This window comes from Opisthocomus hoazin, chromosome 14, assembly GCF_030867145.1.
Source record: "Opisthocomus hoazin isolate bOpiHoa1 chromosome 14, bOpiHoa1.hap1, whole genome shotgun sequence".
In the NCBI taxonomy this organism is placed as follows: Eukaryota; Metazoa; Chordata; class Aves; order Opisthocomiformes; family Opisthocomidae; genus Opisthocomus; species Opisthocomus hoazin.
In genome coordinates, this window is record NC_134427.1 from 21,396,057 (window position 1) to 21,677,531 (window position 281,475).

General features: G+C 48.2%; 4 protein-coding genes across 12 annotated transcripts; all 4 read left to right on the forward strand.

Moving 5' to 3' along the window:
* The first annotated feature begins 574 nt into the window (after window positions 1-574).
* Window positions 575-44,963, forward strand: ABCB7 (ATP binding cassette subfamily B member 7). 3 transcript variants are annotated; one of them, XM_075435259.1, is made up of 18 exons: window positions 1,030-1,157; window positions 1,250-1,375; window positions 2,029-2,170; window positions 7,258-7,335; window positions 8,961-9,047; window positions 15,581-15,700; window positions 23,714-23,846; window positions 24,283-24,551; window positions 25,745-25,833; window positions 25,917-26,004; window positions 26,978-27,152; window positions 28,603-28,760; window positions 29,301-29,464; window positions 29,632-29,761; window positions 30,266-30,437; window positions 35,461-35,564; window positions 37,184-37,291; window positions 40,054-44,963. In XM_075435259.1, the coding sequence occupies exons 5-18, from the start codon at window positions 8,994-8,996 to the stop codon at window positions 40,270-40,272; spliced, it is 1,983 nt and encodes a 660-aa protein (XP_075291374.1). In that variant the 5' UTR covers window positions 1,030-1,157; window positions 1,250-1,375; window positions 2,029-2,170; window positions 7,258-7,335; window positions 8,961-8,993; the 3' UTR covers window positions 40,273-44,963. The 3 variants fall into 3 exon arrangements, with proteins under 3 accessions (XP_075291372.1, XP_075291374.1, XP_075291375.1); XM_075435257.1 differs by lacking the exons at window positions 1,030-1,157; window positions 1,250-1,375; window positions 2,029-2,170 and adding an exon at window positions 575-742; XM_075435260.1 differs by lacking the exons at window positions 1,250-1,375; window positions 2,029-2,170.
* Window positions 44,964-60,026: 15,063 nt separating this feature from the next.
* On the forward strand, window positions 60,027-234,325 carry NEXMIF (neurite extension and migration factor). 6 transcript variants are annotated; one of them, XM_075435824.1, is made up of 6 exons: window positions 60,027-60,114; window positions 177,300-177,434; window positions 224,412-224,536; window positions 228,623-232,925; window positions 233,677-233,786; window positions 233,822-234,325. In XM_075435824.1, exons 3-6 carry the CDS (start codon window positions 224,461-224,463, stop codon window positions 233,887-233,889), a joined length of 4,557 nt encoding a protein of 1,518 aa, XP_075291939.1. In that variant the 5' UTR covers window positions 60,027-60,114; window positions 177,300-177,434; window positions 224,412-224,460; the 3' UTR covers window positions 233,890-234,325. The 6 variants fall into 6 exon arrangements, with proteins under 6 accessions (XP_075291939.1, XP_075291934.1, XP_075291937.1 ...); XM_075435819.1 differs by lacking the exon at window positions 233,677-233,786; XM_075435822.1 differs by lacking the exon at window positions 233,677-233,786 and having other exon boundaries at window positions 228,626-232,925.
* A 20,767-nt stretch (window positions 234,326-255,092) lies between these two features.
* LOC142363093 (uracil phosphoribosyltransferase homolog) lies at window positions 255,093-257,665 on the forward strand. Its single transcript, XM_075435274.1, has 5 exons — window positions 255,093-255,153; window positions 255,644-255,778; window positions 256,545-256,706; window positions 257,429-257,527; window positions 257,559-257,665. The coding sequence occupies exons 1-5, from the start codon at window positions 255,093-255,095 to the stop codon at window positions 257,663-257,665; spliced, it is 564 nt and encodes a 187-aa protein (XP_075291389.1).
* Window positions 257,666-263,980: 6,315 nt separating this feature from the next.
* On the forward strand, window positions 263,981-277,498 carry RLIM (ring finger protein, LIM domain interacting). Of its 2 annotated transcripts, XM_075435221.1 has the most exons (4): window positions 263,982-264,145; window positions 273,364-273,552; window positions 274,417-274,500; window positions 275,332-277,498. In XM_075435221.1, exons 2-4 carry the CDS (start codon window positions 273,384-273,386, stop codon window positions 276,864-276,866), a joined length of 1,788 nt encoding a protein of 595 aa, XP_075291336.1. In that variant the 5' UTR covers window positions 263,982-264,145; window positions 273,364-273,383; the 3' UTR covers window positions 276,867-277,498. The 2 variants fall into 2 exon arrangements, with proteins under 2 accessions (XP_075291338.1, XP_075291336.1); XM_075435223.1 differs by lacking the exon at window positions 274,417-274,500 and having other exon boundaries at window positions 263,981-264,145.
* Window positions 277,499-281,475: the final 3,977 nt, after the last annotated feature.

Consider the following 281,475-nt stretch of genomic DNA (forward strand, 5'->3'; position numbering starts at 1 on the left):
TCCGGCTGCACGGAGAGAAAGCGCAAGAGCTTTGGAAGAAGAGCCCTAACTGAAAGAGAGAGACTTTATAAAGCTGCTGCCTGGTACGAGCGATGCTTGCAGCCGTGTGGTTTGGGCTTGAAGACGCCGCTTCACAAGGATGCCTTTATCTGTACGGTCAGGACAAAAAAATCCTCCTGAGGAGGTGACAGCTCGGGAAGGGCTCGGCCGCTGCTCAGCTCGGCAGGGGAGCGTGCCCGTCTCCCGCCATGGCAGGGCTGAGGAGAGCCTGGGCGCGCTCCCGCCTCGCCGCTGCTCACCGGCCGCACTGATCGGCCCCGGCGGGCGGGCAGGCAGGCAAGCCGTGTCGCCGCAGGAGATGGCGGGCGGCGGCAGGGCGAGGGCTGCCAGGGCGGGGACCCTCATGGCGAGGGCTCTCAGGGCCAGGGTCCTCCTCAGGGCGGCGGCCCTCAGAGCGGGAGCGCGGAGCGAGGCGCTGCCATGGCGACGCGCCCCGCCTTCTCCTCAGGGCGGCCGCCCCGCCCCCGCGGGTCCGCCGGCGTCCCACAATCCTCTGCTCTGCCGCCCTCGCAAGATGGCGGTGCTGGGGGCCCCGCGCAGCCTGGTGGCAGCCGCCTCACGCAAGCGCCGGCTGCTCGCCCTTGCCCTGCTGCGGCCTCCGGCGGCCGCCTCCGCCTCCGCGCACGGCTGGCTTGCGGGGAGCGGGCGGCAGCGGGCCCGCGGCGTCCCGGGGAGCGGCCAGGTACGTGGGGGAACCGGCCCGGCCGAGGGCGGGCGGTGAGGGGCTGAGGAGAGGCGCAGGGCCCCGCCGTGCTGCCCCCGCCAGCCCGGTTCCTCCCCGCCGTGCCCGGCTGTCAGCCGTCGTCTCCCGGCCGGCGGCGGGGGGGGGGGGGGTCGGTGCCACCGCTTGGCTCCCGGCGGGGGAGCCGTGGGCAGAGGGGCCGTGGGGGGGGGCCTTGGTCGTGGCTGATAAAGCCTTGGGCACGGCTGGGCCTCAGGCTGAGCCGCTCCCTGCCGGGTGCCGGTGGCCGCTCTGGCTGTTTACGGGGCGTTCGGGCAACTTTTTGTGGACGAGCATTGAGGAAACAACGGCTTTGGACGGGTGCGGAACGCTTGGAGGGACAAGAAGTTAGGCTGGCAGCTAATTTTGCCCTTAGGTAGGTAAAGGAATTTGAAACTGGAATTCTTTCTGTCAGCGGTGGAAGACTGTAACGTGTTCCAGTGGATTATTTTTTTTTGTTGTTGCAAGTAAAGAATTGAGCGCGTATCTCAAATTGACCGAGTCCAGCGTTCAGGAATTCATATGCAATTTTCAAAGTGAGCGAAGGAAGCTTGTCACAAGGATTAAGTGAATGAACTTTCCCTAAACTCTCAGGTAGCTATTTTTTCTGTTTGATAACAACCTTTTTTTTCCCCCCCCCCCCCCCTTTTTGACCCCCCGAGTACCGCTGTTCCTGACTAGCTGTTTGTTGTCGCCTGCCTTGATTAGTTACTGCTGACAGGCAGAGTTCTGTCACGGACTACGGTTGAGTTCCTATTACTGAGTGGAGGAGACAAGCAGGACTGAAGCAGTAAATTTTGGGGAGGGGGTTCTAGTTGGGGGAGGTGGTTCTAGTTTTGAAACTTGAGCAAGACAAGAAGCTGAGAGTTGGAGGTGATGTAAACCAAATATTTTTCCTGTGTATTTGGAGATGTTAAATATATCTGGGTACTCAGTATTGTCCAGAGTTCCTGGAAACTCACTTAGTGAAAGTGTTAGTGAATATCAACATAGTACACTGTTGTCCGGATGTATTAATTATAACCTGTTTTCCTTTGGAATGTTTTTATTTTCACGTGAGAAGCGCCAGTGCTTGCTGAGAAGTTTTAATTGCTGCATGTTGCTAAGTGTCGATTTGCGCTAGATTTTTCTGAACTCAAAGGCCAAGGCTGTGTCTGTTGTACGTATATATGTGCTCATCTCTTTGGCATTTTAGTTTCTAGGCATTTCTGTGTTAAAGGGAGTAAATTATGCTTTTTTTTTTACAGTCTGGTGATTAATTTTTACTTCACTTCTGCATCAAGCTCTGTTGGATGAAAATCTGAATTAATTACATGCACAAGCAAGACCTTACAGTTTGTTAAATAAAAACTTTGTGCCACATTACGACAAATAAACAACACATTTTATGTGAGTTGTGCACGTTTGCTTGATTATTATCTAGTAAGAGGCTCAGATTTAGTGTTCTGGAGTTTTTGGTTATAACGTCCTTCAGAATTTTCGGACTAGCTGACATTTTTTTTAACATTTAATTAAATTTGCTGATGGAGGAAAATGCACTGTCCTGCAATTTCAGTTTTCTTTTTTTTTTTTCTTCTTCCCATTTTTCAGTTAGTTCAAGAAATATTGTGCCTGCACCAACAGTGTTGTTGTATCTCAGATGTGAGCTTTTTTTAAGCTTACAATTAATTGTAAGCTGAATTATATTATAATGCGATATATGTATTTTCTGTGCAACTTAGTACAATGAGATCCAAATATAGTAGAGTTGTTTGGGTGCTGTTGCGTTGCAGATCCACGTCTTTCTTCCCTCATGCTTACATTTTTCAGTAGTTTTGATCAGAGTCTTGCTTTTCTGAGTAATGAGTTGTATACTGTTTGTAACTTGGAGAGGAAAACAGATTTATGGAGGGGAAAAACAGGTGTCATAAATATTGTGAAACTGTGATCAGACTCCCTTTCTTGATACTGAGATCAGTTTGTATTTTGATAAGTGTGGCTCCTTCGGTTCACCCTCCGGCGGCTAGAGTAGTCAGGGGTTCATCGTGTCAAAAATCGTATTTTGAATGTAGGATCTCTGCTGAGTAGTAATAGAGAGAGTGAGTGTGTTGGATGTGGCCTGCTTGGTACTCTTTGACAAGTAACCAGACAAAGGCTGTATTTTTTTTCTAGGGAGCTTAGAGATTTTTTGTGTAGAACAGCTTGCCTGCATCCAAAAGAAAAGCCATGGCAATTTCTATCTGACCTAAACCTTAAATGGAAGGAAAATAGCATTGGACTGAAAAGGTCCAACAGCCTTTAACTCAGGATAATTATTTTACTAGGAATTTGTGTAAGTCAAGAAATACACTGGGGAGTTTCTTTCAAAGAGGACTTTGGCAGTTGTAGAAAGCAGGGCTTTGTAAATTATTATAACTGTAACAGTAAAAAAGAGAATAGACTTCTTTTTTTTTTTTTTCCCCTTGCATTATCTTGCCCTTCCAGCTGCCGCATGACATGCGATAAAGAACACGTTCTTCTACATAATTTAGTAATATCCCTTGCTCTGGAAGTGGTTGTAAGAGAAGCTTCAGGCATTTTTGTTCAATTTATTTGTATGTTGCTTTTTTTGTTACCTGAAGCCTGGTCTGTTCTGTAAAATTATACTGAAGTTTATTGTCCAGACGTCATTTCATATGTCCATGCGCATTGCTAAAATCTCTTTTCTAGACTCTGATGGTGTAGTTGTACAGCTTGATGCATGGGAACTATTAATCAACAGTCTCCGTTAGTCAACAGTATTTACTGACAGATATGTGCTTTGTAATGCTGTATTTGAAATTCTGTGAATTTTCAGAATCCCTTTGTAGAAGAAGTATTGCTGCTGAGCAGATCAGCAGTCCTCTATGTCTGTCTATAGACATTGACATCTAATAACAGTGAAAATTCTTGTGAGGAAGGATGTATAATGAAGTAGAACAGATACGGGAAGTTGATCTGAAAGTCATATGGGGAATATGAGGGGGGTGCAGGGGAAGCACCGCTCCCTGTGGTAGGGGACGCTGTGGGGATGGTCTGTGGGTTTTCCATGTTTTACCAAAACAAGCCAAATCTGAGGGTGTATTAGTAAGATGTTACAGGGGAAACTCCTTAAGGTATCCTTTTGTTAACCTTCTTGGTTTCCTTTGCTCTGGATGTGTGTACAGAGCAATTGCATGTTGGCCGTTGTTAAATGTAACTCCAATTGAGTTTATATTGCTCATATTGGTGACAGTTTAGTCTATATTTGTACCAGAATATTTTCACCCTTTCTCTAATCTTCCTCTGCTGTTCCCTATTGATTTTTTTCTTTTCTTGCTTTGCAAACTCGACAAAATTAGCAGTGGGACTTTAATACTGCACAGGTACTTGAATCCTACCTTCAACTATCTTTTCTGCTACAGTTTGAAAAAACACCCCCATTAGAATAGCGCGGTATGTCTGGAGCAGTGTGTAACATGGTCTAGAGAGAAACTCTTAAGTGTGGATTTGACCTTGGGCAAATGTGTTTAATCCCTGTTGTTTGTTGGTGTTTATAGTATTTAAACTACCAACATTAGTCACGACACTTCAGCAATATGACTTTCACGTGCAGTCAGTACTAGACATCTGTTTCATCCTGTAGAGTATATAGAATCATATCCAAAAACACATTAAAAGAACATAGTGGTGCAGAGTCAGGCATTTGAAAGTTAGGAAATGCCAGAGTTAAAGTTCCCTGCATAATTTCTGAAATTTGGAAATAAAAAGGACATGCTCCTTCTGCTTTAAGGCAGTAACCTGCTACTTTTATCTGTTGCAGTAAGGGCCAAGTACTTTATCTGTTGCAGTAAGGTTCAAGTATGCCTGTCCTTTGTCATCTTAAATCTGTTGGGAAGGAGTCGCAGTGAGGGAGTCCCGAGTCTGCCTGCAGGATATGTGGAGAGTGCCAGGGTAAGCTTCAGTCCCACTCATCTGGGCAGTTTTGCTAATAATACTGTGCTGGGCAGAGGGCTTAACGGTGAATATGTTGTTCACCTTGTTTAATTCTTTATTTCTTTGCTGAGACTTGATTTTTAGCAGAAGCTTGGGAGAGGATTGAAACCTCCAGTCTTCCAGGCTCAAGACTGAAAATAAGAACAAGTTTTCCTGTGTACCTTGTGCAAATCTTTTCAACTTTTTGCTGTATTGATTTCTGAACCACATGACAGTTCATAGCTTCAGTCAAGTACGCAGACTGCCTAGCACAGTAATTGAGACCATATCTGCTGGCGTTTCAGTGGAAGTTTTTTGTAATGTTGTTTATCTCATACGTCAGAAGAGAACTTTGTGAACTTTGGGGTCAAAGGATATGAATTGTTAGTAAGGTATTTTCATGACATCCTGTGAGGATGTCTAGGAGAACAGTAATTAGCTACTTTCCGATAGCTCTTGGAGCATCAGTTGTCTGTTGCCATGTACTAGGAATATACAACAACAAAGTGCATTCCAAGTTAAATAGCTGAATTTCAGTTCTTGCAGTACTCAAGGTTTTTTTCTTGCAGGCCAAGCAGGAGAGAAGGGTATTGCTCAGGAGAGGTTCCAGCTGTGTTGTCTTAAGAGAAGCCAAAGCTATAGTTGTGAGCAGTGGTTCATCAGCCTCTAAACTTCTCTTCGGCATGGTGTCTTAACAGTCTTTTATCAAAATCATGTGTTTAAAGAAGTGTAAATGCTGCCATAAAGATGCTGAGGCATTCGATACACTGACTGCACTCTAGGCTGGGGGAGACAGGAACTCGGTCTCATTAGTGTGAATTCAGGACTAGTTGGTATTGAGCCTCTCGCCCTGAATTGTGTCTCTGCTATAAATTCTAAACTGTCGTGGTTCAATCCCTACTTCTGAGTGGCCTCCGACTGGTGAAGCAGGTGGAGTTGTGTTGACGTAACTGCCTTTGCTGAATTAGAGACCGCTGCCGCCGTTTGTATGGGTTGTAGGACCTGCTTTGGTGTTGGATTCTGGGTACTTCCCGGGTGCAGTGATAGTGGTTACTCCTCCTCTCGCTTGTTGGTGGGAACTTCTTTGCAAAATAACCATGCCTTTGTAAGGTTACGTTAATTTGCAGTAACTTGGGATGTACTGAGGCGTCTTGAAGTCCTTCTCTTTTTGCGTTGTATTTTCTGTTCATGAAAGGGTCACTGTTTGTATGGAGGGCATATTAGTGTAGATGGAATCCTCTGTGCTGACATGAAGCTGTAAAGTTATGAGTGTATCTACAGTGAAGTGCTTTATAAATGCAGCTCCTTTATGTAACCTGGGTCTTGGAAGCATCAGGGCAGTTCACTCAGGCCAGTTAGCTCTACCAAGTGCAAAATGTATAATTATAGTGTTTATTCTTTGTATGTAATGTCATATAATGGAAATGTTTGAAATGAGCAGGTCCCATGTGGTGACTTGGGGGGGGAATGATCTTCATTTTCTTAAAAATGACTAAATTGTATCTTAGGTTATGTGTCTTAGGACAAGAGCAAAGGCATGTTTAAGGCAAGATATAAAATACATGACGGTACTTCTGTTTGTCAAGGTTAAAAATACCCTTTTTTGTGATCAAGTTCTTTTTTTTTCCATTTTGACGTGTGTCCTTTGCCTTGGGCTGATGAGCAGTTCTTTTGCTGTTTTACTCTGTGGTAGGGATTTTTATATAATATGAGGTGTATGGTTAGTGTTGCAACAGAGCAGTAAAAGATGTAACATTGGATGTGACAAAGATGATGCGGCACCATCACTGCTAACCGAAAGAGAGGTCCCTGTTTCAGCACTGGGAAGCGCTGCCAGCTAGTCCAGCGAAGGAAAACAAATGGCCCTTTGAAACTCCTACGGAAAATTAATTGCTTACGAAGTAACATGTAAAGCGTGCTCAGTTGGTGCCTAGCAGTGTATCTGTTAAAGATGCATTGACAGATATGTGAATATTGGGTATCTCGTGTCCTGCTTACCTAAAACTTGTAGTCAGCCATGCTCAGATTCCCGCTGGTCCCAGTGCTTCCCAGTCAGGAGCTGTAGCTTTGATTAGCCTTGTGGTCTGTGAGACAAGCACGGCATGAGCTGAGCTAAGAGGACTTGGAAATGGCAGAACCTGTAAGAATGACAATTCATAATGAAAAAGCAGAACAAAAGAGTATTTGAAAGAAGTCAGAAGACAGCCTGGGAGAAAATTAAAACGAGAGGAAAGGGAAAACTTTGGGCTTTCATGGTACAAAAGAAACGAAGTCTGGTGGGAGTGGGAATTCAGGGAAGGGAAGGGTTCGTTGTCACTTAGCATTTTTGATGGTTGAATCTAATTTATTTTACAGCTGCTCCCCACCAGTTTTCTCTTTCTGTGGTCAGTTGTTAAAAAACAAAGCCATCTGCAGTGCTTTCATGTTATGGTTGTTTACGTAAACTAGGTGAATATTCGCTGAATGTGAAGTGCACGTTCTGCATGACTCCGTTTTCACTCCCCCCCCCGCTTTTTATTATGTAGATTCCACCAATCTGCAAGCAAAGATCATGGCACAGTCTGGGGGGAGATTATTCAAGGCCTTTGTTAGAGGCTTCAGAGGTGAGTATAAATTGTTTTTCTCCCTGCTTGCAGGTCAGAGGAAATTCAAGCCCTTGGAGCATCTTTCAGTTTAGTCTGCTGGGTTTTTTTTTAATTTCACTATTTACAGTTTTGAAGTGCAGCAGGTTAAATGGCAATTTATGTTTCTGCCTCTAGAAAAGGAGATAGCTTCGCTTAGAAGCTGCAGACTGTTGCACTCTGCTCAAATCTTTTTTGTTTTTCTGTAAACTAATAGTAATACAGTAACTTCCAAAGAACAGTTCTTAATATATGTAGGTTTTGTGTGTTGATACTGAGATTTGTGTTGTCAGGCATAGAAAATACCAATGCATAGAAAGCTGTGAGTTTTCCTGGAGTGTGTGGGGCTTTATTACTTCAAAATTCTGCTTAGGTTGTGGAATATCAAGAAACCCTGGAAACTTATTCACATCATTCTGGGTGTCAGGATGTCAGGCTCTTGCTCCTACAAGGTCTGCTTGCGTTAACACTAATGTAAACATGAGGAAGATGTAGTTTTTACTGTTCACAGAATGGTGACACATTTCTAAGTACACACTTTACTGGAGTGAAGCTAGGAGATGTATTTGTTTTTTGTTTTATTACAAAAAAAAATATAACCACCCATAAAACTAACTTAAGCAGCTGAAATCTTCTGAGGGTCATTGTGGCTTCAAAGCGTGAAATCTACTTAGAATGTTTTTTATAATGTTTTTCTTTAAAATAAGAAAAGTGGAAATTTTGATTTGGGAAACCCTGAGGTCTGCTATCAAACAATATACACAAGATGAGATTCCTAGGGAGCTTTTACATAACTTGAACCCGGAAATTGTCAACGTGTAGCAAACCTTCTAAACAAAATGCAGACTCTTTCAGAAAAACTTCCATTGTTTGTGGCAGGCGCTTTGAAATTGAACTTGGAGAAATGCCTAGTGGTAGTGACTTAGTACTTTCTAGTATGTATACGTGCATTAATACTTTCAGAAATTTTCTCTGTATTTATTTAGCAGGGAGTCTTGGCCACATGCTAAGAGAAGTGAGCAGTTGTTTTTAAAAAGCAGGTTCTTTTCCTCGCTGCACCTGTACGTGCTGTACATGGGTTGCAGCAGGGGCTCTGGACTGGGTTAACTTGTGTCTGTTGTATGGCACCAGTAGGTGATAATTTCTTGACAGAAAAGTGTGAAGCAGATTTATCTATCTATTTTGCCCCCAAGTAAGGTTACTCTTTATGTACATGGAAAGACTATTATTAAGTGTGTTCCATTTCATATATTAATGTGCCTGAGTATGGTTATCCTCCAAAACTTCAATTTCTTTTCGATGTTCTTTAGTCCCCTCTTCAGTTTTTAGGTGCCCCTTTGACTGAAATATTTAAGGCTCTGTTATCTTTGCCTCCTGCCTGCTTGGAATGTGCTCTTTACTATACTGCTAGATTTCTAGTCCCTTTCTTACTGTTGTTTCCTTAAGCAGGGGAAGGTTTTTTAGAAAGAGGTAGTATCTTTTATTAAAACAAGCTGATACAGGTGGAGGATGAGGGAGGGGAAACAGGCCAGTAATTCTTCTTTCTGTTGGCTTTTGCATGCATGTTTCCTGAGGTTCTTGCAAATTGACTTTTCATTTTCACACAGATCCTCCCGAGGTGGCGGCTGATAGAAAGGAGAATGTGTTGGCATGGTCATGCAGGTGGAGGGCTTCACACGGATCCAAAGGAAGGGGTAAAAAATTGCTTAATTATTATTGCTTTTTAAGTAAAAAAAAATGTGATCAGCTCCCCCCCGTCCCCTCCCAGGACCCCAAGCAATGGTTTGTGAAAAACTGTGTTACTAGATATGTGAATACTGTAGCAGAGTAAATATTGTTTAATTGTCGATGTAGGCTGACTAACTCTTAAATCACCAAATGTTTGTAACAACTGTGTTAAGATGCTTCAGTTTTTTTACTAAGAACACAATCTTACTGTCACACACTCCTCTGAAGTTGATCTGCATTATGTTAGATTTTTTTTCATGGAAAGTATGTTCGTTATAATTTATTGTGGCTTGTTATCCTTGTTTGTGACTGATATTTCCCTGTGACTTGACATTCAGAATAGTAGAAATCAGCTTGTGGATAGGAGTCAGTGCATCAGTTGGTAAAATTGTGCATGAAGGGGGTTGAGTGAGAGGTAATTAAACTGCATATATTTTTACTTGGATTTAATGTTAATGCATCTGACATATTTTGACTGTATTTATATTCAGGAAGCACATATTAAAATAATTATGATAGCTGTGTAAGGAGAAGCAGTATCTTTTATTAGACCAAGTGATTACAGTTAGAAAACGAGACAAGCTTTTGGTTAAAACAACACGATATAAACTTTGCATGATTAAAATTGCAAAATCAAAGCTCTTGAGTTTATGTAACTTTCATTTTCTCACCTCCTGTGCAGGCTTATTTCTGATGCCTTGTGTATTTGCAGAATGATTCTGTGATGATTGTAACTTGTTCAAACTTGGGTGGGTTCTTCTTAAAACTGGTGAAGACCATGTTGATGACAGACTGAAATTTCAGTGCAGAATCCAGGTCTCTTCAGGGCTGGTTTGCTCATACTTAACTGTTCTGATGACATCTTTCCTACAGCCTCATTTGTAAAGAAACTGAAGAGTTAAATCTTGGCTTTCCTCTGGAGTTCTGATCAGAGAGTTGTCCCTTCACTGAGTCCAAACCTGACTGTGCTACAGGCAGAAGTTGTGAGAGATGCTATGAAAATTTATGCTTTGGTAGTAAGAGTTTCATAACCTAAAGTACAACCAGCTTGTTTTAGCAAACATCTGTAGTCTTTTCTGTGTAAAGCACGGGAGGAAACGGAATAATTGGACATCTTCAGTCAGTGGTACTACTGGCTCTGTATGCAACATTAACTTTAGACTCATTTTAAGACCCTCCTTGCAACAGGTATAGGCTCTTCCAAAGATTTCCTAGGCAAAACAGCAGCAGGCGATCCTTCTTCATGTTTACCCTGATTATATATGTTATGGAATAGAATTATTATGGATTGTATTTCTCCTGTAAATGGGAGGAGAGTATTGTCCTCTCTGTTGTCACTTTGCCAATCACGCTTCTGTTGGGCTTAATTATTTCTTCTTAGGTTTTCTTCCTACTGGAACTTCTGTTCGCCTGGGTGTGTTGATCGGCTTGCTTGTTTTACGGTTTGCTGTCTGAACTTCATTTTTCACAACTCTGTGGAAAATATTTTTTTGTATGTACCTAGAACAAACCATCCTCATGTGGTTCAGTGGCAAATGTATTTCACAGACTCAGCTTCATGACTGACCTATCTTCAAAAATGCTGTTTATTCTTTCTTTAAAAAGCTATTTCCTGAAATGGGGACATTTTCAGCTGAACCCCTCCGCATGTGGTGGGCAACTTCTGGGACAAATCTATTTATTCATTATAGGTACTGCATGTTTAATCATCACGTACTTTCTTTGGTGTTACTACTTTTCAAAGGTTTACAGTTTGGCATCATTGAGAAATTTAAATTTCAGTCTTTTCTCTGTTCAGAAAGGAAATAGAAGGTCCTGTTTACCAAAATGCTATGTTACAGTGGATGTTCCTTAACATTAAAACTCATTAGGAATGTGTTAGCCAGAAATTTTGATGCCAGCTGATGTTTTTTTTTAGCCTGCTAGGCAGTCTGAGTGTTCCAGTGGCATTCTCTGTTCACCCATTACTTGCAGCTATTCCTGTATAAGCCAACCCCCTGATTTTTTTTTTATTCCAATAAATGGAGCTATAATGTATTAATATAGGACATTGTCAGTTAAGGTTGTTGTATAACTAACCAAATGTCAACCCTTAAGGACTGTCCAGGAGAAAGCAGCAAGAGCTAGCTGTAAATGAGGTGGAAAGCATGAAGAGTGGAAAAAAAGAAGAGTAGCATTGGGTGCAAAAGCCCAGAGGTTCTCAGCAAAAATGAAGGGAAGGAAATCCGATGTCACAAGTGCAGTTGTGTGTACACACACGTGTATTCGGTGTGTAGAAGTACTGACACCCGATTTACCGCATGAGAGGTTTTTTTCCCTAGGATTATGCTTTTAGGAAAACTGCAGGTGATATAAATGTCTGCTATATTACACCTTTCTCTTTTCCAGAATTTTTTTGCCAAACCAGCCTGTTCATTCAGGAAAATGACTTTGGGGTAGATGTTTTAAAGTGCCCATTTTATAGCTGCTTCAGGGGGCACAGAACTGAATGCTAAGGATAAACACAGAGTGTGAAGGGCATGTTACCTTCATCTTACAGTGACTAGGAGAGAAGCTTACACATCTGTGTTGAATTTTTTTTACCAAATAATTTTTACTTGCAACAGTGGCTGAGGGGCTCAATACTGAAACTGAAAACCGTATTGTTCTTTAGTTCGTTTGGGGGTTTTTGTGTTAGTCTTTTGTACACAGAATAGCTGGGAATAAATACTGGTGCCTGGCTTGTTGGTAAGCAGACATATATTACTTTCTTATGGAAAGGCTGATAGTCACGATGAAGCCCTGATAATTACCTTCCCCTACCACCATTTCACTTGGTTGCTGTTTAGTTTGCTGATCATTGCTTGCCTTCTGTGGATGGATGGATAATACAAAGACAGAAGACTTAAGTACTTTTTTCCCAAAGTTTGGAAGGAAAATTCAGGCCCTAGTGTGACATTTATTTAAGCTGATAAGGCAACTGCAAAAAGAATCCTACCTCCTGTCTCACCTTGGCCTGTTGTTAGATAAGTCACTGTATGGTCAGCTAGTGAGCTAGCGTGAAGTGAACCAGCTGAAAAATACCAACTGGTGGGAACACCCCCTCCCTTGCCAAACAACTGCTGCTGCTTCACTCAACAGCAAGCTGCATATCGTGGACAGAAACAATTTAAATGCCTCTTGCTGTAAAAAAAATAACCCAAAACGTAAGTTCTGTTCTCAGCCATGCTTTTTCTCATGCTACTGAATTTGTAGGTTTATCTGACTCTCTTTACTGAGATAAAACCCTGCAACAAACTCAAGGTGTTTCATGAGTTCCGGAGCTGGTGCGAGGCATGGACTGGGACTGGACAAATGGGTGCTGCAAAGAGAGGAAAAAGCAGGCGAGGAAGCAAGCTGTTAGTGGTTTGCAGAATAACCCCGTGCAGATGTAAGACATGTAGATGTACAGTAAGTACAGAGGATGATGCAGCTTTGTGAGTGAGTACACAGGGAGCCAGGACTGGGTCTTTTTCGTTCATCAGCGATGACGGCTTAAATGCAAGTCAAACTACCGTTTTCTTCCATCACGCTTCTGATAGCTCATCATCCTGGCATAGGCTTTATCTGTAAAGTCACAGGGTGAGCTCAGTGAGTGCTTTGCCGTAGTCAGTAATCTTTGAGATTGTCAAGAGGAACGGTGACATTCTTTTTTTCCCCTCTTTAGGTGTTTTAAGAGGTCCAGAACCTGGATGGGATGGGGGGTGGGGAACGGGACAGGGAGATGGCCAATGCTCGTTGCTTTCCAAATAGTCTTCAGTTTTTGGTAGTGTGTTGTGAAAATGCGCTGAATTCAAAAAGAAGAAAAAGCTTTTCTTCTTTGCTTCCTGCTATATTTCAGAACCACAGAATGTTCGGGGTTGGAGGGGACCTCTGTGGGTCACCCAGCCCAACCCTCTGCTCAAGCAGGGTCACCTACAAGCAGACTGCACAGGACCTTGTCCAGGTGGGTCTTGAATATCTCCAGAGAAGGAGAATCCACAATTAATATTAGATTCACAACACTTTCCTTCCATTTCTGTAGAAGTAGGCCTTGGAAGAAAATGCAAAACATTACTGCCACTTAAAATGAGGTAAAAAAAAAAAAAATGCATCTCTTAACCTTTTTATATACCACAGAGAATCATAAAAGAGCCTGAGTCCATTTAACAGATTGCTCATTTTAATTCTTAATGTTGCCACTTGCATATTTAAACCATTTTCAACTCATGTTTCTGTACAACAGTAACATTTATTTCATGGTAAACTTTGATGTAATATGTGTGCATTGTGCATCTGCTTTGATATTTCTTCTTGTTCCTGTGCAAGGCCTTTGGCAAATGACTGGCTGCCTTCTGACTTTTTTTCTGAATGGATTTATTTCTGTCACTGTCTGAGCCATGAAGAAACGGAAATAAATTCCTTGTTTGCAGCCAGTGTTTTTCATTCTTTTTTAATAGCTTTTCTGTGCGAAGTCTGACTAGCCAATAGCAACATAAAATTAGAACTGCTCTGGCTGCACTAGTATCTTTTGTGTTAATGTGATACCAATTTTTTATAACTTCCTTTTAACCTGTAAGTGGTGATCAAAGATATTTTCCAAATGTTTGAACTGCTATTTATGCACATGCTTGACTCAAACGGAAAGATTCATGTGTATGCTGCAGCAGCTACCCCCATCTCCTGAATGGGTAGGACACACCAGAAACGGTTTGCATCCTCTCTTCACGTACAAATATTCCACATATCCATTTTCTAAAAGTCATTTGATACGTGCTTATTCTGTATAGTGCTCCAATACATTTGTAATTGTTGACAAAATGCAATGTTTCTTACCTTTTGGTTTTCTTTGAAGCTATCACTAGAAGCACTGAGATGAATTTTGTGATGCTTTTAAAAGCTTACATTTACAGGGTTGGCTTCCCTGGTTACCTCAGCAATCTTATTCTCCTTTCTTGCTCATTCACACTGGACCTTAACAGAGAATTTCTATTCTGATCTGTTTTATCCTCAAGTCCAGGAGAGAGCATTTGAAGTACACAATCTAGTGAGGGAAACATTAAAAGGTGTTGTAAAACTCCTCATTTCTACTGACTTCTGTAAAGGAAAGTCATCTTTAGAAGGTATGGACTAACTTTTTGTTTCCCCCACTCCTGCCGACTACAAAATATTGCCTGAAATGGAGAGATTAGCTGCTGCTTGCTGCCCTCCCTTCAGCTTTAGATAAGCTTGGTGTCTTTCAGATTATCCCCCAGGGTAACCAACACAGACAAACAAGTTGTTGATACTGCACGTGCTGCTGTTCTCGCTTGGATAGCACGGTTTAGCCTTCAGATAACATATTGAACTTGGGAGTTTAGTGGAATATATGTCAAGTGTGATACAGACATCTATACATCTGTAAAATAACCTGTATTTATCTAAAAAATGCAACAACCAAAGTCAACAACAACAAAAAATATCTGAAAACAGAACCCCCAAAAAGCCTCAAACCAAAAAAACCTAATATTTCTCAAGAAGACTTGTTAACTGAATTGTGGTCTTATTTAGGGCAAAATTTGAGGTTCAGAGAAAGAGAACGTATTTGAAGAATTCATTAAAAATTCACGTAATCAGTTAAGCTAATGTGTGGCTGTGTACATCTTTGTCCTCATGAAGCCTGATGACCCAACTTCAGGGGTCATTCTGTTAAAAGAAGTGGTGACATTGGAAGCTGAGTGGAGGCCCCTAGAATAGTTTTCTTGCTGGTAGTCATAACTTCATTGGGCACCCGTTGAAGGACTGTCCTTTGGGCTCCTGAAAACATGCCCTAACAGACATGGGCAGAATGAGAGTATTTCTCACTTCTCTGCAAAAGCGAAGATGACCAAAAAGCTCTGAAAGTGACTGTTGGAAGTGCTTAAATATATAGTAATGCAACCAAATAATCTGAGCTGAAATTTATATTCAGTTCGATTTATGTATCAGCATAAGTATTCAGTTTCAGAGTCAGTTGAGTTGCTAGTGATTTTTTTTTAATATTGTATTCTATTGTGACTCACAGAATATTCTCCAAACTACTTATGTTTATTGTAGACCTTTCAGACTTCCTTCTTGCCTTAGTTTTTTGTAACTTCATTAAATGCTTTTATTTTTTTGCATTTTCCCTCCTGTTGTTTCTATGCTATGTTGAAACAGCTTCTGAGGAAGAAATACCAAGCCCTTGCATTTTGTAGAGAAACCTTGAGAAGATAAAGAAGAAGGGTCAGTTTGTTTATTCTGTGAAGTCTTTCAGCTATGGTGAATTGTGGCTTTCTCTGTATTTCGTTTACAGCTAGCTATACGTGCACTCTTGAGGACATGTGAATTAAGAACAATTCATCTGTTTTAACAGCATGTTATGGATATAAAGCTGAAAACTTAGAACTTGAAATTGTAATATGGAGTCCTAGTCTCAAACATTGTTATTTTGCTTCCTGGGGTCTCTTTATAATGCGATGCCTTTGTTTGTTTTTTCCAATAGCTGAAAGAGATAGATGCCAAGAAGATTATCAGAGCAATGTTGTCTTACGTGTGGCCCAAAGACAGACCAGATCTGCGAGCCAGAGTAGCCATATCTCTGGGGTTTTTAGCAAGTGCAAAGGTAAGAACAGATACTTCATTGTACTGTGATAGTTACTGTTCATCTGGAGTTCGTACAAGGAATGATTTTTTTTTTTATTATTTAAAGGCTTTTAGAATCTTAAGATGTCTGTTTCCCATATGAGGAGCACCTAGTGTTAGAAATAATAGGTTGGATTTTTTAACAGAGTGTGTATGCATGTGGTATGCATGTGTGTGGTTATGGAGATGATGATGATGACCAGAATTTTTATTTCCATTGCTCATATTAGTCCAGGATTTTCAGAGTCACAGAATGGTCGGGGTTGGAAGGGACCTCTGTAGATCATCTAGGCTAAGCAAGCCCAGCTCCGTCAGCCTTTCCTCGTAGAAGTGATGCTCCGATCCCCTCATCACCTTCGTAGCCCTTCTCTGGACTCTCTCCAGTAGCTCCTCATCTTTCTTGAACTGGGGAGCCCAGAACTGGACACAGTAGGGCAGAGTAGAGGGGGAGGAGAACCTCCCTCAACCTGCTGGCCACACTACTCTTAATGCACCCCAGGGTGCCATTGGCCTTCTTGGCAGCCAGGGCTGGCTCATGGTCAGCCTGTCGTCCACCAGCACACCCAGGTCTCTCTCCACAGAGCTGCTCTCCAGCAGGTCCACCCCAAGCCTGTACTGGTGCATGGGGTTGTTCCTTCCCAGGTGCAGGACCCTGCACTTGCCCTTGTTGAACTTCATCAGGTTCCTCTCCGTCCCGCTCTCCAGCCTATCCAGGTCTCGCTGAATGGCCCATTGCCAATTAATCATTTACATCATAAGTCATGGGAAATGTGAGGTAAAGGTTGCTTACAGATCTTCTCTTCTTGTGTGGTGCTGTTGTCTGTCAAAACAGGATTTCCTCAGGGCTCTGTGCCCATTCTCGACTCTGAACTTGAGCAATATGGTGGTATCTACTCACAACTCTTGCTGTGCTATCAATAAGAGGATTTGAGCTCCAGTCTTTTCTTGATATTCCCCTGTGAGATGACAGTGGAATTTCTATTGTTTTGGGGACTCCTCAGCTGTCCTAATGTGGGAAAAAAAAATACATAACTTATTTTTTGTTTTGGAGCATGCTTTCATTCACAGGATTTTTCTTGTAGTCTTGTGATTATGAAATGGACGGTTGCTCTTACCTTTACTTCAGTGTGTGAAAGGATTTCTTATACTCTTACCTGCAACAAAATCAGTGTTTTTTCATTCTTGGAAAGAAATAGGCATGCAAAATCTTTCTGCAGATTAATGGAGGATATAATTCAAGTTTTGTACAAACCATGTGGAAATGGTTCAGAAGAGCAAATGTTACCTTTGTGCAAAAAATCTTTTGCTTTTGGGAAAAAAAAAATTGATTGCAAAATATTGGGAGTAAATTTCATTGAGAATTATGGCTCAGCTGGGCTGCTTTGAAGTATGACAACTTTTACCAAACGTAACGCGAATTTTGGCATTTTGGTGGGGTAAGCTAGAGTAGGTACTACTTAGCAAGGAGTTTTCGCACTTAAACTAGTTGCACTAGCAACTTTGTAGCATTCGACAACATTGCCATGTTATGCAAAGAGAAGAAACAAATATCTGCTACATAGGTGTTAAAAGAAGAGTGCTTGGAAGAGAAATGTGCTCATTTATTTGAGCAGAAGGGGAAAGGCCAGTCTTTTGGTCTACAGCTCTTTCTCATGAGCAATCTATCGGGTGCTAGCAGGTGCTGTCTACAATAGATATTTTGGTTGGTGCTGCTGTTCGGGACGTTGGAGATAATGCAGGTCATGACACGCAGAATATGGAGTGGCTGGACAAGTGGGCCTCCACCCTTTTTGCGTGCCTGTGTGAAATATGCAGCAGTGGTTTCTATTACACTTAAGCTATCTGGGAAGCTACCTGCTCAAAACACAGATGCTAGGAGCATTTTGCCTTGTATACTGTGCAGTTGCCCTCACAATGATGTTTGACTGATTATATGCTTGGTTCGCTGAGGTTTTGTGATGTGTATTTAAGAAAACCCCATATACCAGATGAATATGAAAATTCTTCGAACTCACCTTCTTTTTTTAAAGCCTCTTATTAGCGATCTCTTCCTAATTATAATAATTTGAAGGCAATTTTGAAATCAGCTTGAAGTATTTTTTCTTTTTCTCTTCTGCTTTTCCCCTCAATTTCCTAATTTGTAGGGTTATAAGAGAATGTGAATCCAGAATCTAATCCTGCATGTGGTAGCACTGTACCTTGCTTTGATGAACACGGACAATGTTTCAAGCAGCTTTCTGGGGTGTAATGAAAACAAAATTCATGGCCAGGATGCCTGACTCTTGCAGATAGCTCTGTATTTGGTATAATACAGAGCTATTACATTTCTGCTGGGAGAAAGAGAAGTTTCCCCCTCTCAGAAAATCAGGCACTTAATTGCTCTTTGGGGAAGTGACTGCATGTTTGGGTCTCTCTTAAGCGTTCTCTTAAATTTCCTACTTCAGATTCTGTACAAGGCAGCCTGGAAGCCCTGGTGGCTAGAGCAGATTCCCAGAAGCACAGCAAAAAACCTTTTGAGCTTTGCCCAGGTTTTAGGAGATGCCTGTTAAAGCACAAGTGTTTTGTGAGAACATTTGTTTTGGCAAACAAGGATTTCACTGGGATTTCACTGGGAAAACACAGAGCAAGCTCTCTACAGAATATATATTATAACTGGCTGGGGTGAAAAATTGCATGGATGTCTTCTAGCTATTCTTCGCTAATGTTCTTTGTTTTCTTTTAATTTGAAAATTAAATTGTTTTTGTTTTAATTAAAACAAATCTTTGTTTTCTTTTCTTTTGTTAATGTTCTTTTAATGTTCTAACACAAAGCTGTGTTAGAACTCAAGCATTTTTGAGTAACAGCAATTTAACAAGTTACCCCTTATCACCTGGGCTATGTCCACTCTTCCTTTGTGGAGTAAATTTTCTTTAAATTGCTTCATACTTTACATTTTCTAAATGTGCGTGTAGTTACCATGGCATAACTGACATGCAATAGTTCGTTACAGAGCTATAGTAAGTCTGTCAAATCTTCAAGCCCTGAACATCTGCTTTTCTTACAGAGCAAACTAAAGGTTGCTTTGTCCTAGAGAAAATGAAACATAAATTAGTTTACCTGTAGCTTGTCTGGACCGTGTATAATCTGGTGCAGTTTCCTCATTATCCCATTTGGGAGCCCTTTGTTCTGATTGCTTGTGAGGTTAATTACGGTGTACTTGATTGACCACACCAGCCGTTTGTTGAATACAGTTTGCTGTATAGTTGTGTTAGCACGAGAATGCCAGCGTATCGTTCTCCTCGCTGCAGTCCTGGCCTAAACTCTTTGTTTTCTGTGGACTTGTCTGCATCTGAAGGATTTACAGCCTTATTATGGATTTTGTCTAAAGGCTGCTCCTTCTCAGAGGGTTTGCATATGATCATGATGCCTGCTGCTGGTCACCTTCCCTAATAAGAAATATTTTTGTAAGCCTTTTGGCCAACATCTTCTGAGGTTGACCAAAGAGTTTGGTGAGGTTTTATAGCTCTATATTCGTAAAGTTGTTTCTAGGTAGAAGAAAAGATCCAAATGGTGACTCTCTTGAGACAGAGGCTGCAGGGTGACTTCAATTTTATTCTAAGAAAACTCCAGAGAAATCACAGAGCAGAGGTAGGTTATGAAATCCTCAGCCACAGGAAGAAAATGAGGAGTTCACACCCAGTTTGATTGGCCTTACTTAACCACCAGAAAGCTGGAGATCATACCTCCTTGTCTTGCTGCTTGAGAAATAATTTATCCCGTTAAATCTTCTGGTTCAGTAAAATTCAATTTCAAAGCAAAAGCCAGTTTGTGTGCGCAGCTACAGAAGAGCCTGCAGTTACAATCTGTCTTGACTCCTTTTGTGGGTTGCCTGTCACTGAACAAATTATTGTGATTTTTGGTTCCTTTTTGTCTACACATAACTGCTAGTAGTATTGTTAGCCTTCAAAGTGAGCTGTTTGTATGGCGTTTTATGACTGGGAGCTGACAGGATGGAGTCTGCTCTAGGGCTAGTAAGGTCTTCTTTTCCTTGGAAGACTTGTTGTATTATGACATGCATTAAATTTTTATCTTAAATATTTATAGCCTATCTAGACATGTGTGATCTGAAGGACGCAACGAGAAGACAGGCAAGAGGAGTACCCAAGGCGTTATGTATGTTTTCAGCACATAGATCAGCCTGCTCAGGTTCTACATACCTGGCTTTTCTTTTTCCGCATTCCCTCTCCCATTTTTTGTCATCTCTGCTGGGGCGTGTATAGTAAAGGCTTCTTCTCTGTTTCTTCCCTTCTGCGGCATGAAAAGAAAAAGCGCTTGGGCTTCTGAGAAGCTGGATTAAACACCTGAATATGACAAAATCGCTCTGTCACCTCTGTCAGCTTGTAATGGTTTTTGGCCTTTTGGTCATAGACCAAGCATGTGTTATTCATGAGCTGGAGAAAGCTTTCAGACTACCTGCCTTTCTACTGACTACTAATTCTCTAAGTTCAGGAGAAGAAATTGTTTGGCTAAGGAGGCGAGACTCGAGTATCGTATCTGATTAGTTAAGTACGTACATATGATCTTGGTGTTTGAGCCCTTTTTGTGGGCTCAGATGGAGTTGGATAATTACAATAAACCTTTAGAAACTGTTACTTTTTTGGGAAGTTTCAGGTGAAAAATGTTTTTTATTTTTTTCTTTGTTTTCCTCTTACTGGAATAAGTACATATCAGGTCATCATTAAATTCGAAGAAGGCATGAAGCTAGATGCTTCTTCCCGCTTTTGGACCATATTTTGTAGCTTGCTTAGTAGTCTTACCTCTGTAAGGGATGGAGTTTTCTGTTTGTATTTCTGCAGATGGACTTGTTGGATGTGTGTGTTTATATTGGTCCAGAGAGAAATTCGGTCATCTTCGTGTCAACGTTTCTCGTTGAATTACTGGCAAAAGGAGAGTTCACTGTAGACCAGATTTATCTTGTTGGGGTTCAGCCTGTCACTAATTCATCATCTTTATTAAACAAGAAATACTGGGAAGAGCAAAATGAAAGATAAGACTGTTTACCTTAAAAGTAGTGTAGTCCCACAAGGGAATAGAGATGATGATGCATTGTCAGCTTAAAACAGTGCAGTCATTAAAAAAAATGTTCAAACTCATTTAAGCATGATGCATTACAGTATAACGTGCTGTTAAATGTGGGCAGTTGAGTTGGGATGACTGCATGGGTGCTGTGTTTGCTTTCCAATAAATTCAAGCAGGGATGAGCTGTTAATTCAAAATTATAAATAGAAAATGTACAAATTTATATTAAAAGGATTTTCTAATGGGAATTGTTATCAAGCTTCAAGGCATTAGGAAGAGGAAGGAAACCTGTATTGGTATATCGCGTAAGACAATTGTTTTGCATGGTGACTTCTTGTAGTGTACCTAGGTGTGCTTAAAGCTTTTTGTTCTGTGCCAGCAAATCTAGGCTACTAAAGAGGTAGCTGTGAGTTTATGTAGAGGGCTGAAATTTTGTTTCCATTAATGCGAACGCAATCTCATTATACTTAACAAATTGAGTAGGAAAGGCTTGTTTCTAATAATGGCTTCTCATCTCTCTTGCTGTAAACTTTGTAAGATTAACTTTTTTTTTAAATTACTGGAAAGCAGACTGTCTTGATTGCTAATGAAATGCAATACCATGCTGCCTTGTTCTTATTCCAGCTTTACCCTCCAGGAGTCAGAACAACTATAACCTAAGACCAGGCTTTAAATTTCATTTAGAACTCTATTGGGTAGAATTATATTGATGTAAAAGACGACATTTCTGCAAAATCGTAGGCTGTTACTGGTTAAATTAATTGTGAGTAGAGAACTGCAGTTTAAAGAATACATCTCTTTTCTTTAAATGGATTTTAAAATATATCTGTAGTTCTATTTCTAAACTACCTGTAGTGTAGCGTAGTCTACTGAAGAGTAAAATCCCTGCAGAGGGATTTGTAAGAATCTGCAGCAAATCACGACAATCTATATTACAATACTCTTATTTTCTACTGAGTAGTCTCTCCCAGGAAAACCTGCACTTTGTCATCTTGGTCATCACTGTAACACACATGGTAGTATATTCATCTTTATTAAGAACAAAATGCCACCCAAAAATTGAGTTTCAGTAACTCTGAAGGGAAAGTAGGGTTTTATGATTATACTGGGGAAAGGAGGGAGGAATTTGGACTTCAGTATTGTAAAGATTCAAAACCTCTGTTAATGCATCCTCAGTTCTTTATGGGGCTTTATGCTCAGGGTTTAAGCGTGTCATAGCAGTAACCTGTTCGTCTGCGGTGTATAATTGAAGTTGTCGGACACTATTGTATACTGCTGCTTTGATGGTATTTATTGCCTTTCTGCAGATATTGCTAACCTTGAGTCTTTTTTTTTTTGGTAATGGAAATTTCCACAATTCCAGTCTATAAAAAGGGGAGCTGTTGCTGAATGACTCTCAGGCTTGCACCTGAAATTTCAGAAGAACATATATGAAATAGGACCTGATCTTTCAGCTGTTTTCTTTTTTCAATCACAAACCAGTAATAATCTCACCTAGATGCTCTCAGACCCTCTCAGGAGTTGTCTGGATTCTGCTGTATGGAGGCACAGAAGGGAAGAGGAGAAAATGGATTCCTTCCTCAGTTGCATTTAAAACTTTTGCCTAAAACAGTGTTTAAAAAAAATAAACAGAACAGGTTCAAAAAATTAACTTAAAATTTTTTTCTTTAATCCTATAATTGAAGGAAGTAGTTCAAAAACTCTGTTTTCCCCTCTTGGTGAAGAACCTGTCTTCTTACAGTAATTTGCAACACTGGGAATACTTGATACTGGGATAGTTTCTGTAATTACGAAAAGCCTGTCTCCCAGCTTGAATTTGGACTGAAGTTATGGCTTTATCACTCTTTTCACTTGGAACGTAGTTTTATCCAGTTAATTTACAGTTTTTTTCCCTGGACTTTCAGCTGTGACAGACGTTCCTAAATACAATTAAGATCTAAGTGGATATACAAAACATTTGGTGGAGAGAGCTAAAATATCTTTGTGAATCTGTTCTGGTTTTTTTGTTTCTTCTCATGCAAAATAATTTGTCACCTACCCACAATTTATTTCCAGATACTGAAAAAACCCTAAACTTTAAGCAAAATCAGCTCACTGTAAAATATTTTAGCATCTGCCATGATTGTAAGACTGTAGGTCTTAACATACTTGTTCAACTGCTGAAAAACTTGTATACCTTATTTTCAAATATTCAGTTAGAAGCAGTTTGAATTAAAGACTTCTATTAATTATATGAAGATTGACAGTTAACTTTTTTCTAGCTGGTACGAATGGGTGATGTAAGAATGGAACATTAACAAGACTTAAGAATTTTATGTTTTCTTTAAGAAAGTATTTCCAGTATTTTCTCATGCTATGTGAAAATGGAAAGCATTGTTTAAATATAAAGGTAGTATTAACAGTCAGAAGAGACAAAGGATGGGTTAACTTCTTTTCTTTGACTTCACTAGAGCTTTGGTTTAATACATTGTCGATTGACTTGGTGTTAGCAATATGTGGGTGAGTTGTTTCTTTTGTACTAGTAGCTCTTCATACTGCGTATTGCCAGTATCACAAAGAGCGAATGACCTGTGATGACGACAAAATTTAGTCGCATTGTCTGTGTCATGCAGCGTCTGCTACTTGATTCTTCTCTTGCCATTGCTGTACTGAGCGCTCAGCCTCAGAAGCTGAAGTGCCTTTGCAGTGTACAGTTTGTTTGGATAGCAATTGATGTTTAAAAGGAGCCAGCAAGAGAGACAAACTAACCCTGCAGTCCCAGGAGTAAAGACTTAAAAGCGTGGAGAATATTGTGCTGGAGCTGGAGAGCCATCTCACCTGCACTGAGTGGTTAGGAACTACATATAACCGTACAGCAATTTCAGAAAAAGTAGTCATGCTACAGAGATATATGTTTTAATGCATATGGACTGATGGGTGTTTTTATGCTTTTAGGCCATGAATATTCTGGTTCCCTTCATGTTTAAATATGCAGTAGACAACCTCAACCAGGTATCTGGAAACATACTCAACCTCAGTGATGCACCAAATACAGTGGCAACTGTGGCAACTGCTGTTCTCATTGGCTGTAAGTGGTATTTCCAAATCCGTTGGGAAGTATTAACATTCCTCAGTAAGGGAGTGGGATAGCAGAGCTTTGCACTGCTAAGGATCTACGATGGTTATTTCGTAGTTACTTCTGGGTTGATGTCTGTTTCCAATGTTCTGTGACCTTGCTGCTGGTATTGCAATTAAAAAATGAAGTCATGCTTATAGAAATGATTTCTTGTTATCAATCCTACCCTTGCTTATAGCCAGCTGCAAAAGAAACTGATTTAAACAGTGTGCACAATGGTTTATAGGTGAAAAATAGCATAAAGTTTGGGACCAATTAAGTATAAATTACCTTTTGAACTAAAAATATTGAAAATATGTAAAGAATGAGTCTAACGTAATTTCATGCATGAAGGAGAAGTTGGAAATACAGTTATTTTCATTTTGTAAACTTTTTCATCTATTTTCAGATGGTATCTCAAGAGCTGGGGCAGCGTTATTTAATGAAGCTAGAAATGCAGTATTTGGGAAAGTAGCTCAAAATTCAATCAGAAGGATAGCGAAGAATGTTTTCCTGCATCTTCATAACCTGGATTTGGCGTTCCATCTCAGTAGGCAAACCGGAGCTCTGTCAAAAACCATCGACAGAGGAACAAGAGGCATCAGTTTTGTTCTTAGCGCTTTAGTATTTAATCTGGGACCTACCATGTTTGAAGTGGCACTAGTCAGTGGAATTCTGGTGAGTGTCGTTTATTTGTGAGTTGGAATTGTCTCATTTAGGAACAATACATTGATTTTCTTTTACCAGAGTCTACTAAGTACTACTACTAATAATAATAATTGGTTTACAAGGTGGTTGTGAGAGCAATCCATAGTTTTCGAATATTAGTTACTTTAAATCAGCTTATTTGAAATTGGTTTCACATTGAACGCCTGTCTTCAGCCAGTGATATTTATGTGGATATTTTAAAATGTTTTTCTTCAGAATTGTTGAAAAAGTGAAATCAGGAAAGTAAACTGTGCGCAGAAGTGTCAACTATATCTGGGTAAACACTGAGGAAGCAGAATGCAAATGTCCAGGAATGTTGTGCCTTAGTGTGTTGAGGACAGAGGAGGGAATGATTATTTGCTCTCTGCTGAATACTGGTCTTTTCTTACTCAAAACTTAGAAGTGAAAATAACCTCTTGGAAAATAGGCTTCTCCTTCTTGTAGATTTTAAGCTTAATAAGCTCATTTTAAACTTTTCTAAAATCACACTGTCCTTTGAAATCGGGATTTTTGGATATTTATGTGCTAAAATCTAGACGTCAATTATATAGCTTAGACTAAATTAAAAGCAAGAATCCTGTTTTGTTTATTCCTTTCCTTTTTAGAAGGACTTAACTCACATTATTACATTCAAATTTGATTAAAATCCCTGTTGATACTGGGTTAAATTTTATAACCTTTTGAAGTTGCAAATCAAGCTGGCTGTCAGCCAACCTGCCATGATGCTTCAATTTTTCTTCTTACAGCTTTTTTTTCTCCTGATGTACCCTGAAGTAGAGAAAACGCTTCATAAATTGTTTTGCAAGGCCTTTTATTTCTTCTGCAGTCTTCAGCTTTCTTTCAAAACCCACCCAAAATGCATGTAAACAAATACTTATTTGTGTTAACAGCAACTTTCATGTTTTATAGTGGCAAAAATAACTTGCCAGTATTATGTTATACACTAGCTCTTGGTTATCTCCTCCCACCTTCTTATCTATGCCCTTCTCCTTGCTGCTTTCCTTTTCAGTTTATGCCTGTATTTAGTTTTAAGCTGTTCAGAGCAGGGAGTGTGTTGGGAGGGACCTTCAGAGTTCTTGTCCCAGGCTAAGCTTTCATAGTTTTGAGACAACAGTGAAGTTTTAAAAATTATGACTTTATTTCTTTTATTTTAAATATTCTAGTATTACAAATGTGGTGCTGAGTTTGCTTTAGTAACCCTGGGGACGCTAGGAGCCTATGCAACCTTCACAATAGGAATTACTCAGTGGAGGTAAGGCATGCCCTCACATTCGGCAGGATTCTTGGAGCCACCTCAGCCTGAACTGTTGACTGTATTAAGCCTTCATTTTACAGGACTAAGTTTCGAATAGAAATGAACAAAGCAGATAATGATGCGGGTAATGCTGCAATTGACTCGCTGCTGAATTATGAGACTGTGAAGGTAAGGCCTGTCTTCACTGCTGGGTTCTTTGTCTTCTGTCGGCGTAAGGAAAGCGAGTCATAAGGTTCATCTCTTGTATGGCGACATACTTGGAGCAATAGCTTGTTTTTAAAGCATTATTCATTTGAAGAGGACTACATGATATTGACAGAGTAGCATGAAAGTTACTAGTAGGGCTTGAAAAAAATCTATTTACGAATAAAGAGAAGTTTGTCATGACTGAATTGCCTTGACCATCAGTTTCTGCAAAAGAGTCTTGAAGAAGCTTCTCTTCACTTGTTTGTGAAATTGTCTTCTGAATGTCAGCCTGCAACATGCCGTCTTCTCAAATGACCACGGCTCTGTTTTCATTACCTGTTGTAGTTTGTACCACTCCATTGCAATGTTAGCATCACAGAACAGGTCTCTATTGGTGGTCTGCTGCTACTATTAAAAAATCCTGTGGACAGTTTTGGAATTGTTCAGGCTCATGCTTATTTTGCACTGCTTTTAATTGGAGAGCTAGAAGTGGAAAGATAAGCAGTGGAGTTATCCATGATAAAAGACCCAGAAATAGACATTGTGTGAGAAGTACTGTTCTGGAGAATTTGCCAGCATCACAGTAGCAAGGATGTTCTGGTACATAGAGGATAATATTTTTTTCTTCTTTTTAGCATCTAGTGGCAGCTGCTGTTTGGTTTTGACATTAATCAGGTAGAAGTTTTGCAAGACAGACACCCAGTGTTACTAGAATACGAGTGTGGTAGGGATCTCTATAATGTCTCCCAGTGCAGAACCTGCTGGGGTTTGCTCGTGGTTTTTGCCTTCACAGACTAATCTTTTGTCTTCTTTTCTCTTTAGTTGTTGCAAGTGTTGAGGAAGGGTTGTGTGTATTGGTGCATGCAGTATGTTTATACTGAATTTTATAACTAGTTAAATATACAGCCTAGTATGTTTGAGAATGTGACATTTGTTATTTTTGTGTATGTCATAGTATTTCAATAATGAAAAATATGAAGCCCAACGGTATGATGGATTCTTGAAGACATATGAAAACGCCTCCCTGAAGACTACCTCTACGTTAGCTCTCCTGAACTTTGGACAGAATGCTATTTTTAGTATTGGCTTAACGGCCATCATGGTGCTTGCTAGCCAGGGCATTGTGGCAGGTAACTCATCTGTCTGTAAGCTGGAAATGACTCTTCTTTACCTTAATTAATCTGCAATAGAGGTGTTAGTTTTAGTTAACTTACGGTTGATGTGATAGTTCATTTTGAAAGTTTTGGGTATTTCTGCTTCTTGGAGTACTATTAATTCCATGAGATAGATACATAGCAGTAACTAATATGATTTCATTAGAAGCATTTTAAAAGTTCAGCAGTTAGAGAAAGATCCTAAGAAAATGTAAATTTGGGAAGTTTCTGTTGAAGGATTGTGAAACACACTAATACAAATACAAATGCTTCTGTGGACGTTCTACAAAGATCCTTTCTTTGTAACCTTCTTCCTTCCCATGTTGGCAAGATTCAGAACTTTTCCCCAATGTGTATATAGCTGTGTGCTTTGTCTCCAGTAGTTTTATTACCAGTGTCCTTCCCTTTCCTTAGATTAGTAAGGGCACATTATTAAAAGAATTGTTTCCATGTGGTAGAGTTTTTCATCTATATTTGTCTAATTGACTACATAAAGTAAATCCTGCTTGTTTAGGAAGACACAGTACAAGCTTCAAATGCAGTAGATGAGTGCAGTATTGGGATAAGGCTCACATGAAGCAAGGTGATTTTAGAGTGAAAATAATGATGCTTTAAACACTGTTAGCATCCAGATGTGTTTGAAGGGTAGACCTTTCTATCATGTTGTCTTTCTTGCATCTGCTTTGCTTTTTTTAAGAGATGCCAGGACAGGGAAGAGTTACACAGTGAATGGAGAAGTCAGTAGGAGCAGTTTATAGCTGTCCTTAAGAAAATTTAGAATAGCCTTTAAACAGCATGGTAGAAACACAGCTTTAAATCATCTTTCTGAACCTGTTTCAGCTGAACTGACCTGGCATTTACCTTCAGCTAGTGTGTCATCCTGAATTTTCCCTTGATCAGTATATTTGATGTTAAGCTGCCCAGAGGTTCTCACCACATGCTTTGGCAGCTCTGTTGTATAGTGTGAAAGTCCTCTCTCTTGATCATGACAAATTTTATCATTTGGATTTGTCTGTAATTGTACTTAAGATTGTCTTTCCTGATTCCTGCTTTCGTAGCTTAGTTCCTCCCCTTCTAACTTACTTAGGCCCCTTTATGTTTCCATCTGTGGAATTTACAACTTTACAACCTGATGTTTTCCGTGAATTTCCTGATATGCTGCTTGTCTTACTTTCCAGGTGCTATTATATCTCAGTGTTTTTTGGTGAAATCCACACAGACATTGCCATTCGTTTCAGGCACCTTCCTATATAACATCTAATCTTCTGGGAATGCGTTTTGTCTACTATTTAAACATCTGGTTTTAGAAATGAGATAAAAGAAACTAGACTTGATTGACGTGATTATTTTTTTAAAATCTTTTGGTGCTTCCTAACAAGACAACCCTTCAAGTCTCCTTATTCTCTCACATCCATTTTGTCTTAAGGCAGCCTTTCTGTTGGAGATCTAGTAATGGTGAATGGATTGCTGTTCCAGCTTTCTCTTCCCCTAAACTTCCTGGGAACAGTATACAGAGAGACAAGACAAGCACTTATAGATATGAATACCTTGTTTACACTTCTCAGTGTAGATACCAAAATTAAAGTAAGTAGTAGCTTATTTTCCTAAAGTATCTGGGTATTTAATAGGGCTGTTTTCTGCAATGCCATCATTTCACCCCGTTTGTTACCTTCCAGGTTTAATTTCTATTCAAGAAAGAGATGTTTTGTAAGGATGCTGTTCTACCTCCTCTTTAAGTGCAGTTAGTGCAATAGCAGCTGCTTTTTTCTCACAGAGCCTTTTAGTGACAGCAAAAGTTGCTTCACGGAAGCTGTGTTTGTATTGAGATTTTTTTATTGAAGTATTCATGCCTTGCGCTTGAATTTTCGTTTGTAATTAATGATGCAGAATTTATTACTGCAAAAGCATTTGTGAAGCAGAATGTTTACAGCAGAACTTTTTTCTGTTGCGGAAAAAGAGGAACAAACCAATTTTACTTGTGTGGCAGATTATAATTATTTTCAACATATCCAAGCTGGAGTGTCTATTTGCCATGTTCTCAGCTGGGAAATGGACTGTTCAGCTTGTTGAACTGCTTGAGGTACTTTCTGGGCAGCATATAAAGTGGCACTCTTCTTTTAATAGGACAAAGAGCTGGCTCCGCCCCTGCAGATCACACCACAGACTGCTGCCATTGCCTTTGATAATGTGCATTTTGAATACCTTGAGGGGCAGAAAGTCCTTGCTGGAGTGTCTTTTGAAGTCCCTGCAGGAAAGAAAGTGGCCATTGTAGGAGGTAGTGGGTCAGGGTGGGTAAATGGACTAAATATGCCAATCAATGATGCAGAATTTGTTTCTTAAATGCATTTATTCTTGTGTTTCGCTTTTTGTTTTTGTTTGTGGCATGAATTCTGTTTGGAGATTGTAAATGGCAAACCAGGAATGTAACACTAGCTTCAATCCTTTTCAATTTCAGGAAAAGCACAATTGTGAGATTATTATTTCGTTTCTATGAACCTCAGAGAGGAAATATTTATGTTGCTGGACAGAACATACAAAATGTCAGTTTGGAAAGTCTGAGAAAGGCGATAGGAGTTGTACCTCAGGTATACCATGTTTCGTTCTCCCCGAGTAGTCCATCATAGTAGTAATTCTCAGTATTCAGGCAGTGGTTCAGTGAAGGCCAATCCTAATGCAGTGGCGTTGTCTGGTTCCTTTGAAAGTCACCATGCATCTGTTTTCCTCCCCCAACCCCCCGTCAGGAAATGTTATTTTTTTACGTGCATCATTACATAGATCCAACTTCTGAAATGTGTTTAAGCCTCTTAGTGAGAAACTGCCTCCAGCTTTAAATGATTTAGCTTTATAGTTGATTACCACCCATAATGAGTTAGCAAAGTGGTAAAAGTATGCATGCCATACATTTTGTGTCCTAAATATATGTATATTAATCCCATTTTGGGGAAAATAAATTTCCCCAAATATTTTACCTTCAGGCTTTGTAGAAAAAACGTAAGCTATTCTGCATTGATTTCTTTCATGGATTGGGGACAGTTTTTAAACTATTGTTCATGGTTTCTTTTTTTAAAATACTCTTTCCATAAATGCAGGATGCTGTTCTCTTCCATAACACTATCTATTACAATTTGGTCTACGGCAATATCAGTGCAACACCAGAAGAGGTGTACGCAGTAGCGAAGTTAGCCGGAATCCACGATGCTATTCTTCGAATGCCAAATGGTTACAACACTCAGGTTGGCGAACGAGGACTCAAGCTCTCAGGTAGGTTCTTAGGCACAGGAGTTCTTTGTACCCCTTTCGCTACCTCAAAGTTAATGCGTAGTTTATTCCTCAGTCAGACTTGCTTTTAGCTTCTTTACGTTATAACAATTGTAAGGCTAAATTTTAATACGAAGATCTGTAGTTTAAGGCAACTGTAGTCTGTAAGATGTTTCAGGGAACATATTTGCAGAGGATAGCGTCAAATGAGTTGATACGTAAGCATGTAGACGCACCTAAGTAAAAATGATCTTTCTCGTAATCTCTTTGGGTAGTAGAATGAGTGTGAACAGGATTGGGAACTTTATGGATGTCTGCTTTGCATGTAGGATGCAATAGGCCTACATGCATAGACCTTCCAAATCGGAGTCTTAAATCTAAACTTGTAACAGCTGAAAGTTAGGTGGTGGTTTGGTTTTGCTTTGCTGTTGATAGTAAGTATAATGCAATGGGATATGTTGTTGCAGCAAGGTCATTTTGGACCCTGTTGATAATGAAAGGGCCTTCATGTCTTGCACATTTCTCACCTGTGAATTGTGTAAGAAACAACATGAAAATGGTGTCTGTGTATCTGCAAGCTGTGGATTTATATTACACAGCTGTGGTACTGAAACGAAAACCCATGAGTTTAGGTTCTCAAAGTCCCTCCATATTTGGGTATGCTCTCTGTAAGAACTATTCTAGACTAGAAAGATTGTATCATGGCATTAGCCAGGCTTTGCTAGGCATGCTAGCTTTTCGGGACCACTCTTACAAAAAATTCACTGAACTCCTGCTCTACAGCTGTCTGTAATATTGAAATTACACATGCTTGTTCGTAGGAAACAAACAAATATGCATGCTGTGGCAGAGTTATAATGAAAGGTGAGGGATCGCATGGAAACTGGGAAATGTCTAAATCATTTGCCATGTCCTTTTCTGTTTTTTACTGCGGGGACACAGGATTTTAAAAACATGGAGTTGAAGTACAACTTTTTAGGCAATAGCTAGATTCCACTGGAAGGCTTTCAATCTCAAATCTCTTTGGTTGAAGTTGCATTGAGGCAAAGCTAATAATTATGGCCATCACATAAATGTGCAATGAATGAAATAAAAATGAAATTACTGTTTTGGTTGAAGGATATGTTATTATTAGGTTATTTGATCATATTTTAAATTTTTATCTTACAGTTTTTTAATAGATATTTGATGTGAGATGAAGTGGGATACTCGTTTCATGAGGTTTCCTCATTTAATTCATTGATGGGTTTGGTTCCCCTCCTAGGTGGATATTACGAGAAGTAGAAAGATGCATTTTCAAAATTCATGAAAACCATCTGTTGTCTTGTTTGAAAAAGCAAAACTCACTATAGTTTTGCTTAAAATTGCTAGGCAGAATGAGCAGTGGTGGGGCACAGTTTTTCATATTGGTTTGGTATCTTTTTCTAATATAATCTTAAAAGTGTTCCGATAAGCGTGAGGTCATTGGAAATGTTTGGAAGGATTTTGAACTGCGTGCGGAGAGAAGTAGCGGTGAAACTGCAGTTACGTACTGTACTGCTGCTCTGCCTGAGGAGAGGCCGCATCACTGGGGTAACACGTAGGACGTGTCTTTCTGAACAACTTCTCCTGAATACAAGGCCTTACTGTTTGGCAAACTAGGCGTGCGTGGCAGAGTTTAATTTTCTTCCACTCTGACTCCATGTACAAGACAGCATTTATTGGTAGAGCAAAGAACAGGTCCGCTGTGTTCGTGTGCGTGTGGGATGGAGCGGTGGAGGGCAGGCTGCTCCACTCCGCTGGGAGTGAGGTACGGCCCTACAGGGGAGAGAAGTTTTTATTTCGGTGAGTTTGGAAACTTGAAGGTACTGAGGTTGCTTGAGAATGGTACCGAGATGTACGGATCTTCGGGGGTCCAGGGGCAGGACCATGGGAACGCAGCCTGTTCAGGCAGAGATGCTGCCTGTTGCAAGGACAGCAAGCTCTGCATAGTGTTTCTTACTATGCAGCTGCTGAAGTCAGGAGTCCTGGTCTCTTTGAAACAGAGGATCAGAGGTTACATTCTGTATCCGGAATGTGTGTGCAGGAGAAAGCATGCACGTTTGCACGGGGGGAATACAGAGAAGGTTAGGAGGGAAATAAAATATGTGCAGCACAAATCTGAGCAAGTGAGTAGAAGATACAAAACAGGTACTGGCAGAACTGTAGAACTGGGATAATGATGAAAGATTTCTCTTGTGCTGCCTGTCTCCCCGAACTAGAAATTTCTAGAAAGAGGATTTGACTAACAATAGGTTTGAAATGTCTTGGAGTTTGTAGTAGCATAGACTGATTTGAGTTGGAAGGGACCTCCTGCCAACCCCCCTGCCATGAGCAGGGAATCTTTCACTAGATCAGGTGGTTAAAGCCTTACCTTTATGTTGAGGTTTAGACTGTATATTAGGAAGAATTTCTTCACTGAAAGGGTTATCAAGCATTGAAGCAGGCTGCCTAGGGAAATTGTTGAGTCACCATCTTTGGAGATACTTAACAGATGTGTAGGTGTGGCCCTTAGGAACATGGTTTTGTGGTGGGCTTGGCAGTGTTAGCTTTATGGTTGGACTCGATCTTAAAGGTCTTCTCCAACCCAAATGATTGTCTGATTCTATGTCCCAGTCTAAATCTAAAGAAGGGTGTGTGGGCGTGTTGGAGTTTCCTTCTGACCGTTCTGAAAATGGGTTATGCTGTTACTCCGTCCTGTGATAGTCATAAGCACCGATCTAACAGCGCTTTAACAAAAGCGGTGTTTAGAAAGTGAAGGGAAGTGTGTTCTTCTCCTGTTTTGCTTGTATTTAAAGAAAAAAGAGCATGTAAAGTACTTCTCAGGAGGAAGACACTGGATTTCTGATGTGATAGAAACGGAGCTCAGAGTGGGCATCTGCTATTGAAGTAGCAGCTTCAGTTTCTTACTTTCAACAAATTAGATGAGTATTGGCAAATGGTAGTAATAAACGAGCTTCAGTAACGTTAACAGTTAGGGTATGGGAGTCTTAGGCTAATGCTCTCAGAAACGTCTGCTCACCATGGGCTTCGTCAGATTGCGCACTGAGTTGAGCTTAAATGCAGTTGTGTGCTCAGCTCTTCGGGAATGTGATTCTGCGTGCTTTTGCGTGCAGGTGCCAGTCTGTGGCTTTAGGTTGGAGTGTGGAGCTAACGTGTCCACTGTATTCCACGTGCTTTTGTTAGATCAGTATTTTCCTTGGTAATGAGAATTGTAGTGGCGAGAAATGGTTTAGTTGTTCAGTGGATTGGAGATGTCAAATGCGTATCTTTTGAATTGCTTCAGTAGCTCTGTCAAAATATGGCATCTGTTACTCTGAATCTCTGTAGTTTTCTGAAAGGTAGACTGGCTCCCTAAATTGCTATAAAGGTATATACTAGGTTCGTTTCTGAATCTGTTTAATTATTTTTAAGTTGAATGAGGCTTCTTATACTTCTTGTCTGAGAAAAACACAAAGTCCTGACTTTTTTTGTCTTTTTCGAATAATATTTTGTGGGGGGAGTGAAAGCTCTGTGAAGTTAACTGGTCCTCTGTGAATCAGGCATTTTATAGGCGTGATGGAAAAACAGAGGTTTTCAGGACCACTGACATGGTGAGTGTCTGGGTGAGAAGCACAGCGGCAACAAACGTGGGTCCTGGGTGTGTGAACAGTGGTGGTGATGTGTGGGGCCAGTGAAGGCTGTGATTTTAATGTGGGGCTCTGGTTCTGTGAATAGTTAAAGCTGTTGAGTACAGCAAGTGATTAATTCAAAAAATGTGAATTGAACTATCCCTGTATACAAAAATGTGGTATATTATGGATTCCTTCCTTGCAGTAAATGAAGTTTTCTGCTTTGAGAACTGACATTGGAAAGCTGTCTGTTAGAAGTGCTGAGCTGATACTTTAAAACTGGTGGATTGGCCAGGATTGGCCAGACCCTTAACAGAACCAAAGCTCCCTGATGGCAGAACAGTAGCATGGACAGCAAGCCTCAGTATCCGAGTTTCTCTCCCCTGGTGTGGTTTTTCCTTGCTTGTGTGGTACGAAAATAGGCATAAGGAAGTCTTAATTGCAGCGAGAACTTCATCAATTTAAATGGTGAAGTAAGCGTTTAGTACAGTTCTTGCTGGTCTCCGTGATCGATTCATCAAGAGTAACTGGTGAAAACCAAACTGGTTTGGCTTTCTTGAGTAGAATGCATTTCAGTGAGTGGTGTTAAATGGAATGCTTTGAAGTCTTGAATAGAACAAAGGAGGCCAAGTGCAGAAATCTGAAATGTTTGCATTGCATACCAAATGTTTAGCAGATTTTAAGTTCTCAAATGCACCTGTTTTCCTGTCTGTAAAAGTTGTCCTAAGTTATTCTTGGGTAGATGTTGGCTGTAAGCATTGTGATGGAAGGAAACTGGTCTGAAACTTGGTTATATTGGAAGCCAACAGGCAGCAAAGTGCACAGTGAAGGTGGTTTTCAGTACCATATTAACGGTGTACTTCCATGAAATTTGCTGGTTAAAGCTTCTAGGTATGGACACTTCAAATCTGGGCCATTGTGGAGTGGAAAGTTAGATGAATTTCAAGGAGACACCTGAAAGTAAAAATATATGTGCAAGATGCATGAAATCAAATACAGCAGGCATGGACAGAGCGTTGTTTATTTGATAGAGTGAACAGGATGCGTGCATGCGAAGCTACTGCACGGGGCGTAGCTTAGACGGGGTAAAGGAGCTCATACTCCCTGGTGTATAGAGGGAGTTAGTACACCTCATTGTTAGTTATCTGCTCTTGCCTTGTAGCATATGAAAAATAGTTCTCTGTCCCTTTCTAAAAGTATGCTTGGGTCACTTTGATTTACCAGTGAGCAGGAACTTGTGTGATATCTTATGTAACATGCACAGACCTTATTCAGTAGCAACTATGATGTATATTAAAAATAAAAAGAACCAACCCCCAGAACAGCCATGTCTGCTATTGAGTTTAGAATATCATGATTGTAACTTCATCTGTTTTTTTTCCTCTGCCCCCATTCAGGAGGAGAAAAGCAAAGAGTTGCAATTGCTAGAGCAATGTTAAAGGAGCCGCTTATTTTTCTCTATGATGAAGCCACATCATCTTTAGACTCAATTACAGAAGAGGTAAACTGGGATAAAAAAATGACAAAACTTAAGTGGTGTAATGCTGTCTGATTCTGATGCTTTTTCCTTGTTCTTTTCCTCTCAGAAAGAATTGTGTTCTCTTTGCCAGATTGCTATCACGCGTTTTCCTGGTATTATTATTCAGAGATCCTATGGCTAAGCCCTTTTCCTAAAGGCCAGTCTCTGTCCACCTTGAGACACACTGAAGAATATCAACTCCGGGTACATTTTCTGTTTTACACTCTTGAGGTCCCATTCACTGCTACCTGTTCATCTCTTGAGGCTGTTGCAGATACCTCGTGGGGCCATGAATCGTGAAGCTTTCCAATCACTTTAAAAGGTGTTTAGATGACATCTAGCATTCATCAAAAATGTCTTATAAAGAATTGTGACGTAATACAGAACAGAAAAACGACATGTTTGTTGTGCAGCATCTTTCCGAGATGCAGATCAGGTAGGCGTGGCCTGCAGTGCTGGTACTAATTTGTATTCGTTTCGCGGGAAGGGCTGTGAAACATCGGAGCGTTGTGACATAAATGTCGTGACACCACCACAGTAACTGCATCAGGCTTCATAACTATGTCTGTGCTCAAACACAAAACTCTCAGCACCAGCAGTGATTTCACAAACTAATGTCACCACAAACTAGAGCTAGAGCTGTGTTTGTGTTCAGTTATGCAGATTATCGAGCGAGTTTGTTGACTTGTAATCTCTACATTACTTCCATTTTCCAGATACGAAGAAATCAGAGTACAAGCTGTACATCTGTACAGTACAGCTTTCAAATATAGTACAGCTTCACTGGACCAGAAACGTTCCTGACACACACAATTCTACAGAACAGTACTTAGATTCTTCCTCTCTTTTGTTTTGCTGTATTTATTGCAAAAATCGTAAGCCAAGTTTAAAGTTTCACAGCAGAACTGCACTTGAAAGACAGCAAATGAAAGTGAGTCCTTTCCACACAAGTGTGGTGGGTAATCAAAATGTTTCCCGACAAAGGCAAATGTTTTTCAGGAAAATAAAGTAGACACTTCACTCGTCGTAGTGAGGGCACAAATTCCCAATGAGTGCCACCGCATCTGAACGCGGTTTGGGAAGGTGGGAGGCTGCTTGCAAAGGGAGCGATGGATGGATGGATGGAGAAATAATTCCCAGGATTGCTTTATGTTTCGTATTGGCATGATATGGAGAGGTGTTTCTTTTCTTGAACTTTCATTGATTGGAAAGTATTATGATGATGGTTTATTATTTTCACATGCCTTTACTGCTGTTTATGTTGCTTTTGTAGCATGGCTGCATGGGGAAGTTGTTCCTGAAATCAAGTAACACTTCTCTTCCTTTGTCCCTTGGGATATCTACATTATTCTTTGAATAAAAGTTGTTTTGGTTTTTTTTTTCCAGTTTGAGGACTTTATCAGAGCCGCTGATGTTTCATGCTTGGGATTCTTCTGTTTCTTCTGTAGATGTTCGTAGCTATTTCTTATTGTGAAGCTATAGCTGTCCTGGAGATGTTTCTCAACTTATTGACAGTAATGTGCTTATTTCCAGACAGCATCTTATTTCTCTTCGTACCACCTAGGAATGTGTAAGAGTTTGTCTCTGTTTTAATCTTGCAGAATATTCTCAGTGCCATGAGGGACATCGTGCAACACCGAACGTCGATTTTCATTGCTCACAGGTTGTCAACAGTAGTCGACGCAGATGAAATCATTGTGTTGGATCAGGTGAGGTGATCACCCTGTGATGTGTAATTTTCGCATGATGTCAGCGTTTGCTTTAGAGAGCCTGGGTGTCCATTTTGAAATATTCTGCTCCCACCAAGCTATGGGAAGTTCTTTCTTTGGAAACGAACCATGTTAGAAAATTCTAGCCCAAGCTTTGCTTTTTATATATTCCTCCTTTGCAGCTAACAGTTTCAGCTGCAGAAACTTGCATGTGTGACTCTCATGTATGTTGTATTTTTACTTCATTTGCATAGCTCATTTAATTACATGTTCTTTATACAGATTATGACAAATTTCACTTGATGCTCTGGGACTGGCTTAATGTTGCATATTTTGAATCTAATTTATTACATGCTTCTGTCAGATTAGGTTTCCTAATGTGTTCCCCCAATTTATGCTTCATTCTCATTACTCAGTGAGTGTCTATTTTTCACATGCATCCATTATTTTTTTTTTTTTCAGTGGAACCAGAGAGGACAGCATGTTCTGTTTCCATGCAGATAAAACTGTTGTAGGATTGTTCAGTCTAATTATGTTATAAATCTGAACACCGTTCTCTATTGTACCTGTAGAAAAGTGTGATTATTCTCTTTCTGTATGCTTCTCTCATATGGAAAAAAAAATACAGAGAAGTTTCAACATTTGATTTACTAATATCACTATTCAGCTGTTACCTCGTATTCAGTCTGTCCTAAGTCTGTTTTCTTCCCTATGACCCTTATCTTGGTATCAATTTCAAATATACTAATGTCCCTATTAACTACTAGTAACTTCATAGTTAGTCTTTAAACTGATAATGCTGAAAATATAGTGCTCTAATCTGCTGACAGTAGCTGTGAAATTTATCTCTGCTCTGCATTCATTTTTTTCAGTTGCTATTTATATGCTTGTGATCATAGGTGTATTTAGTGACTAAAATATGCATATCTAAAAGAAAACAAATTATTCCTACAGTACTTTAAATGATTTCATGGGGAATTAGAACAAAATCTTATGCAACTCTCTGCTGTACAAATCTCAGCTTCATATGAATCTCAAAATGAAGTAGTGGAACAAATCACTCGTGCTGCTCTGTGGAGTTTTTGTTTGGTTTTGATCTGCTTGTTTTTTCAGCTTTTGCTGAAAAATCATTTCCTAAGGTGTATCCTTTATGTAACTGCATGTTAAAACATCTTGCAAATGTTTTTTAACGTGTTATAAGGCAATCTGCGACTTTTTGTTTTCGATGCAAGTTTTCACAGTTTACCAAGAGTGTGTTTTGTGTTACAGTGTAACTGTTAAATTAAAAATAAAAGCACAACCTAGAACTGTAAAACCGCTAGGGTGCTCGCTTTCATGAATGATGTTAGTGTAAGAAAGATTGTGAATGAATAAGGCAGCGTGGTGCATCGCTTTCGGTGCCCGCCTGCTTCGTGAGGCGTCGGTGACGTCTGCTCAGCAGAAAGTTGCCCCTTTTTGTCCCAGCTTGATAGATGAGCGCTGTGTTAGCAACCACATAAGTAAGGCTCGGCAGTGGAGACGAGACAAGATGGTTGTGACTGTTTGTGCTTAGCAGTGGAAATATGGCATCGCAGTTTCAGCACCTTTGCCTAGGTAACATCAGAATAGTTCCCGAGTGAGTAAACCGACATTGTGTTAATGATCTGAACGCTGTGAAGCTGAACAGAGAAGTTACATTTTTGGTGATTGCTCAAGAGTTATTAAAAAAAGGCCATAATTCAAAAGCCTAATTTCTACTACAATGAACTCTCTCACTTGAAGTTTTTAAATAAATTCTACAGTTATGTTGGTCAGGTGTATATTTGTTCAGGTTCCACCAGCACGACTAGTAATAGAAGTGACAAGACCCAATTTTTTTCCCAGCATGTTCATCAGCAGCTGTCACAAGGAGGTAGATTTAATTGGAGATCAGAACTTAGAACTAATACAAAATCCATGTAGTAGTCCGTATAATGAATGTTTCCCAAAAGAAAGAATAGCTGGAGAGTGAATACATTATTTTAATTTGAAGTGGGTGAATATAACTGTATATCTCAAAGTAAAAAAATGAGGTTTTTTGAAGAGTAGTGTTGTTTCACTGTCTGCAGGATTTGAGCTTTCCTCTCTGACTCTTTCTTCCCAATTCCGCAGTGATGGTCAATAAATCATCTTTGCTCTTGAGAACAGCACCGATGAGCTGAACCGCTCACTCGATTTTTCGTGACAGCAATTGCAATGACACAAGTTACTGATCACCCATCTAAAAGCAGAGTTTACACTAATTGTTTTTAGGATTTGATTTGAAGTGTGTTTTATCTAGTACAAATCTGTCTCTGTATGCTCTGTTAATTTAGCTTCTTAGTGTGTTTGTTATCAAGCAAAGATGAACGCCTGTTTGTTTTGGTACATTTGTGTCACTTCTGCACTGGTAGTCTAACACCTTGCTCCTCATATAGAAGTCTACATTTACTTTAAATAGCTCTTCCAGTTTAGACAGTAAAACTTTCCATGTTGGTGGGTTTTAAATTTTGTCCAGATGGACGAAAGGCATCTACGTTCCCATTAATATGAGACTGAGAAGGACACAGCTCCTTGTTTCCAGCTTACAGTGTAGCACACAATGGAGTGCACCACGTATTGAGTCTCTTGCTGCTGTCCCAAGCTCCTTCTCATTAATAGCTGCTGTAATCTGTACTGTAAAACTGTGGCCCGTATGGTGGCTGCTTTTATATTCCAAAAGATCTGGTAATACTGACGACTGACGGACTCACCTTCTTTTACAGGGTAAAGTTGTGGAACGTGGTAGACATGCAGAGCTCCTTGCAAGTCCCAGCAATCTCTATTATGAAATGTGGCATACGCAGAGCAGCAAAGTACTGACTAGTCATAACAATCCCAACTGGGAAGAGAGGAATAATCGGATGTCCAAAGAGGAGGAAAGGAAGAAACTAGAAGAAGAAATTGTCAATAGTGTGAAAGGCTGTGGAAACTGTTCATGCTAAGTATGATCCTGGCTTAATCTTCTATAGCAGGTTAAAAATGCACAAGATGACAGTGAAGTGCAGCTCTTGTTGCTTAACTCGGCTTTCAAAAACTTCCTGGGTTTTGGGGTTTTACCCTTTCTCAGAGGGACGTAATTTCAACCAAAGGAGTTCTATTTTTACATCTTCAGAAGTCCGTAATATTCATTGGCATCTGCGAGAGCTGAGCTTTTCCAAAAACTTTAAACTTGTCAACTAAGAGCGTAACTTATGGCAATTTTTAGGCATTGGTAAGTTCTCCTGGTAGTCACTTGAGGTGGATTATTAAATTGTAAACAGATTTGTCCTTGGTTTACCTTATTTCTCATCCTGAATGGTTGATAAATATGTCATGTTTTAATTGTAATTGGGCTAATTTGAACTCATTTGCTAGTGAGGAAGATGCAATTTAAATTTTTCAGTGCTGTTCTGGTTTAAAATGTTCTTCCCTTGTAAAGAATAAGCAAAGCCTCAACAAGATATTAGACACTTCTTGTAGCAAACTAAATATTGGAATTATCCATCTCGCCCTTTTTCAGAACCACTTTTTATACTGGTCTATCAGGAAATGTATTGGTATTATTGTAAAAGAAAACGAACAGTATTGTTAGGAGCTGGCAGAAATCTGGAGTTGACAAAATATTGTGTGACTTTCTGGAAAACATACAAAATAGTGTATGTGAATATGAAGAATCTGAAGTTTCCCTTAAATGAAAAATCCCGAGTTCAGGATTCTGTATCCTCAACATCTGCTGCAGCAGTCAAAGCAGAACACAGTCACTTTTCTATTTCAGTCACGGTCTTAGGGAGCAATTAAGATTCAATAAAGACTTCCATAAGTTTCTATTATGTCATTAATACATGGGAAAATGACCTGGATAACGTCGAAAGCGTTGCTATAATAATCTCCTCATTTCAGTAGTCAAGAAACTTCAGTCTTTGCCATTAGCAGGATGCTATAGGGGTATTGAGTTTGTGTGGCCAGGTTTTGGTAGCTTGGGGGGGCTGCAGGGGTGGCTTCTGTGAGAAGCTTCCAACAGCTTCCCCCATGTCCGATGGAGCCAATGCCAGCTGGCTCCAAGACAGACCCACCACTGGGCAAGGCCAAGCCCATCAGCGATGGTGGTAGTGACTCTGGGACAACAGATTTAAGAAGGGGGGGAAAAAACCTGCTGGAAAAAACAGTAGCCAGAGAGGAGCGCGAATACGTGAGAGGAACAACTCTGCAGGCACCAAGGTCAGTGCAGGAGGAGGGCAGGAGGTGCTCCAGGCCTCAGAGCAGAGGTTCCCTGCAGCCATGGAGCAGACCATGGTGAGGCAGGCTGTCCCTGCAGCCATGAAGGAGCAGATCCCTGCCCACAGCCCGGGGAGGACCCCACGCTGGAGCAGAGGGATGCCCGAAGGAGGCTTCAACCCTGTGGGGAGCCCATGCTGCAGCAGGCTCCTGGCAGGACCTGCGGACCCATGGAGAGAGGAGCCCACATTGGAGCAGGTTTGCTGGCAGGGCTTGTGACCCACACTGGAGCAGCCTGTTCCTGAGGGACGGCACGCCATGGAAGGGACCTATGCTGGGGCAGTTCATGGAGGACTCTGTCCCATGGGAGGGACCCCGCGCTGGAGCAGGCGCAGAGCGTGAGGAAGGAGCGGCAGAGGCAGCGTGTGATGAACAGACCGCAGCCGCCATTCCAGTCCCCCCGCGCCGCTCGGGGGAGGAGGTGGAGAAATCGGGAGTGAAGCTGAGCCTGGGAAGAAGGGAGGGGTGGGGGGAAGGTGTTTTAAGATTTGGTGTTTTCTCATTACCTGATTTGATTGGCAATAAATTACATTAATTCCCCGAGTCGAGCCTGGTTTGCCTGTGACGGTAACTGGTGAATGATCTTCCTGCCCTGATCTCCCCCCAGGGACCTTCCGTTGTGTTTTCTGTCCCCTGTCCAGCTGAGGAGGGGGGTCACAGAGCGGCTGGGTGGGTCCCTGGCACCCAGCCACCGTCAGCCCACCACAACAGGATCAAATTTTTACCGTATCTGTTTATCTCTAGTTACTCTGGTATAATTCTTCATGTTGAATTTTAAAATTAAAATCTTTCTCTTGGATATTGAAAAATAACTTTTTTCTACTGGGGAATTATAGCAGCGTAATTACACTGATACAACTACATTTGTAAATCAGATGGAAGATTTCTCAGTGTGGGCAGTGAACTTGGTGCTTCTGGAAATTTAGTTGCAAATAGTGTTTTTTTGTTACACCCTCCCCTCCAGCTAAATATAGGAACAGTAACTTAAAGAGAGAGAAATCTTTGCTATCTTTTCTGCTAGTCACTCATTTTATCTCTTGTTAAAATGATGGGTAAAAAAAAACAACCTGGTATCAATCTGCAGTTAAAAATTATTTTAAAAGTATATCGAGTGTAAAGACTTTTATTTTCATCCTTGGAGTGCAGAAGCACAGTGAAGCCTGGTTAATGTAGTGGCAGTTCAGAATTCTTCTAGCTTACAATCTTCCTTTTATTTTCGCTAATTGTCTCCTTTTTAAGTTTCTGACAGCAGTGAGGTTGACTGGAAAGGTGCAGTTATCTCTGAACTGCCACAAGCAGTTGGCAAAGGTTTAATAAAAAGTCTTTTTATGAGGCATCTCCCTTTCCTGTATCGTGGCTCATAAAAAAATCAAACAATGTGTCGCCACGCCGCAAGAGCTAGTTTTTGGAATTAAATAATGTTCTCTACTGTTGCATGCACCAGATCACGTGCAAAGGCTGTAAATAGTAATATTTCAATCTTGAGATATTCCCCCCCCCCTTTGGCACAAATATTCGAAATATCATTGGTCTGAAAGACGGAGGAAAGGGTTTTTTTCTCAATGATCTCTTTTCTGTATTGCGGGGCTGAGACATGCTAGTAACGGTCTACAGAGCGCACCGAAGCTGGCTTTATCTGTTAAACAGTCTGAAACCAAGAGCCATTTTAGTGCCAAATGTGACGGCCTTTGGGAAGGGAGGTTTTCAGCTGAGCAAGTGATGGGTTTTGTCACTGGGGATGGGCTTTGCAAGTGCTCACCTGTTCTCAGACGGTAAATACCAAAAGTGATCAACGTTTGTTTCATTCTCGAAAGGATTTGATCTGTAGGGCCGCTGCCTGTCTCTGCTGTCATCTGTGATGCCAGTCAACGTGCTGCAGCTTTGCCCATCTTTCAGCAAACTGAAGGGCAGGAGGTGACTCTTAACAAAGGCGTTTCCTAAAAAAGGCGGCCAGCTGTACAGTAGCATATTTGGTTTAAAGAATTGCCGTGAGTGTCTGGAGATGACTGAAATCTGCCCGTGGCATGGGGTTGCCAGATAAACATTCCTGGCTTGTTTGTGGCTTTATTTGGACGAATGCTCTCTACACGTGTGTCTCTGCTGCTTAGGCACAGGTTACACAGATACACTTCACTACTGTAAATTTAGCAGCTACACGTGAGAAAGAGAGAAAAGAAGAAAAGATCTGTACTAATGAGAGCAAAAAGGTTTTTCTCCCCCCATTACTTTCCCAAGCTAAATAGGAAAATGTCCTCTGGAAGCAGAAGTGGTCATGGCACATCTGAAGAGTTGTGTGTGGATCGTCTCCTGCCGCAGCCTCGCACGACTGCCAGACAGACGCAAGAACAAGAGGCCGAGTGTTAACGTTCCACTCGTGAGCAGGCAGCTCGGAGAAGCAGCAGCGATTCTTGGCGATTCTCTTGTCTGCCGGAGAGTGACACTTGTGCTCTCTTTCTTGGCTTGTTTTTATATTTAAGTTTTGTTCGTATACTGCGGCTCCAAAGTGTCACCATTTGAAGCAGACAATGAAGACGCTGAGTGGGAGAGTCACGGCTTGGAGAGACTCTCGCTGCAGTGCACGGACTCTCAAGACAGCGTAGGTGGCATCTCTGTGAAAAGCCTTCCGCTTCCTTGCGGGAAACCGATTTATGGAGGTCTTCCACGGCCTCTGGGGCTCTCGGTAATTCAGCCCTTCTGCAATCTGGAACATCACTCTTCGAAACAGCAGCTTTTCATGTGCTGGGCTTTCAGCTGGTTGTTGTTCAAAACCCAAGCCATCTACTACCATTATAAATGTTTTGTTTGCAATTTTAAAGTGGAAAAAGCTTTTTTTTTCCCTTTCATTCCCTTTTTTGAAAGGAAATGCGTTTGTGAAAAATGGATGTTAGAAAGGGGCTGCTGCTTGCAGTGTGTAGTCATCCAGTAACTATGCACTTTCAGAATTTAAATTCCCATGTAAAAACTTAGCAGGCACAGGATGTGGAGGCACAGCACACAGAACATTGGCTCTTCTGACCTCAAGGTCGCCAAACCGAACGCGTGGTTGGTGAAGAGGTTGGCTTGCCTGACAGGTGGAAGTTCAGACTTTGCCACTTGCAGGTGATCCCTCAGTTCACTCTCAGTAGTTCTGGTCTGTGGATTATTACCCACATCTCTCAGCACCAAGATTTTAAATTATGTTCAAGTTTTTGTTTCAGAATAGAAATGTAAAATGCAAATTGTACAGTGAGATGATAGATGGTCAAGACCAACAACAAGCTAGTTTTAAGATCCTATTGTGTGAACATTCTGCTGGAAGACCTCTTAACCCTGACTCCTGTTGTTCATCTGTGTATAGATAATTATTACTAAATAAAGGATTTATCTTTGTGAATAGAAATGGGTGTCCTGTCAAAATGGCTTTTCCAGCTTTGCAGCCTTTTCCAGAGGACATGGTCACTGGTATGGAATATGGATAGCAGCGATTTTGGCAACAGCCATGGCAGTATGGCTCTTCCACTCGGAAAGGGAAGCCTGGAGTTGGCCTCTTTAGTAAAAGCAATTGCTTGCAGTGCTTGGTAATGACAGTGAAGGCGATAACAAGTTGGCGGCGGGGGGGGGTAGCGTAAGGCACCGGATTGATCAGACAGGTGAGTTTGTACAGTGCCCCCCAATTCTGGTCCCGCTCGGCTGTCGTGTCCCCTTTGTTCTTGGTGCGTGGAGCTGCAAAAAATGTGTGAAGAGCGCTCGTGTTAGGTGCAACGTGCTGAGGAGAGTGAAAAGTCTGCTTAAAAACTTCGCTGTTTCTTACTTTAAAATACTGTATTTTGATAAATGGAAACTCTGAACTTGTGAACAGCCGAAGTAGATCTGTTTTGATAGTTTGCCTGAGCCCTTGATGTGAAGTTGTGTGTGATTACTGACTGGGTTTCTTTGTGCAGCTGTAACTCTGGCTGCTCGAAACGTGGGGCGTTTTTATTTGTGCGTAATTTTGATAGTTCTTTTAATGTGCTTGCACCTAATTGACCTGAGCCACTGATGAACGGGAGACCCTGGTGCAGGCTGGGATTTTTCAAGTGTGGCTGGCTGAACTTCCAGCTGTTGTTTCTAAAGGTTCGTTTGCTTATCTTTAAATCTTGTAGTGACACTGTGCAGGACTACTCCGTAGCTGTTTACTGACAAAAAAAAAGTCATTAATTTTTGAGGGGAAAGAGCTATAATGGGCACATGGGGTTTTTTCCTTCATGTGTACATGTAACTTCTGTTGGTGCTAATTTGAGTTGCACGTGTGCATCAAGGAAAACAGTAATTACAGGTCCAGCATTTTATAATCTTCACATAAATTAGGAATCATTTTGAGGTTACGGTGCTCATTTAACACCCCATCTGTGTTCAAACCAGGGTTGCAGAAGTGACAATTTAGTATTCTATCGATTATCTGCTACTTCCCAGTGAAAAAATTCCAGTGATGTTTGTTTTGGTTAGTTGAGCATCTAAACAGTCTTCCCTACCTTTATTCCTGGCGTCTGCTGGAAATTGATAGGATGGGAGGTTTGGTGGCAGCTGGATGCTCTCTTAACTGCGTGCTGAAGAGTTTGTCATGTTTCTTGGAAGGAGCTGGGGCATTTTTCTAAAATAATTATATTTTTTAAAAAGTGTTGTGATGTGACAATGCTGGGATGTAGTTGTCTCACTAACGAAACGGTGATGTTGTTGAGATGGTGAGGGAGGTAAACTTTAGATGCCTGAGCATCCTGTAGAATGGGTACTCGAGAATTTAGCTGCTTCTTGACTTCAGTGTATAAATCTGATTTTAAGAAAACCCTTAAATGGTTAGTCCCTGAAAAATACCTTTTAAATTCCTCTTGCGTGACTTTTGCTCGGTTTCTGCAGATGTTGTGGGTAACCCCAGGGAATAGACATGAGCTTTATGCAGCCTTGGAAAACCGACCGAAACCTTGAGAGCTCAGTCTTACAGAGGAAGGTGTGCAGGCTGAGTTGTTCGCGTCCCCAGGTCCTGCTGGTCTCCCACCGGGACGCTGCCAGAGCCTGAAGGGAGGAAAACTCTGCGATGGCCAGGTCACCGTTGGCCTGGTAAAGCTCTGGCCACACGGCTGGGAGCGTTGCTGTGTGATCCTAGGAGTGCTGCTGTGTGATCCTAGGAGCGTCGCTGGGTATTGTCCTGTGGATGCTTCGGAACAGAGCCGAAAAACTGGAGTATGGCATCCATCGCGGTGTGCTCGTTTTATCAGCGCCGTTGTGATCCTCTGTATGTGAAGTATTGCTGCTTACACCACCAGCTGCATGCTAGGCTAAGGGTGGCTTCCTAAATAGACTTTAAGGCACGTCGCGTGAGAGTGAATGAGGATTAACTGTCTTCTGAGTCACTGGGCACTGGTGGAAGTAGGGCTGACAGGGTAAGGTTTGTGTGCGTAACTGAATCTGTGAACTCACAGAGCTGCTCTGCGAGCTCCCTGCAGCTGCAGCGTGGTCGTGACCATGGTTGCCTTAGCACTTCGGTGTGGGATCTCGCTCAGGTGAGATGTGTCAGTTGTATTAAGGTGCACAGTGGATTTATTAACTGGAAAAAAAGAGGAAAAATGCGGTTTTTACTAATGTCTTAGGGCAGAATGTAAAATAGCATCCCCAAGGTTGAGAGACTGTGACATCTCAGCTCCCCCCTCATTTCATTTCCAGTTTTCAATGCTTTGTAGCCCTTTATAAAATTGTCAAGTAACGCATTTATGTCACACCAACTTAAAATGCGTCTTGTAAAGCTATCAACCTTATCCTGGAGAGGGGAGAGGGAAAGGGAGAGAAGTTTTTCTTCTCCATTATGGAGAGGAAGGAACAGGCTGAAATGCGATGTATGGGCTTGTGTTGCGTCCTTTGAATGCGTTGTAAAGTGCTCGGCAAGTGTCATCGGGAGACTGGGCTGGCCTTGTGCAGACACCAACAAACACGGAGGAAAGTGGAGGCTGAAAAGATGAAAAGTTTCCATTTTACGCTAGCTAGAGAAAATGGAATGTGAAGGTCAGTCTGTAATTGGGAATGAACACTTCAGGTGCAGTCAATGCATGAATTATGAAATGGGCTATGCGGCTTTTAAAGAATGGAAATACACATTCGGGTATTTTCACACAGGGGTGTAAAAATCTTTATTTCTTCCGCGATATGAAAAACTTCCTGGCTTTTGAAGAACACAGATAAAAGATGGAGCTTATTTACAGTTAAAAACAGCATTTGCAGGATTTGTGGGAGGGAAGGAGTGGCATCGCCTGTTGACGCTGTTACTCACTACGTGATCTGGGATATTTGGCAGGATACAAGGGAGGGGGAAGAGCGCGAGGCGAAAGTCTTTTCGGCTGGAGCTGTTCCGTCTGCTGGGCGCAACCTTCACACCGGCTTATTGCGAAGGATGTGCGAGGGCTGTGCTGGTAACGGGCTTGGCGTGTTTGGAGCCCGGATGGTGAGACCTTGCCAAAAACCCACGCGCCAGGTCGAGCCTCACGACAGCCCTGTAGTCTGAGGAAGCTCTCGGGAGCAGCTTGTTCAATGTTAGCAAGTTACGCCAAGCGACTCGCAGGCGAAGAAGTAACACGCTGCTGCTGCCGTGGGGCAGCTGACGTGTCGAGTAGAGGAATGCCTGGTGGTTCTGGCCAGCTCTCGCCCAGGCTGTGTAGCTGGCGTCACAGGTATCTGTAGCATTAAGAGAAGGATTTTTGGCAGGCTTCAGGCTTTTGAACCGTTGAAGCCAGACTTCTGTGCGCGTGTAAAGTGTGTGTGTGTGTCTGGGAATTGTTTAAAGTGGAGACCGGGAGGAGTTGTAAACCTACAGAATTGTATCGTGGAACACCTGAAGCTTATCTTTGAGGGTGTGGGGGGAATCGGTTCATGTTCAGTGGTGTGTGTAGACCACAGAGTGGCTATAGTGGATGTGACTGAAAATGTCATTTGCCTGAGCAAACAGCATTTCCAAAGTTTTAGGGTAAAAATAAATTAATGACCTTAAGTTAAACAACGCAGCGACTTTTTTTTTGTTTTACACTATTTTACAGTGTTTAAATATAAATGGAAGAGGAAGAAAAATTCAGAGAGGTGAACGTGGGTTAGTGGGGGAAGGAAGATTTCCTGAATTCAGTCCCTTAGCTGCAAACTTTGAAACTCGAGGTACCGTTAGCGGCCTCGGTGCTGGTGTGCCGTGGAGGAGCACTGCCTCCCAAAGGACCTCTCCAGGCGACCTCGGTGGGGTGGGACGCGGCACCTGGGACCTCTCGCGAGGCGGCTGGCTTGCGGGGAGAGGTTTGCTTTACGAAACGCTGCGTGGGGAGCTCTGCCACAGCATCTGCTTCTCCCAGCTTGGGCAGGCAGGTAGCCTGAAGAGGATGCTGAGAACAGCAGCCTGCTCCATGCTGTCTTTTGTCTGCTGCGGCTTACGTATTATTCGAGTTCTCCAGGCATCGAATTTTCAGTAGCATCCCTGTGCGTGATCGTGTTACGTAGCAGTGCTTCCAAAATGGCCAGAGACAGAGCGCAGTACAGGCACACAATTCTCGCAGCCTGGAAAGAATGGTTTTGAAAGTCATGTCCACCGAAAATTAGTGTTTGCCAGAACCCTGGGCTTGTGCTCAGCGTGGCTGCGAAGAGCGTACCTGTCTGCTGAAAGGTGTGCGTGGGTGCTGTAGCCTGCAGTACACGGAGGCAGTTGGATTCAGTCCCCGTCAGCCTTGCGCTTTCTTATCAGTCCCCTGGAATTTTTGATGTTCGGAATCTCCAGCTGACCACAGAAACCTTCCTCTGTCAAATGTAGAACTCCACGGCTAAAATTTTCCCTCCTGAATCTCAGCGTGGGCAAGGTTTAGCTGTCACTAAACAAGAGGTTTCCTGTGCATGCTAGCAGCATGCAGAACATCAGATGGGGTTTTTAGAAGTAGTTGCTGTTGCTTGAGCTATGCTCCCAGCAGAACTGGTGGCTGGAATATCAATCAGGTATTTGATTCTCAAGTCACAAAGTACCACGAAGTGGCTGTAAGTTGCTTAAAGATTTCTAAGACTTCATTTGGGTTTTGTGTTGTCGGTTTGTACATTGGTTACTGTAATGCTGTCAAGCTTAGCTGGATGGTTCCGTGATGCAACAGCTCTGGGCCACGGTCTGGGAAGTATGTGTCCGCACCACAGCCTGCAACGTGTGCCTTGTGCATGATAGGCGCCGGAGTGGTGGGGTTAAAACACTTGAGATGTTCTCGTAGGAGATGTGTATGTGATTCACAAGTGAGTTAACACTCTCAACTCCTAATTCATACAGATAAAGCCATCCTGCCACACCATCAAGCCCCAGGTGCTTATATATGTACTAAATATAAACACAAAGACCGCAGTGAAGGAAAGGAGGAAGAGGAAACAACTGAAGGAGGGCTGCAATATTGAAAAGATCACCTAATACAAATAGCGTGGGAGTAATCGACAGCAAGTCAAATGCAAATGACACTTGCAAAAACCAAAGGGGAACGCAGAAAACTGCTTTTCGATGTACGAGCAGCTCCAGAAGCTGGCAAAAAATGTTTTCCATTGATTACTTTGTGGGTTTTGTTTTATTTGAAGGCCCAAAACTTTCTAGCTGTTACTCAGTCTACTGGAAAGTAGTCAGATTCTAGCAAGTAAATGTCCAAGTGATTCGCATAGGTGCCTAGAAAAGCAAATCCTACAAATGGCTGTGTTTTTAGACTCAGATATTAAAGTCTCTGTGGAAATTCATTCAGTGGGAATATAAGCTCATGTCTAATGGCAGTCTCTGACTTAGACCAAAGCTGCTTTACCGACATTTGAGCTGTCCTGTGGAGATTCTGTTTGAACTAGAATCTGTACAGACATTCACAGACCTTAAATTCCACTGAATGCATCTCTTAAGTACTTTGCTCAAAGCAATGTTAAGCTCTTTTGCTAAATCTGCAAATTATAGTGACTTGACAGCTTTGAGTTTGCAGTCTGGCAGCTCACGTCATCCGCACGTGATGAGCAAAGTAAGAGGCTGCGTTGCTTGCTGGGGACTTACTGGAATCTCGTAATAATAACCAACCGGACAACGTTGGAAAGCTGTGACAACCTGGAAACTGTTTGTGACCTCTGTCAGACACACTTGGTTTTATTCCTGTTGGCTGTAGTGAGATGCGAGCGGTGTTTCATGGAAACGGAGTGGTTGTGTTCCAGAGTGGGAGCCAAAAGTCTTCCTCGAGGGCCTGTGTTGTCATTCAGGTGAATTTCTGTATAAATGGCCACAACACATTCTGAACACCTGAGCCAGATTAAAAAGAAGTTACTCAGCAGATTGTTTCTCTCTGACTGCAGGAGGTAATGAAGTGAGAACAGTTAGCCTGTGAACTGTGCAGGGAACAGAAGAGGAGATGAGAGGAACCTCATGAAGTCCTCGCCGTTGAGTGCTTTGACGTGACCAGTGCTGTCTACATGGGAGGTGAACACAGACTAATGGCTTCATGGTTCAAAGCAACTCAGCGACAATTTAAAATGAAATGGGCAGTGTCAGAAGAGCTGTAAACTCACGGGTCCACGTGTGTCATCTAAATGTAGAAAGTCTTGAACATGCAGGGTGTGTGAGCGTGACCAATCGAGTGGAAGAGCTGTGTCCTTCTCCAAGATTTCCTTGCTAGATTAGTCCGTTATGCCTTGTGACTGGAGGAGATGATTCCTCGCAGTGGAACAAAGTTTCCTCTGTGATGTATTTCATAGGCAACACCTTGCTTTAATACACTCTTGTCCTAAAGTCCTCATCGCTGAACCTGCTGTAAGACCTGTTAGAATGGCGGCACAGAAACTGAAGAAAGCATTGGTTTACCAAGTGGTGCGAACGCAGCCAACTGAATTCAGCCGGTGCTCGTCTTTAAAATAGGTGCAAAAACGAACATGGCCGTAGAAAAATATGGACTTTCTGGATCACCCAACTGTTGCCAGCACAGTTTTTGAATCACAGACCATGCGACAGCTATCAGTATGGTAACAAATACGTGAAGGGAAGCCCTTGGCACTGCCTAAGCCGCTTCTTGCTGTTCAGCCAGATGTTCAGAAAAGCCGGGATCGGCCTGGTTGTGGCTGACTAACATGTTTCTTCACCCATTAACTGGCTATCCATAAACATAGCAAACGAACTTAAAAACCTCAAATCCACCTAGGTGATTAACTTTCCATTCTTTCCGAGAGCTGCTCCATCATTTTGGGGTTCTTTCCGAGGGCTCCAACTCTTGTCACCAGCCTTGGGTCAGGCTGGGGCAGAGCATCTCCGATCCTACCGACGCGTCGCCTTGAAGCTGCTCCCCGATGCAGACTGGGATGTGATCTTTGTGCATTAGGCCATGGCAGGTTGCACTGTTTGGGGTGGGGGTCTGTTTCTGAAAGCGTCGGAAATACTACAGCTCTAAGGGTTAGCTGAAACATCTTCATATGGTTCTAGAGCGGAGCCCAACATGCTGCCAAGTACCAGAACAGTATATAATCTACAAAGTAGCTAGGACTAGTTCGAGAAAAGTTTGATGTGAGCAGGGTGTGGTTACCTAACCCTGGTGTTTTCATCAGCCAAAAACGGTATGTTGTGTGCCTGGGAAGTGCGTACATGAATCTTTGCAAGGTGACTGAGCCTTTCTGGGAGAGTTGCCTCAAGTGCAAAGTCTCCGTCTGCAGTCAGGCTCTCCGGGCATGCGCGTCATGACACTGTCTTTTTCAAGGGAAGCAGGAACAAAGTAAGAACATGATCACACAACTGAGACTATATATTTGTCCTATGAGGAAGATCTCTGAAACCTTCCAAATGTGTAGGCTTCGGTCCAGATTAATGTCTGTGGATCTCAAAATCTCGGGACTGTCATCACAAAAGGCACTACAAAAAGGTTGGAAATTGAGACCTTGCCGTAAGTCCTATAGATAATTGCCTGGCTCCCATGCGCCATGTGAGGTGAGGTTGCTTCACACAGGCAGTGCAATTACCTGCCATACAAATGGAAAATGAGATTGCAACTTTGTGCGCGATTGTCAAGACGACACCCAAACTACAGGCTCTCCAGCAGAACTGCTGCCCTCTTCTTTGGGAGAAAAGCTTGCGCTATTCTCTCTGGAAACAATGGATTTGAAGACATTAATCTTTTTAAATGTGGCCTTTCAAGGTGTCCTGTGAAAGATGATGATCCACTAAGTGTTTACGCTGGTTTCTGCAGCTTTCAGTCGAACAGGGAGAGAAATCTCCCCACCTGGGACCTCCTAGGGCTTTAGTGTGAAGCTAAAATTCAGACCGAGTTTGAACAGAGACCATGCTGACAGCAGACTTAGGGCTTAAGTGCCGGTTACGTGATGCATTGGAGAGTGAATTGAATGGTCCTGTGCTCTTAGGATGGACTAATAACCGAATAAGTGGTTTTCCCATTTTTTTTACTATTCTTATTGAAATCAGGGGCAAGAAGGAAAAAAAGTAAGCGCACTGACACCGGTGCTATATTCTGGAGAGGAGGAGCGTGCAGGTTCCAGGGGAGACAGGGGCGGAGATCCTTGCCTGTTGCAGTCTGAGGCAAATTAACAGTTTATCTGTCAATGTGTCTTCTGGAAGGTAAAAATAAATAAAATTGAGAGGTTCAGAATTACAACTGGAAAAAACGCGCGCCTTCGTTGTAATCACTCACCATAGAAATGTCTTTTAATTTTAACTGTAGTCTTAATTTTGGGGAAGGTGATGAGAGATGCAGGAAGTACATTTAATCTGTGCTTACTGTTGCGTTTGTGTTTTTGAAAGTGCACATTTTTGTCTTAAGAAAGAAGCTAAATTGGTTTGCGCAGGTGTAAAGCTTTCCCTTTATTAATATTTAAATAAATGGAGGACTGTCACTGAACTGCAATTTAGTATTTAGTATTTTTTTAATCAGTCTTTGTTGCATTGGAAAGCATTTATTCTGTTGGGAGGTTTAAAAAAAAAATTATCCTTAAAGTAAATTAATAAAAATCTCTTGTGGAAATGCTGAAATGAAGTGGAATGTTTCCAGAAAAATCAAGCATTATTATGATTTTTTTTAAAGTGTGTGTAAAATAATCCTGTCTTCCAAAAAAGATGCTTGAAGTTGTTTGGATGGAGCTGGCATCTGCCAGAGTAGAGTCACACATAAGATAACATGATTGACCATTTTTGGCATAGGATGGTCTAAATTGGCTCATCTGTTGGCTGTCAGTCTCTTCTGAATCAGATCCAACTCTTTGTAGGCACGTTTCCATATGGTTAAGTTTAGGACTCAAGCTGTTTATATATTAAAAAAAAAAAAAAAAAAAGAAAAAGTCTTTTGTACCAATAACAGTTTCTGGAAAAAGGTATTTGCTCATGTTCCTAATGCATTTCGAAGCTCTTCAGTTTTCTTTACTGGTCAAAATAACCTTGTAAATAGTGAAAGAAGATGTGCCCATGTGTTATGTTAAAATCTTTGAAACATGCAAATAAGATGGGAAGAATTTAAAATTTTTATACATACATACTTAAATACATGCATATATGCATGCATATAATTCTATAATATGCTATTCTTCTAAGCTGAAAAAACAGATTTTTAAGTGTGCTAATATTTTAACTGCGTGCTTTAGGAAAGTAGGATGAATACATGCTGTTGCGTTCGCATTGAGCCTTTCTAAGATTGGCCTTGCATTATTTTTATTCTGATTATTAGCCATCTGGCACTGTGTGCTGCAGTATTTAGTGCCCTAAATAATAATGAAAAATATGGCAATATCTTGTGATACTTTAACATAAAAATATAAGACGGAGGGTATAAAGCTTTGGGCGTATCACCCTAAGGCTACCGAAGCCTGTTGTTCCCTCTGCCCTTGTTTGCCATAAATGCTTCCTTGGCTGGAGACGGCAGTGGTAACAGGAAGGTCTTTGGTCAGCGCACATTAATGAACCTGCATGTCTTGTCGTTAATGAACTACAGGCCTGGAGAACAATGGGTAGGAAAGACTCCAAGATTTATGCCTTTCTGTTCACGTAGATGTGAGCCCCTCCAAGACACACGAGAAAAAGGTGTTTGACTTCAGGTACACCAGAGAGGGCTCTGTCTCTCCCACGTCAGTCAAGCCCCGTAGAAATGCTTGAACTTTAAATAAAATAGCCTTTTCCTTCTGTCTCCCCGCCTCAAAACGCGATGACGAGACTGTTGCATATTCAGCAAAACTCTTGTTCTCGTTGTAGTTAAGTTGCATAATTAGATGGGGCTCAAATGAGGTGAGAGCTGAACCGTAGTGGTTCCGTAGGCTGATGCAGAGGTGAACTGGAAGCTAACTCTAGAACTCACCAAGCTTTCAGTGCTTGAGGAAAACAGTTCAGGGATATTTAGGTTCAAAGGAAGCGACCATTTTCATAAACATTCATTTTAGAGAACGCTTTTGCTGGGAAGATGAATTTACCCTTACGTATTTCTCTGAGGTTGGATTTATTTCTGGAGATTGACCAAGCAGCAATGGGGAGGGCAAGACCTGTGTGGCCAAGTTAGGTGGCTGCCCCATCTGCACTAAACCCAACCATTTTCATCACCTCTACTCTCTGTAACCTCTGTTCACTCCTGGAGCGTCCTCTGTACTCAAAGCAGGAGCGTAAAGTATCAGGTGCCTTCAGGCACAAGGAGCTTAATGTTTCCTAAAGAAATGAAATACTTCCTTAGAGCACTACAACTCCGTCAGCAATAAACAGGACTTGACTTTCTTCTGGATTCGTGCAGCCCGCCCCGAAGAGAGACAACAGCGTTAAAAAGATGGCAATGCTAAACAAAATTCGAGTTTCCACCTGTCACCAAAGGGTCCTTGCCAGCTCTTTTGACTCTGCCATCTTCATCCAGGAGTTATAGATGTCAGCCAGCTTGGCCACAGCAGCAGTGAGGTTTGGACGATGGAGTATCCAGAAACATCTACGGCATCTCTGCGGGTCGTTCATTTAGCGCGCATAGCAGAGGTGTCCAGCCTCCCCTGGGTCACTAGACGTACTGCCCGCGAGTAGATCACATCTGTGCTGAATCCCCAGCAGGTCTGATTCTTCCCAGGCGCGTGCTGAACCAAGGATCCACGCCTGAGCTATGAATTCGGGGTGCACGGGCTGCGTGTCTACGCTGACGTATCCTGATCCTTTTGCCTTCTCCAGGTTTTGTTCTGACCTGTGCTCTGGCAAACACACCAGACCATTCTCGAGCCTGTTTTGTCCGTGCTAGTTGTTTGGGCTTTTTGGTTCGGGGTTGGTTTTTTATTTTTCCCTTCCCCCCCTGCTAATACAGTAGCCTCCCCTAAAGGGGCCAAGGTTGTTCGTCCTGCCAAGGAAATGAGAGAACACAGAGCCTTCTGTCCGCAGAGCATTCGTCTTGGCCAAGGCACAAATGTGAGCTTTTATTTCCTCCTGCTCAGAAGCCACCAATAATGAGGTGTTTGGCTGTGGAAACGCGGTAAGAAAAATGCCCAATTTACACAAAGATTTACAATTTGAAGTTGAAATGTTGGGAGGAAGGTGGGGGGACATGGAGAAATAGATATGGACTAATTGGGGGATCAGAGGCTATTACCAGCACAGCTTTAACGCTGTATTGGGCCGGGGGAGCCTCGGAGGCTATTAACCTGCTGGAACTTTGTGACTTGAATAAGGAGGTTTTTTTAGGTTTGTGAAGGAGCTGCAAAGGAGGGCTGGGGTTTGTTCAGGTGGAGGGGGTTGACTGGTGGAGCAAGGAGCATATCAAGGAATGGGGAAGCTGGAAAACTAAGCTGGGACCCTCCTCCTCTGTCTTCCTTGTGTAGCTCTGTCAGGCACATTGGGAATTTGTCTTGGCCGGGGAGGTCACCAACAGCCTGGAGTTTCTACTGAGTGCTTCTGAATCATCACCCGTCAGGGCTGAGAGAAGGCACGGGCTGAATCGCAGCACCGTTTCTCCATCTCCTCTTAGGCAGCACCCTGGAAGGGGGATGCAAGCAGATAGGAGTGCTGAGGGCCGCTTTCTGCAACCAGCGGGGTCCCTAACGAATGACTGCACTGGGTGGGGCTTCGATGGCCCACCTCTAAGGCTCTAAGGCTTGCCAGGTGTGACAGACAGGACAGGAGAAATCCAGTGTGTGGCAGTTCATGATCCCAGCTTTGTTTCTTCTTCAGGAATTGCTTCAGCCTCAGTAAGAACGAATCGCTGCTTGCAGGCTCAGCGTTATTTCCCACAGCATACAGTCGGTTTTGTGTCGCGCATCAGGACCTATGAAGGAAGGAGGAGATGGGGCGAGTCCCTCACCCAGCTGAATCAAAGGCCCCCCCCCGCTGCGTGAGGCCTGCATCACACCCTTCTTGTTCAGAAGTTGGCCCTGAAAGCCTGACAGAGGGGGGAAGAAATCCTCTCTGGCTCTTTGTGGTAGGGTGGGATAGGAGGGTGATGTCTCCTGTTACCCTGCTGCCTTTTGTTCTGTTTTTTTAAGGTGCACGACATCTTGGTAGCTTTCTGCTTGAACCGTGGTTTTCCAGGCTTGCCCAAGAGCGAAGGATTTGAGATCTTTGAAAATCGCATTCGTGTTGTACTTGTGCCGCGGGCAAACCAGAATCCTCCTGTGAGCCTCTGCCGTTCTCTCTTCTACTGCTTAGCAGAGGGGCAGAAATGAATCGGGCCAGGCCAAATGGAGGATTTAACCCTTTTTAGGTGTGCCTCGGTGAGGCTCCCACGCGTCAGGAAAAGAAGGAATGATGTGGAAATAGGCACTTGGAGAACTGGAAACCACTGTGGCATTGGCCTAATGCCGTAAACCAGGTTCTGCTATTTCAGACTCTAACTCCTGCTTCCTAGACAGACGAGCAAGCATGGTCTCCCCGCATAGATACGTGTCTGGGCACTCGGATTTTGCATGAAGACAGCTGGGAGGACAGGACAGATGTAAACGTCTGATCTGCTCTGTCTTACAGGTTGTAACTAATGATTACGATGCACGTCGCAGTGGCACCGTGCCGGGAAGGTCAGGGGAGCGGTGCAGGCACACGGCCGGGCCGAGCGAGGCGCTGGCTGGCATCGCAGTTGCTCCTCGCGCGGGGTTTTTGTTGATCTCCTCCTGGCAAAAGGAGTTTTCTTAGCACCTTGTTCTCGCACCTGCAGGTCTCTTCATTTGACAGCCTGGAAGAGGAATACGCAGCCAGGGTGGGTAGCTGCACTTCCAGCGCACTTGCTGCATCTGTTTGTGGCAGTACATAAAAAGATCGCAGTGCGCAGACTGTTAATTTTTAAGATTGCCCAAGTGCTCTGCAGAATTTTCCGCCACTGATGGGTTAGTATTGTGGTAGTTGTGCAACTGAAGTACCTTGGGCGAGTAGCGTGTGGGAAGTGAAACCAAAGGCATTATATCGGATCACAGCTACAAGGATCATCTTTGAGCCTGATGTTTGTGTTCTCTCTAAAACATGGCATTTAAATAAAAACCTGGGTTGCCGTCTTCTAAACTGGATCCAGGTGCAATGCTGATTTGACTGAGCGTATCTTTTCATCTCCACGATGGCTCTCCCCACGCTTACGTCTACGCTTATCGAGGCGATGATGCTCCGCTGGTCGCCGTAGCTGCCAGCCTCCCCGCACGCAGCCCCGCTGCGTGTCCCCGAGGCTGGGGGAGGGCTTGGGTGGCTCTGATGAACTTGGGCTGGGGGCCCTGGAGCCCCGAGGCACACGAGGTGCAGCGGGGTGCCTCGGCAGAGGAGCTGCTGGGTTTGCTGGCATGCTTTGGCTGGCGCTGGGGGAGGCAACAGCCTGCTTGTGAGGGTGTGGGGTGCAGAGAGACAGAGGGCAAAACCCCTCCCCTGAGGTCAGTGACTGCCATGCAAGGGTGGGTTTATTTTACCGAGCGCTGCCAGGTGCGGTCGCCATCTCATCTGACCTCCATGAATTATTTGTTACTTGAATCTTTCTGTCAAGAAAATAATGCAGGGGATCGAAATAAAATGCAGCCTTGTGGTAAAGATTACAAAAGTGTGAAGCTATAGGGACAGAACTGCGTGATTTCCGAATCACGGGGTGACTCTGGAGAGGAAAACAGTGACTGAGGATGGGGCTGGGTGGTGCAACCACTCCACCAAGGACTCGCTCCGCGGCCTGAGCCAAATCGCTCACTGCTTGCCTCTGTTTCTACGCTTCAAGTATGTGCCCCACTGCAGCGGGAATTAATCATTTATTTGCACGCGATGCGCAGCAGATTCTGGGTACTACCGCTAACGAAGAGCGGACGTGATTAGCTGCTTATTTTGCAGTACTGAAAGTCGATGTGTAAAGCGCTCCAAATTCAGAGTGCCTTACGTACGTCGCTACAATGCTGTCCCTGTTTTATTACTGCACGTACACGCGGGCTTCTCCGATAGCGCGAGAACGAGGACCGCAGTGCTCAACATTTGCAGATTTTAGTCACAGTACTACCTCATCGGCTTTTTAGACAGTATACGTTGTGTTGTCCAGAAAAGGCAGTAGAACTTCACGTCAGGTCAAGGGGTAACTTCAGAGTAGGACCCTCCATCAGACACAGCTCAAGTGGTAACTTCAGAGTAGGGACCTCTGTTAGACATAGCACAAGGGGTAACTTCAGAGCAGGAACCTCCATCAGGTATAGCTCAAGGGGTAACTTCAGAGTAGGGATCTCCATCAGACATAGCTCAAGGGGTAACTTCAGAGTAGGGACCTCTGTCAGACATCATGGCGAATTTAATTAAACCAAAAGGCCAGTACTCGTCTCGCTTTTCTCCAGCCGCAGCTGAACTACTCGAGGCTGGTGGCTGCAGGCTTGCCGAGGCGGCGGGTGCAGCGACGGGCGCCTGCTCCGCTTCCCGGTGCGGTGGCTCTGTGGATCTCCCAGAGGAAGGCTCGGGCCGGTGCGGGGGTCCTGCGGGAGGGCCGCGTTGGGCCTGGGCCCGGTTCCCCCCGGTCCCCTCAGGCACCGCCGCGAGGAAGCCCAGTCCCCTCAGCGAAAGCGAGGCGCGGCGCGGTAACGGGCACTCCCGTCCCCTTCCCCGGTCCCTGCGGAGCCCCAGGCCGGGCGGCCAGCCCCGCTCCCCCCGCAGCCCGGCCTGGCGCCCGTCTTCCCGCCCCGCCGCTGCCCTCTCCCTCACGGCCCCGGCGTCGCGCGGCGGCAGGTGAGGCCCCGCCGGCGGTCACGCGCCCTTTATGCCCGGCGGCGGCGCGGCGCGCGCGCTCCCGCCGAGCGGGGTTGTGGGGGGGGCGGGGGGGGTGGGGAGGAACGGTCGCCGGTCCCGCGGCTGAGGGAACAATGGCGGCGGCAGCGCTCCCCGGCACCTCCTGAATGGGCGCGGGCGGCCGGGGCGGGAGCGGCCGCGGCGGAGGAGGCGGCGGCGGCGGCAGCGAGGGGCGGGGGCCGGCGCGCGGGGGGCGGGCGCGTCCACCTGCGCGCGCCGGGGCCCCGGGCGCATGGAGCAGCGCTGAGCGCCGCCGCCGCAGCCGCCGCCGCTGCCGACACCGCCTGGCGGGCGGGGGGACCCCCCGGCCCCGCGCGGCCGCCTCCCTCGCGGGCCCGGCGCTGAGGTGAGTCCCGTCGTCCCCCTCCCGGGAGAGCGGCGTGAGGCGAGCGGCGGCGGCGGAGGAGGAGGCCGGGGGGGTGGTGGTGAGGGGTGGGGGGGATGCCGATGGCGGAGGCCTGCGGGGAAGTTGTGCGGTGGCGGCGGAAGGCGCTGGGCCGCGGGGTGTGTATCGTGTGTGTGCCCCCCCCCCCCCGGGCAGGTGCCGCGCTGGGCGGTGGCACCGCCCCGCAGGGCCCCGGGATGGGGGGGGGAGCGGGTTCCAACCCCCCCCCCCCCCCGTCCGGCCCCACGGCCCTTCCCCGCATCCCTCACGGCCCGGCGGGGCTGGCTGGCGGCCGGGGGGGCCGGGGGGGCCGCGCTGGCTTCAGCCTCGGCCAGAACAAAAAATAAATAAATAAATAAATAAAGGAGATGGGGGGGGGGATTTTTATTTTTAAAAAAAAACACCCAAAAACCCGCCCTAGCGCTGGGAGTAACTGTCATTCCGCCCATTAAACTGGGGAACCGGCTAATCGAATGGAGCCGGCTCATTGTCTGCAACTCTATCCCAGCGCAAAATGCGGCTGTGAATATCATTAGCCATCTGTCTGGCGGGCGGCGGAGAGCTGGCTTCGGGCGGGGGGGGGGGGCGTGTGTGGTATGTATTTATTTATTTATTCATTTTTAAATTTTTATTCCGGTCTCTCTTCATTTCCGAACCGCCCGCGGTAGCGCGTTTGGCTTACCGAGCTTAAGATGTGACCGGTGTGTGCGCGGCTGGTGCCGAAACAGGGAAAGGGGAGGGTGGTGGTGGGGGAAAAACCATGGAACCCTCCCAACTGAGCCGCGCTGCTCGCCGCCGGTGCGGTTGGTGATGGATCAACCCAAACAAGCCGTAACGGGACCGGCGATGCAGGCGAAGGTTATGACGCGTTTTCTCTCGGCGATGCTCTCCGGCTTTTCGCCTCCCGCTCGGAAGGAGCGCGGGATGGGTGAGTATTTGGGAGATTCGTGGGTGGATGCGTGCGGCCGGAGGAGAGCAGTTGCGCCTGTACGAGCCGGGGCCTGGGTGAGCCTCTTGCGTGAAAACAAAACGGCTCTGTGGTTCTTAAATCTTCCCCGAGGTTTTCTCCCGCTTCCGCTCGGCGGTTTGCTGCCCCGCGCCAGCCCCTGCGGCCAAACCGGCTTCGCCTGAAACCTCCGTGCAGCCGTCAACATCCTGGTATTCCGCTGTGCGTTCTGGGTGTTGGAGGTACCTGCTGTTCTCGCCGGAGCGGCGTGGTAATGCGGTAACCGCTGTGCCCACGGCGCGGAGTCGGCTGGAAGTGAATCCTGCCTGTGCCTGTACGCGTGCCGGGGCCGCTCGGTTTGGGGTGGTTTTTTTTCGGTTTAGGTGAGGGAATACAGAGACTAAAAAAGATAACGGCAGTGCTCAAGCAGGTAGGGTGCGATTTGGAGTCACTTCAGCGAACACCCCGTGCAAGGCTGCGTTTGTTAAAGCACGCGAGCTGTGCAGAAGGCAGCAGTCCTTAGTGAATCACTTCTTAAAAACAAATACTTGACAAAAGCTAAACGGATAACAATTATGTAAGCCCGTAGTAGGTTTTGATGTGTGTCAAGTCTGTTAAATAAATCAACCTGTTCAGTGAATAAATCTGCTATGCACCAATGCTTTGTTATTTTTTTAAGAGAATAGACCTGGCTGTGTATTTAAGATGCTTCTCCCGTGCGTGGGAGCCTTAGGGCCGAGTCCCGTAGCTGCCAGTGACAGAAGGCAAATCCGTGGGGAGGGTGGGGTGCGGGAGCACAGGGAGGGAGGGGGCACGCCGTATAATAAGGTGGATATTAAAAACACACAAAGATGCGCGTAAGGAATCCTAGTGATAAAATTCTCACTGATCCGTGCCTTGATGGAGTATTTGCTTTGCAGTGGCAATGGCCCGTACAAAGCTACATTGATTTAGCTTTCTCTGTTCGCGATGGCAGTTCTGGTGAATAATTATTTTCCCAAAAGCCCTAACTAAGGGAAGAAAGAGAGTCCCTGCTTGGCCTACACAGTAGTACAGTATCTTTGAAAGCGTGTATCCGGCTGCAAATAAAGAGAGCCAGTTCAAGTGTTACTACACTCAGCAGAAATAAAAGGGAGGCAGAAAAGGGGAGCAAGCAGCCGGCTTCCCCGGGCGCCTTGTCCCCCTTTCCCTCCCCGCACCTCACCCGGCACTTTGCCCTGGGGGGAGGGGAGGGGGGGGTTGTGGTTTGGTTTTTCCTTTTTTGTGTTTGCTATTGCCTTTTGGAGGCGAGGCTCTGGCAGCCTGTTTAAATGTTGTGTTCTGAATCATGAGGAGTCTCTTTCAAATTAATTAAAAAAAAAAGGGGGGGGGCAGATTTTGGCTGGTGCGTTTTTAACGTCTGTAGCTGGTAGAGGGGCAGAGAGTAGGGCTGCATGGGGCAGTGCTTCGATGGCGACCTCCTCTTTTGAGAGGTGATGCCTGGTGGATGTTTTTGTGATCGATCACGTGTGTATCTTTTCCCGTCTTTGGAAAGAAACGTGTGAAAGGACTTAAATGTGCTTGCAGGACTGAGGAGGAGACAGGTGAGGCTTGGCGAGAAAGCGTTCCCGAACAAAGGCGTCCGACTCTTGGGTTGGCGTCCTGGGTGCAGGACGCGACTGTCGGTGCGAGGTGCAGCAGCTCTTCTCAGGTAGAATCATGGAATGGTGAGATAACAAGGCTTTTCCATCACAGAGTAAGAACAACCGACCATGCCGCTTTTCCCGAGCACCACAGCGAACCGTCCCCTTAGAGTTTATGCCGTGTCGCAAACAAAAAGCGACGTTAGGAAGTCATCTTTTCCTTGGGCAGAATCCAGGGAGGAGAGCCGTGGGTACTCTCGCCCTCGCGTCGGGGCTCGGCAGATGCTGCCGTGCTTGGGTTTGTGTTTGGCCCTGAGAGAGGCGGGTAGTCTGGATGTTAAACAGAGTGAAATTGCTATTGCTGCTCAGTAATGGCAATTTTTGGTCTGTGAGGGAGTTTAAAAAAAATATTTTGAGAATTGGGAGACAAATAATTTTTACATAATCCACCTGTTACGGTCAAAGTCCTCTGTTTTCACCTGGGGGAGGATTGCACTTTTTTATTTTCATGCTAGATCTTTGTGTACTTTTATCCCTGCTTGAGCTGGCTTTATAATCATTACCTATGCATACAGTCAGGTGCTTGACGAGCCTGATTTTGTGGAAGCTGCCAGCAGTGAGTAAATGAGCCATGTGGCATAAAACCGAGCAAACCATGGTTTGTCGGTAACTTGCTCTCCCCTCCTTCCTTCGAGTTGGTTGTACGCACCCGTGCCGTACGGGTTGATTTGTTACCCATATGCAGTGCGAGAGGCTTGGTGGGATCTCAGCCCTTTGATTTCAGGGTGCCATTACAACGAAACCTTAAATAATTACTGCGTGTTACGTTGTTGTGTCGAAAGCGGGGAGGTTACAGATGCTGAAGATGGTTAACTGGCTTAAGCAGCCGGGCGCTGGGCGTGGGTTTTGCCTGAAGGACGCACGAATCGAGGATAAGCTGTCCCGCTGTCGGGAAGTCTGGGTACTGTCGGTTCCCTGCCTGTGGGGATGAGGAAAAATTGGAGGTATTTGGTAAAGCTGAGCCGGAATGAAGTTTGCGGGAGGAGCTGTCAGTTCTGCAAAGCAGCGTTGAACCCGGCCGCAAGCCTTATCCTCAGCAAAGTCGTCTTAGGAACAGCGAGAGAAGGTGGTTTTGGTTCAGGAGTGCTTTGGACGGCGAGGCGGTAGCGCTGGGTAGATTTTGTTTGCAGTTCAGGGGAGTAGCATGTAATCTGTGTAATGCTGCTTTTGTGTGCCTCTCTTGCAAATTGATGTCTGGGGAATGACATGTAGCAAAGGCTCTAGACCAGCAGGTCTCTGATATTTTTGTAGTAATGTCTTTTTATTCAAAGCAGGTGTCATGGAGATCTTTCATCCCAGGATTTCTTTCATCCCTGGCGTTTGTTAGCTTGTGTTAAAACTTTAAATCTCGAGAATTTCTTGTGTACGGAAGGTGTTCTCGCATTGCTTTCACGTGGGCTGAGCCGGATGATTAGGCAGTCTCCAAACAGTGATATGAGCTGGATCCGTCCCTGCGTCAGCCCTGGGAATAACGCAGGGATGTGACCCAATGCCCCCAGGTCGCGGGACGGGTCTGTGCTGGAGGACGCTGGGTAGGGAGGTCTGGGATGGGGAGTCTTGTCCCCGGGGCAAAGTTTTTTTTCTGACCCTTAAGTATTCAGAAGGTGATTTATGCCCAGTGATGTGAGCTCATATTTGCAGTCTGGTTTTAACAAAGCTCTGGAAATGCTTTTTACTCCAAGATGCCTAATTTGCTTAATTTATCCAAGCTCTCGTCTCTTTAGTCTTCCATGATAGAAAATTCTGCTGGCTAATTGTTTCCTTTCACTGATCCTGTATTTCTCTTTTCGTTTTGTGTTGTTTGTGCCGTGTGCTTGGGGCGTGGGTGGATGCGTCACTAGAAGTTTCTGATCGATCTCCTTGTCCACATCTACTGCCGTTGCCCCTTGGGGGAGGGTATCACTGTCGTGTGCTGGACCAGAAGGGCTGGCTTGCTTCTGGCTGGACCCCAGCTGATTCGTTTACCCAATCAGTTTTAACACCTTTCTGCATGGTCATTACCATTGCTGTGATCATTGACTGCAAACAGCTGTTGTTATCCCTAGGCACGAGACCCAGAGCGTCTCTGTCCTAAGAGGCCAGGAGAGCTTGAGGTCAGACTTCTGGATGTCACCTTGCACAGCCTTGCGATGCCAGTCCTTGGTGTGCCATCGAAGCTGGCAGGAACGGCAGAGGTTGTACGCTTGGCCTCAACCCTGGTTGGGTTTTTTGCCAATTTATCAGCTTTCTCACCTGGCTTACGTAGAGCCTCTGTTGTGCAGAGCGGCTCCTCATGCGCGGGTTGCTGATTCATGGTGTGAAGGTCGTCCTCACTGCTTTGTCGTGTTCGCTGCTGTTGTCTGAAGCTGTTACACGCTTCTCTACTGAGTCAGTTTGCGAGGGGAGTGCCAGGATTTCTAAAATAAAACAGAATAGTTGAGGCAATTTCTACCTCCCCTCTCCCCCCAGGTAAGGGGCTCCTCAAGTACTGAAACTCAAGCGTCGTCACGGGGCTTTTCCTGGCATGCCGAAACTAGTGAGAAGGTGGCTGATGCTCCATGACTGTTGCGTTTTTGAGGGCATGCGGACTTCCAGATGGAGGTTATCAGAAAGATCAAGCTCTTGTGAATCATACAGGATGTGGCTAGACTTGCAGGAGTGCTGGGACGTGGCTGGTGGGCTGCAGGGTACCGCTGGGCACGGAGCACTCCTGGGAAGCTGCCCGGTCATTCCATCGCCAACGTGAGACCTGGGCTCTTCAGAGGGCTGGCGCACAGACCCCAGTGCTTTCTCAGTCCCGTTCCAGGTCAGGTCTCTGCTGTGCTAGGGAACTGCCTTTGGAGCCGCGTCCTTAGCAAAAAATCAGATTCCTTTCCTCACGCTTGGGAGGTTTTGATTGTGAGTTACAGCGCAGATGAACCGAATGTAGAAAAGACAAGCTCTGTGGATGGATTTTGTTTCCTGTACAATGTCCCAATGAATGACTGGAGTCTTTGATGGAGAAAAGAAGCTGAAGCCTTATGAAGGGCCTGTTTATTGGCATTAATTATTTTTTATTAGTTACAGCATCTGTAGTCCGTTGGCAGTAGAAGAGCCCAAAGTAAGAATACTAAATCTTCAGAAGTTTTTCAAAGCTTGCATTTTTCATAAGAAGCTTGTGAAGCTTCAAATCTAAAGCTTCCAAAGCCTTTTTTTTTATTCTTCAGAAGTGCCACTGAAGCTCTTTTTTTAATTTTTAGTATTTTAGCTGAAACTATAAGTTTAATACATCAAAAAAAAAAAAAAGTTCTTTCCCATCCATTGCATTGGCCCGAGTTGTCAGGTCTCTCGCTGGGTCCGCTAGGTCCTCTGCAAGCATCAACCGTACGCTGCAGACCTGGTGTGTACCCTCTGCTACCCATTTACTGTCCTTTTTCCCCTCTGGTGAGGGCTTTGCTCGGTGGCTGGTAGCAGGCCGAAGCACATGCTGCCATGAAAGGTGCGTTTGTTTGCACCCGGCCAGCTGGGACACTGCTTGACCTTCACAGTTGTTGAATAACTTCAGAGAAATGTTAACTGCTTCACGAAGCCAGGGTTGTGGGTGAGAGTTTAACAAGCGCAGCGCGAATCGGGTGTCTCCCTGGCCAGCTAGCAGTCCTTTTTCCCCTCTAGCCCACAAGGTTGTGTTTTAATACTCTGAATATGAATTGAAGGTGCGTGCTGGTGTTTCAGTGGCAACACGGATGGGTGCTGGGGCTTGTTTCATATTGCTCCAGGGAAGGGGGCGATTGGTACTCTTGGCTCTCTCTGAACCTCAAAGGTAAAAATGAAAATTACCTTTTTTCAGGGTGGACGCTTTTCTCATTTGTGTGAAGAAAACTGTTGGGGAGTGGGATTATTTTAGCTACAGAAAGTTTTGGGGTTTTTTTGAATGTTTTGCTTACATTACATGAACAAGTTGACTTCCTTGATAGCTGTGCCATTAGCGTGGAAAGATGGGTAGAATTTTCGGGAAGATCAGAAGGGAAAGTCTGCTGCTGACCACAATTTTTCAGCTCATATTAAAGCAAACAAGCAAGCCCCTATCTTCTTGACATCGCTGGCTCTGTAGGGAGCAACACGCAATAATTTCCCATGGTTTGTTTATGGCTGTATCTGAGGAAATCCACTATATCAAAATCACCTGTCCATATAGTGGCTTGTCTTAGATTCTTTGTGTGTGTGATATATTAATTTTGAAGTACATTGAGCAGACGTTGATGGCTTGTGCAGAAATACAGCAGATTAGGATACAAGCAGCATGGCTGACGTATAATACTGGAAATTAGGGCCATTACTAGCCCACGGTGCCTACGAGTTTATCTGAAGCAGAGGAGCCGCGTGGTGTTAACCCAGCCAGGCACGGCAAATGCAGAGAAACCCCTCAGCTGAAACCTCCCGCAGAAAAAATAATTTCTCCTAACCCAGCAGCCTTCACTTACTTAATTGTCTTATTTGTCTGGTTAGTTTATCATGTGATGGAGAGTTTGTACTGCAGTAAAAACAGTTTCATTTATTGTGCCTGTTTCTTTCCTTAATTTGTGCTGATTCCTAGCCTGCTTCTTTCTGGGTGTGAACTGGGCCTGTCCTCGCCGCGGCAGTTACAAGTGCCGGCTGCTCTGAACGTGAGTGGGAGGCTAGGCAACGCGCTCCCTTTCCAAGCAGCGTTTGGTTTGAACGGGTGAGCTTTTTGGTTGGTTTGATCGCTCGGTCTCAGGGGTTGTTGCTGCCTTAGGCAACGCCAGGTTATGTTTTGGGGTTTACCTTCAGGTTGTAGTTTATGTCCGTATAAAGTGTCAGGCTAAGGGCCACGTGCCACTTACAGTTCCCCCTGCTTCTGTAGAGGGTTGCTGCAGACCTGGTGCTTAATGCTCGGCAGGGGATTGTGCGGATGTTACCCTGCTGAAGCATTTCTGGCTTTGGAGGAAAGATGGGTACTGGTTATGATGCAGAGCTGAGCGTGGTGTTAGTTTGCAACTGGTGCCTTGGCTGTTAGATGGTTACTGGTGTGTGGAGTTACTGATTCTGTGTTTGGCAAACCCTGGTGTCCCAGTCCCTCTTTGGTTTTTTTTCCCCTGTTTGTGACATCCTCCTTTCCTCGCTTGTTTACGACGTTTACCTCTATATGCACAATCTGCCAGCACGTGTGCTGCATTCCCTCACTGCAGATACTAGGACGAGTTGAAGACTTCCTAAAGGTTGCTTCAGGATGAATTTGGAAGCATCTTGGATTAACTTTTCAGCTGCTGCAGGAAGTCTGTCGGTGGTCTGGAGGGGAAGTTCTACAGCACGAGTGGCTTGAGACTGTGAGCAAAATCGCAAGTGCAGGCTTCTCCTTGGGGCGTTCAACCCCAACCCTCTCAACGCCAATGGAAGAGCCAAGAGCAGGAGTGGAGGAAGATGGCCCCTGGGGAGGGGTGGGTGGTGACGCTGGAGCGACATAGCAAGGGTGACATTTTGGTGTCAGTGAAGGGGAGAAGAAGAAAATGCCGCTTCGATTGCGCTTTGAAAGCTGTTTGTCCAGCGTGGTGTGGAAAAGTCTTCATCTACGTTGTGATCAATAAGTTTGTGCACGGTGGAGTCCAAATGTCGTATCAGAAATCCTTAATGATTGTGTGGTGCCTTAACCCCTATGCTTTCACGTGAAGTTTATTTCCCTCACTACAGCCTGCAATAAACATAAAATATATGAAGTCTGCAGCTGACAGTGCCAGCTATGAGTTCTCACCCTGCGCTCTGTGGGCTGATGTTGAAACAAAAGGAGGTGTAAGGGTAGGCAATATTGTATTCTGCTGTTCGGTTAGGCCTGAGCGTTTGCTGAAGGGGCTGCGTTAAATCACACCTGAATTCACGAGTGTTGGTAAATGAAGAGCCAAGGTGAAAACTTGAAGTGTAGCTCACTGTTTAGTCAGTATTTTGGTAATTTAGTTAGTCCCTTCAGTACCGCCCATGTGTTTACGGGTAAAGCAGTACCGTGTGGTGGTAGCTCCTAAACTTGATCACTGTGGCTGAAGCGTTTCTTTCTGGGGCAATATATGGGCTGCTTCACTAACAAGAGGGTAGTGGAGGGGTTGGGATGAGCGTTTCCAGATCTGCTGGTGGTTACGCAGGGTGGTCCTCGTAGCCCTGTGCTATCAAATGCTTTCACAGCCTGCTCTGTCTCTGCTTGAACGACTTCTGTGCATTGCATGGTAATGGAAGTCACAAGAATTTGTTTGATGTTATTTATTCAAATCTGGAAAGGATGGTTGTGCAAAGACCAAAGAAAAATGGTTTTAGTCTGACAAATGCCAAGGGTTTTTGTTTTGTTTTTAAAGCCCAAACAAACCCTTTGGGATCCTTGGCTGGGTATATAATAGCATGAAATACACCATTTCTTTCATTCTGCTCCCTAAAATCTAATTCTTTACGCATTTAAAGTGGGAGTTGAGGCAAAAAGGGTTTAGCTCTGTTGACCTATATTTATGAAAAGCGAAGGCTTGCTAAGTGTTGCAAGAAAATATATAGTGCTGTTTGTATACTCTGATGAAATAGATACACATACTAAAAACACTTTGGGGATTCTTCATCTTCTTACTGAATGTTTAAGCCCTTTCCAGCCAGATTCAACCCGTCCGTGCTGTCCGTAGCATGTGTATTCGGACTGCCCGTTAATAGCCGTGAAACATCGATGAAGAGGGGCAGCAGAACAGGGAGTTTAAAATGAACAAGGGAGAGAGGGAGTACCGAAAGCCTCCCTGATGTCAAGGGGTAAAGGTGAACTTTTTTTTTTCTTTTTTTTTGTAATTCGGCCCCCTCTGTATGAAGTGCAGCTTAATGGTGATCATGCTGCTTGTTGCATAACTGTGGCACAGACGTTATTTTTTGTTGTAATGTTGCCTGACATATTTAAAAAGGAAAGGGAGGAAGGGAATTTATACCCTTTGGAGATGAATATGTGGAGCCTGTTAGTCTTAAAAAAGTGTGAAGAGCTTGTTAGAGCCGAAGCTGGCACATCTCTGAAAGGCTGCTCTGTGGAGTGGAGCTCTTCAGATAACGGATGAGTGTTGCATCTTCTGGAGTTTGTTGTGTGCGTTACCAGATAGCCTGAAATCAGAGCTCGGTGGAGTGCTTGCACGCTTTGTGTTGAGGACATGCTTAAACATTTTGTGGAACTGCGACCAAATCTGAACGTGTATTCAATAAAATAGGGTGTTGTCCAAAGTGGAGTTTCGCAGGAGAATCGGCATCGGTGCTTAGAGTTAGGGGGCGTGAAGATGAGACACAGCACTCCGCGTGGGCAGTACTGAATGTTTAGGTGTTTATATTACTGCAGCTGGAAACAAAACCCTTAAAGTTGCTTTCCTAGGAAGGTTTGACTGAGCAAATACAGTGGGTTTCAGTGGAAAGGAAAAATTACATGCTGGCCTGCCATTTCCTGGTGGAACAGGCACGAGAACATAAAGCCATCTCCTCTGGGCATTTCCAACAACGTTAGAACTTTTAAAATAGTAGAAATGCAAAGAAGTAGAGATGAAAATCATAGATGCCGTGTTTATTTATGTATAATTACCAAATGCTTGACTTTTCAGATCAGCCCAGTGTGCCTTGATTCACAAAGTGTTTGCGTGGTAAGCACTGGATGAAGCTGCACAGCCCACCTCTCCTGGCTGCGCAGGGGAGCTGACGGAGGAACTGACAGCCGGCTAGAGATGCGCTCGCGGAAGGAACCTGGGAACCTTGGCTTCCCGGCCCTCGTTTGTGCCTGTGTGCGGGCAATAGGAGAATGGTTTAGTGATAAATCGAGAAGGGGGAAAGAGGAGGGAAAAGGGGGAAGTGACACCTGCTGTCACTGAGCGTCTGTGTGAACTCTGGGATTAAAGAGTACTCAAATGATTCATTTAAAAGAACTTGTGAAAAGAACAGGTGAACAGTTATGAAAACAAACAGAAGGAAACCTGAGAGTGTTTTTTACTTGTTTCTGCCTAGGGCAAAACATTTCAGTTTGATTTTTATTTTGCTTTTGTTCTCCTTTGCCCTTCCCCCCAGCTGGATTACCTACTACAGGAAACAACGAATTAGGCAAAATAAATCTGAAATTATAGTTGCAGAAGGCAGGAGCTGCGGTGTGAGAGCAGGATTACGCACAGGCTCGGGTGTAAATCTTACGGCAGTCCTTGTGCTTGGCACTTTCTTCAGGAAGAAGCAGGGGGGCTGTGACTTGGTGCCCAGCTCCTGCAGCCGGGCTTTCGAGGCCCATTTCTCCTTGCCGCCTTGTCGGTGCTGGGCATCGACACTGCCATCCGGGGTGGGAGCGGGGGCCTCTTGCCGGCCTGCCTCGCTCCATCAGAGGCAAGGCTTCCTCGGCTGGCAGGCAGACAAAGCTCCTCCGGGGCCTGGAAATCCTCTCCCTTTCCAGTGACACTCGTGCAATGTTTAGTGTGTGTCACTCTGAAAACTTCCTCTTCTGGCTGGAAAAGAAATGGAAGGAAAATATTGGTCTAAAATAGAAGGTTCGTGCTGATGCAAGCTGTGTTTACTTTGAAAATTCAGTTTATTAAACCCAAGGCTGCAGAACTCCAGGGATCAGTGATGCTGTCTGAACATCACCTTACGCACCGCACAAGCAATTTTTCAAAATTACTTTTTTAATTAAAAGTTGTATCGGTTTAATGCGAGTTAAAGGAAAGTTCACAGGCTTAGTGTTGCCTAAAACATGCCACAGATTTGGAAAAAACCTTTTTCTGCCTTTTTAAGTTTATCCAAAATAGTGAATATGCATGCAAAGAGAGGGGGATCTCCTTCTGGGCTTTACGTCTGAGGGATTGCAGGGTAAAGGTATTTATTGATTATCAGTCGAGCTCTGCTTCTGTTACCCTCGGAAGGAGCTGCACAGAAGCTGAGTCGGAATATGAGCATAAGGAAAACAAGGAGGACTTGAGGTACAGCAGAGGAGAGTCAATACAGACCTTATTTAAATGTCAGCTGCCTGGAAGAGCTCTGCTCAAAAGCTGTAAGGAGAGATTAGGTCTAAGACATAATGCATGAGTGTGTGAGGAAGGGAGGAAAGATTGCTGAGCAAGTCAGGTGCTGTGGGGAATGCGTGTGAGAGGAATATATTAAGGAGGAGGAAGGAAGAAGAAACTGATGATGGAAAATTACATCTGACAATTAGTTTTGAGCAACTAATTGGAGAAGCACGTGGCTTTTGGACATGGGAAGACGGTGATCGTAGCTGGTGGGCGATCTGATCCATTTTAACGGTGTTATTCATCAGCACAGTTGACAGGGATAAGCAACACTCATTACAAATCTGTTTACTACATTTATATATTGTATTTATTTTCTGAATGTATGTGCAGAGTAGAGTGTCTCTGTAAGCATCAGACTTCTGGAATTTGAATCGCGTTGGCTAAGTAAAGTCAATAGGCCAGAGTTGTAATTGTGTGGCATTTGTCAACATAAGTGGATTTACATTTGGGGAGAGCTCGAGCCAAAAAAAATCACTGTTTTGTAGATGAATAGCCTTATTCTGAATTCCATGGTCATTTTTATTTTGGGAAGTTAGCCACTAATTATGTGTTGTAATAAGAAGTAGTTGTATTACAGTCATGCCTGAAGTGAAATTAGGTTGAGCACTCTTGTATGAGAAACATTATTGGAGTCAGCCTCCAAATTTTAAACCCAAACCAAGTTACCCATAGGCTTTGTTGGTGGCATAAGGAGAACATTGAGAGCGTTGCAGTTGGTGTGAAGTCTCTGGTGGAGGCCTGTGTCCTTCTGGTCTGTTTGATCCATGGCTGAGGAGCGCTGCCGGTTCGGGCGGTGATGCTGAGCTCCAGCGCAGCAGCACATTTGCTGTTGCTGGGGGGTTAGGAGTTTGTCTCACGATGGTGAACGATGGCCTCATCCGAGACTTTCAGTCCCCCTTGGCCGTGTAACAGCGGTGTGGTACACTGGGTCATGAAGTCCTCAGCGTTTAGGCAGGACAGGGGTGAGAAAGATGGCGTGCACCCCGCTGCGCTGCAGCCCACTGCAACCTGGCCAAGTTTTCCTCTTTTTTTGTCTGCCTCTTGCCTAATTCTGGATGGAGTTCAATGTCTTTGTCTTCAAGGAAGCAAGTGCAATGTGCGTATGATAGCTGAAAGTCCTAACAAGTCTTCAAGGTCCGGACTGTAGAGGCAGCGTTGCTTCCTTGGCACAGCGAAACCTTCTAGTCGTCATCCACTCTGTTGAAAAAACTGTGTCTTGGGGCAAAGGCTTGCTCAGGACGGTAGGACCGCGAACATGGGAACAAAGAACAGCTACGCAACGAATGCTGGTTTGGATGAGGCGTGTTTCTCTGCCTTTGCCCTCTAGCATAAACGTGTAGCAACATGTATGCTAGTATTTGTGTTCTTATCGGTCGCACCTTACGGTCTTGTTGTGCCACACTGCAAACACATATTTATTAAAAAGCATCACAACTGTTGCACATGCTTCGCTCCTGCAGAGAGGATGAGAGAACAAACACCGTATGACGAGCATTATTTGCGTTGTTTAGTGCTCTTCTGAGCAGAAGAACTCATTTACGCTAGAAGATATTTTGCTGTCTGGAAGAGAAGATGACCAAACAGGCTGAGCTGGGCAGGCAAATATTCAACGGGTAGATGGGATCTGAACCTATGCTCTGTAGCAGTGGGCTTAAGCTGCTGTCTTCCTCTCTGGCATTAGCTTTTATTTTCCAAAATGCGTTGTGGCAGTAGAATGGTTGACGAGGGAAGTAGGTTCACATTTGAAGCGCACAGGAGGTATCACTTGGTGGTCTGAGCACAAGCCAACAAATGGGGTTCCAGCCCTAGCACCAACGTTGACTTCTGTCTTGGCTGTATGACAGTGCTGACATTTATCTGCCCTGCTCGCCCCACTTGTTTAATGGGATTATTAATATGGATGCGTTTGCTTCCCAGGAGTCTTGTGAAAATTAGTTAAGGCTTGAAAAGTGTGTAGAAGTCGTCTCTCAGTGCTGAGCATTATTACAACTACTGCTTTAAAAACACTTTTCTATTTCTTCTAGCAAAAATATTTCCTCTTCTGCTGGAGTTTACTCCTCACGTTTTTTTGTGCCGCTTGTGTGCGGTATCCCTAGGCTCTTTCAGGATACCTCCTTTTTTTGTAAAACATTATATTTTATCCTGTATTTGAGATTCAGATTTTCAATGTATATGTTATTACACAAAATGTGACTAGGAGGCAGAAAGCCTTATGCTGATGAAACTTCATGGTTGCTGCTTTCCCATCTGAGCAATGGCTGTGGGTCATGTATGCATTGACACATATTTGCAGTGCTACTCCATCGCAGCTATTTAAAGAAGGTGTTTAGACCGGGAGGGATCCTTACAGCTCTTAGAATGTTAGCTGCGTCTTCAGAGAAAGCTGAGGAGCAGACAGGCTAACAGGAGGGCAGGGGGATGGACGTGGAGGTGGGAGATGAGACCTTGAGACAGAAATAGTGCCCTTGTCTCCAGTGCTGAGACGGAGTGGTGACCGCAGGCAGGTTCTTTGAGGACGAGTAGCTCCAGTGCGACTGCAGGTGAACGGAGCCTTTTGGACCAGCCAACTGTTAGACCTTCTCAAGTGAAACAGACCCTGCATGTTTCAAACGGCGTACTCTTAAGTGCTGAAAAAATAAGACAACCTTTCAAAGTTTGGCCTGTAAAACTTTCTTCCCTTTTATATGAGATAGAGGAGCTATCATGCTTAATTTAAGGGTTTGTGATACTCTTCTGAAGATTGCTATTCCAGTAAAAGGTGGAGAGATCTTTCTGCAGATTACTGTTGGCCAGGACTGATTTCTTGTCAAAAAATGACCTCTTTTAGCAGTTTCTTCAAAAAGCATCTGGGGAGCCAGTTGAACCTAAACTGAGAGGGGGTAGAGTTAAGAAGAACGCTTTCTGTAGCGTTTAAGCTAGACGTGTCTTGGAGGGGATCCTTCCGAGTGTCGATCTGGGTTGGCTGTAGGTGGTATTGAAATCCTCGAATGTGACTGGAAGTTGGATTGAAGATGAAGGGAGAGAACAAGGAGATTAATATCAGGAGGAGTGAAGAATTTACTCTTGCAGGGCGAGAAAACACCGTGCCTTCTCCCTCACAGCCCTCACCTAAAATGTTCATATTCCTTTCCCCTCGTGACTTTTCCATCCTTTACTTCCTGTCTTTCTGCTCTTTATCAAAAGGTGCAGCCCCTGAAGGTTATCTTGCTTTTGGTGTCCGAGTTCACACAGAGAACGAGACGAAACAAGGCAAACTTGGTTCTGATAGCTCTCTTCTAATTCTGCTGCATAATGGAGATGAGCAGTACTTACATAACAATATCCTGGGATGTTAATAGATTTAATAACCCAGAAAGGTGGGAAGAGGTTCTGAATTACCTATAAAATGGCATCTAACTAATGAAGTTTACGGGAAGCTCATCTCTTTGAAGAAGAGTCAGATGGTAGGCGCAAGACTTCTGCATATGCGCAGAAGAGAAAACGAAGCTGCCTGTCCTAATCGGAATAAATCTCCCATTAAACAGAAGTTCTAAGGTGCTGCTGGATTATGCCAGTTTTACATGGGCTTCCAGTTAAACTGCTGTAGAAATGTAGACAACACGGACTTCTTGAGATTTAATTTATTTTTTCCAAGTGTAGATATGTACCAGTCTTGGGGATTATAACTCTGTATGTGCCCAGTGAAAACAATCAGTTCATTAATGCTGTTTTGTTAGACCTTGCCCCCCTCTTGCCATGGTGATAAGGGACCTTAATTAGATCCCAGAACAAATGCTAGAGAGCTTGACAAAAAGGAGAAACATGGGGAGGGGGTGGAGAAATACTGAGATGCTGTTAGCAGATATATGCAGAGCGCTGTATCCTGCAGAGGAGAGACCGTGTTTTATTGAAAACACAGGTTTTCTTTCCCCAGAACAAAGCGTGTGCTGGTAGGCTGTAAGCATCCGCGGACAGCATGTAGAATCGGTGTTGGCAGCTTTATGTATGTCGGATCGTGCTCCTAGGTGTGGGCACCCGTCCGTCTGCCGAGGAGACCGGACGAGGAGAGCGCTGCCGACGGAGTGGTAATCACGAATTAAAAATGTATTCTTAAATCTGTTCTGGATGCTGATGATGTTCCCTGATGGGAAGTGGCCAAATCCTTGGGCTGATTCATATCTTCGTATGTTAAGAAAATATGTTGGTGTGGGGAGGAGTGGAAAGGGAGGAGGAGGATAAGAATTCAGAGGATTTTCATGAACACCATTGGCAGAGAGCACGTAAATGCAAGGGGGGGGAATTATGAAGCTAAACAATGAAAAGAAAGGCTGGCAAATAATGTTAGCTTGAAAAAGGAAGGGAGTTTTCTGTAAGGAGGAGATCTCCATGTGAATTCAGAAAAGCAAATGTGCAGAAACACAGGCATTAGAAACTATAACATTGCATTTTTAGTAAGAAATGTTGGCTGCTTCTGGTTGGTTTCTGATTATGGGTGTTCAGGTTACACCTTCAAAACTCCCTGTGCTATCGTTCGAGGTAGAATATTAACTTCAGGTTAGAATCTCAGCTTTTTATTAACTGCATTTCCAGTTTCAAATTGGAGGGCTGTGGCTATCAGCTCTCATACCTTTGTCTCTGGTCTTAAATCTATGTGCTGCCTGTAGAGTTGTACTTCATAATTATTCCTCGCTTAAATTACCTTTCAGTAAGCTAAAATAAGATTATCTCCTCAAGCCTGTTATACAAAGTGTGTTTTCCAGGTCATAAGACAGTTGTTCTCTGAGCAACTAATTTATTAAATTTATGTTTCTTCAAATTTATTTTTTATTTTCATGTCAGATTTTCTGTATCACAACATACACATTTTGGTGCACAGGTGAAGATGTTTCAAGTGAAATTTATTGCATTACAAGCTGACACATAAAAGGCAAGCGTGTTGTCGAGGTCTGTCAGGCAGTTTAACGTCTGGAATTGGATATCTGTCTAGCCAAATATTTTAGAAACTTTTAAGTAAGAACCAGGTGTAATTCCTATCTTTTTAAAAATATGCCTCTAGAAAGCATACATCAAAACTGCCAACACACTAGTAAATACATCATAAAGCAAATCCAGATGCCTTTTTATTTGCTAAGCCCAGGGTAAGTTGCATGGAACAAAAGGATTTTGGTTTTGGTAGTTTGTGCAGATTCCTTCTGAGTTGCTTGGCTTTGGACAGGGCTTTGGTTATGCAGACTAAGAAAGCTCAGGGTATCATGGTGTTGGCTCTGCTACAGCTGGGTGTAACAGCGATGCAGCGGATTCATTTTAACAGAGGTAACTTTGTTTTTCCAGAAATGGAAACTATTTAACGTTTACTAGGTATGTGACTTCTTAGGTTTTCTTGTTCTTTCACTATTTCTGTTTCCAGTGCCCCTATTCAGGGTTTTCATTCACGGGTAACACAATCTCCTGTACAGTTCTTGCTGTTCTTCGAAAACCCTGGATTTAATTATTTTTTGAATTTACCTAGAGAACATGACGGCCTTAGATCTCCCGGACTGTCCAATATTAGTTTCTGTTGTGCGAGAACATCAAACAGCCTTCTTACTGGTATGGAATGGAAACTGAGGTGGTGCAGTTTAGGTTTTCCAGTTTTCCTTCGTGGGCTGAGAGTCACTGGTTCGAGCTTAAAGAAGTCATTGTGAAGGCAACAGCAGGGTTATAGAGACAATTTCATGGACACTCAGTGGAAAGGGGTTGCAGATACATACATATAAGGTGCCTGTAGTTTAAGTAACATTAATAAAATAAGAAATAAAGGTAAATAAGGGGGAGGAGACGTGAATTTTCAAGTGGATGGGCTGAAGGAGTGAGGATGGCTCAGCAGCAGTACCACTGCCTGCCACTTGATGGGAGTTCACTGTATGCTGGTGACGAGGTTTCCCTGCTCTGTGTACCTGTGGTCCACAAAATTATTGTCAGAGAAATGTTACTGCAGAAAAGAAATCCATAAACTCATGCTTCGGTAGATTATAGCTTTGGTAGTAGTAAATAATACCATTAAGATCAGCACTTTTCAGACAGATGCTTCAGGAGCAGTGAATATGAGCGTCTGCCCCTCCTCAGCAGGCTGGTGCCTACAGAATTCAATGGAAGGTCTCTGTGGGACTGCTGGTGAAGGCTGAGTGTGGTGACACCAGAACAGCACGTTTGGAAGTGGTCTTTGTTGTTTTTAAAGCTGCGCGGATTGCTTCCATGCAGTACGTGGTTCGGCAGCTTGTCGTTCTGGGGGAGCAAAGGCAGGCAGAGGACAAGCCAATTACATCATTTAATATTGAGTTGAACTCGCTTATGTTCTGAAATTTGAAAGGAATAAAATGAATATTTCCATCTACATTGTTAGTCCACAGTAAATTAGTAAAATTGGTGCTTGGTAATGTAATATTTTGGTTTTCTTTCAATTTCAAATCTGTTTTATAAATACAAAGCAAAGGTACAGTGTCAAAAGAAATGCAGAAATCCAGGACGAGTGCCCCTTGGAAATACGTGTTATTCATGCAATTTGTGTACGGTGTTCACTTACAGAATGACTTTAACCCCTGGCAGGGAGAGCTGCACTGCACACTAAAACCTTTGCTTGAAAAGGTCTCTTCTGTCGTGACTTTTGTTATTTCACAAAATTCGTAGTTCGACTCCGCTGAAATCATCCGGCCTCCTTCGCTGGGCAGCCCTGTGCCCTGGCTCGCGATTCACTGATGGCTTGGGTTGAAGTCGCCTTTGGCCCGCTGGCAGGCTCCCGTCGGAGCAGGAACTGCTCGTGCCAGCTATTAAATAGCATAATGGGGTGATCCAGGGGATTTAGTCCTAAATAATGATTTTTTCTTTTTTTAACCTGTCATTCCTAGTGGTTGTAGATGTTTCTTATCTAAGAAGTTTTGTGTTTGTCTTCTACTAAGTCAAACTGTTGTGGGAGAATTTTTAAAATTACTGTTTGAAGCTGGGATTTTGAGTTAGAACTGGAAGTTTTGTCTGCTTTGCAGACAAGGACAGCAGCAGCACGTGGAAGGTGCAATGGCTTGCTGAAGACACCTCCGACTGAAGGAGTTAAGCTGATGAAACCTCTCTTTAATCCTTCCTCTGGTTTCTACCTACCTCAATTAATGAGCTGTTACTGGGGAGCTCTATGAAACTGTGTGTGTAAACAGTATATATTATGAAAACATTAAAGACCTCGTTTGTAGGTCTGACTGCAGAGCTGGGAGAGCCCCGCTTGAGCCAGTTCCCTTCTGTGGTTCCCAGTTACTTCCCACACCAGAGCTCTGCGTGTTGTTCGTGGGTCTCTCCTGCGTACAAATACCAGGTCTGCAGGGTATTTTATTTAATATAGAAATATATATGATATATAGAACTGCAGGGTATTTTATTTAATATATATTACTGCAGGGTAACAATATGAGACATGAAGGAGGTACGATTATTTTTCCAGCTCAGAGCAGGTGTCTGCATCTTTTCCGTGGATAGTTGGCTTCGTGTGCAGGCTTCATGGCAGGCAAGTATTTTGATGGAGGGTGGCTCCTCCTCCACTGCCTTCTGGTTGCAGCGAATAGTGCGGCTTAGTTACAGGGGTACGCGGTTCTCTGTCGCACGCGAACAGGCTGTGTTTGTGTCACTGCTGGCGGAGCGGTGGGTGGGGCGATGCGGCTGTAAAAGCAGCGCGGTGACGGTGCGGCCACACCAGCAGAGATGCATCTGGAGAAAGCCCTCGGTGACCTACTGTCTGCTTTTACAGTTTCTCCAGAGCCGATTATTGAAGCTGTACATTAAAAAACAAAACCCTAATTAAGGATTATGTGGGTTGAACAGTGTATTTGCAGCGAGTCTGTTCAAGGTCTTGATTCGACAGCTCAGGTGCATTCTCTCCCGAGAGTCTCAAAACGTATCTGAAGTATGTCCAGGAACATGACTGTAAGAGCAGGCATCGAGGGCGTATGGAGATGATACACAGCTCATTGAATTCTGGATCAGCAATTCTAATCAGAGTGCGAAGTCGCGTGCCAGATGTGTGTGTTTGACCCGGACGGTCGGGGTTCGGGAGCACGTGCTGGGTTTCCGGGTGAGAGCGCAGCCCTCGGGCTCGAGGCCCTGCCGTGAGGTTGCAGCCAGCGTTTGTGTCAGGGCAGGAGGATCAACCGCTCGTCTTCTGCAGCGGTACATCTATTCCTTTCTTCTTTCCACCCCTCCTGCGCAGAAACGTAGTCCAGCAAGAAAATTTTGGATGATACGCTGTGCCTGAAGGGAGAGCTGGAGATGCCGGGGACATCACGCTGCCATCTCCGAGAACGACGGCTCTGGCCTGGGATGCTCTTCGGCAGCGATGTCTCCCGAGTATCATGGTGTAGGTGTCAGCATCTGGCAAGGCCAGCGTTGCACAGGCAGCAGCGCCGCTTTTAAGGAGAAGCGAAGCTGGCGGTTGTGATTGTCACGGGCTCATTGCACAGCCTGGTAAACACGGGCCCAGCTCCAACGTTTGTCCCATTACCGGGAGAGCGTGGGTATCGGCTCGGGGCTGGATGACCATGCTGGCTGGTGATGGTCCTGGCAGGAAAGCCTGGGCACTGCCTGTCTGTCTGATTTGTCTCCCCGGCTTCCCCTGCCCTGCGTCTGGTGCGTTTCTGGCACGGGGGCTGCATCTCAAACTGCGGGTGGTAACTGGGAGCAGGGATGCACGAGCTGGCGAGGCGCTGGCAGTGACCCCGGGGCTGAGGAGCCGAGCACAGTCATGCAGGCAGAACTCTCGCCAGACCGTTTGACTGCTTGCAGTGCCCTTTCACGGAAGGCAGTAGCCTGTAATGTTGGCGTACCCTAAAACTGCTTATGGTCTGGCTCTTTCATTGTACAACTACCCGGAGTTTGTTGTTGGTTTAAGCAGATAATGCAGTCAAACCAGTAAGTGCGCACAAATGTTCAAGAAATTGAATTAGCAAGCTAAAAGTGATGGTATGGAAGGGGGAAGGAGGGAATAAAAGGATAAGCCTTTGTAAAAAGCTTGATTGTGAGCAATTTGTAAGCAGATGTTTGGAGTATCTCTGGAAAGTTTCTCATTTGCTCTTCCTTCTAGTTAATGACAAAATAACAACACAACTTCCAAGTCTGTTATGAAGAAACTCCCATGCACTTTGCGTCATAAAATTCTTTTTGCAGTATGTAGAAATCTAACACAGGAACATCACATGTCTGTGTAACTGGGTGCAAGTGCTAAAGGCTCTTGCTATCCATCAATTTTAGCCAGTTTCTCTGCAAAAGCAACGGCTGTGGCCTTGTTCCATCCTGGTGATGTTCTTTAACAAAGCATTTAATCCTGTTTGCACAGAAGGTAGAGCTGAGAGAAGGAACTTAATGGCCCCGTTGTGTAAAGGTGCTGTAGGCGCTGGGTTCCCAAGGATGTCAGTAAGGGTGATGAGGATCAGGCAGCGATGGTTAGTTAATCTAGCAAAAAAAGCTCGCGTGCCTATATCGAATCATGTAGTTCAACCAGGTTCCCTGTGCAGCTGCTCGGAGATCAACCCGTTCCTTGGAACAGGACCAGGTGGATGCTCATCCATGAATTAGTGTTGAAGTGATTTTGTTTATTGTACTTTCCATGAAACCTGAAGAAGCGCAAACTGGTTTCTCTGGTCCATTTAAAATTGCGTGTACACTTACAACGTCCTTACAGTTTTCTGCTGTCGCATGCCAACCTCTGAGCTCTGCCAATCAGCGCAGGTTACGTTCGCTGGCGGCTCCCGGCAGCTTTGTAGCCCTCCGTCTGCGGGTGCGCTCGCTGGGATGTGAGGGGGTGACATGGCTAACCTGCCGTACACCAGCGTGTCCGCGGGGAGCACTGGGCTGGTGCTTGACCCCGGGATTGCGGGAGCGTCTCGGCGTGAATGAGGTGGTCATTAATCAAGGCTGGGGTTTCCTCTACTCAATTAAAGCTAATTAGGACTTGCTAAAAATATGCATTTCAAATGGCCTAGTTAAACTGTTAGCCTGTAACTAAGACCTAAAGTTTTGCTTATTCTTGTCAAAGTGGGAAAAGATGTTTCTGGTACGTGGTGGTGTTATTTTTGGGAAACACGTAGTTCCAGGGCAGCTTGCCCTACAAGCTAGTGGAATGAGAAGGAATGAGAATCCCACTTTTGCCGCCTTGGATGCAACAGAGACCGACCTTACCTCCAAATCCACGGGGTAAATTTGCATCAGGCCTTTCCCTCTTCCTAAACTCCCCACTGTGGTTTTAAGTACAGGCATGCAGTGTTCTTGATGTCTGTCCTAACGCTGTGTAGCATTTCTGTCAAATATAAAACACCTTGTGACACTTGCCATTTCTTTCTACCTGTACGACCTCTGGCATAACGCCAAAGCTCTGGAAAAGGAGATTTTCAGTAATGGCTAGAGGCATGAAGGGCACAAATACCATGGAGTATCAGTGGGGTTGATGCTCCTAAGTTGCTATAACTGCTTTTGAAAGTCAGATCCAAAATGTATCATTAAAAGCAAGATATGCTGCTAATGTTTTTTAAAGCAGATGTGTGGCAGAAACGAACAATAAAATGTAAGGTGCTTTATAATGTTATTCTTGTGGAAGAATTGTTAAACACATAATTACTACAAACAACTGAATTTTGGAGCGCTTGCTTGTCAGGATTGCAGTTCGGTGTGTTGATATTCATCCAGCTCTAGAGAGAAACCAAGGGACTGAGATTTCAGAGCAGAACTCCTTTACTCCGTTGTTAATCAAGAAGAAATTTCTGTATATTCCTACTGAGACAAGAAAATATCCCCAGTTTCCAAGAAATGTTCTAGTACACTGATTGTTAAATGTAAATGAGACCCTGTCATTAAAATCCATAGATTCACAGTGCTAAATGACAAATTGCATTTACCACATCGCTTAATACACCGTTCTTTTATTTTAATATCTTGAAGGTTTGTTACTGCTCAGCGGTGTCTGTGAAGTTTTCTGGTGGTTTCGGCTAGGGGCTTTTCATTTTCCCCCGACCCCTGAATCTCCTGAAGGCGGGAGATGGGCCGTTACTCTACGAACAGATTCCTCCTGCTTTGCTTTCCACGGTACCCAAACTGTCTCTTTTTTAGATGCGCCACATGTTCTACAAATGCACCCTTTTGCCCTCCTTCCTTATTGGTGCCCGACTGCATTTCAGCATTGTATGCCTATTAATTAGCTATTAATTTCTGAATTCTCTTTCCGAAGAGGTGGTTATTCCTTTGGGAATCATCTCCAGCCTCTGCTTGAGCTGCTAGCCCATCGCAACGCTGCGTATTTATGGGGCTGGGCACTCCTATTAGTGATTGTAGTTACGTATTTAAACATACTTCACATAAGTAATTATGTTTCATGGCCTGTAGCCAAATTGACTAATTCTGCTTCCTCGAAGCTCCAGAAAAATATACATATTTAGAACTTGGCTAAAAACTTCCCTTTAGCTACTCCATGACATTTCCCAAAGGGCAGGCTGTTCTAAGTGGGCAAATGAAGGTGTTTCAACATGAGAAAATCTCGAACTGAGTTTTCCCATCTGTCTCCTCCTTTTTTTGAGCCTGTCTCTGGTGGCAGCCGCACCCTGTTCCAGGCGAGGGGGCTTGTTTTGCGTGGACGTGCTCGTTGGGCTCCTTCCAATGCAGAAGACCTGTCGTAAATAAGCTACTCAGGTCTCTGCTTTTTTGAAAACTCACCGCACAGAGCGAAAGAGTGGGCCGGCTCACTGTGGTATCACAGCGGAGAGGCGATGCGGACCAAGTCTGGGCTCGGTCGCTGCGCTGGAACGGGGGAATTGAAAGGAAGTGGCTGGATTGACAAAGGACGCCAGTTATAGTTGCTGGGTTTTATTTGTGGCAGAGCCGATGACAGGCAGGCAGTTGTCAAAAAGAAGGAGACGCTGGGCAGAAATTTTTCCTTGTGTTGAGCTTTGTGTGGCGGTGTCATCGTGATTTGCAAGTTCCGCGTCCCCTCCGAAACATTCCTTGCTGACAAAAAGCCGGCGGCCGGCTTACCCGGCACACTTCGGCCGGGCAGCTGAGCTGGCTGTGGCCTGGCAGCCCTGCCCGGCGCGCGCGACCCGAATTCCCCGCTGGAGCCCCAGCATCCCGCCCGACGGCTCGCGCCTCCTCCTGCCGTCATGCCGGCTGCTCGGCGCTCCCCGGGTTTCAGCGCGTGGCGTTCGCGTGCGGAGATCTCCCTTTCCGCAGGCGGGTTTAACGCGTGTGCCAGGTTGGAGGGGGAGTTTTTTATTTAATTCTTTTTGCTAGCCTAAGTTAGGTTTCAAGTGCGAAGCCATTAAACGATAAAAGCGGCGCACATGCCTGTAGAGGTCAATTTAACTGGTACAGCAGCACAAAAATACACAAAGGACCTATGTAACAAAACCTAATCGGCTTTAGCTTGAGGGTTACCAGAACCCACATCTTTGAGATTGCTGCTATCAGTTATGTTTCTACAGTTCAGCACTATTTATTTATTGCAATTGAAGCACAATATTTGTACCTATTAGCCTTTGAGTTTCTTTTTTAGCTCCCTCTCTATAAAGCAAGATGCAGCATTATTATTAAACTGTTCTCGGGGCTAAACATTGAGAATGCGATTCCTGGCTGTGTTTATTAGTAAAGAAGGAAGGGGGAGAAGGTTTGGCTTGTCTGGTTTGCTTGACTTGCATCAAGGATAACTTTGTGAGAGAGAGAGCTTTCAATAAGTATTTGCAATTGCATAATGAAAAGGTTCTGGAAATAATTATAAAAATCAGACTGAAATCACTTTGAGAATTGTTGAGGGCTTTATTTTTTTACATTTAAATTGGCAATGAAGTGTAATGAAGACAGTCAGAAATAACCCCCGACACCCACGCAGGGTATATATAGAGATTGTATTTACTCTGCTGTGCAAGCATCTACTGCAAGATGGCACATTAAAATGTGAACAAAACAGCACATCCACGCTCCTGGATGCCGCAGTGCTGTTACAATCTGAAAAACAGTTCGAGTGTGGAGTGCATGCTGTGTGCATGTATTATCTCGCTGTTACGTTCGGCGTTCTGGCATTTAACGTCCACTATCTTTGTCTCTGCGAAACGCCGCGGCCGCTCAGGACTGCGGGGCTGGGGGGGGGGGGATGTTCTCCGGCTGCCCTCCTTCCTCTCCAAGGGCAATTTTCCAAACCTTAGCCTAAACCCGCTGGTTTGCTCGGGAACGCTCTAACTTCCAAACTTTGCGCGTTTTGCCCTTCGTGTTGCCGTGTGCGCTCACGCACACGCGCAGTTCATAGGTGACGGTTCAAAGGGACCCTTTGGTCATGGTGGGTTGCAGCTGGGGCTGGCGAAGGTTGGGCTGTGATGAGCATCTGGCAGAGCATGGTCTCTAAAATCAGCGTAGCTCTTGTAGGACATTGGTTCACCCTTCAGCAGCAATATTCCAGCGGCACATTTTATTTTCTTTTAGGTTGAAGCTTTTTCTTTCCCACTAGAAAATTGTTTCCAGACCTTGTAGATGTTTATATGACCTTCAACGTGTGATCTCTTAATTCATTTTGTACTGAATATGCAGCATATTGAGACATTAGCTCTAGAGACTCATCTCGGAGGATATATTAACTCTAAAAATCAAATGCATCCAATTTGGGAAGAAAAACCCAATTGTAAGTAACCAACCTCTTCCAACTCCCCCCAGCTCTTTCACCTCAAAAAATGTCATTTTGCCTGTATTCGTATGTGATAATTTAGCATGAAAGGCACTCTGAGCACCCTGGGATGAACGTTTTGACATTCAAGTGGATGTTTACTTTCACATTTTCCGTATTTCTGTATACATCTGTGAGAAATGCATTACGGGACTTTTGCATCTGAAGTTATCAAAAAATGTTTTAAACGCTGGTAATTAATTCTCAGCTGATGATTCCAGCATGGGTCCCTCTGGCTGAGAAGTACAGGGAGAGATTGAATCCCAGAATCCCAGAATGGTCGGGGTTGGAAGGGCCCTCTGTGGGTCACCCAGCCCAACCCCCTGCCCAAGCAGGGTCACCCAGAGCAGGCTGCACAGCACCGCGTCCAGGCGGGGCTGGAATATCTCCAGAGAAGGAGACTCCACAGCCTCCCTGGGCAGCCTGGGCCAGGGCTCCGTCACCCTCAGAGGGAAGAAGTTCTTCCTCGTGTTCAGCTGGAGCTTCCTCTGCTTCCGTTTGTGCCCATTGCCCCTTGTCCTGTCGCTGGGCACCACTGGAAAGAGTCTGGCCCCATCCTCCTGACACCCACCCTGCAGATATTTAGAGGCATTTCTAAGGTCCCCTCTCAGCCTTGTCTTCTCCAGGCTGAACAAGCCCAGCTCCCTCAGCCTCTCCTTGTAGGAGAGATGCTCCAGTCCCCTCACCATCCTCGTAGCCCTCCCCTGGACTCTCTCCAGTAGCTCCTCATCTTTCTTGAACTGGGGAGCCCAGAACTGGACACCGCACTCCAGATGGGGCCCCACCAGGGCAGAGCAGAGGGGCAGGAGAACCTCCCTCGACCTGGGGTTCGCTATGGTCCTGTCCTCCTGCCCTTTCCCCCTCCCCAATGCTTTCTTAATGTTGGGGGAGAGCTGGTGGAAGGGTTTGGGCTTTGTGTTGGTTGGTTGCTGTTGGTTTGCTTTTGGGTGCTGTAGTGGAGTTTGGGTGGGGTTTTTTTGGACAAGGAAAGAATCGGCTTTCTGAGCAGCAAAACCCCATTGCTCTGCTGTGCCTTGGCTTTCAGCCTGCAGTCTGGTGCCCGCCCGTGCCACACGTTCTCACTCTAATTACAAGGAGCGTTCCTTAAAAGTGTAGGTACGGTAAAGAGGAAGAAAAAAAAATGTGTGGCTAATTGTTGGCAGCAGCTCCTGTTTGCAAAGGGATGTCATCACCTTCAAAATTTGTTGTTTGTAAGAATGCTTTTTTACCTCCCAGAGTTGCGAGTAGCATTTAAAATAAGCAATACTGAGAAAAGATCATCAGAGTTCTTGTGTTTTTCCAGGCTATTTTTGTGAAGATATCGGTACAAGGACGTTCAAAGAGTTGTTCCTATTTTGTATAGATTTTTCACATAGCTGCAGTAGAAAACAAAGGTTTCACGTTGGAAAAAAGTATTATTTGTAAATTCTTAGGGGGAGACTGGGACAGACAAGGTATGTAAATTAACTTCTAAGTCCTGTAAATTGCAGTAGATTTCAAAAGGCGATTGGCCTTTTATTTTATAATCTTGTACTGATACTGTCATGCAAGATAAACAATAAAATTAAATTATTGTATTTTCTATGTGTTTCTCATCGATAACGAATTCTTGATGTGGAAACTCTTGAGGAGATAACTTCACAATAGCTTAGATGTACGCTGTGATGCCGGGATGTGTTGTTTACTCATTCTGCTTTGGGCTTTTGTTCTCTTTTTTTTTTGTGTGCTGCAGGATATTTTTGTCTGCATTGATTACTGCAATAGTGAAATTGGTGCAATAGCGAGTTTTCACCTGCAGAAAAATGCAGTGGACAAGCAGTGATGTTAAGCCCACCGCATACCTAGACACTTACTTTGGAGATGTCAAAGAAGTAACTTGATGGTGACAGTCATACTCTGCAGAGTGGGGCGGGGACTCTGTCTCCTCTCCGTGCTGGAGTAACGCCTGCATAGAGTTACGTGCTCATCGGGGTTAGCTAATTGAGGAAATCCAAGGGATGGCCAGGCATTGTGTCTGGAGCAAGCGGAGGGTTGCCACAGTAGAGATTTCTAGATTTATCTTGACATAGGAATGTAATAAAAGTGCGTCTGCCTTGCCTTGGTTGGCATCTGACCTGGGGTTGGTTACGACATCTAGGTGCCAGGCGAGGAGGGGGGAACAAACCAGAACCAAACGTCTCCGGTGACGTCTTTAGGACCCATCTTGCGTCCTCGGAGCGTGCTGTGATCTTTCAGGTGGACTGAAGTGTTGTGACTGCCCGTTTCCAGTCGTTCCTCTGAGTTTTTACAGCTCTATTGCCCTGCCTCACTGTGAGATGGAGAAGCCGAGACCAGGGGAGGTGATGCCGAGGACGATGCAGCTCTGGCAGCAGGGTTGGGCGTGGGTGGCGAAGCCTGGGGAAGAGCCCTCGGTCCCCCCCACCCAGCCCAGCTGTCCTCCTGTCGCTGCTGGTGGAGTTTGGGTAAGGCCAGGGCGGGTGCCCTGAGGCTGCCGTGATGGGCTGAGCTTCACTGCGGTTACACCAGTTGTGTCCGCTGGACTCCATCGCCGTAGAGAAAGCGGGGAAATTTGGCAGCCAAGGTGGATTTCCATCCCCTCTGTGTTGTTGCAAGCGTTTGCAGAACATATGGTATGTAAGAATCACCCGTTTCTCCGTGAGATCCCAGCAAATTCTCAGCATATCAGGGTGAGATACTTTTGGAGTGTCTCTTAACTCTTTCATCGCTGAATTTCCCTCCTGGAGCATTGCGTGAAAACATATGGTTCACCCCCCACCCGGCATTGTGGTTGGTTTTTTATATTGCAGGGTTTTTTTTCTGTTGTGTTATGTGTGTGTGGTTGGCGTTTTTTGTTTGGATTTGTTTTTTCCTTTTCTGGTTTTGTTGTTTTTTGGTTCCCCCCCCCCAGAGCAAGACAGAGGGAAAATACGTGATACCACCTCTAATTACTGGTTGTGTGGCCTTTTGGAAATGACATTGTTTTATTTGTGCTGAGGTTTTGCCCACATTTTGAAGGACAAGCCGCTCCAGTGATGAATTAAGTGCGGTCCAGGCTCTGGCCTTCCTGTCTGAATTTGAGTATTTTTTTGCCCTGTCACTAGTGCTACCTGTCGGATTTTGAGTGGTATTTTACTCGCTCACCTCTACCTTCCCTGTACCTCTCAAAACACAGTTCCATTTTCTTTTTTTTGTATTCTTGGAGATACTGCACTGAGCATAAATATTTCATGTTATATTTGCATGTCTTCCATACCACTGGACTGCTGTACTTAATAAATAAAAAGACAGAAAAATAGTTGCTACAGTTGCTTGTTAAACAGAACTCAAATTTTAATGACTAATGTAAATACAGGTCTTTTCAAGTTTAAATATGTTCAAAAAAAACACCAAGACAGTGGTGATTACATGAAAATGGTGAAATTAAAGCCTGTTCTTAAGAACATAAAATGGCATAGAAAGTGCACAAGAAATAGTTTTTTTAAAATGTTCCTATACCTTGAAAATAGTCCCTAAACGTATTTATGAACACTTGGGGGTTTTTTTTGTTTGAAGTCACTTCTTAAAGCCTCTCCTACCCTGCAAACATATATGGGATCAGTGATCAACAACTGCAAGGCACAGTCTCCTTTTGTTTTACATCAGCATTACAACCTGTGTATTGTTAGCACTTTTGTTTGTTCTGGAAAGGAGTAGAAAGTAGACCCCAGAGCAGATCCAGGGCTTTGGGTTTTGATGCCTTTTTTCAGGGTCGAACAGGCCTCCAACACAAGGATAAGCAATTTCTAATCGTATGGAGATACAGCAATGAGTGTCGCTGAGCGTCTTGCTGATGGTACATCTGTCGCAGCACTTAAATGCTTTGGTTTCATTTTATTTTTTGACCTTCCTGCCAAAAACGTCTTGGTCTGATTTTCAAATATTCGATAACATCTTGTTGTCTTTTCTCAGTTTTGTTTATTTCTGCAAACGTGTTTTACTGTTTGTTATTCTATGATAACATTTTCATGTTCCAGAACTGTTGGAACCTGTGGGATTTTTTGCTCCTAAACCTGTGGCAGGTGCAGGAAGCTGAACATGCTGCTGGTACACGTAGGTCCGGTCCTTTTCACTGGAACTGGGACGGTGCTGGCCTTTGCCAGGGGGGATTTGTGCCCCTTTCCTGGTGGTGACAGAAGAGGCAGTAGTGCAGCAGGGTGCACGGGAGCTCCTCAGATCGCTGCTTTGACAGGGCTTTTGGAACAAGGCTATGGTGTTTATGTGAACGCAACCTATATAAAAATAGTTCTTCTTGCATCCCAGTAGTGGTGGTGGTTTGCTGGTTGGTTTTTTTGAACTGCTGAAGAAAAAGAGAATGCTGCCAACTGTCGCGGAGACGAGCTAGGTAGATGGTTAGGATATTTGTAATGTCCTTTTCCCTCCCGCAGCCTTCCTTTCAGAAGAGCTGTGGCGTTGCTGGAGTCTGCAGCTCATTCTTAAGGATAAATTAACCCGTGACTGACGTGCCGCTCCCTCCAAGGTGGGTCGAAGCGGTGGTTGGAGCTTGGTTCGGCGCTGGGGCTGAGGAGCGGAACCTCGGGGCGATGTGCACGGGGTGATGTGTGGGACGGCTCTCGGTCAGCCCATGCGAGCGTGGCATGGTGTGTAAGGGCCGTCTGCTCCCCCATCCATCTGCAACTCTGCTTCCGAAACCCTCCCCATGGCAGACCCACCTCTGCCGGCCTTGCGGCCCTCGGCACAGCATCACCAACCACACTCTGTCTGGCGTGCAAAACTAATGCTAACTGAATAACTGAAAATTGCCATAACAAATAACTGCTGAGCACCTTGCTCATACTCCTGAGGCTGCGTGAAGCTGTACTGCTGAAAAGCCTGTTCCGTGGTGCGGGTACAGTCTTCGTTTAGTTTAGGGGACCTAATTTATGCTTACAAATATCTGCAGGGTGGGTGTCAGGAGGATGGGGCCAAACTCTTTCCAGTGGTGCCCAGCGACAGGACAAGGGGCAACGGGTACAAACTGAAGCAGAGGAAGATCCAGCTGAAGATGAGGAAGAACTTCTTCCCTCTGAGGGTGACAGAGCCCTGGAACAGGCTGCCCAGGGAGGTTGTGGAGTCTCCTTCTCTGGAGATATTCCAGCCCCGCCTGGACGCGGTGCTGTGCAGCCTGCTGTGGGTGACCCTGCTTGGGCAGGGGGTTGGACTGGGTGACCCACAGAGGTCCCTGCCAACCCCCCGACCATTCTGGGATTCTGTGATTCAGTGAGGCACCTCGCACTCGGTAGCTGTCCTGCGGATGACGGCTGCGCTGGGGACCGTGGCTGCGGCTGGAGGACCCTGGTTCGGGCAGGGCGAGTGCTGACAGCGCCCGAGCATGTTCACCCTCCCTCCTGTACGCTGCTCCCGCTGTCAGCGGCGGCATTCAAGTGATAATCTTGCCTCATTTTCACTGACTAATAATGGTGATTAACCTTTTCAGTTTTGACATTATAGATAATAAATCAAGCGTATTGGTATCGCGTCTGCAATGGTAAAAGTTTTTAAAGGATAACAAAACAGGGGCTAAAAATACAGCACGGGTGGTATCCGCTGCCCATCGTCTGGTACATCAGCGCTAATTACTGTGCAGTTGGGAAGATTTGAAAACGTGCGCTTCCTTGCACTGTGTGTGAGCCCGGAGCCCATCTGCAGAAACAAGAAGTGATTTTGGTAGTCTGTTTATAGCGTCGGACCTCTTGCTATTTTCAGATCTCTTCCCCCCTGCTTTCAGTTTGTCGAAGGAACAGATCCTCTGAGGATGAGAGCTCCTACAGGGTAAGGCAGTGAGGGTGGCAGCGGGGATGAAGGGAGGAGAAATCCAGTCTTGTCTCCTCTCCTCCATTGCTGTGCCAGATGGGACTTCCAGATCGGCACATGGTGGCTTTCTATTCCTGGCGCTGTTCGGGGACGGCGGTGCAGTGGGACACGCGAGTCTCCGTTTACACGGTCGTCCCTCTGTGTCCGAGAGCAAAGGGCTCCTGTGCGCAGTTCCCGCTGCTCCCAAAATGTGCATTTGTGGAGGTCATCAGCTGGAATTGTGGTTTGTTAAGCATTCTGCTTTCCGGCATCGCCATCGGATCACGGATAGGAATGTGTAGCCGTCAAAAGTGGCACCTAGGAAAACAAGTTGTCACTGCCAGGCTGGATGCAGGCATCTCGCGGTCCCTTTGTGCGCTCGCCTGCTTCCCATCGCATCCCTGCTGCTCCCCGAGAATCTGCCGGGACGATAGCACGCCGGCTGCTCGACGTGCGACAGGTATCGTTTGCTTGGGTTTAATTTGCCGTGGTGCACCAGAGTGCTGGTAGTCACATGATAGCTGGAGACCTAACTGTGGGTTCGTTCTTGGAGATATTGTTAATTAAATTTTTTATGAAGGAGCTGAGGCACACCAGCAGTGATCTCCTTTCAAGCAGAAATGTAGCAGGCAGTTCCCAAAGAGACCTCATCTGCTCTCTTCTCTATGAAAATCAATTAGTGTTATGAATGTGTGATAGCTTCTTAAAAAAATCTGTCATGATGGAGAAGTCTTTACACCTTAGAATAGCAAAGGGAAGGATGCCTCTCTGCCTCCTCCTCCCTTCCCTGCTCCCTCCCCTGCTCTGGCTGCGGAGCATGGCTGTGGCCATCCACTTGACTTTCCTTTTGTTCACATGCTTAAAGGTTGTTTTAAATCATTAATTTTTAAAGAGAAAAACAAGCACAGATTTGTTCTCCTTGATAAGGACAATTCGCCAATTAAGATATCCATGCTTTGATGGCTGTTACTTCGTCAGCATCCCTAGGTACGGGGTTGCTGGGACAGATTCTGGTTTCGGGTTTGCGAAGTAGCGCTTTCGATGTAGTGAGCGACCCAAGGTACGTGCCGAAGATGCGGCATCGTCATTGATTTTGTAATGGGGCAGCCATTTGTGCCTCTGCTTAAATGCCTTTTTAATTCTCTCTCTCTGCAGTGTAAACACCGTCTCATTGCTGACTGCGTGTTTGGTTTTTGCACTTCCCAGCCAAGCTTAAATGCTGATGTTATTCCCCCCCCCCCCTCCTTGTTTCTGCCTAAGCAGAGCTACACACCAAGGAAGAAAAATATCATACTTATATGCTAAAATGCTTAATAGCTGTGTAGCAGTTATAGACAAAAGATCATTTTCTCAGCATGACAGTGTTACTAGAGTAAATGACTTCCACCAATTGAAAAAGGTGATGTTGTCAGTACGTATTTTTGCCAAAGCTTTTGTTTTCCATTGTTGCTGATAGAATATTTGACATCTAGAATACGCTTTCAGGAGATTGTTCTAAACAAAGTGTATTAAAAAAGAAAATTAGGTATTAATCTGTGAGAATATAAAAGTTGCTTTTGAAACCACCTTCCCAAAAACATGCAAATCGGAGAGCAGCAATTTTCCTGTTTACCTGGGATAGGGAAATTTTCCCGCCGCCACTCTACCTTCTTGTCACTCTTTTGTTCGCTCTGTCACAAAAGTGACTTTCACCCGTGCAAAATCTGTGATTGCACAGGCTTTGACCTTTAAAAAACGCACTGTTGTTTCCTTCCAATCAGTCCTTACGAAATTAGCCCAGGTATTAACTGCCTTGGCGCTGAAGTTCAGATCGTTAAAAGCCAGGCCGTTATTGCTGCGGCGGGAGGGTAACCCCACCTTCTCCCCACCTCGAAAAATAGACAGAGACATCCCAAATAAACCCCAGATATTCTTAGGCCTGCAGATACCTTGCTGAGACCTCTTGCAGATAGAGAGGAAGAAAGAAATGAGTTTTGAATTCAACGGTTACACGGTGAATCCGTCGCAAGCATCCAGCCCACGGATCCGTGGCAGACGGCTGCTCCGGGGGCGGACAGCTTCCCGAACGGGAGACCGCGAGCCACGGACGGGCGGGCTCTGACAGCGTCCTCGGCTCAACCCTGGGCGAAGCGCCGAGGGCACTCCCGGTGCTTTGGGAATCTGCGGTCCGCATGGCTTTGGAAGGGAGAAGAGGGGTGGTCTGGGATGCCGGCAGAAAGTGGATGTTGCTGTGTTGGGGGGCAGCCGGGATCGGTGATGGCGAGAGGGAAGCTGGGATCACTGGCCATCCCTCTCGCTCTTCACTCTGAGGGTGACGGAGCCCTGGCCCAGGCTGCCCAGGGAGGCTGTGGAGTCTCCTTCTCTGGAGATATTCCAGTCCTGCCTGGACGCGGTGCTGTGCAGCCTGCTCTGGGTGACCCTGCTTTGGCAGGGGGTTGGACTGGGTGACCCACAGAGGGCCCTTCCAACCCCGACCGTTCTGGGATTCTGTGGTTCTCCTCATCGTCGTTCCAGATCTTTGCTTCTTTTCCTCTGCCTTGCGCCTCGTTTTGTTCAGTTTTCTTTCCTAATCCTTTACCTTCCCAGCTATGCCCATCAGTAGCCACACGAAGAGACAGTCGTCTGGGGCCGTGCACGAGAGGTGCTGCTGTGGTTTCCTGAACACCTTTTTCTCTCCTCATGGCTGCTTGGACCCAAGCTCTTGGGACCTGGACTGCCAACTGCTGTTTGCGTAGAACTGTGCACTGTGGGGTCCTGTTACTCTTTGGTCTTGGTACACAGATAGGTGTAATAGGAACTCCTGAAATTTAATCCATATCAGATTCTTTGTGTTTCTTTTTTTGTTTTCTTTTTTTCTCCCCCCCTCCCCTTTGAGGTTTGTAGTGGCCTGAACCGTCTGGACAACTTGCTGCAGGTGACTTGGTTGCCAGAACAGTACGCCTTAGCTTTTCCTTATAGCTTCTCACCTGAAAAAAAGAGGTAAAAAATTCGGGCATAAGTCAAAGGAATATAGTGAGGATAAATTGTTATTTGAAAAATGTTTTTGGAAGTGCCTTCGCTGCATGGGATCTTCCTGTTCCTGAAGCTTTGGGGTCAGGAAAATCGTTCTAGCTGTATGTATTTTGTGATCTATTTAGCAAGCACTTTAAGCGTGTGCTTACGTGCTGCAGCGAGCCAGAGCCTAAGGAGGCAAGCTCAGGATGACTTGTGTTTTATCTCCAGGTGATGGACAAGATCTCTGCTTCCTTTGTGCTTTCTGCGGTTGAGAATGTGTCAGCTCTTAGTGTGACAGGTGCCATCGCGTTGCACCAGCCAGAAAAAAGCAAGTGTAAGCAGCTGAATTTAAAGAGTGGAAGGTAGTTTCCAAAGGAAGCTTTTGTGGGAAGTAATAATTTTCCATTCTTACAAAAATCCTTCCTTTCTGAATTTTGTTCTGGAGCCCGCCCTGGGCCTGGCAGTCTGCTGGGTTCAGCAGAGGCTCTCTGCTGTCTCGCTGCTGGTGCGTCCACCACTGCGGTGCGGTTAGCAAGGTGGCACGGCCCCGCGCCGTGTCTAGCTGCCGGCAGCAGTCTGGAGCATTTAGGGTGCAGCTTCGTACACTGTACAAACCAAACAGGCGGAGGCGGATCTAATTTTCAATTCTTGCTTAGTTTTTAAACATTGACACTGAAGTAGAGTATTAATGATCCAGTGGCTGTTCCACACCGGGTTAGAATGCATTTCAAAGTCCTGCAGGCTGCTGAATTTTGTATGTAGGCAGGTTCAGCTGATCTTTAATTGAGCTCACAGGAAAAAAAGGAGAGCGCGGTGCGGCTTTCAGAGGGTAACTCTCTTCTGAGCTGTGTGTCTGTGGAAAACAGAAACACGGTTAGCACCCTCCTCTTTCTGGCGCTGTCGTGACTGTACAGGGTACGACTTACACCAGGCAGGAGGCAAAGAAAGGTCTTTGCAGAGACAGGTGCGATGTTCAGTCTTACCACTTCTTGAGGTTTGTCTTTCACTGTACTCATTTTTGTGTGGAGGAAACAGCTCCAGTCAAAATATGCAAGAAGCGTTCGTGCTCTGCAGGCTCCGCTGCAGCAGGAGCGCGTGTATGGATATGTTACTAAGTTCCTGTGGTTAGCTGCTTGGATGATGATAAAATATGTCCTCTCCCTTATGCACAGTTGCATCATTTGAGATTGCTGGAGTTGCTACTTGCCTGCAGGCTTCGAAATGATCTGAGGGAGCAGAAGGCGAGGGAGGTCTTTCAGTGTCCTGTCAACAGCCCTCGCCCTGGAATTCATTTATCACTAGCTCCCACCTGTTGCATTTGCCTTGCTCAGGAGCCGTTGACGTGAGACCTTGGTTGTTCGGTCTGTCGACGTGAGACATCGGTTGTTCGGTCTGGTACGCATCTTACTGATGCCGGGCACATTTCAGTAATTCAGTAATATAAGGCTATCTGGACTTCTTTATCCTTAAAAGCAAACAAAAGCCTTCTTACCCAAAAAGCCCTTCAACACCTACATTAAAATAATATGTTTTACAAAGAGGATGTCTCGGAAATCCTTCGGTTGTACAGTTCGTATTGTAACGGTTTAAACAACCCAGTATTTTGTTGATTACGTGTGTCCCTTCTGTTTGGGTAGCCTTCAGCAAATGGTTAGGTGTTTATACCTGCCCACTGAGCTCGCTGTGAATAATCCAGACCGTCGTCTGAAGGATCCAGATCCTCCTTGTATTCCTGTCTGCTCCCTGCACGCCAGCCATCTTGTTTACAGAACTCGGATATTGCAGTAACAGGAGTAGAAATCCGAATCTGCCCTGCTGACACTGCCGACAGAACTCGGTACCAGAGCAGGCGGAGATTGACAAGCCTTTTCCCGTCTGTTTTGCGTCGCTTGCTGTTTCCCAGCAAACCAGGGAGCTGAAGGAGGCAGGGGTGCTGCAGGAGAAGGAGGATGTGATCTCTTAAAGACTGAACCGCGGTGCGGGTACACGGGGGACAGCGCTGCATTGCACAAGTGGGCTCTGCTTCGATGCAGTCAGATGTGGAGTCTTTAAAGTTGGACTTTTTTCATGGAATTCTTCAGGGTCTTAGAAAAGGAGGGGAAAAAAAAACCCCTGCTATCTCGTGGAGCTCTGTGCTAGACAGCAAAAAAGATGCTGTGTTTTAATAAGAAGCTGCTCCCTTTCTTCTTTGCCTCGTAGAGGATGCTCATCTCATGTTGACTGAGCCGTAACTCCCTTGGGCACCTTTGCAAATACAGTCTTGTTTCGCGGGAATTACTCTCTGCTTCCTCTCGTCCCCATCCGCTCACCTGCTTTTACGTGATGTAGGCGTAAGAAGTGGTGCCTGCTCCAGGGGCCGACACGCCTGGGCCACAAACTGCCTTGCGAGTACAAGGTGCAAGGTGTCTTCAGAGATACGATCCACACAGCGAGCGAGATATTCATGTTCCGATATTTTGCAAAATCTCCAAGGCAGGATGAGCAGTTTCATGTTTCGGAAAACCCAGGCTTCCCTGCATAAAGGTGTTTACCGTGATTCTGAGGTGTAAATGTTCACGAGATAATTTGTTCATTCAAAATGAGCCAGTGTCAAAATTTCAGCCTCATGAAACCTTTCCATCCCCCTCCTCACCCCAGGCACCGGGCTCCTTCCAGCCTCGGGAGGAGCTTGGCTGCTCTGCTCTCAGCCTGTTGTGCATTTGGGGCACCTTCGGTGAGGGGGAAGCGATTTGCTGAACGCTGTGCTTGTAAATCCCGTCGCTAGTCCCTTGCCGAGGTTTGTGGACGTACAGGAGAACGCATTAGGAAATAAAAGAGCACCAGTGAAAACAGCTGTGGCATGGTGGAAGCCGCTCATTTTGCTGACACGCAGGATGCTGAAAAACAAAGGGTAGTCCCCCCCAAGTTTCAAGCATCGCCATGTAATCTTTTCACCATTGAATTTAATTGCTCCCGTGGTCTCTAATGGGAGTTGTGTGGCTAACTCCCCTGCACTGGGCTTTGAGGAACACGCAGGGGTTAATATTAAAGCAGAGCATGCTGCTTTAGAAATGGGGAAAAGTAGATGCAAATTACCGCGAATGCTAATTGTTTCTATTTGAAAATTCTGTAGTGTTTTTCTGAAAACACTTCCATTAAGTAAGCATTAGGTGGATGGCTGAACTGTTTGCAGAAAATCTCCTCAGTCGTGTGCGGAGGGGCACGGTTGCGTAAGAAGATGAGAAATGCATATGGAGCCTTCTGGTCTATTATATGCTCTTCTTCGGGAGCTCGTAGCTGCGCGTGTCGCGCAGCGAGAGGTTAGCGTGGCCTTCAGGCGTCGGTGGAAAAAGAGGAGAGGGAACAGTTTCCTAAAAAGAGGGGAGGGTTCCCAAACGCTGGTGCGGGGAGCTAGCGTCGGAGTGCCTGTTCCTCGAGGGCAGAGCAGGGCAGGAAAATCAGTCTCCTGTTTATGGGAGATGCGGGTCGGTATCCCTGTCCCAGGCAGAATTCCCACTGGCTGCACTGCTGGTTCTGTAGGCATCGCTGAAGCTTTTTGTGCAATGAGGGCCCGGTCCCGTCCTATTAACAGAAATGAGGATCTCTTCACTGATCACAGCAGAAGAAAATGAGCACGGCGCTGCGAGCTCCGGGATCAGTCACCCGGCTAGGTAGGGTCGACAGCGGCAAAACAGCTCTGCCGGTCCCCGAGTGCTGGGTTTTAATTGGATCAGGAGCTGGGACCCATCAAACTAACTGGGAGCTGCCACAGCCTCTTCACGCTCCCGGGCCCCCTCTCTTGGCTCCTGCGTGCGCTCAGGTGGATGCGGTAATTGGACTGAAAGGGAAGCGGGGTGGATGCTCCGGTGTCATGCTTCAAACCTTTCGTCTGGATTGGGCCTTGGCAGCTGTGCCGAGCGTAGGAAAGGTAAGAGGGCAGCTGGCAGGGTTTGCTGTGCAAGAGCAGGAGGAATAACAGCGCGCCTGCCTTCCCTCCCCACGCTGCTGCACGTATGCGCACGTATGTGCACGCGTGTGTGCCCATCTCTGCCTGCCTGCCAGCACATCCCAACGCCCAGGGGTGCTTTTTCTGCCAAGCACTACGTCGAGCGGTTGCCACGTCGAAGAGGCGGAGGCGAGCGATGCTTTAAACCTCGGGAGAGCGTCGGGCAGCAGAGAGGGTCCAAGGGTCGGTCGCGCTGGGCTTTGCCGCTCCTCTAAGGCAAGGGAGGGTGTTGCAGATCGCAGCTGCGGGGCTGTGCTTGCTTCCTGAGGCTCGAGAGAGTGTTTCAGCGTTGGCCTCGTCTGCACAAGTACAGCTGGTGGAATGGAAGGGGGATTTGAACGCACCCGTGTGCTTGGCTTCAGCGACGTTGTGGTTTGGTGGTGGGTTGGGTGTTTTTCTGGCTGCTTGAAGGTGGCGAAGGGGGAGAAGTTTCCCTGTGGAAGAGGGCGAGGGCGAATGGGAGGTTTAGGTTGGATATTAGGAAAGATTTCTTTACTGAAAGAGCGATCAGGCCTTGGACCAGGCTGCCCAGGGTGGGTCCCCATCCCTGGAGGGGTTTAAAACACGTGTAGATGTGGCACTTCAGGACATGGCTTAGCAGGCACGGTGATGATGGGGTGACGGTTGGACTTGGTGATCTCAGAGGTCTTTTCCAACCTTAATGATTCTCTGATTCTATGATTCAGCACTGGCGCCTGCCTTCTGCCCCTTGGGTCGGCTGCTCGGTGGGGATGGTGCGGTTTCTTTGGCATCTGCAGTTAAATTAGCTGCTGCCGCACACTTCATACGCTGGTTAGTTTCACCCATAAACAAATCCTTTGTTTAAAGCAAGAATATTACAATCAATAATTTTTTATTTGATCCTCAGGTTCTTTAATCTTCCTGCCGTAGTCTCAGATTAAATACACAAGAATTAGGTTTCAGGGACTGATGGTTTTGCTTGTATTTATCCTTTTGTTTGTGGTGACAGATAATCCCATTACTACTGCTCTTAGTAGTTTGTTGACTGTGATTGCTTTTATTACAGATGTCTCGCTTTAAAACTCCTAAGCCTCTCTGAGCGCTTGATTATACCTTTTGGCGCTGAGCACCTACCCACCCTCCCAAGGACTGGGCAGAATGGTGATGAATATTCTTGTCTTTAATACTTTTAAAAAAGAAAAAGGCCTAAAAAAGAAAAAAGCATGCAGTTGTGTGGTTTCAGGGAAATACTCGCTTTGACTTCAGAGGGTTTTAGATCTGTCAAAAATTGGCCATGAGCTGGTGTGAGCTCCTGGCAGTGTGTCCATTCAGTGAACGGTGCCTTGTTCTGGGCAGCGAGTGGCGTAGCCCAGAGCATAACACGGCGAAAAAGAGCTCTGCCCTGTCGGGTTGTCTCTCCTCCCCTCTGCAAGGATGAATTCTGGACAAGTCCTGCTGGCTCACTGTCGTAGCTTTGCAGTTTGTAAAATGGAGCGAACGGTGCTGTCCGTGCTTGCGGACCAACAGATGAGAAGCGGCGGCTGAGGAGCCGGGCGTTATTTTCATCAGTGAGCTGTGCACGTGAATACGGCTCGTGCCGAGCTCGGTAGATGCCGAGATCTCTCGATCTCTGGAAGCAGACCCTTTAACTGCGCAACCTTCGCGCCTTTGGGATTTGACGTTGTATTAGCCTGAGAAAATAGTAGATTGTATCGCCCGGAGAGGGGGGCATCTCCCACGTAACTGAGCCACTACGGCTTTCCGTTCCTGCTCCTCCCTGCCCTGTTTCACTCTGCTTGGTATGAACCGTGTGTCATCCCCAGAGAGCTTTTAGGGATTTGGCCACTGGGGTTTGTATTCTGTACATTGCAAATGTGCAAATCGTGTAGGATCCGCTAGTGTTTTGTATTATTCCTGCAACAGGACCAATCGTGAAGAAAACCCGTTACTGCAGCTGGACCAAACCCCAGCAGCCCATGGCCCCCACGCTGCAGCTCAGCTCTGCTCCGGGCAGCTGGGAGAAACCGTCGCTGCAGGGAGCTGCCACCCGTCCCCCGGGCCAAGAAGACGGCTGTCCATCCATCCGTCCCTCCGGTGGGGTTGGGAGCCCAGTGCCCGGCTTTGGGTCCTTCGGCAGGGCGCGAGGCTGCGCCAATCTTGCGCTCTGCCGCAGAGGCTGGGGTGAGATGACGGCTCTCCCTGCATGGCTGGCGAGCCGGGCTTGGCTCGTGTGCAGTCATGGTGGGGAACCTCTACCGTCGGCGGGAGTGTATAAATGTGCCCTGCGGGATGGCAGCAGGCACCTGCTTCTCAATTAAATTACATTAGAAGGAGGGGAAAAAAATGGGTTCGGTGCAAGTTTGCAAATACAGGTCTGTGAAAGGCGAGGCACTGGCTCTGTGGCTGAATCCTCGTGTGGCTGAATGTTGGTGACTATTGAGATGCATTTCCCCTCGTCCCCCCGGTGCGGAGGGAACTGGACGGTGTTTGTTGGGTGTGGATGGGCAGGTGACGAACCGCTGTGCCAATTCTGACAAGCCTCTCATACGAGTGACGTGACAGATTTTGAGCTTGGATACTGTCGTAAGCTGTGAGCCTATAAAAATGGAGCTTTAAAGCATGTAAAAAAATCCAAGAAGTTGCCTTTAAATGAGTTGTAAAGCCTCCTAAGGTGTAAAAGCCAAAAGAGTGGTTTGTCTGCAGATGGGTCTGTCGAGCACGTGTCGCCCCGGCTTAAACACACATCCCGCGGGAGGGGAGTGGGTCCTGGACAAGACTGCACGGAGCTGAGCCTGGCCGAGCGTCTGCTCCGAGGCCACGTGGCTGAGCCAGGTCGGGGCCGTCCCGGCGCTTGGGCAGCCTGACCCCAGCGTGCAGAGGGTATCTGGGGGGATCTTTGCGCTTCCCCGGTGTTTTTCCACTGTTCAAAACTGTGGAGGTGCTTGAGAGGATGGGGTAAGTTTGGATGCTAAGAATCTTCATTTGGCTGGTGCAATGCCTGGGAGAGCCATGTGGAAAGGTGGGCTGTGTTTCAGTTCTCTTCTGCCCTCCTGGGACCTTTTAGAAGCACCAACAAGAAAAACCTGAGCTTTATGTTGCTAAAAGCCAAGTCAACGGAGGAGCTGCTTGCTGTGCCGGAGTTTCGCTCTGTGGTAACTGCGGTGCAGTTTCTTGCCTCTGGCTGAGGTTGGTTTTGTTCTGTCAGTCCAAGCTGGAACCAGGCAGAAGGCTAACTGCATCTTCTGTGAGTGTTTTTGCTCAGGATTAAACTTTATAATTAAGGATTTGGAGGTGCCTTTACACACAAAATGGTGCAAAATTAGCTTTCCCCTTCCAGCCTTCCAAACGGTTGGAAGCAAACGGGTCGGGAGCAAACATCTGGCTTTGTTTGACCCGCGGTGCTCTGGTGTGCTGCAGACAGAGTCGTATGCTTGTCCTCCGGCAGCCCTTTTCTCTTCAAGCTTCATCTTTAAATATTGTTTTTATAATAGTTTGTAGCTGTTCAGAAACATCTTCCGTCAGTTTAAACCAGTGAATTTTCTTTCTTCTTTTTCTGTCTCCTTTATCTGATTGTTTTAAAGACATCAAGAGAACTACATTTCTGCGTTAAAGTTATGTACCTGCTGTGGTTTCCCTCAAAAGCTAAGCTCACTGTGATTTCAGGAAATTAGCAAGTTGTTTTACTAGTCAATTCTTTTGACAGTTCTTTTTCATATAAAATTTTTATTTTACTGGATACTCAGTAGTTTTTTCCCTTCTAAAGGGCTCTTATAAAAATCAAAAGAGTCATAAAAACCTTTACACTTTTTTTTTTATGGATGCAGGAAAAATAAAACCAGGACTTTTACTTAAAAGGTAATCTTGGGAAGTAGCGTGGGTTTTTTTTTTTTCATAAGAGCATTCTTAAAGGAGCCAGATTGAGACACCCAAATCTTACCGAGGTGCTCGCTCTGTTCTGCTGATCCAGCCTGAAGGAGTCAAAACAGGGTGGCCTGCACCCCCCAAAAATAAAAATGCGCGATCATCTGTGGTGCAGCGGTGTGCGTTGCGTGAGCTGTGGTGGTGCCCAGCAGCCCTTCAGAACTGGCAACGTCGTTGTGCTGTGGGCAGGTTCCTGCTCCAGCAGGCTCTGGGCTTGGGATCTGAGACACGGGAGAGGAGAAGGGAGAAGGGACTGGAGTTATTGGAATGGCTCTTGGGTGACCTGAGGGGCTGCTGGAGAGAGCCCAGCGGAGGGCTATGAGGATGATGAGGGGACTGGAGCATCTCTCCTGCAAGGAAAGGCTGAGGGAGCTGGGCTTGTTCAGCCTGGAGAACAGAAGGCTGAGAGGGGACCTTCGAAATACTGATAAATATCTGCAGGGTGGGTGTCAGGAGGATGGGGCCAGACTCTTTCCAGTGGTGCCCAGCGACAGGACAAGGGGCAACGGGCACAAACTGAAGCAGAGGAAGTTCCAGCTGAACATGAGGAAGAACTTCTTCCCTCTGAGGGTGACGGAGCCCTGGCCCAGGCTGCCCAGGGAGGCTGTGGAGTCTCCTTCTCTGGAGATATTCCAGACCCGCCTGGACGCGGTGCTGTGCAGCCTGCTGTGGGTGACCCTGCTTGAGCAGGGGGTTGGACTGGGTGACCCACAGAGGGCCCTGCCAACCCCAACCATTCTGTGATTCTGTGACTTGGTTTTCAGATAGGCTATATTTCATTTATTTATTTTTTTAGACGTAATAATTTGATGTTCCCTTGCTTCATCCCTTTGGATAATTTAATGTAAAGTTTCTGAGATTGGGTTTTTGGAAGGGTTTATAAGAAAAAGAAAGTGATGGCTACAGAGATTGTTGGCAAGAGGCGTCACCTAAGGAAATACTGCTGTCATTTCATAACAGAAAATCAGCGGCATTTTGTATTGCATCTCTCACCAGAACATTTTGTGTTCTGTCACTGACACCATTGCTGAGTGTTTCACAGAAATCTTTTTCAGGAGTTTTTCTATACCGCTTTTATTAAGCGTGGAGGAGATGGGATTTTTGTGGAAAGCCTGCGAGTGGATGGATGAGGATGGCGTTCTGGGGAGAGTGGGGTGGGGTGGGATAGATGGGCTGTGGCAGCAGGTGATCTTTCTTCTGCCTGAAGAATAACATGTGCACGTTACGGGACTGGGTTTTTTGACGCACAGAGGAACTTGTATAAGTGGATTATCAATCTTGTCGAAAGGTGGCTTGTTAACCATTACCAGTGTATTTATTTATCTACCAGTGTAGTTATCTAGAGCTTACCTAACAAAAATGTGAAGTTTCAGACATAATCAGGAATGATGGTTTGAGCAAGAAAAAAATCATGTTCCCTTGCAAATCTTAGCCCCATTTGCAAATCAGCTCCAGCACAACATTCCTTCGTAGAGAAAGCGTTACTTTTATGGTGTGCTGTAGCCTCTGCTTATCATACGCACAATTACAAGAAACCAGTAAAAATCAGTATCCTTGCACAGTCTCTGCAGATCTCTCTGCAGTGCAGGGATCCCAGACTGGATCGGTACTGTGGAACTGGTGGGTGCTCCTGCTGGAGGAGAGCCCATGAGCCGCACTGCTACGGCCAAGTCAAGAGGTCCTTCTGCGCAGGAAGAAACGTGTTGCTTCTGTGTTTGGTTTTGGGGTTTTTCTTTCTTTTCACCTGATCTGGTGTTGAAAAGCTGGGCAAAATTTTAAGGTGCAGAGCTTGCCCCTTTAGGTGAAGAAGCTGGGTAACGCGTCACCAACCTGTGGAGTGGGTGGAGTCTTTGGCAGTTGGCATTTATCACTCTCCCTCACGCCTGTGTGCTGCGAGGCAGGGATCATCGGGTTTGTTAAGCTCAGAGGCCACTTTACTTTCAACCATGTGTTTCAGGGCCTGCTAACAACAGCCATCTGGGGCCGTGGTGGGCTCTGCGGGCCTGGAACTTTGTTTGTAGTCCTTATCGCGGGGCTAGAGACACGAGGGGGCATGGCTGATCTGCTGGGCTTTGCCACTAGCCGGTGTTTAAAGACCCAAAACTGCTTAAATTGAGCTCCCAGCTGGAGGTGGCTGGGGTGCCAGTTCTGCTTGGGTCTTCATGAACACAGGTAGTATCAAAGAAACTCCATGTATTACATCTGGCTATGTGCAGCCCAGGGTGGAGATAGCCAAGCTGGGCTGGCTGTCCAACTATCCTTGTATAGCCTTGAGCCCAAGGCAAGTATCTGCCCATGGCCTTGCTGTTGGGCAGGACAGGCATAGCGGGCTTTGCGTGTCTGCTCAGGTCTCTTTGGCTTCGAGAATGACTTGAAGTACGCTAAATGGAGCCTCCTAAATGTAGACCTGAGCCGGGCTTTGCGTTTGGAAGAGGCAGACCGCTCTCCAGCCGGCGGTGGAGGAGACGGGGTGGTTGTCTCGGCGTCAGACCCCGCGCTGGTGTGCGGTTGTGCGAGGTGGTTGAAGAGATGTCTTGGAGAAAGTCTCCGCTTTGGTAACTTTGGCCAAGAACGAGTACCTGAAGTCTGGGGGTTTGATGTTGGAGTTGGTTGTGTTAAAAAGCTTGAAAAGGCCAATCTTTGGCCTGTCTCTGAGTGGGAGGGCACAGATCTCCGTCTGTGTCTTGCGGCTCAGGAACTGCGGCTGAAAAAGAAGAAAAAAGCGTTTGTGTGAATGGGAGGTGAGGACAGGAGAAGAAAGCTGTGTTATCCTTTAGACTTAACTTATCTAAACAAGCATAAACCCACTCAGGCATCAAAACCTCTTTCACCTCTCAGGAATATTATCAGGTTGGGGGCCTTAGGACATCATGTAGACAGTGGCTCATTTAGATATTAAAAAAAAAATGCTACCAAATAAAAAAGTACCATTCTGATTTTTGTTTTTAACCGCTGTAAACTATGAACTGCTACAGTCTCTTAATGAGGAGAATGTCTCCATGCTGCTGGGTTCCCAGTGCCCTGCCAGGGTAACGACATTTTTCTTTCTGTTCCTGGAGAACATTCACATGTGACCATGAGGAGGGAGGGGGGGGGAAAAAAACCAACCCAAAAGTAATTGTGACAGCACAAAAACTTGTCAGGGAGGTTTGGGTCAAATGTAGGATCTGAAAAATTCTTTACAATCTGTTTTTTTAGTGGGATTTTAGTTGTGGGTGTCCCTTTTCCTTACCCCTTTCCCACAGCCCGCGGTGCTTTGTGTGGCGTGGGGTGATGCCCTGCGCTGTGCGTTGGCTGCGTCAAGGCCGGCAGAAGCGCTCGGCTGGGAGGCATCGCTCGCTGGGCGCAGAGGCCGGCAGCCCCACGGTGTGTCCAGAAGCCCTGGGCACGGCCACTGCCCCGAGAGCATCCCCGGTAGGAGGCTTGCTCCAGGCAGGGCCGTGCACTGGGTGCTGGGGAGGACAATGGCAAGGCCCTGCTGCCTCCTCAAAGCACTGCATTTTAGAACAGATTTAGCTTTCCAGTCACAGAATCACGGAATCATTAAGGTTGGAAAAGACCTCTAAGATCATCAGGTCCAACCATCACCCCAACCCCACCGTGCCTGCTAAACCATGCCCCCAAGTGCCACATCTACACGTGTTTTGAACCCCTCCAGGGATGGGGACTCCCCCACTGCCCTGGGCAGCCTGTGCCAAGGCCTGACCACTCTTTCAGTGAAGACATTTTTCCTAATATCCAATCTGAACCTCCCCTGACACAACTTGAGGCCGTTGCCTCTCGTCCTATCAATAGTTACCTGGGAGAAGAGACCAACCCCCCCTCACTACACCCTCCTGTCAGGGAGCTGTGGAGAGCGATAAGGTCCCCCCTCAGCCTTCTCTTCTCCAGACTGAACAGCCCCAGCTCCCTCAGCCGCTCCTCATCAGACTTGTTCTCCAGACCCCTCACCAACCTCGCTGCCCTTCTCTGGACACACTCCAGTGTCCTACACTGCTACACGGACAGTCCTGCCTTGTGCCTTGGCCTGTGTCATTTGACCGATGTCGGTGATGGTGCAGGCGCTGCAGAGGCCACTTCCATGTCTGCTCGGTGGAATCGTTCTTTTTTTTTTTTTAACTTTTGAATGGACTAATGCAGAAAGAACATATTTATATATTTTCAGTTGATCACATTGCATGTTGCTTCTTTGGACCTAGGCACACTGAACATACCACCTCTGTAAAATAGAGAGCAGCGTCAGTTTTGCATAGTTTCTAAATCCTTTTGGACACAAGTGACTTAAAAAAATCCCCACGACAAAACCACCAAAAACCCTACAATAGAAGTAAAATGGCAGACTGAGATACCAGACTACAAAAGTATTCGGAGTAATTGGGGATTATCCTTTAATTTCTTGAATTGAGGAAGAACGAAATCTTGTTCTTTTTGTGCAGACTCTGTATTTCACCTGTGATGGTGATTGCTAGGGCTGGGGAATAAATGCTGAGAGTTTATTTTGAAAACTTGACGGGGGTAGCTGTGGCACCGGCGTACGGCGCTGTACGGACTGACAGGGACACAGGCGGGAGCTGCGTTTGGTGCCGGGTGGGAAGTCGCGAGGAGTGTCCGGACTCCTGTGGCTGGGAGCTGTCGTAAGCGGGCCCTGGGAAATGGAGTGGCAGATGCTCAGAAATGAATTGAAACTTTTTTTGTTTTGTTTTGTTTTTTTCCCTGCTGAAATCTTGTGTAGCAGAGATGTATTGTGCAAGCGCAAGACGGTTTCAAGAAGCAAAGAAAGGCCTATTCAGTGCACAGCCATTGATGAGAAGTGAGGTTACTTTTAATTTCTTCTACCATGAGTATTTTGTGTCTTTTTCGTCCTTAATGACATTCTGGCTCGTTATAGGAATTAAGCACTGTGAGTTAAAATAACAAATCTGCACTATGCTTTGCTGGGTTTTAAATCAAAATGGCATTCTTTCTTCGTGAGCCCATAATCCTTTCTTTTATACAGTTTGATGCTAGCCAGCTTGCTTCCTGAGGCAGAACCATTAGATACCAAAAATATAATTGCTCCCTATATGAGTGCTCCTTTGTAGCCCATCCCTTTCATGTTTTGAGGCTGCAGCACTTCTGTTTCTTTAAAAATATTCTATTAGCTTCTTTGGAATGGTGTATCCCAGCCTCCGCAGGTGAGAGGTCGGTGCCTTGTTGGGATGCAGTGGAGGAGTGGAGGTTCGGGGTTAGGATTTGCCTTCTGGAGCGGCAGTTCAGCTGGAAATCGGGAAATCCAGAGGCAGGCGGGTATAATTATCCCATCAGTGCCAGTTGGGAGTTAATTAATCTATAGTTCCCCACCTGGCATCCAAAGTGGAAACTGTTTTGGGTGAGGAAGAGAATAGTAATGGCTTATCTTGCGCTTGGTTTGGAACACGCAGATGTTGCAATATATACGTCATGTTTGTTAATGCGTTGCAGGAGCGTTGCTTTGCCTCATTCCACAGCGAAATACGTGGAGGTGTCTTACTTGTACGGACAGGTGTTTTAAAACCCCAGGGTGTCTTCTGTTTTTTCCTCCCCTTGCTTCTTTCCATTCTGTATCTGTAACTAAAAGCGCTGCAGAGACCTGCAAAGTAACCCTCCCCTTCCCCCCCGGCCACCCTGCTGTCCCCTGGGATCGGCCGTGTCGCTGGAGGAGGGAAGGACGTCGGCAGTGCAGCTGACCTGCTCGCGCTGCTCCCGTGCTGAAGGTTAGAACAATAAAAGCCCCAATACATAGACATTTCCTTTAATAATACAAACCCGTTTTCTCTAGTCTGCCGAATTCAGAGCGTCTGGTGGTTTCCATGGAGAAGTATATTTCTTACAAGGCCCGGCTATTTTTGCAGACTATTTTGTAATGTATTTGAGCTCGCAGTCTTGTGCCGTTTCTGTTCTCCTGCTCCCCGAGCGGTGCCGGGAAATACTGCCAAATTCCCGTGAAGCTCTGGAGAAGGAGCAGGCCAGGGGCCTGCAGCCCCGACGGTTTGGAGGGTGAGGACGCTGTCTTTGTGCCGGCCCCCGGTTTTATTGTATTTCGAAGGAGAGTCCCCGCGCGGGTGGGAGAGGCGAGGCTGCTCCTGCTTACGCCGTCGAAAGGATGCTGCCATGACCCCGTCAGGTCTTCCTTTGGAAAAGGCAATTTTGCTGCTGCTGTGGAGTGGAGTGGCTTGTTCTGAATTTTCTGTGGACTGAGTTTAAGCTGGTTTTTAATTGACAGCTAGGCTTTTTCCAATTTTCTAATAATATATGAAGTTTTGTCTAACAAACGCCATTTCTTCCTTAATTGTCTAATTAGAACTTAAACTGCAGTGGTGCTGCGCAGCTCCTTCGCTGCTTTCTTCGCGTGGCTGCAAGAAGAGAAACCTCAGGAAGACGTGACTAGACAACGTACTCTCACTGCAGCTCGTCTCCCATTGCTTCGGTGTTGTCCACTACAAGTTTAATTACTGTGCGAGAAATACTTTTCTCAAGTGGAGCCAAAATCTAGGATTTAAGCCAAAGTAAATTAACAGTTCTCAGAAAACCTGGAGTCCCAAAGCCAAGAATTTCAAGGCTTTTAGGCATCTCTCTGTTACTGGCAGGCAGCTCGTGATGTCGTGTGGTAGAACAAATGGACACCGAAAAGCTGAAGTCAGCGTTGTGCCAGTTTAGCAGGGAAGATTAAAACCGATTTAATTTGTGGAGGCCAAACTGAAAATAATGATTATACACAGAAACGGTGGGGTTATTTCATAAGCCGTATCCGTTCTTTTCCATTAGTGGCAGATTTCCAAGCTTCGGTCTTGGTTTCCTAAAGCTGCGCTCTAGCTTTTTTATTTTGGGGACAGAGGGACTGCTTGTTTGTGCAGTTGCATTTGATTACTTGTGTTTCCGAATGTGTTAAATGCAATATTCTGTTTGTTGTGGGAGGTTTTTTTGGTGTGGGGTTTTTTTTGATTTTTTTTTTTTTTTGTAAATTGCCTTACTAACTCAGTCCAAACATTGAATTTTGCAGAAAATAGCCAGCATTCAGGAACTAAGCAGGAAAGTCTTAGTGGTTGATGCAGCAAGGTTGACACGCACATTTTCTTTTGAAGGAAATTGATGGTGCTTAATTTCAGCTTGTGTGTGCAATCAGGAGGACTGTGGATGTCTAATTCGGTGCAGCGCAGGTAACGAGAGTTCCTCTTTGTCTCTGGGTCGTGCAATACGCAGAGCCCTCGGGAAGGGAGTTCTGGTGCTGCCATGGTGGCTGCCGCGAAGGCGACCGGATCGGATCCTGCAGAGCTGCGAGCTTGGACGTCGCTGGGTGTCAGGAAAGCAGGAGATCTCGTTTCTGCAGATTTGGGTGCCTGCTGTTGGGAGCTTCGTGGGTCTTTCTTGCCATTACACTGGTGATCTTGACGAAGGGGCCAAACGCAGCAGGGCTGGGAGCGGTCCGCGGTGGGTAGATGCAGCCGCCGTCTCTCCTCCGGCGCGGCCGCGCGGGGAGGGAGGTGTGCGGGGTGTCCCTGGTGCTGCCACGCGTCCGTCCCTGCTCCCCGGCATCTCCCGCGCCTTTGCCGCTTCATACTCGCGCTGTATTCTGTGCTAAAGCAATACTGCGACGCAGACTGCGGCGGGGGTTATATACATCTGCTACGCCTCGTCGTCGTCAGACCGTAGTGGAGACGCTGAGGCTGGTTAATGAACTTCCCCGCAACGGCCCGTGTCGTTTGTGTTGGTGGGCGAGGCGTGCAGCCACGGCACGCGGCTGGCTCCGCTGCTCGCTCTGTGCTCGGTCTTGTTCCTGGGGTGTGTGCGGTCTTCTAATAATGATAATTAAAAAAAAAAAAAGGGAATTCTATCTCTAAATTCATTTGTTAAAGTCTCTATGCGGTGTAAGTGCTCAAGGAAGGAGGTGCTGAAGGAGAAGCGAGTCCTGCTGTATCGCCTTCGCCCCTGGGTGCAGGGAGGGTGGGAAGGCAGCATCCTGGACTGGCGCTGCCCGGGCTGGCGGATGCTCCGGGTCCCGCCGCGCCGGCAGAGGCTGCGGTGCCTCTGACTCTTCCGCCGCCGTCCCCGGTGCGTGCGCGCACGTCAGAGCTGCAGGATTTACTGAAGCTGGTGGGCAAGCGGTGCGGCGTGCTGAGAGTGAGGAGAGGAGGCTCCGCGCGATGCTGGAACAAAGAAAGCAGGTAGCTTCGTGTTCGGTCAAGGCGAAGAAAGAAAACATTTGCTCTGTTTCTTTTAGTTTTTTTTGGTACAGATGAATTATTCGACACGTGCGTGTGTGTCGTCACAAAACACCTTTGCTCCCACGGGAAAGCAAGGTGGACGCTGAGCAGAGTGCCCGTGAAGTGGACCTGTGTGCCTGTACACACATATATATGTGTGTGTGTGTATATATATATATATACACTTAATAACATAAAAGATGCTGCTGAGGGAGTTTGCTGGGTGTAGCTGTGACAGAATCCACAGAGAAAAGAGAAATGGTGTATTACAACCAATGTGACGGACTGAATTCCTTGTTTTGATGTTTACTGTGGGTGTCAAGGCTGTATAAATGCAAACAGCACATTCATGAATTATTTTGTGTTGCTAGTAGGTTTCTGAAGAAAATCATTTGTAATGAGCTTTATTTATGCGCTAGAAATAAAGATGGGATTAGGAGAATATTGAACTGTAAATGCACTGGTGATTTTTGGCTTTTGTGCATAGCACAGAGAATCTCATCATTTATCTCCGCTCTGATCTTGAATATGCAGAGCTGGCTGTGCCTTTCATGCAGCAGCTATTTTAGCTTGCAGCAGTCTGGCCTTGAGTCTGTAAGGCGTGCTCGTTGCCGAGCAGGCACCGTACCTCCGCGGGCCTCTCCCGGTGGTCCTGCCGCCGGCTCTGAAGCTTCGCCGTGCTTTTGTTAACGTACCGTGACCCAGATAGTTCCTCCTCTGCCTTTGTCGGTGCTCAGCTCGCCAGCTAACGGTCTGGTTTGCGCGGCCTGATTTACCTGCCGCTGGGCCGTGGATGTGGTCACGCACGAGGTGTTGCTGCCTGGCTGCTTCTGGCTGAAAGAGATCTTGGAGGTGAGGAGGATGACGGGCGCGTGTGAAGGCTGGGCTGCAGAGGGGATCGAGCCAGAAGCTGCTGAGGCATCTCCGGCACGAGGAGCCTGTTTTGGCAGGAGGAGGAGGAGGAGATACCGTACCCGGAGATTTTTGCTTTCCAGATCTCCTGCTGGGATCAGAGCGCTGCGAAGATCCAGCGACGGCTTGCCAAGGCTGCGTTGAGTCTTTCACTTGCCATGTCATTTTCCGGACATGGTTTTTAGGCAAACTGGAACGCTCGTGTGCAGTGAGCTAGTGTCAAGGCCAGTCTCGATGTACCTGAAGAACGCCTCTGTCTGAGCTGATTTACCATCTGAAAAACCTGAAAATACGCTTCAGCACCTCTAGAACAGCGCGCAGCCACCCATTGTGTGCGGGCAGTGTTCACACGGGGCACGGGCTTATTTACCGAAGGCTTAGCTGAGGGTGTACGTAGGTCCCCGTATCAACGAGCCCCTGTTTTGCTGCAAAGGGAGGATGCATCAGATCGTCTTTGGCGTCATGTTAGATTAGGAAATTTGCTCTCTGCTGCTGCATTTTAACAGGACTGTTGAACATCCTTCAGTGATTAGTGTATTGGAGCCGTAGCATGCATAGTGTCGAGAGCACTTACAGCCGCAATCTCAATTTCACACAGGTGCAGACAGCAAATATTTTTTCTTAGCAATTTCAGGCTCATACACTTAAAAGGAATGGAGGTGTGTTTTTCATTTGCCTGTTTATCTGCGCTGTGCGTGCTGGTTTTGGAAGTGCTGGGGTCAGTGGCGAGCTGTGAGTTTTGGGCTGAGCGTTGGCATTGCTTGACGTGAGCTGACCTGATTGCGTTCCTATAAATCAGCTTCCCTGAGGTGCTTCCCTTCCAGTCACCGTGCCTGGGAAGCAGCTGCTGAAACTCTGCCCCTACCCTTGACCATTAAAAGTGAGCTGTTTTGGATGAATCTGGTTCAGGAGGTTTGGTCTTGGTGTCTCCTGACTGGTGTCATCTTCCCAGTCCTTGTGTTACCAGGGACATTCTCGGAGCTGCATGGATGTCAGTGGTGGTTTGTGGGGTGTTTTTATGAGCTAATTCTTTAGCTTGGAGGTGTGCTTCATCTTATTTAGCCTTTTAGAGCCAGCAGGTTTGGTCTTGGTGTCTCCTGGCTGGTGTCATCTTCCCAGTCCCAGTATTACCAGGGACATTCTTGGAGCAGCGTGGATGTCGGTGGTGGTTTGTGGGGTTTTTTTATGAGCTAATTCTTTAGCTTGGAGGTCTGCTTCAATTTCTTTAGCCTTTTAGATTTTGCAAAAGAGCCTTGCCCGCTCGTTGGGCTGCCTGGAAATGTACTTTTGCTTTAATTCAGTCACCTTGAAAGGGGACTGCCAAAAACAAAGGCAGGATCCGGCGATACGGATCAGCTTACACCAGATCGGCATTGTTGCTGGAGCATATCTCTTGCAGTGAGAGAAGCTTGAAACCTGCAGGGTGTCTTTTTATGAAAAAAGCAAAATGTATACTTATTTGTATGCATAGACCACCTAGGGGAGTTTCTTTTGAATTTTGCACCGTTTTAACCACTCATTGATGTGAGTGCTTATTGCAGGAGCAAGGACAAATAAGATGTGCGGTAGCTGAAGGGCCGTTTTTGTCTGGGAGTAAAGAAGATTCATTAGGCCAAGAGGCAGGAGGAATATCGGCAGCGACATGCCACCTGTCCAGGAACTCGGAAGTCGGGGCGGCGTTGTCTTACGTCTTTTAATGGATGACAAAGCTGCTTCTGTGAGGTGCTCCCTGAGCTATGTAAAATAGAGATTGTATGCGTGGGGTGAGTAGGAGTTTATACATATTGGTGTGTTTTTTTACTAGGAGATGAATATCTGATTGTTCCTCTTTGTCCTCCTTCGCCTCATTGGTGTCCAGCTGTAGAATGTTCCTTCTAGGCTTGACTGGCCTGGTTGGTGTTGGCCAGGCAGGGCAAGGCACAGCTGCCCAGCTGCTGCGGTATCTTGTCGGGCTGGCTTTGGGGTGGGGGAATTGCTGTTTCTTTGTGATGTTTGCAAGAAGCCCTGAAACATGATCAGAACCGAGGGGACCTTAGAAATGCTTATAAATATCTGAAGGGTGCGTGTCAGGAGGACGGGGCCAGACTCTTTTCAGTGGTGCCCAGTGACAGGACAAGGGGCAACAGGCACAAACTGAGGCAGAGGAAGTTCCAGCTGAAGATGAAGAAGAACTTCTTCCCTCTGAGGGTGATGGAGCCCTGGCCCAGGCTGCCCAGGGAAGCTGTGGAGTCTCCTTCTCTGGAGATATTCCAGACCCGCCTGGACGCGGTGCTGTGCAGCCTGCTCTGGGTGACCCTGCTTGGGCAGGGGGTTGGACTGGGTGACCCACAGAGGTCCCTGCCAACCCTGACCATTCTGTGATTCTGTGAAAATGTTGAAATCTGGGCTCTGATGCATTTTATTGTAGAGAAAGTACGTACTTTATAGCTTCTGTGCAAAGTTTTGTGTGTCAAATTGTGCAGTGAAAGAGTGTAATTGTTTTACCGAAGTCTCATAGAGAGATGAAATAGGGCTACAAGAATTTCTGAAGAAGAGGTATTTGGTGCAGCTTCTAGAAATGAGATGGGAGGTACCCTTGGTCCTTTTAGGACCTACTGGGACCTTGGACCATGTAATTTTATTTTCTCAGTGCTGGTGCAGTAAAGCGTAAAACTTGGGCGGAACTTTTTGTCTCGCAGGGCGCTGTAGGACGTCTGTGCCCAGCACACTGAACTGAAGCCCGCTCTAGGGTGGATTGTAACAAACTTTTAAGGCTTGAGCGGTAGCTCAAAAGTCATTTGATATATTCAAAAGCAGCAGGAGGAAATGTTAGTTCAGCAGCTTATGGCCAGTAATGTGACGTGAAAAGGTCACTCTGTAGCCCACCCAAATCTAACAGCACTGCTCAACAGCTTGGTGGGGATGCTGCCCAGGTGGCCTGCAAGTTTGGGTAGAATTTATGAATAGCCTTTAAAAAAAAGGTTGGAAGAACCGAGAGGTTGCTGCATGCCTAGATGCCCTCGCTAACCGTGCATTTGAATTTGGAGTTTTATTATCTTTCGGTGCAGATTTCTGCTAATGAGTTTAAGAGCAGCTGTAAGCTTTACCCGCAGGTGGAAGCTTTCCTTCCCTACGCCCTCCCCTCCTCTCTTAGGAAATCATTCAGAGTCTCGGATTTGAAATGCTTGGATTCTTCTCAAAGATGATTGAGAGCAACTCTGCCATGGTGTGGGATGGTTTTGCTTCTAAGCTGAGGGGGAGTCTTGTAGGCTGGATGTATCTTTATATCAGCTCGCAGTCAGCATTGGCGTAACTTGCTTCCCGGCGTTATTTCAGCCTTTGCTTCTCCCCATCCCTGCCCTTTCCCAAGGCCCCGGTAGGGATGATGGCCCTGCACCGTTAATTCCTGGGTTTGCATTCCTTGCCCTAAAGTTGCCTGGGGGAAGATGTGCTTCCAGGAGTAGGTGGAAGCTGGTAGACAGGAGCTGTGGATGCAGAGCGTGGGACGGGAAAGACACAGTGAAGGTGCCAGATGTGCTGCAGCAAGGATGCTCTGCTCTTGTGGCTATGGATGCTTTAGACAAGGGTTCTTTGAATTGTTGTGAAAGGTTTGATTGTTTTTGTTGTTTTTTAAATGGCCTCAATCACCATGGTTTGTAAAATTGATTCCTTGCTGCCTTTTCCCCAGAAGGTACCATTACACGTGAATAGACCTTTCAAATTCAGCTCCATTGAAAATAATGGAATTAGTCTGTGCTGTTGTTCCCATTAAGGAAATCAATCTTGTTTTGAAAACCCCTGTGCTTTTGAGAAGAGCAGAACTTGACAGAAGGATCTACCTTTCTGCTAGGCGGAATTCCCCTGGAGACATCTGCTCTTGGTGGGCATCCCTTCATGCTCGCTTTCCTGCGCGGGGGAGATTTGCTGGGATTTTGGGACTGGCGTTTCCTTCAGTAGTTTTATGCTGTTACTTTTGTTAGTTTTTAATGCTGATCTCTTTCCCCTTTTCCTTTATCTTTCCTGACGTTTATGTCAGGTCATGGACAAGTAGTTAGGTGCTCCACAGTTTGATTTTTGGTAGGGCTAACCTCCCTGAGTGTAACGAGCAGGCTGGGTCTAAGGATTGTCTCCTGCTTGTCCTCTGCCAGAACTGTTAACTGCTCCTCTCCATTCGTTCAGGAGAGCTTGTTACTGCTGTCGGGTCTTTGGTGGCCTCTTTCCAGAGCTTCTGAGCCCTCTGAGAGCCAGTGCTGTGCGATCCCTTGCTGGACGCCGAGTCGGTGGGATGTCCGCGGTGATTTGTTGACTGGAGGCTGTGGAGCCATGGAAGCCATGGATTTCTTCCTGACAATCCCGTGTAATGCAGTGTTGTGTTGCCTGCTTTGCTTGTCTTATTTCCCTCTCTGTTCTGCTATATTTTTCTACATTAAAAATATACATATATAAAATAAACAAGGAAGTTTCTGTAGAAAATAAATCATTGTGGAGAGAGGGCAAAATGACACTAAATTGGCAGCTTTACAGAAGGTATAATGCCTTTGATTGATTAGTTGTCAAAGAAATATAATGTACTAAACATGATGAAGATGAAGGATGTTAAGATGGTTAAAATTCAAGTTGCATAAGTGTTGGGTGTTAGGCTTAGAGCCTCTTCCAGAATTTTAATTTTGCAAATGCAAAGTATTTGTTTTATGCTATTCCTTAGGAGCCCTCTGGATGTTTGGGAAAATTTGAGTTCTTAAAAAAACAAAACAAACAAAACCCAGTCTGAAAGTATTTAGTATTCACAGTTTATGAATTACGTAGAGAGACATTATTTTTTTGTGTGATTAATAGTGAGCTTCTGAGATGCATTAGACACTATTTACAGAAACTGAGCACCAGAAATAATAGTAGCATTATCCTGAACCTCATAATTACTCTCAGGGTCCAATTTTACATTGTATCTAATGTTCGAGAAATAATAGCAGCGTATTTTTCAGCAAATGATTATTTAGGTATTTAGATAGATACATGTACAGCAGGAGAAAATATTCGTTAAACTAGACAATGCCTTTTGAGGGGATTAGGAATTCTTTTTTTCTTTTTTTTACCTTTTGCTCTTTCTTTTGTAAGTACATCCTCCTCTCCCGGGCTCATTCCTCCTTTTCTTCCAGCAGGCAGGAGTTCACAGCAACAAATCCGTGGGCTTTGTATGGAATCCCTGTTGGAGTCCTCCTCGATGCTCTGCATAAGCAACCTTTCAGAGCCTTTTATCACTCTTATCTCCCGATCGGGGGATGCCCGCTTTGGCCTCCATCCGCTCCACTTCCCCTCTTTCCAACTGCTAATAAATCCTAGTTTACTTAACAAAGCAGAGCAGAAGGGAGCCTCCAGACAAGCCCAGAGGTTGCTGGGTCCCCTCGGAGCTCCTGCCCCTTTGCTGACCGCAGGTTGCTTCTCTGGGCTCCTGGCGTGGCCTGGGCCTGGGTGATGGGCAGCGTGAGAACATGGGGCACCAACCACCTTGGCCTCCCTCTTCCCTACACAAGGCACGGATCGCTCGCCTCCGCTTTTGTGGCCAGTTCTCATCTTGGCAGTCTTTCTAACGAGAGCCCTCCTTGAGCTTTGTGCTGTCAACTTCACTGCTCGTTCCTAAATACTCAAACAAACATCTTGCTTTCTCTCCTGGGGAGACTTCTCTCCGTATCTGCACAGATACCGCAGTATCTTTCTTAATCATCTCCTTTGCTGTGATGCTGAAGAGGCGAAAAAAAATGAAATGCCCCAAACCTGACAACAGTTAAGCTGGTGACAAATGACTGTCATATTGACCAGTGTAGGCTGCTCGTTTCTGTTCCCCTCTCTCTTTAGCAGCGATAGGAAGTTGGACTGCGAGCTGCTTGAAATCATCTCCCTGTTCTGCGCCTGCACAGCGTCAGTAACCGGGACTTGTGGTCATCACCGCCATGAGCTGCACTTCTAGGGAAGGCTGGGGAGCATGTTTTCAGATGTGTTGGGGGATGACAGGGGCCCTCAGGCTTGTCTGACCGTGGGAATTTGTCAAGAACTGCAGTCTTCATTGGGACTTCGCGTTTGAAAGCTGTCCCGTGTTAGCAAAGGTGAGGTGATGAGAGCCCCTGCAAAGACAAACTGAGAAGTTTTAGGCAAGGATTTTGTTGTTAGGCCCTGCCAACGCAACAGGTTTTGTTGTCCATGGACAGTTCTTGCTGTGAAAACACGCAAGATGAACTTTCCATTTCCGTTTACTATAGCTGTATTTTAGAATCAGAATGAATCATAGAATGGTTTGGGTTGGCAGGGACCTTAAAGCTCATCTTGTTCCAGCCCCCCTGCTGTGGGCAGGGACCCCTTCCACCAGACCAGGTTGCTCAAAGCCCCATCCAACCTGGCCTTGGACACTGCCAGGGAGTGGGCAGCCACAGCTTCTCTGGGCAACCTGGGCCAGGGCCTCACCACCCTCATGGTGAAGAGTTTCTCCTTTATGTCTAATCTAAATCTCCCCTCTTTCAATTTAAAACCGTTCCCCCTTGTCCTGTCACTCCATGTGCTTGTCACAGCCCCTCTCCAGCTCTCTCGCAGGCCCCTTCAGGCACTGGAAGGCTGCAGTAAGTTCTCCCCGTAGCCTTCTCTTCTCCAGGCTGAACAGCCCCAGCTCTCCCAGCCTGTCCTCCCAGTGGAGGTGCTCCAGCCCTCGGATCATTTTGCGGTTCTCTTCTGTGTGTGAAAAGGGATGAGGCTTTATCTTCAAAACACCCAGCAGCCCCATCTCAGGTGCTTCACATGCTGCAGACCTTACGTACAGCAACTGCATGGAGAGGGTAGCCCTGAAGGAGAAGGTTGGCTGTGGGCAGAGGAGCCTGTCCCCATGTCCTGCTCCTAGGCATGTCTCCACCGCCACGAGTCCAACTTGATTTTCTTTGTCCCCTTTTTTCTATCCTTTGCCTTTAAAGTTTTTTGGATGTTGAACGTCTCTTTCGCTTGTGTGGTGGGCCCTAGCTGACTCCAAAGCCCTGCTGTACTGCCTAAGCGAGCTCTGTCCGTGTGGTCAGCCGTAGCGATGACCTCTCACCGTCGTGCTGGGGCAGAATGAGCCGACTTCTGCATCCGCCGCCGCTTCAGCGCGCGACTCGTAGGCAGCCCTGACCGCTGCGCTGGCGGGAGGAGCGTCGGGACGGTGAAGAGCTCACCTTGCGCGTCGGTGTCGAGGCTGAGTTTGTCAAGTCCTGGCGAAGAGGAAGGGGCCTTCCTGACTTGCAAGCAGAGCAGGCTTGAGATGAAAGGCAGTAAACTACAATAAATGGGGAGCTCCAAAGTGGCGTTCTTAGAACTGCGTTTCAGAGTACAGCAGCTCTTTAAACTGATTTCAGTAATGAATAATTAAAGCGTGAAACACAAGAACAGTAAATATTTAATTAAAATACTAAACAGAAACTACAAGAGCGGTTGAAGACAAAGGAAACTTTATTTTATTTAATCCTGGTCTGGACAGAAGGACGCAGGGGGATGTGCAGCCATCAAACCGCTGAGGGGGATGAGAAATTCCTCGTTACTTATTAACCACTCTCTTCTGAATCGTCCTTCGTAGATTAATTTGTGGGTATAGTGGTTCAGATAATATTACGTGTATTCCTTTCCTGGAAACGTTTGTGGACCTTGTAAATGCAAGAGGCTGGGGTGCTTTGTAGCCATTCTACGGAGAAAAAAATATGTTCCAGCTCCAGTCAGAAGTTATGTGTTCAACAGTAGTTAATTAGTGGCTAAAACACATGAATATATGGAGTTGCTTTGTGTGTTTGCTATTAAAATTAATAAAACCTTCACAGGAAATGGCTGATTAAGAAATTGAATAATAGTAGATAGTAAATAAAAAAATAAAGCAAGTCCTGAGAGTAATTTTTTCCAGACTCCACACACCACACCCCCCATGTTCTGGACTTTTATGAAATGTGAGATTATTTAGGGTCTCTATAGTTAGAAGTAAAATTAGATGTTGGTTGAGGCTGTGTTTATTAATCAAGACTAGTAATTACAAAGTGCTGTTCGTTTCCGAGAGGTATTCAAGCAATCCTCGCCAAAGCCCAGCAAGAATGAATAGATAATATGTGTAACTGGTAGGGGGAGAATGAGCATTCAAGGTTGATGAAGATCTAATTTCCATTTAAAAATGAAACCACGTCGAATCTGAGGAATTAGAAGCAATGAGGACGATGCGTTGAAGGGTGTTTAGAGGCAGTGTTGCTCTTCCTTCTGGATTGAAGTCTCCCAAGCCGTCAGGTCAGGGGGACCTGCCCGCTACCTCATCAAATGATGGCAGAAGCAGAGCCGTAGGTCACTGCTGACGGGGACTTTCTGCCCATGACAGCCTATCCTTTGAGGTTGTCTTCTCCAGCCACTGCTTTTCCTATAGCTGAACAAAACAAAATGAAGCAGAGGAAGTTCCAGCTGAAGATGAAGAAGAACTTCTTCCCTCTGAGGGTGATGGAGCCCTGGCCCAGGCTGCCCAGGGAGGCTGTGGAGTCTCCTTCTCTGGAGATATTCCAGACCCGCCTGGACGCGGTGCTGTGCAGCCTGCTCTGGGTGACCCTGCTTGGGCAGGGGGTTGGGCTGGGTGACCCACAGAGGTCCCTGCCAACCCCTAACAGTCTGTGATTCTGTGATTCTGTGCAAAGGCGTGAAGTGATTACATCGTCGTCCCTCTGCCATCCCTCCCAAGGGTCAGCGTGGGCAACGCGCACTGGGCCAGCCTTCCACAGAATCGAAATCCGGAGATTCTTTCTGAGCTTCGTCTCCCATGAGTGTACTGAGCGCTGCCCAAAGACGTTCGCTGGTAACGGCTTGGTTAGTCGCCGTGGCTCTGCAGCATCGTATTTCTGAGGACTTGGATCCCTGAGTGGAGCCCCAAAATTGGAGTTGAATGCGGAGTGCATGGAAGAGTTTAACTCTGGACAAGGTGATTATTTTAAAAATAATAATAATAATAATAGCAGTAATAATAAAATGATAATAAGAGCAGTGAAACCGACAGAGCTGAGTGTGAATGCAAGAGCCTGTTGGTCTTCGACCGCTTGGGACTGCGAGCCTGCTCCTGGAGCACCTTCCAGAGCTGGAGAACATGCCCAGGCAGGAGGGGACCCAGGGGACAATGTTTTTGAATCTAGAGGGGCAAGCAACAGCAAGTTGGCGAGATGCAGAGGGAAGCTTTGGGCTCGGCGGCAGAGGGAAGGTGGCCGTGAGCCTGGGGGGCTGCAGATTGAGGGGGCTGCTACACAGGTGGGCGTCTTGGGTGAGGTTCCTCGGCTCGGCCCGAGCCCCGCTCTGCACTGCCTCTCCTGCGGAGCAGTCGCTGGGGAGTTCTGGATATCGGCTGGTGCTTGTCAAGCGTTTGAAGATTAGATATGCTGCGTGTGAACAAGTTTTTGCTTTTCTGGTATTGAACTTGGATAGCAAGGTGATGAGCATGGTATAAATATCTTGAGAGGGAAATGCTGAGCATAATAATTTTTATCAATCTCTAGAGCTGTAAGACCTTTCTACAACCGTCTGCGTTTTTGGTGCCTGATTACTCATTTATGCCTGCATAATAGTGCAGTTAGCTGTTCAGCAGCAGAATGGGACGGAGGAGATTATCGGTTTAGTAAAGCTGTCGTTCCTAAGATCACAGTGAATTTCTTCCGGGTGTTGGGTCGAAGGGAAGAGCAAATGGCGGGGACCTCTGGGTGGGATTAAGGCATTGCCAGTGTGCTGAGTGCTCCTTGGCTCGGCGGGAACGGCGGTTTACAGGCTGATGCTTGGTTTTAGTTGTGATAAACCTCTGCTTAGAAGACTTTTCAGAGTTTGGTTTTGTTTTAAAGCTGACATTACTGAAAAAAAAAAAAGTCTAAAACCAATGGGCCCTTAGCCTTGAGATTAGCTTTTTATAAATGTGATTTCCCCCCCCCCCCAAACAAGCAAAACCCCCTAATTATAAAGGATTGCTGCTTTCGGGTAGCACTGGTATGATTTAATATGCCACTTGCTATCATCACCTGAGTCACTCCTACGGAAGAAAATACGGAGAGTGCTTCTGTTGGGCACGCTGCAGCAGGACGGAGACTTCTCTGCTGTGCTGTGGGAAGGGTTTGTTCCTGACGTGTTAAGAACATGGAAGCCCTTTCGATTTAAGGTATGTGAGCAGTCCTACAGTTCTTAATCCTTTTGCTAATTTTTTTTTGTTTTTTAAAGTTGTCCCTGTCTCTGAAGTGCGAACCAGTTTCGGAAGCGTTTTGAACTGGCTTGATTAAATGGTCTTTCCTTTAGGAAGTCTTTGGATTAGCTGCAGTGTAATGGTACAAAGCTATTCCCGCTCTGCCGTGAGAAATGGTCAGGGCTGGGCCGCCCGTGAGCAGCCTGGCGACGTCGCCCTGCGTGGGATGGATGTACACACTCATTAGGGAGGCTCCCATTAAGCACCTCGCAAACACCACTGAGCAGCTCGACGCTGCTCGTAGAGACGCTTTGTCGTGTGCTGGGCGAGCCATGGTCGAGCAGCTGTGCTCGAATTCCTTTCAACGCCGTCGGGTCTCGGCTCTGCCCGAGGCGAGCAGATGATGCTCTGCGGCTTGACAAGGCCCCGTCCCAGAGGGACGAAGGCGAGCGAGCGAACTGACGGAGGTGCCGGTTCACAAAATGGGCTGGGATTGGGAATTCTGGTGGCGGGAGCATGAAATACAGAATTCCAGTTTCCGTGGAGAAAGAGGCGGCCAGCATGTTGCACAAACACGTGTCCCTTCAGAGCTGGCTCCGGAAGGAGCAATGCGGTTTCTTTTTTTCTTCTTTTTTTTTTGGTTTGTGCTCAAAATATTGAAATGTCGCATGTGAGGGGAAAATACCTGCCCCACAAGAAAAACACAATTAAGACATTAATTATTAGCGCCCAGAGTATTTTGAGTCCTTTTTGTATTCAATCAGTTGTAATTAAACACTCGATGAACACAAAATTAGGTCATATATTATGTAAATAGGATGAGACATCCAGTAGCTCCAGCCACAAATGCTTTGGGGCCCTTAAGGGTACGAATCACGAGCGGACTCTTGGAGCCTAACTGGTTCTGTCTGACCCTGATCTCCTTCTCTGTCGCATGCCCACCTGGACGCGGAGCGGACAGCGAGGAGGACGCGGGGCGAGGCCGAAGGCGGGTCAGCTGCTGCCTCCGGCTGTGGCTGCCCAGCCATCCCCCTCGCCTGGGGGTCTCGGCCGGTCTGAGAGGAGCTCTCCATGGGGAAGACCTGCTCCCTGCCCGCGGTGGACCTCCCTTCTCTGCTGTGGTCCTGCCGTGTGACTTGAGCGCATCCTTTAGAGCCCGGCAGGATGAATTTAGGTGTATTTAAAAAGAAAATGAATAGATGCGTAACCATCATGCTGAGCGAGGCTCGGAGCAGGCGGCGCTGCCCAGGATCATGCCCTCTATTCTCTTAACATGACACTTGATAACTTCTGTTTTAGCATTCGTAATTACAAATGCCAAACTTGATTTTGCTCCCTTGGAGGACACTGGGAGCAGTAACAGGTCCATTATTATTAGTCAGAACAATTATGCAGCTCTTAAAGAAAGCAAGAAAGAAAAAAACCCCAAGCTGTGGGATTCTGCTTGCTTGCGACAGGGACTTGCCCGCTGCGGGTGCGTGCTGTGCAGAGCAGCGCTTCGTGGCAGTCTGAAGTCCCTTCATCCTCGTGTCCTCCACTCCTTGTGGTCTTTGTTCCCATCTCCAGAAGTGGCTCTCGAGGAGCACCACCATCCTCCCCCCTTCCTTTCTCCCCAGCTCTCTGCATCCCCACTTTGAAATCCGAACACAAGCCTCTGCACGTACGAGGCACGTGGAGAAGAACGAGAGCATGTTAGGGGGTGCTGGTGGCTGAGCAGGGAAGCAAGAAGGGAAAATTACAGGGAGCTGTCTTCCTTCCTAACCTTTCCTGGTCCTCCACCGCCCGTTCGTTTCTCGCCCAGCCCTGGTTTGCTTCCCAGTGTAAGAGGCTGCAGTTCAGAGCTGGCTGGGGGATGATGCATCAAAAATTCTGTTGGAGTCTTTCAGGAATTAGTTTACTGGAGCATGTGTGGTTCGGTGCTGCTTGTGTTCTTCAGGTGATGGAAGAAGTAGATTTTAGTCCATAATATTTTGAGTTTTTAAGAGAGATAGTGTCTTCTCTAGCCTCCTTCCTCCTCCTGCGACCCCCCACCCTAACCAAAGCATGTTTATTTTACAGAATTTCTCTCCTTAGCCCACGACTGATTCCTCGTAGATCCCTGACAAAAAGCAGGATGGGTTTTAATCAGTAAGAAGAGATCAGCCTTGTCGTTGGGAGCGAGGGTGCTTCATGGGGAGGCGTGGTGGGAATTACGCTGCTCCCGAACCTTGGTGTGGGGGATCAGAATAAGCCTGTAAAAGGGAAATCAATGAGCATATTACTGTAAGGGAGACGGCGTCTGAGTTTTATGCCCAGGTAGCTTTTTTCCTAACTCACCGTGAGATAGGAAGATACTCACCCGTGTGAGAGCTGGTCTGCGCACCTGGAATTAGTACGGCTGGAGTCGCCAGGAGAGGACTGCAGCGTTGGGGCTCTCGGCAGCTCAGCGCAAGCCGAGAAGGGGGCTTGCGGCATCAGGCACTTCTCTCGCCTCTCGTAGCTCTGAACAGCAAATTACAGAGTTGCCTCCCTCGGTTTGTCTTGCCATATTACCTCTGGAACTGGGATGTAATGCCTGGCGTGTGCAGTCCGATGTTTAGAAGGGAAGAGCTTACTTATCTGGCTCTGCTGCGATAAACCTATGTGGACCTTTAAGGTCGGTTGATGTGTTGCAAGGGTGGGCAACTTCTGGGAGCTGGTGGGTGCGACCCTGGGACTGGGATGTTGCTGTTTGCTTTTGGTAATAATAACTGCTGGGGAAAAATGAGTCGGCCTGGACACGCTGAAGCCCTGATATTTCACTTTCAACCTTCCTTCTAGCTGGGTGGGTCAGGCTTGACTGCTTTCAGCTTCGCGCCGTCAGGAGGCATGGATTTGGCTTCTCAAGCAGCGCAGGGCTGGCTAAGTGGTTGGCAGACATTATAGAAAAGCGAGATGCTGTTCATGCTGCAGTGGATAAGAAGTTGGAAAGCATTGGTTTAAGATTGCAAAAGGCTGAGAGGAAAATTGAAGTCATGGAGATAACGATCATTGGACCTAATACTGCTCTTGCTGAGAATGCCAAAGACCAGGTTGTAAGGTGTGCAGAAGTCCAGTTGATGATCTGGAAAATAAGTGCAGATTGAGTATTATCATCTTGGTGGGAGAATCTTGTGAATATATTGACAGAGCAGTGGAGAGATTCGTGCGCGTGTTGCAGGGTGCTGGTCGAGCTGCATAAATGCTAGGTGAGATTTCTTCAAGAAATGATTCAGTGTGTCGTCAGGGCATCGTGGTAGTAAAATATTAAGCTCCTAAGCAGTGCCTTCTTGGGACAATAAAGCAGTGAATGTTATTAAATAGCACAGCAACTTGAAACTGGTCCGTATGTTGCAACTCCAGCAAAAAAATCAATTTTTTTTCATGAAGTGTTGGAGGATTGTTCAGTCTAAAATCTCAGGAGGTGATTTTAATGCTCCGTGTCTTCTGTGTGTCACTTGGATTTGGCTTTTTCACATATATCCTGAAAAAAAAAAAGGTTTAAAATTGGTCTCACCGAAAAGCATGTAGGATACTCTGCCTTCTTATTGCCAACAGGTTATCATTTAATAAAACACTTTCTATTTACATACAAAATGGCAGAGAGAGAAATCTAGACTGTAATTGGTGCCATAGGCCTCCATCTTTTTTTTCTTTTTTTTTTGAAGAGAAAGGAGAATGAGATTTGAGGTTAAACTGTTTTTACCAACCGCATTATGCGCCAACAGGTAGTGAATAGATAACATCATCTCAGATGTAGGCACAATCAGATTTTATCCTCCAGCCATGGAGGTTTTGTGTGCAGCTGCTGACAGAAGATCTTATTTGCCTGACAAAGGCCTCTATGGACAGAGAAATATTTCCTCATCAACAAGAGGGGTCCTTCAGCATATTTTTGGATGGTCCACCTTTGGAACTGTTCCTTCATGAAGGTCTGCTAATTCTCTCCAACTCATTGAACATCTTCTATTAAAAAAAATATTAAAATATATAGATATAATATAAAAATTACTATCCTGACCTTTTCCTCCTCATTTTTGCTGTTGCCTTGACACGCTTTCCTATCACTGGGACAGCAGCGACGTGTCCCACTGCCCCGGGCTGGGAGGGCGCGGGTCTGGTCTGGCGCGTGGGGAGGGTGCGCGTGATGTTGGTCTGGGCTGTGCCGACTCGCAGTTGTACGCTTGCTGGTGGGGGGGGTGGTATAAAAAGGGATAAGCAGGTTAACCACTCGTTCTTCTGTGTTGTGTTTTTGTGCCAGATGTGTCGTGTGCCCCGGTGTTGGTTGTTCTGTGCAGAAATGGCCTCAAGTTGTGTCAGGGGAGGTTCAGATTGGATATTAGGAAAAATTTCTGTACTGAAAGAGCGGTCAGGCATCGGACCAGGCTGCCCAGGGCAGTGGGGGAGTCCCCATCCCTGGAGGGGTTCAAAACACGTGTAGACGTGGCACTTCAGGACATGGTTTAGCAGGCATGGTGGGTTTTTTTTGGGTTTTTTTTTGACCATGAGCCAGCAGCGTGCCCTGGCTGCCAAGAAGGCCAATGGGATCCTGGGGTGCATCAAGAGGAGTGTGGCCAGCAGGTCGAGGGAGGTTCTCCTCCCCCTCTGCTCTGCCCTGGTGAGGCCCCATCTGGAGTACTGTGTCCAGTTCTGGGCTCCCCGGTTCAAGAAAGAAGAGGAGCTACTGGAGAGAGCCCAGCGGAGGACTACGAGGATGATGAGGGGACTGGAGCATCTCTCCTACAAGGAGAGGCTAATGAAGGTGGGCTTGTTCAGCCTGGAGAAGAGAAGGCTGAGAGGGGACCTTAGAAATGCTTATAAATATCTGCAGGGTGGGGGTCAGGAGGATGGGGCCAGACTCTTTCCAGTGGTGCCCAGCGACAGGACAAGGGGCAACGGGCACAAACTGAAGCAGAGGAAGTTCCAGCTGAACCCGAGGAAGAACTTCTTCCCTCTGAGGGTGACGGAGCCCTGGCACAGGCTGCCCAGGGAGGCTGTGGAGTCTCCTTCTCTGGAGATATTCCAGCCCCGCCTGCACGCGGTGCTGTGCCTCCTGCTGTGGGTGACCCTGCTTGGGCAGGGGTTGGGCTGGGTGACCCACAGAGGTCCCTGCCAGCCCTGACCATTCTGGGATTCTGTGATCCTGTGATTCTGTGTGTTGGGGTGACGGTTGGACTTGGTGATCTTAGAGGTCTTATCCAACCTGACGATTCCATGATTCTGTGCAGTGCTGGGGGTTTCGCCCTCTGGTGTGTCTGCGGTGGGTTCGTTTCCTCTGCAACCGATGAAGGGGTTGTGTCCCCGCCATTCTTCGCAAAGGCCGTATGCCCAATGAAAGTGTGTTGTGTTAATCGGCCTCGCCTTCTCAGAATGCTTGGGAATTCAAACTTTGTTTTCCTGCTATGAAACCGGAGAAATGCTGGAGGTTCTCCTTTGGCCTAGGGCTTTCTGTAGTAAAAGAGAATTTGGAACCCAAGGACTAGATGACCCATAGAGGTCCCTTCCAACCCTGTGATTCTGATTATATTCTAGTCAGAGGACAATTTAATGTAGTGCAAGGTCTGACCATTTAAAAGATTTAACCTTTTCCTGATCCAAACTGGTTGATGTTTTCCTTTTCCCTGAAATCCCCATGAAGTGGATGGAGTTTGTTGCCTATGGGGGTCTGGTCTCTGTGACGCCTCTCTGTGCAGAACCCCGGGCCGGTTCCGAGCGGGTCCGTGTCAGAGTAACGCTGCTACTCCAGCATTGCAAGCGGCTGGTGGTGTGTCTGTGCTGTCATTTATTAACATCAGAGTCGCAGTCGTGCTGTGGCACCGTAGGCACCGTCCGAGCGTGTGGTGAGGGGAGGGGTGTGGGCTGTGGGACCGGCTCCTCGCCCGGCTCGGGAGATGCTTTGGGCAGTTTTCATGACTGGATTGGCAAGACCCTTGCTGCTTTCTGGGGACGCATGGGATGACCTGGCGAAACAGCCGGGAGATGGGGAGGAACGGAGGAGCAAAAGCAAACAGGACAATTACCTGAAAAAGGACAAAACATTTGGTGTGCAGAAAACACGCAGCCACGTTGCTGGTACCACGTTTCACGGCAGTGGCACTGGGCTGCTTCAGGGGCTGAGCAGACATTGTTTTGCTGGGGAAATGTGAAGAGGGTTCAAGGATATCCTCTGGAGCCAAGCGAAGCCAGAGGCGGTGGTGACTAGGTGGCTCACGCCGTCCGCTTGCACATGGCCTCAAGTTGCGTCAGGGGAGGTTCAGATTGGATGTTAGGAAAAATGTCTTTACTGAAAATGTGGCCAAGCATTGAAACAGGCTGCCTGGGGCAGTGGTGGAGTCCCCATCCCTGGAGGGGTTCAAAAACCATGTAGACATGGCACTCTGGGACATGGTTTAGCAGCCATGGTGGTGTTGGGTTGATGGTTGGACTTGATGATCTCAGAGGTCTTCTCCAACCTTGATGATTCTGTGACCATCCTGTGTCTGTGGGATGCCCTCAACTACTTGGCCAGAGGGCCCATAAAGTCAAAACATGGGCATGAGGGCTGAACGTGTGGGCTGGGGTCCAGCCTCAGGGGGTTTCCTGTTTTCGAGCAGCTGTTTGCAGGACCAAAGGGGTGCTGGGGGCATCATACCATGTGTCACCCATCTCCTCGCCTGCGCTTTGGTGTCTGCTCCAAAAGCTTCGCACGCCAGCAAAGTTTCTGATCTTCCTACTACTGACTTTTGGTTTAACTCCTCTGCTTTTCCGTGCCATGCCGACGAGCGCAGGAATTAATTTCTGTGCGCCGCTTAAAACGTAGAAGATCTTTTTGGTCACCTGTGAGATTGCTTAGGAAACTTCCGTGCTTTGTTGCCTCGCACGTGCTCCGGATGCATTTATGAGCAAGCCACACGCTGGGACAAAACTAGGTCACTGGTAGGCTCCTCGCTGGACAGATGTTGAATTTTCCCAGTTCACCCCCTATATTAAGCAACACAATTGTGATTTTAGGGGTAGCTGAATCTTGCTGACCATAGCTAATTTTTATTGTGGGCCCACCAGAAGGTTGAATTTTGGGGGCACAAAATGGGAGTTTTTCGTCCATGGGAGAAAGCGGGGTGTTTTGTCTTTGACTCTCAGTGGGAGGTCACAGCCTTTTGTGCTGGCAGCTCTGAAACCAGCGCAAACTGGGGTGATTAGCTCCCTTTTCTAATGAGTACACAAAGCTGATTGTGAATGAGCCAGTGGGTTCATTGTGCAGCCTTGGCCCGCGTTTAATCCTTTCTGCAAGACCCTCTTTTACACAGGGGCAGCGATTGGAATCCAATTTGCACCGGGCTCGGCATTCAATCTCCTTGGGCTGGCAATAATACTAATCAATGAAATTGAAATTCCGTTGCCGTCAGGAGTCTCTTCCCTTCGGTTACGCCACTCGCTTTCTGCAACGCCGCGCGTTTTAAGAGAGATGAAGCCCTTAAGTGGGAAACACTTTGTCTTCCTAATACAAGAATAAACAATGTCTGGCTCCTCAGCAAAACACATCCGAGGGACTGTGTAACAAGCAGGAGAGATCTGAAAAGTCCATCAAGAGATGTTATGGTAATTTTCCAAGAACGACCACCTTGCTTTTAGTGAGAATTATCTAAATATGAAGATAAAAGGAAGAAGAAAGGGAGCTTGACGTGTAGACAGACACATGAAAGGTTTCGGGAGAGGCTTTCTGTGCTGCGCAGAGATTTTTGCAGTTGAGTTTTCTGGCAAGAACCTTAATAGCAAGAAGAGTTCCTTCCTGTCTGGTTTTCACATTAACAAGCAGGACTTGTTAGATCAGTTTTGGGGTGCATCGAAGATCAGTAAACGACGAAGAGGAGACTTCACACGCATCGCTTGTTTTCTTTTCAAGGAACATCATGACTGGTGATTAATAAGTCTCTCCCAGCAACCTTGGGAACTACGAAATTGGGGTTGAAGAAGCTTCTGAGCAGCCTGGTCTGGTGGAAGATGTCCCTGCTCATGGAAGGGGGGTTGGAACCAGATGATCTTTAAGGTCCCTTCCAACCCAAACCATTCTGTGATTCCCCATGTTGCAGTTGAGGAACCAAGACGTAGAGAGGGAAAACCGATTTTTGAGGAGCATCAGTGTTTGGCCACCCATGTGTGATGGGGACGAGCGATTTGAGAAGCGCTGAATGCCCATCCTCTGCAAACCAAGCAGCTGAAGTATCTCGCCCGGGAGAGTCATCAAGGGGAATGTCATGGATCGTGCCTCGCTCTTGGAAATTTTGGCTGGTCATGGCTGTTGAAAGCCGGTGCGCTTTGTGCCTTGGAACCGCTCGGGTCGGGGGTTGCTCAGTTCTCAGCCCCATCTATTCCTCTTGCTGCCTGCAACCCCTTGCAATATTCATTCCGCCTTTTATTCATCAGTGCTGTGTAATACCCCAGGCGTAATGATGATCTGGAGCGTTCGTATTCTGTTACAGCCATTGTTTGGGGATTATCTAGAAAGCTGACACTGGGCTGGACACTAGTGAGGGTATATTCCCATCGTAACCAGTATGCCAGGTACATTTATTTTAAAAAATCATGAGGTAGCCTCCCGAAAATCAGGTGATACTTTTTACACAATTGACTGACTTCGCTTTTTATTTCTCACTTAGTTTCTGAGCTGCTGGGATGCATGTTGGTGTCTTTTCCAATCTTTTATTTGCAGCTACAAGAGTCAGAAATCTAGCTTAGAGGGGAGAAAAAAAAAAGGCATTTTTAACACAGCCCGAGGAATTTGTGAACAGAAGCGTTAAGATGAATACTACAAAACGCGTGGTAAAAAATCACAGGAACCGCCGTTGCGGCTAAACTGAACGGGAGTTTGGCCGTTGCCTGTGCTTGCGTAGTGTTCTGCCTTGGTTCCGCTGCGAATACGCAGCGCTACAGATCCATGCAGGTGAGCTGGCGTTTGCGGGGCTTTTTCTGCCCTGAGGAAGCTGAAGCTGAAGCTGAGATGACTTCAGGGCCTCCCAGGACAGTCAGAGGGCTGTTGCGTTGGACAGCACAGAATCGTAGAATCATTGAGGTTGGAAAAGACCCCAAAAATCATCGAGTCCAAGCGTAAACCTGGCAGGACCAAACCCAGCACTAAACCACGTCCTTGAGCCCCACGACTGCAGCGCTGGTGGGAAGAGGAGGCGTTGAGAAGCAGAGCGTTACTGAATTTCAGTTATTTTTTTAACCTGGCAGTTTGAAATGATGGATGCCGCGAAGAATGCAGAAGCTCTTCCTAGCTGGCCACCAAACGTGCCGCGGGGGAGACTGCCCATCCTCTCAACTGAGACGTACGCTTTTTAAGGACGGTGCTCTAGGATCCCCAGGCTGGTAGATTGTGTTGGTACGTTTACGTACCCCCTTCATTTGGCCATGTATCGGTGACCTTTCCTCTCCAGTCCGAGCCTCTGTGCTGTCCAGATGGAGTTACTGCAGGGATTTCTGAACAGGGCTGAGCTAAAAGGCCAGTGAGAAGCTACAGCTGGTACGAAACGTAGCTGCCTGCCTGTCTGATGGCCACAGCTGCAGGGAACGCATTTGACTTGGTCGTCAGTGGTTCACACTTATTTCGACGTACAAATAAAGAAAAAAATTTAAAAAAAAAAAAAAAAAAAAAACAACAACCAAAAAACCCCCAGTGGTTATTAGCTGAAGCTGCTGCTCTCGTTTCAGAGATGCCGGTTATCCCTCCCCACGCTGCCGCGGAAGCCGGGGTTTAGCCGCAATGATTGCAAGGTAATCGTTGCATACGCAACAGCCCCAAGCTTGAAACCCCTGGGCTTCTCCAGCCAGCCAAGCCTGGGCTTTGCAGTTGATTCAGGTGGGACAAGTCTGGTTGACCTTTCAGGCAAAGCTGATCTACTAGCCTTGAAGGTTGAGGGTATTTTATTTTTATTTTTTATTTCGTACAAACACAGCGGTCTGAATTAAGGGCAAATGTCCGAAAGTGCGCAACTGAACCTTTGTAATAAGTGAAACGTTCCGGGGCGTTTGATGTCGTCACCTCTTTTTCTGTGAGCAAGTTGAACTGGAGCACTTTGCAGGGAGTGTTGTTCTGTGGAGAGAGGACATTGATCTTATTTGGCAGAAAATAAATGGATGTTTGTGTTATGACGCCTATTCAAGTACTTTCTTTTATATATCTGCAGGATGCTCTGCCCTGAAATCAGATCTCCTCTGACTGATCCATTTTTAAGCAGGATGATTCTGACTCTCTCACAACTTCCAAGTGTAAACGCGTTAATGTTTTGCCCAGCACATTATTTCTAACAGGTTGAACTTCCATTGTGTTTTCGCAGTTTGGGTTTACGTTTAACTTGAGGCTTTCAGAGTTATTTAATTCTTCATAATTTTTGATGCCCTGGTAGCTTCACAGCTGCCTCAGGATTGCGAAGAAAAAGACAAACACCCAGCCTCCCTGGCTTCTTTTTCTCCAGATCTGCCTTTCTCTCCCCAGCCTCCAAGCCCCCAAATCTGAGTCCTGGGGGGAAAATCAGAAGTCGCTTCCTCAGACCTGTCAGCTCTTGTGCTTTCAGGACGAGCCTAATGATGTTGAGCCCTCTATGATGCTTTCACACTTGTCTACTTCAATCTCACACCGCGAGACAAGCAGCGGCTGCGCGGAGCGAGGGATGAAAGTCCTGCTACGGCAGAGATCTGCAAAGCGTACGCGCCGAGTGTGGAGGAAATCTGGGATCGGATGCAAATCCCGGGTGTAGCATAGCCGGCTGGTTTGGGGGTATTTTTCCACCTCCCCTGCAGTTTAATATGATTTTTGTCTTGGTGCATAGGAAATCAAATCGGGTTTTGGAGGGACACGGGGAGGGATAAGAGTGAAGAATTACGCTGAGTGTTTCCCATCTGCTCGGTGTTGTGTAGGGGGAGTAAACAGCAGAATTTGGCTGTGGAGGGAAGAGAATTAGCGCCGGAATTGAGTGCCTAGGTGGCCGTGAGCCTAATGGTCCGGAGACTGACCCTCTCTGCCTTTTTTAATGAATTATGAGACCACTTGTCCTAAGGACATTTTGTCCCTGGAGGCTTCATGTAAAAATACTGCGATTACCCTAACAGGCTGACGTAGTCCTCTCGCCAGCCACAGCATGCCACCCACCACGTCCCCTTTTCTTGTCGAAGATGGGTAAGAAATGCTACCCGGGTAAATTTTGGGAGCAACTGGTGTGCTGCGTTGCTGGACTCCGTAGCATGAAGTCATCCCTTTGTTCTCTCTGTTTGCTTTTCAGCTTCATCTGTGAGTGCTTTTCTCTACTTCTGTTTTTCTGGTGAGTCAGAGAGGATCAGAGACACAGGCGAAACACGGCTGGAAATGGAATAGCTGGATCGCCAAGCCTGCTACCTCAGTTTCTCTCCAGAGTGCACTCTTTGCAGATGGGGTTTGGAAAATCGTGTAGCTGCTACGGACACACAAAGTCATGTGGAGGAAGGGCTGGCTTGTCCCTTTGCTATTAGATCGATGTTACACACCACCGACACATAGATCAGATTGACGGTGTGTGTGAACAGCGTGGCTGCCTCTTTTCTAGCTATTATCCGTTGTCTTTCTGCTCCTTGTGGGTATTTACAAGCTGATTTTGTGCAGAGCTCTGTTTTTGGTGTACCAGAAAAATGTCTGAAGCCACGTAAACAGATGCTGAGCATCTGTTCCCCTACAAGAGTGGCTGTAGGTGTGTGAGATGCGGTGATGGAGATCCCTCCCGTGAGTGGGTCGCGGATGGAGGGTGCACTCGTACCGAGCAGAGGAGCGACAGCGGAGTGAAATGGGTGGAAAGAATCGAGGTGGGGAGGCGGGAAAAAGGGGTGAGGTATTGCACAGCTTATTAAAGGTTTCATAGAATGAATCCTAGAATGGTTTGGGTTGGAAGGGACCTTAAAGATCATCTGGTTCTAACCCCCCTGCCATGAGCAGGGACATCTCCCACCAGCCCAGGGTGCTCAGAGCTCCATCCAACCTGACCTTGAACCCTTTATCCTTTCACTGCTTTATCCTTACATTCTCATTTCTAAATAGATCTAGGTCTTTTTTCGCTTGTAACTCATTTGTAGTGGGGTCCCCCTGTCAAAAACCTGGATCCTTGAGGCTCTGCTGAATGGGAACCTTGCTACGTACATGCGCAGCTGCAGCCCACCAGGTACTCGGGCATTATTTTTTTTTTTTTGAGACTATTTTGCCAGCAAAGGCTGCTGTCAGACCTCTGAGTAGTTAAAAAGCAAATTCAAGCAGCCCATTGTGGGGAACCTGAGAAAGCGCTGTCGCCAGCCAGGTTCTCAGTGAACGCTGGCCCTTGCCCAGCGGTCAGGCGGGTGATTTACTGTGTGCTTGTCCCCATTGCTATGCAGCAGGCCAGAGCTGTTGTGCAGAGGGTTTTTTTATTTTTTTAATTTTTTTAAAAAACCTTTTTTATTGGATTTGTGAGCTTCCTTTGTGGTTTGCCTAATGACCGGCGTTAAAAATGACATTCTTTGGCTGTAAGTCTAAAGGTTGTGATAGCGAATCAGAATCCCAGCGTCGGAAATCGGGCTGCGTAAGAGGCAGACGTATAAATCAAGGCTGAGCTGATTAAATGTGCTCTGCTGCGAGGCTCTGCGGCGCGGCTGCCGGCGTTCGGCTTCTCGGCTGAAGCTCCTGAGGGGTCAGGAAGCGTCGGCAGTGAAGGAGGAAAGCATGTACTGGGGCACGGTGCCGAAGGTGTCATCTGCGGGGGTAACGTGGTGTGATGAAGACCGTAGGGAACCCGGGATGGGTGATACCAGCAACCCTGCTGAACCTCCCGGCCCAACGACCGCTCTCCTGGCTGAGTTCAGGACCAGCCAGTCCTCAGGTCGGAGGCCTTTGCGGTCAGTGCTGGCTTCTTGAGATGTTTTAGAGCTGCGCTGCAGGTCCAAAGCGACGCTGTTTCTGACGCAGAGCTGTGATCTCGTGGTGGGACACGCGATGGTGCGCAGCCTGGTCGGTCCGGGTGGGCTGCAGGAGGAGCCCAGCGGACCGGCCGGCTGTAGGTGCACGCGTGGTCTGAATCTGACAGCGGTTCTCGCCCTCGGGTGTCGCCTGGCGTGGCGTTGACCTGCTGTCTGAGGTGGCATCCGCTCTGCTCCGACTGCGGTGCTGCCCAGGGGCTGCTCAGCACGACGGGCTCTGCCGCTGGGGCTGCAAACCACCGCCTTGCTGCAGCGGGTGCTTCGACTGCAGCTTGGCGAAGCACAAGATTTACGAGTACTTCTGAGTCCAAATGCCAATCAGTAACTCTTTTTGGTCTCCATGTCCTCATTTCTTTTAGCAGTCGCTCTTTAGGCATTGAAAACTGCAAGTGTTCTCCGTTGCAAAATACTCCTTCCAGTTGGACAATGAGAACCAAATGAATCGCTGCTTCTGCTTGTAGCTGAGAGACCTCCTTAAGAGAAACATCAGCCAGTGGTTTATGAGAACAGAGGAGAAGCAGCAAATGTAGAACCATAGAATGGTCAGGGTTGGAAGGGACCTTACAGATCATCTGGTTCCAACCCCCCTGCCATCAGCAGGGACATCTTCCACCAGCCCAGGGTGCCCAGAGCTCCATCCAACCTGGCCTTGAACCCTGCCAGGGATGGGGCAGCCACAGCTTCTCTGGGCAGCCTGGGCCAGGGCCTCACCACCCTCATGGGGAAGAATTTCTTCCTAATATCTGATCTAAATCTGCCCTATTTTAGTTTACAGCGATTCTGTGTTTGCGGCAAGGCGCTGCCTCGCAGGCTGCCCACAAGCGTCACCAAGGGCAGCCATGCCCAGCCGGGGCGGTGGCAGGGCACCCGGGAGGCAGGCAGGGATGCCCATCCGTCCCGGTCTCCTGGTGTCGTAACACAGGGTTGTGCTAGCGCATACCTACGCCGGTGGCTGTGCTTTTAATGCATATGCACGACGCCAAACAGAAAATCTCGATAAATCCCAGAGGGAGGTTTTCTTTTTTGACTACTCCAAAATCCCATTCCAGCGTGTTCGAGTTCATCACCCAACATCTGCTCGCTTTCCGTTCCTGTCGGCATTCACTCAGAGGTAAACTTCCAGGGATGACCTTTGCCAGTGCTTCCCCAGATGCTCAGTGACACGCAGGGAGCGGAGCAGAGGGCTCGGGGGTTTCGAATGCAGCCCGACGATGGCAGAATGCAGCTGCCACCTGCAGCCCGGCACTCGCGGGGGGACCCCGATGTTGGTGCCATGCCTAAAAGGTTCTCTGTGAACCCTAAAAAATGGGTTCACCGATCATTTTTTATTATTATTATTTATATTTTTTTTTTTTCTTCCCCCTCTTACTCCTTCATCTGCAGCGGCTTGGTTTCGGGGGCGGTGGCGGTGGAAGAGAGAGCCTGGGAGAAGAGCGGGTGCTGTCGGGAGCTGCCGTGGTGCCAGCCTGGCTCACTCGCGTCCCGCGTCAGGTTGCGGAAAGCAGCTGCCTCGGCCGCCGCGATCTTCGTTCACTCCTCCTTCCCCACATTCACTCATTCAGGGATCTTTTTCAAGAATTCAGCTTAAGCTGCGGGCCTCCTTGCTTCGTTAAAGGGTTGTCCCGGTTTGCCCTCCTTAGTCACTGTAACCGAGCCGCTGCGTTTGGGGCTAACCCGGTGCAGAGCTGCTGCTTCTCTGAGTATCGGTGGAGCCACAGCGAAGAAATGCTCCGCTGGGGTAAATGGCCCTTCCAGCCCGCTGTGCTCTTTTGAAAATGGACCCTGGAGCCTGGCGTTTCCGTCCCAGCGCAGCCCCCCCCGGGGTGTGAAGGACGGGGGTTTGGGGTCGTGAATTTGGCGAGTTTTGGTGTGAAGAAGGCGCGGCTGGGCGGGAGGGAACTTGCAGGCTCTTCTTTTCGGTGGGCTGTTGTTTCCGACTAGCGTGCCTTAGCTTTAGGTGATGGCAGACGTAAATTGAAAAAAAATAGAAGGGAAAAATATCTCCAAATAGCGGAGACATTTGGAGTCAAATAAAAAACCCCTTTGTTTTGCTTTTTTGGTTGATATGTTGGTGGTTTTTTATTTTTAACTTGTGGGTTTTTTACCAGTTGGGTTATATGGTGACAAACTCGGCCTACGGATTGCTGTAGCAGAAGGCTCTGGTGCTGGAGCCGCGCTTGCCGTCCTGCGGATCGCTTGTCGAGAAGGCAAAGCACGGCCAGAGCGGAGTTCCCCCTGTTGCCCCCTGCCATCTCCATATCTGGGCCCGGCTCCCGCTCCGACCCGGGGCTGCGTCTGATGGCAAAGCAGCCGGGTTAGCCCCATTCCAGCGAAGCGAGCACCTCCGTTCTTGGCTGCTGCTCAGTAGCCACTGGTCTAACCTCGAAGAGAGCGCCCGCTTTGCCCTGGGTTTCAGTGCTGCTTCTGTTGAAATTAATTCTTATTATGTGTCCTTTGTTCTTGGTCGCCACTATGTGATTTTTTTTTTATTTTTTATTTTCCCCCTGCTGCAAATTAAACATAAGACGTTGTGGTGGGTTGCAATCTCAAGGGATTAATTCTGCAATTTCCAGCCTGATGTTCTTTTGTCCTGGAATGAAAATGGTCGTCTTAGGTAATGGCTATTTTTATACAACCATTTGTTCACTGAGAACTGGGTTGAGACCTCCAGGAGCGTGTCATTGACTGCGAAACAGCCGTCGTGCCGTGCAGATCACTTCTGGGCTTGGCTACGCCACTGTCACAGGTGGAAAAGCGGGGTAAAAAACCGACCCCGTATGGTCTCACTAACCCCATTCGAGGCCACTCCCTTCCAGTTCTGTCCTTTTTTTGTTAGGTGTGACTCAGGAAATCTTCTTTTAGGTGACAGGTAGAAATACCAGTGTACAAATAAGAAATTGTACATTCATTGATTTTTCTGTTGCAGGGGAAAAAAGCAAAAAGTGTAAAATATTGCTGCTGTAACCTTGTGGTTAGCTGGAGGGACTGCGGTGCTTGGGCACATACAGACGTCTGAGTTTTCAGAGGTGAGGACAGAAGCTGGGTGGTTTCCCTCCTCCGGCAGCACGTTTTCTCTCGGAGGGCACGGTGTGAGGCGTTGAGATGCGGCTCGGGGAAGTGATGCTTGGATTGCGCGCACGGAGGCTGAGGCTTGGACCGAGTGCGCTTTGGAGCTGGTGCCAACGGCTGAGACAACGTGAGCCTGCACCGCTCCTGCACGGGGACAAGTGGAATGCTGCAGTTATCCATATGTTTCTTTAGTCCCCATACACTGGAGATGCATACGGCTATTTCTCAGGAATTATTTTATTTAGTTAATACTATTAAAGAAGTGCTATTGTAACTTTTTCAAGGCCTCTTTTTTTAATAAGCCCAGGCAACCGGCTTGGACGTTGCCTTCGTGCTGAATTGGCTCATGGATCACCGTGCTCTGAAGTTTGTATTAATCAGCGCTCCGCAGTCAGTGTATTGTTGCTTCATTAACCTACTTGTTTTTAAGTATCCGTAAATCACAAAGAGGAGCAGTCATGCTGCTAGCTGAGAAAGCAGCCCTGTTTGTAGCAGCTCTCCTCTCGGAGCCACATTGCTGGGTACCGCTTAGGGCTTTGGCTTTCTGGGTTGGGTTTTTTTCGTTTTTCTGACCTGTGAAATTTGCAGTGTAGCCTGGAAGGACGGTTCTGATGTGTGCATCCAAAATTGCGAGTGCTGTTGCTTTTAGCATCCGAGCTCCCTGGGGATATTTGGTTCTGGAATACATCTATTCTCCGAGCGTGATTTCACTGCTCCCAATGTCACAGCGAAGGTCTCGGTGTTCGGCAGGTAGATTTTAGTTGTCGGTATGCTGCATCTTCCTAAAGAGGCAGGGAATTGCAGTAAAAATGATTTATTTTGTTTTTGAAGTGAGTCATTACAGGGAGTTGTTAAAGGACACATGAATGCTACAAACAGAGAGCTCGTTACGGAGTCCATAGGAGGAGAGGAGGTTGGCGTCAGGTCGTGCAGTCAAGCAGTGAGTGTGTGTTAATATTTCTCTGGCGAACGGCGACGTTGCTCAGTGATTGCACCCTGTGCTTTGGAAGAAGACTCCGAGGGGGTGGAAAGGAGGAAGGAAGGGTTGTTCTTGCTGTTGATACCGAGGGGTTTGTGCATTTGCAAATGGGTGGCAGAACGGACCCGGTACTCATCGTTATCGTCTTGGTTTTCAGTGCGTCTCGCTTCTCCGCGGTGGCACCTGAGGATCCGTTTGGACGGTCCATGTGGGCAGTTGGCTGGTGCCATGGGCACAGCCCCGCACTGCACCCCCAGCCGTGGAGCGAGGAGCAGGCAGCTCCTTGGCTGCTGCTGGTATTCCTTCATCGCTTGGAACCGCAGTGCCAGGAGAGCAGCGAGGAGCGGATGTGTCCCGTTCTGTAGCCGCTATCGAGTGTTCTGCCGGAGTCTGGCTGCTGCTGTTGTCAGTGCAAGTGGTGTTGAAAACTCTATAGTTTAAACTTCGGCAACGGGGATTTAGGGCAGAAGGCACCTACGTGCGGTCGAGCCCACAGCATGACTCATGGTGGTAATTTGTAATTGCAGGCACTGTGTGTGCAGCTTGCTTGCCGTTGGAACACGGTCTGTTATGCAACAGGAGCTGACAAGTACATTTTTGAACATTTTCTCTGACTACACATGAGCATCAGTGCTGGAATTTGGAGAGCTTGCTAATTGAATGATATTCTCTAGGAGAACCAAATACATATTTACAAATTTTTTCAACGTAGCAAAGAATCATTGAACTTCAATAGTATCTGATTACGGTTGGTGCGAGTTTCAAAAATCAGTTTTTCTTACAGATGTAAATTGCAATTGCATTTCTATATTTGTATTTTTGCGCCTTGTGGAAAGTACCCCATGCACCATTGGCACTGCGGCGCCCGACTGCTGGATGAAGGGCTTGTAGGTACGCGGAGTAAATATGGACGTTTCAGTGAGGTGCCAGCCAAGTCCAGTCGTCACTGCTGTTGCCGTTTACCAGCCTGTCCTACCCGTTGAGAAACGGAACATAATCTGTAAACACACGCTCTGGGTTTTAAAGTAATCTTACCCAAACTGCTAAAGCATGTGCAACTTTCTCTAGATTAATATTTAGACCAAATTTATTAAATGAGCATGATTTTTCTAGTGTGAAATTTTTTAAGTTAATTTATCAGTCTCTTGCGTCGTGCTGCTTAAAGAGACAAAAGGAAATCCATCTCTCATATTTAGTTTTATTTTACAGAAATATTTTTCTGTTTGTGTGTATAAACACTGATCTGGCTTCACCACCATTTTTAGATGTTCTGCAACGCCAAACCCAAACTATGAGCTGTCATTTTTTGAAATAGTCCTCCAAACACTCTGTACTCCTAAGTGACCGTCGTAACCTGTTTGTACAGCTGGGCAAATGGGTGCACCCAAAACTTTCCGCTCGCCCTAGCTGAGCAGAAGCTGCCGAGCCCTGGCAGCGCCAACATCTCTGGTGGCCTCAGAGAGGAGCACAAGCGCTAGAGGAGCATCCAGAAGATGGACCTGGCTCGCTGGACGTTGGTACCGCTGTCCTCAGCAAAGGCTGGGCTCCCCAGTTTAAGAAAGAGGAGGAACTACTGGAGAGAGTCCAGAGGAGGGCTGCAAGGATGATGAGGGGACAGGAGCATCTCTCCTGCGAGGAGAGGCTGAGGGAGCTGGGCTTTTTCTGCCTGGAGAAGAGAAGGCTGAGAGGGGACCTTACAAATGCCTCTAAATATCTGCAGGGTGGGTGTCAGGAGGACGGGGCCAGACTCTTTCCAGTGGTGCCCAGCGACAGGACAAGGGGCAACAGGCACAAACTGAAGCAGAGGAAGTTCCAGCTGAACAGGAGGAAGAACTTCTTCCCTCTGAGGGTGACGGAGCCCTGGCCCAGGCTGCCCAGGGAGGCTGTGGAGTCTCCTTCTCTGGAGATATTCCAGACCTGCCTGGATGCGGTGCTGTGCAGCCTGCTCTGGGTGACCCTGCTTGGGCAGGGGGTTGGACTGGGTGACCCACAGAGGGCCCTGACAACCCCGACCATTCTGGGATTCTGTTGCCGAGCCCCAGAGAAAGCCCTGAAGTAGTTTTGGGGTTTGTGCACTGGCAAAGTGATTGATTCATAAAACGTTCATTAACTTGGCGTTAATGCCTTGGATAGGTTTTAGCAATTTCTGTGTTGCCTTTCGTTGTTGCTGCTCAAAAACAAACACGCAGCATCCCCTGCGCCCCAAACCCTGCTGAATTGAGGACAAAACGCACTGAAGCGCTTGGGCTGTTGGGCATGGGCTGCTGCATGGAGACGCTGTCGACTCCTCTGCTCTGCTGCACCAGCCCTTCGGAGGCGGCCGGAGAACCCCGCGCCATGGCTGCGCGTGAAGCCGCGGGGCTGCTGCTGGCAGATCGGCTTTCGTAAGGGGTGCTCGCCGCTTCGTCAGACAAGGCGACAGCTCGTCATTAGCCGGTTTGGTCCCATATGTTCCGGTGGTGAAGGATGTTTGGTCAGCTGAAGCCCAAGGTAAGACGTGAAGAAGCACGTTGCAAAGCGCGCTTTGTTAGCGCAAAACGTAGAGGTGGCTCCCTGGGATCTCACACAAACATCGAGTAGCTCCGGTTTTATCCTCCTCTCGTGGAACGTGCTACACTGAAGTGGAAGCAGCTGCCTCCCGCACAGAGAAAGGGGGGCAGACCCCCCCCTCTGGGCCCCCCCAGCCCCTGCCTCCCGTTAGCTGCAGCGTGACCACTCCTCCTGTCAGCGACACGAGCAAATACGCCGCGCAGTAATGAATTTGTAAATGGAGAGCGGGGCTAACGAATGTCCTCCGCTCAGGAATGCGGTGGGTAGATGTTAAGCCAGGTGTATGGGGGGAGGGAAGGGGAAAAAAAAAAAACAAGCATCTCCAGGCTGGATTTTATAATTAGGGCACACGGTGTAACTCTTTTGTTTTGCAGAAGGCAGCTTTATTAATTGATGTAGAAGGTTGCTGTGTGCTATTCATTGTTTGATTAAAATGCCTGTATAAATAATTAGGCCTCTTCTGTTTGTTTTATTTTTGCACCCAATTTACATTTTCATACAGAATTGAAATGAATTAGCAAATGCATGTATTTCCCCCAATTTTTTTTTTCACCGGTAGCTGTTCTCCCCTGGCCGCCCGCCGCTGCGGTAGTGACGTGACCTTTGCGCCATGCTGCTTCAGACCTCGGTGACTCCGTTCTCTTTGGCAAAGCCATGGTCCTCCTCCCTCCTTTGTGTGCGTGCTGCGGGGGGCTGCGGGCCTGGAATCCCTCCGGAAAACAAAAATCAGCGCGTGGATTCAGTCACTCCCGGTCGGCTCCGTATCTGACGGTGTTTTGCTGAAGAGAGGAGGGACCGAGTGGAGGCGAATTTGCGCCGGTCTGCGGGGCTGTGTGAGTGGGGGAGAGCGCTGCTGGTCTGCGCAGCGGCTGGAGACACCGCCGCACGCCGGGAACCGGGGTTGGGAAGGACCCTGCTGAAAGTGCCGGGAGCTGCGTTATTGGTACATCAGGGACTGCCTTTCCATGTTGATACGTGAAAAATCCGCCTGTCTGTAGTGCCTGTGGAGCAGCCCGTAAGTCCGTGGGAAAGCCTTCCTCCGTGGATGAATCCACTCGGAGCTGCGAACCGGTGCAGTTAATTTCTGTGCATCATTTGCTTTTTCCTCGAGAGAAAACTGTTGAGGGGCGATGCGAAACTCGTTCGGTGTTATTCCCTCATTGCTCCCTGGGCTGCGGCGGGCGGCTGTGGTCTCCCCTGCCCCTCTGGAGCTCAGCGAAGCCGGAGGCGGCGGCAAGGAGATGGCTCACACCGTGCGCTTGCACATGGCCTCAAGTTGTGTTGGGTAGGTTCAGACTGGATATTGGGAAAAATTTCTGTACTGCAAGAGTGGTCAGGCATCGGACCAGGCTGCCCAGCGCAGTGGGGGAGTCCCCATCCCTGGAGGGGTTCAAAAACCATGTAGATGTGGCACCTGGGGACATGGTTTAGCAGGCATGGTGGTGTTGGGGTGATGGTTGGACTTGATGATCTTGGAGGTCTTTTCCAACCTTAATGATTCTGTGATCTGCTGAAGTTCTTGCCCTTTGGCAGCATTGGCAAAATGGCCCGAGGAGGGGAATGGTGATGCCTACCAATCGGGGCAGCTGAAAAATGTTCTTAGCTAGCTGAGGTCTGAAAACCAACACCCTAAACCTTGAGCTCCTACATTCGCCTGTTTGTAAAGACAACAATCAGAAGCGGAAAATTGGTGTAGGCTCTTGGCTCGTTGCGAGTGCCTAGCATGGTTGTACGTGGCCGAGGCGTCGCACCCACAGTGATCTCTGCACAAAGAGCAGTTCAGGTAGAGAACGAGGAGAACTTGGTTTTTCGCTCGTTTTTCCTCCCCTCCCCTCCTTCCATCTCTCCCTCGCCTGCAGATCGTGTGAATTGTCCCACGGTGTAGGGAGAGGGTGTCAAAGGAGCTTTTCTTTGGCAGGACGCGGAAGGTCCTCCCTCCTGGCAGGGCTTGGCCAGGAGCGCACGCTTCTGAAGATTTTTCAGGCGTGGATCGATCGGCGAGCACGGTTTAACAGCAGCTGCAACAGCAACACGAGAGCTCGCTCCGTGCAGCTGATCCCTGGGGAGAAGTGGAGAATTGTCGCCGTAATAAGAGAGACTCGGTTAGGAGTAAGTATCTCTCCCCGGGAAACGAAGGAGCAGGGGCTGGCTGGCTCAGGTAGCGATAGAAGGTATTCATCGCTTCGCTCTCCAGCCAGGCGTTGGTGCGTCCCGCGTCGTTACCCGCTCACTTTGTTGGTCGTGGTGGTGGCATCTCCCTGATCGCCTCCATACGAAGAACATCACCGAGCTGGAGCCTCCTTCCCCGTGGTCCGTGCTGCCGACGCCGCTGATGTGACAGTGAGTCGCTCTCCGATCACCCTCTGCGATTTACAGCCGCGGTTTGTGCCCTGCTCGCACGGGGGGAGCAGGTCGGTTTGTGGCCGGAGCGGTCACCGGCTCAGTACAGCGCGTCCTTTCCTGAAGCCTCTTCCTCACCCTTCCTCATCCTTTTCAGTCCTGCTCCTCATCCTCCTTGCCTCATCCACCCTCCTCTGGTTTGTTTAGCAGAGGGCTACAAGGATGGTGAGGGGACTGGAACATCTCTCCTATGAGGAGGGGCTGAGGGAGGTGGGCTTGTTCAGCCTGGAGAAGAGAAGGCTGAGAGGGGACCTTAGAAATGCCTCTAAATATCTGCAGGGTGGGTGTCAGGAGGATGGGGCCAAGCTCTTTTCAGTGGTGCCCAGCGACAGGACAAGGGGCAACGGGCACAAACTGAAGCAGAGGAAGCTCCAGCTGAACATGAGGAAGAACTTCTTCCCTCTGAGGGTGACAGAGCCCTGGCCCAGGCTGCCCAGGGAGGCTGTGGAGTCTCCTTCTCTGGAGATATTCAAGACCCGCCTGGACAAGGTCCTGTGCAGCCTACTGTAGGTGACCCTGCTTCGGCAGGAGAGTTGGACTAGATGACCCACAGAGGTCCCTTCCAACCCCTACCGTTCTGTGATTCTGTTTTGTCACCTGTGCGGTGGGACAGTGTCTGATGTGAACGCGACCATGGCTGGCAGCCCTGTGCCTGCGAGAGGTGATAACTCATCTGCCAGCGAGGGTGGATTGCAACCGCAAGAAGAGCTCATTGCCTTCTCATTGAGGTTTGCTGTCCGTTGGGAGCTTGCTCGCCCATGGTGTAGAGTTGTAGTGTGCACAAAAAAAAATAGGAGAAACAGGGAGTCACAGAGCGTTGGCTGAGCATTGCGCATCTCTCCTGTGCTCTCGGAGGTACCGCAGTATTTTCTCCCTTCCTCGTTGCTAAAAACGTGTGTTTCTTTGCTTGGCTCTGCTCGTTGCGTACCGAGAAGGCCTTGGAGGAGTCTGTTAGCGGGGCGTTAGCCAGGCTGAGAGCTGCAGAGAGCTGGGGTGCCCGCTGAGGCTCGGCGGGATCGCTGGGCTCGGGCTGCAGCCCCGGCCTGCCGGCAGCCGGGCGTGGGAGCTGGCTGCGTGCTGCTGGGAGGGACGGGCAAGGTTCACACGGGTATAACCGTTATTTCCTTTTGGATGGTTTTAATTTGCAATATTATTCTAGTAAAATTACACTTTGGAACAGTGATAGTATTTTTTTTCCCAGCCTATATGCTGCATCCTCTAGTTATTCCTTTTGCCTTCGCTGCCAAGCGCAGAGTAGTCAATGGGTAGAGTTTTTCACAAGCAATTCAGACTTTTAAATTTGAAAAGAAGTTGAGAACACGGCATAAAGACTGTGGCGCGTGTCAGCGAGCGAGTTGCAATGCACGTAGCCAAATCAAAACGATCGCACCCTCACTTTATCCTGTCGTTTCCATAAAACCAGCCGTCGGGCGTCCGTCTCTAGCAAAGGCGCTCGGGAGGCGGGCGCAATGGCGTGCCCAGCGCCATCATTCCAGGGCGTATCTGCGGGCTGGAAGGACTGGCAGCTCCTGATTCTGCTCTTCTGCACTGCTTCGTAAATCACTTCATGCCCATCTCCAAAATGAAGTGAGTTGTACTCAGCTGATTTGGCTGTTGAAGGTTTGAAGTCAAGTATAGCGTGCTTCAGCATCCTCAAGCTCAAAAATTGCTGTGAAGGTGGTCTGTGGTGTGGAGCGGGTGCCGGTCGCTTGTCGTAAATGTGTGTATGGCGCCAAAAATTGCACACAGTGAATCCAGTGTTACGGTTTAAGTGTGTCTGTTGCCGTTTGCAAAAACTTCCCAAACAAATAGCTTGGATGGCAAAAGCTTGCTTTTCTGGTCTCTTGCTGAGAGGGAGACTGTCTGGAAAGTCCAGGTGAAATATTGTGGTGGCAACTCGAATAGCAAGGAGATGTGTATCTGTTGAAAAGAAAAGTCAGAATACTTTTTGCAGGGTTTTTAAAAAGTCTGAAGTGTAAAACTTGAAACTGTCCGACTCATTGTTTTCGCTTAAGACCTTGCAGTTCGCTTTTTGCTGTAAGCAGTGAACAAATGGCGGTAGCGCGGTGACGTGGCACGGGGTTTCAGGCCACTGGACTACACAGGGGAATTTCCCCTGGTTTTGACCAAACTGTCCTTTTCCTGCCTTTATATCTGAAAATATTATGCTTTGCTACTGCAGAAAAATCAGATGATGGAGGCTTGGCTTGCTGTGTTGGAGGTAGGGCAGGAGTGTTTTTCATCTCTGGGTAAGCTACAGCACTGCATCGTTGTCTACAGTGTGGCTGGTTTTATTTTTTAAACAAACAACATCCTTATTTCTTTAAGGAAATTTTAAATGGGAAAGCGTTCCTTGCCTGTCACTGCCTTCGCGACGGTGACTCGCCCGTGCGGTCGGATTTGAGTTGTCCTCGTGCTTCCACCCTCTCCGTGGTGTGCACGGCCCCAGTTTGTGCTGGTGGGGTCGGTGCCCGCAAACCAGTACTTGGTGTGGTGTCCTGGGATAATGCAAACAACTGAGGGAAAAGTCTGGGGGATTGAACAACACTTTTCAGTCCTGTTCCGTGTTGCTTTTAGAAGCTTCCGAGGCTGCCACCGTACGGGGCTTTTATTTCTCAGCTCCCTAATCCAACCCGTGGATGTTGGAGAGGGCAAAGCCCAGCGAAGTTCGGCTCCAGAGCTGCCCAGTATGGCTCAGAGCCGTCCCCGCTACGTGCGGTTTACGCCTAATAGATGGCAGATCTCCGGGCTGGGCGCGTGAGATGCAGCTCAGCGGGAAGTTGTGGGGGTAAAGAGTTGGAGTTGGTTGGAAAGACGTTTGTTAATTTTATTCCTTGTCATTTCAGACACGGTCCGGGGATGGTCGTTATGATCTGTAGCCACGCATTAATCGTGGCTCGACTGAGTTTCACACCACTGCTCTTCCACCATTATAGTGCAAGGTTTCTGTGCATTCCAATTGGAAATAAATTTCTTTATTACACATTCTTTGACCTTGGCATGTTTGTAACCCTTGCGATTGTTAGAGGGGAAAAAGGAGGACTTCTGGGAGTAATTGCCTTGTTTGTTCTTTATCTCTGAAGCATTGATACCTGCAGTTCTGTGCCGAGATAATTAAAACTGAGAATCACAATCGCACTGAGAGAATCTCTCTGTTTCTGCAGGCAACGTTTTATTTTTTCTGTAGGTAGAAAAGTGCATTTTCCATTTGCAAACTCTCTGCAGTGACTTCTGGAAAAAGGTGATGCCGAATGTCCAGCTGGAACCACTTTGCTTGGAGGTGGGAGCTCTGTGAAATAGATGCTCAAGTCACCTTTAAAAATAATCGTATGGAAACGTGTGCACGAGAGAGTAGTCAGGAATCAGGTGGTGCTTCTTGGTATCCATAGTGAAAACAATTTTAGAAACCACTCCTCTCATAAATACTGCATTTTTGGGATAGCTTTTCTTGTGTTCTCTATTGCCAAGTGCATTGGCATGAAAGCAGCTTTCCTCAAAAATTAATCCGTGCCTGCTGTCTTTTCCCGATGGGGAGACAAGCGCTGTTGTAAGCCACGCCGGTGAAGCTCCCTGAGAAATTCAGGGGGGAAAAACCATTAAGAACTCAAAAAGAAAATGTTGGGATTTTTTTGAAAACATCTGATTGAACAAAAAGGGAGCCCCCAACATAAGAAGGATGTGGATGTGTTGGAGCGGGGCCAGAGGAGGCCACGGAGATGATCCGAGGGCGGGAGCACCTCTCCTACGAGGACAGGCTGAGGGAGCTGGGGCTGTTCAGCCTGGAGAAGAGAAGGCTCCGGGGTGACCTTAGAGCAGCTGCCAGTGCCTGGAGGGGCTACAGGAAGGATGGGGAGGGGCTTTTCACAAGGGTGTGTAGTGATAGCACAAGGGGGAATAGCTCTAAGCTAAGAGAGGGCAGATTTACATCAGATATTAGGAAGAAATTCTTCCCCATGAGGGTGGTGAGGCAGTGGCAGAGGCTGCCCAGAGAAGCTGTGGCTGCCCCCTCCCTGGCAGGGTTCAAGGCCAGGTTGGGTGGAGCTCTGAGCACCCTGGGCTGGTGGAAGATGTCCCTGCTCATGGCAGGGGGGTTGGAACCAGATGATCTTTAAGGTCCCTTCCAACCCACACCATTCTATGGTTCTATGATTCCCCTGGCAGTTTGCGGTATGTTGGGTGTAAGTAACCGAGAGCTTCGCGTTCCTCCTGCCGCACGCCTCATCGCTCGGTCTGGCTTCGGCTTCAGGCCCGGCTTCTCTTTTGTGTCTTTGCTGGCAATCTTCTTGAGTAGGAGAGTGGAGCCGCTGCCTGGAGTCACCTTCCTCCTGTTTGAACTTGCACAAAGTTGGTTTGTTTTTTTCTTTTTAAAAAAAAAATGGTGCCCCCAGTGTAAAGGTAGGTTTACATAGGAGCCAGTAGATCTTTTTTCAATGTGTTCTCTCTCCTTTCCCTAAGGACACAGTAGGATATTATTTCAGTCTAATCCAAGTCATTTTGACATCTTGTTTTCTAGCACCTACAATTTGTACAGAGGAGCTGGGTTGTGCTGCGCAGAATCTTTAGAAGAATAAAAGTGGAAAGAGATGTTAACAGCTAGGGTAAGCTTGTTGTGCTTGTTGTCAGGATGCGGGCCATGTTCGCGTGGAGGCACGAGCCTGTCTGCGCGGGTGAGAAGACAGCCTCAGGAGACGAGGGCTTGCTGGTGGGATGTCATCCCCAGTCTGGCTCTGAGAAGCAGGTACCCTTCCACAGCGGGCTCAGCCAGAGTGGGAGAGCATCGTTGAGGGATGCCTGTCCGCTCTGCGGGTACCGGTGCTGAAGCTGCAGCTGAGATGCCACATCTGGTGGCAGAAACCCCTGCAAAATCCTCCCTTACGTAGGCAGAGCGTCTTGAAGTATCCCAAAATAGTGCTGGTGAGAAGCACGTATATGATGTAGAACGGTGAGATCATAGAATCCTAGAATGGTTTGGGTTGGAAGGGACCTTAAAGATCATCTGGTTCCAACCCCCCTGCCATGAGCAGGGACATCTCCCACCAGCCCAGGGTGCTCAGAGCTCCATCCAACCTGGCCTTGAACCTTGCCAGGGAGGGGGCAGCCACGGCTTCTCTGGGCAACCTGGGCCAGTGTTTCACCTCCCTCATGGGGAAGAATTTCTTTCTAATGTCTGATCTAAATCTGCCCTCTTTTAGTTTAGAGCCATTCCCCCTTGTCCTACCACTACACACCCTTGTGAAAAGCCCCTCTCCAGAGATGCCACTTTTCAGCTCAGTGATGTCTCGGGCGTAACCTTCGTGACTGGACGGCGTTCTGTGGAGGGGAAGCTTTAGGCAGGGAGACTGTCCAGAGCGGCCATGGGACCTTCTGAAGCACGGCTGGACATTGCTGCAGAGATGCTTCTGGAGTAAGGAGGTGGCATCTCAGTGGCAGGGGAAGACTGTACTGTACCCCAACAGCAGACGTAGCCCCAGGGCGTGCTGCGGGCTCAGTTTGTGAGCCGTGCGTGGGCAAACAGGGGAATAACACTTCAGGTTCACATCGCCCGTGAGCTTCATTCTGGGTGCGACATGGGAGGAAATCGGAGCCTTTGCAGAGAGGCTAATTTGACACGTGCGTGGTAGCAGAAGGCATGGTGGGGCAGGATACCTTGCAGAAAAGAGAGCGAGCGAGATGTGTTTCTGTTTGCTTTCCTGGAGACTGCCAAAACCCTGGCTGGCGCAGATTCCTCGTTACGAACCTAGAGGTCTGAAGGCATTGTACTGAAGGCTCTTCCAGGTTAGCTCAGCTGAAAGAACCTGCCTGGACTTCAGGGCTGGAGGAAAAGTCAGGGAGCTGCAGTGTTAATTGCATCCCTTACCGGCGTAGCGTTGGCTGCGGAGACAGATGCGGTTTCACCAGGCTCATCTAACCCATGAAACCCCGTACGCTCAGGAGAGCAACCTCTGAAGCGAGATCATCTCATGTGGTGTTGCCTGCCCAGCAAAGGTAATGCAGACCTAGTCTCATCTCAGCATTCAGTTCACAGTCGCCGAAAGATGAATGGAGGAATATGCCCTCCGAAGGCTCCCTGGGTTTTCCAGCCGACCACCGCGCTTGCGTCCTGCTGGCTCTGTCTTTACGTTGAGGGATGCTTCAGTAGAATTTCAGTGGTTTTAGCTGCAGATTAGCACACAGTATCATAATATAGCTACCAAAATCCTGTGCTTTTGTGTAACGACTTTATCCTTTGTCGTACTGTCCTCTCTCCTGTGCATACTGAGTTCCCAGGGGTGGTACTCACAGGCTGCGACGCGGGGCGGTCCTCCAGGCAGGCGTAGGTAGGGATTTCAGCTGACCGTTTGGTATCGGGTACTAACTGCTTTCCTTCGGGAAGCTTTCACAGCTTTGCACCCGTGGTGACTGACGGATCTGTGTCTCCTTTATTGCAACTTCTGGGCTGTGTTTTCCAGAGGAGAACGCTGTTCCCCTGAAATTTGAAGGTGTGAAACAAGCTGCTTGGCTCAGGCGCGCTGTAAATCTGGCCTCTGCAAGCAACAAACAGTGACATTTTCACATTGTAAAAGCTTGCCATCCCTCCTCGTAGTGTTCTGGGGAGGGAAGGATTGATTAAAAAGTTCCTGTCCTTGTTTTGAGCTACCGGAGGGCCTGCAGCCTTCGAGCTGCTGAAGGTGGGCACAGGACTATTGCAGTGGCGCGGGACCGGGAGGAAGCCTACAGAGAAAAAGGCAATTCCATGGCAAACTGCAAAAGGACCTAAAATGCGTTTGACCCTGTTCCTCTGCCTGAGTAAAGAGAGAGTCCAGCGGAGGGCTATGAGGATGATGAGGGGACTAGAGCATCTCTCCTATGAGGAAAGGCTGAGGGAGCTGGGCTTGTTCAGCCTGGAGAAGAGAAGGCTGAGAGGGGACCTTAGAAATGCCTCTAAATATCTGCAGGGTGGGTGTCAGGAGGACGGGGCCAGACTCTTTCCAGTGGTGCCCAGCGACAGGACAAGGGGCAACGGGCACAAACTGAAGCAGAGGAAGTTCCAGCTGAACATGAGGAAGAACTTCTTCCCTCTGAGGGTGACGGAGCCCTGGCCCAGGCTGCCCAGGGAGGCTGTGGAGTCTCCTTCTCTGGAGATATTCCAGACCTGCCTGGACGCGGTGCTGTGCAGCCTGCTGTGAGTGACCCTGCTTGGGCAGGGGGTTGGGCTGGGTGACCCACAGAGGGCCCTTCCAACCCCGACCATTCTGTGATTCTGTGAAAGAAGTTTTCATCTGGTCTGGGGGGGGCCACACATATACGCCTTTCTTTTTTTTTTTGAAATTGGTCTAGATCTTGAGAAGGTACTTAAGTGAAAGTCCACAAATGGATTTTGTAGCAGCGTAGAAAGGAAGAGGAGAACCAGATGTCAGAGGTCAGAAATGGAAGTTCCAAGCCCACTCCTGGTTGGCGCGCGGTTATCCGAGCGGTACCTTCGTTCAGAATTTGTCCGGTCTCGTCTGGTTCTCTTGCACCGGCACGTCTGCCGCATCCCTGGAGATTAACTGTGCGTCCTAACAGGGCAAGAATATTTTCATCATAAGTTTTCTTTTATGGTAATTTCATTCGATTTTCCCTCCTAAGAGCCCCCCGTGCTGGTTCTGCTGCTTGATGGCTGCACCCTTCAAACACGTAGAGATACGTATCTCGTCCTCCGCAGCTGTGCGCTTGCCTAGAGCTGGACGTATTCAAATCTTTTGATCTTTCTTTGGAAATTTTTCCCTTCAAACCCTTAAACATTTTTGTTGTTTTCTTTGTACTCTGTTCAATTTGTCAATGTCTTTCTGGTAATGAGGTGTCCAGAAGTGCATACATTATTCCGTTTATGGATTAAGTACATCTGTAGAGAGAGGAGACCGTAGCATCCAACTATGTGATAACGTGTTCCTCCGCGTTCTCTCTCTGAAACTAAACTGTCTTCTTCGCTGCCACATCCCTCGGTGATCGTATCTCAAGCTGCCTGCCCTCTGCCCTGCCCAGTCCCTGTTTGGGTGGATGCATCCCCCATCTCCTCCTCGGAGCCCGGCTATGTTCTGGGTGATGCAGCTCCTCAGCACCAGTGTCATTTTTTCCAAACAGCAAAATCTCCGTATGATTTTTCCATCTTCTTTCAGCTCTGGTCGTTGCGAGGGCCTTCTTCAAGAGGACGGGGAAATTTCTTCCTTGAATGACGTTGACAAGGGGGTCCTGCCAGGACACAGGCACCATTCTTAACTTGAGATGTCCCAGTCAATCAAAGCAACGCTTTCTTTGTATATATTTATTTTTCCCGTCAAGTCCTGCAGTGCATTTCAGTGCATGGCAGGTGAAATTTAATAAACCATATTCTCCGCTCTACCAGATTGTTAACAAAGCTGTTCAGTTCACTCTAACGCGGATCCGTGTGATACCTTGGCAGTTTCCTCCAACCCTTTTCTTTTGCGAGTCTCTAATTGGCTGTTAGATGTGTGAATGCCGCGGGGTTCGAACCACTGCGGGTCTGTTTGGGGTCTCATTTGCGTCTCACGGAGCGGAGTCCAGGGGCAGCGTCCCGTGGCTGTTGGTTAAGCTTTGGGTCTGGTCTCAGGGAGGGGGAAAGAGTGTTTTCGTTTGGCCCCGAGTCTTGCAGGTGCGAAATCTCGCATGTGCCAACTCTTCATCCCTTCCAAAGCAGGGAGAACCGAGGCTGTGCGGATTTCTGCAGGACTATTGCTTTTCATTTCGGGACCGACTCTTGCAAATGCTCCCGTAATCCGTGTGGCATTTCCTTTCTGCTTTTCATTAGACAGATAATTTGTGCTAACAAACCAACTGTGCGTAACAAGAGGTGTTCGCTGCAAATCCCGACTGCTTGCAGCTTGCTGAGCTGCGGTCTGCAGCAGATACTTTTTTTCTGAATGTTTTTTTTCCCTGCTCTTTTGCTAGGAATAGAAGGTAATTGCATCCACCCATTTGAAGTAGTTTCCAGAATTAGGTATTAGACTTACGTTTTGAAGGAATTTGCTAGATTTCCCTTTTACAAAATAATTCTTCACAAATAACAACACTTGATTTCTTTGGCTAATTGCACAGATTGAGGGATTTGGCACATGTCTGCATTTTCCAGATACTCCCTTTTTCTCTCCTTTGGTGGCAGCTATTTTTATAAACTCGCCATCGCTCTCTGATAGCGCAGGCATCTTTTCTTAATTTACTTTTGAAGACAGATTTAATAAAGGAATTCCCTTTCTTAGCCAGATTTGAATCATTCTTTTTATCTTTTATTAATTCCCCTACTTCTTCTTAACCAGGTTTTCATTTGTGTGTTTATAAATAAGTCCTCCCTCATTCCTTAATCCTTTTGTCTAACTCATACTGTATGTTATTGTTAACATTTAATTGACTCGGTAGGAATTAAGTGTCCATGTGGTACTTGCGTGTTTGTTCTCGTCCTCATGCTATTCTTCTTACTACTCCAGCTCTTATGAAGTCATATTGAACGCTTAAATGCTCTGGGCTTGGGGAGAATTTCCCTGCTTGTAGGGGTTTTGGGTTGCTTTTTGGTTTTTATCTGGTTTTGGTTTAGCAATGTCACGTTAATTGTGGTGGTGTTCTGAAATTGCCAACTGGCACCTTGTCAGCACAGGTGGAATTTATGGGATCCATTTCGCTGGCTTCAGGGATGCTGGCGGTGCCGGATCTGGAAAGGTATTGAGAAGGGCTTACAGCATCCCAGAAGGTTAGGGGTTGGAAGGGACCTCTGTGGGTCACCCAGCCCAACCCCCTGCCCAAGCAGGGTCACCCAGAGCAGGCTGCACAGCACCGCGTCCAGGCGGGGCTGGAATATCTCCAGAGAAGGAGACTCCACAGCCTCCCTGGGCAGCCTGGGCCAGGGCTCCGTCACCTTCAGAGTGAAGAAGTTCTTCCTCGGGTTCAGCTGGAGCTTCCTCTGCCTCAGTTTGTGCCCGTTGCCCCTTGTCCTGTCGCTGGGCACCACTGGAAAGAGTCTGGCCCCGTCCTCCTGACACCCACCCTGCAGATATTTAGAGACATTTCTAAGGTCCCCTCTCAGCCTTGTCTTCTCCAGGCTGAACAAGCCCAGCTCCCTCAGCCTTTGAAGTTTCATCTGTGACTGCACGTTGCAAAGGAAGCAAATAGCCTGATTTACCCGAAGTGACATAGTTTGTGGCCTCTGTTCCCAAATTTTAGTCAGCCCGTGATGAAAAGATAAGATCCAATTGAACTCTCTGACAGCTGTAATACAAAATGATATCCTGGAGAAATTCAGGCTAGCTTGGAACTGTCCTTAGTCACTTAAAATCCATTGGTCGGGAAATTTTTTTCTTGCTTGTTCTTTTTCTATCCATCTTTGGATTCGCAGCAAAAGGCTACAGCCTCCTTTAGTTGATTTTGCAGCACTGATAACTTAACACAATAATTTAGTCAACCTGATCTTCCCTGTTAAATTTCAACTTATTGGCATTATAATTAATTTTGACATGTAACACCACCCCTCCACCTTCCACTCCCAGATCTATTAATGTGTGATGATGAGAAGTATGCTCCGTGCAGAATATTGTTTGGGAGTTATAGATGTTACACCCTTGTTGTCTGAGAGCGAAAGGGTAGAAACGCAGGAACTGCTGCCAGCTGTAGCTTGCTGACGCCTGGAAATGTGCTGAAGTTTCTTCGTTTGTGGTGACGAGGTATCTTGGTCTGAACCAAGAGGTTTTAGTAAAACTTGAGCTCAAGTATTTCAGTTCGGAGTCTTTTCACTGCGCTTTCGAATGGGCTGATTATGAAATGCTGGGACTGCATTACATCCCAGCCAGCCTCCCTGCTTCGGGGTGTTTGTAGCACTGCAGCATCTTCTGCTTGGTTTCCGTCAATGTCCAAAATTTGATTAAGGCCATCGATGGCAAAAAAAAACTCCAAAAGCCCCAAAACCCCCCCGGATGCATTCTTTCCAAAGGCCGTTAGCGATTACATCACTGGCATGTAGTGAGATTTCATTTTCCTTCTGTACTTAGCAAAACTCCCAAACGAATGCCCATGAGGAATTAAGCTATAAAGACTCTGGCGGAGGAAGTACGTTAAAAGCAATTAGCAGAAATTTAACAAAGCAGATGAAAATCAAATCTCGGTGCTCTCAGAATTTCCGACCCGGTGGTCCCGCTGGTGAGGTTTCCGGGAGGAAACCCGTGGAGCTGGGGAAGGGGGAGTGGGGCTGCTGACAGCGCGCGGGGCTCCGGCCCAGCTCCGGGTGGGGAGCGGGCACGTCCCGTAGCCTCGGGAGCCGGCGGAAACTCTGGGAAATCACAGACTCCCAGAATTGTAAGGGTTGGAAGGGACCTCTGTGGGTCACCCAGTCCAACCCCCTGCTGAAGCACGGTCACCTACAGCAGGATGCACAGGACCTTGTCCAGGCGGGGCTTGAATATCTCCAGATAAGGAGACTCCACAGCCTCCCTGGGCCGCCTGGGCCAGGGCTCCGTCACCCTCAGAGTGAAGAAGTTCTTCCTCATGTTCAGCCGGAACTTCCTCTGCTTCAGTTTGTGCCCGTTGCCCCTTGTCTTGTCGCTGGGCACCACTGAAAAGAGTCTGGCTCTATCCTTCTCCGTTGTGACAACCAGCAGCTCCCAGCAAGGAGCCTTCCCACCAGCGTGGGAGCTGGGAAATCTGTTGAGTCGTCACTGGCAGATCATTTTCTCCTTGAAATAATAGCCCACCATTTTTCATTGGAGATAAAAGCAACAGGGCTAACAACTGGTGAGGTGAGAGCTGCGGCTGTAGGCTGAAGTTTCTTGACGATGATGATAGAGTGAGAGATGGATGCATGTTGAGGCGGCATTTCCAAAGTATTTCTCACAGTTCTTCAGGAGAGAAAAGAGGAGAGACTTTTTTACTGGCCATACCAGTGTGATTGTGCAGTTTCTCTCCTGGTTATTAAATTCTGGAACTGGGCTGGAAACCCCAGCCATAGCCGAGGCGGTTCGGCTCTGTCTCCTGGTGGCACACCTGCCCTCGCGCTCTGACTCTTGAAGCACCAGGAGTTAACTCGGCACCGACAGAAATCCACCTACATCAGCAATCATCCAAGTGTGGCTAAGGTGGTTGCTTTTCAGGCAAAGAATTGCTGGATTAGATGAAATGCCCGTCAAAACCGCAGCTGTGGGCGATGCGGAGGGTGCTACTAATTAAGAGATGTTTGTATTTAGTTTACATGCCGGTGGGAGAAGGAGAACAATTTCTTCCTTCCTTTTTCCTCTTCTTAATCCCTAGCTGAGCTGCACCAGGAGAGGTCCCATACTCTGGGGACAGTCTCTGGTGACATGTGCCTGCTGGCAGGCAGAGCAAGCAAAGATACTGGGCTTGGGGGACCTGCCCCAGCAGAGCTCGGTGGTCTGCTTCCCCGTGGTGCCCAAGCCACCAGAGCCACCGTGCTGCTGGGATGCGATCCTTTGGCCAGCTGAGGAGAAAGGAGGGTTTTCCATGCTGCAACCGAGTCTTTGAGTGCATGCCAAATCAAAAGCAGCTGAGGGAACTGGGATGTTCAGTCTGGAGAAGAGGAGGTGAGGGGGGACCTTATCGCTCTCCACAACTGCCTGACAGGAGGGTGTAATGAGGCGGGGGTTGGTCTCTTCTCCCAAGTAACTAGCGATAGGACGAGAGTCAATGGCCTCAAGTTGCATCAGGGGAGGTTCAGATTGGATATTAGGAAAAATGTCTTTACTGAAAGAGTAGTCAGGCCTTGGCACAGGCTGCCCAGGGCAGTGGGGGAGTCCCCATCCCTGGAGGGGTTCAAAAACCATGTAGATGTGACACTTTGGGACATGGTTTAGCAGGCATGGTGGGCTTGGGGTGATGGTTGGACTTGATGATCTCAGAGACCTTTTGCAACCTTAGTGATTCTCTGATTCTGTGAAAAGAGTACCTGTTGATGGGTGAAGAACTACACCTGCTTTGTGTCAGGTGTCTCGGAGTCATCACCTCGGGTCTGGGCTTGGCCAAGGCCTTGCTGATTTTTGCATCCCGAGGGCACAGTGTGGATGTGACGCCGCCTCCCCACCAACGCCCGCGTGCGCCGTTCTTTGTATGAATTTCTTTAATCTCACTCTTCTCGATGGGCAATGTGTGGCTACTTGCTCTTCATTGCTCTCGGCTCTGAAAAATTGATTGGGTTAATGTCTGTGACATGGGGGCTTCCTCCCCCGCTCCCGTTTCCGTGGCTCCAAACCTCCCTAAACATGTCCCTTGGACAAGTCCCCGTCTTTCCATGGGGATTTGTAGAACAGATTTTGTAGAGCTGGGGAATGCTGATAGGCGCAAAACATTTCTGTGTGGTAGCACAGAGATCTTCTTGTTTGAGGTGAGAAGTAAGTAGCAACAACAAGACTAACTTTTGCATTAAAAAGCAAGCCAGGGAAAATGCCCATATTCTCCGCCGAGAAGAAAACAACATTAAAAAAACCCAAACTCCACCTCATTCTATGTAAATGCAGGAGCTTGAATCTCCACCGTTTCTGACGTGCCTGTGTGAAGCTTCAGGTGTTCTTGAAAGCTCAGATTGCCTTTTCAGATGCGAATTAGTGATGTGATTTCTGTGCTGCTTGTAAGAAATGATGCGAAATTTGTTCAAAGGATCTCATGAGTCCTGGGCTGTCCGTATCGCACAGCGTCTCCGTGCGGCGTGGCGTGGGTCAGGCCCTGTAAGAATGGCTGCGTTTGGCTTCAGAGGACGCCGTAACCATCAAAGGTACTTCCTGTGAGTGATGCTGAACGTGTGGATGTTGGTCTTTACAGCTATATCTGCATATCCAGGATGTCAAAGGGAATGCGTGTTCCTTAAAGCAGAGTTGGAGTTCTTAGGACATCTGCAGAGCCCATTTGTTTCATCTCAGTTTATCTTATTTTACCCATTTGTGGTTTGTTGCTTTGGGTTTCTTTTTGTTTTTTTAACTGAAGTTTAAGGCTAAAGCAATTTATAAAACTGGAATAATGCAAAGCTGAATCCTGAATGAGGATGAATACACTGAGGCGAAAGGCTCTCCTGTTGGTTTGGCCAGAAATCGCCCTGCCACGCTGAGCGGGTCGGCTGGACGATGCTGCTGAGAAGCCGCGGCTGACCCGGACGCTGCCTGCTCCTCTTCCCCAGATAAACATCCCCGCGTGTTATTGATGTGAGGAGAAAGAGCAGATGCATACAGTAACACACAGCTTATTAAACTGTGGTTTTGATTGGTTAATTACTTTCTCCGCGTTAATAGAGGATCAGGGCTGCAACTGTCGTTTCCAGAATACAGCAGGTTCTTTTCCGCCGCTGTAGAAGTGAGTCAGTACAGTTCCTGCTTTGATTTACAAAATTGGATTTTAATCTCTTTGAAACCATTATGCTAAATCAATTTTTAACATAGCTGAGCATGGAGGTACAAAGCCCCCCTTGTTCTCTAGTAGCGAACTCTTTGGATGAGCGAGCACCATATAAACAAGACTTAAACGGCATGTGCGTGGAAGAGCTTTGCCGGTATGGAAATACAGTTTTGCTCTATTACGACGATTAGCTCCTGCGGCGCGGACAAAGAAAATACAGGTAAAGCGGCGTTTGCTGCCGCTGCCGTGAGAGCCATCCTTCGGCACCACGGCTCGCAGCAACGGCCGTGCCTGCGCTGGCGGCAGCCGGGGTGGGGGAACACGAGAGGACTCCATCGCGGGGTTTGGCTTTTAGGGTTCCCCCTCCTTCGTTTGCCTGGCTCCAGAGCTGTCGAGGCGTCAGATGAGTCACCCCTCTGATGTGTTGGGTTTCTGGCAACAGGAGCCATCGGGCAATCATCCAAATCCAGCAAGAGCGCTGATAGTAATGAATGGGAAGCTCAGATGGTTTCATATGGAAAGTGTTTTAAGGTGACTCTGTACGCACACGTGCCTGCATTTGTCCTTTATCCTTCTCTTCCTTTCCAAAATCCATGCTAACCTGCTATGGAGCTTACAAATCAGTCTTACTGCAGGCTGGGGAGGGGACAAAACCCTTAGATACAACCCGTAGTATTTCAGACTGCTCAAAACCTCGGAAAATTCAAGGATTTTGAGATCCATCCTTCTTGCCTAGAGCCCGTTTTGAGATGCCACTTGCACGTCCTCTTTGTAATCCTCGCCCAGTAGCTTCTGCCCCAAACTCTCCGGGGAAGAAAGTCTGGAATAGATCCTTGACAGGCTTTAATTAACAATTTGGAGTGGGAGACCTTGCAGAAAACTTGGCTGACACTTTTCAACAGTCATCTCGCTCAGCCTGACCCCATCATGACCTGGAAGATTCTGGTCTGTTTTACTCGCTTCTCACGTGCCAAAGGGCGTGTGGCGTATTACACTTGGCCAAATTCACTTTTGTACAACCCAAAAATAAGCATAAAAGTTAATTGTGACATACCTGGAGTTACGTAGGAAGATGAAAAGAAGAGAAATTTCTTACTCCTTTAAAATCTCCTTTAGGAAAAAAAAGTCTGCTGCAAGATGTGGGCAATTTGCTACATAATAAGTCTCATTGCCCAAAAGCTGAGGATATTAGTGAAGCAGTGACCCAGAAATGAAGCAGTTGTGTTGTCTGTATGCGGTGGGTTAAATCCGTGGAAGGCCTGCATTAGCTCTCAGCTTATACGGTGTCAGCGTGCTGTGCCTCTTGAGTTACGGCGTGACGCTCTGTGTTGGATAGAAGCTGAGAAAGTGAGCGAGTGAAGCATCCCTTTGCACTTTCTCTTCTCTGCCTTGCCATTGCAATTAAAAGGGATGTGGCATTAATTTCTCTCCTTGTTAACCCAGGCAGCGGCATCGTCCTGGGGTGCGTGTGGTGCATTCAGGGTAGGTGAGAAGAAACGGCGTGCTTCAAGGTTCTGGGGAAAGGACAGTGAAGGCTTAAGTCAGATGTCAGCATTCAAAACAAGCCAAAAGACTTCATTTTTCCGGTGGCGAGGCTGCTAACCTATGTTTACGGTGTAGCACAAAGAGTGTAAAACATGTATAAGTGTATAAAACTGAGAATACAGTCTTGACTCGTGGAGACATAGTGTTTATATTGACTCATGGAGACATAGTGTTTATATTTACTCTCCCCTAACATCGTTAAACTATCAAGTAGTTCCTGCAGAAGACGGTCTCTTCCCTAATGTTGAGCGTTCTCTGTCATGGATTTCGACCAGTTGGAGAAGTCTTTCCTGCCTTTGGGTCTCCATGGGACAAGACCCCAGGGGTCAGAACTGTGCTTGTAATGATGAGGCTGATGACAGAAGAGCTGGCTTGGACCACTCGTGCTGGATTCAGTGGTGGTGTTCCCGAAATACAAGGCTTACCTCCTCAGACCCTGCCAGAATGCTTCTCCTTTAGCTCAGCCTTAAACTAGGTCCTGCCGAGTCTTCCGTGGTTGGCCAAGGGAGTATTTATATTTCCATGCCTGGCAGTGCAGGCGTAGCGTGATGTGCTGAGCAGCGCGGGGATGTTGTCCTGGGGGAGATGCTCAGAGCGGGGCGGTCTCCAGGTCCAGCAGCCGCAGCAGCCAGGGCCCTTGGGAGAAAATAGCAGAGGAGGAGATCTGAGAGAGGGAGTCATCAGGAGAGCGGGGAGGCTTGGGCCAAAGAGGCTGGGAGGGGGTTTTGCCATAGCAAGTGAAATTTGGGTCCAGTCAAACCAAACTGTGGTGATGGTGACAGCCAGAGGAGAGTGCCGGCGGGTCTGTTGGATCATCCTGGCCATGGGATCGCACCGGTGTTGCACGGTCCTGGTTTAGTCTTTGTTTCTCCTTGATGGGCTGTTCCTCCATCCACATGAGAACATCCTGGCTTTCTTTCGAATAGCACCGTAATTGGGGTCCTCGGGACTTTTGCTTTGTTAAAAAATCCTCAATTCTGGTCCCCACTTTAGACCAAGATGACAACTTCCACCCCCTTCTAAACGGTATTGCTTGAACTTGAGAGCCAGCACATGAATTTGCTAATAATCTGTGATTACTCCATGCTAATCTCGTAGTTGTAGAGGATGGCTCCCACTGATATTCAGCAGATGAGTTATTAATTATTTTCCTTTATATCGTCTGCCCTTCAGGCCAGATTTCTCAACACCTTTTGGTCCACGTTTGTTAGCTGTACTGTTTGACACTGATTAGTTTTTACGCTTTCCTTTCCTGGCGTAGAAAATATTGGTAAGCATCCCCCCAGAAGTCACCTTCTTTTACTTGGGTGATGGTTTTACCAGCTAAATCCCGACTGCCCTGTTGTGCTGCAGGCCGGGGGATGCGCGGTGCCCTTTTGAGTAGGCAGCCCAGCTCCGGCGCCGGAGCAGCCCCCGCTAAATCCCAGGGTAGGGCCCGGCAGAGCGGGAGAGCTCGGGGCGGCCGGTGAGCAGGCGCGAATCCCTGTGTCCTTGCAGCATTGCCGAGGCTGGAATGGAAAATAAGATTTCGAAACGCTGCGCTGAACCACTTTGTTATGAGCCAGGAGCCCAAAATAACCACCTTTCAGTTGGTAAAATAAATTATAAAAGTCTTTCAGATCCAAATGTAATGCTTGGGCAAATTAATCCATTGTTGTATTGTTATAGTGCTCTAATCATATTTTTATATATCCCAGGAGCTGAAACTAAGAAGCATTTTGCTGTCATTGCAAACACAATAATAAGAATAGTCTTAACAAAGTGGCGTGCACTAAGTTGACTTTCTGCAATACATTTCAGCGGAAATTACAGATGCTTTTTACATTTCATTATCATTAAGGTACAAATAACTTTCTTGTATTGAAAACCAGGCCTACTTTATCTGGTTTAATAATTATATTGAGGCTCATTATGGACACCTTGTTTGTAATTCTCGCTTTTCTTATTGAATTCTAAATGTGTTATTACAAAAGTATGTACTTTAACAGATGGAGTATATGATGGCAATGGTTAGTTCCAGTTGATCTTTTCCAAAGAATACGCTGAATGATCTGAGGCTAAATAGACCCGAGTCAACATCTAGCTTGATTTTTTTGCTGCCGGCGTAACTGAGGCTGCTCGGAGGGGAGCAGGAGCTGGGAAATGCCGTTGGATGGAGAGGGCAGCTGCAAGAGGGGGGATGACGAAGACCTGGTGGTGAGGAAGGAGGTGTGGAAGCTGCGTCGCAGGCGGGGGAGACTTTTCCGAGAAAATATCTTAGCCGATGTCAAGGTTGTCTCATTTGCCAGTGGGATATTGCTTTAATGGTGTTCTTTTTTCCTCTCCAGTTTACATAATGAGATCAAGCTAATTAAACCATGTCTAGCTCTGGGAAAAGATCAAAATGTGAGCTCTTTTTATTTCTTTTTATTAAAACCTTTGACCTGTAATGGAAGATTATAGGAAGTATTTTGCTACCAGTGCATCTTGCTCATCCCTGACAAAAATATAGCTCCTCTTTTTTACTGGTGTCTCCTTGCTTTTAGTTGTTTTTTCTTCTAGTTGATCGTGTTTCAGGAACTTGTAGAAGGTGCACGTTTGATACGGTTGGGTAGATTAGGTGGAGGAGCAATAAGAAGTAGATGCAGTGAGGTGTTTTATGCAAAAGCCAGCGACAATAAAACCTACCGAGAAGTGTCTTTTTCTGTCAAGTTCTGGAGTAGTTGCTTAGACCGGTTTATTCGACACATTTCTGGTTACACGTAGCTGGTTGACCATTGCCATGTAGAGACTCGGGGGTCTCCTTGGACCTCAGAACGTTTTTTTACAGCCTCCCCAAATTCAAAGATATTTTTTCCCATCCAATTTTGCTTTCCTCAAAAAAAAAAAAACTGGAGGGGGATGAAAATATAGTGATTTTTATTGCAAGTTAAATGCAAGTAAGGACTCTTGACACTTCAAGTTGTAGCTGCAGATGTTGTCATGTGTTGTCACCAGCCGACCACCACCCACCCGCGGCTGCCAGCTTGTAGAGACGCTGTGGTTCAGCACGGGCGATCCAGCTGCTGGCAGTCGCCGGGCGGCTTTTCCCCGCTCTAAGGTTGCGGGTCCGAGTCCTCCGCTGACGTGAAGACGAGCGCGCGTTGGTGGCATCATCGTCGTCTTGCCGTTGACTGCAGCGATCGCTCGTCTCGATTACGAGAGGCTCTACAGGCTGATACGAAGGCAAGGAGCTATTGCCAATATTAATATATTACGGTATTAGATCATGCTAATTATGTTTTAAGCCGAAATTATTTCCGAAGGATTGAGAGGCAGTGAGGGCTCTCCCGTGCCTTCTCCTCCTTGCCGAGGAGGCAAGGTTCAAGTATGATTTTTCTCTGCCGTAGGGGAGGAACAGCTGCGTCAGGGCTGGGAAGTAAGTTTGCACTGATTGGGTTGAATGGCAGAGTGCCTTTTAGGGGGCATTCAAATCACGGCAATTTCGCTTCCCCCTGTGACAGAGCAAGGAGCTCTCCACTTTGAGCATTGATGTAGACTTGGAGAGATGAGGGAGGGGGGGAAAAAAAGCACAGGAAAGCTTTTGCTTCAGGCCTGTTGTGTGTCCCCCCTTCACCCCTCAACAGGGTGTCGATGGGAGCTGTGCTCTGCTGGAGAGTGCGTGGGGGGCATCGGGGTGCGCAGGGGGACCCACCTGTGTCCCTCACATCGTCTTGGGCTTGTTCACCCTGAAGAAGAGAAGACTGCGAGGGGACCTAATATATACTTACAAATATCTGCAGGGTGGGGGTCAGGAGGATGGGACCAAGCTCTTTTCAGTAGTGCCCAGCGACACGACAAGGGGCAATGGGCACAAACTGAAGCAGAGGAAGCTCCAGCTGAACATGAGGAAGAACTTCTTCCCTCTGAGGGTGACGGAGCCCTGGCCCAGGCTGCCCAGGGAGGCTGTGGAGTCCCCTTCTCTGGAGATATTCCAGCCCCGCCTGGACGCAGTCCTGTGCAGCCTGCTCTGGGTGACCCTGCTTGGGCAGGGGGTTGGACTGGGTGACCCACAGAGGTCCCTGCCAACCCCGACCATTCTGTGATTCTGTCTTCCCCAAGCGCTGCGTCAGCAGCTGTGCCTGACAGATAAATTGGCTCCGTGCGGGAGCAGAGCTTGATCCGAAGCTAGCAGGGCTCACCACCAGCATCTCTTCGCCTTGATGGGTCTCAGAGGAGGCCCTGTGGAAAAACTGGTTTGCGGGTTGCTTGGGGTTTTTTTCCCCCTATGCAGGATCTTAAAATCCATGAGAGTTAATGAAATCGGGGAAATGGGAAGCGGTGCCTGTGACGGACAGATGGCCGAAGCCCTCGGAAGCACGAGCGGTTGGGCGGCAGGAGGAGTGCCGGGCTCTGGCTGATGGATGGTGCCTGCCGCGGGCACGGACCGGCGACGCGGGAGGAGCCAGCACCCTGCGCTCCTGCCCGGCCGGGGCGATGCCTGTTCATTTACTTATTGTGATAAATTCCATCCCTTCATTAGAGGCAGCATTTGAGCTCCCAGGTAAAATTTCTTCTTTTAAAGAAAACAGTCCTCGGCATAATTAAACATATATGCGTGCTTTCTTCTCCTGCACAACTTCAGCAGCTAAGCAAATGCACTTGATAATGTTTTTCACTGTATTTCAGTGGTATGAATGTACATGAAAATTACAGCAAAGGCATCATTTTTTTAACAGCTGTGTTTAGTTGAATAACAGATTTAGAAAGTGCAGACTTTAATTAATCTGTGTTTTCTGCTGGGATTTCAGCACCATCTGATTTACTTTTCATGGCTGAAAAGTGTAATTGTAGTTTTTCCCCTTTAGCTGCAAGTTTATCCTCCCAAGAAATTGATTTGGTGGTTCTTTTTCTTCAAGCAAACTCGATATCCAGCTCGCGGTACCAGGTAGGCGACACGGATAATCCACCCGCTTGGACTGCTGTGGGCCGGGGGCGGCGAGCGAAAGCCTGCCAAACGGCGCTGTTTGCTCAGAAACGCCGCGTTCCCTCCTCCCCGCCTTGCTGTTGGCCGCCACCAGCCAGGCTGCGTCGGCTGCGAAGGTGGCCTTGGGGGGCTGCGAGGGCGGCGAGCGGGCCCAGGCCCCCGCCATGCTCTGGGGCGGGGGGGCGGTCGGTTGGCTGGAAGGTAAGGACTGGGGTTGCTGGAGAAACCTCCAAGCAGGACCGCTTTCCCCTTGGTTCAGTCATAGAACAGAGTCGTGGAATCAGACAGTCATCAAGGTTGGAAGAGACCTCTAAGATCATCAAGTCCAACCATCAACCCGACACCACCGTGCCTGCTAAACCATGTCCTGAAGTGCCACATCCACACGGGTTTTGAACCCCTCCAGGTATGGGGACTGCACCACTGCCCTGGGCAGCCTGGTCCAATGCCCAACCACTCTTTCAGTAAAGAAATTTTATCCTAACATCTAACCTGAACCGCCCCTGGAACAACTTGATTACAGAATCCCAGAATGGTCGGGGTTGGAAGGGACCTCTGTGGGTCACCCAGACCAGGCTGCGCAGCACCGCGTCCAGGCGGGTCTGGAATATCTCCAGAGAAGGAGACTCCACAGCCTCCCTGGGCAGCCCGGGCCAGGGCTCCGTCATTCTCACAGGGAAGGAGTTCTTCCTCTCTTCCTCTCTGTGCTTTTTCTTCATGGTAAAAACGCATTTGTGTGAGACCGTTGGCGTAACTCCTCAGCTGTTGCTCGAAGAAAGCTCTCTGCAGAAGGTGCTGGTGGGTGCCTGGGGTTTATGGACAGCGGTGGTGAGAGTGAAGTCGCGGGTTGGGGAACTGTGGTGATAAATTGCATTTCTCACACGCCATTGATCACTCGTTACTCCACCTCTGCTGGGATGAACTGGAGAGTTGCAACCACGCAAAGAACTTCAGCGGCTCGTATTTGGGAATTTAAAAATCAGCCTGCCGTGGAAATGCATCCTTATTCCCACCCCTACTTTTGCCCTGGGACGAGGTTCCCTCGGCCAAGGATGAGGACTTGTGCCTGGAGCCCAGCCCAGAGCTGCGCAGTCAAGTTGCTCCTCTCCTTATTTGTACAAAATAAGGGCATTTTTGGAGGAAGTCTGTGTCATTTTGGTTACTGTCAGATGTACTTTCGCCCCATTTTTATTTTATTAGGTTGGCGTGGGTTTTGGTGTCTTAAGGGCTTTGTGTGCAAAGCCCACGACGTCTGAGGAGAAGCAGTGCATTTAGATTCAGAGCGTCGTCTTAGCATGGCTGCTCATCTGAAGAAGATAAAGAAAAAATCTTGACGGGTTTAAAAACTTATTTTAATTAAGGTTTTTCCTTTCATCTCGCCAAAGCTCTGAGTTAGCTCCATCGTTCTCCCACAAATGCGAATAGTCCTCGCTGTGCACAGACGCTCTCACGTGTGCAGAGCTTCAGCAGAAGGGCCAGACCCGGGTTCAGAGACACGCGTGCGCCCGAAACGCCACGGGAATTAAAGCAGGGTTTGTGCAAAGTAAAACAAGGCCAAACCACCCAGCTGCCTGGAGGTAAGCTGGAGACCGCTGCGATTCCGCAGCCGAGTCTTCTGCTCGCCAGCTTTCCCGGTTTCGGAGCATGGGACCGGCGTAGCTGCTCTGACTGGTGGTTTGCCGCTCGGTGGTGGCTTGTCCGTATGGGGCCAGACTCTTTCAGTGGTGCCCAGCAACAGGACAAGGGGCAACGGGCACAAACTGAAGCAGAGGAAGCTCCAGCTGAACACGAGGAAGAACTTCTTCCCTCTGAGGGTGACAGAGCCCTGGCCCAGGCTGCCCAGGGAGGCTGTGGAGTCTCCTTCTCTGGAGATATTCCAGACCCGCCTGGACGCGGTGCTGTGCAGCCTGCTCTGGGTGACCCTGCTTGGGCAGGGGGTTGGACTGGGTGACCCACAGAGGTCCCTTCCAACCCCGACCATTCTGGGATTCTGGGATTCTGTACGCTTGTGCCGGTTTTTGGTGCTGAGCAGCCCCGGATGGTTTTGCTCCACTGGTTTTGCTCCATGCGCTGTGCCCCGGAGCGACATGGGAGAGGACGCTTGGTTGGAGCTGGGCACAGTGGGGACTTGGACCTGGGTCTCCGTGGCTGGGAGATGATGCTGTGAGCTGCTCTGGGCATCTTGGGTTTACGAGACGATTCCTGGTGAGGTTTCTGCTAAAACCAGTATATTCCCACACAACATTTTGGCCTTGATGAAGAAGTGTTTTTCAACACAAGTTTTTTTCAGCAGGAATTTTTCGAATAGCTCTGGTCTGAAGCTTTCCTTGCCGTGCGAGGTTTTTGCTCGGGCAGCGTTCGATAAGCACCGGCGAGGTCCCATCGCTGGGAGGGCAGCTGGGGCTGCGGGTCCCATCCATCGCAGGGCAATCCGGGGCACCCGCGGGCGCGGGCTTCTGCGTTCCCATTCCGTGGGTTCACAAGCTCTGGGAGACCGTGCGGAGAGGCTGCTTGGTGGGGTGACCCGCTCGCTGCGAAGCTTGGCCTAGGCGCGCTGCCAGCCAGCAGCAAGGCTGACAAATCATCAGAAATCAAAGGAGCCACCTGCACGCCACGGGGAGCTGCTCGCCGGGGGGTAAGCGAGCTTTGCCAGCGCTCATCGCCGAGCCGTGTTCCACAGCCCCGCTCCCCAGCGCGGCATGGAGAGGAGGGGGACACAGCGCTCCCGCCCTGGCCTCGCCGTGCCCTCGTTAGGGGTTTTGGGGGGGATGCGAGGCGAGATTGCGGCTGGACCGATGTGCTGGGACGCCGCTTCGGCTTGGGGAGAACCAGGGGGGAAGCGTTGCGAGGGACGGAGCATCTGCGGGGATGCTGGCGCTGCGACTGGCGCTGGGTGAAATCCCCTCTCCGAGCGGGGAGCTGCGCTGCCAACAAATAGCCGGGGAGGAAAATCAGGTCTTTTTAAGAGTGTTTTTATCCTCTGCTGGTTGGTAAGAATGGACCGGGGGAGGGAGGGCGGGAGGCAGCGGGATGGCGTGATATACAGATGCCTGTGTCACATGCGCACGCTCCGGCTGCGCTCCGCCGTGTGTTTTCACCCGGCTCGGAGGCTGCCAGCTCGCGAGTCAGAGGGCGGATCGTGTGGATTTCGGAGAGAGACCACGAACGTGAGATGCACGTGCGCCCAGTTGCTTGGGTCTTACGCCGAAGGAAGGCGTATGAAATCGCAGCCGCCCTCCAGCCCCTAGCTGCCCCACGCCTGTAACCCTCGGAAGGATCTAGCCTAAAATATCCAATTTTTGGTCCCATCGGCCTTGCTAGGATCTCTTTTAAACAGCTGGCAAGGGAAATTCTGTGGCATGCCGTTCTTCCAAGGGTGTAAGAGGGGATTCGGAGGAGTCCCTGCCCTCTCCCCGCCGTGCCGGCTGGAAGGGAAGGGGAAGCCGGTCTCCAAAGCACGAGCAAAGCACTGGGAAAGGAAAGCTGGGCCAAAAATGGAGGATTTTTATAGCACACGAATGTTACCTATAGCTATTTATACACCCTCCTCCAAGGCTATTTATACCCTCTCCCTGCTTTGTGCTGCCGCTGGAGAACGTTCTTAGCAGTAGATGTTTCCAGTGGCGTGGGGAGGTTCTCCGGCCATCACCCAAGTGCTGGACTGTGCGTTTCCAACACCGAAAAGACCAGGGCGATTCGTGGACTCCGACCTCTGTGTTGCTTTTCATTTATTATAGTAGAAAATAAGAAGCTGCCATTAGAATGTGTTATTTTTCACGCTCGCGTGAACAGTGGAGACCGCAGTGGTGAGTGAAGGGGTGAGGCTGAAGCACTGGAGCGCTCCCGTGATGGGGACAGTTAATAGCAGGGGTTGTCACTTGGGTCCCTGATGGGCAGCGCCACGGTACCTTGGTCTCTTGTTGGAAGAGATGATGGCATTCGCGGGGTGGATTTCATTTGCTGTGATCGGAGAAATGAGGTTGTGTTTAGCGGCTGTTGTTAACCCCGGGCAGCATCCCCGCCCGTGACGGCGACTGCACCCGGGCGCTGCCTGGGACGTCGCTGCTGCCCGGCACGCTGCCGCTGGGCTCCATCTTCGCAGCAGGACAGCGAGAAGGCTCCTCTTCCCTGCCACCCGGCTGCAGGTGATGCTGCTTCAGCTCGTCTGTCCTTCCGTCGTGCCAGTGTCCTGGCTGTGATAGCCAGGTTTGCATCGCGGATGCCCGTCGTTGCAGTGAAGGGGATGAATATGCCCGATGATAGCGGCGTTAATAAGAGCAATCAGTTCCTAGTGCTGAAGGGGCTGGCTCGTCACGCCGAGGGTCAGGAGTAAGTTTTTCGCCCGTTTCCTGCGTCGTGCCGTTGATCGGGAGCGGCGTAAGGTGATTTTATTGTTTCCAGGAGCACCGGACCCAGCCACCCTGCCGGAGGTCGCACGCTTGGCGTGCTGCATCAGCGATCCAGCCTGCTACGGCAAATTCTTTATTCCCATTAAATGTGGACTTGCACGTAGAGAGCAATCTTTGAACATTTCGGAGGCTGAAAGCGGCAAAACTGGTGGCTTTTGTCATTGGGGATGCTGTCTTTGCTGATCACGCTGGGAATAACATGTGAATCGGGGAACGTGATGGCCAGCGAAGGGGTTTGGGAGCGATTTTTTGAAAATAAAGGGAAAAAGGGAAAGGATTGTGGCTTCCCGTGCGCTGGAGAAACCGAGGCTGACTCCTCTGCGGTTGTGTGGTGGCTGGGGTTGGGAGCGGGGTGTGGGTTTCCTGGATTCGCACGGTGAAGTTTCCAGTTGGGTCTACACTGGCCAGCAGCAGCGTGCGGAGTTTGTCGGCTGCCTCTTGGACGGCGGTTTTGCAGCCATGGATGTTTGCTTAAAACTAACGGCGTTGTCTTTCTGAACAACCGTCGTGTCCCATTAAAATACCGGCATCGCCTACGAGCTTGGGTTTGTTTTTAGAAATGCTGGAGTAATGGCTTTTTGCGCCAGGCTTTCCCCCGGAGGAGTCTCTGGGAGTGCAGAGCGGGTTTTAGCTCTGTCTCTTCCGTTGGGTTTTTGTCTTCCCGCAGTTGTGGTCGCTTCGTTTACTACCCTTGGTTTTGCAAAGGTGTTTTAGCGATCCCGTGTTGGACACGGTGGGTCCGTACCCCGACACGTGCTGCAGCTCCGTGGTGCGGAGGGTGAGGTGCTCCTGGGCCTTTTCGGCAGGCGACGGGATGGCTGTGACACCACTTTCCCAATAGCGCGAAATTGGGCCGTAGCGCTTCCTCCACGTCAGTGCGCAGGGTTATCACAGAATGTTATCACAGAATGGTCGGGGTTGGCAGGGACCTCTGTGGGTCACCCAGCCCAACCCCCTGCCCAAGCAGGGTCACCCAGAGCAGGCTGCACAGCACCGCGGCCAGGCAGGGCTGGAATATCTCCAGAGAAGGAGACTCCACAGCCTCCCTGGGCAGCCTGGGCCAGGGCTCCATCACCCTCAGAGGGAAGAAGTTCTTCCTCGGGTTCAGCTGGAGCTTCCTCTGCTTCCGTTTGTGCCTGCTGCCCCTTGTCCTGTCGCTGGGCACCACTGAAAAGAGTCTGGCCCCATCCTCCTGACCCCCACCCTGCAGATATTTAGAGGCATTTCTAAGGTCCCCTCTCAGCCTTCTCTTCTCCAGGCTGAACAAGCCCAGCTCCCTCAGCCTTTCCTCGGAGGAGAGATGCTCCAGTCCCCTCCTCATCCTTGTAGCCCTCCGCTGGGCTCTCTCCAGGAGCTTCTTCTCTATGAAAATTGCACTAACAACGCTATGCTACCCCGATTTAGACCGTGAGTTTTTCCCAGTCCGAGTTGAACTCTTCCAAGGTTGCCTGCAAGTGTTCTGTGCCTCGGGCACGTGCTCCCCGTGCCCACGGAGCCGTTGGGTGCTACCCAGGGGCGAGATTTGGGCGCCTGCGCCCTGTTTGTAAACCCTCCGCTCTTCCTTTTCACCATTGCCACTGTAGTTGTCCCTTTTGCAATGGCCGCAACGAGGAGATGACTTTCTGACCGTTGTTTTTTTGGCAGAAAGAGCCTTCCGACTCCTCCGGAACCCGCGAATGGATTTCTCAGCCCCCAGCCATCCGAGGTGTAAATGAGACGGGAGCGGGGGCTTTGCCTGGAGCCGGTCTCCCCGCCGGCAGCCCGCTGTCTGCCCGCTTCGCTTGGCAGTTTTCTTCCAGAGCATGGATTATTTTTTCATTTTTTTAATCACGAATGCTCACCAAATCTGTTGCCAATTCCGACGGCCGCCGAGCCGGTGCTGCTGTTTGTGTTGGGAGGTGCGGCCGCGGCGTGAGGGGCAGAGACCCCCCAAATCCCGAACAATCGTGATTTACCGCGCAGCTTGGGCAAAGTGCATTTGTTGCCTTGGAAACAAATAGCAGCGGCGAACAACTAAATGAAATTTATGGAATCAACTTCAATAAATCTTGATGATAAATGTGCAGAAACATACGGGATTTGAGGAAGACCTCCGCTATGCAGATGCGGAGGGTGGCAGGAAGCTGTGTAGCTGCGTCGGCTCCTGTTTGGGACTGCCACAGTCGTGTTCCTGCTGTAGGGGCTTTTTCGTTGTTTCCGAGGAAGCTGTCTGCTTCCTTTCATAGACACAGCATTTCATTTTAATTTCAGAATCACAGAATCCCAGAATGGTCGGGGTTGGAAGGGACCTCTGTGGGTCACCCAGTCCAACCCCCTGCCCAAGCAGGGTCACCCACAGCAGGCTGCACAGGACCGCGTCCAGGCGGGGCTGGAATATCTCCAGAGAAGGAGACTCCACAACCTCCCTGGGCAGCCTGGGCCAGGGCTCCGTCACCCTCAGAGGGAAGAAGTTCTTCCTCGTGTTCAGCTGGAACTTCCTCTGCTTCAGTTTGTGCTCGTTGTCCCTTGTCCTGTCGCTGGGCACCACTGAAAACAGTCTGGCCCCATCCTCCTGACCCCCACCCTGCAGATATTTGTAAGTATATATTAGGTCCCTATTATATTTCCAGGATATCTTGTCGTTGAATTGGCATGCTGGATGGTGGCAGCGTGTTGTTTTGTCTTTTGCAAATCCTGATTCACATCTTAACTCGGGATAAAAATAAGATTGAGAACGGTGGCAGTCGAAGGGAGCAAGAATTGCGATGTGGCACGCCTCCAGGAAGGGTGCAAGATGTCACAAATTAATTAAAGCATTTATGTAGGACATCTCCCTAATTCCTTTGGGTTGTACGGGACGGGGACAGGCCAGCGGTTCTGCGGTTACCGTGGAGCTCTGCGGCAGGCTGTTCTCTCCTGTGGAAAGGTCTCTGTATTTACCTGTGTGTGGGGACGGGGCAGGTTTTTTTGTGTCACAACAAGTGATGTTTTCTGAAATGGAGATTTGTTGTTTCTGGTTTGACCTGTGGATCGATAAGGGTTCAGGGATATCGAGGGACTTGTCTGGAGGCTGCATTGTAAACCTTTAACACAGCCCTTAATACAATTTGATGTTTCTCCGTTGGTTCCCTTACCTCTTCTCGCTGCAGGGTCTCATCTTCCCAATTTTCTGCCGGGTCGGAGAGCACAGGGACCCCGTGTTTCTGCCTTTCGTCGCACAGGGCAGTTTGCTCCCTGCCCGCCTGCAGCTTCTGCTGCAGCCGCCCCGCCGGTGAGCTGGGGGTTCCCGGGGCTGGGACCCAACCCCGGGCCCGCTCCGATGGGCAGGGGTGTGGACATTGTCATCTGGAGGAAGACCCCTCCCTGTATCTTAGGTGAATTTCTCTGCAGAGGCACCTTTTCCCCACTGCGCCGAATGGGTGCTTTGGGTTTAGTGAATATTGGAGATCTGTCTGGTCGTGTCTCAACCTGAGCCCTCCCTTCTCCTTCTCTTCTAACCCTTTCGTCGTCTCAGCTTTACTCCTGGAAGAAGGGACCTTTTCTGAGAATAAAGACTGTGGGTCAGTGCTGTCCTCGGACGATCGGCGAGTAACGAAGAGCACGTTGTAAGGCAGGATCCTGCTCCTGCCTCGGCGCCTGCTTGGCTGCCGGTCTTTCAGAGGCACTGGTTTTTCTTCGTTACTCGGATCTACCCGGCCTCAGCGCCCACCCCTGAAGTTACTGAGTATCTTCCAGCCCACAAAGTCAGCACTTCACTATGCCAGCTGTAATATTTCATAGGGATTTAGAAAACCCTGCGCATGTGAAGTATCTAGCCTGCAAATCACCCAGGGTCCGCGCTGGTACCGGAGTTCGCAAAGCGGCTCGGCAGAACCCAGCCCTCGTGCAGAGAGCGTCCCTTCCAACCCCGACCATTCTGTGATTTATTTTATGCTCCAAGCCTTGGCTGGGATCAAACTTCGCGTTCCCCTTGGCTCAAGGCGTGGAAGGCTGTAACCCCTAAGGGCTTCCGCAGAAAGCCCGGGCGCAGTGCTGGTTTCCAGACTGTGCTCCGGTGTTTACCGAGCGCTGGAGCTCTTCCCATTAACAGACAACCGTCGAAGGCAGGCTGAACTCCATTAGGAGCTAAATTTAGTGACTCGCTAACTGCTTTGTGATATGTTTTTATAATTTCATTGTATTATGACACTCGGTTTTAAATTTGCATGAGTAAATGAGCCTCTCACTAAGTCAGGTAAAAAGATTTTTCACTTATCTACCATGAAATAAGACATTAAAAAAATAGTGCAAGTAGAAAGCAGCGCATCCTTGACATACCCAGTTTACAGTTTTTTCAACTGTGCTGACTGAACGTTTCTAGCTGTTAATGATACAGTAAAGCTGTTTGTACGGCTTTAACAGGCGAAGTGATTTCACATCATGAAGACGCTTTGTAATTAATTTGGGATTTTGTGGGGGAACCATCTTTTTGGAAAATATAAATTTACATTTAATGACATTCACAATCCGAATTGTGAGATGCAGCGAGTGAAAACCGGCCTTTTACGATTCACCTCAAAATAGTGAAGTCCGTGGACGGGACGAACACGGCAGTCCCGGTTAAGGCAGTTCTCTAATAACTTGTTTACCAAGCTTCCTGCAGGATTGCTGAAAAATACCCCCTGGTCACGGACGCTCCGGCAGCTGGTTGAAGATCAGACCGCACCCCTCATCCCTGCCCTCACCGGGAGCTCCACCAGCTTCGGTTTCACTAATGTGGATTTATGGTCTTTTTGTAAAATATATCTGAAGTTTTATTCGGGGTAACCTTGACAAGACCTGAACAACTCTGAGATCTGCACGTTAAAGGTATTTTATCCCTCTCCTTTCCTATCTGAGAAGAGATGAGAGAGCACCCAAGCCAGCAAGGGGATGCGTTTGGGGAGAGGCCGGCGGGGCAAGAGCATCCCCTTGTTTCAGCTGGGCGAGGAGCAGCAAGGGGACGGCACCGATGCCCGTTCGGTGCTGACCTGGTGATGAGGTGACATGGAGGTGAAAGTCCCGCTGTTAATTACCCGCCTTTTCGGCTCTCCCCATCTCTCTTGATGTCGCCGTTTTTAATCTGTTTGTGTTACTGATTTTTCCTTTTTTTTTTTCCCTCCCAGTTTCATTACTAGTGACAGATGCTTTTAATTAAAAAGAAAAGACAAAACAAAATCCCGAGTAAAACAAAAAGAGAATATTCTAATTTGGCGTGACATTATGAGGCAGAATGGCTCCTGGCATGCAAGGTATGGAAAAGGTCATCTTCCACGGCTACAGCCTTTTGCAACGGTGGAATTAAGTTCAAACTCGGGCTGGTTTTGAAGCCTTAAGTCTCTCTGGGGATTCCTTTCATAACGTCTTCGAACTGGATAACACTACAGTAAATGAAATACACTGCACTGGATTAAAGGGTTATTTCCCCTGTGTGTCGGGCTGACACAGAATACCAGACCTCAGGTTGCCTCTGAGTTGTCTCTATCTGCCGCTCCCCCCCCGCTTTACAGAACAGCGCGCGGGGTTGGCGCCGGGAACTTGCGTGATTATTTATTTGCCTTCGCCGCTTGGCGAACGCGGAACAATTTCGTGCGGCAAGGAAGCAAAAGAAAGCCACCTAAATGGGAAGAAATTCAGTGGGCTTAAAAACGTGAAGGGAGCGACGCAGGGAAGAGCGGAGCTGCCTCTTCGGCTCCGTTACGCTGCTCTGTAATTTATAGCGAAATACAAAATACAGAGCTCTCTGCATTGCTGCTCACATGTTTCGCAGCACAGAGCTTGCGATAACAACAGGGTATGATACACGCTACCGCGCTCTGATCCGACTGTACCAACAGTTAAAATTTGTTAAGGATCATTTGCAATGTGTTTTGTTGGAGAACAAATGTTCATTTTGACTTTGAACTTGGTGTCTGCTGTAGCTTGCTTGCAGATTGCGTTCAGCGCCGGGGAACCAAACCCGGGCCATCTGCGCCGTGCCAGGGACCACCGTGGCTGAGCTCCAGAGCGCGTCCCTCCGTCTCTGCGCTGGGGAGAAGATGCGTGGCTGCAGATGTTGGAGCATCGGCTCCTCCGGCTCCGTCGCGAGGTGCCGCAGCCGGACGGCCCGTGCCTGCGCCATCGGTCCTGGGTCTCCTGGCTGGGATGGCCGATGGCAGCCGGCGTGCGTTGAACCCGCTCCGGAACGGCAGAAATTGCCTTGGTTCTTCCTTTCCCCCACCAAAACACTGATCAAAGACTGCTCTGAAGCCACGGGGAGCCTGCAGAATGCGAACCACGCAACGGCTTTGCTGACGATGAAGAGAACCATTTCTTCTCCCTCCTCGCCTCCTCCCATTTTATTTTGTCCGAGGTGGCCCAAGGCTGGCTGGGTCCTATGGAAAACCGGAGTGTGATGCGTGTACCTGAGATAAAACGCGTCCCCTGTACTCCTGATGCTTTTGGGTTTGGTAAAAATAGGGCACTGTGCTCCGCGTGTTGGTGCGTACCTCTGGTTTCTGTTCTCCGTCTTGCATCTGTCTGCAGCCCCCGTGGCTCGGCATCCTCCCGCACTGGTTTTCCCTGGGTGTGCTTATGGATACCACTGGAAACCCTATAGCCAGCTGCTGCTCCTCTCCACCAACCCCTCAAACCCCGTCCTGACAGCTCACGGGGGCGGTGAGGGCTGCTGCCCGCGCTGCCCGGGGATGGGGAGAGGCCGCCTTGCCCCTCCCCCACTGTGCTCGTACTCCGCTGGGTTAATTGGAGGTTGCAGACGTGGTTTGTGTCCGTTGGCTTTTGGGATGGGGTGCAGCCTGGCCGGGACCCGTGTGCTGACCGTGGGCTCCGTGGAGGCTGTCCTGGCAGGAGCCGGGCGTGCTGGCAGGGGTTTCTGCTGCGTCCTCCTCGGGGAGGTGTCCTGCAGGCGTCGGGTTCCTCTGCTTCCGAGCCCTGTTCGTGTGTGAACACCCCCACACGTTAAAAGCATGTGGGGAAGGATAGTTTTGGGTTTCTGCCCTCCCCGAGTAACTCAAATCAATGGCATTTTCAGATTTACCTCTTACGGAAGGAGCGGGGAGTTGGCACGTGCCGCGTTTCTGGGTTGGGTGGCGGGACCTGCCCGCGCTGCGGCCTCCGAGACGGTCTGCGTCTTGCCGGGAGGTCTGAAATGTCTCCGGGAAAGCTGGGGCATACTGAAAATACGCTCAGAGCTTTAGCGCTTCCTCCAGATGATTTCTTCAAGTGTTTAAAAATATATTTGATAGCCCTAAAATCAATGTTAATGAGTCTGCATTGCTTAGGGCTAACGACAGCGTTGCTGTTTCCACACAGCAGCCTCGCAGGGCGGTCGGCGGCGGAGGAGCTGGGTGAGGAGACCTGGCTTTGTGTCTCTGACTCGGCCCTCGATGCCTTGAGCAGGTTTATTCTCTCGCGCTTTGCTCAGCCCATTCTGCTAAACAGCAGTGGAACGCTCCCTGCCTTTGTTAAAGGTGTTATCAAAGGCCACTGGGCAAGTGTTAAATACGAAGCTGGCTATAAAAAGTGTTGTTTAGTGTTGTGTTTATACCTCTTCAGTGTTAGCGTGTGGTTTTATACACTGCCTGCAGTGACCTTTGTGCTTTTCCAACCAGAGAAGGACGGTCCTTGACTCAGAGTGGGGTTTTTTTTCCGCTAGCAGGCGTGGCATCCTCTAAGCAATTTTGTGAAAGTGCTTTTTTTGGGGGTGCTTTCAGTGTTCGGGCTGGGCCTCACGGTGCTGGACACGCTGGTCGTGTCTGGAAGCTGGGAGAGTCCGAGTCTGTTCCTCTCGTCTTTGTTCTTTTTTTCCATCGCTTGCAATGCAATGATGTTTTGAAGGCTCTTGACCCGGTGGGTTGGCAGCCTCCGAGGGTCTGCCCGGGAGCGGGGAGAGGGGTGGGAGTCAGCGGGGTGGCAGGGCTTCGACCTTGGCACGGTGTCAGAGGCACGGAGCCCTCCTCCGCACGGCTGCATGCCCCGGGACGGCGGGAGGCCAAAGGGTTGGTTTGTGTGTTTACGCGGCTACGACACAGGGAAAAACCACTTTGCGGAAATTCTGCCCTTAAAGCAGATGGCGGGGGATGAAGCTGTTTTTTTGGGAGGTAACGCGCTGGTACGGTGACCGAATGACGAATTCCTTCCTGGGCTCGGAATCCTTCCGTTGTTACAGGGGACGGGTGGGTTGCGTTTCCCGAAACTCTCGGCTCCTTCCTCGCTTTCGCGAGTATTTCGGGGCGCAAACGAGCATTTGGCGGGTTCCGTTGCTGCGGTTTTGCTCCTCCCGCGCTCGCCTCTGCTCGAGCCCTTGCCGGGTGCTCCCGCGTGGCCTCGACCCGTGTCAGCTTCTGCCTGCCCTCCTGCCCACCAGCGGAAGCCCCGTCCCCGCTCTTCAGGTGCCGGTTCTCATGCTGGATTGGGGTTTTTTTTTTCCCCCCTTCCATTTTAGAAATTGCTGTGGGTTTTTTTTCCTTCTCCCCTGCCATATCGCTGACAGCTGCGTTCTCCTTGACAGTTGCGCTATTTGTGTGTGTGCATAAAAACAGTAGGAAGCGTTTATGTAGGTGTCACTAATTTAATTTAATTTAACCTGATACGTGTGTGTGGAGAGGACTGTTCTGCACTAAAGTGCTTCTCTTTATTTTGCAGTCTCCATCGTCATCAAACACAACTCCTTTCATTCTTCTCCTCCATTCACCTACCCAAAGACCAAACCTGGAAATAGGAACCAAAAGAGAAGCCCACGTCACGCACAAAGCAGGGAAAGGTTGAAATAATTGAAGGGTAAGTCGTGTTTTTTTCCCATCCTTCTTCTAACACGAAGCTTTGTGTCTAAAGCCACAATAGCGTGTGTCCGGCTGCGCACAGAAGCATACGCGCGGCAGCTTTTCGCGCGAAGCGGACGGAGTGACTGAAGCGCTGACTTGGTGACAAAAGGACGGTACAGCGGCACCTTCGGCACATCCAGCACCGCAGCCCGCTCGCACTTCTGAACATCGGTGCTATTTCTTCTCGCCCCGGTTCGACCTGCGTGGTCGCGGGCTTCGCCTGGCTTTGGCTGCTCGGAAGGAGCTTCCCAGTTGAGGAGGAGCTGGGAGTTTGGCATCTCCTGGCGTGGAAGAGCCCTTTGGTCATTCCCTACTCTTTTTTTTTTCTGCTTAAAGCGTTCCTCAGCTGCAGGAGCGAGCTACAGTTGATCTGTTTGAACTGTGTGAAGGGATGGGTACAGGAGACCGTTAGCCGTGATTAAGGCAGTGAGTGAGATGATCCTGGTAGGAGCTTTCTGAGTGGGTGAGAAGGGGGCACAACTGCACGTGAGGACAGAAAAGGCTGTGGCAGTGGCTGAGCCCATCAGAACTCGAGCAGGAGGTGTGCTGGTGGACGACAGGTTGACCATGAGCCAGCAGTGTGCCCTGGCTGCCAAGAAAGCCAATGGGATCCTGGGGTGCATTAGGAGGAGTGTAGCCAGCAGGTTGAGGGAGGTTCTCCTGCCCCTCTACTCTGCCCTGGTGAGGCCCCATCTGGAGCACTGTGTCCAGTTCTGGGCTCCCCAGTTCAAGAAAGATGAGGAGCTGCTGGAAAGTGTCCAGCGGAGGGCTACGAGGATGATGAGGGGACTGGAGCATCTCTCCTAGGAGGAGAGGCTGAGGGAGCTGGGCTTGTTCAGCCTGGAGAAGAGAAGGCTGAGAGGGGACCTAATATATGCTTACAAGTATCTCAAGGGTGGGTGTCAGGAGGATGGGGCCAAACTCTTTCCAGTGGTGCCCAGCGACAGGACAAGGGACAACGGGCACAAACTGAAGCAGAGGAAGTTCCAGCTGAACATGAGGAAGAACTTCTTCCCTCTGAGGGTGACGGAGCCCTGGTCCAGGCTGCCCAGGGAGGCTGTGGAGTCTCCTTCTCTGGAGATATTCAAGACCCGCCTGGACGCGGTGCTGTGCAGCCTGCTGTGGGTGACCTTGCTTGGGCAGGGGATTGGACTGGGTGACCCACAGAGGTCCCTTCCAACCCCAAACATTCTGTGATTCTGTGATTTGGGCAATACCTGGCAAAGTCGGCCTGTTGTATGCCTTGCGCAGGCTGCGTGAGGCCTGACCGCTGGTGAGTAAAGGAGCGTGCAAAGACTGTCGGGAGCGTCAAGGAATGGGGATGGACTCATTTCTCAGTTTTCCATGGACTGCCCGTATACCCCATCTAACTCATCTCGCATGCAGAGAGAAGAGAGGCCAGGCTGGACGGGGCTCTGAGCAGCCTGGGCTGGTGGAAGGGGTCCCTGCCCTGGCAGGGGGGTTGGAACCAGATGATCTGTAAGGTCTCTTCCAACCCAAACCATGCTGTGTGGTTCTGTGTCTGCGTGATGCGGGGTGTTGTGGCTTGCTGCTGCTCTCTGCAGTCCCCTTGGTCTCGTGGGCTTCCCGAGCTTTTCCTGGAGAGCAACCCGGGCTTTGTCTGCGCCAGGATTTTTCCGAAGGAGAGCGTTGATGGGGCTGGAGGAGGGACAAACCCCAACGGCAGCGCGAGGAGGGCCTCTCGGTGGAAAGGTTTGTCTTGAGGCTTTTCTTGTGCTGCAAGGCTGGTGAATGAGAGAGGAGACAGAAAATCGGCGTTTGTGAAATTCAGAACCCTGAATGCTGAAGCATTAGCAATCTCCAAATGTTAGGGAACGCGTTTTCCCGCCCCGGTCCCAGGTCTGTGCCTGCGTACATCGCACTGCCGCACATGTTCTTCCGCAGACGGACGGGATATGCATTCGCTTACGTTTGAGAACTTAGCTTTCAACATCTGGGTTTTCTGTTTTATTGCTGCTCCCCCCCCCCTTGCAATGTTTGTTCATGCAAAATTCATATCTGGGAAGGGCATCTTAAATCCCTGCTTCTGAGTCAAAAAGGGAAAGTAGGGAAGTGAAAAGAAAGATTGTATCATTTAAGAAATATGATTCATGCATTAATCCTCGTCTGCTACACCATCTGTGGCGTGTGTTTCAATACAAAAATCCTGTTTTTATGTCTCTTTAAAAAGCTTTCTTCTCGCTGGCTGCCGGAGTTTTCTGCAGCGCTAACGGGGAATCAGTTTCTTTTCGGGGAGGGAGCGGTGATTTGCGTTCGCAGCCCGGGCAGCGGGCCCCAAGCCGTGTCCAAAGCCATGCCCTGGCGAGGGGGACTCCGAGCCCGCTGTTTCGGGGGACGCCAGCTCGCGGTGCGATGCCAGGAGCCTGACTCGCAGGCAGAGCCCGGCGGTGGGGTGCGAGGGCTGGGCAGGAGCTGTGGGCAGCTCTCGACATCGATCTGCGTGGGAGTGAAAACCAAGGGCTGGTTTCTAAAAGCGGACTGGCAGGGTATTTTGTACGTGGTGCTCCGGAAAATAGAGGATTGAGGCAGGCCCCGTCTTCCGTTTCCTAGCGATTTTTTTATAATCTCTTTGTAGATATCGAGAAAGGGGGGGTTGCCCATCGTTACCCCAAAGAGGACCTGCTACGCTCTGTGCCTGCGTGAGAACTGGGGAGTGAAGGGGCACTGGTGCTGTTTGGGGGTGACTGGAAAAGGGTCTCCTGTTTCTGATTCGATTCCTTGAATTGTTCTCCAGCTTTTTACAGCGAACGACTTTCCTTTCTAAACGTATTTCTCAGGTTTCTGATCCTTAAGCAGTACACCTGGCTTGCTGCTGGAGTCGCACCAGAGATGCGTGAGCCTTCATCCTCCGTCACAGACAGGGTCCCCGAGCAGGGCAGCGTTTCAGCACGCGCATCCATCGTCGATCCCGTTTCTGGGCCAGGGCACTGCGCTGCCTGCGATTGCCCCGTTGGTTTTCTCCTCTGCCTCACGCTGGTAAAAACTTGAGTGTTTTTCTCTTTGTCCTGGAGGAGGATCACAGAATCCCAGAATGGTCGGGGTTGGCAGGGACCTCTGTGGGTCACCCAGCCCAACCCCCTGCCCAAGCAGGGTCACCCAGAGCAGGCTGCACAGCACCGCGTCCAGGCGGGGCTGGAATATCTCCAGAGAAGGAGACTCCACAGCCTCCCTGGGCAGCCTGGGCCAGGGCTCCGTCACCCTCAGAGGGAAGAAGTTCTTCCTTGGGTTCAGCTGGAGCTTCCTCTGCTTCAGTTTGTGCCCATTGCCCCTTGTCCTGTCACTGGGCACCACTGAACAGAGTCTGGCCCCGTCCTCCTGACCCCCACCCTGCAGATATTTAGAGGCATTTCGAAGGTCCCCTCTCAGCCTTCTCTTCTCCAGGCTGAACAAGCCCAGCTCCCTCAGGTGCTGAGGTGCTGGAGATGGTGGGTGGCCAGTGCCCTTACCACGGCTCGTGGTGGCCTCAGCCCATGGCACAGCGATGCACCGGCTTGGCCGCAGCCTCCTCTCTGCCACAGTCACTAACGTACTGTAAGTACAGCTCCAGTGCGCTCGCTGGCACCGATAACGCTGATGGATGGAGGTTATCCAGGAGCTCCGTAACAGTGGTGAAATATTGCGGGTTTATTGCCTTTCCATTCATTTTGTTTTCACGCCTCTCTGCCTTCCTGACTCATCGCCGTTCGGCCGCTGCGTGCAATTGCTGTTTGCTGCGGTAACACCCACTGGACAAGACAAGAGTGGTGCAAAGCACCGAGGCTTGCAACTGCTTCGGGAGCTTTTTCATTTTTTTAATTGAGCATCTAAAGCTAGGGCAAGTGACAGGAAGGGAAAAGTTAGCGATGCCTTTTGTCAGAAGCGTGAGTAAAGTGGGAAAATGAAGGAGGAGCAGAGCAAATGCCTCTTGCGTTGGGCGCGGCGGCTGACGTGAGGAGTCGGGGGGAAGAGCCCTGCTGCCGTCCCCGTGTCCGGCGTAGGCTCTGTTCCCAAGGGCCTCCCAGCTCAGACGGGCTGCCGGGACGGAATCGACGGTGGGAGATGCTCTGCCCCGCGCCCAGGGGCGGAGGCCGTGTAGGCTCTTGCGTGGTCCCTAAGAAGTGTTTTCTCTTTCCCCTCTGTTATCACAAATCCCCTTCTGCCCGCTCACTGGGGAGCCCTTGGACGTCTGGGCACTTCACGACGTGACAAACTCAACAAGCACCGAGTACCCCAACGCTACCGTAAATAGCTGGGAATAAGGGAAAATAGTGTTGGCAGTGGCTCAGCCCATGTTTAACCCAAATCAGAATTAGGCTGAATTACGTACTTCTACGTGGAAATACTGGCGGGAGCACAGCCCCGAAGCAGCCCCCAGCTTGTGGTCCCGCTCACGCATGCGGGGACACAGCCGCACCTTGCCTTTCGCTAGGCTTTTGCTAGCAACTCTGGCTAGCTTCTTCTATGCCTTTATAATGTATTGCAATTTTGCATATTCATCAAATCAGAGAATGCTTTGGGTTGGAAGGGACCTTTAGAGGCCATCCAGCCCAACCCCCTGCCATGAGCAGGACATCTTCAACTCAATCAGGTTGCTCAGAGCCCCGTCCAACCTGACCTTGGGCTTATTCCTTAATTGCTAATATCCCTTAATTGCCTCAATCATTTTTTTTTTTTTCATCTGGGCTTCTAAGCTTGCTTTCCTTGTGCTGTAGCCTGGGAAGCAGAGGTAGTTTCCTGGGCTCTGCTCTGCAAACCTCCATGTCCGCGGGTGCGCGCTGCTCCCTGCAGCACAGGCAGTCGCGTGGCCCCCGGCTCCGTGGAACGAGGGCTGTGGCCGTGGTGCCTTGAGAAGGGCCCGTGCGTGCTTACGCAGCCAGCATCTTGCCCAAAACTGTCCGACCCCACAGAAGCTCCGCTGGTGGAAAAAGCCAGCGAACCCAACGAGAACAAATTCTACCAGACATGGGAGAAGGGAAGCAGTCCAAGCATTTTGATGAGCGTATTCCATTAGCCAGGGCTCTGACTTTTTATTTTAAGCTCTGATTAAAATTCAGCAGCTTTTATTTAAAGAGAAAAAAAGAGGAATGTTTATGCTCAGCATAGGCCCTGATTTTCCACCGCAGCGGGCGTTTGTGAGCGAGGGGCTCCGGTGGCTCCCCCACCCCGATCAGCGAGGGTCCCCGCTCGTTAGTGGCCGCGGGGGTGACAATGCTCGGTGGCAGAGGCCACGTGACGGCAGCCGGCTTCTTGCGGGAAGCTAGCGAAGAGAGGAGAAGCACCGATTCCCCCTCCGTTTGCTGGGACCCCGGTGAATCAGCTGTTTGTTTCTCATAAACAATTATGCCAAGATGGAAATTGGCTTCTGTCTGTATGTACTTTTTGGAGGGGGGAAAATCAAGCAGCAATAGCTGGACAAATAATGTGGGCTAGGAGATAATAGATGCCTGAGGGATAAAATTATAAACAGCGCTTTACAACGAAGGGAGAGGTTTTGGCAGGGAATAGTTTGCGTTTGACTTCTTCTTGTTTGCCAGAGGACCGGTGGTGTTTTGGAGAGCTTGTCGTGGGGTAGAATTTCCAAACAGACATAGGAAAATAGTGAAGGTCGTTTGTTTTTTTTTTTTAATTAATTCCTGACAAGAAGGACAGTGCTAAGGCCGGGGTGCAGCTCACGCCATCTGCCCCGCCGGCGTGTTGGCTCTGACGGGCACGTGGGCGCCGGGGCTCGCTTGGAGGAACGTGGCCAGCGCAGGAGGAGGTTGGAAAGAAAACAGCCAGGTTGGCGAAACAAAGCGGGAACAGGAGCTGTTTTAAATCCCCAACAGCTCAGGGAGGGGAGGCGGCACGTTTGGCACCCGATGGGGTCCGAGCGGAGCCTGTTCTCCGTCCGCGTGGGCGCTGGTGTTGCTGGAGGTCTGCTGCAGAAGCCCCTCTCCGGTCACGCAGCGACGGCGGGGTCTGGCTTAGCGCTGCCGTCCCTCCGCTCCGTGCTTTGCCATCGCTGCGGGGACACGCAGAGCCCGGCCGGGCGAACGCCTCGGTGGCCTCGTGGTGCCAGTGTCCCCACGAGCGCAGGGCTTGGTCTCTAATCCCCGCTTCCCAAGGATGGGTCCTGCTGCGGCGGGTCGAGATCCGAGGTCTTTGGCCCAGGCTCATCCCTGCCGCCGGCTTTTAATTTCGCCGCTGCCATGGGGGGAGAATTTCCCAGGCACGGACGGGGCTCGGCGGAGAGTCCCGCGGAGCGAAGCGCCTGCCGTCCCCATGAGCTGGAGTGGGGCTCAGGGGGGTGCTCAGCACCTCCGCAAATGAGGCCAAACTGTCGAGTGCTTTGAGAATGAAATCATTAAGTCGCTGTTGCATTAAGGCTCTGGTTTTATTCATGGAGTGTAATGTGATTCGTTTGCCCTTTTGCTCTCGTGTTGAGAAGGCAGTCATCTAGTATGCATCGCTGGCTGCGGGGAGAGCTGTATTTATTTATTTTTTTCAGGGATTTTTTGTGTGTCTGTGTGAGGGAGCAGACATTTTCCTCAAGCGCGGAGCAGCCACAGAGCTGAGACTCGTCTGTCTTCTGCGTGGTCTCGGAGGCCAGTGCCTGCCGCGCTCCCGCAGCCCTGTCCGTGGGAGCATCCAGCTCCGCTCAGCTCCGCTTCCCGGTGACGAGCCCGTCTCCTGCTCCAGGCCCTGCGCCGGGGCACGCCGGAGCACTGCGGGTCCATTACGAGAGCCCCCGCGTCTCACCCGGAGCCCGGGCTGGAGGCACGGGGGATGCGCTGGCACCAGGTCACGTTGCCAAGCTCGGGGACAACAGCATCCCTTGGTGACACCAAGTCCTGCCAGCCCCTTGCAGAGGGGTGGGTTGAGCTGTTTACCAGGGAACTGTGGGTTCCCCGGGCTCTTGGATGTGGCACGGGATCTTGCCGATCCGTGGTGGGATGTAGGATGGGACAGGTGGAGGTGAAGAAGGTTGTGGGTCCTTGCTGCTGCGGGTCGCTCTGTGCAGTTGGAGCGGCCAGGGGAAATCATTCCTCCTTGGAGTTACGAGAAGAAGCGCACCTGTCTAGGGAAGAGTACAGAATACTGAAGAACAGCAAAAAATGCCATTTTTAAACTGTTAGCATGGGGACCATTAACCAAGTCGCCCATTCCAAAAGGATGAGGAGGAGTAAGCTGGTTTACTGCTGCTCGTGGTGGGACAGGATCGGAGCGGTGCATCTCCGTGTGTCGGATCTCTGCCGGCAGAACGAGATGTGGGACATCCCTGTCCAGCCCCCGCTGTCGCGGGCAGCCCTTTCGGAGCATAAAGCGCGGAACTCCGTCTTGCTGTCAGGTTCCAAGCGGTCGCAACGCACGGCGCAAGGACCGTCTCGAAGTCCTTGGGTGACCCTGGATTTCTAACGCTACAGGGTCACAATACGCATAAAAATCCATAAGGCAACTTTTCGAAGCGAAAGACAGGAGGAGGGGGGTTAACTCAGCGTGTTTCTTTTTTTGCATTGTCCTTTTCTCCCCCCCCCTTTTTTTTTTTTCCTTTTTTTACCCTCCTCCCCTACAGTCTGGAGACCAGACCCGTGCTGGGAAACACCGGCGAAGCAGAGCACAGCTCCATGGCACAGAGCAAGGTCTGAGGCGCGGGCGAGGGCAAAGGCTGTTCTGCAGGAGAGCACGAATTTGGCGATTTCCCTGCGCTGGGCCGATGGGGAGGCGTGAGAAGAACGGGTCAGGTGTGGCTGAAGATCAGGAGAAAGGGGTTTTCACAAGAGCTCGGAGCAGTTTGGGAAGGGGAGGCTTTTTGCCTCCAACAATTCGGGTAGACAAAAGAAGAGAGGCGCCTTGGAAGCGGGGAGGTAATCGCGCCGACCTTCTCTGCTCTTTGTTTCCAACCAAGAAAAGCACAAATTGCTGCCGAGGTCGCTGAGTGGTTTCCTGCTGCTTTGTGGCTCGATTCGGAGCTGCGGCCGTTCTGAGCCCGGTTCCTGACTTTGCGGTGCGGTAGCACTGAAAAAAAAAAAAAGCCAGCAAATCCTCGCTGGCGGAATCGTAACGGTTCCCTCCGCGGTGCCCAACGGGAGGAGCGCTTCGCCGACACCTTCACCTCGCGTCGCACGTCGGGTCCTGGCCGCGGTTTGAATAGCTGAGTGCCTTTTGGAGAGTTCTAGAAAGGTCAGGAGCAGAACAGGGGCTCCGATCGCGGCACAGCAACCAGCTGGTCGCGTTGGGTTTCGTTTTACTGCCATAGTAACACCATCAGCCGCAGTGTTCGTGCCGTGCCCACCGAATGCCGTTTCCCCCCTTCTCTTTGTCAAGGGACGAGCCCTGAAGAAGGGTTTTTTTTCCCGACGAATTTCTGCCAGGCAGTAATAGGCTTTTTTGGAGGGGACTGTCCCCGTACCCGGAGCTGTAAGGTGGGTAATTTACAAGGCAGCGTGCAAATGCCAAATTGTTAGGCAGAGCTGCTGCTGATTTCGAAGGCAGTTAATGCTATAAATGTGCCAAGTGCCAGTAGAGTGTTTCTACAGATGGAATAACTGGAAATATTGGAGAGGTTCCAAAGGTTTAATCAAATTCAACCATTTTTTTTTCTTTTTCTTTTTTTTTTTTTTTTTAAACCACAGAATTCTCCAAGGGATGCGAGTTGAAATAGTAGATTATTCCATTGCTTTTAGTACCATGGGGGAGATTTTCACAGATGAACATAAAGCGCATACTTTGAAGCAAACACATAAGCGGGCACACAAATCAGGGCAGCCGCAACAGCGCCGTGACAGCCTGCGCTGGTCAGATTTAGAGGGAGCATCGTCTTTGGACACCCTAGCAAGAGAGTCCTTGGAAGCAGCCTGATGGGTTTTCATTGAAGGGAGCGAGGGGAAGGGTTTGGGCAAGCGGCGGCAGCGGTGTCGCTGGCCCTGCGCCGCGGTTCTGCTGGACCCCGGGCAGGTTTTGGTGGGATTCTGGGCACGAGCATCCTTTTCGTGGCTCACTGTGCCGCGCTGGGGCACGCGTGTGTTTCTGCGCAGATGCACACCTTCCCCTCGTCTTGTTGACAGCCTTTCCAAGGCTTCTTGTTTAGCCAGACCATATGTGCTTGGGCATGGAGATAGCGTGATGTGGAAAGAGCATCGCGTTATCCTTGGGCTGCAAACACCGGCAGGAGCAGTTCGGGGCACATTTTGTCTGCAAGGAGATCCAGAGCCCTTGAGCTTGCATCGCAGGACACGCGTAACAATCGAACGCGATTTTTTTGCTCGTTTGTCAAAACCAGGTTCCAGAAAGCCGTTTCCCTTTGTTCTATCCCAAAATTAGCTCTCCCTGTCCATTCCTTAAATATTCGTCCAAAGCATGGATGAAGGCCACCGGGGAGAGAGGGGATGTTGTGGCGTGTCTCCAGGTAAAGCTTTGCTACTGAAGAAGTGATGTGGCACCAAGCTGGGGAAGAGGATGGAGATTATTCCATGAGGTTTTGCTCGTCCTCAGTACAGAAACCACAGAGCCCGTCCTCGTTGCTGGCAGCAGGATTTGGTTTTGGGGTGAGGTGGCAGGGCCGTGAGCAGACCGCAGGGAAGGGCTGGACTGGGAGCAACGCTGTGACGGCGCTGAAGCTTTTATCTCACCGGGGGATTTTTTTTTTTATGTGATGTCTCTTCAACAGGTTTTTTTTTTTTTTTTTTTTGCAATGTCCTGATTGGATCTATTAATTGTCTTTTTTTTTTTTTTTTTCTGTAAGAAGAGTTTCCTGCTTTTCGTGGAGTGCTTGGTATTGATTCTCTCTGCTCTCTGCCACTCTGGAGTCAGGGACCGTCTCCCTCCCAGGCGTTGCCGTACTCCCTGCCTACTTTCTGCGCAGACCCCCGTGCCGCTCTGTGCAGTATTTCTCGCTGAATAAATTGCCGCGAAGCTATTAGCCTCAATGCCACAGTCTGCTGCTCCTGCTTTCCTGCGCCCACCTCCACCCCGCGATTGATCCAGCCTGCTGTCTGCTTGCTGCAGTCAAGGCTGCCTGGTGCCGCTGCGCACAAATCGCTTTAGAATTGAATGGTTTAAAAACGTTTTATAAACAGGCCCTCCCCTTCGTGATCCTGTCCCTTGCGCCAGCCAGAGCTGGGAGCTTTGACGTGATTTACCTGGCCAGAGGATGGGGGATGAGTCTTCACTTCTTGTGTGATTTTTTTCTTTTAATAATTAAAATCAATATGGAAATTAAAAACTACATCATTATGGGAATCAGGTCCCTGATGAAGCTGTTGCCTATGGATCTGGGTCCTAGATTGCATATCCCGCTCCAATGATGCCCCGGCGTCCCTCGGCTCCTTGCTGGCTCCTGGTGTTGTGCGGGGATGGGGGTTCCGCTCCGGGCTGTGTGCTGCCGGCCCGAGCAGCGCCAGCTGGCAGCTTTGTCTCCAGAGGTGTCAGTGGGGTGATTTTTCTGTTGACATGGTAGAGGTGTTTCTGAGACGTAGCCTGTTGTGGTCTTCTTGGAGGTGTTTGGCTGCGGTAACGGTCCGGGGTGCTGGCAGGTCCGCAGCGGCGTGAGGTTTGGGGTGCCCGGGATTCGTAGTGCGTCCCTCCGAAGATCCTTGCGGGAAGGCAGCGCTTGCCTACCCGGAGCTGAGGGAGATGCACTCACCTCCTCGGGTGCAGATGCGAAAGCTGCAGTGGACACATCTTACCTGGGGTTGCCCGGCCACAGGAGTCCATCTGAGCAAGTTACATAGGGTGTCTCTTTCTCATAGAGATCCATAGATATTTTCTGCGTGGATGCAAAAAAGCCTTTGCAAGTGCTGTGGGGAGGTTTGGAAAAAGCAAATAATTTTGCAGCTAGTTTGAAGTATCCACCCAAGAAAGGTGTGTTTGTACAAAAGGTGGTACAGTGCTTCCAGCAGCTGGGTGATGTTCCTTTGTTCCTCATTCGTCATCCGTCCCCCCCAAACTCCTCTTCACTCCAGAACCTCACAGAAGAGCTCTTCTGAAGCAACATTTATCTCAAGTGCTGCTATATCAGGATTCCTCATCTTGTCGTAAGATCATCCACGCTGAATTGAAGCTCTAAGGGTGGAAGAGTGACACATGCACTCTGTTCCTCTAGGCCTGTTCTTTGGTGTTGCCGAGAGACCGACTCCGGGGTAGGACTTGGTTGGATCTTACCTTGCAAGATGACCCATCTCAGAACCTCCCCACCGTGGAGTGGTCCAGTTCAACGTGATGATCTGTCTCTGGGAGATGCCGAGGACCCAGCTAAGCAGCTAGAGCGGGATTGTCCTCGGTCCTCTGACACCCTCTCAGCCAGTTTGCAGATCCTTGTGGAAATCTGCCTGAACTCATTCTTCTTCTAGGGTCCTCCTTCCCGCCCTTGCCCAGTGGTCCTTGGTCTCACAGTCTGTACCACCTGTTGCATCTCCTGTGGAATACCCTGGCTGTGTCTTTCCGACACGGGCAAGCTGACTCTCACGTTATGCTGGAGATGGTTTGAACAGGCTCCTGCAGAGGTATCTTCTGTACCTACAGACCCCCCTTAAACTCTTCTCTAATGTTTTGTCTGCAAGAAGTGATGGTATAAAAGGGCAGTAGACATATCTGGCAGTATGAAGTCTTACTGAGCAAGCCTGTGGCCTCACCCGTGGAACCGTTCTGCCCACTCTGACCTCCTCCCCTGTTCTCTGCTGATGGGAAACTCAATGATGCCACATCGAACTGAATGTAGGATTGTATCATCGTGCCACCTGTACCAGTTTCTTCTTTGGGAATACCTTTGGGCATTCGACATACAATAATAGTAATAATAACGTGAAGTTAGCGTGGTTGATGGGACTTGTATTGACAACCCTGAAGCTCACCCAGAGAACTTAACCCAAGTGGAGCAAATTTATTTATGAATTTTTGTTCAGATAGGACCACCTTGAAGTGCAGACAGCAGTTCCAGTCTCTGCGTCGGTGTTGTCATTTCTGTTGTACTGTCAAGCAGGAGGCTATCGTGCTGCTGATGTCTATGGCAGGCTGAAAGCCAGGCTCAGCAATAAGCTATCTATCAGAAAGTTCTTGGTTCCCTGCTGATCTGGGTCCAGATCTGAGCTAGAGGTGAGGTGCTCCAGTCATCATGTTGTGGTCACAGCCCTACTTCTCATCCTCAAAGTCTTTCTTTGCTTCTGTTTTTAAATGTTATTACCCTAGGAGTTTTATTTGCTCTTTTTTCTGAAGGACAGGAGAAGTAAATTTGCACAGACAATATTGTGTGTCTGTGTTTTACAGTGCTCACCTTGTGTGCCACAGCTAGATGCCGTCCCAGATCTGCTGAAGTTTACATGGCTGTGTCATCCTCCCCTTGTTGGAAAGGACATGACAGGGAGTGATGCGAGGCACAAGCTGAAACCTGCTCGCCTGAGAGCCGTCTCAGCTTGGGCAGATTGAGCACTCCTTGCCGAGATGTTCGAAGATAGCGTCAGCAGGAGAGAGCTGGAATCCCACCATCACCGAAAGTAAGGCTATAAACCAGAATCTCCTCTTCTGGGAGAAGTGCCCCAAAGAACAGGGTTTTGAGGCTCTCCGTCAGGTTTTGCTGTTAGAACTTCTGCACTTTTGCCTGAATGCTGGAATCGTCTTTGGTCCGGAGAGAAAAGACAACGCTGCAGTCCGTGTTTGCTTTTGCCAAGTGCAGCAGCTCTAGAATACCCTGTTCTTTGGGTGCTTATGGCTCTCTGCTGGAAGAGGGAAAGGTGGGTCCAAGACACTTGGTTCACCTAAAGAAGCCCCTGACCACGGCCATCACCTCTTGCTCCCCCAAGAACGGTATTGCTCCCTCAAGACTGGTCCTCTGTGTCTAATGAGGGTCTGTAAATGACGTGTTTCTTCAGACTGAGCAGGACATTTCTTTCCAAAGAAATAGAGAAGATATGCAGTAGAATAACCATCTCTTCCAGTCTGTGCTGATTTTCTTTTTCCAGCTCATTGTGGCCTTACATCCCTGCACTGGGGTGCTCCTGGGGCCAAGTCGCCCACCTGGGACCTGCTTCTGCTCTTCGCTCCTCTCCTTCCCCTTCGCACGCCGTGTGGTGCTCGTCCTGCGGCTCTTGGCCAGACGAAGGTTTTAGTATTCAGGAGGTTGGGAAGTTTGGCTGTCCTTGGTCTAATTAGTTCGTTAAGCACAGGGGAGCTCAGATCACAGTTCAAATGGCTGTAATTTGAGTGAGCTTGAGACAATGTGAGAGGATTAAGTAGTAAAATTTTGTCTGTTACTTTGGCCAAAAAGTAACTATTCAATTTGACTTGAATATTTGATTTTCGGAACATAAGGGTTAGATATTAATACAGGCTTGGCAGAGAGTTCATCACTTGTAAGACTGCGCTGAGAGTTCTTCACGTGCTGAGATCAATGCTTGAAGTCAAGCACATCTCGCTGGAAATTCTCCTCTGAACAAATAATTGGCCTCAACGAAGAGGTGGCTGGGTAAGATTTAATTGCTGATTATTGTAGGAGGTCCTCTTAAATGGTCTTCTGGTCTTAAATCCAGTGGATATCTATGAAATTTTGGAGGTGGCTTTTCTCGGAAAGGGGAACTGCCGGTGTCTAGACTAAGAAGTTTGCAAGCTGTGAAGGAGATCCATCTCCATGGGTGGCTTCTGCTGGGGGAGCGGCCATGGGAAGCCCTCCCCAAACAAGCACGGTAGAGATGCAAAGACCAAAATGCCCAGGGGGTTCGAAATAATGCAACCTGGGGTGAAAGCCTTCGCTCTTCTCTCTCTCCTGGTGACAGATGTTGGAGTCCAGGTATGGCATGGTGTGGGCTCAACCAATGGCAGCCCGGCACGTCGGCTGCGTCCCTGCCGGCCCTGGCGAGGCAGCCCGGAGTGGTGTTTTCATGCTTTTAGTCGTATTGTGCAAGACATGGCTGAGGGAAAAAAGAATTCTTTGCCTGCCTCGGATGGGTAAATGGCGTATTTTATCCTTTTTCCTCTTGAATATTGTGTGCCTGAATCAATAGGGAAGAACAATGCTAACTGGAACGCTCTAAGGGGCTTGGAGTAAACGTGAACAAACACTACCAGGCTGCGAAATTTAAAGGGAATTTGGTCAAAACATTAGTGACAGGTTTAGTCAAAATATCAGAGTTTAGAGACTTCCAGGAGAGTTTTTAGTTAGCTTCAACTTGTTGAGCGTGGCAAGAACGAAGGGCGGTTGGTGGCTGATGCCTGCGCTAGCGGCGATGGCAGGGCAGCGCGAGAGCGCGGGTTGGAGGCAGGGCTGTCCTGCCAGCACCTCGCGTTTTTCCTGGGAAAGAAGTCAGGTTCGAGGATTTGAGTCCAGAGGTAATGGATCAAAACCACTCAGTGGCTTGGGCATGGTAAGGCATCGTGTTGGCAGCTCCTCGCTGGAAACAGGTCCTCCCCGCGCCAGCCAGCGGCTGCTTTCGGGGAGCACCAGGCTGGGTGTGTTCTGCCACCGCGTTGCGCTGGGGGAGGTGCCCAGGCGCCGCGCAGCTGTGGCTGCGTTTTCCAATGGGTGAAGTGGTTCCTGTACATATTTAGGGCTCGTAGAGCTTTCGGTGGAGGACGTGCTGCACAGAGCAAAGGGACGCAGAAGCACCATGGCACTGACTCCAAATTTGTGTGAAGTCTGGGTGGAGGTGAAGGTGATGTTTTCTAGCGGTTTTTTCATTCTAGCCTACTTCTTGAGGTCTGCCCTTTTTCTCCTCTAGCCTGAAGGCTCGTGCTTGCTTGGTCCTCATACTGGATGCCTTCATATCAACCAGAGGACGATGCATTGGGTTCACCGGCATTTCATTTATTCCTTCTGTGCTTACTTTTTTCTTGCAGACCCGCAGTGGGCGAGGGGTTAACAGCATCCTCATGGTTCTTCCAGTCACCCCATCAGGACTGTTTAAAAATTAGCTTCTCCCCACTTACAGCACTATAATTAGGATACAGGAGTTGTGGGGAATGATTTCACAAAGTGACTTGGTGTACTCGCCCATGCACCCCAGGGAGCCAGGCAATTATGCATACATAATTCTACTCTTTGAATATTTTCTCTTTCTCTGCATAATTTCTTTCTATTCATCTTTCCAGTGTCCTTCTGAGATAAACTTAGAAGTCCCAGCTTTCAGAATTTAAAAAAAGATCCTGTGCCTGCATGTGCACTATTTGCATTTAAACCAGCAGCCGTTCTCCGGGATGGAGCAGAGGGGTGAGGCCGGGGAGGAGGGCGAAGGAGCCGGCGAAGGGAGGTGGGAGAAGCCCTGCGTTGCGACAGCACAACCCCCCTGGCCGGCGAATGGTCGGGAAGAGGGTGGTGAAGGGTATTTCACTCCTGAGCTCCGAACTCATTCATCGTTTTGGCTTTGCTAGGGTGTATGGTATATATAGATATATTATAGCTATAGATATTATTATAGATATATAAGATATAAAGGCATCCCGACTCTTTTGCCGGGGCAGGTGATTGGTGAAGGTTTCTCTGGTCCCCACCAAGATGCTCTTAAACCCTGGGCTCTTTACCTGTCGGCACTTCTTGGGTCCCTGCCACCGTCCTTCAGCCAAGAAAAGTGACGTGGCCCTCGGTCACCGGTGCGCAGTCAGTATTTTCGCCGTAAGATAACCACGTTACTGCGCTTTGCGCTGGGAGGCTTCAGGCTTTGCTGCAGAGAAAAGGTGTCTTCGTGTTTTGTGATAGCTGGTGTCAGGAGCTGCCGTGTTTGAATCACAGAATCCCAGAATGGTGGGGGTTGGCAGGGCCCTCTGTGGGTCACCCAACCCAACCCCCTGCCCAAGCAGGGTCACCCAGAGCAGGCTGCACAGCACCGCGTCCAGGCGGGTCTGGAATATCTCCAGAGAAGGAGACTTCACAGCCTCCCTGGGCAGCCTGGGCCAGGGCTCCGTCACCCTCAGAGGGAAGAAGTTCTTCCTCCTGTTCAGAAACAAGAACCTGAATTTGGGTGCCCTCGGCTTTGCTCACCCGGGGGGACGCGGCTGGGCGTGGGGCTGCGTGCTCTCCCCACGCGCGGCTGCGCAGATGCTGGCTCGGACCTTGGCACCTCCGCGGGTGGAGGACATGCACCGGGGCTGCGCCCCGGGATGTCGCCGAGCTGACCCTGCCAGGCGCAAGCGCGGTTTGGTTTCTAATATCCTGTTGATGCTGTTAGCGGTGAATTTATTGCAGCGTGATGAGGAGAGCACGAAGTGACTGCCCGCGTATTTCCACCGGCTCCAGAGTCAGTTTATCTCTATAAACTCGCTGCTGACGCGATGCAGTTTCTCCCAGTTGCAGTGTAGCTGTACGACAGCAAAGTTGCAATAAAAGACAACTTGTTGCAGGGATTCTTTGTCATACTCCTGAATCATCTACAATTCCTATTTTTCCCCGGTGCTGGTGCTTTGCAATTAGACCTAAGCTCGCTGCCTTTTTCTGCTCCCCCCTCTTCTCTCAGTGATTCAAGTTCCCTGCTGTACCCTCATTCATCCTCTCTCTCTTTTGGCTTCTTCTTCTTCTTCTTCTTCTCCTTTTTTATTTTATCCACCGCCTTCCCAAAGCGCTGAAGCTGGGACTGCTTCACTGTGGTCTGAGGGAAAGCCACTGTTCTGCTTCCCAATGAAAGCTCATTGTGTGGTGCCACGAAAAAAGGTTTGAACAACACGAGGGAATAAAGGCGCCGCATTTCTCTGAGAGTTTTTCTTTTCTCTTCCTTTCTTTTTTTTTTTTTTTTTTTTTTTTATAAGGAATAATACATAAGCTGCCAGGAAAGGGCAGACATGTCTCTTGCTTCTCTCTAGTCTCGCCTGTGAGGCTGTGAAATCCTAAGGAAACCTGCTTTTTACTCAGGGGCTTGAAAGCTGGACCACCCCACCTCCAAACGTTTGCTGTGCTCTGCGTTGCCCTCCGAAGCCCAACAAAAAACTCGGAGATTGTTCCCAAACAGCACAGAATCAAAGCTGACGAGGCAGTAGCGTAATTACTCACTTTCTTTTTTGGTACCAGTTTATAGCAATCTTATGTAAGACGCTCAAATACTTTCAAAGAGGCCTTTTTAGCAGCAAGAGCTCGGTTCTTCCGCTGCCGACAGTGTTACTGGAGGCTGGTGCTGGCACAGATGGTCCTGGCTGCAGGTCTGCGGCGGGGACAGGCCCCGGATGTGCTGGGCCCATCGCTGCTGCTGGACCCGGGATCTACCGGCCTGTCAGCCTGAGCTCGGTGCCGGGGAAGATTATGGAGCGATTCGTCCTGAGTGCGCTCACCGGGCGTGTGAAGGACAACCAGGGGTCAGGCCCAGCCAGCACGGGTTCATGAAAGGCAGGTCCTGCTTGCTCAGCCTGATCCCCTGCTATGACCAGGTGACCTGCCTAGTGTATGAAGGTAAGGCTGTGGACATCATCTACCTGGACTTTAGTAAGGCCTTTGACACTGTCGATTGAGGGCAGGGAGGCTCTGCAGAGGGATCTGGACAGACTGGATGGATGGGCCGAGGCCAACTGTATGAGGTTCAACAAGGCCCAGTGCTGGGTCCTGCCCTTGGGTCACACCAACCCCATGCAACGCTGCGGGCTTGGGGAGGAGTGGCTGGAGAGCTGCCCATCAGAAAAGGACCTTGGGGTGCTGGTCAACAGCCGGCTGAACACGAGCCAGCGGTGTGCCCAGGTGGCCAAGTAGGCCAACGGCATCCTGGCTTGGATCAGGAATGGTGTGGGCAGCAGGAGCAGGGAGGGGATAGTGCCCCTGCAGTGGGCACTGGTGAGGCCGCACCTCAAGTGCTGTGTTCAGCTTTGGGCCCCTCACTACAAGAAGGACATGGAGGGGCTGGAGAGTGTCCAGAGAAGGGCAGCGAGGCTGGTGAGGGGTCTGGAGAACAAGTCTTACAAGGAGTGGCTGAGGGGCTGTTCAGTCTGGAGAAGAGGAGGCTGAGGGGGGACCTTATCGCTCTCTACAACTACCTGACAGGAGGGTGTAGTGAGGTCGGGGTTGGTCTCTTCTCCCAAGCAACCAGCGATAGGATGAGAGGCAATGGCCTCAAGTTGCGTCAGGGGAGGTTCAGATTGGATGTTAAGGAAAATCTCTTTACTGAGAGAGTGGTCAGACATTGGACCAGGCTGCCCTGGGCAGTGGTGGAGTCCCCATCCATGTTGAGGTTCAAAAACCATGCAGATGTGGCACTTGGGGACATGGTTTAGCAGGCACAGTGGTGTTGGGTTGATGGTTGGACTTGATGATCTTAGAGGTCTTTTCCAACCTTAGTGATTCTCTGATTCTCTGGATCTCATCCAGCTGCGCTGCTGCTACCTGGAGCGATAGGTAGTGATCCGTGTGTGGCTCGGGGTTGGCAGTGAAGCACTGGGTGGGTGGGCAGGTGACGATTGTTCGGCGCCGGGCTTTCGCCTGCGTCGGGCGTCTTTATCCGCAGCAGGTCCCTCCAGTGGGACTGTGCGAAAGAGCGAGCCTTGTCCTCTGCCGAACGCACAGCACGGGGAGAGAAAAAAGGAGGAAAGGGGGAATTTTGTCAGCTCTTCCCAGCACCGCTCAGCATAGCCGTAATGGCATCACGTTTAAATACGAGGAATTTGAAAATGCAATTCTCTGCTCGCTGCTGATGGGCTCTGATTACCGTGGGCGCTTTGCTGGACGTGGACGATGAATATCCACCAGTTCCACTCCCAAGTTCTGTTACTTTTCCAGCGATGTCTTTCCCACTTTTACGACTTCACACAATGAGGCGGGTTTGGTGCGACTCAAAGGCAGAGGAGGGAAGCTCAAACAAAATGGCTGGTTGATTTGAAGCTCAGAAAGAGGAAACATTTATTTGGATCATAGCTATAAAACAGTGCTTTCCTTAAGCTTGAAGTTGCCAATGTTTCCCTTTGGACTTTTATTCTTATTTCTACTTGAGCTTTGCTTCCCCAGTAAATTGACATGGTGGAAGGGTAAGGATGTTTCTGTCGAGCAAAGACGCTTTGCTGGCGTGAAATGAAGATGTTAGTGTTCTGTTTGCAGAAACGCTGCAGCCAGTGAGCCTTAGTTCTTGTAGTAATAGTACATGGAAGGAAAGTCACCTTAGGTATCGGCATCCTTGGTAAGTACAGTGAAAGGGGACCTTCGAAATGCCTCTAAATATCTGCAGGGTGGGTGTCAGGAGGACAGGGCCAGACTCTTTCCAGTGGTGCCCAGCGACAGGACAAGGGGCAACGGGCACAAACTGAAGCAGAGGAAGCTCCAGCTGAACCCGAGGAAGAACTTCTTCCCTCTGAGGGTGACGGAGCCCTGGCCCAGGCTGCCCAGGGAGGCTGTGGAGTCTCCTTCTCTGGAGATATTCCAGACCCGCCTGGACAAGGTCCTGTGCATCCTGCTCTGGGTGACCCTGCTTGGGCAGGGGGTTGGACTGGGTGACCCACAGAGGTCCCTGCCAACCCCGACCATTCTGTGATTCTGTGTGATTCTGTGAAGGAAGTGTCAACTTTAAAGGCAGTAATAGTCCCATCTGCAAATTAGGAAATGACGGAGAGCTGGTGGCTGAATGATGCTGGGGAGGGGAGGTAACGCAGAGGGACAGACGTAACGGCCGTCTCTCCGCCATCTCTGCTAGCTGCCCGTGAAATACCTCCCATCCTCTCTCTTCACAGGAGCTAAAGAACTGTTGTTAAGGCTCTAAACCACAGTAATTAATCTGTGCTTGGAGATACCATGAAGTGAATTTCTGTAATTTCTCCTGCTTTCCATAGTAGATTCTGCAGCAGGACACTGGAGGTGCCCTCACGGAGCTGAAACGCTTGCGCAATGAATTGGCTGTTTGCAGTGACAAATCAGAGGCCCAAGCAGCTGGCGCTGGGAGGCGCAACGCTAACGTGTGCATCCCTCCAGTCGTGGCCGTCACCGTCGGTCCTCTCGGGGCTTTGGAGACCTGTCCCTGCCTCCCCGAGGGGTCCCTTCGGCAGAGGAGGTGCCACCGTGTTGGGGACGCAGGCACGGTGTCCGGACTGCTGAGACGCCCGCGGATCACGGACCTGTGCCACCACGGCCAGGCTCGCCCTGAATTGTCAATCTGGACTAGAAGAAGTATTTTGGATGCTGCGTCTTGGCAGGCAAGGGCTGGTGACAGATGCTAACTCTTTGTTTTTCAGTTTTCCCTGGTATAAATCCATTCGGGCTTTCAGAGGTTGTTATTATTAGCAGCGCCGTTCAAGTCTTTTCAGGACGAGGTGACCTCTGCCCAGGAGCTTCTCAGTTGGTTCAACCATGGATACCGGCTGCCGGCTTTCTTGCTGCCTTCAAGGAAAAATCTCTTTACTGGAAGAGCAGTCAAGCGTTGGACCAGGCTGCCTAGGGCAGTGGGGGAGTCCCCATCCCTGGAGGGGTTCAGAGCACATGTAGATGTGGCATTTTGGGACATGGTTTAGCAGGCATGGTGGGGTTGGGTTGGCAGTTGGACTTGATGATCTCAGAGGTCTTTTCCAACCTTAATGATTCCACGATTCCATGATTCAAAACCGTTCTTCTGCTTTTGCCCCGCGGTGCAGCTTCCCGGAAGGCGGTGAGGTTTGATGCAGGCAGACGTGTCCCAGGCACGCGGCGCTGTTCAGATGTTTCATGTCCTGGCGCTGGTGCATGCGTGACCCACACGAGACTCGGTTTTCTGGCTGCGGACAGCCCTCTTCCCCCGCAGCGTGCCGAACAGGGGCAAAGCCTCTCGGACGTGCCCGCAGACACGGCCTGCCCGCAGCTACGCGGCCACGGGGGGCCGTATGCGGCAGAAATTGTATTTCATGATCTGCTTTCACTCTCTGAACTGACACAACCCATTTCTGCGGTGGGATCTCTCCGTTGGCGGGAGGTAGGAGCGCGTTATTTGTTTCATCGACTTGTTTGCTTAACTTTTAACTGGCATCGCATTTAAATAGAGCATCCCCCTGTGCATGTCTTGTCTATCTCGGCGCTTGTTCCCATTGCTGTTACTCTCCTCCTCCTCACATTCCCCCGCCTGCGTTGTGGCACCTGTTGCGTTTTGCCACAAATTAGACCGTAAAATTTTCACGGCGGGGACAATTTTGTGCCTGTGCGGCTCCGAGCGTTGCAGGGCTGGATCCTGCCCGGGTCCGTGGGTACCACGCGCGGCAGCGGGGAGGGCGACGGCAGGGATCCGGTGAGGGGCGGTGGTCGCGGGCGACTGGTCATTTAAGCCCAGACAACGTGAAATACCGTCAGCAATATGGAAAAGTTGTTGCTTCAGCTCCTCCAATACCTTTTAGCTGGGTTCCCTGGCTTTGGCCCTCACGCTGGCTTTTTGCTCGGATGCTCTTGCCTACAGTGATGGTGAAGCGGCTGGTGCTTGGAGGGCTACGAGGATGAGGAGGGGACTGGGGCATCTCTCCTACGAGGAGAGGCTTTGGGAGCTGGGCTTGTTCAGCCTGGAGAAGAGAAGGCTGAGAGGGGACCTTAGAAATGCCTACAAATATCTGCAGGGTGGGGGTCAGGAGGACGGGGCCAGACTCTTTCCAGTGGTGCCCAGCGACAGGACAAGGGGCAACGGGCACAAACTGAAGCAGAGGAAACTCCAGCTGAACATGAGGAAGAATTTCTTCCCTCTGAGGGTGACGGAGCCCTGGCCCAGGCTGCCCAGGGAGGCTGTGGAGTCTCCTTCTCTGGAGATATTCCAGCCCCGCCTGGACGCGGTGCTGTGCAGCCTGCTGTGGGTGACCCTGCTTGGGCAGGGGGTTGGGCTGGGTGACCCACAGAGGTCCCTTCCAACCCCTAACATTCTGTGATTCTGTGATTCTGTAACATGGCGTGGAAATCCCGCTCTGTCACCCGGCGGCAGCACTCTGGGTGTGAGAACGGCGAGGTCAGCTCGTCTTATGGAGACCGAGCGTCTTCTTTCACCCCGTGCCGCCTCTGCCCCTGCCCGTGGGCAGCCGTGTGCTGCAGGGAGGGCAACGTGGGAAGGGGCAAGGGACCGCGCTTCTGCCCTGGGCTTTCCGCTGGCTTTGGGATGCAGAGGGATAACCGGGAGGTTTGGGAACATCGAGACCCGCGTACCCGTTCACTAGAGAGTGGATCAGGGGGCGATTCGCTGCAGGGGGGAGTTCGCTTCTCCGACTGTGTCGTGTGGAGTCTGGACACTGGTATCTCAGATATGCCAAAGGCGGTCAAACCAGAGGCCTTTTTTTATCACAATACTCTTTGATTAAGATCATTATAGCAACTGGTAGCGGCACTACTGCGAAGATTGAGTTGGTATTTCTGTCTCGGGGGCTGCGACGCAGTGTTCAAGCTGTCAGCCCAGATGCAATTTAAAAAAAAAAAAAAAAAAAAAAAAAAAAAAGAAAATTGAAAACCAAAAATGGTTTTTGTCCATTGAGCCATTTTAGAGCTGTGCTTTCGAAAGAGAGATTTTAACTTGCTGTGAAGTATTTTTGAGGATGATACGCATCTATACATTAGAAGGTATTCAAGAATGTGTGGCTTCCGAAAAATCTCCTGTACTGCTTCAGTTTTTCCTTAGCTTGTAGTGTGAGAAAATGCTCCTGCCTGTAAAAGGGACCTTGGCCTAGCGAGTTGGTACCAAGCACAACCACTGTTTGCATCCTGTTCTAAGTCCAATTTCCTTTGCCATCCAACCCCCCTTTTTTTTCAGTTTGAACCTCTGTAAAAAGGGCGAAATAAGACAACGTCTCCTAGCTTTGTGTTTCCAAGCAAATCGACATCGTTTAATGCAACGGTGGCACCATGTAGGCAAACCAGCCCAGGAGCCGTCGCGACTGTGGATGTGTCGGGATGAGCTCAGGGTAAAATACGGACAGGCTGGACCAGTGGTAAAAGAGAAGGAACACAGCTAATCCTTACATGGTCAGAAATGGTAAGAATGGCTTCAATTATGTGATTTAAAAAAAAAAAATATCTGTATTTATTTTACGTGCATGTTGGTTTTTGAGCCTCTAGGTCGCACTTGGTTCGTATTTTCAAGTCGTGCTTCGCAGTCTACTGGGCTAGAGCCAGGCTTTTGTTTTAGGTGAGGCTGTTGTGTCGTTGCTTGACTCCGGGAGCTTGAATGTTGGGAAAAACACCAAACAGTCGGAGCTAATCACACTGGGTGAGCTGGAGGCACTAAATTTAGATCATTTAAAATCCTTTGCTTCCACAGTGCTGCTAGATTGTTAACGGAGGTGAAAAAAAAATTGAAGTACTTGGTGAGTTTCAAATTGATAGCATCCTTTCAAACCTCAGCATAAATTCAGCGGCACTTCACCTCCCTCCCACAATCGGATCTAAAGAGTGAGAGTAACGATGCCATTTTTTTCTCCCGAGCTATACAAAGAACACACATCAAGGATATATTAATGAAATATTAGCAAATCAATGCCAGGAAAAGCAACAGTAAGCTAGAGGAGAAACCTGTGCTGGTAGGCAGGGGAGTTCCAGCGGTGACCTGACACGACTGAGCCAATTCAACCCAGAGATCTGGTTGCTATTGAGAGAAAATATTACTCGCTCAAAGAAAGGAGGACGAAAGCCCTTCAGTACGATGGTGTTGCACCATCTGTGACAGCCGCATTCAGTAATGGGCACGGTGAATAATAGGCGAGGAGATTGTACAGCAAAACATGCGTCATTTACCTTGGAGTAAAGAGGTTTAATTCCTGAAAGGCTCTCAGCACGTCTTGAAGTAGGTGGGAGCCGAGGGCATTTGTCACCTGGCAGACTGAGGCACTCAACCGGACTACTCGCCCTCGTGTAAATAAATCGTAGCGGGGCTCGGGTTTGTGCATGGAAATGTCTCGCTTGTCCGTGGGCAAACAGAGCACGGTGGGTTTCTGTGAGAAACTGGCTGGACCTGGAGCATCAGTGCCGAGGTGGAGGGTGGACGGGTCGCCAAATCATGACTTGCGAGCCTTTTTCACCCAAGGAGATGCTGAAAAAGCCCTGGTTCCTCCCAGCCCACGGTTTGCACTGCGGTTATCCGTGCAGTTGAGTGGCAGCTTGTCGTCGTTCCCTGCGTCGAGGTGTAGATGGAGCCCCGGGGCTCGCGAGCATCCTCTGCACCACCACCCCGACCCCGGTAGTTACGGCACCCAGACCTGGGGGTGGCTTCGGGTAGGAGAGCAAACTCGTGGCCGTAGGTTCTTTCCTTGATGCAAACCTCGCCATTAATGAAAAAGACCAGGAAATGTTTAATATTTTCAGATTTCAAAGTTGTCTTCAGGGCACAAACTGAAGCAGAGGAAGCTCCAGCTGAACAGGAGGAAGAACTTCTTCCCTCTGAGGGTGACGGAGCCCTGGCCCAGGCTGCCCAGGGAGGCTGTGGAGTCTCCTTCTCTGGAGATATTCCAGCCCCGCCTGGACGCGGTGCTGTGCAGCCTGCTCTGGGTGACCCTGCTTGGGCAGGGTTTGGACTGGGTGACCCACAGAGGTCCGTGCCAACCCTGACCATTCTGGGATTCTGTGATTCTTTCTGTGAACATGAACCTTGGACATCTTCACCCCGAGCTCTGGTTTTCATTGACTTCCTTTGGGCTTGGCTTTTTTTGCTGCAATACTTGGCAAGACCCCCTGTCAGTACACGCGTGGCGAGCTGAGCTGTAACTGGTTTTCCAGCACCGGTTTCCATCGCTTCAGACCTCTTTTTCCGGGCGCAGTTGTGCTCCTGTGCACAGGAGCTTTGCTCTTCGCCATCAGCCGGGGTTCACCTCCCAGCCAAGGCATCGGGGCACCCTTTGCTGCATTCGATTGCAAAATCACAGCGTGACGGGGTGCCTGGACACCTGGCAGCTCGTCCAGGGGGGATTCCTACAGCTTCCTAAACCTATTACACGTAAGTAGGGTCTGTCCTTTCTAGCAAGTTATTGCCAGACAAATAGCAGTGAAAATGTTTTATGGGCTTAATCACTGCGAGTGGTTTAATTGCTTCTTTTTTGCAGCGCTTAGTTGTCGCTGCGATGAGCCGCTCCTCTGTCGAGACCTTTGTGTTTTGCAGGTGAGGTCAAACCCGAAGCAGAAGCCCTAAAACCGTCACCCATCCCGTAAAAGCATCTTAAACCAGGGGTGAGCCGGGCTGTAGCTCTCGGGGTGCCACGTCCCGCTCTGCTTGCCGCTGAAGGAGCTCTGTCTTCCCCCGTGGCGTTCGGAAATACGGACAGACGTGGAAGGAAACCCTTCATAACGCGGCCCAAGCCCTTGGAAAGTCCGCATCCAGGAGCGTGCGAGGGGCTGGCCGGTCCCGACAGCTTCTGTTCTCATTTAGGCGGTGACAGCTTCCACCTCACCGTGCCCAGGGTAAATTGGCTCTTTTTGAAACAACTCACATTTCTTTGGGTCTGGTTTCAGCTTTGCCGCCCTAAGCTCACCGCAGCCCATTTATCAGTTCCTGCTCAGAGATTTTTCGCATGCGCCGGGGCATCGTGTCGGTTTGACAAACAGGCTGAGAGACATGCCGACCAACACCCTCCCCCTTAACCTCTCCAACGTGGCAAGCCAAAAGCCGTCGCTTGAAATTGCTGCAGGCCTTGTCCTGCTGTGAAAGCAGCTTGTCCCCTGTGCTTCAGGTAGACTTCGACGTGCCAGTCCCCATTTTGAAGATCCAGGGTGAAAAACCAGGCTCTGCCTGCGGCAGCATTCACGGCGTCACCTCTCCCTGGGCACGGACAGGAATCCTCCAAGACGTTGTGCTAATGTCTTTTCCGTAAACAAGAGCTACGGACATGGCTGGAGAACTAATTTAAGACTTAATTTATGCATTGCTCTGAAGTTTCTTCAGCGAGTCGTCACTCTTGTCTTTCCTGCTAAGACGTAGGCTGGTTTATTCACGGTGCCGGCTTCTGCCGGCGCCTGCCAGACCACGAGGGAGACCCTCTCCCATGCTTCAGTGGGGAAAATGTCTCCATTTCATCAGCAGCAAGCCTGCAGTGATGGCAGCTCATTGTATTTGACCGCATGATGCTGTGGCAGCATGAGGTTGGGCGCCCAGCACCTCCACCCGCTCGCCTTCGCCCTTCATGCCTGCCACGGTTTCCCTCCGTGCTGGGGTTCACCAAGCTCCGGCGCTGCAGCTGCGTTTTGGTCAGCAAAGAGGAGATTCGATCGATTCCTGCTTTGGAGGTGTAGGCGCTTGCGCAGGTAGAGTTCACCGGAGGTCCTGGGACACAGCAAAAGTTTCAGTTGCTCCCCCGTCCCACCCCCGGCAGAGCCTCAGCCTCTCTCCGCTTTCCCTGACACCCCCGTCCCCACCAGCTCCTGCTCCCAGAGGCAGAATCCCTTATTTGCTGCAAATCAAATGCCTGCACGTCTTTTGCTTTAACCAAGACACCTTTGGAAGAATTCATACAGGCTGAATCTGGAATGCACGTTTAGAATCCTAGAATGGTTTGGGTTGGAAGGGACCTTAAAGATCATCTGGTTCCAACCCCCTTCCATGAGCAGGGACACCTCCCACCAGACCAGGGTGCTCAGAGCTCCAACCCAGTCTTGAACATTGCCAGGGAGGGGGCAGCCACAGCTTCTCTGGGCAACCTGGGCCAGGGCCTCACCACCCTCATGGGGAAGAATTTCTTCCTAATGTCTGATCTAAATCTGCCCTCTTTTAGCTTAGAGCCGTCCCCTCTTGTCCTATCACTACACACCATTGTGCAAAGCCCCTCTCCATCCTTCCTGTAGCCCCTTCAGGCACTGGCAGCTGCTCTAAGCTCACCCCGCAGCCTTCTCTTCTCCAGGCTGAACAGCCCCAGCTCCCTCAGCCTGTCCTCGTAGCAGTGGTGCTCCAGCCCTCGGATCATCTCCGTGGCGTCCTCTGGCCCCACTCCAACACATCCACGTCCTTCTTATGTTGGGGGCTCCAGAGCTGGATGCAGGACTCCAGGTGGGCTGTCAGGAGAGTGGAGTGAAGGGGCAGAATCCCCTCCCTCGCCCTGCTGGCCACGCTGCTCTGGATGCAGACCAGGTCACAGCTGGCTTTCTGCCAGCACACATTGCCAGCTCACGTTGAGCTTCTCATCGACCAGCACCCCCAAGTCCTTCTGCTCAGGGCATTTTTTTCCCCACAGTTATTAGACCTAATGAAATCCCAGGTCATTTTTAGGCAGCGCGTTATCTTTGTGATCCAGAGCGCCGCACTAATTTCCAGGAGTCTAAACCTTAAAAATTAACTTCCTCGGTGTGGAGTGGATGCGGGCTTTCCCCGGCAGAGACCTCTGGGGCTGATTTCCCCTGCGCTGCAGGAAGAGTCCGGGTACAAAACCCAGGCTCTTTTCCCAGACCTCCCAGCCACCATTTACCCAAAACACTTCTTACCCATGTCCTCGGTTTGAAAAGCTTGCTGCATGCTTTGAACGTGTCTTGGCTTTCAGCTCTATTTCCACTTTGGCTTTATAGTAGTGGGGATTTTGGTTTTATTTATTTGTTTATGCATGTGGGTCTGCCTGGGTCTGCCTGCAGCTCTTGCAGTGGTACCAAACCTCTTTCCATCAGCAGATACGTGCGTGGTCCTGAACTTTGAACGCGGGCTGCTCTGGCTGCGGGTTTCTGGTTTTGTGGAAGACCTTGGCAGCGTCTTAGCCATTGGAAACGGTGGTGCTTTGCGTTCCTCGCGTGACAGAAAAATGCGTGTAGGATCGAAGCTGCACCATGGAGCCACTCAGGTCCTTGTTATTATAGGTAAGCCCCAAGGAGAGAAGAGCAGCCTAAGTGAATATTCGCTATAGATATTCCTTAACTCAGAAGATACACTTTGGTGCATATATATATCAGCCTCTGCTTTGTCCCTAGACACCTTCCCCATCTGTTAATTTGATTTAAATGAGGTTAAATAAAACCTGCACGTGTTTTACTGGACTTCCATCAAATTGCTCAACAATAGCACCACTTACGGTGCCTGCAAATATGGCTTTCCACTCTCTGAGTGAAAGTAATTTATCAACAAGTGGTCCTTGTCCCTGTACCGTGGAAAGTCTTTGTGAAATATACTTTTTACGGCAGGCTATGATTTGTGCAACATGTTTCTCCCTTACAAATATGCCGTATTTCTTTTTTTAATGTTGAGATGCAGAAGAATGAAAAGGAAGCCTGCAGTTTTGAATAATTTTTGAAGGGGAAAGCTATCCATTGTGCAGACCTTCCTTGAAATGAATAGATCTGCATTAAACGTGTTCTTGAACTTGATGATGGACTTTGATTTAGTCCATTGTAGAGGATATTTCAGCAGTGTAAGTGCAATGCATGGAAGGGGAGAACTGGGTGATTTATCCTTCCGCGTTGACCTTTGTCAGCCAGCGGCGAGGGTATTGTTCCCCTTCCTTTTTTATCTGTTGTTTAGGGCAGTCGGTAACTGGGACACCCTGCAGCAGATGGGAGGCAGCTTCTGCTGCCTGAAGGTTTTTACTTGGCATCTCCTGCGGAGCTGTTTCCCCCGTGCTTGCTGATGCCTGTCCCACGCGGACAGCCCGGATGCAGCACGTCCCCTTCCCCTCCGCCCAAGCTCGGAGAGCACCACGCGCCGAACCCAAGTGGCCACAGCTTGGTTGACCCGTGGCCGTGATCAGGACCAGCGTTGGGTGTGTGTCCCTGCTTGGAGTCTGGAGGACAGTGTTTGGTTTAGCCAGAGGAAATTTTTTAATCTTGTTTGTGTGGTTTTTTTTAAATCCGAACCGATGAGCTGGAAAATGGACACGGAAGGCGCTTTTCAAAGCATGCTTCACAGTGTCGTCACATCTCCGGGATGGAAGAGCTCTTACCTTGGAGCAAGAGTTGGTGGTCCAAGTTCTCCAGACCCCAGTGGGAGATGCTGGGATCTCACCCTGCCCGTGCCGAAGGCAGGGAGCCGGCCGTCTTCACCGCAGGGACTGCACACCCGGTCTTTCCTGGCAGGCTGATAGGAACCAGAGGAGAGAAATTCTTCCCTCTGAGGGTGACGGAGCCCCGGCCCAGGCTGCCCAGGGGGGCTGTGGAGTCTCCTTCTCTGGAGATATTCCAGACCCACCTGGACGCGGTGCTGTGCAGCCTGCTCTGGGTGACCCTGCTTGGGCAGGGGGTTGGGCTGGGTGACCCACAGAGGTCCCTTCCAACCTCTACCATTCTGGGATTCTGTGATTCTGGGAAAGTGACGGTCCCTCTTTCGGTGTAGAGCTGGGCGAAGGCAGAGCTGCCCAGGGCTTGAGGGCAGACGCAGGCACCCACGTGCTCGGAGCAGATCGCCGCCTTCCCCGTCCCATCAGTACGCCCCATCTCTCCCTGTCTCCGGTGAAAGGACTTAGAGGCTACCTGACGTAAGAAGAATCTTAAACCTTCTCCTTGTTCTGTGCCTGTCAGTGTTTCCTTGGAGGGATAAGTTATTTTCCAGCGGTAGGAGTGGCCTTTTCCAGGTACAGCTGACAGCTCCGCGGCAGCGAGCGTTGTGTGCCGGCAGGCGGGCGGCATCGGGCAGACACCAGCAGCCTGGGAACGTCGGTGCCTGCCACCCGAGCACGGCTGCCGCAAAAACACTCGCTTCTCTGAAAACGCACCCCGGTGCTTGGGAAACAGAAAGCGTTGCTGAAATCCTGAGTGTGATTGCTGTTGAATTGGTGCGAGCAGCCATCTGGAATCTGGAACCAGATCGCGGTGGAGGGGAAAAAAATAAGGGAGGCTCCAGCAGCCCGGTACGAGGGGGCAAGATGAAGGATCCAGAGCAGGACACCTGAACTCAGCGTTTGGTGGCTGGTCTCCGTTTTCTGGCTCAGCACTGATGTTATTTTAGTATCATTCCATGGCTGGAGTTGCTGTGATGAGCAGAGCAATTTGCAGTGCGCTCTTCAAAATTGCCAGTCGATCTGATCACAAAATAGATGAAAGCGCCTACATAATCGACAGCCGCTGCCCAAAAAAACGCTGAACAGTTTGGAAAGTCCGACCGGGATTCGAGGTGCCCATGCGATGCGCAGGATCCCCGTGCACACCTTTTAATTGCAGACTGAAGAAGATTGTTAAGCCTAGAAGGGAAGAAGGTGTGGTATGGATTTTGTTGGATCCCTTGAAGATGGCCATGTCTCCTCGCGCTGCCCCAGGACGCAGAGGTCGCATCCTGCCCACCTCCTTTTGTCCCAGCAGCAGAGCTGGCCGGAAGGTTTCGAAGAGAAGCTCCTTGTTGCTCCTCTAGATGAGAAATGCGCGCCTTGGCCATCTACTAAGGGTTGCTTGGAGGGGTGGACGCAGCCCAGGGTTTTGTCCAGCTGAGGCCGATAGCGTTGACAGCAACTGCGAGCGGTGCTCGCTGTGGGCACCGCGGGGTACCCATGGCACCATGCAGCCACCTCAGTGCCACTGTTCCTCCCCGGTGACGCAGCTCCACGGCCAAGCCAGAGCCCGTAGGCTCCGTTTTCCTTCGTATTTCCCCTTTCGTCGCCGGGCAAAACTTGCCTTGCTGGATTGCGGGTCGTGACTGCTTGTCTTTGAAGAGCAAGCCCTGTTTCCAGCTGTGTCAGGACCTGCGGGAGATCCCAACGGATTCATTTTTGTCGCAGGTGATGAGTTATCCGTGATCTGAGCTCAGTTTTCCAGGGGAATCGGCATGAAGCCGTGAATTCTCCATTTGGTTTGCACTTAACAGGCTGCCTTCGGTTTGGTTTTGACCTTGTCACGGTCTCGTTCTTTACGGTGCGAGGCTCAGAAGTTTATCCAGAACGAAGATGGGATTTTGACCAGTTTAAAATGGTTTTTTAGCTTTACCAAAGAGAAAGGGGTTTTTTTTATTATTACTTTTAGCGGTTCCTGTGGTTTCCACCATTGCTACCGATTTAGCCGCGGTACTTTGGAGATGACAACCAGAGGTGTCCTTGAGAGCCTGGGTACACATCGCTGCCGACTTCTGAGGAAGGTTCAGAAAAGGCTGATTGCTTCATTTTGAGGAAAAATGACGGAAATCCCGTTTCATGGAAAGCAGAGCACTTAGCGGGGCTTTGCACTGGGCGGAGACGAATCAGCAGAGTGAAAACGTGCGGCCACGACAAGGTTCCCCTCCCCGTTACGTTGTTCCTTGCCGCGCTCATATTGTGAGCGCCGATTTGGATACAAATTCTTTATTTTTACTGAAGAATTGATTTCGCGGCTGCCCTAAGTGAATAAAGCTGTGATGTATTAACTAATGCCAGGCGGAGGATGTTTACCGATTTATCTTTGCTGCAGCATTGCCCGTAGTATTTTTTTTTTCCCCTCTGTTCTCCAAGACTCGTTAACGTTGCAAGCGTAACCCAGGTCCTCCTAATGAAGCAATTGCAGCCGGGCAGCTCAATATGTGGAGCGACACCTCCAGCAAAAGCTGATAAATGCCTTTGTTTATCATTTTTTTTTCTCCTTCTCACTGCGTTCGCGTGGAGAAAGAACGGGGAAACATATTGACCTCATCTTAGTTTTACAGAAAGTTTAACCAAAAGGAGAGTAATGGGATGCCAGGGAGGGGAGATGGTTGCAGGATCTGCGGAGCATCACTGGCAGCGGTGGCCTGTGCGTGGCCACTGCAGTGCGAGGGGACGGTGCCGGGGCTGGTGCCAGCTGGGGAAGGGTCCCTGGTCCCCAGCAGGTCCCAGTGAGGATGCTGTGCTGCCCGGGGTGCATGTCAGGCAGCTCAGCGTTGGATGGGGAGCGGCACTCGCTGTACCCAGGGCTTGTGAAAGAGGAGCCCAAAGCACCAGATGGCTTTTCCTTCCCTGCCTAAGTCAAAGGAATTCACATCTCCTGACGCATCTCCAGTGCCGTGCCCGGAAGTGCTGGCAGTGAGCCGGTGGGACAGGTTGGCAGAGCTGCGGCACCAGCCAGCTGTTATGGTGGTTGTTCTGGAGGTTCTTCTGGCCATTTTTCTGGCGGGTGGTTGTTGGGGCGGGTGGTTGTTGGGGCGGGTGGTTGTTGGGGCGGGTGGTTGTTGGGGTGGGTGGTTGTTGGGGCGGGTGGTTGTTCTGGCGGGTGTTCTGGTGGTGGCTGTTCTGGTGGTTGGTTGTTCTGGTGGCTGTTCTGGCGATGACTGTTTTTGTGGTTGGTTGTTCTAGCGGGTGGTGGTTCTGGCGGTGGTGGTTCTGGCGGTGGGTCGTTCTGGCAGTTGGTTGTTCTGGTAGCTCTTCTGGTGGTTGTTCTGACAGCTGTTCTAGCGGTGGTTGTTCTGGCGGGTGGCTGTTCTGGCAGTTGGTTGTTCTGGTGCTAATTCTGGCAGTGGTGGTTCTGGTTGGTTGTTCTGGTGCTTGTTCTGGCAGTTGGTGGTTCTGGCAGTGGGTCATTCTGGTGGTCGGTTGTTCTGGTAGCTCTTCCTGGTGGTTGTTCTGACAGCCATTCTGGTGGTGATTCTGGCGGTGGTTATTCTGGTGGTTGTTCTGGCGGTGGTTGTTCTGGCAGTTGGTGGTTCTGACGGTTAGTTGTTCTGGTGGTTCTTCTGGTGGTTGATTGTTCTGGCGGGTGGCGGTTCTGGCGGGTGGCTGTTCTGGCGACTGTTCTGGTGGCCTCTCCCCAGCTCAGCGCCTCGCCTCTCTTCCCTTGGCCAAATGGTTGCTGTGATTTGTACGTCTTTGTGCCCGCTGTAAACCAGTGCCGGGAGCGTTCAGGTTCTCCAGCGTGGTGGCGAGCTGCCCAGTTATTAATGCCGAGGGAATGTTTTGGGAGTCCCGGGCTGGCTGATTGGTGTAGCAGGGTTTGAATTCTGCAGTGAATATGACTAATAATCCATGACCTGGCAGTGATTATAGATGAAAGAAAGCTGATGAAGAGACCCTGCAGTGGCACAGAAAGGAATTAGACATTGTCTAAAGCCAGGGCAGTACCGGAGCATTTGGATTTCACATCTGAGATTCACGGGTGAATAATTCAGCACTTGAAAAAATGCTTCAGCCGCAGTGTGACATCTCCACATCTTCTTTCAGCGATATCCAAGACTTTAACTAAACATCGCTTCCCAGGGAGCTGGGGCAGCCGTCCAGATATTTTTCCTCTTAAATATCAGCATTCCAGATTGTTACCTGGATACGGACGGAGCTTTGGACCGATATCTTAGGAGCCGCAATCGCTCTTCATGCGGGATTTTGACTTCAGAAATTGCCTTCAGCGTTTGGCTGAGCCCAAAATCTTCCCAAGCGAAAATGAAGCTACGTAGCTTTATATTTAATTGACGCTTGCGTCTAATCGGGTGAAGTGCTAAGGTGTGCAGAGTCGTCGATGGGGTCGTTGGGGAATTTTGAATGGACGAACCGGTTCTCAAAGGCAAACGTTGGCAGATTTATTCAACGTGAATAGGAAAGTGGAGAAAAAGTAGGAGGTGTATAAACTGGCCTTGTAAAATGGCTTGCTGTTTTATAAATGCAGAGGGCCCATAAACTAAACCAGCCGCTGTATTTTAAAACTAAACGCAGTGCTAGTAAATGTCTGCGGTAAGGTACAACCGTCCAGAAATGTAAGCGTTAAAGTGCTGGTGCGACCTGAACTCCGCTTCCTCCGGCGTATACATTATAATAAGTCTTTAAATAAATGATCACATATTACTCCTCAAGTAATTAATCCTTTTTCTGAATTATTAGCTAAAAATGGATGGTATCTTATAATTGTCATCAATTCAGACTCATTATCGGGCCTAAGAAATTCTTTTCTCAGTGTGAGAAGTGTTTTGATCATTCACTTTTCCTGCCTACCCTTATTCCCTTTTTAGTCGGAAGCGTTCGCTCCTCCACGTGACGGGATGAGATGGTGAAGCTATTTCACCCATAAAATTCGGTGGTCCAGCTGCGTCAGCTGTAGGAACTACTCCCTCTATGCCGAAAAGACGCGTGGGTCAGTAGGTGCTGTGTAGTTTCTGTCAGCGCAAGTTGCTTTTGGATTCGCCGCACCTGGCAAACCCAATACACCCAGGTGGTCTCTGGGAAAAAATTATTATGATGATGTATTTCAGAGCTGCTGTCCAGTTGTGTAATTAAAGATTTTGAAAGCAAAAGCAAATGAACAGAAGTAACCTCAGTTTTATACTCCAGAGCTGAAAGTGCAAGCTTTCCTTTCCCACCGCAAGGAATATGCAGGAATTGCATGAAATTGGGAGCTTAAAAAGGAAATCATATGGACGAGCCCATCTGCTATCAATATAGTCATTTTTCTATATATATATTTAAAGGAAAAATCCTTATAAAACTTCAAGTTGATCATGAATAATCAAAGGATCTGGCTAGGTGTCATGGCTAAGAGATTTTTGTCTTCGCCTCCCTGAGGAGCGTCACCCTTTTTTCGAGCAGGGGGACCGGGCTGGGCAGCGCTCGCCCAGGGGCCCGGCTTTTGCACTGGGAGCTTCCGCCCGGCACAGCTGGGCAGTGCGGTCGCGCGGGGAACGCCATGAGCAGGTATTGTCCACGCAGCGCTCCCCGAAACGGTGCTTTGCTTAAAACACGGGAGGAATGAGCCCTTCCTCCCCTCGCTCCAGCTTCGTTTCTCCCTGTGCCGAAGCCAAGCACTCCGTTCTTTGGTATCCCTATCCGTGCTTTGATGAAAATTACGTATACGTTAGAAATGAGCACTTTTTATCCGGAGTCCATGTCGGCTAATTGCTAATAAGAGACAAACAAGCTTTGCTAAGCTTTCTTTTTTCCTATAAAATTTCTAATTTGGAGATATTAGAAAAGAGAAATGTTTACCCCACCAGGGTTACTGCAAATATCCAGATGAGCTTGCACAGCCTCCTCCAGCACCAGGCAGCTTAATTGCCCTCCTCAGTCCAAACTTTAATGTATTACAAATTTGTACGGAAGAAAAAAATTCCTCTCTTCTTTCTTCTTTTTTTTAAACCTGGTGGTTAACAGGGACAAAAAGAGAGTATTTCTGATGGTGTTTGAGACTGAAAGGACAACTGTGATCCTCCAGACTGCGTCGCTGTGTAGCAATACACACAACAGGCTTCAGCCAACGACTCTAAAACACAGCCTACAACTTGTAGTTAACATACAATGTCAGGCACAGAACTGTATTCAGTTACCCCCAGTAAAAGAAAAATCTGTCCAGTCTCTTAACAATCAATTACAGTCATCCAACAGATCTGCTTTTTCATAAATCTTACTTAGAAAATTAACTTCAGCTTGCCTGTACAGAAGTCCTTGTAACGAGGACTGGAAAGCACCCAAAACAACAATTAATATCCTGTACTGCAAAGTTAGGTGCAGGAAATAAGCAGAGGTATTTTCACATGTCATACGAAAAACACCCTGAAATATGCATAAAAGTATAAACAAACCAGGAGGAAATACAGACAAAAATAATAAAATATGAACAGCTTTTGAAAGTACAAAATATCTAGTGTAGTGTAAGAATAAGAAAAGGAATCTCTATGGTGGGAGAAACTTGAGAAAAGTATCCCTACAGCGTACACAACTCCTGCCTCGGGAAAGGCTGCGTTTGCTGAAAAAGCTGCCAAAAGAGGAGCAGGATAAGCTTGTTTCTCGGGGAACCTGAAGAAGTCAAGAAAAGAGGTAATCGTAAAGTTGAGAATGGAGTCTTGTCTTCAGCATGGCTCTGTGAAATCCGTTTCCTCGTGCTGTTCTGGCTCCGTGTTGATCCGAGACTTTCAAGAAAATTTTACACACCATTCTTCAGCCGAGTTCTTTGATAATATCCAGTGTGCAAGGAACTGTGAAACATCATAGAATCCTAGAATGGTTTGGGTTGGAAGGGACCTTAAAGATCATCTCGTTCCAACCCCCTGCTGTGAGCAGGGACATCTCCCACCATCCCAGGGTGCTCAGAGCTCCATCCAACCTGGCCTTGAACATTGCCAGGGAGGGGGCAGCCACAGCTTCTCTGGGCAGCCTGGGCCAGGGCCTCACCACCCTCATGGGGAAGAATTTCTTCCTAATGTCTAATCTAAATCTGCCTTCTTTTAGTTTAGAGCCGTTCCCCCTTGTCCTATCCCCTTTCTTAGTCAGCTTCTGTAATATTAATGCATTTGACCTTGATCTCTCGTATTTCCTGATGAGGTTCATGGGAAGAGTTTGCTAAGCTTTTAAGATACCGTCTTGTAGACCTCTCTGTAAATACCGCAGCAGAAAGAGAGTTTGGGTAATAAGTTCATTTAAATGAAGTGATTCTGCCCATCAAGAAATCTCCATCCTGAACTATTCTTTAATGGCTTTTGTTATTTTGGAGCAGGCTGATACATAATTAGCTCTGGAGAGGTCCTCGTGGTTGGGTAAGGTTAATACCCCAGTATCGCACTGCATTGTCAACCTTTGCGGATTTATGAGAGTCGGAGTTTTTAATCATTCCGGCCTAATTTTCTCAGAAATGTAGGCCCTTAACATTTCTGATTTATCTTAACTTTATATCCAGAGATTGAGTGAAAACTACGCATTTGGAATCCAGCTGCTTTTAAGGAGGAAAGGCAAAAAGCAACGTGATGGGCTGTCTTTGGGCATCTTTTCTTCTGCCACCCGTGACGGCTGGGGGACCGGCAGGCAGAGCGTGGGGCAGCGGCCGCAGTGGGGGCCCCGCTTGCGGATATGAACCCCAGCGAGACAACCCCACGTGCCAGCGCAGCGATGCCAGTGCTTCTGGACAAAGCAAAAATGCAAATTCTCAACTCCTCTCTGAAGACAGATGCTTCTGTTGCCGTTTTCCCATTCAGTTTGGCCCGAGGCTTCGCCCATGGTATCCTGAACGTTATTTTTGTAACTATGATGTAGTGCGTTACGTGCCCTCTTAATTTTATCAGCAGTTTGTCGGTCTGCAGTGAATCCTGAGTGATCTGGAGTCGCACACCCACCTCGAACGCCGCGGGGCTTTGATACCTGTGGATGGAGGGAGCCTGTAGGACAGCAAGTTGGTGCAGTCTGTCACCTAGGTGCTTACTGCAGCTCTTTTTGGTCCCTTCCAGTGGGAGAGAGGATCTCCGCCACACATAATGTGATTAATCAGAGCCAGTAAAACATTTCAGAGCCCTTAAAATTCAGCGGTAAACCCACGTGGACCTGCTTGCTTATCGGTCTTTGGGTAAGTGGCGGTATCTGCGTCCTCCTCCCTTGGGGGGCCGTTTCGGGACTTTCTCTCCCAGTTTTGGGCGAGGCAGGGTTTGACCTCTCACACCAGATGAAGCAGACAGTTGAGAGAGGAGATCCCTTTTAAAAGTTGTCCAAAAGTGTCCATTTTCTCTCCCAAGTGAAGCATCTGTTTTCCTGAGCGTCTTGTACGAACAGATTGACAATCTTTTTTCGCTTCTCTGTGGCTCGCCCAGTGTTTGTTTCAGACAATAAGTTTATTTGCTTTGCTAATTTGCACAACAATCAGTTTACCTCTAATTTCCAGTACCTGGTGATGTTTTGGGACCACTCTGCCAGTTTTTGAACCCCGGGGTTGGAGGGGCCTCAATCCTGGGCTGCTCTGGTGTGGCTCTTGTGTTGCTTTTTGGTGTATTGCTGCTGCCGGTGGTTTGTGTCCTTATGATTTGTTAATAATCCTTGGTAACAAGCTACTCACTCTTCTCATGGCCTTGCCAGCCTCCCATAACAATTTCTCGATATTTTCTGAGGTACTCCTGAAAGTCTCTGTATATATCTTGTGCTGAGAGGCAGCATAGGGTAGATGTGTGCTATTCCTGAGCATTGGTTGTATTTGAGTTCCCATCTACTGAAGTCAGGTCTCACAGAAAATAACGAGACCCGCTGGTTTATGACCCTCATGGAGCTATGTAGAAAGCACCGAGTCCTCAAATATGTGCCTGTGGTATGGAGAAGTGAGATCAGGGTTCTTCCTCTTTCAGATCTATTCAGGTCTTGGTCCTCCCAGACTCTTGTCAGTGGTGCCCAGTGACAGGACAAGGGGCAACGGGCACAAACGGAAGCAGAGGAAGTTCCGTCTGAACCCAAGGAAGAACTTCTTCCCTCTGAGGGTGACGGAGCCCTGGCCCAGGCTGCCCAGGGAGGTTGTGGAGTCTCCTTCTCTGGAGATATTCAAGACCCGCCTGGACGCGGTGCTGTGCAGCCTGCTCTGGGTGACCCTGCTTGGGCGGGGGGTTGGACTGGGTGACCCACAGAGGTCCCTGCCAACCCCTGACATTCTGGGATTCTGTGATTTCCTTCCCTTCTTATAAAATGAGAGAGGATGACCAAAAAGAAACTCCACGACTCTTCTCAATAGTCCTCCCTTGCTCTTCGTGGCCAGGAATCCTCTTTATGCTTCTTGACCCCAAAATGGGGTGTATTCCCTGAAACCTCGTGAGTCCACCTGGGCTCCTGCATTTTTACACCCTTGTTATTCCCAGGCGAGTCGTTCCCCGACCTCATGGTGTAAATTCAGCCCACATCTGGTGAAGAGGAATATTTGTTTCTTCATTACCCAAGTCATCAACTTTATAATGGGTTCTTGACTGCTGTCTCTGGGGCCGTGGCATTGAGCTGTGCTCATCCCAAGCCGGGGTCTTCGCTTTTGGACTCGGACTGTTCTTTTTCCTCCCGTTTTCTCAGTCTCTCTGTTCTCCGCATTACTGCTTGAGCTTTTTTTTCCCTCTCCCAGTGACTGCTCCATCTCACACCTGTCCCTTCACACCCATAGCACAAGGATTCTTCGCTCTTTTTCTTTGCATTTTGGTACTCTGGTCTTTTGGGTTTAGCAGCTATCCTTTCCCGAATGTGGTACAGTATTACACTGAAATACACCGTATTTCAGACATTCCCTCATGCGTTTCAGCTTCTCAAGGATTTTAATTGCTGCCTTTTTCCCTTTATGATATACCGCTGTTCTTGAGGCGTGAGAATACATTTACAGAGCAAGCTCCTTTGGTGTTTTACGCGTGCTTTGTCAGGAAGGCTATAATTTTGTTCACTCCCTTCCTTTTTCCTTAAAGTTGTTTGTGACAGGTCTTGAAACACTTGCACCTTATGTCCTCCCAGAGTAAGGTCAGAAACTGTCATTTATTTCAGAACCGGCTCTAAAATAGTCTGCTCTTAATATCATATCTCGGGGTCTGCTGGAGTTGGGGCTCGGGCTCTGCGATAATTGTTGCATCTGCTTTCAGCTGAGGAAAACGTGGAGGCTTGCTCTGAATATTAACAAGCCACCCATCCTTTCCACCTTCTGGGAACACGCTTGTTCTTAAACTGTTTCTTCTTTCCAGGGTTTTTGTGGTCTCCATTTTCTCTGCAAGCTCTTTTTTTATCAGCTTCATTTTTTCTCTCCCAGATTTATTCCTAATTGGAGGCTTTTATCTGTATTTTTACCTAGGTTGCCAAACCTATTCTCTAGTCAGAAACGCTGACTCTATCAAACCTTACCTCCTTGAAGGGTTTTATGTGTCTCACTGCTGGGATTGACCCAGAAAAGCCTTCTTTGTTTCCTCCTTCTCCTTCACTTGGCCTTTTCCTCCACGTGCTCACCGTCGTTGATAGGAAAAGCCCAGGGAACTGCTGGGAGATGTGATTTCTTCACGAGATTTTCTAGGGGAAACGACTTTGAAACCAGAGCCGTGAAGTCCAACATCCCGTTTGTGGACGGAGAAGCGCTGGGTGATGGGCAGAGTGGGAGGATGGTTTTGCGCTGTACCTTTCCATACGAACTTCACCTTTCCAACCCTGTCGATTCTGGAAATGCCACGTACTCTTTGTACTTTTTTCTTGCCATGGTGCGGGGCAAAATTGAGACACCCTTGGCCTAAATAAAAATGTAAATACTTGGATAAACAGGTTTACTCAGAGAGGTCCTTCTGGTGGACCTCTTCTTGGAGACTTAGTAGTAAAATACATCCCTGTCTGCTCGCAAGTGAAAATCTTTATCACTTCACCCACCAGTTATCAAATCATTGTGAAAAACCAAGGTTCAAGCCGGGCATCCCTGTGCTGGCTCCTGGCGCGTGGCCGGATCGCATCCCCACCACGCTTTCTCCATGGGAAGCTCTCGATCCTATGTCCTGCCCGGGTTTTGTCAGGAAAAAAAAAAAGGATGGAAAAAAAAGAAAAAAACCAAAAAAACCCAAACAGACAATTGTGCGCTCAGGGATGCAGCCCAGGGGCGAGGGAAGCGGTTCTGGCTCTTCGGGAAGGCGTCGCTCCTGTTTACGGCTGGTTCCTTGCAGATGCCCCTGAACTCGGCTTTGTGCTTCTGGAGGAGAGGTAATGAAGTCCTGCAAGGGCGGGAGACGGCGTTGTGAGGACGAGCACGGCGCGCGCAGCATCCATTTGTACAGCAGATAGAGCTGCATTCTTTTCTCCTGTTATGCCACTGAATGTAAATCTCTCGGCGACATTTACATGGTATTTCTTTTTAAGTATGTAATGTTTTCATTCAAAAGTATCGTAATTCTTAAAAGACCTGTCAGAGGCTCTGACATGTAATTAATTTCTCTAAAGCTCTTTTTTTGAAAGATACAACTGCATATATAGAACACCTGCGCTTCTTCACAACTCTGCAGGAAAAAAAGCCACATCTTCTCCTTTGCTTTCTTCCCCTACTTCCCCATAAAAAGATTTTTCTTCACTTTGGATGCTCCCTCTCCATCTACCCTCATGATCTACAACAAAGAAAAGCTCTTGCTATGTGAAAGCTGTGTGTAAATAGGAACTGGCGCGCCGGGTTTTGTCTGGGTGCCGGCGACCTTTTGTTTATTCAGCTTTAAGCCGAAACACTCTTGCAACTTTAATTATGGAACAGCTATTGCTAACTCCTAATCTAGTCACAGAACCACACAGAATCCCAGAATGGTCGGGGTTGGAAGGGACCTCTGTGGGTCACCCAGTCCAACCCCCTGCCCAAGCAGGGTCACCCAGAGCAGGCTGCACAGGACCACGACCAGGCGGGTCTTGAATATCTCAAGAGAAGGAGACTCCACAACCTCCCTGGGCAGCCTGGGCCAGGGCTCCGTCACCCTCAGAGGGAAGAAGTTCTTCCTCGGGTTCAGCTGGAGCTTCCTCTGCTTCCGTTTGTGCCCGTTGCCCCTTGTCCTGTCGCTGGGCACCACTGGAAAGAGTCTGGCCCCGTCCTCCTGACCCCCACCCTGCAGATGTTTAGAGGCATTTCTAAGGTCCCCTCTCAGCCTTCTCTTCTCCAGGCTGAACAAGCCCAGCTCCCTCAGCCTTTCCTCGGAGGAGAGATGCTCCAGTCCCCTCCTCATACTTATAGCCCTCCGCTGGACTCTCTCCAGCAGCTCCTCATCTTTCTTGATCTGGGGAGCCCAGAACTGGACACAGCACTCCAGATGGGGCCTCACCAGGGCAGAGTAGAGGGGAAGGAGAACCTCCCTCAACCTGCTGGCCACACTCCTCTTGTTGCACCCCAGGATCCCAGTGGCCATTAGTCCATCAAAGATCATTCCCGTGTGTGTAGGTGGGCTTTCAGTCGGTCTAGTAGGCTGTTGACCTTTTATGTGGTGGGGTTTTTTTTCCCCTCCTCTGCTTGGGAGGAGTGTATTAATCTTCAACAGCATAGTGCTGGTGCCCATATAATGCACCAACGAGAAGATGTTCAGCTAGCTGTGGATATATAAGCGTGGCCAAGGATTACGTGGCAGTCACAGCTAGTTGGCTGGCTTTGTCCCCAGTAAGTGCTTCCAGGGCGTTCTGGTGGCAAACGCCGCAAGCCAAATCACTGCTGCTTTCCAAGAGTCTGTGGTGAGTCCTCTTGAGGGGAGGCCATGGCTCCAGCAGGTCCCTTGGCATGACATCTTCTTGGGGCAGCATCTGGGCAACCCGGGCTCTCCAGCTGGGGAGGCTGAAGGCCTCTCCCCGTGGCACCTCTGACAGCAGCGAGGCGATGGGCCCCTGCGTGCAGAACTGGGGGGAAACGGCCATTTTCTGGCTGAGAAAGAAGCAAAGCAACTTGTTGCTTTCGTTGTAGAAGATCGAGCAGATGCGTTTTTCCCTCATGGTTGTATAAATTGGTGATGTTTCCCCTTTCACCTTTGTAAAATTAACGTTCATAGGAACATGCTTAAATCCAAGCTGTACAAAAAGTGCCAGCTTTAAGGGAACATAAGGCCCATCATTTCTGTGACTGGAGATGAACGTGGGAACACGTCCAGATGTTTTAGCTGTGTAATTCGGGCGTTTCCTCCTCTGTTCTATGTAAATAACCGGCACCCCTTGATTTCATATCCTATAGGGAGCATTGCTGGTGTTGCTGATGCTTTGCATGCCCTGTTGAATTTATAAGAAAACAAATAATCTGGTTTTACTCCAAAGAACCAATGAAGGGATGTTCTACCAGGATACTGCCTGGTAGTAAATATGGCTGGGAGCAGGAGCGAGCGGGGCCTCAGCTGGGACGATGGCTTTCGTTCTCTGACCATGTCTGCCTCCACTCCATCAGTGCCAATGCCCGGAAAACTTCTCCAGTTCTCATGTGGATTTTTAAAACAGGACAAAAACGTGCTTTGGGCTGCTTGGCCACCTGCGCGGAGGACACGTGCTCAGGAGGCAATGGGGGGTTTACAGTGGAGGGTCCGTTTTGGGTGCTGCTTTTGTGTTCTTCCAGGCTTGCGTGCGCAATCTGGTCGCCGACAGCTTTGGTACAACCCCGTTAGCACAGGCGGTGGGCAGATTGACAGGGAACCTGTGGAACGGAGAATTTTCTGAGGGGTTTTTTGAGGCCCTTGCAGTCTTTCACCTGACATGAGTCGTAGGGCTGAAAGGGATTTCTCCAGGTCACCGAGTCCTGTGTATGGCTATCACAGGCAACTGCATCCTGCCCTTCTGTCCATTAATTCATCCATCTTGTGCTTAAAACCAGCTGGATTGGGTTTTAGCTCCACTGCTTGCTTTCTGCGACTTCTTCCCTTTGATCTCCTTTAGCAGCCAGCATCTTTCTCTGTCGTGCCAGCTGTGATCTTAGCAGACCGATGCCTTAAAGTACGCAGTGCAATGAAGAAAAGTCCTTCTGAATTCTTCCCCACGACTGAGCCACCTGCGACCGTCCTTGAAGCGCAGCCTGCCGAGCTGTGCTCCTACCCTCCTCCTCCGGAGACCTGGGGTTCAGCTGACTCCACGTCTTTGACCACCATCTTCCACCCACTGTCCTTTTCCTCCATCCGCTCTAGCTGCAGTCAAGTTCATAAACTTCAAGCCGATGACTGATTTTCCTCCTGGCGGTTCTTCATAATAGTGTGACCGCAGTCGTGTATCTCTTCAATGGCCTGATGCCATCTGAAATCCATATTCTCTCCCTTTTATTCTTCTGTCCGCAGATGGCTCTGTGTTCTGTGCTCTCCTGCTACCTGGTGTATTCTCTGCCCATCGCCTTTATACCCCAGACCTCTCTTGGTTTACTTTTTCTTGCCAGGGACCCAGCTGTTCTCCTCCTCTTTGTTATTCCCAGTCTTTGTTTTTTTCTTGTTCGGCATCACATCAAGCCCCTTTGTTCAGCTTTTCTTTCGCAGTCGCCAGTGTTTCTCTCTGTCCCTCTTGGGATCTGGCCTTTCATGGTCGCACCGCTCCCAGAAGGTCCTCTTGTTCAGCAGGTCTGTGCAAACTTCAGATCGTCTGTCTCGCTCGCACTCCATCTCTCTCTGACCATATGTGATGATCCCCTGTCTGAACTCTTCTCAGTTCTTTCCAGCTCGTTTCTAGAGCTCAGCTCTGCTCTCCGAGTTACTGCGGTCGAGGCAAATAGTCGTCCACAGGCACATCCCCTTCCTTCTTGCATTTCGATGTCTTCATTGTCTTCTCCAGCCTTTGGGTTGTATCCATGGGAAATGTCCCTTCTGTGCTTCCCTCCCCCTTACGCACACACATCCCAAAAAATAAAACCAGAAGATTAAAAGTCCCTCGGGTTTCCCCACCTATAAACTCTCTTTTTCTGCCTCTGTTTGCTTGCTGCCTTCTTGCCCATCACTTGCCTTCTCCATCCATTGCCCAAACGAGCCCTGCTCTCTCCTTGAAGGTTGGCACTGAGCATCTGTCGAATTAAGGAAAGGCAGAAGCCTCCCTCACGTACCCGCCTGCAAACTGCGGTCAAACCACCGACTCCACAAAGCGGAAGAGCGAGGAGCGAGCGGGCAGAGAGGGATGCAACCCATGCAAAGGACCAGGGTCCTTCCTCCTCCGGTGGAAATCCCAGCGGTGATAGCATGGTGCCTTCTTTCAAACGCTTGGGATCTTTCCTGGTGAGCTCACTGGTGGTTTATGTCCACGTTCTTATTTTCTCTCTGGAGATGTTCTGTGCGCTGGAAGTGACAAATTTACATTACTGAAGAATTATTGTTTCTGCTTTTGGCCTGTGTTGTATTCATCGCAGGCCAGTACTTTGGTATGGCTGTGGTTATGTTACTGGTTGAAAGCAGGCCACCAGTGGCATTTTACACCCGAATCGCTGTAAACCAGTACACCCAGGCAAAAATCAGGTCAGCAAAGCCGTGCAGAGGTGATGCTTGTGCTCCTGAGCTTACAGCCGCAGGTCTCAGCTTATCGTGCTGATAAACCAAAGACTTGACGTGCAGGATGAAGCTTTCTACAGCAATGCCGGATCAGCTCTTCCTCCTCAGCCTGGTTCCTGTGGGTTAAACACTGAACAGCGAGGAGAAGTTCAGCAGTATCCTGACTCGGTGTATGTACTTGGATAACTTGAAATGTTGCCGTGATTCTCCTGTGAATATAAATATTATTAAATATTTAAATGATAATCATACTCCAAGTCCTTTCGAGGACTGAGGCTATGTTTCTGTGAGAAACCATGGCCCATCCTTCGGAGGGCAGCAGGCTCAAACCAAACAAAAGCAGATCCATTTCATGCAGCATGGAAGCTGCCCACACGCATCACCGCAAGGTGCTGTGGAGACCAACAGTGTCCACAAGGTTGAAAATAATTAGGGGAATTAATAGAATAAATTGTGGACGTAGTCTCTGAATGCTGAAGCCCCTCAGCTACAGATGGTCGTGAGTGAGGCGCGGTGGCAGGGCCTCTCCCCTTTTACTTTGCGTCTGCTGGTGACCGTGTATGGATGAGGCTCTGTCAGAGCATCACGTCACACTTCAGAAAAACGGTGGAGATCAGAGTATACAGGAACGCTGATTATAACCTTCTCTACGTTGAAGATGATGGTCCCATCATCCACACGGAGTGCGCTGAGGTGAGCAACAGGTTCAGGTCTGAAAGGATGCATAGCCAAATGCGCCGTCCTCCAACCCTACCTGCCCACAGCTAATTGAAGCAGAAGGTCTTTGCGCATTTCTCTCCCACCTGGAAGACCACGAGGGTGTGCAAAACCCATCTACCAGGTCCCAGTCTGTTGAAGCTCCTTACTCAGCTCCGCTTTTCCTTCTCCCAGAGGTTCCTCGGGCAGCAAAGAGCCTCCTCCCCAGAAGTCGTATTGGCACTTGTGTGGGGCCAGTGGTGGTTCTCTGGTCTCCTGGGAAGCCTCTGGTTCTCCTGAGGCTCAAGATATTTTATTAATATTTTCATTAATAGATTTTTTTACAACTTTTATTAATAATTATATTAATCAAGATGCATTTAATAGGCAGGAGCTATTACCAAGGAGGCGTGAAGCTGTAGACCATTACTGGAAGATGCAGAGCAGCTTTCACACTTAGAAGTTAATCTTCTTCAAGTCGCATGGAAAGAACTCCCAACGACGCCTGATCTGTGCTCTGGCATCTCGCGTCGCTCCGGTTACAGCACGTCAGCGACGCTTCGGCTGGAGCTTTCTCAAGCACCGTGAGAGCCCGGGCTGGTGGGGAGGGTGCGGGTGCTGGCAGGAGAGAGGGGTCTTACTGCAGCTAGCCGGCTCGCCTTTGGAGAGCTTTGAAATACGGATTTGCATCAAAGTAAAACTCTCGGGGTTGCTTAAATATTCCTCTAAATATGCAAAGGAATTGAGTTACTGGTGCTTGTTATTCTTATCTTACTCTCGGTGTCACAACATCTTGAAGTTCAGTGAAGGTTTCACTTACTAAGAGGGTTGTAAAGATTTCACGTTAATTAGGGCTCCGCTGCAAATCTGAATATGAATGAAGTTCAGCTGCTGAACCCAGGGCAGTGAATACTGTGGGAAGATCAGACATTGACAAATGTTGATTTTTAAAAAAAAACCAACAAAAACTAAACAAAAACCCACCTAAAACAATGCTTCAGTCTAGTACCCCTTCTGTGAGAGAGAACCAGTTGAGTTCAGGTTCCCAGAAGGAAAAAAATAGATTCTGACTTGAATTTACAGTCAAAAAGGTGGAATTCTGTCCATCGGGAGCATTGATGAGGGTTATCCTGTGCCGCCCGTGCCCAGGGACTTGGCTGTGTCTCTCCGTTCCATGGTCTCCCTCTCCTTAGGCAGGCAACCGTTCTCACGTGGGGCGATCTGCAGCGGAGGAAGGGAGACGATCTGGGCCTGGTTCTGGTCCTGGCTTTGTTGCTCTGGAGAAGAACCACCAAGTCCAGTCAACCTCGACTGGTGGCCATACAACCGAGATGGACGGGGACCGCGAGGGTGGTGGTAGGTGGCTGGGGAGCCAGGCTTTCGTGATGAAGTGGTGTTTTGAGTGAAGAATGAGACTAGAGATACTTTTTTCCCTCTAAACTGCTTTTTTGAGGAGTTTTTCCTACCTGCCAGCGCTTGGAAGACGCAAGCAGTAGCTGGTAGTTAGGTTGAGCCGTTGTCACTTGGGATATCTGCGTTTCTCTTCCAACTCCGTCGCAAGGTTGCTGTCGTCTGACCTGGGGCGAGTGCCCTTCTCTTCGTCTCCACTCATCTGGAGATCATCACGCTCACCTGCTTTCGCAGAGCGGTTCCGGGCGACGCGAAGGGTGCTGCAGAGGTGCTGAGCACCGCTCCACCTTCTAAAGGAGGACTTTGGGGAAGGAAATGGTGATATATAGCATTGTAACCTTGCTGAAATACATTGGACTTGGCTTTTGGAGTGGAAAAGTGAAAATACGATAGCCAAAATAAATAGTATTTGTCCTCTTCAGCAGGAGAAGGGCAGCATGTGAGGTTGTGTGGGGGCTTTTTATTGTTGTTATTTCTTATTCACGGTTCCGTGAGCTGAGCCTGGGAATTGTACTGACTGTGGTTATGTTTCTGGAAATGTGCAGGTTGGCCAGATGCAGTGGGGCATGGAGTGAACAGAAAGAGGTTAAATTGATGGATGACCAACAAGAGCAGGATTGTGCCTCAGAAGACCAAGAAACTATCCTGATTAATGGGGTGAAAGAAAATGGTAAGGAACTTAATTACAGTACATGAGGGAGCGGCGACAACTTGCAAGCCAACTTATTTTCCTAATTCCTTCCGTGTATTTAATTTTAGTGGTCTGCAGGTATCTCTGCAATGGAGCAGCGGGGTAAATGTATATTTTTCTGCACAAATGTCACTCCAGCTATGAATCTGCACCTCTTTAGGTCTTAACGAGTACTGCTTTTGCCCATGCATATGCATGGTTGGAAATGTTTATGTGCACATGCAGTTTGAATTATGGATTTTAGTTTGGTTTCTTAGGGAAAAAAGCCATACAAGACTATGCAGCCTCTCCGTCTGTTGGGAATCTTCCCTTCTCTTCGCAATTACTTATGAACCCACTGGCCACTCTTGGCAAGATTTGACTGAAGGATACTTAGTCCCTACAAACTGGGGAAAAATTAGAGTAGAAGAAGCAAGCCCGGATTAGCACCCACGGAAAGCGAAGGTCGGACTCGTGAGTTCGTTTTTTATTGCCTTTTCTGCATGGCCTGTCCACCAGCACGTGGGATCCCCTGGCCCGTGCACACGCTGCTGGCTGCAGTCACGCTCCCGTCGGCGTCTCTGGGGAAGGATCAGCCCCTTCCAGCAGCCCGCCCCAAATACCGAGCTGTGTCTGCATCTTTTTCATCAATTCCATACTTGCTTTCAAAAGTGATAACTTTGAAGGCCAGGTTGGATGGAGCTCTGAGCAACCTGGTCTGGTGGAAGATGTCCCTGCTCATGGCAGGGGGGTTGGAACCAGATGATCTTTAAGGTCCCTTCCAACCCAAACCATTCTGTGGTTCTTTGATTCTAATTAGGAGTAACAGCGCTTTGCTGCCTGAAAACCTGATTGAAATAAATATTTCTCTTAAGTTTTTTCTCAAGCCGTTCAGCCTTTAGTCGCTAGCCAAGTAAAAGCAGTGTTGAGGTGGAGCTTGACATTTTTGTTCTCCACCATGTTTTCATGTTCTGTTCGTGGCTTTTTACGTTTTATATTGTCCTATAAATCTTGATATATGTATTTATATAAATTTGACACTGTCAGATATCAAGGACTTGGTGCTCTGATGTCTTCCATGTTGGAATCCTTCTGTCTCCTAAAAACGAGCTTTGCTCCAGCAAGAGTGCGTAGAGTCAAGTGTTGTTCTTGTTCATCACCGGAGACCTGGAGCGACTCCGGACGCGCGGGTGCCCGTGAGGACCCCGCAACATGTGCCGGCGGCAGGCGAAGCGTGCGCTTGCGCTCGCCCCGGCCACGTAATTCTGGAGGTTTCTGCCCTTGTCAGCCCATCTCCCTTGTGACAACACATGGTAAATCCGCAGCTGATGGCCGCTGCCGGAGCTGCAAGGAGATTTTTCTAGCCGTGGTCCCCTTGTCTGATCTGATCAGCAGTAAAATCAGTGCTTACCCGCTCAGTAGAGATGGGTGGTTTCTAGAATCTGATACCGCTTCCATGAAATTCAGTTAAAGAGGGCTTCAAAAGCGCTTTAATTCAACATTGTTGTGTAGGAGTCGCTGCTCAATCCGAAGCCGGAGCCGGGAAGTAGCTCCGACGCCACCACCTCCCCGCTGATGGCACTGGGGATGGGGCTGGTGGTGCTGCCTCCTCTCACCGAGCCACAGAGGGGCGCTGGCTGCGGTGAATCCAGGTGCCCAGTTAGGGACCGGTCTCCCTTCGCGGCCGACTCACGGCGCGACGGTGCGGTGCTTTTCCGCTCAGGCTGCCCGCGTGCTTTCGGATGGCTGCAGAGTTAACCAGGAAAGGTGGCTTTTTACTTCTCCAGCGTTTTCTTTTTTTGTTTTCAGCTGTAGTCTTTTGGAGTGTGGTTTACTTTAGAGCATCAACTGAACGGGTGCCTGAGTTTAGGATGATACAAGCCTTAGAAAATCAAGTTTTGGCATTTGTATTTCACAGGAGTTAAGTTCCCTTCCACAAGTAGAAACTTAAAGAAACACCCAGAGACAGTTTATTTTAGATGATAGCATCTCTGCGTATTGAATGCGGCATCTGAGATTGAATTTCGGCTTTCTACCTCCCCCTTTTCCGAGTCTTACAGCGTTCACAGACATTCTTCTTTTATCCTCACATTTTCCATGCTTCCTGTCAACTGCAAGCTGATTTTTATTTTATTTTACCTCTGGAGTGGAACTGCACTGGTTAACTTGTTTTGGTGCTTAAGGAAAAAGATACCGCATCTGCATTTCTGATCGAAAAACTGGTGGGAGGACTGAAAAATCAGCTTTTTTATTTTTATTTGCCTCTGACTCTTTAGAGGGAAGGGAAGCAGCACAGAATTCAAGAAAGTCAGTCTGGTCTTTCTCAAGCCACACGTGTGGACGGTGTTTCCAGGCATTGCGCTGCACATCTGGGTTGATTTCTGCAGCGTTCCGGAAGCTGTGTGAAGCCCTTCGAGCGTGGCATGGCTTAAGGCTTTACCGGTGGCTCTGTCCCCAAGGCCCCCAGCAGCACAGAAGCGCTGGGAGCTTTTGGGATGAGATTCAGGGGATTTTGACCTCCTCTCAGTTTTACGCTTGGCACGGGCAGGCAGACCCCAGCCCGTCCCGCTTCCTTTCGCATCGCCCACCTCCGGGTGGGAGCCCTGCTCCTTGCTCTGCTCGGCAGTGCCGGCACAGATGGTGTTTGTCCGTGCCGGCGTTTAACCGTGCCGGTGGTACGCGTGCCGGTGTTCCTCCATGCCAGCGGTACATGTGCTGGTGTTTCTCCATGCCGGCATTTCACCGTGCCAGCGGTACGTGTGCCGGTGTTTCTCCGTGCCGGCGTTTCACCGTGCCGGCGGTACGTGTGCCGGTGTTTCACCATGTTGGCGGTACGTGTGCCAGTGTTTCACCATACCGGCAGTACGCGTGCCGGTGTTTCTCCGTGCTGGCATTTCACCATGCCGGCGGTACGTGTGCTGGCGTGAGCCTGCCCTTTCCAGCCGGCACCGGCTGGCGTACGCGGGAGGAGGCTCGCTTTTCCGTCAGTTCTCAGCCAAAGCTCTTGTCACGGATGGTCCCGGCAGCCATGAAGGTGCCCAATCCCTTCAGATGCCCCATTTCTCGCAACAGCCTGGCGCTCCGGCTGCGTTTCGAAGCAGCTCTTCCACCTGGGCAAGCCTGCGCTGCTGCCGCTCCCCCCTCCAGCCTCCAGCGGAGCCGCCAAACAGGTGAGCTGCCGTGACAGCACCGGGCTCAGCTCTGCACCGGCAGAAGTTTCTGGCTGGTGCCCATGCGTGCATTGGTATATATTTATATTTTCTTAATAGAGAGATATCAGAGCGTGTTCATGGATGAAAAGACATCGTATTTAAATTTGAAGGGTCATATCATCCGTTGAGCCAGAAGTGAGATAAAAGTAAAGTCACAACTTTATTCTGCTGTAAAAGAGTGCGACGAGGTAAAAAATAAAAAATCCTTAGGTTAAAGGAAAAAAAATCCTTACATTATTAAAAAGGCATTTTTAGAGATTAGGGAAGAATAGCAAAACCCACAATAATTCTAACAATAATTGCTTTAAACTCTGTGTTACCGTCTACTTTCCCTTGGCGTGGAGAGCGACAAAAAGACTTCTGGGTTGTGAGAAACGGCCGTAACTTTCTACCTCTCGAGCCGCGCTGCAGTCCGGGTGGGTCTGAGCCGCAGGCACCGCGGGGGGAGTGCTTGGTTTCTTTAAGAATCTTATTTTCCCATTAATTTTCTCCACGTTCACGGGAACATTTTTATTCGGCTTGTGTTTTTGAACAGTCCTGTCAGACCCGAGAGGCAGTATCCAGGTAACGCTGTGGACGTGAGGAGGAACGACCGGGTGGGCTTGGTTTTCCAAACGGGCTCTTGTGCCTCTCCCAGCTGGCTGCAGCAGGGGGATAGTGTTTACCTCTCCCTTCCCTGCGCATCGCCACGTTAATTAAAGATCTCACTGTTGTGGGAAGGGCGTCCGCCCCTTCCCGAAGGATGCGCTGGGAAAAGTCACCGCCAAACCCTGGGGAGAAGGGGAGCGGGGGTGGCGAGCCCCGGCGGAACTGCAAGGGTTGTAAACCCTCTCTGTTTTTCTTTCTTTCCCCCTCCCCCCCCCCCCCCCCCCAGAAGTGCACGCCCTGGACGGCGACGAGAGGCCTTGCACCACTGCCGAGGCCGCGGTCACGTTCTCGGCCTTGACGACCGCTCCGAAGGAAAGCCACGTGTGCCACCGGGCGCTGCCGCCTGCCCTGACGTCGAAGAAGCCCTGCTTGCTGAGCCCGCCGTCACCGCTGAGGCTGACGGATGTCCCCGAGCACGCCTCGGATGACTCCTCCGCCCACGCCATCTCCCTCACGTCCTGCGTGACCAAGGGCATGAGCTCCTGGTCGCTGCCGGGTGACTGCGAGAAGGCTCCCTTCACCATGATGGAGCCCGGAGGCATGTCGGCGCTGACGGGTGACTGCTTGATGCAGCCGAGCCGGACCTGTCTGGGCTGCTTTATTGAATCCAAGGATGGCATTGATGCCGAGCCGGGAATAAGCTTGAAAGTGGGGGATATAAATAGGGATTATGACACCTGTTCGGTCTCTGATATAGGGATTCACTGCATGAGCACAGGAGAAACCATGAGATATGGGGATCAGCTGCTTTCAGACCAGCTTTTAAGCTTCCCTATGCATAAATCGAGGGCAGCGGACAAAAGGGATGCAGAAAAATCTGACAGCGATTCGGAGGACCCCACTCAGAAAAATTATTACGAGGGATTACTATTAGACAAGTGCAATGGTGAGGAACCTTTACTAACAAATCCCAACCAGGAATGGGGCTATTTTGAATCTTTCATTAGTGAAAGTAAAATTGAGCTGCTTGACCTCTGCTCCAAAAATGAGCTTTCTGTAAATCTGTTTTCCGAGGAAGACGTGGATAACTACATGTTTGATGACGACGATTCCACCTTGGGGAGCGATGTCTGCTCCCTAAAGATTAGATACGAATCTTTCCAGGACAATGTGCGGGAGAAGACCAGCACCTTACAAGAGGACGCCCAGTTCAACTTCTTCCCCAGCGTGTTCGGCAGCTGCACCAAAAGGGACAGCAGGAGCACCCTGAAAAGGGGGCCCGGCGGTGCCACCGACCCTTCTCAATTCAAATCTGAGGAAGGCATCATCTGGGGGGAGGAGGAGGAGGATGGCGAGGAAGAGGACGGCGAGGAGGAGGAGAAAGCTGCCTTAAATAAATCTTGCAACAGCACGGAGATGGTGCAGTACGTGGGCTCCAAGAGGAGCCACTTCTTGGACTCGGTGAATTCCACGGAGGACTCCGGGGAGTTCAGCGACGACAGCACTTGCACAGAGTCCTCCTACGACGTGCTGCGGGATATCAAGGACTGCAGCCGGTACCTGTCCCGCGACCACTCTGGCTCCTTCATTCAGCAGAACTACGGGTTGCGGGCGAAGAGGAAAGTGCGATACAGCGACGACTACCTGTACGACGTGGACTCCATCGAGAACGAGAAGATCCTGGACAAGAAGGAGTGGCTCCCGGATGGGCCCAAGGAAGAGGACGATGACGAGTGGTGCCCCAAGAAACGGCGAAAAGTCTCTCGCAAGGAGCCCCCCGTTATCATCAAGTACATCATCATTAACAGGTTTAAGGGGGAGAAGCATATGCTGGTGAAGCTCAGCAAAGTGGATGCCAACGAGACAACTGTTACCCTAAACGAGGAGCTGCTCAGCAAATACGAGAAGCTGGCCCCGCTGAAGGGCTTCTGGCAGGAGAGGCAGCAGAGCCGGCTGGATTTGCTCAGATCGTCTCTCTACCACAAGCAGAATTTCTATCTTAACGGCTCAGATGCTTCATTCCTCCCTCACCCACGGAAGCGAAAATGCAAGCTAGCAAACAGGCACCGGATTCAAAGAATTAAAGCCATCGAGCAATCAGTGAACAAGCTGGGCTCCTGCTCCTCTGATCACAAGCAGCCTTGCGGCAGTAAAGAGGATGTGGGCCTGAAAGGGCTGCCGGCGTTAGCCATCGCCACCCCCGGCTGTGCCAACGGATTACACGTCAACGACATCGCGGGCATCGCCGCCGTGAAATGCAAATCGCAGGAGCGGGAGCACAAGGGGACGGAGAGGAAAGTGCTCCGCAGAATCAAATTCAAAAGCGAAGCCAGGTTGAAGTGTAAGAAGATCAAAGCTGCCACCGGTGCGGCGGAGGGCTCCCCGGTGCTGGAAAACCAGGACCCCGCAGCACGGCTGAAGGATGAAAACGTTCCTTGTGCTTCAGACAGCTCCCATCTCCCGGAGTGCCACGAGGAGAAGGTTGCTAAAAATTCTCCTTTCCTACCATCCACCTCCTCTTCAGACAAGCCTCTGCCATCTGCTAATATCACCACCAATGTACCCCTGATCCCTGGAGGGTATCTGCAGACGTTGTTAGATGCTTCTGATTTGTCAAGCAACACTGGCATCTCCTACTTCGCCCAGCATCCCTCTGAGCAGCAGCAGCACCCGCTCCCCAGCATCGTCCCGGCGGAAAAGCCCTTCCCGGCGCTGCAGCCGGCGCAGAGCTGCGTGCTCTCGCCGCCCTCCGAGTCGGAGCTGCAGCAGTCGCCCGGCCGCTTGGAGATGGAGCAGGGCGGCTTCGGCGGCGTCTGGCCGGCCAGCAAGGCCGCCGGCAGCGATCGCCAGGACTTCGCCGGTGACACGCGGGAGGCGGCTGGGCTGCCAAGCGAGTTCGGCGGCGGCAGCACCGCGGGTGCAGACAGCCTCCCCGCCTCTGGATACGCTCAAGTCAACCTGAATAGCAGCAAATTGCTCTACCAAAAAAATTACATGCCGGATAGCCAACAAGTGCAGTCAGATGATTCTTATCAGTCATGTCATTTTAATAACGGCGAGGGGCGCTTTCATTTCCAGCGAGGTACACTAAGTACAGACGATGGCAGGCTCATTAGTTTCGATTCAGTGGGTTCGTTGTCAGTTAGTTCTAGCAATTACAGTTCTTTAAGTTTAAAGTCTTGTGAAAAGGACGGCGAGGATGATATTAATGACGATTTCTTGGCCCACTGCAGTCCCAAGCTAGTGATCCAGCAGAGCATAGATGAAATCACCCCGCTGAAGGAGTCCACGGACCTTTTAGACATTTCCAACTTCACGCCTGATAAGTTCCGCCAGTCGTCGCTGTCGGAGATGTCCCCGCCGGACACTCCCAACCTGTCCCCGCAGATAGCTGGCTCTGACGCCAAGCCCCTGGGCACCCTGAAGGGCTTTCAGGAGAACCCCCAGGCCACCCTCAACAGCTCTGAGAAGGTCAAGTGGAACTGCGGGGTCCTGCAGACCGAGGATCAGGCAGATAATGGGTTTGCTTTAAATAATCACCAGTTCCAGTTCCATATGTTCAACGATGAAGATTCTGTCAGCCTTCTCGAAAAGAGTCCATGCTTGTCAACGTTTAATGAGCCATCTGGTCAAATTAGCACCAATAGCAAAGTGTCAAAATCAAAGAGGAAAAGTTCATCCAGCAAGAATGCGGGTACAAACCAAAGCTCTTCCCAGAAAGCCACCCGGAAAAAATCGCCCAAGACCAACAAAGCAACCGATAAGCCGCAAGGGAAGAACTCCAGGCAGGCGCCCAAATCTGCCAGGAAAGGGAAAAACGTGGCGGGAGTCAACGGCGAGAAGGCTCCAGCCGTTGGCGGCAGGGTGGTCAACCAGCTGAGCAACACGGCCACCGCCACCAAGGGCCTCGCCGAGAGCACTCCCCATTGCAGCCCGGCCGGGGTGAAGCTGGGCAAGCACAACGGGCTGTCCGGAGAGTGGGCGCTGGGAAAAGAGGGGAGCACGGGCTGGTCGGAAGCCAGCCTGGGCAACGCCACCAGCCTCCTGGACGATGATCAGAGGGAGTTTGAGGAACCTTCCAACATCCTGTCCAACATTGCGTCGGGCATGGCGGATGTCCAGAGGTTTATGATGGCCTCCATCGAGCCCTTGTGGGGGCCCGTTGGCCACAACAGCGTTCCAGACATATTCCGGTCACCGGAGTCCAACAGCCTGAAACTGAAAACCCTTAAAATTTTGGCAGGGACATCCCAAGAGTCGAAGAAGAAGGCGAACGGCGGCTCGCCGGGAGCGGTGAAGAACCACAAATCGAACAACAAGGGCTCAAGCAAAAACGGCAAAGCCGCAACCTGCGACCCCGCTCGCCCCAACTGCTCGACCGGGTACGCCACGGACATTCCCGCTCCCTTTTTTGATAAAAACTATAGTAACCTGAGCACTTTAGGCAATAACGGACCTACCCATAAAAAACTCTACCGTCACAAATCCAGTTCGAAATCACTGAGGGATGAGAACTGTAAAATAAAGCGGACGGACCGCGAGCAGCCCCACAAGGACCCACCCGTGACAGCTGCTTTTGAGAAGCTGAGGTAATGCTGCACCAAACTGGCTGGAATGCCCCTTAACCTCCCCCCCCACCTGCTAAGCCCGCTGCTCCTCTGTTTTTCCTTCTTGAAAGCAAAAGTTGCATGAAAAAAAAACAAAAACAAAAAAAACACAAAACAAAAACAAACCACCAAGACGTTCCCCTTTTCCAGTTTCGGTTGGTTTTGGTTTTGGGGTTTGGTTTTTTTTCCCATTCGGTTGGGGTTTTTTTAAATGCATGAAAATACTTCTTACTTGCGAGCTACCTAAAAGAATGAGCAATTTTCTGGCTTGGCTGGGGTTAAAAAAAACTAACAAGGCTACTCTTTTCTGCTGTTCGGCTTCTTCAGTTTTTAATTACTTATTTATTGGGGGAGGGGAAAAAAAAAACACCCACAAAACCATGACTGCGTGCTCTTTTTAATGGTTTTGACAAGGAAAAGACTTTTTTTTTTTTTTTGACCGTTTTGTAAAAAAATAAACCACAAAAAAAAAAAAAAAGAGAGGTTATGCATCCAAAAAAGCCAAGATCTCTCCACTTCAAGGCTCTTTACTTTTTGCAAACGAGGACTCGTTGCGAATTGCGCTTCGCGCGGTGATTCCGAGTGCTTTCGGGCCCCCTCTGCTGTTTTTCTCCTCGCCTGCATCATCTCCAGCCGCAGCGTCGGTCCCCGCCGGCACGTTCGCTCCGTCCTGGCGACTCCAGGCAAGCGAGCAAGCCAAGATGGCATCAAATGTTTGGTTTTCTTCCCGCAGGGAATCAGACTCCGTTCTTCTTAAAGCAGAAACAGCGTTTTTGGGTTTTCCTCTGTTTGAAGAAGAGACTCCCTTTTCTCGAAAGACGCCTGACGTTTGTTTCTTTTTTGGTTTTCCTTTTTTTTTTTTTTGCCTTTTTTTTCAGTTGGGGTTTTTTCCCCCCCCCCGTCTTCTCGAAATCTGCCTTGTGGTACGTTGAAATGTGAGTGCTGAGAGGAAGAGTTGGAAATTGTGGGAATCTGATCATTTGAAGGCGACCCCAAGCTGGCGTTCCCCGCGAAGGACTGTCCTCAGAGTCGTACTGGTGTACAGCGGTTTCTGCACTACTACCCACAGCAACAACAAAATTGTGCCAAACGATGAACAAGTGACTGCATTGTATATATTTTTACTTCTCTATCAACATCGGGTTGTGAGTGTTTTCTGCAGCTATGCCTTTTGGTTTGACTAGAAACATTCCAGTTGTTAAGTACTAACCCCTCCCTGCCCCCCCCCTTTGAAAGCACCTGTAACTCACGGTGAAAACGGTATCGTTCGCTTGTACAACTGACCAAAAGTTCTATGGACATGACTAAAAGTGTGCCAAATTTACTTACCTCATCTCATGGATTCACCCTGTGGTTTAAAGCTCATAAAGGGGGGAAAAAAAAAAAAAAGGGAAAAAAAAAGGGGGGGGGGGGGGGGGGGGAGGGAAAAAAAGGAGGAAAAAAAGAAAAAAGGGAAAAAAAAGGAGGAAAAAAAGAGAAAAAAGGAACTTTGAAACCAATGCTGGGAAATGGTAATGTCCTCTCTTTGAAACCGTGAGCAGAAAAACTTCATGGCAAAATGTCGAGTGTCATTCCAGGAGAGAGCTGAGATGGTGGCGGAGTTCGGAAAGCCGCTGACGGTAAGTTGTCTGCCGGGAGCTCGAGCGTCTGCATCCAGAGACCACAGAACAGCTGCTCTTCGAGTGTCTGTTTTCCGACAGCAAAACCTGTAGCCGAAGATCATTTGAAATGCAAAGTTACATTGCTAACTCTTTGTATCTCAGTTTTATATATTTTATAAGAACCTGGGATAGAGTCTAAAATAGCTATAAAAACAGGACTAAGACATTTCATGCATTTATTGCTATTTCCTTTTCCTTTCGGTAGTTTCTCAAACATTTCCGATGCAGAGCCTGCCAGCAGCGCTCTCCTCTCATAGCGTTGGTGTCTCCGAACCATCTAACCTTGCGGTGCCAATGTAGTTTGAGCTTTTGAAAGCGAAGTCATTAGTTTTAAATACGACTCCGAACCTTTTCGTTGATTCAGTTCATAAGAAAAAAAACAAAAACCAGAGCTATTTGTGATCTCACCGATCAGGGCTGGATCATACATGACTGGACTTTATTAAGACAGCGTTAAGTATTGAATGCTAAATGTATTCTCAAAAGGCCTTATTTATAACCCTACTCACCGCACCCTCACCCTCCGAGACAGTAACGAACCCAACAAATCTCTATTTTCCTTGTGCAACTGAGAGCCTGTGCGTTTTGCTGCTGCTTTCTGATGCAACCTTGATATGCAAGAGCCCTGCGAACTGGGAGCTGCGGGGAGCGGAGGGACGCGAGGCCGGGACACGCTGACGCGATAGAGAACGATGAGGAAGAGGAGCCCTGATAGCAGCCGGGCGGATGGCGGTCTCCACGTGGTCGTGAGCATGGAGGTGGTGTTTGGCAGGGGACGGGGCTGGACTCGGGGTCCCTTACCAGCAGGTTATTCTTCAGGCAAAATTGTTTTAAATTAATTTAGCAAAAAAAGCGGACTGAACACTTAAAATTGGAGTTGCAAAGTGCCGATTCAGAATCAAAATGTTTTCGGCGTTTGCAGGTCTTGAGATGTAGCTTAGGCTCCGCTCTGCAGTCCCGGAGGGACCAGCATGGCGACCGCAGTGCGTTTTATTTAACAGATGAAAGAAGGAACTCTGAAAAAATAGTAATTCTCAAAACTATTGTAGAAGTTCTTTTATTCCATGAAAAAATGCAATGCTGGCGTTGCCCGGAGCGAGTTGCTCCAGATGAGAGCAGTCCCTGGGTACCCCAAGGGGTTCAGCATCCCACCCGGCTCTGGCTCCAGGAGGGAGATCCAGAAGATGCTCAGGATTTGGTTTGGAGACAGAGCTGTGCTCGGGCTCTGTCCCCAGGCGTTTGGCTTGCCTGCAGCCACCGTGCTCTCCTCGGCTTCCCCAGCAGCTGTCTTTTCTGTTCGTAGGGTCATCAGATACTCCAAGCTCCGGCCGCTGCTGTGGTGTTGGCATATCCCGGTTTTCCAGTGTTCCTCCTGCGTGCTGCGGGACGGGGGGCTGCCGGCTCCCTTCTTTCGGATGTCCAGGCTGCTGCTCCTATGGAGACAGGTCAGGTTCAGGGCTGAGATGCGGCAGGGCCTTTCTTTTTGACCCAGAACCATCATTTGAAAGCACATTTCGACTGGCCTGCACTGTGCTCATTACGCTTAATATTACGAGTGTGGGACTCGTGATAAAACACCTTGTACTGAACCAGACAGCAATATTTATTGCATTCAAGAAATGTGCAATAGGGCGTGAACATAAGGCGTGAGATGTATTGACTGTTTTATTATACGTTGGAAATCCACGAAGACCCAGCTAGGTGTTTCAGGACGGTGTGAATCGCAAATACCATCTGCCTTTCTGCTCTCTCCTTCAGTCCTTTCATCACTTGGATTTCGCTGCCATCTTCAGTGGTCATCCGATGTCCTCCCCAAAAATCTCTGACTGGAGAGATGTTAAAGAGCCCAGATCCCTCACGGTGCAGCACTGGCCCTTCTCTGCGTCTGAAAAAGTGATCTCTCCGATTGACCCCAAAACTTGGAAACTGCCTGGAGCCAACCATTTGCCCTCCTCCCTTTTGATCTTCATAGAATGGTTTGGGTTGGAAGGGACCTTTGAAGGCCATCTCGTCCAAGACCCTGCCGTGAGCAGGGACATCTTCAACTTGGTCAGGTTGCTCAGAGCCCCATCCAACCTGGTCTTGAATGTTTCCAGGGAGGGGACATTGACCACCTCTCTGGGCAACGTGTGCCGGTGATTCACCACCTTCATCGTAAAAAATCTCTTCTTTAAGTCCTTCTCTTGAGGGCTGCTCTTAATCCCTTCATCCCCCAGCCTGTATTGATACTAGGGGTTGACCCGACACAGGTGCGGGACCTTGCACCTGACCTTGTTGAACCTCATGAGGTTCACAGGGTCCCACTTCTCAAGCTTGTCCAGGTCCCTCTGGACCGCATCCCGACCCTCAGGCGTGTCGACCGCGCCACTCAGCTTGGTGTCACTGGCAAACTTGCTGAGGCTGCGCTCAATCCTGCTGTCTAGGTCATTGATGAAGATATTAAGAAGCACCGCTCCCAGTATGGACTCCTGAGGGACACCAGTTGTCACCGATCTCCATCTGGAGATCAAGCTGTTGACCACTACCCTCTGGGTGCAACTGTCCAACCAATTCCTCATCCACCGACCACTCCACCCATCAAATCGACATCTCCCCAATTTAGAGAGAAGGGTGTTGTGGGGGACTGTGCCAAAGGCCTTACAGAAGTCCAGACAGATGACATTCGTAGCTTTTCCCTTGCCCACTGATGCAGTCACTCCATCCTAGAAGGCCACTAGGTTGGTCAGGCAGGACTTGCCCTTGGTGAAGCCATGCTGGCTGTCTCAAATCACCTCCCTGTCCTCCATGTGCCTTAGAGTAGCTTCTAGGAGGATCTGTTCCATGATCTACCCAGGCACAGAGGTGAGGCTGACAGGGCAGTAGTTCCCAGGGTCCTCCTTTCTACCCTTCTTAAAAATGGGTGCAATGTTTCCCTTTTTCCGGTCTCCAGGGACTTCACCTGACTGCCAGGACTTTTCACATACCATGGTGAGTGGCTTGGCAACTACATCAGCCAGTTCCCTCAGGACTCTGGGATGCATCTCGTCAGGCCCCATAGACTTAGGTATATGTTCAGGTTCCTTGGGTGGTCACGAACCTGATCTTCCCTTACAGTGGAAGGGACGTTGCTCCCCCAGTCCCCGTCTTGCGGTCCGTCCACTCAAGAGGTGTGAGAAGAGAGGTCGCCAGTGAAGACTGAGGCAAAAAAAGTTGGTGAGTACCTCAGGCTTCTACTTGTCCTTGGTTAGCAGTTTGCCAGTCTTGCTCATCGGGGTGGGGGTACGCTTTCTGCCCAGGGCAGTGGTGGAGTCCCCATCCCTGGAGGGGTTCAAAACATGTGTAGATGTGGCACTTCAGGACATGGTTTAGCAGGCACGGTGGTGTTGGGGTGGTGGTTGGACTTGATGGTCTTAGAGGTCTTTTCCAACCTATGACTCTATGACTCTTTGGCCTTCCTATTCCAGCCGACTTACTTGTAGAAGCCTTTATGATTATTCTTTGTGGCCCTTGCCAAGTTGAGCTCCATCTGCGCCTTGGCCTTCCTGACCCCATTCCTACACAGCCGGGCAGTGTCCCAGCACCCTTCCCAGGATCCGTGTCCCTGCTTCCACTGCCTGTGCATTTCCTTCTTGCCCATTAGTTTGACCAGCACGTCTCGACTCTGCCATGCTGGTCTCTTGCCTTCCCCGCCTGGTTTCTTACACCTTGGTTTGGAGAGTTCTTGCGCTCTATGGAAAGCATCCTTAAAGGTCTGCCAGCTCTGTTCTGCTCCCCTGTCCCAGGTGTCCTACTGACTCAGTCTTTGAAGAGCTGGAAGGTGGCTTTCCTAAAATTCGTCTCCACCTGCCTCTCACTACCTCAAGGTCTTCATCACTTCCCACCTTTGCCTCATGTCTTGCCCTATGAGCTCGCCTTTTCCGCTTGCCCATCTTGTCGGTACTGGTGAACTTTTGTTTTTCACGGCACTGCTCCCAGCTGTGGGAGGAGCGGGACGTCGGTCCCATCCATCCCTGCCCACCCTCCGCGCACCCTGGGGCTCCATGGAGTTGGCTCCCACCTCGGCTCATCCTCTTGCCCAGTTCCCGTGCGCTCCCAGCCTCCTCTCCCGTCTCCAGCGGGGCTCCTGCCTGTTCGGGGCCACTCATCCAAGCCACACAAAAGACGTTTGTTCTCCAGCGTCCCTCAAAATGTCTTTTCTACTTTACCTCGTTTCACTCCTGCTCTACAACGTCCCACTGGTTGCCCTGTGAGAGGACCGGTGTCCGCGACGCTGCTCTCCTAAGCCGCGCTGTGCTGGCACACTGTGGTTTGAGCAACTTCTAATGGGCAGCGAAAACCGGGCAGCAGAAACCAGCCGCTTGCGCAGGAAGGTCACAAAAACTGCCCGAGAGGAGAACAACCCGGGGCAGCCAGCGGGAGCCCCTGGCTCTCGGTGCGCCTGCGAGCAGGGGAAGGCGGCAGACACTGCCCTTTGCGGGGAAGGATCCGCTTCCCGACGGCACCGGCACCGTGCCTAGGGTGTCCCGCGGGAAGGAACCCCACGGCGACCCAGCCCTCTCCCAACAGCCGTAGCTTTGCTGGAGGTACTTGCATATCGAGGTTTTGTAAATAGAAAAATATCAGTGATGGGGATTCAAGTAATCGTTTTTAAAAAAAAAAAAAAAAAATAACAAAACCGTACCAGGTTTACCTCTTGCTTTTCTTTTTTTAAGCATAAGAGGGGGATTTTTTTGGACAACCGGCTTGAGCACGGTGACTTGCGGCCCGGCCGCAGCCAGGCGTTTGGGGAGGAGGAGGAGGAGGAGGAGGTCGGGGCAGCAGGCAGGGCCAGCCAAGGCTGGCGGCGGCCCGGCGGCGGTCGCTTCACCAAACCGTTGCCGCGTGGCTTGCTTTTTTCAGACGGTCAGGACTGCGGTTATTTTTTTCGGCGCTGCGGCTCGAACAAGCCACGAACCAAAACGGAGATGTTTGTGAGCGTTTTCATCCTTTCCCTGCTGGACCGTGTTCTTCTTTCCCCGAGGTCCCCGTCCAGCAAAGCGCGTCGGTGGGAGCTCCCGCTCGCCGAGCGCTTTCCTGGGCGGCAGCCGGCCGTTGAGTTGAGTCAGGAGTAAAACTCCCGGGAAGTCAGTGCGAGCGAGCAGAGGGTCGGGCGCGCGGACCTCAGTCGGCGCAGGATCAGGCCCTGCGTTCTCAGCTCGGTGCGTTGGGCTTTGCCTGTGCGGCTCCCGGCGGTGGGGTCCAGGGGAAGTTGCGTGGTTCGAGCCGCCGACGTCTGTTTGAGAATGTGCCTCTTTATCTCTTCAGCGTGTGAAATAGTGGAAAAAAAATTTTAAAAAGAGAAAAAAAAGCAAAGAAACACAAGTACGATGCCTGTGGTAGAAGCAAGGCTTTTCCAATCTGTTTCTCAGGTAAACAAGTGACACTAATGACAGTGGAGTAACAGCCATCTGAGGGATCTGGGCTGGGAAGCGGGAGGGTGCCCTCCGCCTCGCAGTGCTTGGCTTGCCAGACACCTTCACCGAGCCTTTGAACGCTCGGTGCGAAAGGAAACGCGGCGTCAGATCGGTACTCGCCACCGCCCTTCGCTAGCTAGGCGAACGTCCATTTCAAAAGCACAAAGGGAAGACTTAAACATGACCTACGCACCCCCCCTACACACACACACACGGAAGGAAAGGCCCCGCTCGGCTCCTTTTGCCTCGTACTCCCCGTGGGAAGCAGGGTAGGAATCCAAGGAGCTGCTCTCCGGCCAGGGCACCTCGCTGGCTGCCTCCGGAGATGTGAATGTACCGCTCCTCGCATCCCCTTCCATAGAACCAGAGGCGCCTCGGGAGGAAGCCGCTCCTGGTTTATGGTGCTAAAGAAATCTTCTCTCCCCCACCCCCACCCCGCCCTGCCCCACCCCCCGCCCTCGAGCATCGAAGAACTATGAAATGGCCCTTTTTATGAATGTAACATATCCATTTCTGTTCCCCATTTTACACTGCAATTTGAACATGTTTGGAAATGATTTGCCTTTTTTCTTTTAGAATAAGCTTTATAAATATTCTGTAGAGTCAATTGAAGTATAATTCTTAAGGATCACTCTAAGACACCTACAAAATCTTGTATATTTTTAAGTGTGCCAATTTGTAAAATATTTTGTAAGTGTATATTTTTCTTAGAAAAGTGCTGTGAAGTGTTTGTATGTGTGAGGTTTCCCTTTTTTTGCACCTTCGGGTGTTAATAAAAGGATGTATACTTAAAAGTTTCTGGTTTTAAAAACCAAAATACAAAGAAAAAAATTAAACTTTTGTTGGGAATTTTGTAATAAAAAGAAATGTTGTGAAAGAGTGTAGTGATATTGTGTAAAGGAAACTGGAAAATTTGTGAGCGCTTTGCTGTTTTATAGATCCTCTTGTAAATTATTCTTGTAATATTTGGGGTTTTGTTGTTCTCGTTGCAAAGGTTTTAAATATTTGTGACTGACTCTGTATGGTGAAAACGTCATATTGTTAACTTGCTGAGTTTTGTTATATTGTTTATGGAATAAATAAAAAAATTTAAAATCTCATTTTAAGATCATATATGAAGAAGAAATTAAAACTGCCATTTATTGATGATTAGAAATCGTTTCTTTAAACAAATCGCTGTTGCAGAAGGCATCGCTCTGGCCGCCCCCTCCGCACGTTCTCCCGGTCCCAGCCCGACGGCGTAATTGGGCTGGCGCTCGTTACCGCGACGCGGATTGGAGACGGAGGCGTGGAGGCAGATGGGAAGAAGTGGGGGAAAAAAAGGTGCTCGGCTGGCTTCTGCTTTAAAGAGGTGTGGCTGGTTTTAATTGGGAACGGAAACTCCATTGCATCGACCGCGTGCCGGGTCGGCGTCCGAGGGCGCGGAGAAGGAGCCGGTGGCTGCCGGGAGCGGCCCCGTGGCTCTCTTCTTCGTTCTCATATGGAAAATGCCTTAAAAAATATCTTTTTGTAAAAAATTACCCTCCCTTTCAGTCGTGCTTAACCTTGATCGGAACAACAGGAGGGGAATTAATTGGGTGCCGTGTTCGGCAGCCCCAGCTGCTCCCGGATCCCTTGGCGAGGGGGTGGGAGGCGATCCCCAAGAAGCAGAGCTGGGACCTCTGCGAGCTGGCTTCACACCAGCGCTGCGTCCCCAGAATCCTGCCCAGGCCGCTGGCCAGCTTCTCTCCGGCGATCGGAACCGGCGATCCCCGGCGCGGCGTGACGGAAGGCAGCGTCGCTGGGGCGCAGCAGGCAGCTGGTGCGGCACGGAGCGAGCGAAGGTGAGCTGCCCCGAGCCGCTCGGCAGCCCAATGGCAAATTCTTCCCTGTGGTTTCCCCGACAAACCCCGGCTCAGGGAGCTCACGCGCTGCTGTTCTGTCGGAGAGCATTCCATGAATCCTCCTCATTTCCAACCGCCCCCCGTCTTCAGGTGTTGTCGGTGTAAAAACTCCCGCTCTGGAAGAGCTGTTGAAAAAAGGGACTGGAGGAATTTCGGTCCCGGCTGTACTTTTGTGGGAAAGCCCGTCAACAGAGATGTTTTAATGATGTGCTTCTCGAATCCCAGGGGAGCTGGTTTTGACGCGCGGAGGCTTCCGAAGCGGGAGAAATGCCGCAGCCCCTGCTGCAGCGGCCAGGCGGGACCGGAGCTGCCGGCGCTGGGGAGAGCAACCGCGGTGTCGTGGCCTTGGCGCAGCAAAGCGCGACCAGGAAGGCAACCAGTCCAGCTGGGAAAGGTAAACGAGGGCTGAAATTACCCCCCACTTGAACTGCACGGTCTTGTCTTTGTAGCATTTTGAAGGCAGTGGTTTCCTCACGGTAGTGCTCCTTTAAAGGGATAAATTCCCACATTTAAAAAATTAAAATGCAGTGAAAACTACCCTATAAAATAAGGCAGCTGTTAACTCTATAAAGCCTCCATCTTTTACCCAAATAAAACACATTTAATTAAGCAGCAGCGCCTTCCTATACCTGAGTAATGCCACAGAAAGGGCCCTGTTAAAGCAGTTTTTTTTTTATCTAGCGCATTTATATTACATGCCCATATAATTAAAACGCTCATAGCTGGGTTTGTTCAGCCTGGAGAAGAGAAGGCTGCGAGGGCACCTAATTAATGCTTATAAATATCTGCAGGGTGGGTGTCAGGAGGATGGGGCCAGACTCTTTCCAGTGGTGCCCAGCAGGTGTCCGGCAGGTGGGAATTCGCACGCAGCACCCTGGAATTCTGCAGCGATCCGAGCAATGGCATCGAGCCGCTTCCATCGATCACGAGCCCACTGGTCTGGCTGTCTTTCTCACCCCCTTGAATTACGCCGTAGGTAAACGCTGTGGGCTTGGGCGTGAGTTTCCCAGCGCAGCGTCTGGGAAGCTTTCCCACGGTGCCGGGCTCCCTCGGCTTCCCAGGCTGCTGCCAGGGATGGGCGGCTCAGATCCCCTTCGGCTGCGCACCCGGCGCCGGGGGTCTCAGCCAGGGAGAGGAGGCGTCTGGCTTCAGCTCGGCCAGGTTGGATTGTGGTGGGTTTCACCTGATCACAGCACGGAAACGGGAGAAACCAAGCAGTTATCCGATGAATTTGGTGAGTTTTTTTACTTTTCATATTGCGAACACTTAGAAGCTCTTTTATTTGGAAGGGTACGGTCAGTAATGCACTTGGTGTATTGGTATTAAACCATTCATATAATGGTTTATACATATATATAATAAAATGGTTTAATGGAATATTATCCAGGGCACATGCTGAGAGGGGTCAGAGATTCTTTGGGTGCCGTCCACATGGCTTTGGGATGAGAAGGGCAAGCTCAGGGTCCTGCACCTGGGGAGGAACAACCCCATGCACCAGTGCAGGCTTGGGGCAGACCTGCTGGAGAGCAGCTCTGTGGAGAGGGACTGGGAGTACTGGGGGATGACAAGGTGACCGTGAGCCAGCAGTGTGCCCTGGGTGCCAAGAAGGCCAACGGGATCCTGGGGTGCATCAAGAGGAGTGTGGCCAGCAGGTCGAGGGAGGTTCTCCTTCCCCTCTACACTGCCCTGGTAAGGCCCCATCTGGAGTGTACTGTGTCCAGTTCTGGGCTCCCCAGTTCAAGAAAGATGAGGAGCTACTGGAGAGAGTCCAGCGGAGGGCTACGAGAATGGTGAGGGGACTGGAGCATCTCTCCTACCAGGAAAGGCTGAGGGAGCTGGGCTTGTTCAGCCTGGAGAAGAGAAGGCTGAGAGGGGACCTTAGAAATGCCTCTAAATATCTGCAGGGTGGGGGTCAGGAGGATGAGGCCAGACTCTTTCCAGTGGTGACCAGCAACAGGACAAGGGGCAACGGGCACAAACGGAAGCAGAGGAAGCTCCAGCTGAACACGAGGAAGAACTTCTTCCCTCTGAGGGTGACGGAGCCCTGGCCCAGGCTGCCCAGGGAGGCTGTGGAGTCTCCTTCTCTGGAGATATTCCAGCCCCGCCTGGACGCGGTGCTGTGCAGCCTGCTCTGGGTGACCCTGCTTGGGCAGGGGGTTGGACTGGGTGACCCACAGAGGTCCCTGCCAACCATTCTGGGATTCTGTGTGATGTGGTTACACCCATTTCGGGCACCGCAGCTGTGCCGCTCTCAGGCTGCTGCAGTACCTGCCCTTGGCTTGGTGGACGAGCCCCCTCGCCTACGAGGGACTCGCTCGCGTCTCCCATTCCCACGCAGAAAGGGTGGGATAACGCCAGCCGGGACGCGTTGGTTGTTCCCGGGCTCGGGGTGGACGCTGATGCTGTGAGCTGCAGTTCGGTACGGGCTGAGCCCTCAGAGGGATTCGTTTGGGAAACGCCCGATGTGTGAACGTCAGTGATAGTGAGATGCTGCTGAGCTGCTCAGTACCAAATCACCTGGACCCGTCTAGAAATACAGTGCCCACAGGAGCGGGCACGGATTTTCTGACGGTGACACACTGGGATGGAGACAGGTAAACCCTACCGTGGCCCTGCCAGAGTCTCTGGACGCCTCAGGACATCTTGGACATACCTGGAATCAGATGGCGAATGCATGATGGAAGGGAGATTGCTCCTCCATCTCCCGCGTCCCTGACCGGTAACGAAACGACTGGATTATCTCTCTGTAAACGTGCAAACTGCCTTGAAGCCTGTCGATACCGTTCGAGTCACGAAGAGCAACGAGGAATTGCGAAGCTGAGGCCGCTTGCGCCCCGCACCGTGAAGCCGCGCTCCGGGCACTGCACCAGATCGTCGCGCATGGAGTGGATTGAACCAGATGTGGAAGCTGAGCTTTCACTCTACGTCTTCTTGCTTGGCTTTTGCTGGAATATAATCCACCTCGTGCTGCAGAGCACGCTGGGGGAAGATTTCCCAGACGCTAAAACCTAAGAAGCTGGAGTGTGAGAGAAGCAGCGATGGGAAAAATAATCCAACAGCACCTAAACTTTGTTGAACTGCCCAGCAAAATCCTCTTAGAAAGAGTCAGAAGTGCCAGCCAGCCGGGCCCACGGCTGCATCCCGAGGGCTTGCTGTAGGCAGAGCTCAGGGATGCTGTGGATCCACTCCGAAGGGTCTTGCGCAGAGGAACGGGCATGCCAAAGCAGCTCGGTTCAGATGCCGTGCCAACAGCTTGGTTGGATTTCTTGCCTGCCATTTCCAAAAGAAATAAAACAAGCTGGGCGGGCTGCGGCGCTGTCTCTCCTCTCTGCCAAGCCTTTCCCCGAGTTGGTAACACCGCATCTCGAGGACTCGAAACTCTTTTTTTATTTTTCCCCGAGCCTGTGCCTACGGGCTGGTGTCTGTCTCGCTAATGAAACCCTCCCCGCCGCACTGGCAGCCCCGGCATGGCCCAGCCACCAGCCCCAGGCACGCGTGCCACTGGCCATCCCGGCTTCATTAGCTGAAACGAGTTAGCACAAGGCGGGAATATTCTCACAAAATTAGCCTGCGCTGCAGCGTTCGCGGGCTGGAGGCCTCCGGAGGCTGTCAGGTAACGAGCTTAAATTGCAGATGTGTTTTTCTCTCTTTGTGCAAAAAAAAAAAGTCGATATAAAAAACCAGGAATTGCTTTGTGTCGGGTATTCCTAAGTGCTTCTCCTAAATATATTTCAAACTTCGCAGACTTCCAAGCTCTGCCCACCGGAGCCATGGTTTCCCATAAAGATTTGGGCTGCTGATGCCCATGTGCTACAGTCAGGCTCTACTGGTTTCGCGATGGTTTGCTATTCTACCGTGTCCGATGTTTGCTGTAAATGAATCTGCCCCGAAATCTGGGGTTTAAGCCCAGCAAACCACGCAAAACCCAGCCAGGCATCCGAGCTGGGCCCGTCCTTACTCCAACCCCGCAGCCGAGCCGTGAATGCTGCTGCTCGTGCTCCCACGGTCCCAGCGCAGCTCACCGCGTCCCGCTGGCCTGGCAACATCATGGCCAAAAGGGTTTTTTTTTTTTACACCTCGTAAAATTCCAGGTACGAGCTGTCAGAAGAGGTGCTGGGTGGTTTACGTGGGTGAACGCGCTCAGGCTTCCCCCACCAAATTGCTGGGGTTTTTCTGGGATCACACCTACAGCAGCTTTCGCTCCGCAAATCTACTTTGTGTTGCAGCAAAAGCACGGGTTCAACAAAGCACTTAAACACGCACTTTATCTTAAGCATGTTGGAGATTATATCCCTCTTTAGCAAAGCATTTAAGTATGTGCTTAATTTGAGGATTTAATTAAGGATTTTAATTGTAGACTTCGGTATGTGCTTACCTGCTTGGCTGAATATGGGTGAGATTACTGCGTGCTGAAGATTTCTGCGTAAACGACTGATTCTGTCTGAATGAAGATGCGACATTATTCTCACACAATGCCGTTAAAATATAACCAGGAAAAAGGCAAGAGGCAGTTAGCTTGATTCCTCTAGCGGAAAGAAGCATCCATGACCAGATCAGAGTTGATTAAAATCTCATATTATTAGTTATAACCTCAAAAGTGGCGTTAAAGATCAATAGAAAGGGGCACCTTAGAAACGAGTCTCCAGCTCATCAGCTCTAATTATGAGCACGGAAAGATTCCGACATCCTCTGCGTCTCACTGGAGACAGGGAACTTGAAGTGTAAATGGCCACCGAATAAGGGGCCGTGGGGCCATTTCTCCAATCATTCGGGGGGTTTTAAGCCCATTTCCTAAGGAAAGCGAGCTTCTGCAATTGCATCGCCGGCCTGTCTTTTGGGCCATTTCCATAACTTTTGAACTCTGTGATAAATTTCATCTAATTGGGAGGGGGGAAAAAAAAAAAAGGATTGCAAAGATACCACGCTCCAACCAGCTTAATGCAAACAAGCAAACGGTTTTCTGTTCCTCCAGCAGCATTCGCTGTCGCTGGAGAACCTTCTCCGTCTGGGCCTGGGACAGAGGCGGGAACGCTGCCGCTGTCTGAAGCTGGACGGTGCCCACGTTGCTGTGGGACTGACATCCCGCATCTCCTACACCTTGCTCCCGCAATTCCCTTACGACACGCTGAAGCTAACACGCGCTCAGAAGACGTACGGGTCTGCAACCTCATCTGAATTGTGATGGCGTTTATTTTATTGCATGCCTGGAAAGCGTGGAGGATTTAAACACGCAATGGCGATACCACTCAGGGGTACAGGGATCGCTGCACTTTACTGCTAAAGGCAGCAAAACGCCCTTGTCCTTTCTTTGCCTTTTTGTTTGCTCAGGTTTTTTGTCCTTTTTTTTTTACTGTCCCTCAAGTTACACCGTCAGCGATGTGAGGAAAGACATGGTGGCTATCTAGAAGTATTTGGGAGAGATAAACACGTGCAAATGCGAGAGGAGGAGCTGAGACCAGAAGTGCTGGAGGAAATTCAGGAAAAGGAACGAGCCTAAATCCTAGTAACGCGAGAAAGGACGTTTATCAGTGTTTGGTGGTACTCCTCACCACATCTGCCGAAACAGTAAGAGTTTTACGTTCGTGTGGTGCCGGGTCCTGGGTGTAAAGAAGTAACGGGGATGGTCAGATTCTTCCTCTTCCTTTTTAGTTTCACTACCTTTCAAGATGCAAAATTTCCATTTTTCCCATTTCGTTGAATTGCCTCCCCATCCTCAACTCTCACCACTTTCTTACTGTCTAAAATCTTATTTCTCAAGCACTCCTCTCCTTCTGCCTCTGCCTTCTGTCTCTGCAAGGCATCTTTCTGACTTCTTCCAGGAGAAAAGGAAGAACACACGTGTGTTGGGGCTGGCTGGGATGGAGTTAATTTACCCCCTTCCATCTTATTTTCTTCCGCTCCGTCCTGCTGACGAGGGGAGTGACAGAGCGGCTGGGGGGGGGTCCAGCCAAGGTCAGTTCACCACCGTCCTTTCTGGTGCCCAGCGTAGGGCAGGAGACAATGGTGCTTTTGCATTGAGCATGCTATCGCTCTAGTAGGTGAGTGGCAAGCTTCTGTGCGGGTCGTGGAGCTCGCTGGCTGCGCTGCTCTTCTCTTTACTCTGCTGAACATGGCAGTACAAACAACAGCTACATGTTTTGCCCTGGCATCGATGGCCTTACCGTGCCGGGGAGCTCTTTTGTGGAGAGGATAAAGAGCCCAGATCCCTCACGGGGCGGCACTGGCCCTTCTCTCTGCCTGAAAATGCAACCCCTCTGCTGATTGACCCCAAAATTTGGAAATTGCCTTGAGCCAACTGTTTGCCCTCCTCCCTTTTGATCTTCGTCTCCACCTGCCTATCACTACCTCAAGGTCTTCATCACTTCCCACCTTTGCCTCATGCCTTGCCCTACGAGCTCGCCTTTCCCACTTGCCCGTCTTGTCGGTACTGGTGAATTTTGTTTTTCACGGCGCTGCTCCCAGCTGTGGGAGGAGCGGGACATTGGTCCCATCCATCCCTGCCCACCCTCTGCGCACCCTGGGGCTCCCCAGCATTTGCTCCCACCTCGGCTCATTCTCTTGCCCAGTTCCCGTGCGCTCCCAGCCTCCTCTCCCGTCTCCAGCAGGGCTCCTGCCTGTTCGGGGCCACTCATCCAAGCCACACAAAAGACGTTTGTTCTCCAGCGTCCCTCAAAATGTCTTTTCTACTTTACCTCGTTTCACTCCTGCTCTACAACGTCCCACTGGTTGCCCTGTGAGAGGACCAGTGTCTATAACACTGTAACGCTACTGTCCTAATCTGCTCTGCATCCACCTCCGTGTTTCAGGACATGAGGGATTTTCACGCCGTGTGGAATCCTCATTTAGCCCCAACAATGTCTTTTTGCTGGCAGCAGTCAACAAACAAGCAAAGGAGATGTACATTACCCATAGCTGCTGCTTGTGGGCAGAGGAAAAGAGAGCTCTGGTCGTGCGAAGGAACCCGAGATGGGGAGCACAGCCTGCCGCGGCTTTGCGTGCTGCCTCACAGAAATGGTGTGCTCCGGCCAACTGGTCCTGCTGGGATGGGGTGGCAGGGCTTCACGGTCAGCCCATAATTAGCTGCAGTGACTCTAATTAGCTGCAGCAACGTTCAGCGCAGTGGCTGAACGTGACATTTGGAAGTGGCTCGAGAACGGGAGATGGGATGCTGGGTAAGAACAGATCTCATAAAAACTGGAGGGAAAGAGGAAGCTTCTGCTCCTCTAGGCTGTAACGGTATTCTTGAGGGGAATGCCGCATGTTTGCAAGAAAAGCTTAAATCCAGCTCTTTGTGGGTGCTTTGCCTTCGCCCTTGGCTTCTCACCCTGCCGTGAGTGAGCCCGGTTTAGAGGCAGAGCCTGCGTGCTGCCATCGGGTGAGTGGCTCGGGCACCCTCCCAGCACCGGCTTTAGCTCCTGCCGGCGCCGCGGGCCACCTTGGAAGGGCAAATCTGAGTCACCGAAGGGCACTCTCGGGCTGCTAACAGCTGAACAGTGCCAAAATCAAAGTCTTTTTGTGTTTTTGTGTGATACCACGAGGTATCACAAGACGTGACCGGATTTTTCTTTTAAAGTTTATATACTGAGCCATCTTAAAATGCAGAAGGGGAAGCAATTGTCACCCGGGGAGGGACCAGCCAGCAGTTATACCCAGAGGGTACCCGTTCAAGATCCCTTCCTGCAGATGAGCTGTCCAGAGACATCACCCAGGCAGCCAAAATGGCATCACAGGCTCTTTTTGATCCCTGTCTCTGGGGGACAGAAGGACTTAAGGACACACAAGTGAGTTTCCATGGAATTTTGCATCTTGCATCTCTTTGTTTCCCTCATGAAGCATAAGAGACATTTCCTACCTCTTCTTGTCTACAGCTGCACCTTTTTTTTCTTTACCATCAGAAATCATTTCGAGATCTTCTAGACTGCACGATTATGCAAGAGTAGGCTTCCAGCCTTTTAATGGAAATAACAGTAGGGGCGGGTGGCTATAAAGGCAGCTTCAGACAGCAAATTCCCTTGCAAAGAGAAAAGTACTTAAGGCATATGTTCTCTGGACCACAAGGCATTTTATAGCTAGGTTGTGTGGCAGAAGCGTCTCAAGAACAGTGGCTGTGAGCTGGCAGAGTGGGGATGCGGGTATCGAGGAAAATAGGAAACGCCACACGGAGCATTCAGCCTGTCCTGCCGGCTGAAAACCCAGCACGAGTTGCTGCGACAGCAAACAGCGATCGTTTGTGCGAGGTGGTTTTGCCTATCAAAGTACCAGCACTTCAGAGAGTCACTCGGCATCGCTGAACGTACCTTCAGATGATGGTCGCCAGCCAATAACCTGGATAAGGCTTGACATACCAACCTGTCCGTCAGGCACCATGTGTTTCATATCTTTTTGCACGTCACACATGTTCTATCTTCTTCTTTGAGAGGAGGGGAAAGAGAAACCTACGGCTTTTAAAAAGTGGAAATGGAAAAGACGTCTTCAGACGCGATACCAAAGCCGTGATGACCAGGATCCTTCGTGCCTTACGCTGCGCAATACAGCGCGATCATGGAAACCTTCATCCGGAGTGCAGGGCTGTGACTGGTGGGCTCCTGTTTCAGTGCTCTACCAGCACAGACAGGAGAAAATCGCTGCCAATTCTGAGCCGTAGAAGGTACATGACCTACAGATGAGTCAATCTAATTTTATCCTGTAGCGAGCACTGGTGCACCTGTGTAATGAATAGCACATTATCACATCCTTTGCTTGACTGTCTCGATATAATATATTTAGTCTTCATAGCCTTCGGTACATCATGTTATTTATTCTTTCATCTAACGTATTTGGAGCAACTTGCTAGCGAGATGCAGCCCTATTTATCCTTCTAAGGACAACAACAGCAGGAATAAATGCTAAGCTAAATGAAGGAATAAAAAAAAAATAAAAATAGCAGCTCTATTCGTGCTATGCCGAGATGCATTTCTTGGCAGCCCCAGAGATTCAACAGTCTGGTATTTATCACGACGAAACACAGAAATGTCTGATGATTACATGAAGGAAAATAAAGAGCCTGAGCATAAACTGCAGACGGAGAGATAAGGGCACATTTTTACGGCAGGCAGCTGCTAAAGCAGCAGAGGAGGGTGCGCAGGACAGGGCAGAGAGGGGAGCAGAGCTGAAACCGGGGATAAACAGGGCAGTTCAATGTCCGGGAGGAGAATCAGGCAGCCCGCTTAATCACATTATTTAACACCATAAGGATTATTTTTCAGGAATTTATCCTTCCTTCACCTCCCAGTGGATAATGCTGCAAAATGCTGGCGTTGGCTATGGAGACTATTTAAGATCTTTCTTTCTGAAACAAGCCCCTGGCGTGGTGTCCTGCGAGAGGAGTCTGTCCGGCAGCGCCCGGAGCTGCGTCAGCGATGTAGCATCAACCCGAGCCCCTCAAGGACATGTTCTGGCCCTGTCCTTGCACAAGGTGGGTCCTGCCCTTGAGGGGCACACTGGATTTGGCCCTGGCTCAGCCTGAAGGTCAGTGCTTGGCATGTGCCCCGATGCAACGGGGACGGGTTGCACTGTTATAGACCCTCTCTGCGAACAGGCTTAATGCTCTCAGGGGGTTTTGGGGAGTAGAGTGGAGGAGAGTTCTGCTCTTGGAGGGTGGGAAGCTTCCAGTTTCTGTTGGGGTTATGATACCAGGATTATTGAAACCAAGAGTTGAAGAGTAAGCTTTAGTACTGAATCTGAAAGGCCCAGGGAGCTCAGGGAGCTCCTGGTGCGAGACAGTCACTGTATGGCTTTGGTTGCTTAAAGTTAGGGGCAGGATTTGAGAACAGAAAGGTACAAATCTCTCAATTATTGCCAAGTCTGTAAAGTCTGATAACCTACAGCAAATGGTCTGGGGTGGAGGCTCATGTTGGTTATGGAGAACGGCTGCTGCGTTGTCGAGCAAAGGGTGATGACCAGTTGAACTTTAGGGATACGGTTACGAACTGAGTTAAGATTTCAGTTCAAGAAAGGAAATGTTCCATTGCCTGGACTGTTCTGGACGTCACACAGGCCACGTTCTTGGTTGAAGGATGAAGGGTGGCAACGAAATTCATTATTCTGTACAGAGGGAGAGGAGCTCCTGTTTTTAGCAGTTGCATCCCAGGGGTGGATTTCCCATTTCCTTGACAAAAGCAGAGCTGAAGTAACCCATGATCCCTCTGGTTTGTCCTTTTACAGTATGGTGTAATTTCATGCAAGATTCAAGGCAATGATGAATTGTGCTCTAGAGCTGGCATTTCCTAAAGACAATTCAGTAAAAACACACGGTCGTGCTGCATACGATACAGATCTAACATTCTTTGTAGGCTTAGCACAGGTAGCAGCATGAGTCTCTACCTGGCAAACTCTTCTGACAGATGCGTTCCTTACCCTCTGCGCCCCAAATAAAACCACCAGCCTTTTAGGATCTCATGCAGGGGAGGACATTGCTGAGTTACCCCGGTAGCCTCCTAGGCTGGAGTGCAGACCCTGTCACTCAACAGTGCCCAGGGCATCAGAACCAATTAAAGAAAAATGAGAATTGATTTGAAGAATGTAATAATCATTCATCTAGCTGGGGAAAAAAGTGATTTTATCATTGATATATTAGAAAGAGTAACATTTACTCTCTGATAAGCATTATGACACCCGCAGAACTAAGTCTTAAACCTCAAGGACTTGCATGGTAAATGATTTATTTCTAAAGAACAAGAAAATAATAACGTTGCAAATCAATCCAAGAGGCTAAGAAGGCTGGAAGTCGGCAGGGGAAGGGCTTCGGACTCCAGTCTTGGCCCAAAGCAAGAAGCCAAGTATCTCCTTGGACCCCATGCCTGCCTTTCCATTGCAATTTGGCTTCCCAGCATATCATGCCCAGCTTGGTTTTGTAATCACTCTTGCAGTGACTCTTGGCAGCACACGGGTGTTCACCCTTCACGGTTCTCCCGCGTCCTGTCCTACTGAGGCAGATGTGCTCATTGCAGGGTAAACTTAATTGGGAATGGTGATCTCTGGGTACAGAGCATAAGAAAACCAACGATGGGTAACAAAGCAAGGTGGTTTTGAGGGAGAAAGTGAAACCTGCCATAGCCTGTAAATATCTCTGCTTGTGCTTTGGTGGCTGCCCTTGGACGGGCGGTTTAGTCGCTCTGTGCTCAGCTTCTCATTGCTCTAACAAGGGACAAGGAGCTTCCTTGATCTTTGTAAAGCATTCACTAAGCGCCAGATTTTTCTTTCATGTTCTGGATGTCCCTGCTATAGAATACATACATCAAACCCTGCCCGTAATGGAGTAATTAAATGGCACTGCTAAAGGGATGTCATAGGATGGGACTGATTACCGCTCACCCAGAAATGTCTTCCCAAGTCCCAGCCCCTTTGACATGATTCTCCCCCCTTCTCTGAATTTCTTCCTGCATTAATTTCAGCCAGTCCTGGGATTATTTGAAAAAGGGCCTTGGGGGACTTGTTCAAAGGCACTGCCACCATGGAAGGCTTTGCTTTCTGAGCTGAAGCATTTCACTCCTATCTGTCTGGACATATGAGCTGCTCAGCACTGCTTCATTAGGCAAGTTATTTTTAAATTCCCAGAAAGAGCAAAACATTGAGAGAGGAATTAGCATTTGCTGTTGAAACAGCTGCAAAACAGAATAAGCAGAAACCCACCCTGGGTCCCTCCTGCTGCCCTATGATTAACCAGACGGCAGTGCCCAGAGTCACTGACACACGCTCGTGCTGTACGTGAGATGTCAAAAATCACGCCCGAAGGTCAGGATTGATAAGTGACCCTCAAAACTGGAGTTTGGCTGTAAATAAGAGGTGATCGTCAATACTGAGTAAGAAATGTCTCAAAAGACCTCTCTTCCCTCCCACCCCAACCCTGTGTTTCCCACTTTCTCTTTCCCCCATTTTTTTCCTGAAGGACTTCTTTGACACTTAAAAAATCCTACATTCTGGTTTCTCAACACGAAGGAAAAGATAAAGCCTGCCCAGAGCCTATGCTTCCCCTAAACAATAACTAAAACCCAGCAGGCACCCAATACTTTCAAAATGCCAAGGGACAGCAATAAAGCCGATGTTACTTGGTGGTATTCTCACTTTGGTGCATGTTGAAGTTTCCCAATGGCTAATAAATACTGCTCTTACAGCACGGCGTTAAAGCAAAAGGCACAGCAATAAAACCGTTAGAGGCACGTTTTGGTAGCTGTCTTTTTTGCAAATGCTGACTGCCCTGCGGCTTGTGCTGCTTGGGGCAGCTATGGCTCACGCTGATAATGTTATGCAGGCAAAAAAAACAGAGTTGGGAAGCCATAGCCCGTTACGGATAGGGCCTAAACTTGACGAGGGAGGAGAGAGGACTCAGAATGGCCTTTTCTCCTAACGGGGAGCAAACAGGTATCACAGGTATCGCAGCTAAGGCTGCCTGCACCTGCCTGCTTCACCTCCTCCCTTCACCCCTGCCTGCATGCATAGTGTTTCTGTATTTATTCAGAAGAAATCTAGCAGCAGCTGTTCTAATAACCTGCTCCCAATTCCAGCCTAATGAAGGCCGCCGGATTCCTCCGAATTAATTCTTGTTCAAACTAGAGTGTTTCCTTTGGAAAAAAAAAAAAATCTCATTAAGTATTTCCAGCGATTCTTCAGCGATGGGCACGCTGCCATAGTCAGCAAATTGTGGGCGGACTGTTTCAGTGGACAACTTTCCCCACTGATAAAAATACACAGCAACCTAGTTTTGATGTCCAGCTACCCAACAGCACTTTGCCAGATAAAGAACTGTTCAATCTGCCACATGCCTTCCTAGAGACTGCATTTAAAGTGTCCCTCAACCTTTTATCCCTTAATAAACTGTGTTCCTTGGGCATTTCTCATGTAGGTGTGTTTTCTAGCCCTCGGGGAAGTCTTCCTGGAGCCCACAACAGAGGTGATAAAACCTCCCTGGTCTTCCTTGGTGCCTCCCTTTTTGAACCCATGGAAGCATTAGCTCCTCTTGGCAGAGCATCTCATTAGGAGCTCATGTTCAGCTGATTATTCCTCTTCTAAATCACTGTTTTCTATGACTTTGTCACCCGCCCTGTAGTCCAGCTGGCGCTCTATTCTTAGGCTGACAACTTTACATCTGGTGGCACTGAAAAACATGTTGTTTACTTAAGCTCAGCTCATTAAGTGATGCAGATTAGGTTTGGTATCAGCGACCTGCCCACAACTTCTCTGCACCTGCAGATCACCAGTAATGATTTTATATTTTCTTGTAGGTCACTGCTCGCACATTAAGGGTTGTGGGGTCAAGGACCGATGGAAAGGCAGCTGTGCCCCGTTCAGTGATGCTTCTGCTTACAATTACACTTGGAGAGCTACCAGTTCGTTCTCAGTCCAATTAATATTTGCCATATTGACTTATATTGTTCCTCTTTCTCAATCAAAATATTGTGGAAAGACAAGATCAGATGTCTTACTAACTGAAGGTTTACGCCATCAGCACTACTACTTTAAACCATGACATTAAGGAAAGTAGCTGGTTAATTTGACAAAGCCTACTTTCCATGATGTTACAGTTTTTTCCTGAAACGATTTATTAACGAGGCCTCTTACCTACATTACTCTACATTATTTAGCTTGGCATTGCTGTCAGCATGACAGAGACACACGTTTGCTGCAGTAAAGGCCATACTTTCCCCCTATCCCCTGATGGGCTCAGCTTTTAACTGAGTCTTTTGTAGGCCTCTGCTTTATTGCAAAAATATCCCTACCATCTCTTTTGCAGACAGGTTTATGCTTGTTTGTGACCACTCCAAGAGGGTACAAAGGAGTCCGATTTGAAAAGGGAAACTGCGGAGTCAGCATCATGAGAAGTGGTAGGCAGTTCCTGGGCGCTGAATGAGCCCGAATTAAACGTTTTGGAAAGCCGTAAGAAATTGCCTTGCAAAAATGTGCAACAACACTTCCCTGCAGCAAAGTTTTACCCCAGCCTGCCAGTTGTCAGTCTTTCCTAGGTATCCTTGGTCACAGAACTTCAACTAATGTGTTTCATTAACTTGTCGGGAGACAAATAGCTGCAACAGATTCCACCTGGCCTCTTCTCCAGCAGCTGCTAACTGAGAGAGGCTGGGCCAGCTCTCCTCCCCTGTTTGCCACTGATGACTTCTGCTCAGAGACTGGTCTCCAGCCCAGCCATGCTCACTGGTGGCAGAGGCACTGGGATTTTGCCCCGCGCTGCGAAAACCTTTGTGTCTGTGGGGTAAAATCCTGCGGCTCCTCAGCCCCTGCACTGCGTTCTGCACCGTGGTGTCTCTGGGCAGAGCTCAGCGATGTTCTCCAGACCCCAGCGCTGGGTTTGACGCTGCCGGCTCTCGCCTTGGAGAGCTCAGCGCTGCTGCGCGGGAACACTGATACCCAGCAGCTAAGTAACACCACGTAGCCTTGTCTTTCTGTCTGAACAGAGAAGAAAGGAAAAGAGCTTCAAGGGCTTTTAACACTTAGAACTGAGGGAAAAAAATCTCCTTTTTAGAACCTTCCCCAGTACAGTCCTGGGATGGTCTGTTTCATTGTCACATCTTGCAGAGGTGCCGTTTCTTAGCATGTAACCATTTGTTGTTAGGTTTTTTTGATGCTCGTTTTGAGGAGAGGCAATGGAACAAGGTTTACGGGACTGCTGTAGGTCGATCCGCATCGGAAAAATCCTGATACAGAGCGACGAGGAGACTCAAAGAGCGAAAGTGTACTACGCTAAGTTCCCACCAGACATTTACAGGAGAAAAGTTCTTCTTATGTACCCAATACTGAGTAAGTGTCTTTCATTATTACGTACAGTTGGACTCACCTGAGCAGGGAGTGCGCTGAATTTAAAGGAAAATTTCCCAATTTTGGGGGCTTTGATTAGGTTCTTTCCTTGATTTAGGTGACGCAGCAGGGCATTGATCCAGCTGTGCCAGGAAACGTATCAGTCAGCCTGCACCGGCGTGAATGCAGAGCCAAGCATTCGGGCGTGCCTGCCTCTGTGAGAAAGGGGGAAGCATTAAGGCTTGACATAAATTTATTTTTTTAAATTGTGCCATGAGAAAAGACTCAAATACTATTTTTTTCACATTACAAAAATACATTTTTTGATTAATATTATAACCCTAGAGGTAAATTTTTGTAAAATTAAATACAGTTAATACTAAAAAAAAAAAAAAAATCTGATAAGCGTGGTAAGGAGTTTGTCAGGATGAAGTAACTTTTCCAGTCTAAGATTTGATTCTGGTTCTACACGTGGAGCTCTTAATTGCCATTTTACTATTTTAGATGAGCTTTCTTGCCTCAGGGCTTTAATCAAATCCAGCGGCTTCAGTTCTCACAGCCTGGCAGAGCTGGCTGTTTCAGAGTAGAGGTGAAGTCCCTTCATCAGGGGACCAAAGTTTGCTGCAATTACTACAGGCAGAGGTGACAGCTTTCCAGGGGAAAGGACAGCATCATCAGCCAGTCACACACCATAAAAGTGAAAATCTCCCTTTTTCCCCACTTAGGCACTGGGAATACTGTCATTGAAGCTGTCAAAGTTCTCGTGGAACACGGCGTACAACCAAGCATCATTATCCTCTTAAGCCTGTTCTCCACACCTCACGGTAAGTCGAGGCCTTTGCCCTCTCTCCAAAGGTGCCAAATCCATCATCCAGGAATTCCCAGAGATCGCCATTTTAATGACGGAAGTTCACTCTGTTGCACCCACACGCTTTGGACAGAAGTATTTTGGAACAGACTGACATAGGCAGAACACACGGCTATGACTGGACGATGTTACCAGAGGGGTTTTTTCTATGTTTATTATTGTTGAGTTGGTCGAGGGCATGCTTAAAAATCGTTTATGGCCAAAGGAGGAAATACTTGACTTAGATTAGCTGGGGTCAGTCGCTGCCTGGACACGGACTGGGGTGCCGTAGCGAAGCACCCTGCCATCACAAACTAGCGCATCTCAATGCCGGGGCTGTATAAACTGCTACACTCTCTGCTTTAACTCGTTTATTCTTCTATAGCCTGAATTTTTGGGGTGCAACTGGATTTACAGCACCTAACTAGGTAGAGACAGGCAGTAAACACCATGAGAGAAATCCTTTGGGCCTTTTCCACAATGCATCATACAGATCTATCCTACAGAGAGCACAAGTAAAAGTGGAAATGGATTTTACCCCTTAAAGAGCTATCTGCGTGTTAAAAAACCTGCCATGCACTCGGCTGAGTACCTGATCTCTTTTGCTACCTGGAGCAGTGACTACAGACAGCCTGAGGAATGTCTGTGTTCCAGTGCATTTACCTAGCATGTTCGACAGAACGTTATGCATCCTGCATTTATCGCATTCTTCGTATGCAACTTTCTCCCAGAAGCTAAGGGAAAAACAAAAAAAGTCAGTTTAAAACGTAAATAGCAGCCCAGCTTTAAAACCACAGGTAGCGGGGGCTGCGGTCAGAATTACTGCTTTTCTGCTGCCCAGATCTCTAGTTAACAGCCTTTTTAAAGGCCAGAAGTACCAACTGGAAAAACTGCACTCTCCTTAGTAGGCCATCTGCATTTATGTTAGTGGCATCCACTGCAATAACGCACCAAGCAAAAACATCTCGGCGCCAGTATTCTGAGGAACAGCGAGTTCCCCCCAGGGACCTGACCGCTCATTTGCGCTGCCCTGACGAGCACGGACGCACAACGTCTCCAGCAAACGCTGCGCTGCCGCGGCGTTCCTGGACACCGACCTTCCACGGCAGCCTTCTGCTCTCAGCATCTCCTTTAAGTAAGCAGAAGAGAGCAAAATGGAGCTTGTTCGGTCACTCAGACATGCGGTTTTTTCCCACATTTTCTTCTGCCTCATTTGTACACAACTTTTGTATTTGTTTCACGTTTCATTCTGAAGCTTTCAAAAACCTGATGCGTGACTGCTGATTCAAAGTGGTTCTGCAGCTATCAAACGATCTGCTGCTTCCACCTGGACCCGTTTGTTAGAACCAAGCGAGGCTGAGCTGCTTCTAGGGAAAGAGCAAAGTTGGCCATAACTAATTACAAGAACAGTTACTGAATGAGAGCAAGTTACCTGGAAACCCTTAACGCGGGTCCCAAATCTGAGCTGGATCGCTGCCTTGTCATAGAGACATCTGTTTCACCAAGAGCTAGGAGACACAACCTGGTTTTCTCTGCTGCCTCCTGAAGAGTGCTGCCGCGGGACCGCAGGCAGGGATGCTGCCTCGGGATCTCGCCGGCGGCTGCTGCTGCTGCTTGGCAGAGAAACGGCGCTGAAGGAACGACACGGCTGTAAACGGAACCAAATCCAGAACGGGGGCGAGAACCCGCTCAGGAAACTCCCGTAAACCCACGCGGCTTCAGACCCAGCTCTGCGACTCCTGTCTTAAAAACACACTGCAGCTGGGATGACACAGAAAGCCACCAACTCATCTTCTTGCTTTTACATACAAGAAATTTAGAGTTTTAAAAGGCACGGACAGCACCTCTGTTGGTGCTAAATTCCTGCACATTTCCTATTGTGTTTAGCTGCCATCTTCCCCTCCAGCTCCCCCTCCAGAACACATTTTGCCAGAAATTAGGTGATTATTTCCACTGCCATCTTTCATCGAATACAGCATAAGGTCCACCACGAGGTTTACATTAGAAATGCAGGTTTAGATTGAGAGGGTTGAGGTGCTGGAACACGTCCGGAGAAGGGCAGCGAGGCTGATGCAGGGTCTGGGGCACAAGTCCCGTGGGGAGTGGCTGGGGGTGTTCAGCCTGGAGAAGAGGAGGCTGAGGGGAGAACTTATCGCTTCCCACAACTACCTGAAAGGTTGTGACGAGGTGGGGATCAGGGTCTTCTCCCAGGTAACAAGTGACAGGTCATCCTGCCTCAAGTTGTGCCAGGGGAGGTTTAGATTGGATATTGGGAAAAATTTCTTCACTGAAACAGTTGTCAAGCCCTGGGACAAGCTGCCCAGCGCAGTGGCGGAGGCCCATCCCTGGGGGTGGTTAAAAGCCATGTAGAGGCAGCGCTTGGGGACTTGGTTAGTGGTGGGCTTGGCAGTGCTGTGTTAACGGTTGGACTCCATGATCTTAGAAGTCTTTTCCAATCTAAACGCTTCTTTGATTCTGCCTGCTCCCCAAACAGGCTGGGAATTTAAAAGCTCGGATGTGGAGGGACGGCACCTGTGTACATAAGTTTTCCCGAGAGCACAGCACTGCCAGGCAAACAAGATTTAGATGAGAATTTAGCAAATTACTGAACACTATTAAAAATGCCTCTTTACGTGCAAAATTCTTCTCCAGCTCTTTAAAACTCTAGCATGCCAGACCCGCTGATTTAAAAATAACCGGCTGGAATAACCTCCTAAGATATCGTTTGAATGGAAAATACTTTGTTGTATAAGCCATAAATCTGGGCTTCTTTCCTCACCAGAAGAGAAGGGCCCCTCCAGCCGCCTGCCTACCGAAGCAGGGGGCCTGTCGCCAGCACGGGACAGCAACGTAGGCAGAGTAATGAGATAGAGAAAAGAGCAAAGCGAGACTCTTAGGAATTGTTATATCCTTTGGTTTCCTCTCAAGTTTGTTCCAGGCTGCTACATTTCTGTGAACTGGCTTCATTCGCCTGCTCAGTACCTGGCTCTGTTAATACTTTGAGTATATAAGGATTTGAGTTTGTTGGGTCTGCTGGTTTTTTTTTATTATTATTTTTTTGCTTCAGGTTTAGAAGCTCCCAAGAGATTCAGATTTTTCTCACCTCACTGCATTTGGATTATTACTTATGTATATTGTGAATAAATTATTTTAATATCTTTTTAGAAAAAAAAAAACAAACAACATTTTTCTCCTCTATCACTGCATACCAAATACCCAGTTCTTAAGATCCTGGGGGATTTAAAGCAAATTTATTTACCCTCATTGAAGGAAACAACATTAAACTTTGCATGGAAAAGTGTTGTAATTCTCCTTTGCTATACATACATTAGCAAATTGAAAACACTTAAGTATGAATTACACCATGCTTTTGCTGCAGATTTTGGGTTTTTTCCCTATACTGCAAAGTTTTCTGTGCAAATATATTTTCCCCTACAAGCTTTTTGAAATACACTGCTACACCAATCCTAATTTTTTCAAAGCTGTTAAGGAGATATGTGTGCACCGGCCATGAGCTGTTATTAATGTCAACTGGATACTGAAATCCACTAAGTGGTTTCGAAAAATCAGAGCTTACTCTGAACCTGATCGACCCTGTGAGGGCGTTTGCAAATGAACTCCACCACATCACACAGAGGGAGGTACTTTTCCTTAGCTGTCTGCCCTGGACCTCAGCTACAAGTTTTTACCACTGAAGTGAGGCGTGAATCAGCAGAACCCAGCTGCCATCTCTGCGCATCGCTGGGTATTCAGCTCCCAGCAAACTGCCGAAGATCTGCCTGAAGATTCTGAACTCGCCCACAGAGGTAACGAATAACATGTTTTATTCCTCTGTTGCTTGCCATTTGATGATCTTCAAGCCTTTTGGTAAGATTAATCAATTGAAAGTACGTTATTGAGGGGGAAAGAAAGAGACAAACAAACAAAAATACTTATCAGATGTAATAAAATACCAAGAGCCTGTTCCAGGAGCATAAACCATCATGTTATCCCTCTGCTCAAATAGTAGAATATGCTCCACCTCCCATTTGCTCAATAATCCCTAACATTTTGAGCTTAGGTTACTGGTGTATAACAAAGCCACTTTTATCCTGCTCTGACCTTGCCTGGTATTCAGAAAAGGTAGGGAGAAAAGAGAAGATTCACTTTCATGCATAAATCGCTCTGTCGCAGTCACATCGTCTCCTGTTCCTTCAGTCCTTTGAGGTCTGCCATTGCAACGCTCTGATTGATGGACATCCTGCTGATTTGCTAATTGCCAATACTCGCACTCGGTGGCTGTCTTATAACTGTCGGCCCAAGGCTTTCCATGACAAAGTGGATCAATTGTGTGCTGATCATCTGCTCCCTGAATTATCGGTGTTTGACAACGGAATGAATTTTTTTTTGCCTGCTTCAGAGATGTCTGCCCAAAATGAAAGCGTACATACACACTCAGCCACAGGGCCTCTCCCTTCGGGGGATACAGTTTCGCCAACTACTGGAATCTGCCAGAGGTAGGAGCACTGTCCACATAAAAAGATCCGTTTGTCATGGGTCAGGAACAAGGCAACTTCTCCCAACTCATTAAAACCGCAGAATTGCTTTGTGACATTAAATTTACTCTTCCCAATTTTTTTTTCTTTCAATTTTACTCAACTGAACAGTCAAACCAGAGTTGTTAGGTCATGGTTTGACCCTACCGTAAATCCAACTGTAATGCAGGATCGCTATCGCGACAATGATGCAAAGGACTGATCTGCTTTAAACTCCTTTCCCAACTCCAATTTGCTTTTAAAAACGCAACAGGTTAACCTTCTGCAAGCAAGTTTTATGCTGGATTAGGTATCACCTCTCTGTCACTCCAACTATTTGCCGTACCATCTGTGCTTCTGCAGGTGGAATAAACTTCTGTGCTTTATGTGCTTGGTTATTTCAACAGAAACATAGCTGGGACCCTACATCTGCTCCAGATGAAATGGGGACTGCTTCTGCTCTCCTTTACTAATAATTTTGCCATCACAGCCTTCAGTTCAGTGAGTTCCTAACCTGCTTCTTTGCCCGGTCCTGTGCTGTAGCAAGTAAAACTGACAAGAAATACACCCTGTACCAGACCCCTCCATTCTCTCTAGCACGAACACTGTAGCTGCCCTTGAGTTTTCCAGTCTGAAGGGGGAAATTTAAACTGTGAATATATAAAACCACTTCATTTACATTAAAAGTTGGGCTTGTATCTTTCTATGCATTCAAGTTTCACTGACCTTTAAATGCAACCTAGCCCTAAACTTGACAGTAATCTCACTGTTACTATAATAAACTGCCAAAAGGAGAAACAAAGGTGTCTTGTGGGCTTCCTGAAACCATGTAAATCCTCAGAAATATGTTTTTTCTCTATGTATGGGATTTTGCCTGAAAATGAAGATGGCTTTCTTGCAAGATAGACTTTTCAGGCATTAAAATCGGATCTTTCAAAAGTCTGGGAATCCCTTCCTTTCTCTACGTGAGACAAGTCTGCTGAGTCTTAACTCTTCCCCCTCCTTAAACTAGCACTGATGCTCAGCATGACACAAGCCCCCTTGGGTTCGAAACGGAGACTAGTTTTTTCTCTCCCGGCTCTGTCCTATTTCTGTTCAGCCAGAGTTTTCTTCCCGCTACGTCTTACTGACTCCTGATCTCGCTTCTCTGCCAGAATGCCACAAGGGAGACGGGCTGACCCTGGAGGTTACACAGCTGCCATTTGTCATTTCAATGAAATGGGAAGAGCCGCAAAAAAATTTAAGCGAAGAACAGGACTTGGACAACATGGGAAGTCTGGTGTTCAATTAGTTAAGGCTCGTATTGGAAAACAGGCGTATCTTAGCTTTCACATAGAGTGACAGTTGTCATTAATACCCAACGCCTGGCTGGGCAGCAGAGAAAACCCGGCGTGAGGAGGGGAAACGCTGCCACAGTTGCAGGGCGAGGAGAGCGAATGTCCTTACTGACAGGCACCACTCCTCAACGGCAATTTTACCTCAGCCTTTGGAAATTATGGCCACTGTCAGCACCTTTGCCCGGCGCACACCCTGAGGTGACATGAAATGGCCCCCGCGCTGCCAGGCCTGGCTCCCGTGGGGACGCGGGCCCCGCCGCGCCATGACGGCACCACGGACGGGGACTGCCGAGCCCCGGGACCCTCCTTCTCACCCCCGCGGGGCAGGCGGAACCCGCGGGCTGAGCGGTGGCCGTGAAGACCCCCGGCAGCCCCCCTCCCCTCCACGCCGCCCGCCGCCGGCCTTTGCCCCTCTCCAAAATGGCGGCGGGCGCTGGGGCCGCTCTAGCCGCGCGGTCCTCCACGCTCCTCTCGCTGGGCCGCGCTCCCCCTCCCAACCCCGGCGGGGGCGGCGGCGCCTGCGCAGAGGCTCGCGCGCCTGCACTTCCGCTTGTCGGCGGCCGCTTCCGGGCCCCCCGTTCCTTGGTAACAATGGAGCAGAAAATGGCCGCCTGAGAGGGGAGGGCGGGCGACGCTGCGGCTGCTTGGGGACGGACGGAGCGGGGGGAGAGCCAGGACCGAGCCCGCTGAGGAGCGGGGAGAGCAGCGGACCGAGAGCTGGGGAGGAGGCGGCGGCGGGCGGCGGTGAGTGTCGAGGCCGGAGGCGGACTCTCAAAATGGCCCGGAGAAGGGAGAGGCCCAGGCCCAGGGGAGGCGGCGGCCCGCACCCCGAGCCGGCCGGGGGTCGCGGGGCCTCTGCTCTGGGCCCCTGCCGTGCGGAGTGCGGGGTCCCGGGCGGGGCGGGGCGGCTCCCGGCTCCCCCGGGCTCGGGAGGCCGAAACCGCCCCGCGGCAGAGGCGGAGAGGGGTGCCGTGATGGAGCTGCGGGCGGTGATGGCGGGCTGCGCGCCGCTGCGCCCGGCCGGGATCCTCGGGCCCCGTCTCCCCCCGGGACGGGACGGGCTCCGTCACCCTGGGGACTTTCCCCTTTTCTCCCGGGGCGTGTGGCAGGGCCTCCCGCCGAAGCGGGGCGAGCCTGTTCCTCCATTTGGAGCAAGAGGAGGGCTGCTGGGCCGCTCACCCTCGGGCCGGAGGAGGAATTGGAACGAGCCCCTTTTTGGAGGGGTGGAGTGCGGGGGGAGGGGAATTACAGCCGCTGCCTTGGGCCTCGCTGTACTGTTTAGTGCCCACTTGAGGAATCTCAGCTCTTCAGGCCCGTATTTTCAGTCTGTTCTTGCCGTGAGTTGAGACAAGAAGCCCTGTTATGGGAGACGGGCAAGAGGAGCGCTTCGTTTCTCGCTGTATCCGTTGGAAGAGTCACGATCAGCTTGTGACCTATTAAAACCTGTGACTAACCGTGTTAGTTTCTCTCCAGTTAACTGCGTCGTCTTTGCTCTGTCACCTTAGTTTCCTGTGCAGGTTCTTCCTTCCCTTTTAAATGTTATTTGTCGACATTTAAGGTTTCTGCCTATTGCATTTCAAAACTGTTCATTGTCAAGTCCAGCTAGATGTATGTGTTACTTTATTTTCAGTGTTCCGCTTTAATGGAGGAGCGATATCAGGTTGTATATAACAGGGTGTATATATATAATGTAGTTATTATGGTTTCTTATGTGTCTTGATTTTAGTGTGTAGTAGAAGGAGCCTGATAAAAGGTTTCACAGAAAGTAATACATATTTTTTTTTATAGTAGTTTTGTTTGTTTCATTGTTTTTGAGGAAGATAGAGTCTTTATACAGAGAAACCTGTAAACAAGAATTCAAACTCGATTGTACCCAATAATACCATCACACATCTGATTTATTTTCCTGCTCCATATTGGCACTACTGGTTAATTTCAAGTTGAAAATCGTTGTCAAAATGCTGAAGAAGCTCTGACACCAATTTGTCCCTGAATTTCAATTGCAGTGACTTGTCAAGTCTTTTTTTTTTAAAAAAAAAACTAAACAGTTGGCTGCTTCTTGTGCAGTTAATTGTCTTAATTGAGAGTCAGATGCTTAGTTCTGTTGTAGTGGTCAGCTGGCAGTTAAACTGAGTGTACTCCCTCTACAGGTTTACTATTTTGGAATTAAAGGAATTACAGTTTGGAATTATGTCTTGCCTGCTCCTGACAAGGAAAAACACACCACATGTTATAAAATTAAGGGCTTCTTGTTATGTTAGACCACTAAAGCATAACAGCTACAGTTCTCTTCATCAGCAATTCTGACTACATAAATGTTTGTCACTGAAATAACCACACCAGCATTTTTCGAGCATGCAGTGGTTGTCATCTGTATCATATTTATTTTCCATATTACTGAATTTGTACATATGCCAAGGTGTACTGGAAAAACAGTGTTACTTTTTGCTGACGTGCAGTGTTGAAGCTCAACTTTTCTACTCGAGGAGATCTGCAGAGTTGTATGGTCTCATAAAACCATCTAATGATAATTGAATATGTAGGAAAAGTCAGTGTACATTTTCTCTTAATTTAGTAACTTACAAACATTTTGCTTAGAGCACTTTTAGTTTCAATAAGCAAGATGTACATGCACGTAGTCTTGTTAAAATGCCTGAGCTTGCCTGCCTTGGTATGTCATCAGAAAGGGAATTCTAGTCTTACAACTATTTAAAGTCAAATAAATTTTACTTAATTGTACTTTCCACTTCTTTATTTGTTAGGCACTAGACAACAACAACAACAAAAAGCCGTGTATTCGAATTCCTGTGTGGGTGGTGATTGTAGTGATTGTCAGTGTTTCATTGGCCTTTTACATTTGGTAGTAGCTGTACCGGCAGCAGTTTCATGGAGACGGATTCAGCAGTAAATTTAAAGAGGGATTTTCTTTTTTAATTGAAAATCAGTGAGTTACGATTGTCTTAGTGCTTTCACTAATCAGAAGTTCTGTTTCTTGAGAAATCGACACACTAGATGATGGTCGTCATGTAGTTTTGTGGGTACACCTTCCTTGGATGTCAGTCCTGTTTATACCGCTGTCTTTCAGCGCCAGCACTGGTTACTTGCATGCACCATTACTTCTCCCTTTGAGCTTCGGAGCGGGCCTTCTGCTTGCTGACCTGGTGGGAGGCTCACTTCTCGGGGGAAAAGAGCATCATTTCACAAGACTCCAGTGCTGGGAAATTGTTAACACCTTGTATACGCTAAGCTTTCTCATCTGTGATATCATCCAAATCTGAGGGCAAAAGGCAGTCCTATCTTAATTTTATTTTTGACTCGTATGTGAAAAGTGTTGATTTGGTAAGTGCAGATGATAAAATATGAGGTCCCGGATTTTGGCAGTTCTTACTGCATTTTATTTTCAGAGCTTCATCTTTGTTCTGCATACTCTCAGTATTCTGGAATTGCCAAGCACTACCCATCGTACAGAAGGTAGCATTGGAAAACTGTATGGAGTTTTGTTTCTTTTTTAGCTAGAGCTCTTTGCGTTGGGAATTTCTAGAGTAAGATGACTACTCTGCCTTTGATACTGTAGGGCTGTTGGAGACTGCTGGGATTCTGTATTCTGATTTCTTCACATCCTTCTGACTTCTCAGGAGTTGATAGTACGTCCAAGAATGTTTCTCTTCTTCATCTCAACAGTTGGTTCTGTTGAAATGTTTTGTTCTCTCTCTTTTTTTTTTTTTTTTTTAATTCTGTGGACATTTCTGCAACTGTTCTGCAGTAGTATTCATCTGCTTTCTATTGTTTAAAATGTATGTTCAGAATGACATCTTGTTTTATGGCCTTTGCTTGCAAACAGACTAGGGTAGTGAAATAGCTGAGTCGATGCTTTAACATTCCTTGTTAAGCTGGCATTTAAATTTTATAGCAGTTTACACGGAACGCTCATAGGAGACAAAATCTTCTTCTAGCTTTCCAAAGTGGTACATCGTGTTCCATATTTTTTGAGGCACAGAGGACATAGGGAGTTCTTGAGTGTTTAAAATTGGTGGCAAGTTTAGTAGAAATCTAGTAAGAGTGTAGATCTGTTGTTCATCAGAGTGTCAGTAGAAAGCAAGAACGGCGGGGGGAAAAAAAAAAGGAGTATATCCAAAATTCATGATGCAACTCTGAAAACTAGAAAAGTTTGTTACTTATTACTGTTTCGAAAAATGTAGATGAGTGATTTGTACCTATGCTATCAAAGCCTCTGGTGTGATCACAAAAGGAAACTTGTGCACCTGCACAAAAAGAAAAAAAACCCAAACAAATAGACTTGACATAATGAAGCTCCATGTATAATGCAAGTAGGTAGCTGTTTCATTTCACTGTTTTGTGGTATCTTTTGATGATATGATTCACTGACAGTTTTTGCTTCTGCTTTTGAGCTTGCAGACTTGAATGATGAAATATTTAAGATGAAAATGTAGTTTCTGTACATCTTTCTGCTAGTTTTTGGTATTGAGAAATTGGATACTGACTGGCATGGAAACTATCTTTCAACTTTTAATTCTTCTAGGAAAATCTGGTAGTTGGCAGGTGGGGTGGGTCAGATGAATACTGCGCCTGAAGTTGGTTCTGTTTGTGCGTAACGAACCCGGGTAACAGAACTGCCTGTTCTAGCTGCTGTTCCCGTGTCGTTTGAGAAATGGAATTGGAGAGACTGCTGGCTGGGGCTGGTCCTGCCAAACGGCGTGGTATGTTAGAGCTGCTGGAGTCAAGAGTTCACGGAAGGCGCTCTGAACGGACAGCTGTGTTGTACTGCTGTTGTAGAGCTAAAAGGTCTTTGAGGTAGGTTCCGTGGAGGCAGGGGAGGAAGAAAGAGCTAATCTGTAAAAACCCAAACCGGAAAAGAAGTATTTCTGTCTTCTACTACTGAGTCGCTGCGTTGAGTCAAAGGGTTTAATAATTTCTGCAGACTGGAAGTAAGCAAGGTGCTCTACCGGTTGAAGTACCTAATTAAGATGAGGTTATGAATCATAAATGCGAAGTTAGCCTTCTGCTGAGCACATCTATGAAACACTTGCTCATATTGCCATCATCTTTTTTGCTTGTACAAAGGTATTAATTATGTTGCTGGGACATGAGGTAATTCAGGAAATGTTTCTAACATACAGGGCACTACAAATTCTCATGTAACGTTGAAATACCGGTAACACCTAGGTGGGGGGAGTTTTAGAGGAAATTTTTGTTGCACATCTAGCTCGTGAGTGTCTGAGTTGTTTCTGCAGTTTATGTGAGTGTCTGAGTTGTTTCTGCAGTTTAACTAATTCAGCGCATTTCTCCTGTTAAAATTTGAGACATGCCCCATAAATCTAATGAAGATTATAACTTGAAGGCATTGCTTTTTCTTTTAACCCTGCACATGAGTGATTTCTGAGTTTGTCAGATCTTCTAATTTTACCTAGTAAGTTTAATGAGAGTTCTGATGTTTTATGTAATTTTTTAAAAATTTAAAACCTCAGGAATGCAGGCCGAGGTAGTGTCTTGGTATTCCGTACAGATAACTAATGTCAAGAGATACTACACACTTTCTCAAGGAGGATGAGCTAGTGATTTATCACTGTGCCATATAGTCCATTAGTACTACTTCTTGGAAGAATTCTGTGGACGATAAGTACTAAGCAGTATGGAGATATGCAGTGTTATTGTTGAAGGTAAATGGACAACACAAGGATTTTATCACTGCTTGCTGTCCCACTAGATTGTTTTTAAGCAGTGGTAAATTCCTGACTGATTGGGTTTAGTTTACACATGACTTGGCATAAGGGAAAACGTAAAATATTTCTCATACTGTAAAAATGATAACTTAAATTCTTCGTGTCCAAAAGAGCATAATATTACTTCCTCTTGAAGAAAAGAACGTAACAAACAATACCTTTTGTGGGCTTACTGTTTTTACTCCTGCAGTTTCTAGCAGCAGTGGAGAGACAGCTCATCGTTTGTGCTCTGAAATCTCTTGAGGTTGTTGAAGCATGACTGCAGGGAAGATACTTTGCTGGCTTGTGGAAGGATGGGAACAGCAGTTAAGAATTCACTGTAGTTAATGTATCTGGATAGTCAGCTGCTGAAGAATATTTCCCCCCTTTTTGTTTTAAGGAGAAAGTTTATTCTACCTGTGATTCTCTGGTACAACCTTTAGGTGATTCCCTTTCCCCCTTTAGGTGATTCCCTTCCCTCCTCCAATTTTCCCATAAAGAGTTTTTCATTGCTGGATATTTCAGCTGAAGGTGGCAGTAATGAACAGATCGGAACTTCCTGCTCGTAGATGTGACTTTCCCCACCCTTTGTCAACTCAGTGCTGACAAGGAAGGACACTGAAGGAGGAAATTCTGAATCTTTTAGCTTGGGCAAGAACAAAGTCTTACTTTGAGTTGAACTAAACCGCTGGTAGGAAGAGAAACAGAATTGAAGCATACCTGCTTATTAGATAATCAGATGTTTATTTTGTTGTAATTTAATAGTATACCTCTTGGTTTTCCCTCATCAGGTTTACCTGTGTTACTGTAGTCAGCTTCCTTAAGCCAGTCTTAATTTTCTGCAGTGTATGAGCTGAGAGCAGAATCCTGAGTGACGGACTGGTTTTCAAGGTATTTCTGCAACACTCTACCATGCTGAAATAGGAGCAAGGTGACGTAGTAACTGCCACCGTGGAAATCCTGTTGTACAGCCAGACAGGACCTACGGAGTCATACTGAGGCAGTAGTAGTCTAAATAGTCTAGTAAGTTCGGTCTGGTAATGTAGTGCTCTGCAGTGATGTGGGAGGTGAAGCTTAAAATGAACAATGTGGACAATGAGCTGAGCGGACAGTGAAGAGATAGAAAGTAGCGGAAGCCTTGGGGTAGAAATCCTATTTTCCGCTTGCTGGTTATAAAATCAGAGCTTTAGTTTGAAGAGCATTGTCCCATTTGCTGTCAACAGTAAGGTAGGGAGAACGTGTTGATGTGCATTTATGTGTTTCTGTGCCATCTGTGTTTCCATCTATGTAAACATCCCATATAGATTCGTAGCATTCCCAGGACATTGAAGCTAAACTGTATGAAATTGGGGTGCAGTGGACTAGTGTAATCTGTTGCAGTAGGAAAATACAGCGAGTTTGTCACTAGTGGAAATAGTCCTAATGTCAATTAAGTTCTTAATTCAAGATGCCACCTCTGAGGCTTTTTTCTTAGCAATAGCATCTTTTCAGTCTTGACCAATAGCTCATTTTATGGTTTAGAAGGGAAGACTTGAGGTGATGGAGGAGAAAATAGGAGCGAACCTGGAAAGAAGTAAGACTGACTCTGACTTATTCTGAGCATTTCCGAAAGGATCATCTATTGAAGTATACCTCAGTCTGTTGGTAAAGAAGAGATTATTTATTCACACCCCCCCCCCGACTTCACTTGTTTTGACTCTCCCTTTTTCCCTGAACAAGAATGGTGCACCTTCATTTTCTGAAATGGAATGGGCAAATGTCTTTGAATCAAATAGGTGTTGTATAGCTAAGGTGCCTGTAAGCACTGGAATTTGCAGTTAAAAGGAAAACGTCAAAGCCTAAGCAGTAAACATATGTTGTGCTTTGTATGCGTAGTGTGGCTTTCTTTTTTTAAAGCTGCTGTAGAATTAGTCTAATGCTTACAAATAACATGTTAATATTGCCATCCTTATGAATACATTCTATGTGTTTTGAAGTCAGTAAATACCAAGGTGGCAGTCATTTTGGGGAAAATATTTTGCAAACCTTTAGGCTGCGCCTGTCTCATAGCATCTTAGTAACATTCCCTTGTTTTCCTAATGTTATTCTCAACTTTGTTTCATTGTTGTCCTAAAAAAAAAAAAGAATGGCAGTTAGAGTTTTGATGTGTATCCCCAGAGAACTAAATGTATCTTTCAAGGTTTTATTTTGGATGCAAGTCTCATTCTACTTGAGGCTTTATTCAGGTGTTTCTTTTAAAAGCAGCTGTCTTAGTATTTCTGGTATCTTCTCTAGAATGATTATGTCTTTAAGTGAAGTTACTTGGAGTCAAAATTCTGCTACAGAAAGCTTGTAAAAAGTTGTTTGAGTTTCAAGCAAGCTATGGTCTCATTAGGCAGAGGTATCTGATATTTGAAGGGCACACAGCTTTCGTAACTGAGCCCTGTCCGAGTCGACCATACCTGCTGAAACCATTGCGCAACTGTCACGGTGAATGGGTTGATTTATCGGTGTTTTTGACAGCACGTCACATGCAAGTCTTCAGAGGGCCACGCAGTCTTCAGGTTGCACCGGAGACTTAGCAATGCAGAGAAAGCAGATGTTATTACCATTTCCACTGGAAGCCTCCTAGTCATTGCTGCTGCAAAGGTGAAAAGTAGGCCTAATTTCTTTGGTAAAAGGACAGAGATTCGCAGACCTTAATATAACTAACTTAAAAACAAGTTCTGCTGCATCAGAATTCAAGACAAAGAGGGTTGGAGTGCCTATTGCATAATTTGCAAGTCTGCAATAATGGGATGTCCTTTCCTGTGAAATTTTCTACTGTTAGACACTGAGGTTGTCAGTGCACTTTAATTTTCACAATAGCAGCTGAAAAAAACTACTCCTGGAGATTGTGCAGTGCTGCTCTTCTGTGGAGAAGCACTAATGTAAACTGTGGGCAGTCTTGACTTGACAGCTGTGCTGACAAACCAGAAAAAGATGCTTTTTGCACTAGACAGATGTCTAAGTGTTGGAAATTTTCCAGTGAGAAGCAGAAAAGCTTTATTCTTCCAGTATTTTCATGTCACATGAAGTATGGTTTAAATGAAAGGGATGTTTTCTGATGGGGGAATGTTATTGCAGAGCTTTTTAGCATGCAGAGGATTAGCTTGCTAATCACCTCTCTGAGTAACTAGATTCTACCAGTTGTACAGGAAAATTCTTGATGTTGTGAATAGCAAGGCATAGTGATTAAGGAAACTAGTTATTATTTTAACTTCATTTGATACATCTGCATGGTGTAACTAGTGCCAGAATGTCTCCTGCATTTGCATGTATTTTGTTACAATATTTATCAAATATAGACATGAAATTCATTGATAATCTTTTTTTGAGAGAGATTCTTAAGGATCTCATCCGAATGAAAAACAATATGAGGAGAAGATTAAAAAATAAACAATATAGAAGATGGCTCCTTATAGCAGAAGTTATACCTGGTATGCGCTGTGCTGTTGTGTCCTGGAAACTTTCATCATCAACATCAGTAATTCAGTAAATGCTGAAACTTGCGAGCAAATTCTTCTCTTGACATAAAACCATAAAGTTGATTTTACAAACCCTTTTCCTTTTTTTTGAGGAAATGAATAGTGCTCTTTTTTTGGCACACGTAGTGTTCCATAGCATATTCCGTCTTCTGTATTTGAGTTCTTCATAACCCTTTCATCCTGTTAAAATTCACTTGGGTGGTAAAGTGGGTGTTTCTTGTAGCAGGTGGGAAGAAGCGATGAACAGACAATCCTATGTTCTTCTAGAGTTAAAGAGCATGATTAGCTATGGCTTATACCATGTGCTATACTGTTGTGTAGCACCGGAAGGCATGCTTTGTGAGGCGGTTGCGGTGTTAGGAATATTCTGCGCTAAAAAGCGGGTAGCCTTGAACACCTAGGCAACTGTGTGAATGGTTGTGATGGAGTAAGGGTTATGGCTGATGATATTCCACGTGTTCATACTTGGTGCTTTATGGAGTATTTGATAATGATGGGCACAGATTTTGTTTGTACTTCTTGAAGAGGTTCATGCGTTGAGAACGATTTCATTTTTGATCCCTGTGATTATGCACCTGATCTTAACAGAAGCTTCATTAGCAAACTACTTCCCTTCACCACCCCTCCACCCCCCAGTTTAAGGATAACGATGAAGAATGTAGTATGGGTCAAACATGCCCAAATTTCATGCCATATTTCCCTACACTGGATGAAGGGTTTGTTTTCTCCTTTTTAGGTACTGTTCCACTCATCAAGATGGAGAGCTCAGATTCGAGTGATAAAGGAAATATTGATCAGTCAGAAGCACAACGTCAGAGTCAGCTAGACCGGTTAGATCGAGAAGAAGCTTTCTATCAGTTTGTAAACAACCTAAGTGAAGAGGACTACAGGCTTATGAGAGATAACAATTTGCTAGGAACACCAGGTAGGTAGTGCTTGTGTATGTACATCTTACTGGAATTGCTTGTAGGCGGTTTATGTCATTTTCTGTTCTCCTGAAACTGTTTCACCCATTTAGTTTGTGTGCTGCAGTTGTGTTCCATGGTAGGAAGTAGTTTCTTGCTAATTTGTCCATACTCAAATTTGGGCGGTCCCCTGACTAGTGGAGAGAGAGCTAGGATGATGTGGATTCATCAGATACAAAAGTCTAGTGCTTACACAACTTGGCAGCAACACCCAGAGTTGACCCAGCTCCAGTTATGGACCCTTAGACATTTTTGAAGAAAAAGTAATCTGCCTTAAGCATCTGTGTGAAAATTCTGTGCTGGTGAGGTTAAGAGTTTGTAACTAGGATAAATAGTCTGGTGCGAGAGTCTGCATGGGCATTTTTATGTCAGTTTTCAATTGACTTACTACTTTAAATTGACTCTTTCTAGGATGATACCCAGTTCAGATCAGTTCTAATTTAAAACAAGACTTCAACTAATTTAAACCTTTTTTCGTGCTTGTAAAGGTGTTACCTTGAATATTTCACTCTGGACAGCTGTTTAATTGGTATAGGATGGCAAAAATTGTTGATAAGTTGTAGAGGTTATAGAACCGGAAAGCACATCTGTCTTGAACAGGTTGAAGCTGCTGGATCTTTCAGCTTCAGCAAAACTTACTTGGGACAATGGTGCTGAAGTGTCTGAACTTCCCCTTAGCAACCCGTTTGGCAGTCTCATGATGGCAGGATTTAATTAGGAAAAAAAGACAAGCGGTGGCTTGTACCTTCTTTAGAAGTTTTTGATAATGCTTGCCATACATATGATTTGGAAATATTTTTGGAAAATTTTGCTTATTTTCTAAGGTGAAATTACTGAAGAAGAGTTGCTGAGAAGGCTACACCAAGTTAAAGAAGGTCCGCCACAGCAAAACAGTGATGAGAATAGAGGTATATACAGTATTTGTGAAAACTCTTAACTTTAGCACCCCATACGGACCTTAACTTGAGTGCAGGAGTGGAACAAGTTAAGCCTAGGCAGGGGCAAGGTGAGCTTTGTTTCAAAACTAAGTGAACGTTATGTCTGATATCTGCTGCAGAGGTCAGTTTGGGACAGATTTCACTCACGATGCATCTGTTACTTGCATCAAGAGAAGAGTTTCATTTAGGTTTGTTTCATGGGTTTGTGTTTTAAGATTGCCTTCCTGTCTGCTCCCTTCTGGGGTGCTTTTTGGCAATCTCTTTTTTTTTTATTCGCCGTTCTTGCCTTCCAAAGATGCTGTATTGCTTTTGTTATTGCCCGTCTGTTAGAGATCGGTGGAGAATGCTTGGACCTTGCCACGGGGGTTCATTCTTTAGTTGAGATAGATTTGCTATAAAGCCATTCTTCAAGCGAAGGGTCAGGACAAAGTTTTCAATTTAGCGGCTGATAGATCACTTAATTGTTTGGAAAGGAAAACACAGAATATTGATGTGTTGTGACACCTGAAATGTGACTTTCCATTTACTTACGATAAACAGTATGTGTTATTTTGATGACTTGTTTGCTGTGTGATGGCTGCAGCCTAGCTCTACATATTAGAACAATGTCCACTCCTGCTCCCTCAACAGAGCTCTGGTAGATGAGAATTGCGATCCTACATGTGAAACCACAATAGCACTTGATAGGATTAAGCGCGGCTAAATTGTCACTTGTTAAACTAAGCAATTATGTTCTTGGAAAAGATCATTCCAAAATTAGCTCAGTACTCTAATTTTGGTAGTTCCCTGTCTTTTTCGCAGGTGCAGAGTCCGCAGAAGATGTTTCAAATGGAGATTCCATAATAGACTGGCTTAATTCAGTCCGACAGACTGGAAATACAACACGAAGCGGGCAGCGAGGAAACCAGTCTTGGAGAGCAGTGAGCCGGACTAACCCAAATAGTGGTGACTTCAGATTCAGTTTGGAAATAAATGTCAACCGTAATAATGGGAACACAAATCCAGAAACTGAGAACGAGCCATCCGTAGAGCCTTCCAGCGGGGAGGATTTGGAAAACAGCCAAAGTGACTCTGAAATTCCAAGGTCTGACTCACCATCTGTAAGGCAGCCGGGATCAGAAAGAAGCACTTCGGAGGCGCTGACAACTGAGGAAGCTTCCCCTCTTAGAGGGCAGAGAAGAGCAAGGAGTAGGAGTCCAGAACAGCGGAGAACACGGGCTAGGACTAATAGAAGTAGGTCACCTATTAATCCAGTGAGTGAGACTCCTCGCAGGTCTCACGACAATACATCATCTCAAACACTTGACCACTCCGCAGCGAATGAAGCTGAGGGAAGCTCTAGAACTAGGCAGCATGTGACATTAAGGCATCATGCAGTGGGGACTGAGGTGCCGAGTGAGAATGCAGTTCTGTTTTCAGCCCCTGAAGCAAGACCTGTTCCTCAAGCAGCAGGCTCTTCAGAAACTAACGGCACCAGTGAGTCCACGACTCCTGGACAGAGGCCTCCTACCATAGTGCTTGATCTTCAGGTGAGAAGAGTTCGTCCCGGAGAATACCGGCAAAGAGACAGCATAGCCAACAGAACTCGGTCCCGGTCCCAGACACCTAACAACACAGTTACTTACGAAAGTGAACGGGGAGGGTTTAGGCGCACATTTTCACGTTCAGAACGGGCTGGAGTGAGAACTTACGTCAGTACCATCAGGATTCCTATCCGTAGGATCTTAAACACAGGTTTGAGCGAGACTACATCAGTTGCCATTCAGACTATGCTAAGGCAGATAATGACAGGCTTCGGAGAGCTGAGTTACTTCATGTATAGTGATAGCGATGCAGATCCTAGTGGCCCAGCTCCAGCTCAGAACGTGGATGCTTCCGAGCCACAGAACGGAGGTGGTGGTCCTTCAAGCAATGACAGTACGGATGTTAGCTCAGGGGAGGTGTATGAAGGTGGCAATGAAGGCGGTTCCACATCCGGTGCCAGGCGGGAAGGTCGGAATACAAGGGGGTCGGTCACCTTCGAAGAAAGCGGTTCCCTACCATTCCTTAGCCTAGCACAATTTTTCCTACTAAACGAAGATGACGATGACCAACCAAGAGGACTCACCAAAGAACAAATTGACAACCTAGCGATGAGGAATTTTGGTGAGAGCGATGCTCTGAAAACCTGTAGTGTGTGTATTACAGAGTACACAGAAGGCAACAAGCTCCGTAAATTGCCTTGTTCACACGAGTATCATGTCCACTGCATTGATCGCTGGTTATCGGAAAATTCCACTTGTCCCATTTGTCGCAGAGCAGTCTTAGCTTCTGGTAACAGAGAGAGTGTTGTCTAACCGAGATCGGAGTTTATGGCCAAGCAGCTAGTGTGATAGTGATGGGCAAAGAAGTCACTTCCTTTATGGCCACTTTTTGAGTGGTACCTCAATGTATAGTAATGACTTGGAGTGAATCTTCCCTCATGAAAGCATTTTCTCTGAATTCAAGCTTTTAAAATTGGAAAATTTCTTTAATTAGGGTTTTCAAGATCTAGTCAGTTTGGGTGTGAAATTTCACTTGTCCAAAGATGTCTATCCACATGAAAATATTTTTGTTTTTCTTCCCCCACCCAGCCCTTGCTATCTCAGTCCAATAAATATTTTGTCCTCAAGATTGTGCTTACAAGGAGTTCTTTTGAGAAGTCATCCCAGCTAAATGTACATGAGTCGTAGAGGAATTTTTTGCAAGAAATCCGACTATCTGAAAAATATGAATTTAATTGCACACTTGAACATACTTTTGATTTCATTACTGGGTTAATATTGGACATGTCTGTGTAAATAACACTAATGTTAGCCCTTTCCCCATCACTATGGCACGCTGTAGGATGAGCTGTTAGCTTAATTGGGATATTTATCTTGTTGTGGAAATATAAGAATTGCCTATGCTTGTTTAAATAAAAAAAAAAAATCTGTTTTAAAATTGTAAAGCTTTTTTGTAGAAGCTCAGTACTTTTCCAATGCACTGTTGTACTAACGCATTAAGAATTAAAATTGTACCATGCTTAGAAATCAAGAATGCTTTTCATACGAAACCCACCACACGGAGAGCAAACTAAATACGAGAGAGCTGCTTTCGTGACTGTGTACCTGTCAAGAGCAGTGCATATCTGTACTATTTATGTGAACAGCTACTGTAATATAAAAACCAGTTGATTTAGACATCTTAATTGCATTAAAAAATCAGAAATTAAATGTTATAATTGCAGTGTTTTGGCTCAGTAATGCCACCAAAAAAGATAAAAATTAGCAACTGTTCTGACTGGTTATTTCTTGGTATGGCTACTAATATGTAATAATACAAACTGGTGCGTACCAGCTCCTTCCATAAGGCTTGTGCCCGATTTTTTTTTTTTATGAGCTTTGCCTTTCAATTTTTGAGGCAACTCTGTGTAACTCCTCAGCAGACAAGTAGTGACAGGTTTTTTAGCTTCCCCACCACCTTCAACTGGATTAGTAACCTCTGGATCTGTGGAGTGAACAGCCAGTGTTGGTAGCCTGTGACTCGAGTGCCATGGGAAAATAAGTATTAACTGGAAAACAGGTTATTAGAGTGTTAGGTTAAATTTGAAAATTGTGATTGATGGTGGGAGTAGACTTAAATGTGTAATGAATTCTAAGAATAACAAGAAAACCCAACGAACTCTTTATATTCCTAGTGGACAGATTAAAATGAGTTGAACTTACTTTTAAAATGATGTACGTGGCATATTGAAATTGAGAACTGGAGAATGTACCTCAACTCTCATCAGTGTCAGGGGAAAGCAGCCTTCACCCTCAATGACCCATTCTTTGGTTGGTGTGCGAATGATTTTCTTTTTTCCCTAGCTTACATGTGCAACAGGGAAAGCGATACTGATTTCAGCTCCAGGGCAGCAGTGAGGAAGGGATATGAACTGCTCTTGCTGGCTGCGTGGGAAATGTTGCTTGTTCCTCGGATAACGAAACCAAAGCTGGCCTATCTCTTTTTCCTGATTAAAACACATTTTTGGTGTTTTTTTAGTGGTGGTTGCATAAACTATAGTCTCTGCTCTAAGCTGTTTTAACGTCTCATCAGCTAGTTAAGGGTTCCACAGTGTCCCAGAATTCCAGTTTTTTTCTGCCTGTGTGTTTTGTGGTGTTTGGTCCAGTGGGAAGCCCTGGCTGGCCCTTGAGCTCGCCTTCCTCCTGGTGGGACGCACTGTCGTGGTGGAGGGAACACGTCTGTTCTGTTCGAACTGAAGAGTAAAAGATCTGGTGTTTTTGAGTTTTCCCCTCTGACGCCTCACTGTGGAATTGAAAGTTAGCTGTTCATTTCAGGTGCTGGACTCTCGATGCCAAAACTTCCTCAGCAGAATAGCACTTCTGAATTTCCTCCAGCAGCGTTCACATAGCGAATATGTACTATCGGTTGCAGTTTCCAGTAGCTTTACTGACTGACTGGAGCGTAGAATTAGAAGGAAAAAAACCCTCTCTACGTGAATACGGTGTAAAATTTCTAATGTCAGGTGTACATCTGTGAGGACTGAGGCTGGTGACCAGAAGGAAAGGAGCCCACTGGTGCTGAGCAGTGCGAAGCACGGCTGTGATACGTGCCATTCAGCGTAGCTTGGTTTTGAATGTTCTGAGTTTCCGGTAACTGTTCACGTTGGTAGCATCAACTTTACAGTTTTGTTACAGCTTAGTAGTGGCATGCCTTAACGTTTTATTTTTCTGTAACAATAGCAACTAATAAAATGTTGGAGGTTTCCCAAACGGTACCAAGAACAAATAATTTAACCTCCGTTCAGGAGACCTTGAATGTTCTCTCTGTGTTTTACACGCCTTTTCCGACGCTGAGCATGCTGAAGGCTCTGGGGGTTCGTTGCCCAACGTCTGGAGGAGTTGGCAGAACTGAAATTGCTGGTACAGCAGTGACCGCTTTGTGTAGCTGAGTCATCTGTCGGCATCTGCCATGATTCTATTTCTATTCTTTTAAAGTTAGATTGGAATTGGGAAAAACCGATAGCAACACTTCAGTGGCTAACAAAGCATCAAAGACACTAACAAAGCATGAAAGACACTAACAAGGTTCACAATTAGCCTAATTTGCAGTTTATGAATCATTTCGGTATTGAGCATTTATACTTGGCGCTTCCCCTGGTTTATGTTTTCTTGGTATTCGAGCAGGGCTGCAGCCACCGGCGTTGGGCTTGGGCCATGCGAAGGGTGACAGGGGCTGGGTTTGTCATCCCCCAAGGCCTGACGGTGCCGGAGCGATGGCTTTGGGGAGGCAGAAGTGATGATGACTTCAGGGAAGCAGAAGCAATGGCTGTGGGGAGGCAGGCGCAGCCTGTGTGCGTCAGCTGCCTGGGTCGCAGTGCCACCGTGTGGGAGCCTCTCGGCCCTCCCCGCTTGCTTTTGCTCTGGAAACTTGCTTGATTTCATTTTTGAAGGAGGTTCCCAGTTATTGCCCGCTTCGGTAGTTACCGTTGTGCTTTTTTCAAGCTGCAGACCACCCCGGCTCCTGCTGTGAATCTCTCTGGAGTGTGAGCTTGATTCCTTCCCTACAGCACAGACCTGTACCCGCAGGACCTCCGCACCTAGCAGTCAGAAGGCCAAAACCTAGAAGAACACACTTAATTTTTATTTAAGAGTACATCTGGTAGTTGTCACTCAGACTGTGAACTGATAGAGTTGTGGGCACTTCCTTTTTTTGTTAATGGGGGCTTTATCCGTTCCAAGACTCGTACGCGTTCCTCCTGGGCTTCGTTAGATTTCCCTCTCACATGCACTTTTTCGTCTCTTTGCACAAGTTGGGTTTTTTGCAGAGAACTTGTAGGCAGTTAATTGACTTGGTTTTAAAAATGATTTGATTAGCGTAGGTACTGCATGCATAGAACTTACTCATGAAAGGTTTGAAGTTGTTTTTTAGGAAGTACTGATGAGCCGGCACAGCAGTTGCCCTGACGCGATCCGTACCAGTTTTGCCGGAGCCGTAATTGTCCGTTGTGTCCACTTGCAAACGAAGGAATTTCCCACCAAAGCTGGCACAAGGGGCCGTAATGACCCTCATTCCAATTCCCTGTCACTTGTCTGGATTACGCAAATGCGGAGAGCCTAAAGAGCTGTTTCCCTGGTGTGTGTGCAGCCCACGCTGATCTCGAAGCGGTTGCCGACACAAAGACGGGGTTCCCAGTGGTTTCGCGATGATGAGGGTCTAAGGTGAAGATGAGGAAAAAAAAAGGCTGGCTGTCGGTCTCTGAGCGGTGCGAGGAGGGGTTTCTGAATCTCCCAGTGATCTTCACACCGCGATGCAAAGCAGCATCCTGGCTGCTCAGCCACAGCCTGCCCTTTCATTCGGGATCCTTTGCCTTCACGCGTAACTGCCCAAGGCCTTGGTTTTTCTCACCGCTCAGCCTGGCCGCGGGGCTCGCGTTGCGTGACACAGGGCGCAGAAGGGAGCGCGGAGCTGATCGTTGCGGAGACGCCTGCCCGCTCCTCGGCCTCCTCCCGGGAGGAGGTGCTCGGGATGGGGCTGGCTGGGAGCCACACCGAGGGCGTTGGTCACAAATGCCGAAATATTTCCAACTGTCACCTCCACTCAGCCTTTTTGTTTCGTTCTTGACTAGGGAGGGAAGGAGGAGGGTGAGGAGACAGGATGGATGGTAACTTACCCAAAGTACATGCAAGTCGTTTTGTGTTATAGACGAAAAGAAGTTTGCATCTGTTATACCAGGGCTTCCCAACCTCTTCTTGAGATGAGGGAGCGCTTTTTTTTTTTGCTGCTTATGGGGAAACGTACCACTGAATTTGTTTCGATTGCTTTATTTGGTTTTGTTCCCTTAAGCTAAAAGAGCTGAGACCCCTTTCGGAGTTTCACAGCCTGCTCGTAAGGCAGGTGGTTGGGAAGCCCTGAATTCAACCGAGAATGTAACAGTTTTATTTT

Excerpts from the sequence above, each read along its gene's own strand:
- NEXMIF (XM_075435824.1), top strand. The coding sequence starts at position 224,461 with ATGGATGACCAACAAGAGCAGGATTGTGCCTCAGAAGACCAAGAAACT. Across the intron at positions 232,926-233,676 it reads GCTGCTTTTGAGAAGCTGAG|GGAATCAGACTCCGTTCTTC; the intron begins GTAATGCTGCAC and ends TTCTTCCCGCAG. Across the intron at positions 233,787-233,821 it reads TGACGTTTGTTTCTTTTTTG|TTGGGGTTTTTTCCCCCCCC; the intron begins GTTTTCCTTTTT and ends CTTTTTTTTCAG.
- ABCB7 (XM_075435257.1), top strand. The coding sequence starts at position 575 with ATGGCGGTGCTGGGGGCCCCGCGCAGCCTGGTGGCAGCCGCCTCACGC. Across the intron at positions 28,761-29,300 it reads GTGTAGATACCAAAATTAAA|GACAAAGAGCTGGCTCCGCC; the intron begins GTAAGTAGTAGC and ends TTCTTTTAATAG. Across the intron at positions 35,565-37,183 it reads TAGACTCAATTACAGAAGAG|AATATTCTCAGTGCCATGAG; the intron begins GTAAACTGGGAT and ends TTAATCTTGCAG.
- LOC142363093 (XM_075435274.1), top strand. The coding sequence starts at position 255,093 with ATGCAGATTAGGTTTGGTATCAGCGACCTGCCCACAACTTCTCTGCAC. Across the intron at positions 256,707-257,428 it reads TCTTATGTACCCAATACTGA|GCACTGGGAATACTGTCATT; the intron begins GTAAGTGTCTTT and ends TTCCCCACTTAG. Across the intron at positions 257,528-257,558 it reads CCTGTTCTCCACACCTCACG|GTGCCAAATCCATCATCCAG; the intron begins GTAAGTCGAGGC and ends CTCTCTCCAAAG.
- RLIM (XM_075435221.1), top strand. The coding sequence starts at position 273,384 with ATGGAGAGCTCAGATTCGAGTGATAAAGGAAATATTGATCAGTCAGAA. Across the intron at positions 273,553-274,416 it reads CAATTTGCTAGGAACACCAG|GTGAAATTACTGAAGAAGAG; the intron begins GTAGGTAGTGCT and ends TTATTTTCTAAG. Across the intron at positions 274,501-275,331 it reads AAACAGTGATGAGAATAGAG|GTGCAGAGTCCGCAGAAGAT; the intron begins GTATATACAGTA and ends TCTTTTTCGCAG.